Source organism: Callithrix jacchus, chromosome 18 (genome assembly GCF_049354715.1).
Source record: "Callithrix jacchus isolate 240 chromosome 18, calJac240_pri, whole genome shotgun sequence".
Taxonomy (NCBI): domain Eukaryota; kingdom Metazoa; phylum Chordata; class Mammalia; order Primates; family Cebidae; genus Callithrix; species Callithrix jacchus.
Window position 1 is genome coordinate 15,357,797 of NC_133519.1, and position 224,977 is coordinate 15,582,773.

The window sequence follows — 224,977 nt, forward strand, 5'->3', positions numbered from 1 at the left end:
CAATCTCTCAGCAAGTCAACTCTAGCAGTCAGCTGTTCAGGCAGCAAGAATTTGGAGCACCTACAGAAGGCGAGCAATGTGAACAGGGTAAAACTAGGCTTCTTTGAAGAGCAGTGGTTCACAGGCCTGGGTACCGAATCCTAAAGCCTCCCTAGCTCGTATCACTGAACTTCTGCCTGAAAGGAAGTTCTTCCTTAGGTCTAACGGCAGTTCCTCCTGCTGCAGAAAGCAGGTTCTACTGGACTATAGGCTTCTTAAGGTGCCTCTGTTTTCCCAGTGCCTCTCTGTTTCTGGTACACAATAGACTTTATAAATGTTGCTGAATTAGTGCTCTTTGTTCCATCCCCAGCCTGCCCTAACCCCTGCCCCACCCACACATGAATTAAATGAGCTAATACCCTTAAGCCCTTAAACAGTGTTACACACCAGCTTGCTAAAGAATATGGAAATCAGTTACAGCCCATTCTGGAACCTGTAGTCCCCGGCCTCCTGCCTGAGCGGTCACATCACATTATTCTATCCCCCATACTTCCTGGGTATTTCCAGGGTGGTCAAGAAGCTCAGTGTATTGCCCAAGGGACTGAGGTTAGATCTCAGGAAGCACTTCCTAGAGAACAGCCAAGGGGAGTCTGGTCATCTTGGGAGAGCTGGCCAGTGGAGCAGGCCCTGGGGTTTGTAGGGTAGGGTCCAAGATTTTGGGGGTGGGTAGTAGTAGGAGAGGCGAGGTCTGGAGCAAATGTGGAGCCAGGGTGCCCCCTAGTGGTTCCCTGCCCTCCCCACCCCAGAAGCTCTTCCTTCTGGGCCTGGGTTCTTTTCCCTCCTCCACACTCTTCTCTAAAGAAGGCAGTAACTTTTTGGGTGCCCAAAACAGGAGAGGCATTTTTCTTGCACTGCTTTATTTAATCTCTCCCCAAGCCCTTCCATCACCTTTTTTGAGGATAAAAAACCCAAAGTCCCCAGAGATTAACTTGCCCAAGATCACTCAGCCCGGATTTGAGCCCAAGGCTCTTACTCCAAAACCCATCGGCTCCATCTCCCAGGGCTTCGGCCAAGGCAGCTGTGAGCAAAAGGGGAAGTGTCAGCTTCCGGGCAAGGCAAGGGCAAAGGGGGACACAGGACAAGGGGGAAGTACCAGTGCCTGGGCCGCACCCATCCATCCAGGCAGGGGTGCGGGGTATCCCCCGTGCTTAGAAACCACCCAGCATCACAGCTGCAACAGCACTTTATTGGAATCTGAGCCTACAGTTCATATCAGGAGGTGAGGCCACCGGAGAAGCAGGGGTGAAAAAGGGGGACTTCACCCCTGGAGACAGTTGCCTCCAAACCTAACAAAACCCCAGGGAAAGTCCTCGTGCTGGGCCTCCAGCCAGCAACTCTAGTCAAATCCCAGGGGCGCCAGTCAGCATGTGGAAACAAAGGGGCCCACTCTGCGGACATACATGCAAGAGGATAAAAGCTCTTTGGCTTCAGAATCACAGTATTTTGCCTTCCCCCCACCCCACCCCAAAACAGCCTCCTCGCCCATCTCCCCCTTCACATTGGCAAAACACAAGCCCACATCCCAGGGCCTGGAGTATTTGCATACATTTGCATAGATAGCAGGTCCAGCTAAGGCCTTTTTCTAGCGAAAGTGGCATCAGTGCAGGGCTGGTGATTTTGCTCTACTCTGTGAAGGATATCCAAGGACACCAAACAAGCCAGGACAAAGTGCAGCCTCCAGGAGTTAGATAACGCTGGGATCTTGGGCTGGACCCAGGCCAAGGCCATTCCCCAAGGGGTAAGGCGTCAGCCCCGATGGTGGTGGCTGTGCTCCTCCCTGGGCCCCACAACTCTTGAGCTCTGCGAGTGCTTGTCCTTCTTCCCTGACCTGTGGGGAGACAAGCAGGGGAGAAAGAGGCCTTTAGGGGATAATACCATGTGGTGAAAAGGGTTCCCCAGGGAGAGAGGACCCTGCTCCTCCCAGTGAAGCTGACTCGGGCAGGCACCATCAAGCATAGTGGGGAGAAACCCTGGTCGCCCAGGATGAAGGCTCCAGTGAGGGAGGAAGGTGGGGATCTCCCTCAGCTCCTGGGCCATGCAGGTAGGGGCAGGGCAGGGCAACTCAGAAGAAAGAATTCCCCTGCCCAAAAAGGGGACTGCTCTCGGGTAAGCATAGGCCATTTCCTGCCCTCAAGGGAAGAAAGGAAGCAGACCTGGATACCTTCTCTAAGGGAAGACAGCTGGGGACCAAAAGTAAGGATACATCCTCAAAGTAACGACCCTTGCTCCTCACATCCTCCCAACTGCCTCTGTCCCACCTGATTCAACTCCCCACAGTTGCCCACCTTTTCTTCAGTGCTTTGTCTCCAAAGAAGTGGCTGAAGATGAAGTCCTCAAAGTCATCTACTTCGTCATCATCACCTGTCTGTTGCACAGCCACCTCCTCCAAGCTGTCCTCCAGGGCATCCACAAAATCCCGGAAGCGGAGGCGGTCATGACGGAAGATGCCATCCTCGCCAAAGAAAGCAGGTGAAAGGGGCAGCTCTGTGGTCAGCCGCCCAGCCCAGGGCAGCCGTGCCAGGTACGTTCTCAGCAGAGACGCCAGCTCCTGTTGCCGCACTGGGGCTAGCTCTGCGCCGAAGAAAGTCAGGCCCTCCTGCCGGGCACACTCGTCCACACCTGAACAGCCCTGGGGCGCCCGGTACTTGGGTCTCAACAGCTCTCCCCAGGATGGCAGAGGGTCATGGCTGTCCTTAGCCCCTTCCCTCCACCGACGTTGCTTCTGCTTTTCTCCAGAGGAGCGGAAGCTACCACTTTTCCTTGGGGGTTCCTTAGGGCCCTGTCGCTTGCCCTCCTTCTTGCTTCCCCACTCCTCCGCCCCTGGCCTGCCCTCCTTCCACCTTCCTGCCAGCTCCCTGTCCTCCTGAACTCCCCAATTCTTCTTCCGTTCCCGGCCAGATTCTTCCTTCTCAGGCTTCCAGTGCTCAGCCTTCCGGCCCCTCTGCCCATCCCACTTTTCCTTTCCACTCCACTCCCTGGAATTCTGGAAGTGGGACTTCTGATGCCAGGCCTCTGAGGCATTGGCAGAGACCCCAGGGTCCTGGCTCCAGTTCCCCAAGCCCTGCAGTTTCTGGGCCAATCTGTGGCCCAGCTCAGCCAAGTCAGCGTGAGCTGGGCCCCCGCGGCCGGCATCCTGTAAGCTCCTCTCCAGATCTTGCTGGACAGAGCCCAGCAGCTGCCGCTGCCTCTCCAGCTCTTGCCTTAATGCCTGTGCCTCAGCCTCCAGCTGTTCCTTCTGCTTCAGGAAGCTGAGTTCTGCCTCCTGCTCCCTGGGGCCTTGCTCCTTGATGGCCTTGTCACCCTGCGGGCCTCTACCCCAACTGAGGCACACCCCATCTGTGCCCCGGACACAGTCAGCCTCCAGGCCCTGGAGCCGGGCCCGCAGCTGCTGCAGCTCTGACTCCAGAGCCTGCTGGAAGGTTTTGCCCTGCTGCAGAGCCCCCCGGAGCCGGGTATTCTCCTCCTCTAGCCCTTTGGGCTGGTGCATCAGGCGCTGAAGCTCTTCCTTCTGGGCCTGGAATATAGTTTGGGATGAAGGAAGTCACAAAAAGTTCTTGTCAGGCTAGGCCCAATGCCTTCTATTCCAATTCCATTTCACTATAGTGGACAGGTGGCCTGAGCCCCTTTTATGGCCTGGAACACCCAGAGGATTTGGTTTTCATCCTCCACCCCATCTCCATCATGAATGAGACACAAGGATCCCCAAATTCCACCCTGGGTCTCAGCATCTATGTCTGTATGTAAGCACACACCTCCCAGATTCACCTGAGGATACCCAGTATGTTCCACCCTGGGTCTCAGCATCTCTGTCCGTATATAAGCACACACCTCCCAGATTCACCTGAGGATACCCAGTATGTTCCACCCTGGGTCTCAGCATCTCTGTCCGTATATAAGCACACACCTCCCAGATTCACCTGAGGATACCCAGTATGTTCCACCCTGGGCCTCAGCATCTCTGTCCGTATATAAGCACACACCTCCCAGATTCACCTGAGGATACCCAGTATGTTCCACCCTGGGCCTCAGCATCTCTGTCCGTATGTAAGCACACTCCTCCCAGATTCACCTGAGGATAGCCAGTATGTCCCACCCTGGGCCTCAGCATCTCTGTCCGTATGTAAGCACACTCCTCCCAGATTCACCTGAGGATACCCAGTATGTCCCACCCTGGGCCTCAGCAACTCTGTCCGTATGTAAGCACACACCTCCCAGATTCACCTGAGGATAGCCAGTATGTTCCACCCTGGGCCTCAGCAACTCTGTCCGTATGTAAGCACGCACCTCCCAGATTCACCTGAGGATGGCCAGTATGTTCCACCCTGGGTCTCAGCATCTCTGTCTGTATGTAAGCACACACTTCCTAGATTCACCTGAGGATAACCAGTATGTTCCACCCTGGGTCTCAGCATCTGTGTCCGTATATAAGCACACACTTCCTAGATTCACCTGAGGATAGCCAGTATGTTCCACCCTGGGTCTCAGCATCTCTGTCTGTATATAAGCACACACTTCCTAGATTCACCTGAGGAGAGCCAGTATGTTCCACCCTGGGTCTCAGCATCTGTGTCCATATATAAGCACACACTGCCTAGATTCACCTGAGGATAGCCAGTAAGTGGCTGTCATGGTCTTACTTCCAACACTGTTCATTGATCACGGCACTTGGCATGAGTCTTCGCATGGTCTTTAAATCCTTTTCCACACAGTGCTCCAGGCAGACCATACCAATCAATCACAGGTGATACCATGTATGTTTCACATGCCATGTGGAATAGGAATGGCAGCCCTGGCCCAAACCTTAGCACAAGGAAGGTGAACGGAGGACTGGGAAGATTCCCTGACTACAGTGGGAGAGGGGAGGGTCAGGATGTGTAGGCAAATAGGAAATACTCCTTTTTGGGGAGGATGCTGAGACAGATACCTGGCTTAGGTGGGTTACCTTAGCCCAGCCCTTCCTGCCTGTGCCCACCTGCAGCTGGGCCTGCAGCAGCCGGATGTCCTGGTTCTCCTTGGCCAGCTTGTCCAGCAGAAGACCCATGTTTTGCAGGCTGGGGACACTGTCAGGAGGCACTGAGGCCTGCAGCTCTTCCCTTAGCCCATCCTGAGGGCAGAAGAACCTGTTACCCATGCTACCCCACAGCCCAGGTTCTCCCCAGCCAGGCCTCACATGCCTCTAGAGGCATTCACACATACCTGCCTGTCCCCCACAGCATCCAGCAGCTCAGGATCCGACCCAGTGTCCGGAAGGACCTGCTCCCCTTCCTCCACGGGCCCTATGGAAAGGAAGTCCTGAGACTGGTCCCGAGGCACACGGAGCCCACTCCCCCCACACCCTCCCACTCACAGTCACTGCTCCTGCTGGGGATCCACCCTGTGGCCAAGAGGTTGGTGCGGTAAAGGACCAAGGGGCCCCCTGAACAGCTGACAAGGTCAATAACTGCGAATCAACTGTGAGCCCCCAGCACTGCTACTCCTGACCCAGAGAACCAGAGAACACACCCAACCCCCCAGCACAGGCCACGCCCCTCTCTACCTGAGGACAGAGACAGAGGAGTCTGGTGAGGCCCTCGGGGAGGGGTGAGGTGAGATAGAGAGAAAACATGGCAGGAGGGCAGGCAGGCAGGTGTGGAAGCCCAAAGCCCCACCTGCAGAGGTACCACTCACCTGAAAAGAGGAGGACCCCCAGGCCCAGCAGAACCAGGGCCCCGAGGAGGCACATGTTGAGGGAGATGCCCAGCTCCCCGCCTGCACCCTCACCCCCAGCCTGGTTCTCCACAGCCAGGGACTCCACGGGCTGACCTGGGCCAGCCTCCCGGCCCCGCCGTCTCCGCAGACCCTCCACGTCCATGTCTGTGTCATCCTCACTGCTGGAGCAGCGGCCCTCCTCCCTGATCCAAGCTAGGAGAGCGGATAGGGACAGGGCAGTAAGGTGACTGGAGAGATGGGAAGACACAGGGAGAGAGGGGAAGCAGAGGAAGGCACAGGGAGGTCCTCAGTCCTAACCCCAGAGAGGGTCACATGCAGATTCTGCCCACTTCGGCCTGGGCATCGATGACTGCCCCTGCCCCGTCTAGAGGCAGGAGACAGTGCTGTCGATCTTCAAGCTATTAAAGGCTCTTTCATCCTGAAAGCACCCTCCTTCCTCAGTGTGCACCGTACATCAAACTCCTGCAGCTACCACCGCCCTCCTGGGTCCCCTCCAAACTCTCTGGCTACTCCTTCCCGTTCTCCCTCCCTGGCGCTTCCCTGACCCTAAAGGGGTTGGTCTCCCTGGCACCACTTCACGTTCTCTGCTCTTCTCACTGTACACACAGTCACAGCCATCTCATACACTGACACCCCCTCAGCAATGAGTCCTTATTGTGTAACTCCTAACTTGGCCTCCCAGAGCTCCAGGCCTGTATATGTGACTCCCTACCGGCCACTCCCGCTGAGACCAATCACTCAACACACTGCCCTGCAAACTGCCTCTTTGCTGGTGTTTCCCCAATTCAGGGACAGGTACGAGACTGCCATCCAGCTAACCTAAGCCCTCCCGCTCCACCTCACATCCAGACAGTTTCACAGTTCTATCCTTAAACATCCCGACAGTCCACCCCTCTTCACAACCCACACTGCACCTGCCTTAGTTCAGGTCTGCATCTTCTTTCTCTTTTTATTTTTTTAAATATATATATATATATATATATATATATATATATATATATATATGTATATATATATATATATATATATATATATATATATATATATATGTATATATATATTTTTTTGAGACGGAGTTTTGCTCGTTACCCAGACTGGAGTGCAATGGCACAATCTCGGCTCACCGCAACCTCCGCCTCCTGGGTTCAGGCAATTCTCCTGCCTCAGCCTCCCGAGTAGCTGGGATTACAGGCGCACACCACCATGCCCAGCTAATTTTTGTATTTTTAGTAGAAACGGGGTTTTACCATGTTGACCAGGATGGTCTCGATCTCCTGACCTCGTGATCCACCCGCCTCGGCCTCCCAAAGTGCTGGGATCAGGCGTGAGCCACCGCGCCCAGCCAAATATTTTTAAATTTTTATTTATTTTAACTTTTTGAGACAGGGTCTGTCTGGCTCTGTCACCCAGGCTGGAGTGCAGTGGTGTGATCACAACTCACTGTAATTTCTGCCTTCCAGGCTCAAGCAATCCTCCCACCTCATCCTCCCAAGTAGCTGGGACTATAGGCACGCGTCATTATGCCTGGCTAATTTGCTTTTTTTTTTTTTTTGTACTTTTTGAAGACATGGTTTTTCACCATGTTTCCCAGGCTGGTCTCAAACTCCTGAGCTCAAGCGATCCCACCTCAGCCTCCCAAAGTGCTAGGATTATAGGTGTGAGCCACCACACCCAGCCTATTCATTTATTTATTTATTTTTGAGACAGAGTCTCCCTCTGTCACCCAAGCTGGAGTACAATGGTACAATCTTGGCTCATTGCAACCTCCACCACCTGGGGTCAAGCAATTCTCCTGTCTCAGCTTCCCAAGTAGCTGGGATTACAGGCGCATACCACCACACCAGCTAATTTTTGTATTTTTAGTAGAGACGGGGCTTCAACATGTTACCCAGGCTGGTCTCAAACTCCTGACCTCAGGTGATTCACCCACCTCAGCCTCCCAAAGTGCTGGGATTACAAGCGTGCGCCACCACGCCCAGCCACCTATTTTAATTTTCTTTAGAGACAGGGTCTCACTCTGTTGCCCAGGCTGGAGTACAGTGGGATCACCGTCATTCACTGCAGCCTTGAATTCCTGGGCTCAAGCAATCCTCCTATCTCAGCCTCCCAAAGTGCTGGGATTACGGGCACAAGCCACCATGCCCGGCCTGGCCTGGCTCTGCATCATCTTTGCCTGACCACTGCAGTTGCCTCCTAAATGGCCCCAGGCCCTCCATCCTGTCACCCTTCAACAGGGACCAACTCCTGCACTCCTCCACCACAAGCCTGGAACAGAGCTCCTTGGCACAAACCAGGTGGTCCCCACTCCTTTGCTGATGCTGCAGCCTTGGCCTAGAATATTCTCTTTCCCCTGCCCTATCTACCGAAAGCTGGCTCTGTGCTCAGGACTCCACTCTGATGTCACCTCTCACTGTCCCAGACTCTCCCTTGCCCTCAACCTGTCCCCTGACTGAATGGCCTCTCCCTCCTTTGGGAGTACCTTAATTATACTTCTGTACCTCTCTTAGGTCTGACACCCATCTTGGCTCAGTCTGATCTGCCACTTACATAGGCGGTAACCCCCCACCATCCCTCCCCCACAGGCCCAGAGCCAGCACAAGAAAGGGACTCTAGAAATGAGGGTTGAATTCTAGAAGCAAGAAAAGAGGAAGCCCCCATGGCAGACAGGAAAGAGTCAACCAGATGTGGGCCCTGCCCCTTACCAGCAATGTGACCTTGGTCAAGTCATTCAACCTTTCTGGGCCTCAATGTCCCAGGGGTAGTGGTGAGAAAGGAGGGCACCAAGCTGCTCAGCCCCAGGGCCTGGACCACAGCATGTGTTCGGTCGTGATGGCTGATCCCTCTCCCATACCCTCTAGAAGGAGAGTGATAGAAGAGGCAAGGAGGACTCTCACCCGCTTTGGGGGTTGAAGGCAGGCTCTGTGGCAGACTCTGGCCATCCTGGTCCTGTGTGTCTGGTCCCAGACCTGTTACCACGGAGGTCTCCTGCAAGTCTCCCTGGTCTGCTGTGTCTCCTGGGCCAGGAGGCTCCACACCACAAACATCACCTTCCAGGGTGTCCTGACACAGATGCAGCAGTGAGCAGCTGCTTGCTCTCCCTCCTCCCCTGCTCCCACAGGGAAGCTCCTCACCTTGACCTCAGTCTCCTCTATCAGAACAGTGCCAGACTGAGGGCTTTCAGTCTGGAAGAGCATCCCTGTGGTAGGAGAAAAGGCCCAGAAAAACCCACTGCCCCAGCTGAATTTCCCATGCAGCCCTCTGTCTCCCACAGGCCCTACCAGGTTGGAAGGGGCAGGAAAAAGCCAGAATGGAATGAGAAAAGGGGTTTGTCAACTGAGATTAACAAAGGAACTAAAACTAACCAGCCTCCCTTTCTCTGAGGAAATTGGGAAACCCCAAGATATGGAAAATAGCTTTGTCTGGTAAGCTACGTCCTAAGCAGGGCCTGATACCTTCGCCATCCACGGTTCCAGCTAATTCTTCCCCATCTGCTTTGGAGGGGCTGCGAGGGGCCTGCAGGGCTCGCTCGGGTTCTGGGTCCCTCCTGGAGGCTGGGCCGAGCGTCTCCACAGGCAGGCTCTGGGAGGAGGAGTGCAAGGAGAAGCGCTGTACCCGAGAATGGGCTCCCAGCCCACAACCCAGAAATACACACACTCAGTCATGAACCAGCCCAAAAAGGGGCTCGGGACAGGACCAAGTGCTTGGCCATTCCCCAGCCTAACTCACGGAGAGGAAGAAATTTTAGGGAGCAGGTTTCCGTTATACAGAGAAGCACCACCAGACCAAGGCACTGGATGCAGTACAAACCTGGGGCCCTGCCTGCAGGAGGCCAGCTAGAGCCCAGGTCTCCCTCCCCTCAAGATCAGCAGCACTTCCTTCCCCATAGATGAACAACCCAGATATTACCATATTACAGGTGGGAGGAAGGCGAGAGAACAAAGTCCCCTGGGTGCCTCCCGGGTGTCCCTGCGGCTGCCCTCTCAACTGGCCAACTATTTCCATCTCCCAAGCCTTTCTGGCCTTTCACGCTGGTCCCTGACACTCCCCCCACACCCGTCTCCCAGAAGCTGCTCACAGAAGCCCAACCCACCCCAGCCACAGACAGCCTGTCTCCAGGGTGCTCTCAGCCTGGACATCCAGCCCTGGCCACACAGCCTGAGCCTCTTCCCTCTGCATACTCCCCTTCCGCAAGCCCCTGGCTTGCCACCCACCCCGTGGCTCCTATTATCCCTTTGAGAATAATGCTTCACTTTAGTATGTGTCTTTGCCATTTTCAAAGCATTTTTATTCTTATGGTCTCCCCTACAAGGCAAAAATCATGACCCCCATTTTACTGGAGAGGACAGGGGTGAAATGGCATGCCCAAGGTCCCCCAGCTGTCAGCAAAGACACCTCAGCAGGAGGCCAGGGCTCTGAGAACCTGGTGCCTGTCTGCACATACCTGCCTTCCCTCTGCCAGCGAGCCCTGGTCCATGTGTCCTGCTACAGTGTCATCCCCAAAGTCAACTCCTTACTCCCAGCTGCGTTCCTCAAGGGCACCTCAAACTCCACATGTTGAAACCGAGCTCCTCCCTCCTTCCCTCCAGGTGGCTCTAATACACAAAGCCATCACTCAGTCCTGGAACGCTCAGAGATGCCTTCAACAAATGTTTGCAATCCCTTCTCTAGCCACTCAGTTCCCCATCCTGCCAGCGCCCTCCTCCCTTCTCAGTGGGCTCCTGCTCCACCAACTGCTACCTGGACCACTGCAGGGGCTGTCAAAACACTCTCTTCCTGTTCCCACCCAGCCCACACAGTGGCTTCACCTTCTGTCCAAGACAATGACTGTCCTGATCCCTCTAACTCAAAGCCCCACACAGATTTCCCATCGGGATGAGGCCTGAATGCCTCAGCCAGGCCCTCCAGGTCTCTTCTAGGGGTTCCCAGTCTCTGCCCCCAACCTCACTCCAACACTGCCTCTGACCCACACCTCCACATTCACCCATGGGCTCCCCACAGTCTCCCCCAGCATGGCTTTCCCCACTATCGCCTCGGAACCTTTGTTCACACTGGTCTCTCCATTTGAAGTCCCTCCCTACTTCTCTCAGCTTATCCAACTGGTACCCTTCCTTCATGGCATGGTCCAAGTGCCAATAACTGTCCCCTAGGGCCAGATCTCCTTCTTCCCACTACTGGAGATCCTCTAACAGCCGGCAGGAAGTGATGTAGGTGACCATCAGGACTAAGGAAAGGAACCCACCCAGAAAGAAGCCCAGCACTGCAGAAACACCCCCCAACCCCACCCCCAGGGTTCCTAGGCCCGCTCTTCCTACCTCGGAGCCAGCAAGCACCCAGCTATTATCAGAGTCTGGGCAGGAGGCCATAGTTGCTGAAGTCTCTGAGGCTGCTGTGGCTGCCACCTGCAGAAGAAAGCTCTCTTAAAGATGGGAGCTCCCTTCACAAGAGGCTGGATGCAGAAAGCAGCCTTGGCTGGGTTCCAAGGTTCAAGCGCTGGGCAGCAGCCTCCAGAACCAAGCCCAGTTCCAAGCCTTCTCTCCCTGACGCCTCAACTCTTCTAAGCAGTATTTGCCTTGCAAATTAGAATCTGCCAAGAGCCGCAGAGAAGCCAGCCTCTTCCAGGGACCAGCAGGGTCTTTGGAAAACTGAAGTGACCTTGAAAGGTCAAAGTAGCATAGGCTGGAAAGGCTCTGGGGAATTCCAGTCCAACTCCCTGACATTATAGTCAGAGATGATGACGCCCAGAAAGGCTGACAGACATGCCTTGCCAATAAGAAGACTTGTTAGTAAGAGCAAGGAAAACAACATAGCCCTCCCTTCACAACACCAGGCACCTCCACAATCTACCTTCTCCCCCGGGACCCGGAAGGGACGATTCGATGGCCTCCTTCAGCCCTCAGTCTCCCACCACTTGCCCAGCCTAAGTCCTTGGTATGGTCTGGTTCAGAGGTTCTCAATCTTGGCTGCACATTGCAGTCACCTGCGATTCTGATTCTATTGAGTTAGGGGGCAGGCCCAGGCATGGGTCTTTTTAAAAACCTCTCAAATGATTCTCATGCACAGCCAGGGTTGAGAACCACTGGCATAGCTTAGATCTACCTGGATTCACCTTGTATAAGTCTCCTTGTCACTCTCACTCTCCATCCTAAATTCTGTTTACCTTCTTAGTAATCTCCAGAGTTTGGTCTTAGCGAACTTGAAGGTGACTGGGAAAATGGATTTATAGCAACTCATGTACACATCACTTTACAGCTTGCAAAGAATAGACAAAAATCAGAGCTGTGGTCCTGCCCCGTTAATCCGCTCTGATTTGACAGGGACGGGGGAGGGAATCACTTCAGTTTCCAAAGCCTGATTGACACAAAGCAGGGTAAGAAGAGAGGGATCCACCCCCACATCCAAGGCCAAGACAGTTCCCTCAGGCAGCGCCTACTGGGACCAGGCATAAAGTAGGAAGGGTGGATGAGCTGACCTCTCAAGAGTACTGGATTGTGATCTTTCAGAAAAGGAGAAATGACTGCTTTCTGAGCACTTGATAAGGAAACTCAGGAAAAGCGAAGTGAGGCTGGGAAAGTATGGCAGTTCTACCTTTAAAACCAATCACATTATCCCCTTCTGTTTGAGCTGTTTTCAAGTCCTGCGTGTGGCTCCGGCCAGTCAAGATCCAAGTCTTGGACAGGTCTTTCTCAATTACCATCCCCCCAGACTCATCACCCATCCCACAGGCAGTTAGGAGAATGGCTGCAATGACTTCCCCATACGAAGTCCAACAGGACACCCTGGCATGCATCATAGGTATCCACAGAGCCACGGCTGTTCAGCCTTCCGTTTGTGGGCTCGTCCCCCGCCATTGTCATCATCTCCCCATCCCCAGTTGCTTCGTGTGACTGTTAACAGGTGGTGGCAGGAAGGAAGTGGCAGCAGCTTGGGCTGAAGTCCCTGTTTATCCCTAGCTGTGTGTACAGCCTGCTCAGGTCCCCTAGAACCAGGCACCATGGCAACCACAGTGATGTCAGACCCACTGTCTCCATGGAAACCAGCAAAGGTATTTGGGTCAACAAAACAAATACTTATGAGACCCGAATAAGAGACACTCTGGAACCCCTATACTCAGGGTCCCAACCCCTGACACCTCTCTCCTGGTTAGGTTAACTGAAGATTCAAAAAATATATATCCCTCTTCTCCCAAGCCAGCATCTCACTGCCTTATTAGGAAGTTCCTTCTGCTGTCTAATCTCCACCCTTCCCTGCTGTGTTTCCAGATCTTTTTCTATTCATCGACCTTCTGGAAGAAAATCCACCTCCACTCCCTCCCCCCACCCCCTTCTTTTCATTCAGGCAGGATTCAACAAACACCTCCTGTAAGGATTATGACAAGGACTTCTGCTATTTCTAAAAAACAGCTAAAGGGGGAGCTCTCCCCCTCAGTACAAAGCTAGGAAGTCTCGCCTCTAGTTAATTTCAACCCCTTTAACAGTTGCTTCCCCAAACCTCTAAAGCAAAGGATCTAGGGCCACTTGCCTGGGGTACGCAGAGCAAGTTCCTGTTTTGTTAGCGTCAGCACCTGGCCCTCCTCCCCCAGCCCAGAAATGAAAAGCAGCTCATTCTTTCTAGAGTTCCGCCTTCCCTTTTCCTTATATCACTCCCCTTCACAGGGAATCCGTGGACCCCATCCCCAGCAAAGGAATTACCTGACCCCGCTCTTGCTTCGGTCTTCAGCTTAACTTGTTGCTGCCTCCCCTTCGTTTGCAGCCCAAGAGGATCATGTGACCAGAAACTGGCCAATGAAAAGTCAACTTCCCCAAGGGGGCGTAAACTTTCGGCCAATAAGGGCAGAAATTGAGAGCCCGAGGAGGGGAAGGGAGGTCTAGCTACACAGCCCCTACATTTGGGCTTACCTCCTGGTGGGCGACCGGGGTCCCAGCTGAATCTCGAGTTACCTGCCCTTCTTTCCCAATGTTTAAAGTTTCTAGAAGGAATCCCCCAAACTGAAAGGGAGAGAGTGCCGTCTCCTAAGATGACGCGGACAAGCGGCCAGGTTGGCCCCAGGATAGACGGAGACAGCTGTGAGATGGGGGAAGGGAAAGGGACGGGTCGCAAATCCAGGGTGTGGAAATAGCCCTCCTGTCATTCTCCTAACCTGCTCCAGCACAGATTGCTTAAAAGATGCCATTGCTACTTAAAAAAATGGTTGAGGGGTGGGAACTATGTCAAAAACATCCCAAAATGAAATTTGCTAAAACAGGAGCAGCCCCTCCCCTCACCCTTAGAGCTACACTTGCTCCCTAACCCAAACAACTGGGAGGTGGGTGGGGTGCTAAACCAAGGAGAGCTCAAGCACTTGTCTTCCAGAGGCCTTGGTGCCAAATCCGTCTGGCTCCAGGCCTGGCCCAGGAATATGCTCAGAAAGAAAACTTTGTCACAGTAGAGACATAGGGGGATGGGTAGGGAAACACAGGCCTCCCTTGGCTCAGCAGCTTATACCAGGGTCAGCTTAGGGCCCAGATCTGCCATTCCCACTCCCAGGGACCCTGGGGAGTATATATCTCCTCAATCCCTAAGCACCCTACCCAGCAGTGATAGTGGTTCACTGCAGCCTTTTCACACAGCAACAGCAAGGAGTCCTTGTCTGGGATTTTCAAGTCATTTTATTAATCCAACAGTACAAAAGACACCCCCCCGCCCACCAACCACCGCATTCTGCCATCACTGTCTTCCAAAAAAGTAGTGGAGTGAGAGGGCCAGGGAGCAGATCCAGCAAAGACACTCCCCCAGGAGCCATTTTACAAAATGCAAGGCGGGGGAAGACAACACAAAAATAGCAACAGATAAATGAGGCCAACAGAACCACAAACACAAGAGCTGAGCAGGGTGGGGGGGTTTCATCTCTGCCATTTTAGTGTGGGGGACACTGGGAGCAACGCCCAGAGGCCCGCTGTCTCTCTCCTCAGGGCCTCAACGGCTGTCGGCTCCACCAGCAGGGTCTTCTCTCCTCATGCCAGGAACTGAGAGAAGTGGGGGTAGGGGACCACTAGGTCTATACCTCAAGCTGGGAGATCACTAACTTCTCTGAGGAGGACCACACCACATGCCTGCCTTCCCCATCCTGCGGAGGAACATGTAGAACCGAAAAGGAGAGCGAGCAGCGGTGAGGTCCTGATCAGGCCCCAGGCCCATGTCTGGCAGGCAGTGCTTAAAAAATAAAAAAATACAAATAAAGCCCAGTGCAGGCCTTTGGCTGAGAGGAATGAGAATTGCTAATCACCAGGCCCAAGAGGATATGAAAGAATAGCATGGAAAGAGAAGCAACAAACCCCAGGTTCTTCTACCTTTGAGTACCATGGCAATGAGGATCCCACCACATCCCCTACCCACAGGCTGTCAGAGGGCCTCACTTGGATCCTTTCATCAGCAAGAAAATGAGGTATAAGGGCTCTGCGCCTTTTCAAGCTTTCCTTCAATCAAGCCAGGAAGGTAGGGGAATAAGGGCGCTGGAAGTTGCAGAGCACACGGAGTATCATGTGCAACAGATGGGCTGGGGGGAGGAGGGTACCACCAAAGTCCAGACTTCCAGGACAGCCCAAACTTCAAATATTCTGGTCTGTCAGATAACATATCCCAATTTTTGGCAAAAATATGGTCATCAGGAGAAAAGCATGAGAGGCTGAGAAAGGACCAGTGACTTTGGTATGAGGAAGATATGTCCTGACGGCATCTCTCACCTAGTTTTGAAGCCCCAAATCACCAAAAAAACTGCCATAACCAGGAACTCTCCTGCTTCTTCAGGCTATTTGGTTCTCTGAGGGGGGAGGAGCTGGGTAAGTCTTGGAGGAAGCAAAGGAGTGGGTAGAAAAAGGGGAAAATCCCCATTTATTCCCTAAAGCTGTCTCCCAGAGCCCATGAAAGGGCTATTGCAGGGATGGCAAGACCCCAATTCCTCTGGCCAGAAACCTTTAACACTTGACTCCAAAAACTAAGGCTGGAGCTGTGCGGCTCGGTAGGGGTATTAGGCACAGGTGTTAGGGGCATCCATCATCAGCAGAGGGAACACCCCTGCCCTCTGGATCTTCCTCCAGCCCCTTTATTCTTGCAGCCACACTCCGGGCCTCCAGAAACAGCCACAAAATGGCTCTGCTCAGCAGGGCTTTGGTTTCCTGGATCTCTGTAGATCTCAACATGTAAGTTTCCCAGAAAAGCGAGCAATCCAGGCTCTTCTGCCTGCCCACCTCAACTCCTTTTCTGCTTCCAGGCGCCACTGTTTCTGCCCCATGGGGATGGAAAGCCAGTGGAAACAAGGACCAAGAGCCAGACATCAAAAAAATCACCCTGGAAGAGCAGGGAGAGACAATGTGCACTTCCCTGGGCCATTTCACCAGCGTCACCCATCGTTAGCAGCCACAAGCTGCCCCATGCCCTCACGGATGTAGACAGACTGGATCTCCTTGGTCTTGAGGCAGAGATCACAGGCCCAGACGGCAGAGGCTTCAGTGGTCAACAGCCCATAGGCGCTCTCAGTCATGCCTGTGCACTCACGGTGGAACCACTTCTGGCAGGAGGCCTCACACAGAATGGCATCCTGGTCGTCGTTCACCTCACTCCGACAGGCACCACATGGGTACACCAAGCCTGGGGGAGGCTGGGGCCCAGAGCCCCCACCTGCCTTGCCAGGAGGTGCCAAGTTGGCATCTGGAGTGCCCCCACCCCGCCCACTGCTGTTTGGGGGGAAACTGGGCTGGTTCCCATTAACAGCAGCAGCCGGGGAGCCTGAGTGGGGCTCCTGGGGAAAAGCAGTAGGAGCAGATGGATTCAAGGGCTTCCCCCCATCCTCACCACCAGGGCCAGGAAAGCCAGGGTCCGGACCAGGAAAGGGACTTGTGTTGGGGGGCAGGCTGGGGAGCCCCTGACCAGGTCTCTGGAGAGGAGAAGGGCCAAAAGGAGCCCCTGGCTGAGCAAATCGTTGGGACAGAGAAGGTGGGCCCAGCTCTGGTCTGGGAGGCTGTCCCATGGTGGGTGAGATCATGGGACCAAATCCCCCCACTGGGCCCGGCATCATCTGTCCGCTAGGAGGACTAAAGTTTTGACCCAGAGGCTGGTTGAAGGGTTGGCTGGGAAAGTTCATGTTGCCTGGGGGTGGGTAGCCAGGGCCCTGGGGGGGCATGTTGAAGGCAGGGCCCATAGGATTGGGAGGGAAGGGGGGTGGCTGTCGACGAAGTGGCTGGGGACCCCCTCCACCTCCAGTGCCGTAGCCTGGGGGTACCTGGCCAGCCATGCCCCCCTGCACACGGAAGCCTCCAAAGGGCACAGGACTGCCAAGGAATGGAGGGGCTGCACCCCCCACCTTAGGGGCTCCGAAGTCATCTTCAAAAGGGTTAGATGCAACCAGGTGATCCACCATGGGAGTCGGGGGTGGTGCAAACTCCGTCAGATGTGAGTATGCAGGGCCCTAGTGGGAAACAGTTGAGGGAAAGAGGATCATGGAGGGAAGCACAGAATTAAACCAAAAGAGCACTGCCAACACAGTACACATTTTGGAGGCTGATAGTGGGCAGCTCAGGTCTAAAATCGATATGGACCACAGGACAGGCCCAGTGGCTCACACCTGTAACCCTAACACTTTGGGAAGCTGAGGCAGGAGGATCCCTTGACCCCAGGAGTTTGAGCTCAGCATAGGAAACATATTAAGACTCTGTGACTACAAAAAGAGAGAGAGAGAGAGAGAGAGGTGGAGAGTGGAACCTGCGTAGCGCAGTAACTGCGTTAAAAATAGGCAGAACTAGGATGAAATCCCAGCTCTGACCCTGAACAACCTCAAGACTGTGGAGCACATAGCTAACATTTTTAACCCCCAGATTTCTCGTCTGTAAAACACGGGTAATGCCTATCTCCCCAAACTGTTGAAGCATGTTAGCACAATCCCTGGCACTAAAAAAGGCTCAGTAAGTGGTAGGTATTACATTCTCATCATGAGGAAACCAGGATAGGAAACATGGAAAAGACCTGGAACCCTGCCTGGTAAGAACTTTGGTCGAATCATCCATCTCTTAGGAGAGGATACTTTCCCCTGTATTTGTTATAAGGTTCAGGAAAAGAACCAGAAACGGACCAAGAAAGAGTTTTCTCTCCTCCCTGCAGCTGATGGAAGATACAGATACTGGAAGGGCAGAGTAGAGAGTGTGCCGCCAACGGGCTGCTGGGAAATACTCCCACCACCAAACACCATTCACCTGAGTATTTGACTTTCTTCGCTTCTTTTCTGGGCTCTTCATTTGCAGACCTGGAAGAGCAGCAAAAGGAAGACGCAGACAAGTTTCCCTGAGGTTTCCCCAACCTCTTTTCTCTCAGCCATGCTCTGAGGAACTCCTTTGACGTCAATACATACTTGCTTATTTATTTAGCAAATGCTAACAAGGGATGCAATATGAAAAATAGATTGTGAAGATGATCATACTCTCAGCTATGTCTTCCTTTAAATGAGAGATGTCCCATCTTTCGATATCCTCAAGCTCCAAGTGCCTACTGAATTGCATGTGGCTCCAAACCCTACAGTCCTCAATGTGTGACACCTGCCCCCGACCCCTGGAGAGCTACACCCACCCATCCTTTTCACCTGAGCCGCCCTTCAGCCTGTGAAACACCCTCCGCCAACCATCTCTCCCCTCTGAGGTTCCCAACTCCGGGGTCTCTGTATCCCGCGCCCCTCGCAGCGCTCTCACCGGCCTTGCCCTGCTTCCTCCCGGTGCTGGGCGGCGCAGGGGGCGGTGCGGGGCCGCCACCTCCCTCCAGCTTGTCCGGTGGGGGCGGCGCCGAGGCGGCCATGGAGTGGGGGACCCGGGTCAGCGGCGGCGGCTGGGGATGGAGGCGCCCTCGGGCTGCACCATCGCCCAGAAGGGGAGTCAGAGGCAGCACAGGCCCCCGAGCTGCAGCAACCCCAACGTGCGGCGACCGGAAAGCGCCGAGCCGTAACGCAAACTGCGCGCTCTCTTCGGACTCGCTGCCCGCCAGCGGCGGCAGCAACCGGAACCGGAACTCGGTGCGGCTACCACCACTGAGCGCGGTGGTGAGGGGGAGGAAAGGACCGGCTGAGACTCTATGCCTGAAAGCATGCGAGGGGCGAGGCGTACCACGGCACCACTCAGTAGAGAGGGTCGTTTCCGCTAGCCGGCGGCCCACACCCGCTGACAAAGGGGCGGCGGCGCGCGGCGGCGTTGCTACTGGACCGTACCATCCCGGGCGGTGGAGCCGCCGCGGAGGGGCGCGCGCAAGTCGGGGGCGCGCCCGGAAGGCCCGGCAGCCTGGGGACCGGCGTGGGGGCGCCAGAGCCACCCCCTCCGCGGACAGGACATCCCCACGGAGACGGGGGCGCGACACGCCCCACCCTGCCGCGCCCAAACTCTGCAGACCCTCAGCTTCCCTCGGCGGCCGCGACCTCCCGTCTCCCTCCCCGTCTGCCGCTGAGGGCCCGCGGCGAACACAATAGGCTTCTCAGAAGGGTTGAGGCCGAGGTAGAAGAAATACAGACTTTAATGAAGAGTTTTCCCTTTGGTATAAGTGAGACCCGTGGAAACATCCAAACAACAACAAAAGGAGGCCAGGATGAAAACGATCAGCTCTCCCTTATCCGCAGGCCGAAGGAGGGGGGCCGGCTTGCTCTGGTGTGGCTTGTAGGAGGTACCCAGGACCTGCAGCTTTTGCATTTCCCCTTCGTGAAACTGACAGGCATTCGGGCAAACTCCTGCCTCTCAGCCTCGCGGTAAGAGGCCCAAGTTTTTCTAGTCCTATCTGGAAATCAGTTTCATCTGCCTCAGGTCTCTGGTCTAAAAGATAACGCTGCCGATCCCAGTTACCCCACAGGCCTGGGCGAGGAAAACGCCAAGAGCTGTAAAAGGGCTTGGAAAAGTCAAAAAGGTGATGTATAAATGTAATAATTGATTATCATTTTGTGCTCAAGAATAAGCCATGGAAAACAATTAAGAAAGTAAGTCTACAGCCCTAAAATATATGCATACAAAATTTTTAAAGAATGCAGTTCCAACTCTACAGATGGTATTTGGGGATTGTCTACTGCTTTAGAGTTTCAATGCCCCTTTTCTCACCTCCACAAAATCCACCTGGGAGAGTTACGTGTACAAGGGGCCCAAATTCGTCACCCCACCCCCCCATTCCAAAGGGGAGGCAGGGCACAGGCTCGAGGAGGAAGGGCTACACTTTGGCTGTAGAGTACAACAGGCATGCAACATGGGAGGGCGGGCCTTATGAAATGTATATACAGACCCCTTGGGGTGAGGGGCCCCGGCCAGGAGGCACTGAGCAAGGGAGGGGTCCATCTCCCCCCTGGCCGGGAGGGGGGCTCTGGGGCAATCTCTAAGGGTTGCATATCCCCAGGGAGAGGGGACAGCTGCCACTCCTGCCTCTGTTCTCCCAGCCCAAAGCGGAGAGGATGCTGAGCAAGGAGAAGACAGGTCCCAGAAGCCAAGAAGGTGTTGGCATCCCTGTCATTGAACTCAGGGGCCCAAGAACTCTTTGCATAAAATATCTTCAGACCTAAGAGATGGTCAAAGGCACAAAATTTAAACATGGGGGTGGGGGGGTGTTGAGAGGAGTCTGGGGTACCCTGAAGCCCAGAGGTGTGATTCGTTCCCCCTTACCCAGAAGGGTGACTATTCCACTGGGCCTGTCACCACAGGACATTTTCTATGACAAGCACTCACCTTCTTGGGGAAGGGGCATCAGGTTGGCACAGGAAAGGCCCAGGTAAGGGGCCACTCTGTACATTAATACTTTGGTGATTAATGTTTGGGGAGAAGTAGGATTCTCCCCCTGGCTTCTGACTCAAACCCTCTCACTCAGCTGGATACAAAACCCAGTGTCCACACTACTCCCACCTCTGACACAAGGCCAAGACCACAGAACACTCCCAAATGAGGTCCCGAGAGTTAGGGAATAGGGTGGAGGGGACTGGAGGGCATCTTCTGGAAGACAGCACTGGGGCAGATCACAGTTTCCGCTCCACAGGTTGCTGTAGACACAGTTCGCTGCCCGCAGAGATGATGGGCAAGTGATTGTCCATGTGGTAGCTGATGAGGTGACTGACACTCTCAAAGCGGTGATCCTTTGTCCGAACCTGGGAGGGTGGGAAGGAAGGTAGGCAATTCAGGTGAAGAGTCAAGACCTCATCCTCCAAGGTGGAAGAGTGTGAGAGGCTTAAAGGAGAAAAAAATGGTGGGAGAGGGAGGGGCCTGTCAGTCCTGATCATTGAGGCTTCTCTAAAAAGAGTTGTAGGAATAGACAGGTCAGTGAAGTGGGAAAAGGCAAAGGAGGCATCAGCCCTGAAACAGGGAAGCTGAGACCTATATACCCCTTTCTTGACCTGGAGGAAGTTGGCATGTCTCAGAAGAGTATACACAGTGCAAAAAAAGATGTGGAGGCCAGGAGTGGTGGCTCACACATGTAATCCCAGCACTCTGGGAGGCCAAAGCAGGTGGACCACTTAAGCCCAGAAGTTCAAGAACATCCTGAGCAACATGGCAAAACCCCATCTCTACAAAAAAAAAAAAAAAAAATTAGCAAGGTATAGTGGTACATGCCTGTAGTCCCAGCTACCTGGGAGGCTGAGGTGGGAGGCTGAGGTGGGAGGATTGTTTGAGCCCCGGAGGCAAAGGCAGCAGTGAGCTGTGATTGTGCCAACACACCCCAGCCTGGGTGACAAAGTGAGACCCTATCTCAAAAAAAAAAAAGAAAAAGGAAAGGAGGGTGAGATTACTGTAGAAAACAAAAGTTTTTTGTTTCCAGACAGGGTCTCTGTCAGCCGGGCTAGAGTGCAGTGGCACAATAATGGCTCACTGTAACCTAGAACCCCTGGGCTCAAGCGATCCTCAAGGCCTCGGCCTCCTGGGCAGCCAGAACTACAGGCATGTTTCACCATTCCTGACTAATTTTTTATTTTTTTACTTTTGTAGAGACCAGGTCTCGCTATGTTGCCCAGGCTTGTCTTCCCACCTCAGCCTCTCAAAATGTTGGGCTTACAGGCTGGAGCCACCACACGTGGCTAAACAACGGAAGTCTGGAGGAACAGTAATGCAGTACAGGTAAGGGGAAGCACAAGGGTCTGAGTCCTGAGTCTGGGGAGCTGGGGAAGCCCGTGGGTCTTCTTACAAAAGGAAACTTGCAGTGTCTAGCCTCTAACCATCTGAGTTTGGGCATCACAACCTCTTCAGAGTGGTCTCCTCATTTGTCAAAAGAGGGGCACAGATGATATAGATGACTGCCTTCTAGCTCTGATAAGCTTACGGCTTGGAGATTTGAGGAGGAGCCAGGGCTGTATTTATTTTGTTTTGTTTTGTTTTTTTAGGCAGAATCTCACTCTGTTGTCTAGGCTGGAGTGCAGCAGTGTGATCTCAGCTCACTACAACCTCCACCTCCCGGTTCAAGCCATTCTCCTGCTTCAGCCTCCTGAGTAGCTGAGATTACAGCTGTGTGCCACCACACACAGGTTTTTGTTTTGTTTTGTTTTGTTTTTTTTGAGACAGAGCCTCAATGTGTCACCTCAGTTCACTGCAACCTACACCTCCCTGGTTCAAGCGATTCTCCTGCCTCAGCCTCCCAAGTAGCTGGGACTACAGGTACAGGCTACCACACCCGGCTAGTTTTTGTATTTTTAGTAGAGACAGGGTTTCAGCATATTGGTCAGGCTGGTCTCAAAACTCCTGACCTCAGGTAATTCACCCACCTCAGCCTCCCAAAGTGCTGGGATTACAGGCGTGAGCCACTGTGCCTGACCAATCTTTATATTTTTACTAGAGACTGGGTTTCACCATGTTGGCCAGGCTGGACTCAAATTCCTAACCTCAAGTGATCTGCCCACCTTGGCCTCCCAAAGTGCTGGGATTATAGGCGTGAGCCACCATGCCTGGCCCTGTGCCAGGACTATAAAGGACACAGTTCAGGCTAAGGGATAAGCCCCTGGAGGAAGATGCCAGACACCTTGAAGAGCAGAGAGGCCCACAGAGAGCTGCCCAGCAGGAAATGTCTAGAAAGCAATGGGGGAAGGAACAAGAATGCACTGTAGGGTACTGTACCTTCCTTTCTGCCACCCCTCACCCTCACCTCTGCCATACTCACCACACCCTCAGGGTCCACCAGTAGCAGATGCTTGGGCTGCCCACTCTGCAAGCCAGTGAGCACATACTGGCCAGGTGTGGTCGTGCTCTCCCGCACCAGGAAGTCCCCGTTGAGCTGCAGCAGTGCCTCAGCCTCCCGCCGGCTCAGCTTCCCATGGAACCAGGGCTCCCCTCGGAGCTGCTCAGCCATGGTGACCGACTGGGGAGGTGGAGGCACCCGAAGAGCATCTTCAAAGGGCTCTGGAGGTGTAGAGAGAGGGTGAGGGGAGGTAGCAGGCACAATACACACCCAAGACCCAGACTTCAGGGAAGGAAAGAGCAGATATAGGCAGGGGAAGGGCCAGAACCAAGTAGGAAGATAGGGATGCAGAGAGGAGAGAGGAGCACTCACTCATGTCAAATAGGTCCCGGGGCGCACTGCCATTGATGGCAGGATTGGGGGGCCCAGCACCACCCCCTGCTTGCCGGGCCTTGTCTAGGTTCTGGACGTTGACGTAGGAGGGATCATCAAAGAGCTCTCTGCCTGCTGAGGAAAGGGAGGCTGTACAGTGATCCCGGTCCTGCCTCCAGGACTCCCCAGCTCTGCCCATCTCGGCTCCCTTCATACCTGGACAGGGTGGTGGAAGTGGCATCTGTTTGCGGACTTCTGGATCTCCTCCAACAGGCTGTCCTATAGGCTGCAAGGATGAAAATAAGGTGGAACCAGAGGCCCTAACCAGCCACTCCCACCCTAGGCCTCCATCCAAACAACTTACCAGTGTAGCTCCCAAGTGGCTGGGGGTCTGGGCAGTGGGCGGAGTGGCTCCTTCCCGAAGCCTCATGTCTACTACCCCCCCAAGAGGGGGTTCCTTCCCCGGGAAGTCATTATAGTACTGATGGTCAGGTGGCTCTTCCTCCTCCTCATCCCAAGCTGAGCCATCAAAGCCAGCCATCCTGAGAGACAGGACAGTGAAGGTGTGGCCGTAAATGTGTGGTGGGCAGGAGGAGGGAACGGAACAGCAGCCATGTATTCGGTATTTACTATGGGTTAGGCCTGAGGCTGAGTGTGTTATATACCTAATCATTTCATTCTCCTGGCAACCCCATAAGATAGGTATTGTTTTCTTTCCTAGTTTTACAGATGAGGCAAATGAGGATCAGTGGTGAAAAGATTTGCCCAAGGTCTCACAACTAAAAGGTGACAGACTCAGATTTAAATTCAGGTTTGACTTTAAAGCTTATGCCCTTGGGCAGGTGCAATGGCTCATACCTGTAATCCCAACACTTTGGGAGGCCAAGGAGGGAGGTTGTTTGAGCCTAGGAGTTCAAGACCAGACAGGGCAACGTAGTGAGACTGCCTCTACCAAAAAAATAATAATACTTAGCCAGGTGTGGTGGCATGCACCTGTAGTCCCAGCTACTCAGGAGGCTGAGGTGGGAGAATCACTCAGCCCAGGATATGGAGGCTGCAGTGAGTTGTGTGATTACACCACTGAACTCCAGCTTGGGCAACACAGCAAGATTCTGTCTCAAAATAAAAAAGTAATGCTCTTGCCCTTGATCACTGTGCTATCTGCCAGCAAGGAAGGGAAGCATTATGTAGTGAGGTGGGGAGAAGGCACTACAGAATAGTTTAACCTCTCCTAATCAGTCCCTCCTGGCGCCACTGCTTATCCCTCACGGCCAGAGGTGGGAAACACTAATCTCAGGGAAAAGAGATATCCTCACAAACCCAAATTCTTGATGGCTTCTGGAAGCATTAAAATACAGAGTGTCAGAGAAATGGGCAAGCAAGAGGGATGGGAGTAGAAAAATCTCATCTAGCCAGAGAGAGAGATGTAACTTGGATGCCTCAGACTGCAGCTCCACCATGAGCAACAGGAGGAAAAGCTGGCCCTGCAGCAAGCAGGGCCTCAAGAGTCTTTCCTTGTGGGCCACAGGAAATGGAAGAATCACAGGAAGGGGGAAGCAGAGGCACGCAGGTTATTCCCTCCCTAAGCCTCTCAGCTCAAGTGTAGGAAGAGCAGCCCTCCTTTCCCAATCCTGTTCTGGGGCTTAAGAGCTGCTGCACATCCTCCCCACCTGCTCACCTGTCATGGGGGGTGACCAGTTTGGGTGGGTTCCTGAGGTATTGTTTGAAGCGCAACTCGAAGGCCTGACCAATGGTGCTGATGACATCCTGGGCAAGCCCTTCAGGACACTCCAGAATGTGGCAGGCTGAGGGCACAGCAGAGGCGGTCATTGAGCTGAGCCCACTGGGAGGAGGCATAGACAGGGCCCTCATCTTCCTCAGCAGGAACCCCTACTTAGCTCTACTTAGCAAAAGCGGGTGCAGACCCCAGGTCCCGCTCATCTCCTCAAACAGCCGGACCCACCCAGTGCTCCCCACCATGCCTCACCTCTCTGATTCACAGGGTCTTTGGCAACATAGGCGACATACTCGGCTGTGTCCTGGGGAGGAAGGTCAGAAAATGTTACAGCTCCACTTTACTCCTAACCCCTAAAACCCCGTCCTTTTCAGATATCCCCACAATCCTAGCACCCCCACTTCTCTAATAAATGTCTTCCCAATCCCTAGCCCCTTGCTCTTCTCCCGCCACCTTTGCTCTGTTCCCCAACTCACCGGATCCCCGCCGGATGCAAATGAGATAGATTGCATGTGGTGGTTGGCGATGATCTGAGAATCAGGGCAGGGGATGAAGAAGGAAGGGAATGCCATGCGTCAGGCGCCTCAGGGCCCAGAACCCTCACACCCAGTTTCATTCTCTGGGTTCCTTATCCCATATCCTCACTTCCTCCGTCCCTACTGGTCTCTTGCTCTCAAGCCCTCTTCCTAGTTTTTGGCCTCCTAACTAGATCTCCCCTTAGCACCCCCACCAGTGTTTCTAGTCCCCCTGCCCAACTCCACCAACCTGCTTGCAGTCTGCGGCCATGAGGTTGAGGCTGCTGGTGGAGATGGTGAGAGTGATTGGCATCCCAGCAAATTTCAGGTTACTCCTTCCCAGGATAGAGCTGAGCGGGCGGCTACAGGGCTAAGGTAGGGCCCAGGGTCTCAGAAGGTGAGGGTTCCCAGCTCCGGCAAACCACACTCTTGCCTTCTGGCCTTCCCCCACATGCCCCACACTTGCCTTCCCCCTGCCCCTCACATCTCCCAGCTGCATCCCTATCCCCAAGGACCCCAGATACCTTTCTCCTCCTTGTCGCCCCCTTAGCACCCGGCACAGCCTCACACACCAGACTGATGGCCTCCCTGGGGAAAGAGGGGTACTCAGACCCAGTGCCTGCCTGCTTCCCACTCAGCTGGGGCTGCCACAGGGCTGGGGGAGGGGAAAGCCAGGCCAGACTCCCAGGGCACTCCAGGCTCTTTGTCGTGGTGGATTGAATTAAGGGCCTTTAATATTTGATGACACTGAGAGGCCGCTTCCTGGCTGATTGGGTTAGGGCCTCAATGGGTACAGACCCACCCACTTCCAGCTACCAAATGTCCCATTCCCTTCCCAAAGGCAGCAGCAACCTTCCATCTACCCCCATTTTCTACTCCAGCTCTACCTGCCAGCTGCTTCTGCCACCTTCCCCACAACTCCCAAGGATGGATAGGTAAGGAGGATCCAGGCCAGAGGGGCCTCCTTTCAGTAAGATACAGAATTACCACCAGCTTTCTCTCAATCCCCTCCACTACCCAAAGATCAGCCCCCACCAGCAGCACTCAAGTGACCACTCCCCTCCTCCCTTTCCTGTGGCCTCACTAACCCCGGGACTCCCCCAATCCACTCCCTCCCCACTAACCTGGTGACCTGAGTCCGGGTGTTGAAGTCCAGGGCACGCATTGACTGCAGGACCTCCACACAGCCCATGTACTAAGCGGAAGGAGGGGAGGACAGCAGGTCAGCAGCTCCCCCACCCCAGCCCCTTCACAAAGGGCCCTAGGACTTTGCCCACATGGTCCTTAAGGGAAGTAGAGATGGAGAGGTTCTGCCCACTTCCCGTGGCTACATCCCACAATCAAGGTGAAAGACAACAGGGAATGAGGAGAGAAAGAAAGGCAGGCTAGAAAGAAGGACCTCGCACTGGGGAGAGAGTTTGGAGGGGACCGACAGGCATTGGCTGGGATGGAGTGACAACTCCAGAAAGCAGGAGGAGAATGGAGGGGAGGATCAATAAGTCACTCATTCCAACACTTACTAAGAGCTTCTGCCATGCTGGGCATTGTGCTAAGCATGGCAGGGTAGAGGTGGGGGTGGGGGAGTCAAAAGAAGGAAGGGGGCTCAGGCAGAGCTGGAAGGGAAGGGACTACAGAATCAGGGAAGGGATGGGAAAGGTTTAGGAAATAGGACACTGAAACGGGGTTGTAGAACAGCAGGAGAAAAGAGATTCCAGCCAAGCTGGAGTGAGCAGAACTGGGGGGGGGGGGGGGGCGGGGGCTGGGAGGGAGTGGAAGAGAGAATGTTCACTCACCCGAACCAAGTAGCAAACCCCGGGTCCCATGACTTTGTCGTTGGGATGCAGCCAGCCCCGTGTGGGCTTATTGACAAAGCTCCCGTGGCGGGTCCACTCCTCGCCCCCCAGCTGGCCCCCTTCCACCCGAGTCCTGCGCCCGCCGCCTCCACTCAGCTTGTTCATGTCCTGGAGGAGGGGTAGGGGGCCTGAGTCTGGCATGGCTGCCCCTACGATCCCCTCCCCATCATCGGCTGCCCTTCCTGGCTCCCCCTTAGGCCCGGGGCGCCCCCCAGCCGGATTGGCGAGCCTCAGGTTGCTCATCCGCGGGAAGAAGGAGCACAGGGTAGTGGGACTATCGTCCCCAGGCAGAGGAGGCAGGATGGGTCCCAGGGATGAGGCTGATGGGGAAGGCAGCTCCTCCGGGGGGGTGGACCCTGAAGCCCCCTCCTCCAGCGATGACAGAGACTCATTCCGGAGTGGATTGTACTTGGGCTTAGGGGGCAGGAGATCCATAGCTGAGGTGAGAAAGGGGCTGCTGCCCGGCCTGGCCCCCCTGCCAGTTTGGGCAAGGGGGCCAGGCAGAGGGTATCCCCAGGCCCTTAGCCTGGTCGGACCTCTGTGGCCCAGGAGTCACAGAAGTCCTGGGGAGGGAGAGGGACAAGTGGGTTCCGCTCCCCAGCTCAGACCCAGACAGTTTCAGGCCCCATCCCCGCCCAACGTGGAGCCTCTTCTCTGGCTGAGAAGAGAACAGGCTGGACCCAGAGCTGCCTGGCTCCTCCCTGGGGGCGGGGAGCTAAGGAGAGAGACCAATCCGGAGGACAGTGCTGACTCACAGGCTCAGAGGGGCTGAGCCCCACCCTGCCCCAACCTCGAACTCTCCCCAGCCCTATACAAACAACTAGTAATCTGGGGAGGAGTAAAGTGGGGGGTGGGAGGAGAGGATGGAGAAATAAGACGGAAAGGAGGGAGATAAGAGGAGGTGCGGGTCACTGGAAACCGGACACAGGCAGACCAAAGGGGCCAGGAAGCCAGGCGAGAGTAGAGAGGAATGAGGGAGGAAACGGAGGCAACTGGGGGTGGAAAAGGGAGGAGATCTCAGAGCTCAGCATTTCCCTTCCTGTCCTGGTTGAACACTAGAATTCCCCCATTCTCGAGCCCAGGCCACCCCGCACCACTACCACATACAGTGAGCCTGGGCCATTAGCATCCTCTGCTACAACAGCTGTGGACTGGAGCTAGCGAAGTGGGGATGGGAAGGAAGTGGTCCCAATGGATGCAGAGCAGGGTCAAGAGGAAGAGCAAAGCTGGTGAAAATCAGGGAATAAAGTCCAACCTGGATGGTACATCAGGAAGCTACCAGGCAAGAAGTGAACAAGAGGACATGCTGGTCACAGCTTGTTCTCTATGCGCGGCATCTACCACACCAAAGAGCTATGGCTCACAGCCAAGCACTATCCAGTCTCCCCTTTCCACAGGCTTAACACAGTACATTGTCAAGGGTGAGAATGAGGCCTCAGGTCCCCACACCCACTCCAAACCACCCCACTTCATATCCCTGCTCTTACAGGGCCCTAAGCCCCACCAAAGAGTACAGTGTCCCTCACACCTGGGAAGGAGCCTGGCTGAAAGAAGAAACAGTTCTCCAAGAGACATAGAAGCTACACGCCAGGAAAGGACAGAGAGATCAGAAGACGCATCCATGTCAATAAGGACAGGAGAAAAAATAAGTACAGGACAAAGGGATGTCAGGAGAAGACGGGCTGAAGCTGGCACAGGGAACAGTCCCAATCCCATTCCCGCCACCCACGGCTTCCTGCCACTGCTCTTCTGGAGAATGCCATAGGAAAGCTGGAAAGTGACCAAAAAAACAAGTTAAAGATACATATTCCCACCAGGTGCAGTGGCTCACGCCTGTAATCCCAGCACTTTGGGAGGCTGAGGCAGGTGGATCACCTGAAGTCAGGAGTTCGAGACCAGCCTGGTTAACATGGTGAAACCCTGTCTCTACTAAAAATACAAAAAATTACCTGGAAATGGTGGCAGGTACCTGTAATCCCAGCTCTGGAGGCTGAGGCAGGAGAATTGCTTGAACCCAGGAGGTGGAAGTTGCAGTGAGCCGAGATCAAGCCACTGCACTCCAGCCTGGGTGACAAGAGTGAAACTCCACCTCCAAAACAAACAAAAAAAAAGATACATATCATCTCAAGCTCACCTTGGAATTACCCTTAGATTTACTTGTGGATTTATATATATAATATGATTATCCTGATTAACAACATTAACACTTAAAGTGTGTTAGATACTGTGCTTAACTTTTTTTTTTTTTTTTTTTTTTTTTTTTTGAGACAGGGTTTTGCTTTTCGATCTGTCCCCCAGGCTGGAGTGCAGTGGCATGATCTTGGCTTACTGCAACCTCCAACTCCCGGGCTCAATCAATTCTCCTGCCTCAGCCTCCTGAGTAGCTGGGACTACAGGCCCATGCCACCACGCCAGGCTAATTTTTTGTATTTTTAGTAGGGATGGGGTTTCACCGCATTAGCCAGAATGGTCTCGAGCTCCTGACCTCGTGATCTGCCCTTGTCAGCCTCCCAAAGTGCTGGGTTTACAGGCATGTACCACCGTGCCCGGTCACTTAACTCTTACATCTCCACTTAGTGCTCATTCCAGGAGAGCTTTGTCACTCTGTCAGCTAATCCTGAGAAGGAATTTTATCACTTCATTTCCAGCCATCTCTCAGGCATAGAGAGAATGAGGAAAGGATTCCACCATAGCCTCACACCCCCAAAACACACAAACACACACTAGGATGTCCTCATCTGTGGAGATGATATTCTGTGGGAGCTTGCAGTATCCAGAGCCAGAAAATGACCGATGGGTGTGGGCGTTTAGAAGAAAAGAAAGAAGTATAACTCTTTAAATTTGCATAGGGAGAAAGAAGATTGCCTACTGGAAGTCCAGGTGATTGGGTGTAGGGGAAAAGCTGTGTGTGGCTTCTCAGCCCAACTGGGAGGAGGGGAGAGGAGCGGGAAGTAGCAGGAAATGGCGAAAGCCTCAGGAATGTTTCCAGCAGAGAAGGCTGGGCACACGGGACCAGGAGGAATGCCCAGAAAAGATCTCTGATTAGGGGGAGGGGAAGAGACAGAGAAGTAGCGACTGAACTGTCCCTTAAAAAAAAAATCAAACAAAAAGAGTATATTATCTACTGCCACTCCAAACCACCGTTTTTCTGGTAGTAGAAAACTTTCACTCCTGTCACACCCACATGCCACACACCAACAAATCCATGGTCCTATCCACTGATGTATAGGTAAAGCCTAGAGCTATTTCTGGGGTGGAGTTGGTCCTAGGAAGGGAAAGCCAGGAAGTGAGGCTGGGAGTCTTGAGAGCAAGTCTCTCTCCCTCTCATGCCAAACCCCAAGTTCAGCCCCTTCAAATAGCTCTACCCTTAGAGGAAGTTAAGAAAGGGGAAAACAGGCGCGGTGGCTCACGCCTGTAATCCCAGCACTTAAGGAGGCCAAGGCGGGTGGATCAGGAGTTCGAGACTAGCTTGGCCAACATGGTGAAAGCCCGTCTCTACTAAAAATACAAAAATTAGCCGAGCATGGTGTCGGGTGCCTGTAATCCTAGCTACTCGGGAAGCTGAGGGAGGAGAATCACTTGAACCCGGGAGGTAGAGGTTGCGACGAGATCGCACCATTGCACTCCAGCCTGGGCAACAAGAGCGAAACTCCGTCTCAAAAAAAAAAAAAAAAAAAGAGAGGAAAACGGCTGCCTTTAATCTTATGCCTCACAGCCAGAGATGGGAATTTTGACTTCCCACTTGGGGGAGCAGAAGAGTGCTCGGAAAACTGATCCCAAGGCCCCCAAAAAAGAGAAAGGACAGGGAAATATAAACAGGTGGAGTTTCAGGGATTGAAATCAAGGCTTTTCAGTTGAGGATCTAGGTCCCACAAAGATAAAACTACCAAGGGGGCGTGGTCCCCTAGGACTAGAGCATTAGACTTCTAAGCAGGGAGGCTTTCTGGACAGTCAGATGTAGATTACAGAAGGGGCGTGGTCTCAGAGGGGCGGGGCCCTGGATAGGCGTGGCTTCAACAAATTCGAATCTCGTTCTTTGAGGAGCAGGGTTTTGCCCTTTAGGGAGATAGTCTTTTTGACAGGAGTTAGCGGAGGATCCTTGCTAGGAGGCGGAGTTTCGGAGAATGGAAGGAATAACGAAGGATTTCTCGTACAAGGGCTTGGAACGTGTCTGGGGGTGGGGCTTCCAGGAAAACTGGGTGACAGGGTGGGGTCGGAGACAGACAGTAAAAATCAAGTGGGGGTTCGGGGGAGCACCCCGAAGTTGGGAGGTGGGACTTCCGGGGAGAGGGGTCTCAGGGGGCGGGACTTATAAATGAAGACCGGAAGTGGGGTCCCGTGAGAGGGGTTCCGGGGTAGAAGAGTGGGTAACCTAAGGAGAAAAAAATCAAGACTCACCAGGGCCTCATGGAGTCTCCGCACCGCACCGCGGGCCGATTTGGTTCCGGATCACACCACTGCCAGCTTAGGTTACCGCTCCAACTTTCTCCCCGGGCCCTGCCTCCCCGGAGAAACTTTATTACACTCACTTCCGGCCTCACTAACCCCTGACCCTCTACCTCAGGTTCCCTCCTTCACGCTTCCCACTTTCCCGAGTCAGCCAATGGTAACGCGAGATCACGCACGGAGGCAGTGGTGGCCAATAAGAGGGCTACTTTTGACCCACGCTCGTTCTTGAGAAACGTAGGAACTGCCCTCCAATAAGGACTCGAGGATAAGCAAATCTAAGCCAATCGGAAGCTTGAAGGTGGAGCTGTCCCGCCTTGAGCCAAACAGACCAATAGGAAGTGCGGGCGGCGTGTTTGAAAGCGAGGCCAAAGTGGGTGGGAGCGCGTGCTGCTGGGAGTTGCTTGGAGGTTGGCGGCGCGGGACTGAAGGCTAGCAGACGGAGCGATCATGTCGCACAAACAAATTTACTATTCGGACAAATACGACGACGAGGAGTTTGAGTATCGGTTAGTGCTGGCGCGGGGGCAATAGCGACGTCGTAAACTTTAACCATTGAGATTACAAGGAATTAGTAACTGGAACCGTGGCGATAGAATTGGCGCATGCGTACGAAATGTGAACAGGCTAGGGTGTGAGATTGGTGGAAGGCGTGAAGCGCATGCGCGGAGATGGGAGGCACTCGTAAAACAAAGTGGTTGCGAATTTGGAGTCGGTCCTCAGTTGAAAGGAGGGAGGAGTGGGCGTGGTTAAAGTACTGACCACCCTCACCCCGGAGGGTTTCTGGATCTTTCTCTGAACTTTATTGGGCAAATTAACTTGCCTTGTGGAGACTGCTTGTTTCACAGTAATCCTGTGGAATCTAGTGGGAGAACGTAGCAAAAGCGGAGCCGGAAGTTTCCTCGCGTCCCTAATGCGAGAGTAGCGCTGAGAGAGCTGAATATTGCTTATTAACTCGTGAAAAAGACAAGGGGCGTGGTTGGCCTGTGTTAGGTAGGGGACTGCTTGGGACTGCAATGGAATGAAACTGGCCAGGAGCATTGAGAAAATACCTAATATGGCTCTAATAGAGTCCCTTTAATTATCTATTGAAACACGGAGTACTTAATAGGTTTCAGGTGTTCTGCTAACGTGCTAGGATAACACGTGGTCTCTGCTGTTGACAAACTTAAAAATTTGTGGATGGTACCGACAGACGCCAGAAAGGTGATACACGCTATGCTAGGAGCCATTACAGGGTGTGATGGGAGCACACAAGACTTGCTAAGGAGACGTAAGGCTGGTGACCCGAAGGCTGCGGCTTCCCAGCTGTGCGCCCGGCGGTTGGGGTTTGGCTAGAAATTGAGTCCCCTACTTTTGCTAACTCCAGGACGTCCCTCCTCCCCGACCCTTCGAGAAGCCCCGCCTCCACCGCCTTGGAGACACCTCTCTCTGTCTGCCTTCCTTGGGCTGGGGGTGAGGCGGGGGTGTGTCCTAAAGGCCAATTCAGTGTGATGTCTCGTTTCACCACCATTGAAAATGAAACCAGTAGTAAACTAAATACCGAGTGTTTTCATCTATATGTGGGAGATAATGAGAACACGTGGACAGACAGGGACGGGAACAGACAGTGGGGCCCACTTGAGGGAAAAGGATGAGAGAAGGGAGAGGTTCAGGAAAAAAAAAAGAAACTGTTGGGTACTATGCTCAGTACCTGGATGATGAAATAATCTGTACACCAAACCCTGGAGTCAGGAGTTTGTTTTTTTTTTTTTTTTTTTTGAGACGGAGTTTCGCTCTTGTTACCCAGGCTGGAGTGCAATGGTGCGATCTCGGCTCACCGCAACCTCCGCCTCCTGGGTTCAAGCAATTCTCCTGCCTCAGCCTCCCGAGTAGCTGGGACTACAGGCGCGCGCCACCATGCCCAGCTAATTTTTGTATTTTTAGTAGAGACGGGGTTTCACCTTGTTGACCAGGATGGTCTCGATCTTTTGACCTCGTGATCCACCCGTCTCGGCCTCCCAAAGTGCCGGGATTATAGGCGTGAGCCACCACGCCCGGCCCTGAGTCAGGAGTTATAACAAACCTGCACAGGGACCCTTGAACACGAAAGTTAAAATACTGAGAGAAGAAAAAAAAAAAGGAAGAGGGAAAGTTGGGGGAAGCTTCCTAGAGGAGAGAGCCTGAGATGATATTCTAAGAAAAAGGTAGGAAGGAGAAAGCCCCTCTTGACTGAAATTGTTTACAAGACACTGGTTAATGAGAATGCGTCCAGGGATCAAAAAAGAAAAAAAAAAGACAGTGGTTAGCCATCTGCCAAGGGTGGTTATGATAGAAGGAATCCTGGCACTGAATGTAGCATTCGAATTTGATGAATTTTAAATGCATAATAATTCTAGATTGGGAATAAAGGAAGACGCAGGATTCCACAGATGTTGGCATTATGCTCATCTGTATTAATTGTAATAATACAGGCAACTTCCTGGTTTGTATCTTGTCTCCTCAATTGGAGAACATAAAATGAAAACTTGCTTTTTTTCAGTCTCTTCGCCCAGCCTAGTTCAGGGCTTTGGGTCTTCTAGAAACTTGATGTGCACTGACAAATATGTAACTATCTTTATGCCAAGAGGACCCCAGACCCTCCTTTGATATAATTAACTTTCCTCAGCTGTTTTCCTCTACATCTGAACTAAACTAACTTAAAACTGTGTGTGCTCATAAGAGATTTGCAGAGCTGGGAAAGAACCACCATTTCATCCCCTGGAAGATGAAACTCTTAACTTGGCAATGGCATTTTGGTTTAAGGGATTTTTTGGTCTATGTATTGAAGCCAAATTTCATGCCAGGAATGTATTGAATGTGAGCTATTTTCAGATATTTGGATTTGAATTTTCTGTTTTAGGGGAATTGGTGGAACCTCTGCTGCTAGTACAGAGGGAGAACTTAGTACATTTTCATTGAGCATGACACAGTCTATCTGGATTACCATCAGGGTAATGGTTGATTCACATCAGGGTAATAATTTATTTGCCATGAAGGGAGGCTTATCCTTGGTTAGAAAAGCATGGAATTTACCAAAAAGTCTCATGGTACATCCCTGCAGACTTAGGAAGAGAAGATTCAGGATAGAAGCTTTTTTTTTTTTTTTTTTTTTTTTGAGACAGAGTCTCACTCTGTCGCTCAGGCTAGAGTGCAGTGGAGCGATCTTGGCTCACTGCAACTTCTACCTCCCAGGTTCAAGCAATTCTCCTGCCTTAGCCTTCCGAGAAGCTGGTATTACAGGTACCCACCACCACGCCCGGCTAACATGTTGACCAGGTCTCAAACTCCTGACCTCGTGATCCATCTGCCTCGGCCTCCCAAAGTGCTGGGATTACAGGCATGAGCCACCGCGCCCAGCCAAGATTCAGGATAAATTTATTTTTTTTTCTTTCTTTTTCTTACTGCTCATCATTCTCAAATTTCCTTTTTAAGATACAGTGTCTAGAAAGAATAGATATAGCTGTTACAAAAAAAAAAAAAAGAGAGAGACAAGGTCTTGCTTTGTTGCCCAGACTGAAGTGCAGTGGCTATTAACAGGCACAACTATTGTACATTGCAGCCCTTTCTTTTTGATTCCGTTTTTGTTTTTGTTTTTTTAATTGAAATGGAATCTCACTCTATTGCCCAGATCTCAGTTCACTGCAGCCTCCACCTCCCGGATTCAAGGGATTCTCTCCTGCCTCTGCCTCCAGAGTAGCTGGGATTACAGGTACAGGCAACCATGCCCAGATGATTTTTGTATTTTTAGTAGAGATGGGGTTTCACCTTGTTGATCAGGCTGGTCTTGAACTCCTGACCTCAAGTGATCCACCCACCTCAGCTCTCAAAGTGCTGGGATTACAGGCATGAGCCACCACATCTGGCCTATTTCTTCAATATTTTAATCCTAGATTTCAAACTTCATACTGTATCTTTTTCAAATTCCTGGGTTCAAATGACCCTCCTTCTCCAGCCTCCCTCATAGCTGGGACTGTAGGTTTGTGCCACCATGCCTGGCTTCGATTTTAAAGGACATTTCATGTCCTCCTTTGTGATGCACTACTCCATAAAAGGCCTTTGCTGTCCACAAAATAACTTCTCTTCTTTCCTCCTAATTATTAACACTGTGTGCTCCGTGGGGCTCCCATTATGTTGTAGGTAATCAACTAGAAGACTACAAATAAGGTCCATGAGGGCAGAGAAAATGTGCCTGGAACTTAAAGAGCTCATTCACTGGAATTGTTCACTAATTTGTATTTTTAATACACTCTCAGAATTTATATAGCATAGCCTGTATTTCTAGGTGCTGCTACCCCACAGTAAAATTATATAAACTCTCTGACATCAGAAACCAGTTTTTCTTTCCTTTCTTGGCCGTGTAAACAGGCACTTGTCTAAGAGACCGTATCTGATACTAATATAAATTCCCTACTTCCCTGTTTCTGTTACAGGCATGTCATGCTGCCCAAGGACATAGCCAAGCTGGTCCCTAAAACCCATTTGATGTCTGAATCTGAATGGAGGAATCTTGGTGTTCAACAGAGTCAGGGTTGGGTCCATTATATGATCCATGAACCAGGTCAGTGCACTGGCTAAAAGCAACCATATAAAACTTCTGCTGGGCGCAGTGACTCATGGGATCACCTGAGGTCGGGAGTTCGAGACCAGCCTAACCAACATGTAGAAACCCTGTGTCTCCTAAAAATACAAAATTAGCCTGGTGTGGTGGCACATGCCTGTAATCACAGATTCTTGGGAGGCTGAGGCAGGAGAATCCCTTGAACCCGGGAGGTGGAGGTTGCTGTGATCTGAGATCACGCCACTGCACTCCAGCCTGGGCAACAAGAATGAAACTCCATCTCAAAAAAAAAACTGCTACACTGAGGGAATGAGGGAATAAGATTTTTTATAGCCCAAATGGGGGCTAGGAAATGGTTTACTGGTTCCTTCCCCCTCCAATCATAGGGGATTTTATTTATTTATTTATTTGAGACGGAGTTTCACTGTTGTTACCCAGACTGGAGTGCAATGGCAGGATCTCGAATCACCACAACCTCCGCCTCCTGGGTTCAAGCAATTCTCCTGCCTCAGCCTCCCGAGTAGCTGGGACTACAGGCATGCGCCACCATGCCCAGCTAATTTTTGTATTTTTAGTAGAGACGGGGTTTCACCTCGTTGACCAGGATGGTCTCGGTCTCTTGACCTCGTGATCCACCTGCCTCAGCCTCCCAAAGTGCTGGGATTATAGGCATGAGCCACTGCGCCTGGCCATAGGGGATTTTAAAAAACAAAAGTGACCAAAAATAAGACTTAAATATCTGGGAAGTTCAAAGACAGCCAGTCACCAGAAAACCTTCTGTAACCTTTCAGGCAGAGGGTACTCTTTTTGAGGCCACATATACCCGGGTCATAGCCCCTGCCTCATTCTCCATGAGAAAACATTCTTGGATATATTCCAAATAAGCAAAGGAAAGTATATTTATTGATAAGACACCAGACACTCAGCTGCCAGGCAAAACTAATAAAGGACACCCTGGGGCTGTATAAACATAGCAAAAGAACTGATATTAACAATTCTGTACTTGGCAGACAGTCCAGACTTCTGGATCTGCTTCTAAGGCCATATGCTTAAGTCTTTATTTAGTTATAAAGATCTGAGTGGATGATAGCTGGGTAGGTGGTAATGGAATACATTATAGGTTGTGCATCAAATGGTATGAGCTTGGCTTTTAGATTTCCCTCACTCTTTCAGAACCTCACATCTTACTGTTCCGGCGCCCACTACCCAAGAAGCCGAAGAAATGAAGCTGGCAAGCCACTTTTCAGCCTCAAGCTTTACACAGCTGTCCTTACTTCCTAACATCTTTCTGATGACATTATTGTGTTGCCTTCTTGTTTCTCACTTTGATATTTAAAAGATTCAATACACTGTTTGAATGTGCTGGTAACTGCTTTGCTTCCTGAGTAGAGCCACCACCACCATAGCCCAGCCTGATGAGTGCTCTGTGGACCCACAGCCTCAGCTGAGTGTGACCCCAGAAGCCACAGTGTGCTGTGTATCCAGAACACACTTGGCAGATGGAGGCATCTGAGATTAAGACCATGGCTGTTACAGGGATCGTGTAAACTTGTTTTTGTTTTTTCCTGCCGGGTGTTGTATGTGTGGTGACTTGTGGATTTATGTTTCAGTGTACTGGAAACTTTCCATTTTATTCAAGAAATCTGTTCATGTTATAAACCTTGATTAAAGAGGAAGTTTTTATAATCTAATGCTGTAATTCTAAGGGCTTTTTTCCCCTCGCTCAGGGTGAGCAGCATCAATTATATGCCCTTCAGTTTGATAATGAAGCCCAGCTCTTTGCTGATAATGAGGTATTTTCACATTCAGGTAACTGGTTTTTAAATCTACTTTAAGCAGACTTGCTGTCAAACATCTACTGAAATATATCTCACTCTAACTACTAGCCTTATAGGGACACCTCATCTCATCCAAACAAATGAACTGCTCCCTACAGTCAGGGTGCTGCCTTTAACATAGTCCCAATATCTGAATGGCACACACGGGTAAAAGGAGGCTGTCAGTCAGGGACTGCCTGTGTGTCCCAATTCCTAATAGGAATAATAGGCACACCTATGACCTATTCACTGTGCTCCCTGGTTGAGGAGGTTTTCAGCTGTTCTGAACTTTGGTTGGGCATTGGAATCACCTGGGAAGTTTTACAGGCACTGATGCCTGCCTGAGTGATTCTTAAGGATGGTTAATTGGTCTGGAGTATAGACTAGGGGTAAAGATTTCTGGCATCTTATACAGGTAGGTAAAGAACAAAGCTTTGAGAAAACAGGTGCAAAATGTAGCTGTTTAAGAAAACATTCCAAGCTAGGTGTGGTGGCTCACGCCTATAATCTCAGCACTTTGGGAGGCTGAGGTGGATCACCTGAGTTCAGGAGTTCAAGACCAGCCTAGCCAATATGGTGAAATTCCATCTCTACTAAAAATATAAAATTAGTAGTGGTGGTACATGCCTGTAATCCCAGCTACTTGGGAGGCTCAGGCAGGAGTATCGCTTGAACCCAGGAGGCAGAGGTTGCGGTGAGCCAAGATCGTGCCATTGCACTCCAGCCTGGGTAACAAGAGCGAAACTCCGTCTCAAAAAAAAAAAAAAGAAAAAAAAATACAAAGGAGCCGGGAGTGGTGGCTCACTCCTGTAATCCCAGCACTTTGGGAGGCTGAGGTGGGCGGATCACCAGGTCAGGAGATCGAGACCATCTGGGCCAACAAGGTGAAACCCTGTCTACTAAAATACAAAATTTTAGTGTTCAAGCGATTCTCCTGCCTCAGCCTCCCAAGTAGCTGGGAGGGACTACAGATGCCTGCCACCTCGCCCAGCTAAACTTTGTATTTTTAGTAGAGATGGGGTTTCACAGTATGGGCCAGGCTGGTCTCCTGACCTTGTGATCCACCCACCTTGGGCTCCCAAAATGCTGGAATTATAGGCATGAGCGACCATGTCTGACCGTCAAAGAGCTGACTTTTTTTTTTTTTTTTTTTTTTTGAGAAGGAGTTTCACTCTTGTTGCCCAGGCTGGAGTGCAATGGCGCGATCTCGGCTCACCGTAACCTCCGCCTCCTGGGTTCAGGCAATTCTCCTGCCTCGGCCTCCTGAGTAGCTGGGATTACAGGCACATGCCACCATGCCGAGCTAATTTTTTGTATTTTTAGTAGAGACGGGGTTTCACCATGTTGACCAGGATGGTCTCGATCTCTTGACCTCGTGATCCACCTGCCTCGGCCTCCCAAAGTGCTGGGATTATAGGCGTAATCCACCACGCCCAGTCAGGGCTGACATTTTTTAATAACTGAAAGAAATGAGGGCCAAATACAGGGGTTCACACCTGTAATCCCAATACTTTGGGAAGCCAAGGCACAGAATCACTTCAGCCCATGAATTCAAGACCAGTCTGTGAAACATGACCAAACCCTGTCTCTACTAAAAATACAAAAATTAGCCAGGTATGGTGGCATGCCCGTGGTCCCAGCTACTCTGGAGTCTGAGGCGGGAGGATTAGGCCGGGTTTGGTGGCTCACACCTGTAATCCCAGCACCGTAGTAAACGGTGTTTGTGCCACTGCACTCCAGCCTGGGCAAGAGAGACTGTTTCAAAAAGAAAGGCGGGGGGGGGGGGGGCTTATTACTTGAAAGAATGGTCTAGACGCCTGACTCTACCATTCACTGTGTTTTGTGGTTGTGTGGCATCCCTTCGCCTTTCTGAGCCTGTTCCTCATCTGTAAAATGGGCATGGGTTTTTTTGTTTTTTGAGACAAAGGTTTGATCTTGTTGACCAGGCTGGAGTGCAATGGTGCAATCTCGGCTCACTGCAACCTCCGCCTCCTGGGTTCAAGCAATTCTCCTGCCTCAGCCTCCCAAGTAGCTGGATTGCAGGTACCTGCCGTCACACCCAGCTAACTTTTTGTATTTTTAGTAGAAACAGGGTTTCATCATGTTGGCCAGGCTGGTCTCGAACTCTTGACTCAGGTGATCAACCCAGCTGGACCTCCCAGAGTGCTGGGATTACAGGCACGAGCCACTGCGGCCCGCCCTGGTTTTTTGTTCTTTTAACAGACAGGATCTCTCTATGTTGCCCAGGTCCTTGATCTTGAACTCCTGAGCTCAAGCAATCCTCCCTCCTCCACCTGCCAAAGTGCTGTGCCCAACCAAGGGTTTTTAAGAGTAAAATGTGAGGACTGGGCGGGGCACCTCACGCCTGTAATCCCAGCACTTTGGGAGGCCTAGGCGGGCAGATCACCTGAGGTCGGAAGTTCAAGACCAACCTGACCAACGTGGAGAAACCCCGTCTCCAAAAAATGCAAAATTAGCCAGGCATGATGGAACATGAGGAAGGGGAATTGCTTGAACCCTGGAGGCGGAGGTTGTAGTGAGCCGAGATCTCACCATTTCACTCCAGCCTGGGCAACAAGAACGAAACTCCGTCTCAAAAAAAAAAAAAAAAGTAAAATGTGGCCAGGTGTGGTTTAGCAGTCTTCTAAAGAATGAATTTAGGCCCTTACTATTCAAAATGTAACCCACAGAGCAGTGGCATCACCATCTCGTGGGAACAGCTAAATGTAGATATCAAGCCCCACCCAAACCTGCTGAATCAATCTGCATATTAAAAGATCCCCAGGGCCGGGCATGGTGGCTCAGGCCTGTAATCCCAGCACTTTGGGAGGTCGAGACGGGGGGGGGGGGGCGCACCTGAGGTCAGGAGTTCGAGACCAGCCTAGTAAACAAGGAGAAACCCCGTCACTACTAAAAATACAAAAAAATTAGCCAGCGTTGTGGCGGTCAGCTATAATCCCAGCTACTCGGGAGCCTAAGGCAAGACAATTGCTTAAACCCGGGATTCCGAGGGTGCGCCATTGAGAGCAGGACTGTCTCAAAAAAAAAAAAAAAAAAACCCCCAGATTATTGGTGGAAAAAAGTTTAAGATGCACTTTTAGACCAAAGGCAACTGAAATGGGGGTAAGCTCGGATGATATGAGAATCCAGAGTAAACATGGAAGGCACTCCCTACGCGTTGTCTCACTTGCACCAACAAGACCAATAACTGGAAAAGGTGACATTGAACTAATCATCTAGAGCAAGGTGGAGGAAGAGAGGGTTTTTGGACTCTTGTCAAAGAGGTTTAATTAGTTTTGTCTATGATACTAGAGATAAATGAAGGTTCCACACATCTAAGCTCACCTACTCCAGGGTCTTCCTACCCGACAGACAAAGGTGATAATCTTTTTCGGTGTCCCTCCAACTTCCTTCTGCTACAAAATAAGATCCTTGCTCACTCCAATAAAAGCCCTTAGACTTAAACCCTGGCTAACTGACCCATTAAACAAAACAAAAACAGCATATGCATAATCATTTGAATCCAGCACCAGAAACACCCCAAGAGCCTTACAGCACCTCCAACCAATGCTCCTTTCGCGCCCTAAACTCCCGAGGTCCCGCCCCCGACCTTGGGCTAAGCTCCGGCCCCCGCATTTCCGGGCAAGGAGTGACCACGTGTTGTCTCCTGTAACAATCCGGCCGTGCTCCCACTCACTGGCTGAAGCCTGAGAACGACATTAGAATACACCAATGGGACCCTGAAAGAGTCTAAGCGACAGCCTTTTGACCACTCAATGTCAGCTAGGTGGGAGTAAGGCGGGACTTAAGTACGGAAGCCGCCCCGGGACATAAGGAAAGGAACAGAGGAAAGACCCGGTGAAGGGGCAGAATAGGCAGGTGAGAGCCTGGAAGAGCTCAGTAATCTGAAGCTTGGTGGGAAGAAGGGATTCTGGGCTAGAAAGGGTGCAGATGACTGAAGTAAAAAGAGACAAGATTTTGGTCCGGGGTGGAGAGAGGGAATGCATTAAAAAGGGCCAAGGCCCAGGATAAGGTAGACATTTAAAAGGGTACAGATGCCCAAGCAGAGCAGACACTTGAGGAGACCAGCTCGGCAAACGGAAGACATTTAAAGTGGTAGGTTCCCAGAAGGGAAGGAGTTTTTAAGACTAGAGCTAAGCTTAGAAGACATTTAAAAAGGCATGGGTTGGGATGTGGGAACAGGTTTTTTAAAGAGGCAGGAATAAAGGAGTCGCTTGTCAAGGATCTGGTGAGAAGAGACTGAGGGTCTTCCTCTAAAGAGGAACGTGCACGCCCGCTCTCCCCCATTATCCCTTCTGGCTCTTCCAGGTTCCCTCGACCGAGGACCCCCTGTTCCCAGGCTATGGCCCCCAGTGTCCTGTAGACCTGGCGGGCCCCCCGTGCTTGCGACCCCTAATTGGGGGTCTGGGTGGCTACTGGAGGGCCTTGCAGAGAGGCAGAGAAGGCAGGACCATGGCATCTCGGGCCTCTGAACTTTCCCCGGGGCGCAGCGTGACGGCTGGCATCATCATTGTTGGAGATGAGATCCTTAAGGTGTGTCTGGGACAGAACTCGGGGGAGGGCACGGCATTCTCTTCTCCTTAAGGGCCTGCTGCACATCCCTCCGTGAAGGGAGGTGAAACAGGGTGGGGGGGGCCTTGCTCCATTAGGATCCTGGAGTGAATCCAATAGGAAGAAAATTAGCCCTCATTCTTTCAATTACTTTACTGAAGAACTTGTAGCAAAGTCCCTACAATTTTTCAATCTGAGAGAGCTGAATGAAAAAAGGGGAAAAAAAAAAAGGTTATTGCAATTTACCAAGCAGTGTGGTAGAGGGCGGAGGGGCTACACAACAATGACAGGAAGCCCCTCGAGTAGAGGAGGTACCGGTGAATGTACTGCATACTTAAGAGTTTTACCCAGACTTTTCGGAACTGTCTCAAGGTACTCAGCATAGTGGATAAGTGAGCCAGAAGGGAGGAATCCCTTCTGAATTATCAGGAAAGACTTAATAGAGGACATAGCAGAAGACAGAGTTTGTTTTTGAGACAGGATTTTGCACTGTCACCTAGGCTGGAGTGCTGTGACACAGTCACAGCTCACTGCAGTCTCCATCTTCTGGGCTCAAGCAATCCTCCTGCCTCAGCCTCTGGAGTAGCTGTGACTACAGGTGTGAGCCACCACACCCGGCTAAAAAATTTTTTTTTTTTTGGCAGAAAAAGGGTCTCACTATGTTGTTGCCCAGGCTAGTCTCAAACTCCTGGGCTCAAGCAATCCTACCTCGTCCTCCCAAAGTGCTGGGATTCAGGCATGAACCACCGAGCTGGACCAAATGTCAAGTTTTAATAGTAATTTTTAAAAATATTCTTTGTAAATTGGTCTTTTTGTTTTTTTGGTTTTTTTTTTTTTTTTTGCGATGGAGTCTCACTCTGTTGCCCAGGCTGGAGTACAGTGGTGGGATCTCAGCTGATGCCTCTGGCATTCAAGTAGTTCTCATGCTGGGATTACAGGTGTGAGCCACTGCACTCAGCCTTAATAGACCTCTTTTTTGTTTTTAAGACAGAGTCTTGCTCTGTTGCCCAGGCTGGAGTGCAGTGGCATGATCAATCTTGGCTTACTGCAACCTCCGCCTCCGAGGTTCAAGCAGTTCTTCTTCCTCAACCTCCTGAGTAGCTGGGACTACAGGCATGTGCCACCACACCTGGCTAGTAGAGATGAGGTTTTGCCATGTTGGCCAGGCTGGTCTCGAACTTCTGACCTCAAGAGATCCACCCACCTCAGCCTCCCAAAATGTTGGGATTACAGGTGTGAGCCACTGCACCTGGCTCTGACCCTACATTTTAAGTGGCTACTAGGGCCTGGCAATGTGCTTTACACCACATATATGTGATTTTACTAATCCTCACAACAACCCACAATGTTGGCACTTTTTTTTTTAATGTTTATTTTATTGTTTGTTTTATTTATTCTTTTTTATTTATTTATTTTTTTGAAACGGAGTTTCGCTATTGTTACCCAGACTGGAGTGCAATGGCATGCTCTCAGCTCACCGCAACCTCTGCCTTCTGGGTTCAAGCAATTCTCCTGCCTCAGCCTCCTGAGTAGCTGGGATTACAGCCGCGCACCACCATGCCCAGCTAATTTTTGTATTTTTAGTAGAGACTGGGTTTCACCATGTTGACCAGGATGGTCTCGATCTCTTGACCTCATGATCCACCCACCTTGGCCTCCCAAAGTGCTGGGATTACAGGCATGAGCCACCATGCCCGGCCTTATTGTTTGTTTTATAAATGAGGTTCTCACTAGGTTAACCAGGCCGGCCTCAAGCAATTTTCCCACCTCAGCCCCCCAAAATGGTGGGATTACAGGCATGAACCACTTTGCCCAGCCCCTTTTTTTTTTTTGAGACAAAGTCTCACTCTTGTCGCCCAGGCTAGAGCTAATTTTTTGTTTTTTTTGTAGACACAGGTTATGCCAGTTGCCCAGGCTGGTTTTGAACTCCTAGGCTCAAGCATCCTCCCACCTCACCCTCCCAAAATGCTAGAATTACAGGCATGAGCCACCATACCTGGTCGGCAAAAAATCCCAATTAATGATGAAACTGGGGGTCAGAGAGGTTGAGAAACCTGCCCAGGGTTACCTAGGAAGTTGCAGAGACAGGATTCCAGCCTGATGCCTGATTCTCCCTTACTTCAAAATACAGGCCCTTTTTTTCTTTGGTGACAGGGTCTCTGTTACCCAGGCTGGAGTGCAGTGGCATGATCTCAGCTCACTGCAATCTCTGCCTCCTGGGCTCAAGCAATCCACCCATTTCAGCCTCCCAAGTAGCTGGAACTACAGGCGTGTGCCACCACGCCCAGCTAATTTTTGTACTTTTTTGTAGAGATGGGGTTTCACCATATTGTGTAGGTTGGTCTCGAACTTCTAAGCTCAAGTGAGGCATCCCCTTCAGCCTCCCAAAGGGCTAGAATTACAGGCATGAGCCACCACACTGGCCATCAGAACACAGATCCTTAACGACTAAATCCTTTGTAGAGAATCAGAAGGAGATGGGGATGGAAAAGAAGATAGATTAAACACCACAGACAGCCCCAAATACTCTGCAAAGGAATTTGAACTTTCTTCTGTTTACGGTTGGAAACAGCAAATAGCTTTTGAGCCCGAGAGTGATGTAATCACAGTGATGCGTTGAAAAGGTCACACAGGAGGCAGAGCAGAGCACTGTGGCTGGAGGCTGGGAGCCCGGCCAGGAAGCTGTCGCCATTGTCTAGGTGAAAGGTACTGAGGACCTGCTTGGTGGCAGTGGGGACAGAAAGAAGAAAGCAGGCTGGGCACGGAGACTCACACCTGTAATCCCAGCACTTTGGGAGGCTGAGGCAGGAGGATCACTTGAGACTAGAAATTCAACACCAGCCTGGGCAACATAGTGAGTCCCCATTTCCACAAAAAAATAAAAAATTAGCTGAATGTGGTGACAGACACCTGTAGCCCCAGCTACTTGGAAGGCCGAGATGGCCCTTGAGCCCAGGAGGTTGAGGCTGCAGTGAGCTGTGATTGAGCCATTATACTCCAGCCTAGGTAACAGAGACCCAGCCTTAAAAACAAAGCAATGGATTTTCCACTCTCTTGTCCACTCCAAAAAGCAGAGCACTGCGTCATCAGGCAGATGCAGCTGTCATCTCCAACCTCCTCCCCTTCATCCCTACAGTACTGATGGCCTCATCCTCCCGTTCAACCCCCAGGGACACACTCAGGACACCAACACCTACTTTCTGTGCCGGACACTGCGCTCCCTAGGGGTCCAGGTTTGCCGAGTCTCAGTTGTACCTGATGAGGTAGCCACCATTGCAGCTGAGGTCACCTCTTTCTCCAGCCGCTTCACCCACGTCCTCACTGCAGGGGGCATCGGCCCCACTCATGATGATGTGACCTTTGAGGCAGTGGCACAGGCCTTTGGGGATGAGCTGAAGCCACACCCTGAGCTGGAAGCAGCCACCAAAGCCCTGGGAGGAGAAGGCTGGGAGAAGCTGTCACTGGTGCCCTCCTCTGCCCGCCTGCATTACGGCACAGATCCTCACACTGGTCACCCCTTCAGATTCCCACTGGTCTCCGTCCGAAATGTCTACCTCTTCCCAGGCATTCCAGAGCTGCTGCGGCGGGTGCTGGAGGGGCTGAAGGGACTGTTCCAAAACCCAGCTGTTGAGTTCCACTCGAAGGAGCTGTATGTGGCTGCTGATGAAGCCTCCATCGCCCCCATTCTTGCTGAGGCCCAGGCCCACTTTGGACGTAGGCTTGGCCTGGGTTCCTACCCTGACTGGGGCAGCAACTACTATCAGGTGAAACTGACTCTAGACTCAGAGGAAGAAGGACTCCTGGAGGAATGCCTGGCTTACCTGACTGCTCGTTTGCCCCAGGGATCATTGGTCCCCTACATGCCCAACGCCGTGGAGCAGGCCAGTGAGGCTGTATACAAACTCACTGAATCAGGTAGGGACCTCACGGACGAGGGGCAGTATGCACAACCATTGGTGCCACCCCAGCTCTCAGTAATGCAGGGGCTGCTGGGTGCTTCCTGCAAATCCCAGAGAGGGCAGAAGACAGCTACTGTTGATTCATTAATTCTTCCAGTAAATGTTGACTGAGTACCTACTTTCATCATGTGCTAGGTGTTGGGGATATGGCTCAGTAGGTTAATGTTTGCCCTGCTCTTATGGACCAGTGTTTTAGCAAGAAAGGTGGATACGAAACAGGTGATTCAGGTGATTCATGGGGCAATGAAGGGAGTGATCTCCCACAGCAGGAACATGAGCCTTTATCTGGGGTCAGAGGAGGCCAAATGACATAAACAGAGGGATAAGGAGGATTTGGTCAGACCAGTAGGTGGGCCAGAGCAAATAGTATGAATGAGGGCCTGAAAGGAAGCAGCCTGGGATATAGGGAAATGGAAGGAAGCCCATACCCCACTCCCCCCTCCTATGGAGGAAAGACACTGAGGCTACCGTGAGGTGTAGCTGGATGGCAGATGGCAGGTTAGGGGCAGACTGCAGGGCCTAGTGGGCAGCATGGAGTTTGGACTTTATTCTAGGAATCCTGGGAAGATACCTAAGGGTTTTAAGCAAGGGCAGCATGCCTCCACTCCCCTTTGATGGCCATATGTGTCCATCTGATGCCCTCTTCCCTGCCTGCTTGGCAGGGTCTTCTCTGGGGAAAAAGGTGGCAGGTGCCCTGCAGACCATTGAGACCGCCCTGGCTCAGTACAGCCTCACCCAGCTCTGTGTGGGCTTCAACGGGGGCAAAGACTGTACCGCCCTTCTGCACCTCTTCCATGCAGCTGTGCAGAGGTGAGCCTGCTCCCTGGGAGACAAGACCCCTGATCTGTCTCTTTCTCCAGTTCCACATCCCAGAAAGAAAGGATAAAGGGGGTAGATGGGCGGGGTTCAGGAGGGAGATAGCCATGGTGACCTCTCAGTTACATTCTCCCACCATATTGAGCATATGATATGTGCCTGGCCTTGTGTATGGACGTGCAGGCCACCATCCCTGACCACAGGGAGGTCACAGTCCCGCTGGGGAGATGAGAGATTTACATAACCTGAAACAAGGATGCATGCTTAGATTTAAGAGGTGAGAGTTCAAGCGCCAGGCACGATGGCTCATGCCTATAATCTGCCAGGCACGGTGGTGCGTGCCTGTAGTCCCAGCTACTTGGGAGACTAAGGTGGGAGGATCACTTGAGCCCAGGAGTTCTGGGCTGTAGTGCACTATGCAGATTGGGTGTCCACACTAAGTTCGGCATCAGTATGGTGACCTCCTGGGAGCTGGGGACCACCAGGTTGCCTAAGGAGGGGTGAACCAGCCCAAGTCAGAAACGGAGCATGTCAAAACTCCCGTGCTGATCAATAGTGCAGTCGCACCTGTGAATAGCCACTGCAGTCCAGCCTGGGCAACATAGCGAGACCCCATCTCTTAAAAAAAAAAAGAGGTGAGAGGTCAGAGTGGGCTTCCCAGAGGAAGTGGATCTAATGGATGGAAAGGACAAGGAAAAGGGAGAAGTGGGGTGAGTCTTTTCTTTGGGCCAAAGAGAACAGTGAACTGTTTCGGGAGAGCCATTTCCCTGTCCATGCTGGCAAGCCTGTGGATTCTTCCCCCTCCGCAGGAAATTACCTGATATTCCAGACCCCCTCCAGATCCTGTATATCCGCAGCATCTCCACTTTCCCTGAGCTGGAACAATTTCTACAGGACACCATCAAGAGGTACTAGGGGCCTGGAGGTTTGGGCTCCAAGAGAGGCTTAACAGAGCCCACTGCCAACCCCTACTTCTGTTTCTTCCTAAGGTATAATCTGCAGGTGTTGGAGGCTGAGGGCTGCATGAAGCAGGCCCTGGGTGAACTGCAGGCACGGTATCCCCAGCTAGAGGCTGTCCTGATGGGCACCCGCCGGACTGACCCCTACTCCTGTAGCCTCTGCCCTTTCAGCCCCACTGACCCAGGCTGGCCTTCGTTCATGCGCATCAACCCGCTGCTGGTAATGGGGAAGAGGGTGTATCACCTTCAGTTTCTCGCCCCATCAGTCACTGCACTCTGGCTTCCCTGCAGTAGTGGGGAGGCTAGAGCCTGGAACTTGGATGAAGGGGCCCCATCATCCAAGGGAGGCGATGCTGTCTGTTCATTCATCCTTTTGACCAATATTTATTGAGCCCAAATTCAGTAGCAGACATTGTGCTTTCTATGTGGACAGAAGAGTGACTTAGACCTGTACTGTCCAATGTAGCCACTAACAGTTTATTTATTCTTAAATTTTAATACCTATGACTAAAAACCACTGAATTATATCCTTTAAAAGGATGAATTTGATGGCATGTGGATACCTCAATTTTTTAAATTAAGTACAATGAAAAATTCAGTTCTGTGTGGGCCTGGTGGCTCACGCCTATAATGCCAGCACCATGGGAGGCCAAGGTTGGCTAATCACTTGACAAGGAGGTCAAGACCAGCCTGGCCAACATGGCAAAACCCCATCTCTGCTAAAAATACAAAATACTAGCCAGGCATGGTGGCACCTGCTTGTAGTCCCAGCTACCTGGGAGGCTGAGGCAGCAGAATGGCTTGAACCCAGGAGACAGAGGTTTCAGTGAGCTGAGATTGCACCATTGCACCTTTTGCGACAGAGCAACACTCTGTCTCAAAATAATAATAATACAGGCCAGGCAGGCGTGGTGGCTAACTCCTGTAATCCCTGCACTTTGGGAGGCTGAGGCGGGCAGATCGCCTGAGGTCAGGACATCAAGACCAGCCTGACCAACATGGTGAAACCCCACATCTACTAAAAATACTAAAATTAACCAGGTGTGGTGGCAGGCACCTGTAATCCCAGCTACTTGGGAGGCTGAGGCAGAAGAATCACTTGAACCTCGGGGGCAGAGGTTACAGTGAGCCTAGATGGCACCATTCTACTGCAGCCTGGGCAACAGAGAGACTCTGTCTCAAAAAAAAAAAAATAGTTATTAAGTTGTACTAGCCATATTTCAAGTGACCACCATATTAGACTATTAGCAGAAATATAGAACATTTCCCTCATCACAGAAAGTTCTGGCCAGGCACAGTGGCTCACACCTGTAATCCCAGCACTTTGGGAGGCTGAGGTGGGCTAAACAGTTGAGCCCAGGAGTTCAAGACCAGCCTAGGCAACATGGCAAAATCCTGTCTCTTAAAAAAAAAAAAAAAAAGCCAGGAGTGGTGGCACACGCCTATAGTCCTAGCTACTCAGGCTGAGGCAGGAAGATCACTGGAGCCAGGGAAGTCAAGGCTGCAGTGAGCCACGATTATGCCAGTGCACTCCAGCCTGGGCAACAGAAAAGACCCTCTCTCAAAAAAAATGAAATAAAGTAGACAGACATGCTCTCTCCCTGTCCTGGGGCTCCACCTTTGTAGTAGAGGGTGATTCGGGAATGGAAAGCAGAGAGCGGAGAAGATGAAGTCCTCTTTTTCTCTGCATATACAGAGCAAGCTATACCAGGGAATATGATAGCAAGCCCTCCCTCAGAAGCCAAGGGAGCAGACCGGGCATGGTGGCTCAAGTCTGTAATCCTTTTTTTTAGAGACAGAGTTTTGCTCTTGTTACCGAGGCTGGAGTGCAATGGTGCGATCTCAGATCACCACAACCTCCACCTTCTGGGTTCAAGCAGTTTTCCTGCCTCACCCTCCCAAGTAGCTGGGATTACAGGCACGCGCCACCATGCCCAGCTAACTTTTTGTATTTTTAGTAGAGACGGGGTTTCGCCATGTTGACCAGGATGGTCTCGATCTCTTGACCTCGTGATCCGCCCACCTCAGCCTCCCAAAGTGTTGGGATTACAGGTGTGAGCCACCGTGCCCAGCCACACCTGTAATCCTAACACGGCCAAGGTGGGTGGATCACCTGAGGTCAGGAGTTCAAAACCAGTCTGGCCATCATGGTGAAACCCCATCTTTTAAAAAAAAAAAAAAAAAAGCCAAGGGAGCAGAAGACCTTGGATGGGCCCCTTCCCAGGACAACAGGGGTAGAAGTGGGAGAGGGGAGCATTTGTGACTATTCTATTATTCTGACCTCCCAGGACTGGACCTACAGAGACATCTGGGACTTCCTTCGTCAGCTGTTCGTCCCATACTGTATCCTGTATGACCGAGGGTAAGGGTGTTAGGGGAAGAGAATGGGTATGGGGGTTTGTTAGGGTGCTGGGATAGGGAGGGCCTCTAGGGTCGCCCACCCTAGCACATGCTTGCCCTCCACCCTCCCTGCTCCAGATACACATCGCTGGGGAGTCGGGAGAACACCGTGCGGAACCCAGCCCTGAAGTGCCAGAGCCCAGGAGGACGCCTCACCTACCGTCCAGCCTACCTACTGGAGAACGAAGAAGAGGAGCGGAACTCCCGCACTTGACCTCCCACCCTAGGAGGGAGGGAAGGAGGCTCTCCTAGGGTATAACCTGACAATAAACCGTGCCTCTCACTGTGTCTGTTGCTCTAGCTTGTGTATTCCTGTTGCAGAGGATGGGAGAAGCAGAAGTGGGTCAAATGCTGCCAGCTCTGACTGGCTATGCTCACTCTAAGGGGCCCAGGGGCAGGGCAGAACAGGTTGGAAAGAGCTCTCACTGATGGTTCTCAATGTCAGCCTCAGCAGGAGCCCACCAGAGGGCAGAAGCAGGAGTTGTGCCAACCACTGGAAAGGGGACAACCAGGCAGGGCACCACTGGGGCTGGAAGAGGAGGAGCTGCCTTGGCCTAGCTGTAGAAAATGAAAGTTGGAGTGGCCAAGCCCTCCCTTCCACTAACCCCACCCTCCCATCCCTGTCTAGAGAGGCTGACTCAGCCTGTTCCCAGGCCTAGAACCTTCCCTTTGCTAGACTCTGGATCCTTTGTCTCTGTAGTCATGAGGCTGAGTGGGGGGTGGGGACAGTGTTGATAAAAGGCACCAAAGGGAGCTCCCACACCCTTCCTCAGAACTGCTGCCCACATGCAGCCCCGGACACAGCCCCTTGCCCAAACGCTACCCTTCTCCTTCGGAGGTGCCCCTCAAGACACTGGGCTGCGGGTGCCTGTTATTAAGATGGGCACAGGGTGGGAGGGCTTCCAGCGGATCCTGAAGGAAGTCGCCTACATCCTCCTCTGCTGCTGGTGTGTCAAGGAACTGCTGGATTAATGGTGGCAGGGAACTGCCTCCTCTCCCCACCAGCACCATGGCTGGCATCGCTCAGGTGGGCTGGGTAAACAGGAGGCATAGCTGCAGCTTCTGTGGCAGAGCTTGCCTCAGCTTCCCATTCTCTTCTTTAGCCCTCAGCCCAACTGCCATCAAGACTTCTGGGGCCGGCTGTGCTTGACCAAGGATGGGCCATAAACAATGAGTAAAGAGTGACGTGTGGATCCTGCTTTGAGCTGTGTCATCTGGCAGATGTGCCTCGTCTCTGAGCCTCCCTTCCCAACCCCTGCCTTTGGTGGACCTCTGGTGGGCAGGAACTTGGACTGCTCTGGCTAGACCCCCATTGAGATTGCCACGGGACCTGGCACTCCTCCAAGCTTGGCACAGTGAGCCCACCAGCTCAGAGGGTTGATGTTACCATACCCTCATAGTACCAAGAATGGACTGCCCCCCTGAGATATCTGTTTGAGAATCACTGAATTATAAATATAATCCATAGGCCTTGAGACCCAGATTCTAAATACCTAAAGGGGAATCAGAACAAGTCAGCACTAGAAGGGTCTGGGAGCCTGGGTACAGACCAGGGAGGGAAGGAGCTTGTCTTGAACAGAACCAAGATTGAAAGCCAGGTTTTCTGACTCCGGTTCCTGGGTGGGGAGGGTGGAAGACGGTCCAGGTTCCTTTCAATCTGTGGGTAGGGAGGGGACGCAGCTTGAGTAGGGTCTTCATCTGTGAGGCCAAGGGAATATGGAAACCCAAAGGACCCAGCCCTTTCCCAAATAGAAGACCTGGTCCAGGCAGCTTCCTGCCTCTGAGGATCTTGAGGAAAGCACTGAGCTGAGAATAGTCCCCAGCTCATCAAGGAAGCAGAACCCCATGAGCTACAAGAGCTCCCAGCTCACATACAAAGAGAAAGGTACTTGTGTGGCCACACAGGTCCCTTAGGCTTATAACCGCACATCCCTATTAGGACGTAAACAGCTAGATTGAGCAGAACTGGCTCTTCCCCTTGGTGGCTATAGCTGGTGTTTTCCCTGAGTGGTAGATATATGTCATCCGTGTGTCTCGTCTTGCTCACAGTGTGCTCAGGCTTTCCAATGTGCCCACCCACAGCCCCCAAAACCACAGGGCCAGCCATGGGACTTGTTCAACATTCCGAGGGATCCCCATACAGCATTCCCTGGCCCCTCTTGGGGGCCCAGTTATCATCCCCCACCCCTCTGTCACCTGGGGCACTGGCCTGGAGATGGTAGATAGGGCCCTTTTCCTCCCTTCCTGGGACCAGCTCTTACTCAGCCTTCTTCGTAGTTAACTATTTTTTTTTCCTAGGTTCTTTTTGTAAAGGTGATATATGCCTAGAGTAAAGAACTCTAGGCTGGGCGTGGTGGCTCATGCCTGTAATCCCAACACTTTGGGAGTCAGAGGCGGGAGGATCACGGGAGGTCAGGTGTTCTAGACCAGCCTGGCCAACATGGTGAAACCGTGTCTCTACTAAAAATACAAAAATTAGCTAGATGTGGTGGTGAGTGCCTGTAATCCCAGCTACTTGGGAGGCTGAGGCGGGACAATCACTTGAACCTGGGAGGCAGAGGTTCCAGTGAGCCAAGATCACACCATCACACTCCAGCCTGGGCAACGAGAGTGAAACTCCATCTCAAAAGAAAGAACTCTAATGGTTGAAAGTAAGTCTCAACATCTATCCCCAGATCCCTTAGTGCTCCCCCTGGAGGCAACCATGGTTACCAGTTTCTTGGAGAACGTTCCAGTCTATGCATAGACTGCATCTTTCATTCAACAAAGATTGAGTGTATACTATAAGCCAGTTTGGGTCTCTGGATACAGCAGTGACTAAAACAGTGAACAAAGCTTACCTTTTTTTTTTTTTTTTTGAGACGGAATTTCGCTCTGGTTACCCAGGCTGGAGTGCAATGGCGTGATCTCAGCTCACCGCAACCTCTGCCTCCTGGGTTCAGGCAATTCTCCTGCCTCAGCCTCCTGAGTAGCTGGGATTACAGGCACGCGCCACCATGCCCAGCTAATTTTTTGTATTTTTAGTAGAGATGGGGTTTCACCATGTTGACCAGGATGGTCTCGATCTCTTGACCTTGTGATCCACCCGCCTCGGCCTCCCAAAGTGCTGGGATTACAGGTGTGAGCCACCGCGCCCGGCAAAGTTTACATTTTAGGGGATAGACAGTATGTATATGTTATTAGGTGATAGGCACCACAGAAAAAAGAAAAAGTCAAAATTGAGCTGGAGGGGGGAGTGGGGGCAGGTCATAGAGGGCCTAAGAATTTGAGCTTTTCTGCTGAGTGAAATGAGGAGCTACTGCAGGATGTTGAGCATGAAATGAGATTTTTTATTTAAAAGGCTCCAGTTGGCTGCTTTGTTGAGAACAGACTTCAGGGGAGCAAAGGTAGGGTACGAGGGACCTATCAGGAGGTAATGGAACAATGTAGGCCAGACATGCTGATGGTCTCGGGCCAGGTCTATAGCAGCAGCAGTAGTGAGGGTGGCTGGATTCCAGATATCTTACTCTTCCTCGTGAGTTAACACACTCTCGACACAGTTCTGCACCTTGCTTCTTTTCCTTTGATAAACCCCGGACAGCATTTGGGATCCCACATCAGTACACTGAGAGCCTGTCCATTCTTTCTTACTGCAGCCTAGTCTACAGTACTCCAGCTGGAGCTTATTTCTTAGCCCTGGTAGCTCAATACGTCTCTGTCTCTCTCTCTGTCTCTCTCTCCCCTCTTTCTCTCTCTCTCTCTCTTTCTCGATGGACTCTCACTCTGTCAGCCAGGCTGGAGTGCAGTGGTGCAATCTCAGCTCACTGCAACCTCTGTCTCCCAGGTTTAAGCAATTTTCCTGCCTTAGCCTCCCAGGTAGCTGGGATTACAGGAGTACACCACCACACCCTGCTAATTTTTGTATTTTTAGTAGAGATGAGTTTTCACCATGTTGGCCAGGCTAGTCTCAAACTCCTGACGTCAAGTGATCCGCCCACCTCAGCCTCCCAAAGTGCTGGGATTACAGGTGTGAGCCACTGCCCAAGGCCTCAGTGCATCTCTTTTTTTTTTTCTTTTTTTTGAGACGGTGTTTCTCTGTTGTTACCCAGACTGAAGTACAATGGCACGATCTCGGCTCACCGCAACCTCCGCCTTCTGGGTTCAAGCAATTCTCCTGCCTCAGCCTCCCGAGTAGCTGGGACTACAGGCACGCACCACCACACCCAGCTAATTTTTGTATTTTTAGTAGAGATGGGGTTTCACCTCATTGACCAGGATGGTCTCGATCTCTTGACCTCGTGATTCACCTGCCTTGGCCTCCCAAAGTGCTGGGATTATAGGCGTCAGTGCATCTCTTTAGACATCCACAAAATGCAGGTCAGTGCTCTTGCGTGGTCTGTTCAGAGGCTCTTACCTGATCCCAGTGATGGAGGGAGTCAGAATTTACCTTTGCATCTGAATCTGGGGCTCCTACTTACTTCCCCCTGCACCCTGCTTGGCCAGCTCCAGCCCTTCCTTCCCTGACTCAGGCCCTGGCCTACTGCCTTCTTTTCCTTTCTTAGGCCTCACTCCCACCAAACTGGGCAGTGCCTGGAGGTGGATCCTGGAGTCTGAGGTCTGGGCCCAAGAGACTTTGCCAGGGGAGGGGAAGTCTGGCAGAGACCACTGGGGAAGTGGTGGGTAGAGGAAGGCGGAGTCCAGGGCTGTGGCCTGTGGTGAGATGGGTGGTGGAAAGCAGGAGGGGGAGTGAGGGGTAGAGACTGCCAGTGGCCCAAGGAGAGTGTCAGAGTGGGAAAGAGGGCTTTGACAGCTGAAAGACTGAGGAGAAGGATGAAGACAGTAACAAAAACCTCAGATACCATTCAGGGAGCACTTTTCACAATACAGAGTGCTTTGAGCCTCACGAAAGTCCACTTCAGCAGTTACCCCTTGTTAACATGAAGGAAATTGGCCCAAAGAGGTGAAATGATTTACCCAAGGACATACACAGTACACTGTAGTAGTCATTTAGCGAACCCAGATTTTCAGATCTCAAATTCGCAGCTTCTCCTAATGAGCCTGCCTTCCTCTTCTGAGCTGGTGTTTGCATGGAGAAGGTGGCCCAAGTGGCTTGGAGGCAGAGCCGTGCAAGCAAAAGCATGGAGGGTACCACGGCCCCACTCTGCACCTGCTCCATGCCACTTCCCACCTCAGCACTATGCTCCCTGCTCTCAGTCCATTTGGAGGTTTCAGCTGTAGCCCTTTCACCTAATCCACAGAGGCTGGGAGGTCTTTCCTGCAGCATGGATCCCCCACTCTATGGCTGTTCCCCCACAAGTATCTCTCCCCAACTAGGGCAACTCAGGTTTTGAGTGTCCAAACTACTCCCTCAGGAACTCGAGTGGAGTGAGGTGGGAGGTAGGTGAAGGAGACAGGGTGCCAAGATATTAGGCTGGCGCAAAAGTAATTGGGGTTTTTGTCATTAAAACCTCACCTACCTCTCGATGCCCCAGTGCCCTCTGATGGCCACAGGAGGTGGGGGAATGGATGGATTAGGAATGGAGACAGGAGGGACCAGCTGAATGTGACCCCTAAATACGAAGGCAAGAGAAGCCTGATATCCAGGATTCCCGGATGATTACAGGACCCTTGTTGGCATTCAAGAAACAGTTGGAGGAGAGGGGTCACAGCCAAGGGGCCAGGGGGTCTGAGGAGCAGCGGGCAATAGCAATGGATATCATAGCAATCTCGGCTCACTGCAACCTCCACCTCTAGGGTTCAAGTGATTCTCCTGCCTCAGACTCCTAAGTAGGTGGGACTATAGGCACGTGCCACGACGCCTGGCTAATTTCTTGTATTTTTTTTTTAGTAGAGACGGGGTTTCAACATGTTAGCCAGGATGGTCTCGATCTCCTGACCTCATGATTCACCGGCCTCGGCCTCCCAAAGTGTTGGGATTACAGGCCTTTGCCACCACGCCTGGCCTTTTTTTTGAGGCAGAGTTTCGCTCTTGTTGCCCAGGCTGGAGTGAAATGGCGCATTCTTAGCTCACCGAAATCTCCACCTGCCAAGTTCAAAAAACTATCCTGCCTGAGCTTCCGGAGTAGCTGGGAGTGTGCCACCATGCCCGGCTAATTTTTGTATTTTTAGTAGAGACGGGATTTCACCGTGTTAGTCGGGCTGGTCTCAAACTCCTGACCTCAGGTGATCCACCCACCTCTGCCTCCCAAAGTACTGGGATTACAGGTGTGAGCCACCGCACCCGGCCTGGGCAATAGGCTCCTATTTACATCACTTGCATGTGAGTTATTTCCCCCCACCCACTTTCTCAGTTACTCTCAGATTCTAGAGTGTTCGCCCGCCTTGGATCGTACATGTTCCACCAGCCATTCTGTGGTCCCAGTTCCTTTCCATCATTCGCCCTCAGCCCTTCACCTATCCCAGCTTCAAAGCAGCGACCCTACCGCCTAGCTGGCTGGGTTCGAGGAGCCAGGGAACCTGCGCCTCCTGGTGGCTGGTCGGAAGGAGACTGAGGGCAGAGGGGTTGTCTCGCCTTCTCTGGGACGTGGAGTTTTGGAAAATGTTCCCCTGCGCTTCCTGAAGCTAAATTTACCTCCCCCGGCCTTGGGGGGCGCAGAGATCCCGGCGGCGATTAGCGCTGCGCGGCAGCCGGCTCCAACCCAGAGGCCCGGAATAGGCGCGGAGTTATAAATAGTGCCACCCGCAGGTGTTGGGGGGAGCCGACGGGAGGGGGGTACCCCTGGCGGCCACGGCCCCTTCAGGTGGGTTGGGCGGTCGCGGTGGGAGCACTGGGGGGCGGGAGGCGTGGGGGTCTGCGGTCTGAGCGCCCCCAGTGGTTTCCTGGGCGGCGGGTTTTTCGAGGGAAGCGGAGGCAGCGGAGGATGGGGGGAGCAGCGGGGAAGAGGTGGGCGCCTGGCGCAGGCTGACGCTCCGCTTTCAGCTCAGTCCCCCATATTCCTAAACAGGCCCCCAGACCCACTCACACAGGACCCCGCCTAGACAGAGCCTCGGCTCTCTAGCCGCCTGAAGGCCTCTTTCCCCCAAGCTCCGCAAGCATCTAATTTCTCTGCATCTACCCTTCGGCGCACGTGGCCCAGCCTGTCTGGTCACCTGGCCGCCACTCCGAGTCGCTGTCCCCAGTCCCAGGTATTCAGTCCTCCCACTCAGGACTTTCGTCCCTCTCTTAGGGTAAACACTTCCCTCTCTGGGTGTTTGTTCCAATCCTGCTACTCTCCCCTAATATTAAGGTCCAGCGGGTCACCTAAAAAGTTAAGTCTTAACCTGAGGATCTGGGACGATCCCTCATCCCCAGGCAGCCCCTGCAGGCCCCTCACTTGCCCTCCAGCTCCCAGTTCCAGTCTGGGCCTGGTGGCGGGGCGGGGGCGGGGGCGCCCGGCCCCTGGGGCCCAGCAGGGGTTTCATGGGAGGGGGCGGGGCCCCCAGTCAGTGTTTCTCGGCCGCCGCCGTTTCAGTCCTTTGGCGCGGTTAGGAGTAGGGGTAGGAGGGAATTTCAAGTAGGGGTTCACTCCTCCGATTTCTGAGTAAGGAGGTAAGCTATTTGCAACAGAAGAAAAACAGAGACATGGGGTGGGGGGGCGTCACTGAGGAACTAACTGCAGCTTCCAGGACTATTGGGAATGAGGTGGGGAGTGGCAATCCAGCCGCAGAACGCGACTCTCAGATATAGGGGAAGTTGGGCCAGGCGAACCGGAGGCACTGGACGCCTTAGGAGTTTCTGTGCCCAATGGCTGGTGCCAGGGAGCCCGCCCTTCTATTGCCTCTGGAAGCCCTGGCTCTGCCCTCCCTGGGCCACGTTCCCGCCCCCCGCTCCCTTTCCTTGGCTATCCACCTTCTTCCCCAAAGCAGCCCCCTTTCGATTTCACTTGTGGCATTATCGCCTGGCCCCTACCACAGCCCTTCGCCGGGCCTGCACTACCCCGACGGCTGGAGTAGGAAGGGAAAACCCCAGCCTGGACCCTACCAGCTCCGAGCCCCTCCGGACCAGAATCTGTCCGGCGGGGCTGAGAAGAAAACCCGGAGCAGTGATCAGCCTCGGGACCCAAGGGGGTCAGGGACGACAGGAAAACCCGGAGCGGACTACTAGAGCCAGAACGCCCCATGGCTGCCGCTACCTCCTCCTTCCTATAGCCCCCCTAATTCTCCAGTGAGATAATGTCTGGGGTGGGGGGCTGTTTGGTTTGGCCTGAGCCCTCAGGGTCGCCTCACACTTTCCGCCCCTGGCTGGGGCGCAGGGCAGCGGCCCCGAGGCTGAGTCACGGCCCGGCGGGGAGAGGGAGAGAGGGAGAAAGAGGGAGGGAGGGACCTGGACTCCGCCCCTTCTGCGCGGGGATCCCGGGTCAGCCCGGGTGAGGGCCAGGGCCCCCTGGCGCCGCCCATTGTGGTCCAACAGGTTGAGCTGGTGTCCCGCGGAGCCACCTGCTGAAAAGGGAGGGAGGCCCCCTACGGAGGGGAGTGGGAGGGGAAAGCGAGTCCGACCCGGTTCGGCCTGGCCTGTTGCGCGGGAGCCAAACCTGGCCCTAGGTAGCCAGATTTGATTCCGTTTGACACTAGTGGGAGGGGCCCTTTGGGGTACGCATCTCCCCAGGCTCAGTGGGAAACATCCCTCACCCGCTCGCTACCTCTTTTAGTTGGGGGGGGCTCCTAAGTATCCCGGTCCTCCCCAAAACCTACACATACCATACATCCCAAAACATCCAGGCACCCCTCGCCACCTGGGTCTCTGAGGAAATCCAAGTCAAGACATCCCTCCTCCGTGGAGACTCAGTTTCTCCACTTAGGGAACCCGCGGGATGGAGGCGGGCAGTAAAAGCGTGAACGCGCCCCCCTTCCCCTTCGCAGACTGGGCCCCTCCCCTCGGACAATGCCAAGGCCGCAGCGGGCACTGGCGACAGCACAGAAGCTGCTTGCCCGGGGCGCCCTTCCCTCCCCGCGGGGCACCGTCACGCGTGGGGAGGGACGCAGGGCGCCCGCAGGCTCACCTCCCCGGCTCCCTCCGAGAGGGGGTGGGGCGTAGGGGCCGGAACTGAAGGCCTGGTGACTCCCCCTCCCCCTCCCCTCTGAGGCCCTGACCTGATTATAGCCCCTCACGGGACCCCCTCCCTCAAGACCCTAAGTCACCAATTCACCCTCACCCAGCCTATCCCTAACCTCTCATACCCTTCCCTTCTGAGGTCCTGACCCTACAGAAGCCCCTCTTTGAGGAGAGGGAGTCCCTGTAGGGGGTGCTCGGTTGCCTGGCCGCTGCGGACACTGCCCCCTCCCCCCTCCTCTCCAGGTTCCAGGCCAGCCCCTCGGCCCCGCCCCCTCCTGGACGAACGCACTGCGAGATGAGCGGGTATTCAGGCCAATGGGCGGACAGGGCGGTGGCGTGCAGGGGGCGGGCAGAGCAGCGGCAGAGGGCTGGATGGGGGTCGGGGGCGGAGTTTCAGTTAAGGTGGACTGAAAAAGATAGGGGTAGGAGCAAGTGGGGGGAGAGAGGGACCGCGGCAGGTGAAGGGAGACAGAAAGAAGGAAAGGAGGGAAAGGAGGAGGGTGGAAAAGACTAGGAGAGCTAAGTAAGAGTTTGGAGGAAGGGGGTAAAAAAGGAGGGAGGGACCCATCTGCGCCCTGCAGAGACTGGCTGGACGAAGGGGTTGAAGTTTATGTCCTTATTGGGCGGAGGGAGGGGGGCCTGGGGGGGCGGGTGAAAAACCAGGAAGTGACAGAGGGTGTTGCTAAGTGTTGGGGGGGGAGTTTGGGGGTTGGCAGGGGCGGGGGGGAGGGAGGGGAGGGATGGGGGGAAAGCAAGCAGGAGGACAGGTGAGACAGCAGGACAGGTGAGGCGGGCCCTGAGGGGGGGGCGGGTGGGAGCCAGGTGAATGTACGGCTCTTGGCGGCCGAGGAGGGGCGGGCGGCAGGAGGAGGCAGAGGGCGGCGGAGGAGGAGCCCCCCAGCAGCGAGCGGCGAGCAACTGACCGCGGCCTTCTGACCAGGACCGGAGCAGGGCCCCAAGCCCCCGGGCCTGGTGGGGGACGCGCTTCTTCCCACACCCTGAGACTCAGCAGCTCCAGCCAGCGGACCCGACGGCTGAGAGGTGAGTGTACCCCACTTTTGTCTCCTAGCTCGGGGTTCACTAGACTCGAGACTACTGCAGTGTCCTTCGCGCGTCCTGTAAGTGGGACCCCCACACGCTTGCAGATCAGATTCCCACCACTCCCCTTCCCTGTGCTTTCCCAACACCCGGGTCTCTGGAATTGGTTTTAACTGGGAGGAAAGACAGAGAACTGCGGATGCCCCCCAAACCTGGGCGGAGGGTCCCCAGAAACTTTCTCTGCACTTCTCCTGGGATCAGACATACAGGCAGCTCCGGGATGGAGAGGGGTTGAGGCGGCGCTGAGCGTTCCCCCAGTCTCCTTCGTGACTTTCGGGGGAGACCCCAGACCGGACCGAGTTGAGGGAATGGAAACGCTGACGGACTCTAACTAGGACAACGCGCAACACCCCCCCCACCCCGCGCCCCCTGGCGCGGTGGGTTGGCCCCAGGCCAGTTGCATGGGGGTTGGGGGGCGCAGGAGGAGCCGCGGCTTGGGGGAAAGTTACCGGCTGGACTATTCGGTTTCTGGCGCTTCCAGAGCCGCGCTCTCTCCAGCCGTAGTGAGGCTCAGCAACAACCTCCGAACGACATAGAACGACCCCTCTCTCCCCTGCCTCTCAATTCCACTCCCTTCCTTCAGGCTCCAGTCCCTCTGCTACCTTTTCCAAGCCAGCTCCTGTCCCCAGAACCCGAGAGCGAGGGTGGGTGACTAGGAAGAATTCTCCTACCTACCACCCGTCCCCCCCACCGGCGCCAGCGCACCTGCCCCAGCCCAAAGTGGGGGTCGCTACTGTGTTGTAGAACCTACAGAGTGCGCCTGGCAGAAGGCTGCCATTCAAAGGGGTGGGGGGCGCTGCTTTCAATTTCTAGCTTTCTCTCCCTCCTCTCACCCCATCCCAAGTAAGAGAGCGACGTGTCCCGGCCAGAGCGAGGTGGGGGCGGGAGTGGGGGGGCGGCGTGGGCAGCGGGTTGTGCCCGGACACGTGCCTGCCCAGGCGCCCCGGCCCTGCTGGTGTTTAGAGAGAGGGCGGGTCCCCTGCCCCCCGCCCCGCACAACCCCTAGGTATCAAAGGGCGGCTGAGACGTGGTGAGACCTCGGGGCGCCCTGGGGGCCGGGGGGGGGGGGGGCGGGGAGCCTGGGTCCGGAGCAGGGGAGGGGCAGAGGCGCCGGTGCTAGCTGACCCACAGGAAACGAGCGCTGCTGACCTAGTTTGGGACACCGGAAGTGGGTGCTGGGGAGAGGGGGAGACCGGCAGGCTGTCCTGGCTTCCGGGCCAGGTGGAGGGTGTTCTTGAATTGACCCCCCGCCCGAATGCCTTGGAGACCCCTAGCTGCAGCTGAGAATGGGAATGAGTCAGCGCAGCTATTCCCCCTTCCCCCAACTTATTCCTGGAGGAGGGAGACCGCTTATCAGGGGCGAAGGAACCAGATTGGGCTGTGAGGGGTTAAACCAGGATGGGAACTATCTGTTCCCTAAGGGAGTATGTGAGTGGGCTTTGAGGCCTGGAGGATTATGGGGTTGTCTTCTGCTGCCCCACACACACCAACTGGTTTGGTCACCCCTGTACCCGCCTGGCACTGCTGGGAGAGCTGGCATGGAGTGGGCATCAGGTTGGGGAGGAGAGAGTGGGCATAAGGAGTGTTGTGTTGCGGTAGAGAGGGACATATTTATGACTATGTCTGGGTGGTAGTGTTCCTCCTTAGTGGTAACTGGGGAGAAGGGCAGGGGGCTCCCCCTGGAGCAGCTGATGAAACAAGGAGAAATCTCTGTCAGGGCCTCTGACCCGGGCCCCCGGGACCCCAGCTCCCCCAGCGTGCCTCTGTTACATGGTTGCTGTGGGCACAACACAATGTGCTGGCAGCCCCAGACACTGTCCCCTCCCTTGGGTACCACACACCCCCAGCCTTGGCACAGGGGTCAAAAAGGGGTTAATACCACCAGAATGGGACTCTGGGGAAGAAAGAAAGGAGTGCCCACTAGGCTCAGGTGTCAAGGAGACAGGCCTGCTCTAATGGGACTCTCATCACTACTCAACCTGATGTAGACCCCAGCATCTGGAAGACAGGTGCTGTCCCCTTCTCCTTCCCCATGGTGCCCCCTGGCACCCAGGGCCCCCAGCTCCTCCTTGGCCTAGTGCCTGCCCAGGGAGGGCGCGGCGGGCGGGCAGCGGGGGCTGGGCTAACAATGCACCATCAGGCCCTTTGTGTGCCTGCACTTGGCACCCTGGGGAAGGGTGGGGGAGGGGGCCCGGCAGGCATGGGGGGCGGAGCGCTCTGGGGTGGGGACAGTGAAGGCTGGGGGAGAGAAGCAGAGAATGAAAGCAGGTGGGGAGGAAAGGGAAGTAGGTCAGATAGGGTGCCAGCCCCCCATTCCCAGCCAAGGCTGAGAGAACCAACCCCTGATCCTATGGCATCATACTGAGGGACAGCCTAGGACTGGGCATTTGGGGTCAGAAGTCACTGCTCAGGGGACTGCTCAGGTGGAGGAGGTTTGGCCTGGTACTGCCCCCTTCTTAATGGCTGAGAGACCCAGTTCTCCTGGCCCAAGAACAAGGCCCCAAGATGAGTAGTGAATGGGCTCCAGGCAGGGCACTGCCCTCTGACAGAAGCCTCTGGGCCTGCTTTGGGGCTTCCTGCCTCTGGCCGGCTTGGCTCCCTGACCTTCCTGAGAGTTAAGACTGCCCTGACACCAGGCCTTCGGGCCTATGCCTGTTTTGGCCTAGGGCTGGAGAGAAGACTGGGGGAGGAAGGTGGGGACAGGCAGATGGATAGGACCCTGGCATGGGGTGTGCCCGCCCTGGCCTCTTCCCCCTCCTTGTGCTGAGTAAACTCGTGAGTAAACTTGACGTTTTGCCCGGACAGTTTGAAGTTGCCTCGCTGCCCCCTCCCCCCAACTCTTGCCAACACACAAGTGGCCAGGCGCCAAGGCGGGCCTGGGGGACTGGGAGGAAGGGGATAGAACTGCTGTCATCCACCATCAAGTGTTTGGTGGGTTGGGATAAGAAAGACCCCCACACCCAGCCAGGGCCAGGTCTTGGCAAGAGTCCTGGCTGGGGCCTGCCAGCATCTGTCCCAGAGCCTTGGGGAGCTCAGGAAAAGTGGCCTCAATGCAGATCTTCTGCCCACTTCTGACCTCCACCCCTACCAGGGAAAGGCACCCAGCTACCATCTGGCCCCCTCAGTTGCTATCTTTAATGTTCACTGGCTGCCTGGCACAGGGAAAAAGCTACTTAACAAATTCCCCAGGGAGACCAGAGAGGGCTGCCCTCTTCATCCTGTCCCACAGCCTGGGATGGACATCTTAGCCCTGTCTTCCCTGTGGCCTCCAGCTGCCATGGCTTCTTCTCTGGAGGATAGCATTCTCATTTGCCCACACTTGCCTTGACCACACCTGGGCCTAACCCCACATATACCTCTACTGTATTTACCGTCAGGCCCAGCCCTGATATCCCCAAACCCCTTCCTTTGCCTGCTATCCTCCCCAGAACAGGTCAGCCTTCAGAGCTTCCCAGTCAGCAGATACCTGTGCCAGATTCAGGGGTTGAAGGTGCCCAGGCAAAAGAAGGCTGATGGCAGGCAAATGAAGCAGTGATTCCCCTATAAATATATCAATATGCTATCTTTTGACATCACTGATTTCTCTTATTCCTCCCAGGCCAGCAGAATGACATGGGGAAATGCCTTCCCAGTCCCTGACAGGCCTCGGAGTGGGGCTCCCCCAGGCCCTTACTTTCGACCTCATGTCTCTGGCTTCAGTTTCCTTCCTGTTTCCACCGTCCCCCCAACTCCTCCCCACCCATATGCCCCTTTCAACAGACATCCTCTCCTCCTTCCTTCCTCCTTTCCTCCCCCTTTGCCTGGGAGCAGGGGTCCTCTTTCCTCCACCATGGACATCCTAGCCTTTTACCTCTTCTTAAACCTAGCCCCCTTGGAGATTCATGACCAAGTCATTTGTCCTTGCCACCCATCAGCAAGGCTCTGGGGAAGAGAACCCAGGGCTTCTCAAGGGGACTACAACTCCCAAGGTACATACAAAGCAATTGTGGTGCACACTGGGAGTTGTAGTCCTTGAACTCTCAATTTGGCTGAGTCTGAAAGTGTTTCTGGATGAGGGTAAAAGCCAGAACTGGGATGGGTTGGAATGTGGGTACCCTCTGCATCCCCCCACTTTATTCTTGCTGTCCCATTGCCATGGGATGCCATGTACCCATGATTGACATCCATCTCCCTTGCTGAGACATGCTACCTGTCCTCACCTTAGGGCCCCACCCAAAAGATGCCCACGCCCTGCCCTGCTGCCCCTGGCAGGGGTGAAACAGAGGGGCCCCATGAACTCCCTCCCTGCCCCCTGCCCTCTAGGCTGGTTCCCTCCCTTTATGGGGATCAAAGGGCAGAGAGCAGCCCCACCCCACTCCCTCGCAGGCTGCAGGCACTAGGGCTCTCAGGAATTGCAGGGACTTTGGTGCCCAAGCATTTGCTTGGGCAGGGGAAATGCCGGGAGGTTGGCGCCTGGTGGTAGGGAGAGACACTGGCCCCCACCCTGGGGTGTGGAGCCTTCCTTAGCTGCTCACGGGCTGTCCATTGCCTCCTAGGTTCTCTCTGTGTAGGCCCTGACCAATGTGCTACCTCTTGAGGATATGGCTTGAGAACAGGGTCTTAGGCCTTATCTGTAGGGCCTAGGGACCTGGGCCCGCCTGGCTGGCACCAAGGCACGGGGTGACCCTCCCCCACCTCAGGCCCACAGTTGGCATGGGGCACTGGGAGCAGGGGGGTAGGAGGGAGAGGAGGGCAGGACTGCCAGCATCCTGGTGGGTAGGTGCCAACCGGGCCGGGAGCTGGTGAGGGGCAGCAGGCCAGCGGCATTGAGCCAGCAGCTGTTGGGGGAAAGGGGAGGGGATACTTTAGGGGGCATTTCTGTGGTACCCCCAAGCCTAGCAGGACTTGAGGTAGCCTGGTGTCTGGGGGACACTAGGGTACCCCTCAGTCCAGGAATAAGGGACCCCAGGAGTTGTTTAAGTGAAACTTGGTGGCCCACCCATGTCTGGGCTCAGAGCCCTCCTGAGTTGCCCCTCAGGCCCAGGCGGGTCCCACCCAACCGGCCAGGGTGGCAGCAGCTTGCGCAAGGGGTGGGGCTAGGCGCTTCCCAGCAGATGCCCCCTCCCGGCTCCTTCCTCTTTCGGTGCCCACAGCTCCCCCAATCTGTCTATCCCCCTCAGGCCAGCTCTGTTCCCCCGATCCCCTGGCTATTGGGGGCTGGCACAAGTGCTGCCCCCTGGCCTGGTTGGCAGGGGTTGGTGCCCGGGCGAGGAACTGTGGTATGTGAGTGGGTTTGGGGTGAGGCTATGGGGAGGGCGGGGTGCTGCCTTGCCCAGCCCCTGAGGGCCCCAGCCCAGTACAGGGTAGGGAGAATTCGGCCAGCTCCCCAGGGGGGCTGCAGGGCCTGCTGGGGTCTGGAGGGCCTCCTTGTGGTCCCCATCCCACATACTCTGAGGGGCTGGGACCCAGGCACCTGTCACCCCTGGCACTGACTGTCCAGGGTTCCCCTCCTCCCTCTTCTGGCCACTGCCACCTCCGTCTCCTCCCCTCCCTTCTTCCTTCTCCTGGCCTCACCTCCAGTGGCCTCTCCCATTGCTCCTCCTCATCTCTGTCCTCCTGGACTGTCCCAGCTCCTACCTTTCCTACCCTCACCTTTTTCCTCTTTTAGGACTGAGTAAAGACAGGAGCGGGTGGGTTCTGGGGCTTCAGACACCACAGGCAGAGACTCTGGGCCCTCTCCCATGCTGCCAGTCCTCCGGTAACCCCTCCCTCCAAGCTGGGGGGAGGGGGGACAGCACCCAGAGGGTTAAGGCTGTAGGGGGGAGGGGCTGGGCCAGGTCGTGGGCGGCCCCTTTGAAGGAGGGAGCTGGAGCGGGGAACAGCCACCCTACCTCCCCCCCAGCCTGGCCCTCCCCCACCTGTCCCAACCTGCTGCCCCCAGGGGTCAGGAGGAGTTGCTGCCAGGCCCCTCAGCCTTCAGGTGAGTAGGCCCTGCTCTGGCTTGGGAGATCAGGCCCCAGGGGGCCTTGAAGGCCTAGAATTAGCCAAGGGTCAGAGGACTACAAAACAGGCCAGGAAGAGGGTGCCCAGACTTCACAGGAGAGTTTAGGGAACTGAGGGTTTAAGGGAATGTGGGGAGGCTTCAGTGTCTAAGGGGACCCAAGCAGGTCGGGAGAGGCATAAGAGGAGCCTATAGGAGCTGAGTGATTGCCGGGCCGGGCCAGGAGGCTGGACAGGCTGGCAGAGAGCCGGGCTCCGGAGATCGGGCTGGGGTGTCCTCTGGGGCTGGGGGGCTCAGGTTTCTGCCGGCGGCTTGGCGGGTGTGGGGTTACCAGCCAGCTCGGTTACCCAGCCGGGGACACTAGGCTGGGGGGGAGGGGGTGGGCACAGGGCAGACCCTGGCACCTTGTGCGGTCTCCTCAGGCCCTAAGGGGAGCTGGCACTGCCCAGGCAGACCCTGCTGAGGACGCTGATGGCCAGAGTCTGTCCAAGTGGACAACTGCCTGGTCCAGGGTGGGCACCCTCCGGGGAAAGTCCAGCAGCTCCAGGGCTGGAAACTCTGACAGGCAGAGAGGCACAGGTTGTCCCCCACCCCCACCCCACATCCGCTCTCGCTGCAAATCCCCTCCACCACTCATTCTCCCCAACTGGCTCCCAAATTGTGGTCTCCGGCTTCATCCAGAAGTGGGGGGTGGGTGCCCTAAACTCGACCATCTCTTGGCAAGACCGGGCCTTGGAGGGCAGGCCTGGGCCCTGATTTAATTCCTCTGCCGCTCTTCACCCCTCACTTGCTTGGGGAGAAGGGAAGGGATGCTCAGAGCAGGGGGCCAATGGAGAAAGTGGAGAGGTTTGAGCAAGAGAGAACCAGGGGGAAGAGAAAGGAGAGGCGGGGACAGTTCCTGGGAGGAGGCCTAGGGACACTGATGTGGTGGAGAGGGTGCGGAGCTCCAGGAGGCCTGAAGGGAGGAAAGCAAAGGGTGAACTTGTGGAGGGAAGACAAGGGGCAGAGAAGGCAATGAGCAGACAGAAAGAGGAGGCCCAGAGAGGGGCAAGAGTGAGGGCTTGGCAGGGAGTATCCAAAGGTGGAGGGCGAAGGCTGTGAGAGTTGTCCCCATTCCTTCCTCCGCCATCTTTTATCTCCCTCATATTTCCCTTGATGGGGACTAAGGGGCTGTGGGCGATGGCTGGTGTCATGGAAAGAAAATGTAGGGAAGCATTAAGGGTCTCCCTCATTTCAGGAGCCACAGAACCAGGATTGGGGGATTTGGAGCTGGGGAGAGACTTAACCCCCATAGCACCGGGAAGCAGCCAACTCCCCTCGCCTCCTTCCCCCTTCGTGGCTTGCGGTCTCTCTTCCCCGCCTCGGCCCCCAGGAAGTGTGAGTGCTGGGGGTGGTGAGGTTAGGAGGGGGGAAGCGTCATATGGGGGATGGGGAAGGAAGGCACAGCTTGGAGGGGCTGGGGTAGGGAGAAGGGCTCCATAAATGCCAGGGCATCCCTGGGCAGAGAACCTCTTCTTTGGAGTCCTTCTAGTCCTTAAGTGAGAAGAGGCTCAGCCCCTTTACTTTCCTTCCCCAACTGGGCAATCCAGATGGCTGCGGCCCCTGGGCCCCGGAGGCCCTGGGAAGGGCTGGGAGAAGCTGGAGAACAAGGATTCCTGGGTCCCTTAGGACTTTGGACTGGCTGTCCAATTTCCCCACCCCCCTGGTCCAGACACAGGCCAAAGCCCTGGCTTCGTGCAAACTTAGCTCCAAAAAAACAGGAAGAGAACCTGAGGCTGGAGTTAGGGTGGGGGTTGGAGGGAGAAAGGAGATAGAAGTAAGGGGGAGGGGTGGCCAGCCAAGCCACCAGGAGCACTGGGAAGACCCTCAGGTCTCTCCATCATCCCCAGCAGGAAGATGGTACAACCTGGTCCTCATCCTCCCTCACCCCAAGCTGCTGCTCCTGGAGAAGCCTGGCCAGGCCCCTCTCAGGCTCCCTGGCAGAGCCTAGAGGTAGGGGCCTTGGAACCTGGGGAGGGGGGGGCCCTGTGCTTGTGTCTCAGGCCCATATCTATTTTCTCCGACGCTAATCCTGGTTCTGCCTGCTGCCCCCCACACTAAGCCTCACTCCCCTAATCCCCAGGGTGGGGGGAAGGGGGGCCAGCTTTACTCAGCTGCCCTGTTCAGGGCCTCCTATCCTTGCCCTTCGGCTGGCTCAAGCCAGCAGTGTTGACCCTGGTGCCCCCTAGCCCTGCACTGGACACTGCCTGAGGTCAGCACCTGGAGAGAGTTCTTGGCTCCCTTTTTCTTTCTTAGACCAGGCCAGTGACCTCTACCTTTTGGTTTCTTGGTGTTGGACATACCCTGCCAGGTGCCCTTGAGCATTGAAGGGTAGGTGATAGGCACTCCCACCTTTGCCCCCTCCCACCTTTCTCACCCTGAAGTCTTCCCCCAACCAAAGATGGGGCAGGCTTGACTCAGGGCCCAGTTTCAAGAGAGCTGCCCACTGGCTTGGCCGGTCTAGCAGGCCTGACAGTGAGGGGAGCCTGGGGGGATGGCGGGAAAGAGGGGAGTGATGGGGCGGGGCCCCCAGTTCTTCCCCCTACCAGGCAAACAGACCAAACACACCTTGCCCGGTTCCCTGGCACAGCTGCACCCCCAACCACCACACACGCCCATGCCCACAAGGTCTTAGCAAGAGGGGGCATGCCAGACTGGGTGGGGACAGGCCGCCTTCATGGGGTGTCAGGGGACTGGGCCCTCTGGGATGCAGAGGTGGGAAAAGTGCCCAAGGTGTGGTGGGCACCCTGGCACCAGTGCCCTACCCTGGCAGAAAGGAGGAGGACTTTGCCCCACCCATCCCTCCCAGATGATGGGTTTAGGAGGGCCCTCTTGGCCTGGTTGGCACCACCATAGTTCCAGGTGGCATCTATATTGGCATGGGTGCTAGAGCCCTGGGTAGGGGTTGGGGGAGTTTCCCAGAAGCTAGAGAACCTTATGAACACCCTCTCCTTCCCACGCATGTCCTCTACCTCTCCCCCTCTCTGGTTGCTACCTTTTGGCCATGGGCATTGGATTTGGGCCTAAGGAGTTAAACACCCACCCTTGCCCAATCCCTGTGTGAGTTGCATGGTGAACGAGCCTGAGCCTGTGACCTGACAGTGAGGTCAGCCAATCAGCGCCCCCACCACACCAAGTTGCCACGGAGACCAGCCCTGGGGTAGGAGCAAGGAGGCGGGCCTAGCAGCCGGAATGGGTGGGGTGGGCAGGCAAGGAGGGAGAGGGATGGGGTGAGCCACGTGCCTGCCAATGCCCAGCTCCCAGCCAATGGACAGTGAGGACAGCCCCACCCATCCCCCCCGTAGGAGGGACGGGATCCACTTGGCCCAGGAGGGGGCCTACTGCTGCTCAAGTGGCTGCAGTCACCATTGCTGCTGCTGCTCCTCCTGCTGCTGCTGTCCACCTGGTTGGTTTTTGTTTGTTCCCAAGTCTCGGGGCCATTTGCCACTTGTACCATTTGTAAAGTACACGCAGGAGGATTAAAGGAAGCAGGGAGAGCTCCCAGGCGGCTTGGCTCCTGGGGAGAGAAGTGGTTTGCAGAATTACGGTGGGAACAGGTGGGCCATCTAAGGGTACCTAGATGTGGCTTACAAGCAGAGACAGACACGTGGGTGCTGCTCACCCAAGGTTTCTGTGCAGGAGCCTGAATGAAGTAGCAGGCAGGGAGGCAGACACAGACAATGCAGTTCTTGTGTCCTAAAGAGCAAATTTGTTGCCCTTGACTCCCCTATTCACTTCACCCTCAAATAAAAACCTTTCCCATCAATGGCCAGGGCTGAGCAGCTGCTGGAGTGGCAGAGAGGACACTGACAAAATGTCAGTGGGACTTGCCCTAAGGATCATCTGGGCTAGCTTTTAATATCACACATGTGGAACAGGTCTCTTCAGGAAAGGAAGTGACTTGTCCAAGTCATGTAGCTAGTAGTACCCCGGTTCCCTCATGGTGATTTGAGGGAGGGGGCAGACCTGTCCCAGGTAGTTTTCTTTTTTTTTTTTTTTTTTTTTTTTGCCCAGGTAGTTTTCTTAACAGAGGCCATTCGCGTAGTGGAATCTAAGCCCAGGCTAGGCCAAGGCCAGAACATCTGTTGAATCCCCACTTCGTATGCGGCATTGTGCCATATTTGCTCTCATTTAACCCTCACCACAACAGGAGTCAGGTGGAATTATCCTATATTACAGATGAGGAAGGCGGCGCCGAGAGGAAATCACTTGTTTAAGGTCATGGAGCTCACTGGTGGCAGAGAGAGGACTAAACTCAAGCCTGGCTGATTCCAGAGCACAGCTCTTTCCAGACCTCAGCACTGTCTCCACTTGCTCCAGACCCACAAATGTCAGGGCTGAAGGGCTGAGCCACTGGGTCTGCTACTCCCACCCTCTCCTTGCATAGCCAGGGAAATGGAAGCAGAGAGAAACGACTTTCCCAAGGTCGTTCGCAAGATAGTAGCAGAGCTGGGACTTAAAGCAGGTCTCACCTCTTTGTAGGCCAGACCGGTGCCCCAACCCCTGCCCGTACCTCTGCCAGCCTTAGGAGGGCTGACTGCTCTACACCTGCCTCCTTGGAGGGAAAAGGGTAGGGACCAGGACAGAGGCCCTCTGGAGACAGGGGGCTCTCCTAGAATGGGGAGGGAGGGGTGGCAGCAGCTGAGGGGAGGTGGGGGGTGGGACTGGAACTTGGCTTATTGGCAGTGGGAGAGGGGGCGGGGGCGATGCTTATCTGTGAGGGGCAGGAAGCACCCGCGCCAGCCAGTGACACCCCAGCAAAGGGTGGCTGCTCCTTGGCCCCAGAGGGGAGGGGAGGATGTGGGGGGAGGGATGCTGGGAGCTGTGTTTCCCGTTTGGCCTCCAGAAGCGGGGGATCTAGAAGGGGAGATGAACTTTTGATAGCCAGGGGAAGGCCACAAGGAGGAAGAGGATGATGCTTGGGAGCTGCCTTCTCTCGTTTGCATATGTTTTACAGTGTCCCAACTGCTTTGGAGAGAGATAACTTGAGTTAAAGCACCTGGCTGTGCCTGGCCTCCAGCAGATCTTGGTCCAGTGTGAGTCTGAACTGGCCTCTCCCAGGCTATGAGGAGGTTCCATTGCAAAGACCATTACCTCACTTTTCAAACGACTGAGGCCAGCTGCTGGTACCACCCCCAGTCCCTCAGCCAGTTCTTCATGAAGCCTGAGCCTGAGCCAGGACCCAGGCATCCTGTCTCCCAGTCCACCGCTCCTTCCAAAGAGATGGGGAATGGGGCAGGTGACACAGATGGATCACTAGAAAGGGCCAGAAAGGCAGGGCTCCCGCTGCCACAGAGGCAGAATAGAATAGGATAGTGGTTAGGAACAGGGACTGGGCCCTGTAACTTGGAAAGTCTCCTCACCTGTCTGAACCTCAGTTTCCTTGTCTGTGAAACAGATGATGATCATATGCGGAGGGTTTTGGAAGATGAAATGCGTGTAAAGGACTCAGAAGAGTGACTGGCACGCAGTCATCTCTCAATAAGTATTGGCTAAAGTTGGTCCTCTTTTCCCAGACCCCTACGGGCTGAGCACCCTTAACCTCCCTTCTACTTGACTCTGCAGGAGAAGATGGGAAGCCCCGAGGATGACCTGATTGGGATTCCATTCCCGGACCACAGCAGTGAGCTCCTGAGCTGCCTTAATGAGCAGCGCCAGCTGGGCCACCTATGTGACCTCACCATTCGGACCCAGGGCCTTGAATACCGCACCCATAGGGCTGTGCTTGCTGCCTGTAGCCACTACTTCAAGAAGCTGTTCACTGAGGGCGGTGGCGGAGGCGTCATGGGAGCCGGGGGCGGCGGGACAGCTGCTGGGGGAGCAGGGGCCGGCGTGTGTGAGCTGGACTTTGTAGGGCCAGAGGCACTAGGCGCCCTCCTTGAATTCGCCTATACAGCCACTCTGACCACCAGCAGCGCCAACATGCCAGCTGTACTCCAGGCTGCCCGGCTGCTGGAGATCCCGTGTGTCATCGCTGCTTGCATGGAGATTCTGCAGGTTAGTGGGCTAGAAGCTCCCAGCCCGGACGAGGATGACTGTGAGAGAGCCCGCCAGTATCTGGAGGCCTTTGCCACAGCCACGGCCTCTGGAGTTCCCAATGGTGAAGACAGTCCTTCACAGGTGCCCCTCCCACCACCTCCACCACCGCCACCTCGGCCTGTTGCCCGCCGCAGCCGCAAGCCCCGGAAAGCTTTCCTGCAAACCAAGGGGGCCAGAGCAAACCACCTAGTCCCTGAGGTGCCCACAGTGCCCACCCATCCCTTGCCCTATGAGGAGGAGGAGGCGGCGGGCAGAGTGGGCAGCAGTGGGGGCAGTGGGCTGGGGGACAGTTACAGCCCTCCCACAGGAACCGCCTCCCCTCCTGAGGGCTCCCAGAGCTACGAGGCCTATGAGGGTGAGGAAGAAGAGGAGGAGCTGGTATATCCCCCGGCCTATGGGCTGGCGCAGGGGGGCGGGCCCCCGCTGTCCCCAGAGGAGCTGGGCTCAGATGAGGATGCCATCGATGCTGACCTGATGGCCTACCTAAGCTCCCTGCACCAGGACAACCTGGCACCAGGCCTGGACAGCCAAGACAAGCTGGTGCGCAAACGCCGCTCCCAGATGCCTCAGGAGTGCCCTGTCTGCCACAAGATCATCCACGGGGCTGGTAAACTGCCTCGCCACATGAGGACCCACACAGGCGAGAAGCCCTTTGCCTGCGAGGTCTGCGGCGTTCGATTCACCCGGTGAGCAGCAAGTGGGGAAGGGCCCAGTAGGGGCCATGGGTCAGGGACAGGGTGGGAGACCTGAGGTGGAGGTAGGTGGTCCTGGAGAGACCGGGGCATGAGTGGGCTACTGGAGTGAGGAGAGCAGGAGAAAGCAAGCCAAGGGCGATGGGTGGGGAGGTGTCTAGAGCATGGAGGATTTGGTGCCCAGGAGGGCACTGCGGGAAGCAGAGGAGTGGATAATGGCAAGGGTCTGTTAAGCCAGAGGCCAGCCACTATTGTCCTGGGGCAATAGTGAAGTAACACATAGTGAGGGACAGGGATGGGAGACAAGCCTGGGGTGATATGACCAGGAGGAGCCAGGGATCCCACTTTGAACACCTCCTTGCCCCTTACCCCTGCCTGTGCCAGGAATGACAAGCTGAAGATCCACATGCGGAAGCACACAGGAGAGCGCCCCTACTCCTGCCCGCACTGCCCAGCCCGCTTCCTGCACAGCTATGACCTCAAGAACCACATGCACCTGCACACGGGGGACCGGCCCTATGAGTGCCACCTGTGCCACAAGGCTTTCGCCAAGGAGGACCACCTGCAGCGCCACCTCAAGGGCCAGAACTGCCTGGAGGTTCGCACCCGACGGCGCCGAAAGGACGATGCACCACCCCACTACCCGCCACCCTCTACCGCTGCTGCATCCCCCGCAGGCCTCGACCTCTCCAATGGCCACCTGGACACCTTCCGCCTCTCTCTAGCTCGATTCTGGGAGCAGTCAGCCCCCACTGGGCCCCCGGTCTCTACCCCGGGCCCGCCTGATGACGATGAGGAGGAGGGGGCACCCACCACACCCCAGGCTGAAGGTGCTATGGAGTCCTCTTAAAGAGGGACAAGTTGCCAGGCTGAAGCAGCACAAGGCCGGGACACCCATGCCAAGCAGTGGGAGCACGCAGGACAGACAGAGCAGGGGTCTGGGGCACGGAGCCTTGCTGGCCTCAGCATCAGCCCTTCCTCCCAGAACCCTCATTCCAATTCCAAGCTGAGAAGGTATTGGGGCAGAGGCTCCCCAAATTGGGGTGATCTCCCAAGGAGTGATACATATATTGTGTATATATTTACAGCTCTATTGTGAAAGTGGGGTCCCTGTCCCCAGCTGCTCCTGGGGAGTAGAAGCAATAATGTATGTCTGATTTGTGGGTCCCACTTCGGCTATGCGGGTTTCTAGGGGGTGGGGGCTTGGGACCAAAGCGTTGCCCCGCCCCTATGCCCCTCGGGGGTTTTGGCTGTGTAAGGGGGTGAAGGACTGCCCCTCCCTTCCGAGACCCCTCCTTCCTAGTTTCTGTTCCTTTTTCCTGGCAGTGAATTATGCAAAGGGGGCGGCAAAAGGAAGGGTAGGTGGGGGAAAGCCAGGTGGAAGCTTGAAAGACCGGGGGACTGGGCCTGTAAGGAAGGAGCCATCCCAGTCCCCCTCCACCCTGCTCCCGGCGCTGAGTCATGGGGTCCTGGAGAAGAAGGGGGCGGGGTGGCCTGATTGGCTCGCCCGCCCCTGGGGGCAGTGGAGGGGGCCCCGCCCAGCTAGGGGAGCCGCTCGGTTCCACTCCCCTCCCTGTCCCTCCCTCCCCGCGGCCCTGGGCAGGGAATGTCTTGTTCCCGCCGCTCCCTCCTCGGGGCCAGAGGGCAGGGCGGGCCGGGCGGCGTCCTACCCTCGTCTCCTCCCCACCTCCTCCCCGCCCAGGTGCGAGCCGGAGCCGCCGCCACCGCTGCCGCCCCTGACTCACGCCGCCCCCGGGCTGGCGCAGCGAGGGGTGTGGGACAGGGTGAGGGGTTGGAGGAGCCTTGCGGAGAGCGGGCGAGCCGGCGCCATCTGGCGGCCATGCCCTGGGCGGGCGAGCGCCCCCCGCGGCCACTGGAGCGACCGTCTTCAGGCTCTTCACCCACCCCAGCTGGTGAGCGGCGCCCCCTTGCCCAGGCAGTGGGCACGGAGCTTTTCGCTGGGCCGCAGGGAAAGGGGCTGCGAACCTGTGGGAAAGTGATCCCCTTCCCAGATCCTTGCCAGCCGGGCTTCCTGTCGGGCGGGGGAGAATAATCTCCTCACTCTTCTCTTAGGATTGAATCCACCCCCATTCTGTACATAGCCTCTTCTGTTGGTCTTGTTGAAATCTAGTTTCAGATTTTTTAACTACCCAATTCTGCTGGGGGTGGGGGACACCCCCCTTCCTCGTTGGGTGCTGGACCCCTTTTGCAGCCTGGGCTCTGCCTTGCACTATTTCCCCTTCCTGGCCTGGCGGCCCCTCCCCCTCCTTAAAAGGGGCAGGTTCAGGGGCCCGGTGCTCTTCCTCTCTTCCATGCACCCCTTTGCCCATTTGCACAGCTGCCCAGGTACCCCTAACAGTGGGGAGGGGTCACAGGGAGGGGATAGCGGGACCAGTCCCTGTATCTATTTAAAAAGTGATGATGTAATATATTGGGGTGGTGGGGAGGTCGGGTTGTCCTGGGCCTCATCTTAGCATTTCAGGTGATGGGGGGAGCCCAGGGCTGGGGAGAGCTGGGGCCCAGCCCCAGAGAGTGGGGACAATGTGGCCTCCCTTCTCCCTACTTTCGGCTTTCCCAGTCAGTGCCTTAGGGGGAGAGGCACTCCCCCCCTCCTATTTCCTTCTCCCCACCCCAACCCCCCCACCTCGGGTGTAAGCGACAGGAAGAAATAATAATAATTTAAGATTCACATTTGTGTCCACTTTTGGTTTATTTGGGGAGTGGGTGGGAAAGATCTGGAAGAGAGGGAGGTGAGAGAGGGACTGAGCGTTCTGAAGCTGCAGTGGGGGCTGCACTGGGGGCAGAGGATGTCTCAGGTGGTCTGTGGGGCTCAGGGCTGGTGAGAATGCTGACAGGCTGATGGGCTTCAGGTAAGGACTGCTGCCCATGCTTCCCCTGCTGAAGCCCCTTCTCATCCAGGTCACTAGTGAGGAGAGGAAGGGGGTGGCCGGATCACCCACCTTCTGTCTTCACAGGTGCATCCCTGCCCCCTGCCCTCCCCCATCTGTTCAGATCCAGCTCCTGTTCTTTCCAAGCACCTCCTGCTCTCCCAGGCCCATGAGGCGTACCAGCCCATGGCTGTAGATATTTTCCTGATGCTGAGCGAGGGCAGTGACTTGCCTGAGGCCATGTGGCTAGGAAGGGCAGAGCCACTAGAGACCTCAGCGGTCACACCTGCTCAAGGCTCAAACCACCCCCTCTGCTGACCCAGCTTAGCCCTTCACTGGGCCCTTTAGAACCTCTGAAAAGAAAGCTTTGCTTCCCCTTCAACCTCCACCACCCCATTCACACTGGAATGTGCCCACTGGACAGTTTTCTTTGCAGTCCTCCCAAGTGGAGGCAGCTTAACCTTCTCAAACCCAGCTGGCCTGTACTGTTTTTTGCAAAGCCCCTGGCTGCCACGACAGCTGTACCACAGCGCTGTGGCTGTCTCCTCAGGCCTGCCAGACACCTGCCACGTTTAAGACGCTGGCTCTGGACCCCTGCTGTTTGTATGGTCCAGCAACCTCCTCGTTAGAGGACCCATCCAGGTTTCCGGCTTTGCAGTCCCTAACCTGCTTGGTCCTATGCACAATCATCTCTGTTCCCACTCAGACGTCCTTCTCAGCCTTGGCCCCTCACTGGATTTATTCCAGAGTTCTTCCCTGGCCGTGACCCCATCTCTGAGCCCCTCCTGTTCAGCCAGCTCTCCCTCCTGGCCACTGCCCCTGCTCTAACACTTCATCAAGACAGAGACCCTGGGCTCCCTCCAGGTGGCCTCAGCCCCTCCTCTTCCTCAGTCGTCTCAGACACCTCAATGCTCACTCCATCTTGTTCTCCTGACCTGCCCAGAAAAAGCCCTCCACCCGTGCCGTGAATCCTATTCATGGCTACCACATTTGCCAGAGAAAATCACATAACCAAGTGCACTGGAGCAATCATTACAGGTTCACGCTTCCAGCATCATCCGGGCCTTTGACACTACCTGGAAATCCCTTAACCTCCCCAGTCAGCTTCTTTGCACATTTCCCACAGCAGGTCTTTCAAAAACCTCTACCACCCACTCCTTGAAACCTTTATTCCACTCCCAGCCGCCCCCTCTGCTCGCTCAGCAGGTGCTCTTGCCTCCTACTCCCCAGAGAGAAGCGAGGCCATCAGGCTGGAGCAGGCTCAGCTGCTCAGGGGAACCTCGACTCTCCGCCCCTGCCTCTGCCAGCCTCTCCTTTCTAAGGCAGGCCACCTGGTCCACCTGGCCCTAGAGCCAAACCTCCCTCCCCAGCGCTCTTTTACACTGCCTAAATGCTCAAATCTCCCTGTCCTGGTATCTAGACAACCCTTTTAGTGCTGAATCCCCTTCAGGCTACTCTCTTGCTCTGTGAAGCTAACTCTCTTTCTCTTCACCATCAAGCTTACATTTTTTCAAACTACAGCACTTAATAGATTCAAAGCATTATCAGACTCCTGGCAACAGTGATGCAGGAACCACGTACCATATTTCTGAGTCCATTTGAGTCTCACTCTGTTGCCCAGGTTGAAGTGCAGTGGCGTGATCTTGGCTCATTACAGCCTCCACCTCCCAGGTTCAAGCGATTCTCCTGCTTCAGCCTCCCAGGTGGCTGAGATTACGGTGCCCACCACTATACACAACTAATTTTTTTATTTTTATTTTTTTTAGAGGCAGGGCTTGGCCATCTTGGCCAGGAAGATGTTGAACTCCTGACCTCGTGATCCACCCGCCTCGGCCTCCCAAAGTGCTGGGATTACAGGGGTGAGCCACTGCGCCTGGCATTTTTAATAGAGACGAGGTATCATCATGTTGGCCAGGCTGGTCTTGAACTCCTGACCTCAAGTGATCCACCTGCCTCAGCCTCCCAAAGGGCTAGGATTACAGGTGTGAGCCACTGTGCCCGACTCTTCTGAGTCCTTTTTACCAGTCACCACTCAACCCATCATGGCAGACCAGTTTTAGTCTTCCTGATGCCATGACAAATACTCCCATAAGCCACTCCGGTGATTTCCTAACTGCCTGTTGCCTGTCTTCACATGATCCTACTTGATTTTTTTTTTTTAATCTTTTTATATTTTGAGACTGGGTCTTGTCCTGTTGCCCAGGCTAGAGTACACTGGCACAATCTTAGCTCACTGCAGTCTCAGCCTCCATGGCTCAAGTGATCCCTCCCACCTTAGCCTCCTGAGTAGCTGGAACTAAAGACGCACGCTACTATGCCCAGCTAATTTTGTATTATTACTTTTTAATTATTATTTTTTGAGACGGAGCCTCGCTCTGTCTCCCAGGCTAGAGTGCAGTGACACAATCTTAACTCTCCACAACCCCTGCCTCCCAGGTTCAAGCAATTCCTCTGCCTCAGCCTCCTGAGTAGCTGGGACCACAGGCGCATGCCGCCATGCCTGGCTAATTTTTATATTTTAGTAGAGACAGGGATTCACTATGCTGGCCAGGCTGGTCTCGAACTCCTGACCTTAAGTGAGCCTCCTGGCTCGGCTTCCCAAAGTGCTGGGATTACAGGTGTTACAGGTGTAAGCCACTGTGCCCGGCCCCTACTTGATTTCATCTTTGGCTCTCCTGCTTTCTTGAGCCTCTCCCCTCCCTGTACCCTCCCTCTCTCCTGCCATGCTCTCTGCCAGGATGATCTAGCTCGTCCTCTCTCTTACAGTCTCTAACTCAACACGCCCCCTGCAAAATACACCTCCAGCCCGGAGCCCTGCTGTTGTCTAACTGTCCCCCTGGGCATCTCCAGTTGGACGCCCTACAGACACCTCAGAGATCTCAAACTGGGTCAGTTGTCTTTCCCCAGAACCTGTTTATCTTTCTGCCCTAACACCTGTGCAATCCCAAGCCTAGAAATCCCAGTCACCCTCAGCACCTCAGTCCTGAGGCCATCACGAACTTCTCCTCAACTAAGACAAACTCTTCTCAGACCTTCTTGCTTCTGCCCAACCTCGCTCTGCCTTCTTCACTTATGGTCTTGAAAGACAAATATGAGTGGCCCAGCGAGGTGGCTCACGTATGTAATCCTAGCACTTTGGGAGGCCGAGGTGGGTGGATCACCTGAGGTCAGGAGTTCAAGACCAGCCTGGCCAACATGGTGAAACCCCATCTTTATTAAAAAAAAAAAAAAAAAAAAGACAAATATGAGCAGATCACTTTCCAACCTAAGCTCTTCAAATGACAAGTAAAATCTCTTCCCATCTTGACTTCCAACCTCATCTCCCAGCATTCTCCAAGGTCTCTATCCAGACACACCCATCCCTTGGGCTCTACCCTTCTGAATGCCTCACATTCTCCAAACCCACACAGGCCTCCCCTTGAAATGTTTGCCTCTACTTCTCAGCCTAACAAACCACCAAGTTGCCCCCAAAATCCAGCCCCTGGCCAGGCACCGTAGCTCACGCCTATAATCCCATAATCCCAGCACTTTGGAAGGCCAAGGCGAGAGGATGGTTTGAGCTCAGGAGTTTGAGACCAGCCTGGGCAACATAGTGAGCCTCCCATATCTACAAAATAAGAATAATAATAAGCCAAGCGTGGTGGTGTGCCTGACGTCCCAGCTACTCAGGAAACTGAGGTGGGAGGATTGCTTGAGCTCAGGAGGTCGAGGTTTCAGTGAACTGGGATTGCACCACTGCATTCCAGCCTGGGTGACAGAGTGAGACCCTGTCAAAAAAACAAAACAAAAATCCAGCTCATTTATCACCTCTTCTATGAGGCCTTCATAATACTCCCCTTTTCCCAAGTTGGTTGTTCTGTCCTCTGTGCTGCCCAGAGTATTCTTCACTCCTTTATCAGGGTGCTGTCCACCCTGTTATCTATCTGATGTCACTCTCCCCAAGGGCATGGTGAGCTCCTCCAGGGCCACGGTGCTGACACAGAGCAGGCACTTGGCAAACCGCAGTTACTTCCCCTCCCCTCATGTCCGTCTCCAGCCCTGGCAAGGTCCAGGCACCCAGGAACGCTTTGTAAATGGAACAGAACATCCTTGGGCCTCACAAACCCCAGGTGCCAACTCCTGCTCCCTGCTCACCTGGACTCAGAAGTGGACTCCATTGAGAGGCTCCTGCCGAGCACGTCCTGGAGCTGTCGCTGCAGTAGCCACGCCTGCTCAGGGTCCTTCCTTTCAGCTGCAGCCAGCCATAGCTGAGGGCCCTCCTCATCACTAGAGTCCCTGGAGAAATCTTTCATCTCAGTGGCCCACAGATGTCCTGGCAGAGGGTGGCCCAGTACCCCCATAGACTCCCGTCACCCCTTGTCACTGAAAGACTCACAGCTCCAAGTCCAGGTCCCCTTGGTAGGAGAGGGGAGAGGCACACAGGGAGCAGGTATTGTCCAGGAGGCGGAAGCAGGTGAGGCAGTAGAGACCTGACAGAGGCCAGAGGAATGGAGGTGAACCCAAGCTCACCCACCCACCCTCTGTGCTTCCTGGTTGCCAGCTTCTGCCTCCTCATCCCACCCCTGGAGGAACCATCCTTCTCAAGCGGTGCACACTAGGGAACTGCTGCCATGTTGTGTTTGTATAAATCCCGTCTATAAATACCCGAGAGAGGCCAGGCGAGGTGGCTCACACTGGTAATCCCAGCACTTTGGGAGACTGAGGCAGGCAGATCATGAGGTTAGGAGATTGAGACCATCCTGGCCAATATGGTGAAACCCTGTCTCTACTAAATTACAAGAATTAGCTGGGCTTAGTGGTGGGTGCCTATAGTCCCAGCTACTGGGGAGGCTAGGCTGAGGCAGGGGAATCGCTTGAACCTGGGAGGCAAAGGTTGGCAGTGAGCCGAGATCGCGCCACTGTACTCCAGCCTGGGTGGCAGAGCGAGACTCTGTCTCAAAAAATAAATAAATACCCGGAAGAATAAAAGCAAGCATGGAGAAAATGAGCTACCTGAGGGTTCTGTGTAAATGAGGACTCGCATAGTTACGAAGGGAGGGACACAAAAGGTGAGGCATAAGAGGATTCCATCAAGGAAGGACCACAGTTGATTGTCATATGCCAGTGGGGTAACTCTGAGCGGGGAGAGGCACATGCCCCAGGGGCTCTCACCTTGGCAGCCCGGGGTACTGCAGGACACAACGTTCTCCATGTCTCCCTCACCCTGGGGCTTCCCACAGCCCAGGCAGTAGGCCCGAGGTGGCCAAAAGTGGCTGACGAATGGACGTAGCCAGGGACACCTGAGAAAAGGGGTCACAGACACTAAGCAGGCCAGCCCTCCAGGTTAAGCCTCCTCACTCCAGCACCAACCTCCAAATGGCAGGAGGACTTCTTGACTCCCTGCAGTCCATCCTCCATCCCTCCAAGTTCAGCAGCAACCTCTGCACGGCCCTGCCTTCCTTCCTCCCTTCACTCCTCGCCCCTAAGAATTCCCATGTCTCACGGCGAGAAGGGCATGGGACGGGCATTCTCTTCCACCAAATCTCTTGACGCTTAGAGAGGACAGAGATCCCTTCTAACTCCTGGCTCTTTTTCTGTCCCCTCTTGCCCCACCCCTATAGGAAAGACAGTGGCCTCACCGGCTGGCCAGCACAAGGAGGGCACTTCTGTGGCCCTGGTCAGCTGCCCGCCGCCTCACTGACCGTTGCAGGGCAGCCAGTAGATTGGTTCGGCGGCTCAGTAGTATGTTGTACAGGTAGGAGATCCTCTCCTAGTGTGGGAGATCAGAGATAGGGTCCCACTGACGCTGTTTTGTCTGCCTGGAATGCCCTCCACACCCATCTCCGCTCCCTACCTTTTCCTTCTAACCAACTCCTATGAATCCCTTTAGGTTTGGCTCAAATGCCCCTTCCTCTGGGAAGCCTTCTGGGCTTGCCCAGGTGGAGTTACCACTCTCTCCTCTGGGTTTCCATAGCACTTTTATTCATTCCTAAGTAAATGTGCTTTTTAAATTATAAATTATAAAGTCGGCCAGGTGCGGTGGCCTCACGCCTATAATCCCAGCACTTTGTGAGGCCAAGGTGGGTGGATCACCTGAGGCCAGGAGTTCAAGACCATCCTGGCCAACATGGTGAAAACCCATCTCTACTAAAAATACCAAAAATTAGCCAGACATGGTGGCAGGTACCTGTAATCCCAGATACTCGAGAGGCTGAGGCAGAAGAATCGCTTGAACCCAGGAGGTGGATGGAGGTTGCAGTGAGCTGAGATTGCACCACTGCACTCCAGCGGGCGACAAGAGCAAAAACTCCATCTCAGAATAAGTAAATAAATACATTAGACTGTCTTGTTAAAAGTTTGTCCGGCCTGCCTTGAGACTGTGAGCTCCAGACCGCGTCCACTTCATCTTGGCATTTTTGGAGACCAGCATAGAGATGGGGGAATACAGCAGATGCTCAGTAAATGAGTAAACCGATGGTGAGTTGTTTTTTTTTTTTTTTTTTGTGAGACGGAGTTTTGCTCTTGTTACCCAGGCTGGAGTGCAATGGCGCGATCTCGGCTCACCGCAACCTCCGCCTCCTGGGTTCAGGCAATTCTCCTGTCTCAGCCTCCTGAGTAGCTGGGATTACAGGTGCGCACTACCACGCCCAGCTAATTTTTTGTATTTTTAGTAGAGACGGGGTTTCACCATGTTGACCAGGATGGTCTCGATCTCTTGACCTCATGATCCACCCGCCTCGGCCTCCCAAAGTGCTGGGATTACAGGCTTGAGCCACTGAGCCCGGCCCCGATGGTGAGTTTTTAATTACACTTCAACATGCCAACACCGCCCCCCACTTCCTCACCATGTTATTTTGTTTTGTTTTTTTGCGACAGGGTCTCATGCCATCGTCCAGGCTGGAGTGCAGTGGTGCAATCATAGCTCACTCCAGCCTGGAACTCCTGGGCTCAAGCGATCCTCCCTTGTAGCTGGGACTACAGGCACACACCACCATGCCTGGCTTTTTCTTTTCTTTTTTTCTTTTTCTCTTCTTTTCTTTCTTCTTCATCTTTTTTTTTTTTTTTAAAAAGGGGTTTCACCATGTTGGTTAGGCTGGTCTTGAACTCCCAACCTCAGTTGATCCGCCCGCCTTGGCCTCCAAAGTTCTTGGATTACAGGCGTGAGCCACCACACCCGGCCTCATCTTTTTTTAATAGAGACAGAGGCTCACTTTGATGCCCAAACGGTCTTGAACTCCTTGCCTCAAGCAGTCCTCCTGCCTCAGCCTTCCAAAATTCTGGGATTACAGGTATGAGCCATGGTGCCTACTCCACTCTCCAACTCCCCGCCCCCATCCCCTCCCTGACTGCCATCCCAGTGATTTTTTTTTTTTTTTTTTTGAGACAGAGTTTTGCTCTTGTTACCCAGGCTGGAGTGCAATGGCGCGATCTCGGCTCACCGCAACCTCCACCTCGTGGGTTCAGGCAATTCTCCTGCCTCAGCCTCCTGAGTAGCTGGGACTACAGGCACGCGCCATCATGCCCATCTAATTTTTTGTATTTTTAGTAGAGACGGGGTTTCACCATGTTGACCAGGATGGTCTTGATCTCTTGACCTCGTGATCCGCCCGCCTCGGCCTCCCAAAGTGCTGGGATTACAGGCGTGACCCACCGCGCCTGGCCCATCCCAGTGATTTTAACTAGACTTTGGAGCTAGACGCTGTCTAGGAAACCCTGCCCCAAAGGCACCATTTCTCCCTGCCCCAGCTCAGGTCCAGAGGCTTGAAGTCCAGGTCATTTCCTTTGGAGTTCAACCAGAGGAAAGAGGGCTGGGGCTGCTGAAGCAATTCAGCTCCCAAAGCCAAGGCCGACAGCCACTAGCTAAGCCCCCTGGGGAGGGGGCAGGGACTAGCTCCCAGCCCTGAACCCCTCACCTGCTCCCGGGATGGGTAGTAGGAGGCACAGATGACTCGCCGCAGCCGGCTGACATAGCTGCCACACAGGGTGACGAAGAAGCATAGGCCATACATGACGCCTGGGAGCACAGCAGCTTCAGTAAGCCTTGCCAGTGGGCACAAGGTGCCAGCCCACTCCAGGCGCCCCCACACCCCCAGCAGTCTGTGCCCTCATTTCCTGCACGGCGTCCACACCCCCAGGGCCCTCAGGGTGTGGTGGATACCAATGACTATGTAACCAGTGCTGTCAGGCTCCGAGGGACGAAGGCGACAACGCCGAGACAAAATACTGATGTTGCCTTGCTGCAGAACATTAAACGCGGACACCAGGTCACGGTAAATATTCCCAGCATAGCCAGTCCCTTCCACAGTTACAGACACCAACACAGGACCTGGCACAAAGACGCTGTGTGAGTGACACTTGCGGCAGTTGCTATGCAGAAAAGCCCACACCTTCTGGAATGAGGAAAGTGGAGCAGCGCAGGTCATAGGATGAGTCAGACCCTCAGCTGGGGGCTCCGATGCCTCAGGCACCCTCATGGTGCCCTGGGGCCTGACCTCAGTCCTGGCTCCTGGGACTGGTCCCATGGTCCAGCTGGGTGGCACTGGTGTCTGGTCTTCCTATCCAAGCCACCAGATCTAAGACGACCTTAAGTATCAGAGTCCACGCCCCTGACCTCCATGACCACCCAGAGCATTTATTATTATTGTTTTTTAAAATTACTTATATTTTGAGACAGTGTTTCACTTTGTTACCCAGGCTGGAGTGCAGGGCTGTGATCTTGGCTCACTGCAGGCTCAACCTCCCAGACTCAAGTGATTCTCCTGCCTCAGCCTCCCAAGTAGCTGGGACTACAGGCATGTGCCACCATGACCGGCTAATTTTTTTTTAATTTTTGGAGACAGACAGGGTTTCACCCTGTTGCCCATGCTGGTCTGAAATTCCTGAGCTCAAGTAGTCCGCCAGCCTTAGCCTCCCAGAGTGCTAGGATTACAGATGTGAGCCACTGAGTCAGGGCCCCCAGAAACATTTCTTGGCTGAGCACTGACTGTGTAGCAGACACTGAACTAAGTGCTTTATTGTTTGTTTTGGAATTTTGTTTTTTGTTTTTTGGGGAGTTTCTTACTTATTCTTTTCTTGTGGCTTTGTTTTGAGACAGGGTTTCACTCTATCACCCAGGCTGGAGTGATAGTCTCGGCTCACTGCAGCCTCCAACTCCTGGGTTCAAGCCATTCTCCAGCCTCAGCCTCCTGAGTAGGTGGAATTATAGGTGCCCACCACCATGCCTGGCTCATTTTTTTGGTATTTTTAGTAGAGACAAAGTTTCACTATGGTGGCCATGCTGGTCTCGAACTCCTGACCTCAGGCGATCTGCCCGCCTCAGCCTCCCAAAGTGCTGGGATTACAGGCGTGAGCCACTGCACCTGGCTCACATTCTCAATCAATGGTTTACTAGGCATTCAACACACATAATTTTTTTTTTTTTTGAGACAGAGTTTTACTCTTGTTGCCCAGGCTAGAGTACAGTAACATGATCTCTGCTCACTGCAACCTCTGCCTCCCAGGTTCAAGCAATTCTCCTGCTTCAGCCTCCTGAGTAACTGGGATTATAGGCGCCCACCACCACCCCTAGCTAATTTTTTGTATTTTTAGTAGAGAAGGAGTTTCACCATGTTGGCCAGGCTGGTCTCCAACTCCTGACTCGTCCTCCCAAAGTACTGGGATTATAGGCATGAGCCACCACACCTGGCCCCAACACACATAATTTAATTTACTCATTACAGCGACCTAGAGAGGTTGCTGTCATTATATTCCATTGTTCAAGTGAAAAAACTGGGCCGGTGCAGTGGCACATGCCTGTAATTCCAGCACTTTGGGAGGGTGAGGTGAGCAGATCACCTGAAGTCAGGAGTTAGAGACCAACCTGACCAATATGGTGAAACCCCGTCTCGACTAAAAATACAGCTGGACGTGGTGGCATGCATCTGTAGTCCCAGCTACTTGGGAGGCTGAGGCAGGAGAGTTGCCTGAACCCAGGAGGCAGAAGTTGCAGTGAGCCAAGATTACACCCTTGCACTCCAGCCTGGGAAACAGATGGAAACTCCATCTCAAAAAAAAGAGGCCGGGCGTGGTGGCTCACACCTGTATTTACAGCACTTTGGGAGGCCCAGGTAGGCGGATCATGAGGTCAAGAGATTGAAACCAGCCTGGCCAACATGGTGAAACCCCATCTCTACTAAAAATACAAAAATAAGCTGGGCGTGGTGGCACATGCCCAGCTACTCTGGAGGCTGAGGCAGAATAATCACTTGAAACTGGGAGGCGGAGGTTACAGTGAGCCAAGATCGAGCCATTGCACTCCAGCCTGGTGACAGAGTAAGACTGTCTCCGATTCAAAAAAAAAAAAAAAAAAGATGAAACTGAAGCTGAAGAGGTTAAGCTGAAGACCTTGCTGAAGGTCACCAACTAATAAAGGACAGAGCTGGGAATTTGAACCCCGGTCAGTCTGACTCTAGGACTTGTGTGTTTTGCTTTGTTTTGTTTTGTGTTTTGAGACAGAGTCTCGCTCTGCTGCCCGGCTGGAGTGCAGTGGCGCGATCTTATCTCACTGCAACCTCTGCATCCCAGGTTCAAGTGATTCTCCTGCTTCAGCCTCTTGAGTAGCTGGGACTACAGGCACCCGCCAGTACATCCAGCTAGTTTTTGTATTTTCAGTAGAGACGGGGTTTCACTATGTCGGCCACGCTGGTCTCAAACTCCTGACTTCGTGATTTGCCCGCCTCAGCCTCCCAAAGTGCTGGGATTACAGATGTGAGACACCACGTCCGGCCTAAGCTTGCATTTTTAACTACTCTGTATGTTATAACCTTGACTTAGACACGGGTGTTACTAGTCAGAGGATAGAGCTGAAAGAATGGCACACTTGGGGACTACTGAGTAACAGTGACATGGGGACATTCAGGGAGTCCCCGGGACTGAGGATGGGAAGAGGAGAAGGTTTGGGAGCAGATGGGAAGATGCAGGGGCAGGCCAAGGGGCTGCAGTGGGTGAGTGGGAGGAGGCTGTCATGCAGGCACTCACTGCGGGCCACCAGCTCCCCCTGCAGCTGGTACCGGGCCAGGTCAAGCACCCAGAAGACAGCATAGTCTAGGAAGACTAGGAACAGCACGAGGAGGAGGTGTCGGATAAGGTTGACAATCTCCAGAATGCAAAAAATCTTCTCCCATTGGGACAGGAAGATGGAGCCTGAGGGGGAGTGGGATGGTCAGGAGGATGCTCCCCAGTTCTCCCATCCACTAGATCCCAGTTCTTAGACAGGCCTCCTGCCCCTGATCAGTCCTGGGCCTGTCTGCTCATCGGGAATATGGAAAGGAAAAGAAGTTGTGAGGAAACACTCTTCAGGGCAGGGGGCTCTGTGGCTAGAGGGGAGGGGCCTGCCCCGAATCTCCACCTGGGCTGTGGCCCATTCCAGTCTCAGGAACCCCCTCTTCTAGGGCATCCCTCATTCCCTTACCTGCTTCCCTACCTCACAGGCAGTCCTCCCCCACCATATTAGCACATTCACACTTCCTGCTCACCCCCGGAAGTGACTTCCCCCTCACTGTGTCCACCCCCTGCTGTCCTGACATCCAGGGTGCTCCCAGAAGCACCATCTTCCCCTCCTGTCTCTGGCTACTTTCTCCAAGGGTGTCTATGTTTCCCTTTCAGATTGCAGGCGCCCCAAGGACTGGCCAGTGTCTCCCATCAGCCGGAAAGTTCCTTAAGCTCTGGGTTATGTTTCCTCCCTCTGGCCCTGCAGGGCAGCAGGATGGGCGGAAGCCCTGGGCTCCCTGAGCCGGGTTCTCCCTGTCCTCAGGACCCTCACCTGGTGGGATGTAGCGCCTGGCCTCGTGAGCACTGAGTGGTAGCACCGTGGGCAGCCCAGCTGAGGAGCGCACAGCCTCCATGCGCAGGAATCGGCTGGTGATGTAGATATTGTCGTAATGGTCCCAGTTCAGGTAACAGTACCGGTAAAATAGGGCTCTGGGAAACGGAGGTGGCACACGTGTGAGGCCCTTTAGGTCCCTGGGCCAGACCGCACAGGGCGTCCCCTCTCCAACCCCGAAACGTCAGCTTCCCTGGATGCCCAGGGGATGACCGCTCCCTGCAGCCCTGGCCCTGCACCCCCATGCTGACGGCAGCCCCTCACTGGAGGTAGAGAAGCACAAGCAGCAGAGGCGTGGTGAAGCCCATCAGAGCCAAGGCCTCTCGGATGCGGTGCAGCTTCATGCTGACAGCCTCCTGGAGGTCCATGGCTACCTGCGACAGGCTCCGAGAGGCATTGAGATCCACAGAGAAGTGGTGAGTGGCTGTCATGTTGAACTCAAACTCCTGACGCACGCGGTTGAGCAACTGAATCACAGCTGGGGCCAGCGGATTCAGGGAGACGTGGGCAAGGAGAGTTAGGAGAGGGTGGAGCTGCACCCAGGGAGGGGCCTGGCACAGCCCACGGGGCGCACAGCTCACAGACCAGCTGGGACCCCCCAGTGCTTAGGTCAAGGTGGACTGAGGAGGGGGACAAAGCCTCCACATATCTGTGCCATTGCCACCACATGCTCAGCACCCAGCATGACACCAGGCATGCAACCAGTGCCCCTGAGGAAAGGTCTCGGTGACCTGAATGTGGACAGGAGCCCCTGCTTCTGTTCCCAGCTCCTACTCTGGGGGCAGGCGTAGTGAGGCACTGGCCCTTCGCTGGACCTCAGTTTCCTGATCTGTACAGCATGGATGTGGGCCTGGGTCATCTTTCGAGCCTCTTTATGGGCTGGGATCACTGGGGGCTGGCCGTGGCCACACCAGGACGAGAGAGGGAGACCACTAGGGAGCACCAAGTGTGGGAGGAAGGGGTCACTCACGGGTGCCAATGGTCTGGCGCAAGAAGGGTTGAAGGTACTTGGGGATGACGCAGAACACCTGGGCCACTGATGGGCAGAGTCCACTGAGTGTCCGGAGGAAGGGCACAGCTGGACCTGCCCCCCCACCTCTGAAGACCTCTTCTCACAGGGCCTTTTGAATTTCTGTTTTCCTATTGGCTTCGACATTTGCCCAAAACCTGGTAGCACTTCCCTGTGGCCCCTCTCTCCCAACACCTGTCCCTTCCTACTGCCCACCCCACCCCCAATACTGGTCCCATCATCCTTATTGGTTCGTCTCTGTTGCCCCCTAATGGTCCTCCTGAGCCTGTCCTCCCAACTGACCCCCACATTCCCTCCCCGCCCCACCTCACATCAGCCCCTCCCGGATAGTGGGCCCTGGCTTTCTCACAGCTGGCAAGTCCACAGAGCGCCAGTTTGAAGGGCATGAGCACGTAACACAGGTGGTAGGCTCGTGGAATGACTTGCATACAGCTGTCCTTGGCATCATCAAAGACCTGCGCACACTTCAGGTAAGGGTTGCCCAGCTCCGCGTTGCACACGTCCCCGATATGCAGGAGCCACTGCCACACATTCCGGAGAGCCCTGGCTGGGGACAGATGCAGGGTGGGCACCCCGAGCTGGAATCCTATAGTCTCGTCTCACAACCCAGGGCTGGAGAGGCCTGTGCTTGCTGTGCTGTATCCAGTGAGCACTAGCCAGCACCCAGGAGGGGCCTGAAAAGGCCTGGACAGGGATACGGGTGAGGAAACTGAATTTTTTTTTTTTTTGAGACGGAGTTCTGCTCTTGTTGCCCAGGCCAGAGTTCAATGGCATGATCTTGGCTCACTGCAACTTCCGCCTACTGGGTTCAGATAATTCTCTTGCGTCAGCCTCCCAAGTAGCTGGGACTACAGGCATGAGCCACCATGCCCAGCCAATTTTTGTATTTTTAGTAGAGATGGGGTTTCACCATGTTGGCCAGGCTGGTCTCGAACTCCCGACCTCAGGTGATCCACCTACCTCAACCTCCCAAAGTGCTGGGATTATAGGCATGAACCATGGTGACCAGCCTCTTTTTTTTCTCTTTAGAGATAGAGTCTCACTCTGTCACCCAGGCTGGATTGGAGTACAGTGGCATGATCACAGCTCACTGCAGCCTCAAACTCCTGGGTTCAAGAGATCTTTCCACCACAGCCTCCCCAGTAGCTGGGACTACAGACATGTGCCATTACACCTGGCTCATTATTTATTTATTTATTTATTTGAGACGGAGTTTCACTTTTGTTACCCAGGCTAGAGTGCAATGGCGTGATCTCAGCTCACCGCAACCCCCGCCTCCTGGGTTCAGGCAATTCTCCTGCCTCAGCCTCCTGAGTAGCTGGGATTACAGGCACGCGCCACCATGCCCAGCTAATTTTTTGTATTTTTAGTAGAGCCTGGGTTTCACCATGTTGACCAAGATGGTCTCTATCTCTTGACCTCGTGATCCACCCACCTCGGCCTCCCAAAGTGCTGGGATTACAGGTGTGAGCCACCACGCCCTACCTGACACCTGGCTAGTTTTATTTATTATTTATTTTTAAATTTTTTTTTATAGAGATGGGGTCTTGCCATGTTGCCGAGGCTGGTCTCAAATTCCTGGGCTCAACCGATACTCCCACCTTGGTCTTCCAAAGTTCTACAGGTGTGAGCCACTGCACCCAGGTGCATTTTGAGTCCCCAGGACTAGACATGCTGATGTGCTTACCTACATGTTTCACACCATCCATGATTGACCGAAAGAACTTTCGGACCCGGTCAGCCACTTCTTTGGCCTTCTGGGCAATAGCTTTAATCTTGTTCAGGGCACCTGAGGGGCGAGGGACAGAGGCGCTGTGGCATCTCCTCCTCTAGGGGCTGGTTCTCACCATTGCCCCTTAGGCAGAGAGTGGAGAGGAGGCCGCTGTTGCAGAGGTGGGGCGCCTGGGTTCTGGGGCCTGGGAGATAGTTAATCTGGCAGTGGAGGAGGCCAGAGAGCAAGGAGAGAGGGTGTAGCTGTGCCCAGAGGCCCTTTCAGGCCCAGATGCTCTGCAATTAGCACCAGCAGAGGAGGCCAAAGGACTACAGGACACGCAGGATGAGGCGGGTGGGGGCCAGCGGGAGACGGCGGTGGGTGGGGGAACTTACTGACAAGGGGCTGCTTGGCCCGCTGCAGCACTTCGGCGGTCTGGTTCAGTGCCAGCTCTGCCCCACAGGCTACAGCCTTGCTGGCCCGGGTGAAGTTGCGGAGAGTGTTGGCACAAGGCCCTTGAAGCACCAACCCAAAGGCAGCCACCAACAGTAGTGTCCGGCCCTGCCCTGTAGGCGACAGCTCCATCAGAACCAAGACCCCGGCCCCAAACATGGCAGCGAGTCCCATACATAAGCCTCTGGAATATTTCCCGTAACTCTCCCCCAGCATCTCTCCTGCCCCAGCACCAGCCCCAGGACCTGCCCCCTCCAGCCCTGGGTGCCAGGCTCACTGGAGAAGGCTTGGGGCAGCAGCAGGAGGACAGTGGCTCGGATCTGGCGGGAGAATCCCATGCCCAGGCTAAGGAAGGCAGCCAAAGTGAGGGTGCCCACCAGGCAGCCCCAGGGGCTATGCCCTTCCACCAATAGCTCCAGAAGCCCATAGGCCGTGGCCAAAGACAAGCCCAGGGTAAAGCCTCCAACGCTGCGAACCACAGCTCTCGCCATGCTCGGCTCCTCTCCCGCCGAGGGGCGCACAGGATCCTTCGTGACTTCGGGCATGGTTGCTGAGACCAAATGTCTGCCTGTCTCCAGGAGAAGCCCGCTGACTTCTGTGCTCCTGGAATTTCTCACCATATTCTAAGGTTCCGAGGGCTTTCACTACATGTGTCTTGGAATCCCTGATTCAGTTCCGAGGACTGGAGCGGGGGTAGGTAGGTGTCTAATCTCCTTCCCCACTTCTCGGAGCAGAGCGGCAGGATTCAAAGACCCAGAGCTCAGGCCTAGGCTTCCTCTGAGGCAGAAGAGACAGGCGGCCCCCTCTTCTCTCATCAGAACCTTGCGTCCAAGGAGGTCCTTAAGGAGACTTCTGGGATGAGTGGCACTTCCCTAAAACTGACTCATGGACATTAAACATCATGAGAATGGGGCAAGAGGGCAAAGAAGAAAACAGCCTCATACCAGTGAGTCACTCAGCAGAGACCCGGCATCCCTTGGCCTCCACTCTCATCCCAGCTCTCCTGGAACTCCCACACACTGTTCCCCAGCTCAATGTCCAGCCCCTACCTCTCAGGTCTAGTGCCCCCTGCCCCCCAGCCCAGCCCTTTCCTCTTCTATCCCTTACACCTGACCTATCCTCAGACTCCCTCATCCTCCTGCAGGATCCCCCAAGTTTCTACTGCCACCTGCCAGCTTCCCCCAGCCTCTATCCCCCTGTAATCCCTGAGTCCTCATGAGCCCATCCCGGGTGGGAGAGTGGGCTGTTGAGCTACCCTGTCCCCCCCTCAGCGGTACAGAGGCTCCTGAGCTGGGGGCTGCCAGTCTCCTGCAGCCAGTTCCTGTGGCGCCAGCCGGGCGAGTTTCCTGTCACTGCTTTCCTGCTAGGGGCAGGCACTGGGGGGCTCCTGGCCATAGGTGAGTGTGGAAGCAGAAAGTCGGGGTGGGCAGAGGCTGGATCAGGACTAGGACCCATCTTTTGGCCTTTGGCTTGACCTTGTGCCCTTAGGTCTCTTTCAGCTCCTGGTGAACCCCATGAACATCTATGAAGAGCAGAAGATGATGTTTTTGTACAGCTTGGTGGGTTAGTGCTGGGCAAAGGCCAGGGACACTCAAGCGGCCTGTGAAACACAGCTCCGTCCTGCAAGCCCAGGAAGGAGTCGGGGCTTGTTTCTTCTGTACCCATGCAGCCCCTGTGGCTTCGGCCTCCTCCTGGGCTTTAGCAGGAGGTCCAGAGGGAAGAGGCCCCCCGTTTAAGAAGGAAGACACAGTCCCTGCCCTGAGGGAGTCTCTTCATTCCGAGGGACTCCCCGTCACCCACATGATGTAGTCCAACCCCATTACCCTTAACAACCCTCATCTCTACTGACCTGTCTGACCTCCTTTTCTGATCCTCCTAAGAAACTCAATTCATTCATTCATTCATTCATCCATCCATCCATCCAGCACTTACTGAGAATCTGCTGAGGATTTAGCAGTGAACAAGAATAGCAAGCACCTAACACTTTCGTTTTGAGATGGAGTCTTACTCTGTCGCCAGGCTAGAGTGCAGTGGCTTGATCTCAGCTCACTGCAACCTCCACCTCCCAAGTTCAAGTCATTCTTCTGCCTGGCCTCCCAAGTAGTTGGGATTACAGGTGCCCACCGCCACACCCAGCTAATTTTTGTATTTTTGGTAGAAACGAGGTTTTAGTATGTTGACCAGGCAGGTCTCAAACTCCTGACCTCAGGTGATCCACCCACCTCGGCCTCCTAAGGTGCTGGGATTACAGGCATGAGCCACCTCGCCCATGCTTTTTTTTTTTTTTTTTGAGACAGAGTCTCACTCTGTCGCTCAGGCAGTGGTATGATCTCGGCTCATTGCAATCTCTGCCTCCTGGGCTCAAGTGATTCTCCTGCCTCAGCCTTGCGAGTACCTGAGATTACAGACACCTGCCACCATAACCAGCTAATTTTTTTACTTTTAGTAGAGATGGGGTTTTACTTTGTTGGCCAGGCTGATCTTGAACTCCTGACCTCAGGTGATCTGCCCACCTCAGCCTCCCAAAGTGCTGGGATTATAGGTGTGGGCCACCGGGCCCAGCCCAGTTAGGATTTTAACAGCTCAGTAGCCTCAAGAAGGATTCAGGTTTCTTCTGCCTTTTCTCTGCCATCTTCAGCCTGTTGACCACGCCCCTTCAGGTCACAAGATAGCTGTAGCACCTCCGGCATCACATCTTCATAGAACAATGTCAAAGCTCAGAAAAAAAGAGGAAGAAACAGGCCAGGCACAATGGCTCATGCCTGTAATCCCAGCACTTTGGGAGGTCAAGGCGGGCAGATCACTTGAGGTCAGAAGATCAAGACCAGCCTGGCCAACATGGAGAAATCCCCTCTCCACTAAACATACAAAACTTGGTCGGGCATGGTGGTGCACACCTGTAGTCCCAGCTTCTTGGGAGGCTGAGGCAGGAGGATCGCTTGAACCCAGCAGAGGGTGCAGTGAGTGGAGATTGCACCACTGCACTCCAGGGCCTGGGTGACAAGAGCAAGCCTCCGTCTCAAAAAAAAGAATAGAAGTTCAATCCCAGGCCCGACTTCATTGTCTTGGACTGTGTGATTTCAGGCCAGGGGAAAAGGAAAATGTCCTGGGTGACAGAGTGAGACTCTGTCTCAAAAAAAAAAAAAGCAAAGAAAAGAGGAAGAAACATCCTTTCCCCATGTCCCTTTTAAGGAACAAGGGAAACCTGCCTGTAATCCCCACAGACTTCCTCACATCTCTGGTCAGAACTGCTGGCAACACATGCCCTTTCCTGAACCCATCCCAGGCAAGGGAAATGGAATCAGCACTTCATCACCTGTGTATTGAATTCATCCTGCTGGATACCAGCAGAAGACTGCTTTTCTCTGACCCACTGCATTCAAACATGGTTTTTTTCTTTTTTCCATTGATAACCTTTCACACAGACCCTTAGATTTCTGGTTATATTTCTTTAGAAGACCTAGCCCTACTTCAGTAATTAAGACTTACTATTAGGGCTTAAGAGGTCCAGTCCACTCTACATCACACTTTTAACCTCACATCCGTCTGCAAGCATCTTCCCTCCTCATCTTGCCCTCCTCCTCCCCTCCGCCCCCAGCTCAGGCCTGCTCCTGGGCATGGGGTCCTGAGGTGGAGAAAGGGCGTGGCCTGCTCCCTGGCATGGGGCCCTGCAGTGGAGAAGGGGCGTGTCTTGCTCCCTGGCATGGGGTCCTGAGGTGGAGAAGGGGCCCTGGCATGGGGTCCTGCAGTGGAGTAGGGGCGTGGCCTGCTCCCTGGCATGGGGTCCTGCAGTGGAGTAGGGGCGTGGCCTGCTCTTTCCCCTTTTTCCTCCACTTCCTTCCCTTTCTGGTTCTTCTGATGTCAGAAGGGAGATTAGAAGAATTAGAGGAAAAGGGCCGAAAGTCTTAAGTCCCGAATGCTGTTATAATTCCACTGAGGGTGCTTGCATGCAGCAGGTGCTCACACCCTGACTGTCCCAGTGGGCCTGATTACTGTCCCCTTGGAGGCGGTGTGTGGACCTCGGCAATGACCAGTTTCCTGCAGAGGGCAGTTCTTTCTGGCTGACCTCAAGTGAAGACCCTCTCAGGGGCCACCCACAGCCTCTCGCTTTTTGGATCCCTCCCCCCAGCAGGCTGGGAGTGCACACGTCTATGCCCTGCCAGGCAGAGAAAGCAGGGCACCTCATGGCTGCCTTTCTCCTCCTGATGAGAAGCAGACACCAGTCTCCATGGTTGTGTGCCCTCATTGTCCAGGGGAGCTCTTACAGCAGACTTACAGAGGCTGGGCTCTGCCAGCAGCTTTCCCTCCACTCTGTGCTCCGGTGGCAGCCCTAAAGCGGCCTCAGGAGGTTCTGCAGCTCAGCAGGAGTCCAGTCTAGGAGAGATGAAGCAGGTTCCCCTTCCTGCAGCACCAGTTCCTGCAGTGTCTTCACTGCTGCAGCCTCTCACTTGCCATGTGACACGCATCCGCTCCACAGACTCTCCCTCTCCGCCTGCCCATTCCAACCACTTTCCTCCACTTCCAGAAAATCCACATTGCTGATCTTTTTTTTTTTTTTCCAAGACAAAGTCTTGCTCTGCTGCCTAGGCTGGAGTGCAATGGCACAATCTCGGCTCACTGCAAACTTCCCCTCCCAGGTTCAAGCAATTCTCCTGTCTCAACCTCCTGAGTAGTGGGACTACAGGCGCCTGCCACCATGCCTGGCTAATTTTTGTATTTTTAGTTGAGACAGGGTTTCGCCATGCTGGCCAGGCTGGTCTTGAACTCCTGACCTCAAGCGATCTGCCTTGGCCTCCCAAAGTGCTGGGATTACAGACGTGAGCCACATACCTGGCCCATATTGCTGTTTTTTTTTTTTTATATAGACGGGGTGGGATAGAGGAGTGAGAGTCGAGTTTGGCTCTTTTGGTGAGCCCAAAGAAGATGCCTGCAGCTCCATGGCCTCTCATTAGAACGTAGGGCAACTATTTGTCACTTATTGGCTTCAGCTCGAGTCTTTGGCCAGAAGGCGAAGACCACAGAACCAGTCCCTTTCAATGTCCTGTTCTACCATGATTGGTTTAGACAGATCCAGATTTACCCCTCAGGGGCTGGGGCAGGGCCAGGCTATTGCCCTTGAAAATAACCCAAGTTGTGTTAGCAAGGAAGAAGGCAGAAAAAAACTGCGGGGTGGCACCCGAGAGGGTTTGCCACAAACCTGTATGACGAGGTGGAGCCAGCCATGTGAAGAACAGGGGGAGGAGTGCTCCTGGCAGGGGGAACACCTAGGGCAAAGACCAGAGAGAAGGAATGAACTTGGCTCATCCAAGGAGCAGCAACGAGGTCTGTGTGGGTAGACATGGTAGGCGAAGGGCTGCGTGGCTTGAGATCAGAAGGCAGGCAGGAGCCAGCCCGAGAGGTGGGTAGACCATGTTAGGGAGTTTGGATTTTCTGCCAAATGTGGTAGAAAGCCAAATGGTTTGAAGCAGGGAAGGGACAAAATCCGATTTATGCATTTGTAAAATCACTCTGGCTGCCTTGTGAACACCGAAGTGTAAGGTAGCAAGAGAGGACATAGGGAGACTCGTTTAGCTTATCGCCCCAGTAAGAGATGATGGGGACTCTACCAGGACAGTGCAGATGGAGGAAGTGTAAGGATTTGGGGTTTGCTTGGGCAATCATTGGTTGAGCAGTCCATCAACACAGGACTCTGCTAGCTCTCCGGACCACTTACACTGTTCCTTTGGCTGGGAATGCCATCTGCACCTCCTAAGGACACTTACTCACCTTCCAGGCCCAGCTGACACATCCTCTCTTTGTCCAGCCTTCTCAGCCCAGCCCCACCCCTCCCTGCAGAAATTCCCACTCCCTCCTTGGCTCCCACAGTGCTCTATAAGCACCTCCCTTATGCACTTAGCACATCGTGCTAAGTCATTTGTTTACTCATCTGTCTCTCTCTGGATTATGAGCTTCCAGGAGCTCACTGTCTCCTTGTAGAGACCACAGGGAGACACATGTGAAACTGCTAAAACATACCGGCGGTACATGACTAAGGGCTAAAATTAGAGGCAGGGACGGTGAGTGCTGTAGGTGTCTCAGCACTGGGAATACTGAGGTGGGCTCTGATCTCTCTTCTGACCACTCTGAGCTTGTTTCCAGAGTTTTTCCCTTATTCTCTCTGCTCCCTCAGTGCCTAGGGTCAGTGTGACTATAGCCAGGAAAACCCTGGCTCCCTTTCCTAACACACACACACACACACAAGCCAGTCACTTGTAGCTTTTTTTGGGGAGGGGACGGAGTTTCGCTCTTGTTACCCAGGCTGGAGTGCAATGGCGTGATCTCAGCTCACCGCAACCTCCACTTCCTGGGTTCAGGCAATTCTCCTGCCTCAGCCTCCTGAGTAGCTAGGACTACAGGCACGCGTCACCATGCCCAGCTAATTTTTTGTATTTTTAGTAGAGACAGGGTTTCACCATGTTGACCAGGATGGTCTCGATCTCTTGACCTCGTGATCCACCCACCTCGGCCTCCCAAAGTGCTGAGATTACGGGCTTGAGCCACGGCGCCCAGCCCCATTTGTAGCTTTTTACGTTCTAGCCATCCCTCCACGCCCTTCCAGAGACCAGCATACAGTTGAACTCTGTAAGTGGCCACTGAATGAATGAGTGAGTGGCTCACCAAGTCTATCAGAGTCAGTGGAAATGGGGACAAGGGCAGGAGGGTGGGGGTTCCAGAACGCGGTGTTGCAGGTGGGTGCTTTGGTAAACATGAGGAGGTGAGGCAGTTTCCTCACTTCAACTCACCACCTCCTGGGCTCTCCTGACAGGCTTGGGGGCCATGGGCTGGGGGACCTCCCCTCACATCCGCTGTGCCAGCCTCCTGCTAGTACCCAAGATGCTTGGCAAGGAAGGCAGGCTCTTTGTCTCGGGATACGCCTTGGTTGCCATCTATATGGGTGAGTATGTGGAGGTGGGTGAGTGACCCTGCAGTAGTGACCCTGGGTGGGCCATCCAACGGGTGCCAGGCCGGGTGAAGGAGAAAAGGCTGGGGTGTCATCCCAGCTGCTACATCTGGGTGTGTGCCTGAGGGAGCTCCTCCCCATATCTGGGCCTCCTTAGTTTATAAGAGTTAAAAAATTGGCCAGGCACAGTGGCTCATGCCCATAATCCCAACACTTTGGGAGGCCGACGTGGGTGGGTCACCTGAGATCAGGAGTTCAAGACCAGCCTGGCCAACATGGTGAAATACTGTCTCTACTAAAAATGCAAAAATTAGCCAGGCGTGGTAGTGCACACCTATAATCCCAGCTATCGGGATGCTGAGGTAGGAGAATCGCTTGATCCCAGAAGGCAGAGGCTGCAGTTAGCCAAGATTACACCATTGCACTCAGCCTGGGTGACACAGCGAGATTCCATCACCCCCAAAAAAAGTTGAGTGAAAAAATCAAGAGTGAACAGGATGGCCTCTCCTAGCTTCTCAGCCCCACCACTGTATAGTTCTTAGATGAGCACCACATGCAGAGGGGAGCTGAGTGGGTTTGAGGAAGTGCTGGTTCTACAGGGAGTAGGGAGGTGACCCACCAGGGCCTCTTTCTACAGGGCCAGTGGCCAATCTCCGGCACAATCTCAACGACGTGATCGCATCGCTGGGCTGCACCGTGGAGCTGCAGATCAACAACACCCGAGCAGCTTGGCGCGTCTCCACCGCCCCCCTGCGGGCCGTGTTCAAGGACCTACTGGTCAGGAATCTGCACAGGCAGGGCCTGGGGGGTTCCCCGGGGCAGACTTAACTTGAGCTAGGAGTTGTCCCTGGATTTACAGTTTCCAATGTGGATACTACTGGCGTTTTTTGCAGAACTATTCCCAAGTATTGCAGAATGTGCCCCAGTCCTGGGACAGTAAATGCCAGGAGAGCCCCCGAGTCACTGGGACAGGCTCTGTACACATTTCCAAATACCTGAGTGGTCAGCACTCTAGACAGCTGAACTAGGATATCTATGAATTTTGGGGGCCTTGGCCTTGAGTAGCTCAGAAGCTTTGAAGACAAGAGTGTTCAATAATTGGGTATTGGAGGGCTGGAGACTGGGGGTTTGGGAGAACTGGGGAGCTGGAAAGTTGGGGAAATGGGGGCTGAGGGGTTTGGAAGTTGGAGATATTCAGGTGACATGAGGATCTTGGAGACTAGTGTTGAGGGTGAGGTCTAAGGACCTGCGGAACCACTGACCAGGAAGGCCCTGGGATGGGAAGACTGAGGAGGAGCTGGGAGTCTGGGAGGTACCCAGGGCCAGGACATGCGGCATCAGACCAGGCAGCTGGGGAGAGCGGGGCTCCCAAGGGCAATGGACAGCTGGGAATTTGAGGTGAGAAGCTCTGTCTCAGGGCCTAGATTCCCTGAAGGCCTGGATTGAAAGCCCAAAGCTGGGCTACTGGGGGAGGACAGGCCCTCAGGCAGCAGAAGCTCTAAAGCCCCAGCCCTCACCCTTTCCTCCCTCCACCTCCAATCCCAGAGCAGCAAAGAATTGCTGAGAGCAGAGGCTCAGAACATCTCCACCACCTTCAAGGACTTGGATGCCCAGGTGAATAGTGAGACAGGCTACACACCTGAGGAGGCCGTGGACTCAGGACAGACAGCCCAGGGCAGGGAGGCCCGCCAAGCCCCAGCCTCCAGACTCCACCTGTCAACACAGAAGATGTATGAGCTGAAGACCAAGCTGCGCTGCTCCTGTGAGGGGTATCCCTGGGGAGGGGAGTGTGGGTGGGATGTGGGGCCAGCATTGTGGACCAGGCTGTGGGGACCTCAGCACCCTGCTCCTCCCTGCAGATGTGGTGATCCAGGCCATACTCAGCTGCCGTCGTTGGTTTGACCGCAAGCATGAGCAGTGCATGAAGCACATCAGGGTCCCACTCCTCACCCACCTGCTCTGCCTGCCTATGAAGTTCAAGTTCTTCTGTGGCATTGCCAAGGGTCTGCACAGTGGCAAGGGGGTGGGGAGCATCGGGTAGGGAGCTGAGTCCTGGGGACCCACTGGTAGGTGACAGGCAGGAAAGCAACAGGTGGGGAGGGTTTTGGCTCTGAGGCCACAGCATCCTCAGAGCCCGGTCCATCCGCTGACGGGCTCTGTGACCCAGCGTTAAGTTACAGCAAAGCTCTGAGCGGCGTGTCTTTGTCTGAAAGGTGGGCATTGTAACAGCAGTACTTGCTTCAGGGCTCTTTTTGTTTGTTTGAGATGGGTGTTTTATTCTTGTCACCCAGGCTGGAGTGCAATGGCACAATCTCTGCTCACTGCAACACTCTGCCTCCAGGGTTCAAGCCATTCTCCCACCTCAGCCTCCAGAGTAACTGGGATTACGGGCGCTTGACACCACACCTGGCTAATTTTGTATTTTTAGTAGAGACGGGGTTTCACCACGTTGACCAAGCTGGTCTTGAACTCCTAACCTCAGCTGATCTGCCCACCTCTGCCTCTCAGAGTGCTGGGATTACAGGTGTGAGCCACTGTGCCCGGCCACTTCAAGGGCTTTTGAGGATTTTCAGGGCGGACGTATGTGAAGACGGTGGCAGAGTTTGCTCACAGAGGAGCTGCTCTGAAATGCCGGCTCTCCTTAGTGATGTTTGTTATGGCTGAGGACAGGTAAAAAAAATAGGAGAACTCAGGCCTGGTTCCTGGAGGACAGGATCCAAAGAGAGCAGAGAGGGGAAGACGTGGTGTTGGTGTGGTAGCAAGCCATGGGCAGAGACAAGAAAGGAGGACGAGGAGGACCACAGGAGGACAGGCAGGCCAGCCAGGTCTGCCCCTGGGAGGCCCCTGACCCCGACCCCTGTCTGCCAGTGATGGAGGTTTGGTGCCGCAATCGCATCCCCGTGGAAGGCAACTTTGGGCAGACCTATGACTCCCTCAACCAGTCTATTCATGGCCTGGATGGGGAATTTTCAGCCAATATTGACCTTAAGGTAGGAGGCAAGGTCCAGGGTTGGTGGGGGTTTGATAGGGAGTGGCAGGACAGCATTAGGGAATAGGGCTAGAGGAAGGACAAGTGATAGGGCACAGGAAAGAGGTGACCGGGTGAGGGACGGGGACAAGAAGGGGAATGTCACTGGCATTGGGGAAGGTCTCTATTTCCCATCTCTACCCCAGAACACCTGAGATGGGCAGAGGAGGGGAAAGGTGGTGAGGAGGGGACGGTGCCAAACCTGTGGTTTGCGTGGACTTGGCCTGGGGAGGGGCCATCAGCCAGATATGAGATGACGTCAGCTGATGTAGGTGCGGGGGAGCAAGACTGTGTCCAGAGGGTGCTGAGCAGAAGGAAGTGACAACTCCTGGAGGTCCTGGGAGGGCCCCAGGGACACAAGCTGGGGTGCTGGGGGACAGATGTCGCAAAGAGGCAGGACCTGGGTGTGGCGAGGTGGCTGCAGGCTGTGTCCGCTCATGTGCCCTCCACCAGGAAGAGAAGCAGGCTGGAGTGCTGGGCCTCAACACGAGCTGGGAGCACGTGAGCACCGAGGTTCGGGACTACGTGCAGCGCCAGGAGGCCCGGCTGGAGTGGGCCCTGGGGCTGCTGCATGTGCTGCTCTCCTGCACCTTCCTGCTGGTCCTGCACGCGTGAGCCATGGGCCCCACCCCAGCAGCCCCTCCTCTGCCCCGGACCGGAGCCCTGCCCTGAGCGAGGCTGTAAGGCTGGAACCATAGCCCCCAGCCCCACCTCTGAATCCTAATGTTATTTATCTTTAACTTTGACTTTTGATTGAGTTTGTTTACACAAAGTTAAAGGAAATGTGGATGTTTTGAACATTACCCACCTTCCCACTGCCTTAAAAGGGCAACCATTTTCATTCATCCACCTCCTTCCAGCCTTTATCCCAACACTGATTTCTTTTTTTACATTTAGCTTTGACTTTTGATTTTTTTCTTGCCCTTCATATTCCCCTTGGCTGTGACTTTGTGCCATTTTTATCTTTCATTTTCCTTTCATTTCTTCCTGCCTGCTGCGTTGGCAGTGACTTTCCCTCCATTTAGAACAAAGTCCTCAACCCCACCCTGCCTGGTGTCCAGCTGGGCTGTCCCGGGCCTCGCTCTGTTCTGGCTCCCCTTCTTGGCTTCTGGACCCTCTCTTTCCCATCTCCACTCCCAAACACCTGAGATGGGCAGGGCCTGGGTGAGGGCTGCCACAGGGCTGTCGCTGTCTGACCCTATGTGGGGGACCTACAGTGACTGCAAGTGAGTGGTTATGTGTATACCTAGGGCTCTGTGGGAAGACAAAGATGACGCTCTATACCTGCTCTCAATAAGCTCATGGTTGCTGGGCACAGTTGCTGCTCACGCCTGTAATCCCAACATTTTGAGAGGCCAAGGTGGGAGGATGGCTTGAGTTGAGGCGTTTGAGATCAGCCTGGGCAATACAGTGAGACCTCGTCTCTACAGAAAAAATGAACAAAATGAGCACATGCCTGTAGTCCCAGCTTGGGAGACTGAGGCAGGAGCATCACTGGGAGGTCGAGGCTGTAGTGAGCTGTGATCATGCCACTGCATTCTGCATTCCAGCCTGGGTGTCAAAGTGAGAGCTTGTCAAAAAAAAAAAAAAAAAGAAAAGAAAGAAAGAAAAGAAAGCAAAAAAAAAAAAAAGCTACTGGTCTAGTTGGGGTGATGAGACACCCACAGACAGAGATGGTTCAAGGGCCATTCTATGAATTGGCTGTTGGGATGTGTGTGAGAGCTGAGAAGGTGCCCCCGGAAGGGCCGTAACTTGGCTCCAAATGGCTGCAGATGGGGAGCAAAGGTAAAGGAAAGAAGGGCGTTCCTTGGGTAAGGCTTCTGGTATCCATGGGGTACAGAGGGCAGAGGCTGGCCTGGTGGACTGAAGTGGGCATTACCAGGACAGTCTGGAAAGCCCTGCAGGAAGACCTGGAACTGGCAGTGGTGGCACGATGGCCTCAGGCAGGCTGGAGGCAGGGAGGCCAGGCTGGGTCGGAGGTTAGGGAGCCTGGCCAGGGTAGAGCATGGTAGGAAGATGGCTGGAGATGGAGGGGGAAGGGGAAAGGTGGGGGAAGGGGAAAGGTGGGGAAAGGGGAAAGTGAGGGAAGGGGAAAGGTGGGGGAAGGGGAAAGGTGGGGGAAGGGGAAAGATAGGGGAAGGGGAAAGATAGGGGAAGGGGAAAGGTGAGGGAAGGGGAAAGGTGGGGGAAGCGGAAAGGTGGGGGAAGGGGAAAGGTGGGGGAAGGGGAAAGGTGGGGGAAGGGGAAAGATAGGGGAAGGGGAAAGGTGAGGGAAGGGGAAAGGTGGGGGAAGCGGAAAGGTGGGGCAAGGCTCAGAGCCAGCTTGTGGGGGGAAGGAAGGAGGCACAGAGTCAAAAGCTACTTCAGGCTTTCAAGCAGGGTGAGGTCATGCACTAAAAGGACAGCTGGCAGGAGGGGGCAGTCCCTGGCTCAGGAAGCCCAGGCACCGCCTGTGGGCCTCTCCACAAGAGGGCGCTGACAGTGTGTTTTTGCACTTAACACGGTTGTTTTATCTTAAAGGGCAAAGATGTGGATTTTTCCAGGGCCCCAAAAGCAATAGCATTGAAACTAATGTTTCACGCTTTGCAGAGTTTATTTAATGTACTTTTACAGTTTTAAACACATTTGCAATAATTAACATTTTTTCCTTAGCAAACAAGCATTATGTGGGGCTTTGGGAAGTACACGGGGGATAGCTATATATGCAGGCATGCACCCATGCACACAGGCACCCCCACACAGCAGCACTGCGCTCAGGGGTAGCCAGGGAGGGCCAGGGTGTGTTGGGAGGAGGCAGATGGTGGTTTGGGATGAGTTTTGCTTGAGGTAACCCCCAGAAGATGTGCTGCAGGCAAAGCCAAGAGGCAGGAACTTGACAGCTGAATGTGAGACACAGTGGAGTAGGTGACTCCCGCAACCTCAAGGAGTTTCCCGTCCTGTGTGTCTGTTCGATATTCATCCTCCAAGATGCATGCCTGTCCCTGTCTCAGATGCATACATGCAACTCTCTCCCAGATGGCCATGCCCTCCTCTGAGCCCCCGCCTCATCCTCGACTCACTTCCGCTGTCTCACCTATCGTGTAGCGGGATCTCTTCCTCTACACAACTGGAAGGCAGGGACAGAGACTTTTCCTTGTTGTCAGCATTGCCTAGCAGTGCCTAGGACATACATGGTGCTCAGTGAATGCTGGCTGGTTGGTTGAATGAGTCTGCCTCAAGGAAGCCCATGGTTGAGGATGGATGAGGAGAGCCTGGAGGAGCTGGGACATCCCTGCCCGTACACCCACAGGTCCTTCTCCTACATGGACAGTTATAACCATGACATTCGTTTTGACAACGTCTACATCAGCACCTACTTCTGCCAGATTGATGACCGCAGGAGGAAGCTGGTGAGTGGGCATGGCACTGCCCGCGGATGCCTTGCTGCTGTGTGCCCTGCGTGGGCTTCACGGCCCAGGAAGGCAGAGGGGAAAGGGCAGAGGGCCTTTGGGCTTCCTAACTGTGTGGACATCTGTTTTCCAGGGCAAACGGACTCTGCTGCCACTCCACAAAGCTGAGGAGAAAACCGTCATCTTCCCCTGCAAGCCCACCATCCAGGCCTCAGAAATGAGCAACGTGGTGAGGACAGCATGGGGAGCGGGCTCCTGGGTGCAAAGACAGGCCTAAAGATGAGGGTGGAGGGTAAAAGGCCCCAGAGCATGCTCCATGCCCGGGTAGGTGGTGCTGCCCAGCTCTGCCCAGCCTGCTCCTTGGCCAGGTGAGGGAGCTCCTGGAGGCACTGCCCATTCTGCTGCTGTTGGTGCTGCTGTGCGGCTTGGACTGGGCTCTCTACTCCATCTTTGACACCATCCGCCACCACTCCTTCCTGCAGTACTCATTCCGCAGTGAGCCCGTCCCCCAGCCACATTCCAGGCCCAAGAGACGCTTCTGGAGAACTCCCACTGCACAGGCGCCCCGCCCTAGTTCTTCCAACTGTGCCTCATCCCTCTGCCTTTTTTTTTGTCTGGCTCTGTCACCCAGGCTGGAGGAGTGCCATGGCACGATCTCGGCTCATTGAAACCTCCATCTCCTGGGTTCAAGCAATTATCCTGCCTCAGCCTCTAGAGTAGCTGAGATTACAGGTGTGAGTAACCACGCCCAGCTAATTTTTGTATTTTTAGTAGAGACAGTTTCACCATGTTGGCCAGACTGGTCTCGAACCCCTGACCTCAAGTGATCCACCCATCTCGGCCTCTCAAAGTGCTGAGATTACAGGCATGCACCACCATGCCTGGCAGTCCTTCTGCCTCTTTTCTCCTTTCTGTGACTCAGCCCCTCCTTGTCCTCCTCAAGGTCAAACTCAGCCCTGCAACGTGACAGCTCTCACAGTAGGGGAGGTGGGCTCGGTTACCCCTTTATACTTACAACGGGGGCAGGGAGGGGTTAGGATTCAGAAAGGTGACGGTGAGGCCCAGGCAGCTGAGAAGCATTTTCTGTGCCTTGACCACTCCCGGATATCCACCCCACATCCTGCCCCACCCCCTTAACACTTTCCTGACTTCCCCACCTGCCCTGACTTCCCCCCTGACCTCCTGGCCGCAGGCAGTCATAAATTGGAGGTGAAGGTTGAGGGAGACTCCATGCTAGCCCGGCTTCTTCGAAAAACCATTGGGGCCCTGAATACCTCCTCAGAGACAGTGATGGAATCAAACAACATGCGTGAGTGATGCTGAGAGTTTGGATCAGAGAATTGATGGCGGTGGGGCAAAGGTCAAAAGACTCCAAGGTAAAGAGTTGGGGGCCTGGGCCTTGGGTGTGGAGAGATCGGGGTTGATGCACTTGCGCTGGGGAACATATCTGGGCAGGCTTGAAGAAGGGGTCAGAGGAGTCTGGAGGCCAGGGTCTTGGGGCTAAAAGGCCCCGGTCCTCCAGAGCAGCAGTGTCCAACAGAATGTGTAGCCAAGATGGAAATTTGCAAGATCTGTGCCACACTGGCCCCGGTGGCTACAGTACTGGCAGCTCTGCAGTGAGGGGCAGGCCGGAGGAGAGCAGGGGGATCAGAAGCCCTGCCTGCACCTCCCACTGGGATGGGAAGTCCAACCCAGGGCTACCATGCCCCTGGTCTGGCCCTGACCAGACCCCTGGCCTGCCCTCCCCTAGCCTGCCTGCCCCAGCCTGTGGGCCTGGATGCCAGGGCCTACTGGAGAGCTGCACTACCGATTGTCCTGCTGGTGTGGCTCAGCCTGTTACAGGCTTTTGGGTACCGGCTCCGGAGGGTCATCGCAGCCTTCTACTTCCCCAAGGTTTGCCCTTCCCCAGACCTCTCCACCCCTACACACCTGCGCACACACATCCTCATACACACACCACACCCTGCACCCAGCTCCGGACCAACTCCCTCTTTGGGGGATGCCTTCTTCTTCACTCTGTCACTATCACTGACCCCTCCCTGCCCCCAGCGAGAGAAGAAGCGGATCCTGTTCCTTTATAATGAGCTATTGAAGAAGAGAGCAGCCTTCACCAAACTCAGGAGGGCCGCCATCCTGAGGCGGGCGCGACAGCAGAAGGCTCCAGTAAGTCCAGACGTGCTGCTGGCTGGGTCTAAATACAGAGGGGCAGGGACAGCTCCCTTCAGTCCGCCCAGCACCCACCAGTGGTTGCAGGTCTACTCGAGCCTGGTGACTTCCTATTTTCTATTTTTTGAGAAAGAGTCTCACTGTGTCCCCCAGGCTGGAATGTAGTGGTATGATCTCGGCTCACTGCAACCTCTGCCTCTCCAGTTCAAGTGATTCTCCTGTCTCAGCCTCCCAAGTAGCTGGGATTACAGGTGAGTGCCACCACACCTAGCTAATTTTTTTGTATTTTTAGTTCAGACAGGGTTTCGCCATGTTGGCCAGGCTGCTCTCGAACTCCTGACCTCAGGCGATTTGCCTGTCTCAGCCTCCCAAAGTGCTAGGATTACAGGCATGAGCCATAGCACCCAGCCAAGCCTGGTGAGTTCTGGTGATGCAACACATGCTGAAGGCCCCAGCCATCCACCTCCTGAAGTCAGGGCTGTACCCATTTCTGAACCCCAGGATTCAGCCTAGCCTAAGACACTCAGTAGGCCATTAGGAAGCAGGCAGCAAAGGAGAATGAGCTTCAATACAGTCTGCTCATAGAAAAGCAAGAGGGCTACACAGAAACAGGAGGCCCAAGGCAAAACCAGAGGTTCTCCCGGAGGGCTGCAGACCAGAAGCTCAGTGCAGTTCGGAGGGGAGGTGGGCTGGGAGTCAGGAAGCCTCATGGTAAGGCACATGGAATCTGAAGAAACACACTCCAGTTCACACTCCCTCATTAAGTTGTGTCCCCTTGCCAAGGTCTTCACTGAGCCTCAGTTTCTCCCTCTGAAGAATGGTGAGATTGAAGAGATCTGTAAGGCCTGCTCACTGGACATCAGCCTAGAGTGGGGGTCAGGGGTGGGACTCCAGTGCCAGAGGGCCTGAGTGTGAAGCCCGGCTCCTTCCCTCATTACTATGACAAGTGTGTGACCTTGAGCACATGACTTAACTGCTGTGCCAGGGCTTCTGCCTTCCATAAAATGGGGTTAACTACTCCATCTGGTTGTCGTAAGGATTAAATGAGTTGGCTGGTCTTGGTGGCTCATGCCTGTAATCCCAGCACTTTGGGAGTCCAAGGCGGGTGGATCGCCTGAGCTCAGGAGTTCAAGACCACCCAGGGCAACATGGTGAAACCCCATCTCTACTAAAAATACCAAAAAATTAACTGAGTGTGGTGGCACACGGCTCGAGTCCCAACTACTTGGGAGGCTGAGGCAGGAGAATCGCTTGAGCCCCAGAGGCGAAGGTTGCAGTGAGCCGAGATCATGCCACTGCATTCCAGCTTGGGCTACAGAGCAAGAGTCTCAAAAAAAAAAGATGAAATGAGTTGTATTCACATGGTCACGTTGCTGGCATACAGCAGTTACATATGCATGCATGTTGTTACTGTGTGCCCCGGGCAGTGATCACATCTCCAAGCACCAGTTTTCTCACCTGAAAAAGACATGGTGATAAAAACAGTATGGGCCTTATACGATAATTGAAAAAAATTTTTTTTTGACACTAAGTGTCGCTCTGTCACCTAGGCTGGAATGCAGTCGTGCAATCTTGGCTCACTACAACCTCCGCCTCCCCCATTCAAGCGATTCTCATGCTTCAGCCTCCTGAGTAACTGGGATTACAGGCGTGCACCACCACGCCCGGCTAATTTAGAATTGAAATACATTGCCGGGCGCGGTGGCTCAAGCCTGTAATCCCAGCACTTTGGGAGGCCGAGGCGGGTGGATCACGAGGTCAAGAGATTGAGACCATCCTGGTCAAAATGGTGAAACCCCGTCTCTACTAAAAATACAAAAAATTATCTGGGCACGGTGGTGCGTGCCTGTAATCCCAGCTACTCAGGAGGCTGAGGCAGGAGAATTGCCTGAACCCAGGAGGCGGAGGTTGTGATGAGCCGAGATCGCGCCATTGCGCTCCAGCCTGGGTAACAAGAGCGAAACTCCGTCTCTAAAAAAAAAAAAAAAAAAAAAAAAAAAAAAGAAATACATTATGCACAGTATCTTAGTACAGGACTTGACATTATAAACAATGAGTGGCAGCCATTCTTATTCAATCAGTCCTAACAAAGTTCATAAAAGTGACACTGTGTTTGCTTAGCTTTTTCCCTAGTGCTTGGATACCTCCGGCCCTCATGACACACAATAGGGACCAAATGAATGTGTCATGAAAAAATGAAAAACAATGGCCGGACACAGTGGCTCACACCTGTAATCCCAGCAGTTTGATAGGCTGAGGTGGGTCAACTACCTGAGGTTGGGAGTTCGAGACCAGCCTGACCAACACGGAGAAACCCAGTCTCTACTAAAAATACAAAATTAGCCAGGTGTGGTGGCACATGCCTGTAATACCAGCTACTCAGGAGGCTGAGGCAGGAGAATCCCTTGAACCCGGGAGGCAGAGGTTGCAGTGAGCCGACATTGTGCAATTTCACTCCAGCCTGGGCAACAAGATAGAAACTCTGTCTCAAAAAAAAAAAAGAAGGCAAAACGAAAAACAAAAAGGAACATGCTGGGATTCCTTGACAGGGTCCTGAAGCAAACTGAACGCGAATACACAGATGGAAATCTGCAGGACAGTCGTTCCCAGCAGAATGTGCAAAGACTCAGAGTCCAAAGGGAATGGAAGTGCCAGGGCTAGTCTCAGGAGAAACTGGCACAGAAGAGACAGCATTCAGGGAGGGCTACAGTGGGAAAGAGGCTAGAAAGGGACGAGATGATGGGAGGCTCTGAAGGCCAAACCCAGGAGTTCTGCCTGTCTGACAGGCAGTGGCGTCTCTGGAGTTTCTTGGGTAAAGAGTAGCAGCTTCCCAGGTAAGGGGGCCTGTGAAGAATCCCTGACAATTGTGTGGATGTCATGAGAGATGGCAGGAAGGATAGTGAACTAGACTTGGGGTTTGGAATCAGGGCCCCTGGGGTCCAGCCAAGTCGGATGGTTTACTATCAAAATGCCTTTGAGAGTCACTTCGCCTTCCCCATCTGTAAAGTGGGGATAGCAACAGTGACAGCCGATCTGGCCTGCTCAGTCTCAGCCTCGCCGTGAGAACCAAATAAGATGATTTACGGGAAAGTGCAAATGAGAGTTGTGGCTAATATCCACCCGCAGAGAGCCTGGAGGGTGCATCCTCCCATTCTCCATCAGAGTGGGGGAGGGAGACTCTCAGGACCCATTTCCATAGCACCCTGCCTGGCCTTCCAAGGGTTTCCTTTGCCCAACCCAGCCTCCTCCAACATGCGGGCATTGTCAGGCGTGGCGACTTCAGACAGGAAACGCTGTCCAAGTTCCCCTTCTTTCCCGCCTTGATCCCCTGCTGGCGCTAACGCCCACCTCCCAATAGCGCCATCCGCTGGTGGATATCCTGCACCGCCAATGCCCGCTCCTGCACCGCTGGCTGCGCCGGCGCTGCGTGGTATGCCAGGCGCCCGAGACGCCGGAGTCCTACGTGTGCCCGACGCTGGACTGCGAGGCTGTGTACTGCTGGTCGTGCTGGGACGACATGCGGCAGCGGTGCCCGGTCTGCACGCCCCGCGAGGAGCTCTCCTCCTCCGCCTTTAGTGACAGCGACGACGACACTGCCTACGCGGGGTGAAGAGGAGTCCTGCTCGCTCTCCCGCCCCGTCCTCCCCTGTTAATAAAATGCCCTGGACGCTTCACGCGGGTCTGGGACTGGGGTGAGCCGCGCGCTGTCTCGCCTACAGTCAGGGGAGCCCGCCCTCCCACCCGACCTCTCCAGAGCCGGGCGGTGCACAGGAGGCAGCGAGGCCGCGAAGCTACTAGGGAGGGGTCGGGACCTGGGGCCTGGTGAAGGCGCGCCGCCCAAGCCGGTCGGATCCGGCCCAGGCTTCCACCCCGCACACTTGCGGGAAAGCTGCGGGACCGAGCGGCGCTGGCAGAGCTGGCGTCGTGGGCGGGTTCCCGACTCCCGAGGCACCCGGCGCGCAGCGGGGCGGGCCTTGCCGAGGGCGGGGCCTGGCTCGGGGCCGGGTGGGAGGGGGCGGGCCGGGGCGGGGCCTGGTGGCTGCGCGGCGCTGCTGGGTGCTCTGAGGCGACCCGACCGCCGGCCGCTCCTCCGTGCGCTGTCCCGCACCTGCTGCCCTCGCCCGGCCCGGGGCGCCGCAGCCATGCGGCTGGCGCTGCTCTGGGCCCTGGGGCTCCTGGGCGCGGGCAGCCCTTGGCCTTCCTGGCCTCTCCCAAATATAGGTGAGTCCTCGGCCTGGAGTGGGTCAGGAGGCGGACTGGGAGGAGGTGCAGGGAAGTCGGAAGGCATTAGGGTAATGGGGCGGGACAGAGACCCTGGGAGAGCTCAGCCAGAGCGCGGCCCGCCCTGGTCCGCTGTCCTGGGCCTAGGGCCTGGTGACTTGGCGATGGAATGGAGAGGGAAGGAGGGGGGATGCCGGCGCCCTCCCCCCCGCCCCCTCCTGCCAGGTCATCTTCTGCGCGGTCCCTGCGGACACTTGCAGGTTCAGGTACCAGGTACCGAAGGGCCTTGCCAGCGCCACTTCAAGATTCTGCCGAGAGGGTCACTGCTCCCCAGGACTGGCATCTTCGCTCCTCTGGGGCCTAGCTAACCGTTCCACCCAGTGCCAGGGCACTGAGTGGGCATGGCTTGTAGGGTTTAGTGAAGAGGATTCTCTGGCCCCTATTCCAGGCCTGGGGCGGCCAGGCACGCCTCACCCTGGTGCTGTTGTCACCAATGCCTGGCCGAGCGGGAGGGGCCTGGGAGGAGCGGGGAGAAAGGAGAATTGGCCGGGAAAGAGGCTGGACACCAACTCCTCCTTGGAACTTTCACTTCCCGCTGCTGTCTTGGGCCGGGGACTGAGAGGGCAGGGGCGGGTGGAGCGTCCGGAGGAGAGAGGGCCATTGTGTGTGGGGAGGGGGTGAAGCGCAGGCTGTGGGCAGCGGGTGTGCCTGACTGGGCATGAGGGTGTTTAGGGAGGTGGGGGTGTTTGCACTGCTCACCCAGAAATGGGCGTTCCTGGCATCTCCGCTGTGAGCAAAGGGGAGGGTGAGTGGGCACCCAGCCACAGGGCTTAGCTGTCTCGAGGGGGCATCCCGGGGGTGAGGGAGGAAGAGTGATTGGCAGGAAGTGGGAGCAGGGGAGGGTTCCTGTGAGAACCTGGCATTGGCCAGAGGGGGACAAGGAGGGCCACAGGCTGAGCAAGCCGAAGGTCTTTCTTGGGGACTTGTGGATGGTGTGGTGGGTGGAGAGACACCCCCTCTTCCAGTAGTCTCCTTTAAGTCCCAGCATGCAATGCAGAAGTCCCTCAGGCACCTAAGGGCCTTGATGGGCACCTGCCACCCCCAGCCCTGGTGTCTATTTCCTCAGTACTATCTTGGGGTATACTGGGACCTGCAGGTGGCACCAAGGAGCAGCAGGCAAGGTCAGAGAAGTCCCCAAGTGGGCCCTTGGAGCCCCAGGTCCTTCAGGATGACCTCCCAAATAGCCTCGAAGAGGTGCTTCAGGTGAGATCACACTCCTGTCTAATTAATAAATGAATCCACATACACGCCCCAATATAGTCAGGTGTCTCAAGGCCAAAGCTTGGTTGAGGAGCTGGTGGGTAGAGCTTGCTGTAGTGGGTCTATCCCAGGCCCAGCTGCCTCTCCCATCACACCCCAGCACCTGGCTTCACTTATCTCCCTCTCCCTCTGCACACACATCTGTCTGCCTCAGCTCCACCCAACCCATCCATCTCCACTGGGGAAATTCTGAAGCCAAACTTGCTTTCTTCATCTCATGTTGTTGGTTTTATTGGGAGATTTTCCTGATTTGGAAAGAATCAGGACATTACCAAACCACCCCCGCCCCTCCCAACCCCATTCTAAAGCTGAGTCAGAGGAAGGGCTGGGGCTTGTGCTGGGTCCTCCACGATGCTTCCTCTCTGGGCAGGAAGCCGAGAAGGGGCAGCTCAGATACCTTCCTTGACCTCCCCACACAACCCCCCAGAACAATGCTCCAGGCCAGGCAGGGCTTCCTGGCCCCTCCCCTGGGATCCCCCCACCAGTGATCTAATTGCTGGTGCTCTCCTGAGGCCTGAGGTTTTCTGGTTACAGGGGTTGGGAGTTGTTGGCAGGTCTAGGGAGGTGACCTGCCCTCTGGTGCCCACAGAGCAGTCTGCCTGAACCCCTGAGGATCAAGCTGGAGCTGGATGGTGACAGTCATATCCTGGAGCTGCTACAGAATAGGTAATAGTGATGGTGGCCGTAATAGTGACCACAGGGCCAACAACTTGTATGGCATTTATTATGTGCCAGATACTAAGGGTTTGCATTCATTTAATCCCCATAAAAATCCTAAAAAGGAGCTGGGCGCGGTGGCTCAAGCCTGTAATCCCAGCACTTCGGGAGGCCAAGGCGGGTGGATCACAAGGTCAAGAGATCGAGACCATCCTGGTCAACATGGTGAAACCCCGTCTCTACTAAAAATACAAAAAATTAGCTGGCCTTGGCGGCACGTGCCTGTAATCCCAGCTACTGGGGAGGCTGAGGCAGGAGAATTGCCTGACCCCAGGAGGCGGAGGTTGCAGTGAGCTGAGATCGCACCATTGCACTCCAGCCTGGGTAACAAGAGCGAAACTCTGTCTCAAAAAAAAAAAAAAATCCTGAAAAGGAGATACTATTATGTATTATCGTTCTCATTTTATATATGAGGAAGTCAAGGCACAGAGAGGTTAAATAACTTACCCAAGGTCACACAGCTAGTATATGGTGAAAACCAGATTGGAATTCAATAAGCAGAGTCAGTGGCCCAACTAGTATACTTTGCTGCCCTGGGGTAGGGGATTAGAAAGGTTGGCTGGGGGGTGGCCTGGTCCCCAGCCCCCTACCACCTCCAGGCCTTCGCTTGTCAATGCACAGCCTGGGAAGTGGCTCAAGCACTGCCCTCTTTTTCTTTACTCCACAGGGAGTTGGTCCCAGGCCGCCCAGCCCTGGTGTGGTACCAGCCCAATGGCACTCGAGTGGTCAGTGAGGGACACACTCTGGTGAGTCAGGTCCTCTTGTGCCATTTTTGGCTTAGGGGGAAGAGGGAGGGAGTGACTGGAGGGTGAGAGGACATTGCATATTTTTGCCTTCAAGCTAGACTCCTCAGTTCCAGTCCTGGTCTACTCCCTGAGACAGTGCTCATGTTGTTTCTGTGCTGTAGGAGAACTGCTGCTACCAGGGAAGAGTGCAGGGATACACAGGCTCCTGGGTGTCCGTCTGTACCTGCTCTGGGCTCAGGTATACTGGGCGGATCTGATGACAGTAGAGAAAGTAAGGGGACCCAGGCATGGAGCTGAAATGTTCTCTGACTTCCTTTCTCTTTCCTTAGAGGCTTGGTGGTCCTGTCCCCAGAGAGAAGCTATATCCTGGAGCAGGGGCCTGGGGACCTTCCAGGTCCTCCCATTATTTCCCGAATCCAAGATCTCCACCTCCCAGGCCACACCTGTACCCTGAGCTGGAGGGAATCTGTGCACACTCAGACTCCACCAGAGCTCCCCCTGGGACAGCGTCATGGTCACCGGGTGAGGATGAATGGCAGAGGGGCTGACCTTCGGTTGTCTTGAGGGCTGACCCCCAGACACTCTCAGCTCTGTGTTCACAGTATAACAGCTGCTGCTAATGGGGCAATTTCCATATGCCAGGAACTTTGTGAGCATTAGCTCGGGTACTCCTCCCATACCTCGGAGGTAGGTGCTATCAATTGCTCTATTTTTTTTTTTTTTTTGAGAAGGAGTTTTGCTCTTGTCTCCCAGGCTAGAGTACAATGGTGTGAACTCGGCTCATTGCAACCTCTTTCTCCCAGGTTCAAGCAATTCTCCTGCCTCAGCCTCCCGAGTAGCTGGGATTACAGGCGCCCACCACCATGCCTGGCTAATTTTTGTATTTTTAGTAGAGATGGGGTTTCGCCATGTTGACCAGGCTGGTCTCAAACTCCTGACTTGAGGTGATCCACCCGCCTCAGCCTCCCAAAGTGTTGGGATTATAGGCATGAACCACTGAACCTGTCCTAATAGCTCTATTTTAAAGGAGGAAACCTTACAAAAAGTATCCAGGCATAGTGGCGTGCACCTGTAGTCCCAGCCACTTGGGAGGCTGAGGTGGAAGAATCGCTTGAGCCCAGAAGGCAGAGGTTGCAGTGAGCCAAGACTGAGCCACTACACACCACCCTGGGTGACAGAGTGAGACCTAGTCTCAAAAAATAAAATAAAATAAAATGGGGAAATGATCTGAGACAGGTTAGGTCGTTTGCCCGAGGCCGTACAACTAACAAATGCCCTCTCCATTTACTAGTTGTATTTGGCTCAAACTCTTCATCTCTCTTATGATCCCAGTTGCAGAGATCTCTCACTTGGTTATAGATAATACATAGCTACCAATGATAATGCAATATAAGCCCTATTTCCTAATTTGTAAAATGGGAATAATAAAACTACTTGCTGTATAGAGTTGCTGGGAAGATTAAATGAGTGGATATAGATGTAAAGTGCTTGGAACTGGTCGGGCGCAGTGGCTCACGCCTGTAATCCCAGCACTTTGGGAGGCCGAGGCAAGTGAATCACCAGGTCAGGAGTTTGAGACCAGCCTGGTCAACATGGTGAAACCCCATCTCTACTAAAAATACAAAAATTAGCTGGGTGTGGTGGCGGGCACCTGTAATCCCAGCTACTCAGGAGGCTGAGGCAGAGAATTGCTTGAACCCGGGAAGCAGAGGTTGCAGTGAGCTGAGGTCACGCCACTGCACTCCAGCCTGGGCAACAAGAATGGAACTCCATCTCAAAAAAAAAAAAAAAAGTGCTTATACTGTGCCAGGCATGTGGTAAGTGACAGAGTTGGCTATTGGGATTTTCAAAAATTATTATATATTTTAAACTTGAAAAAAAACCCACTGAGTTTGGAGCCAGAAAATCTACTGGCTGGTCTATCTACTTCCTGGTCCTCCTTGGCAAGTCCCTGAGCCCTCCGGTCCTCGGCTCATCTGTAAAATAGGCCCTTCACCCTCCTGTTTGACCCACAGAGTAGGAGTGGCTGTGTGTTGCTTAGCCCCACACAGCTTCTGAGTGTGAGCGGCATATTTGCCTGATACTCCTTCTTCTTGTCCATAGTGGAGGCGGGATGTGGTGACAGAGACCAAGACTGTGGAGCTGGTGATTGTGGCTGATCACTCAGAGGTGAGCCTGTTGGTCCCTGCACATCCTCCTCCACCCTGCACCGCGCCGCCGCCTTTCACGTCACCTCTCTCGGTCTATAGGTCCAGATATACAGGGACCTCCAGCGCCTGCTGAACCGCACACTGGAAGTGGCCCTCTTGCTGGACACAGTGAGTGCTGGACAGGGAGGCAGCCCCTGGCCCCCTGACAATGGCAACCCCTCTTCTGAGCACCAGCTCTCTTTCAGTTCTTCCGGCCCCTGAATGTACGAGTGGCACTAGTGGCCCTGGAGGCCTGGACCCAGCATGACCTGGTGGAGATCAGCTCAAACCCAGCTGTCACCCTTGAAAACTTCCTCAACTGGCGCAGAGCAGATTTGCTGCCTCGACTGCCCCACGACAGTGCCCAGCTGGTGACGTAAGGGCCCTCAGCCAGAGGGCCAGTCCTGTCCTGGCCAAATTCACACCCCTTCAGCGCCCTACCTCAGCCCCTGAAGCTCTGACCACAGTAGCTTCTGGCCCTGAACTCTGGCCTCCCTGTCCCACAGTGGTACTTCATTCTCTGGGCCTATGGTGGGCATGGCCATTCAGAACTCCATCTGTTCTCCCGACTTCTCAGGAGGTGTGAACATGGTGAGTGATTTCCAGGTCTCCTCCTCATTCCCAATTCAATTCCTCCCAAGTGTGGTAGCATTATTGACCGAAACCCCCCTACAAAGTTGCTCAACCACAAAGCTGCGGGTATAGAGGGTGGAGGTGCGTGATGTGGCCTGCGCTGTAGGGAGCCCTCGCTTATGGCCAGCTTGTCACAGTGTACACAGTCATCTCCTGTGCAGTCTTCCCATTTCTTGGAGGAGGGTAGGACGCAGCTGAGGCCCAAAGAACAGAGGTGATCTCCAAGGGCCATGCAGGGAGGGAGGGGGCCAGAGCTGAGCTAGAACCCAGGTTTCCTGCCACCTGGGCCTGGGTTCTCCTACTTCAGAAGCAATTCAGGAGGGAGGCAGTGCTGCTGAGTGCCCATGAGGTCAAATGAGGAGGGAACGGGAGCAGACAGGGTGGGCTGGGCACTGTGGTGGAGGCAGGCTGGGACTGGACCTGGGGTATCCCTCCCCAATGACAGGACCACTCCACCAGCACCCTGGGAGTTGCCTCCTCCATAGCCCATGAGTTGGGCCACAGCCTGGGCCTGAACCATGACTCTCCTGGGAATAGCTGTCCCTGTCCAGGTCCAGCCCCAGCCAAGACCTGCATCATGGAGGCCTCCACAGAGTAAGTAGCTGCAGGATGTGGTGGGGGTCAAGGGGCAGGGAGAGGCTCCCAGCCCCAACCTTCCTTGCTACCCTCCCCAGCTTCCTGCCAGGCCTGAACTTCAGCAACTGCAGCCGACAGGCCCTGGAGAAAGCCCTTCTGGATGGAATGGGCAGCTGCCTCTTCGAACGGCTGCCCAGCCTGCCCTCTATGGCTGCTTTCTGTGGAAATATGTTTGTGGAGTCGGGCGAACAGTGTGACTGTGGCTTCCCGGATGTGAGCCCCTCATCCACAGCCTTGCCCCGCTCACTTCTGTGCTCTCACCCTGGCTTGTGAGCCCTCTCCCAGCCTCCTGAGCTCCTCTTGGGTTCTGAAGGACTTCCCAGCCCCCTCCTACTTGCCCTGTCTGGGGACAGCAAATAGGTTGCTGGGCTCTAGCTCCCGCTTGCTGTGTAGCTCTGGGCTTCCTTCTGGTCTTGGCCTGTGGGAGGGGAGGGACTGGAGGGAAGCTCACAGGAGCTGCCTGCCCTGATGCTCAGCCCCTGTGTGCCCTCCCACAGGACTGCACTGATCCCTGCTGTGATTCCTCAACCTGCAAGCTGAGGCCAGGGGCACAGTGTGCATCCGATGGACCCTGTTGTCAAAATTGCCAGGTGGGTAGAGACTAGACTGGCCACCCAGAGCTCACCTGCCGGGGCCAAGGTGGAAAGGGTCGTTCTGACCCCCTGGCTGGATTTACCCGTTGCCCACACTAATGCTCACCCACCCTCCACAGCTGCACCCATCTGGCTGGCAGTGTCGTCCTACCAGAGGGGAATGTGACTTGCCTGAATTCTGCCTAGGAAACAGCTCCCAGTGTCCCCCTGATGTCAGCCTAGGGGATGGCGAGCCCTGCGCTGGTGGGCAAGCTGTGTGCATGCATGGGCGCTGTGCCTCCTATGCCCAGCAGTGCCAGTCACTTTGGGGACCTGGGGCCCAGCCTGCTGCACCGCTTTGCCTCCAGACAGCCAACACTCGGGGAAATGCTTTTGGGAGCTGTGGGCGCAACCCCAGCGGCAGCTACGAGTCCTGCAGCCCTAGGTGAGTGAGGAGGCCTGGCTCCTCCTTTGGGTTTCTGTCAGCCTTGGCCCTGCTGCTACTAACTGTGTGTACCCTTCCCCCTCCCCCCAGAGATGCCATTTGTGGGCAGCTCCAGTGCCAGACAGATAGGACCCAGCCTCTGCTGGGCTCCGTCCACGCTCTGATCTGGGAGATGATAGATGTGAATGGGACTGGGCTGAACTGCAGCTGGGTGCACCTGGACCTGGGCAACGATGTGGCCCAACCCCTCCTGACTCTGCCAGGCACAGCTTGTGGCCCTGGCCTGGTGAGCATCCTGGGTGGGCAAGACCAGGTGTGAGAAGGGATGTTCACCACAGTGAACAGTGCCCAGACTTCACCATTCACCAATATAAAAGGCAGGGACTCCAAGGGAAGTCAGTTTCTTACTTCAGATGGAGCAAAATCCTATCAACCCACTCAGCCTTGGTTTCCCCATCTGCAAATGCAGAGTGTGGCCTCAACTTTGTTGGCCTCCCAGTTCCATTAAAGCTCTGTGGGAATCTGATCTATGCTGTTTTCTCCCCCACCCGGGTCAGGTATGCATAGACCATCGATGCCAGCCTGTGGATCTCCTGGGGGCACAGGAATGTCGAAGCAAATGCCATGGACATGGGGTAAGCTGGGATGGGGGAGTGGAAGAGGAGCAGGGAGCCTCTGGAAGGGAAAAGGAAACAGACATATCTGGGTTCTTTTTTTTTTTTTGAGATGGAGTTTTGCTCTTGTTACCCAGGCTGGAGTGCAATGGCGTGATCTCGGCTCACTGCAACCTCCGCCTCCTGGGTTCAGGCAATTCTCCTGCCTCAGCCTCCTGAGCAGCTGGGATTACAGGCACGCGCCACCATGCCCAGCTAATTTTTTGTGTTTTTAGTAGAGACGGGGTTTCACCATGTTGACCAGGATGGTCTCGATCTCTTGACCTCGTGATCCACCCGCCTCGGCCTCCCAAAGTGCTGGGATTACAGGCTTGAGCCAAAATGCCCAGCCCATATCTGGGTTCTAATCCTTGCTCCACGACTTCCTCGTTGTGTGACCTGGGGCAGGTTACTGACTTCACTGAGCTCAGTTTCCCCACCTATCAAATGGCTATAATAGTAATATCCGCTTATTGGAGTATATAAGAGGAGTATGAGAGCATCTAGCACAGGCTGGGCATGGTGGCTCACGCCTATGATCCCAGTGTTTTTTTTGTTTTGTTTTGTTTTGAGACAGTCTCGCTCTGTTACCCAGGCTGGAGTGCAGTGGCGCAATCTCGGCTCAAACGTTTCTCGTGTCTCAGCCTCCTGAGTAGCTGGGACTACAGGCATGCACCACCGCACCCGGCTAACTTTTGTATTTTCAGTAGAGACAGGTTTCACTATGTTGGCCAGGCTGGTCTTGAACTCCTGTGAGGTAAGTGATCTGCCTGCCTTAGCCTCCCAAAGTGCTGGGATTACAGGCATGAGCCACTGCGCCCGGCCAAATCGCAGGATTTGGGAGGCCAAGTCAGGAGGATCACTTGAGGCAAGGAGTTCAAAGCCAGTCTAGTCAACATAGTCAGGTCTCATCTCTATCAAGGAAAAATGTAAAAATTAGTCAGTCATAGTAGTGCACACCTGTGGTCCTAGCTACTTGGAAGGCTGAGGCAGGAGGATTGCTTGAGCCCAGGAGTTTGGGGCTGCAGTGAGCCAATAATTGCACCACTGCAATCCAGCCTGGACAACAGGGTGAGACTCTGTCTTACTCGCTGTCTAAAATTTAAAAATTAGGCCGGGCGTGGTGGCTCATGCCTGTAATCCCAGCACTTTGGGAGGCCGAGGCGGGTGGATCACAAGGTCAAGAGATTGAGACCCACCTGGTCAACAAGGCGAAACCCTGTCTCTACTAAAAATACAAAAATTGGCTGGGCATGGTGGTACACGCCTGTAATCCCAGCTACTTGGGAGGCTGAGGCAGGAGAATTGCTTGAACCCAGGAGGCAGAGGTTGCCGTGAGCTGAGATCGCGCCATTGCACTCCAGCCTGGGTAACGAGCGAAACTCCATCTCAAAAAAAAAAAAAAATTAAATTGAATTAAAGAAAGGAAGCATATAGCACAGTGTCCAGCACACAGGAGGTGCTCAGTAAGTGTTAGTTTGGTCTGATTTGCTCTGGTGTGGATAAAGAGCCTCTCTCTGGTCTCTACGCATCATACCCAGCACAACCTCCAGCTGTAGAAATCCAAGATCTTGAGAAGCTGGAGATAAGGAGACAGTTCCAGAGTGCAGTGCTCCTCATTGCTCTCCTTGTACCTCCTAGGTCTGTGACAGCAACAGGCACTGCCACTGTGAGGAGGGCTGGGCACCCCCTGACTGTACCACTCAGCTCAAAGGTAGCATGGGGGTAGGGGGCAGGGGCAGCTGGGAGGGCAAAGCGGCTCACGCTTTACCTTTCCCCCTCGGCCCTCTCTTTCTGACCCCCCCATCTGCTGAGTCTGTGCCCCTGGACCTCTTCACTCTCCCTGATCGCTTAACTTCACTCCCTGTCCCTGCTCCTTCATGGGTCTAGAGTTCTTAGCCCTGCCCTCCTTTGTTTTTTTGTTTGCTTGTTTGTTTGTTTTTTTGAGATGGAGGCTTGCTCCGTCACTCAGGCTCACTGCAACATCTGCCTCCAGTTCACTTGATTCTCCTGCCTCAGCCTCCTGTGTAGCCGGGATTACAGGCACCCACCACCGCGCCTGACTAATTTTTGTATTTTTAGTACAGAAGGGGTTTCACCATCTTGGCCAGGCTGGTCTCAAAATTCTAACCTCATGATCCACCTGCCTCAGCCTCCCAGAGTGCTGGGATTATAGGCACGTGAGCCACCATGCCCGGCCAGCCCTGCCTCCTTTAAACCTGCCTTCCGCCCACAGCAACCAGCTCCCTGACCACAGGGCTACTCCTCAGCCTCTTGGTGTTACTGGTCCTGGTGATGCTTGGTGCCAGCTACTGGTACCGTGTTCGCCTGCACCAGCGACTCTGCCAGCTCAAGGGACCCACCTGCCAATACAGGTATGAGCATCACCTCCCTGCTACCACTTCCTTCAACTTGGGACAGTGCTGAAGCCTGCCTCACTTCTGTAGCCCCTGCCACCTGGTTCTGAGCCCCAAGCACCTTGGACCCTAAATTTGCTGACTGCCACAGCCCCACACCTTCCTTCCCTACGCGTGCCCATAGCTCTTCACCTCACAGCGGTGCCCCTGTGGGGTGGCTGGAGTGCTACAGCCATTTATCCCCAGGGCCCCTATGCTGGATAAGCCGGGCCTTCCCTCAAGCTAATCAACTCTCCCATTGCCACAATTCTACCCAAACCACACACAAGTGCCTGCAAAGGGATAATGCCACTCAAGGATGGCATAAGGTAGAGAACAGGGTCTGAGCCTGGGCTCTCTCCCTCCTTGCCTTTCCTCATGCTTAGGGCAGCCCAATCTGGCCCTCCTGAAAGGCCAGGACCTCCGCAGAGGGCCCTGCTGGCTCGAGGCACTAAGGTGAGTCCTGTATACCAGAGGAAGGGGAACTCCAGCTTGGCCGGGCATCTAGCTTGGGCCCTGAGGGGGAGGCATTAGAGGCTCCAGACTCAGAGAAAGGCTAGCACTGCCCAAGTCAGTCGAAGGAGTCAGGGCCAGCCCTGCCCTTCCCTTCCCTCCTCTCCCCTGAGCTACAGGCAGAGAAGCCGAGTCCAGAAGAGTGGGGAGGGCAGCCAGCTGGAGCAGGGGCTGGTGGGCTCCATCCACTGGCTGAGAGGTGGCTTTGAGAGGTGGGTCTATCCATGCCCCCAGCAGAAACCCCAGAAGGGTACAAGGGCGGTGTTGCTCAGAATGGCCTTCCGTGGGCCCAGATCACCATACTAGAAGGGCTGGTGAGCACCCCCACCCTGAGCCCTCTGCTCGGATGATGGGAGTGTGTGCATGCCCCTCTCCACTTGCTCCCCACCTGCATGCACCTGCATAACTGCATGCACACCGCCCACTCCCTGGGCCCTGCCAGCCCTCCCTGGGCACTGACCCTTCTCTGCTCACTCTGTCTCTCTGCTTCCTCTTTCCCCTCTGTGCCTGTCTGCCCCTCCTACCCTCTCAGCAGGCTAATGCTCTCGGCTTCCCGGCCCCCCCTTCCAGGCCGCTGCCGCCTGACCCTGTGCCCAAGAGACTCCAGGTAAATCTGGGCCAGGCCCCGCCCTGAGCTAAAGCAGGTGGGAGGCTTGATACCCAACTGCAGTTCTCATCCCTGCTCCCTGCCAGCGGTGCTCTTCATTAGGTGATAGCCTTCAGACACTCTTGAGCCCCAGAAGCAGCAAAGGGTGAGCCTCCTGCCTTGGCTTCTACCACCATCTGGTGGTCAATGGCGGGACTGCAATCGGCCAGGGCCTCCGCGGTTGACCTACACCTTCCTCCCCTGAGACATCAGCTGGCATGCCTCCAAGCCCTCTGCGCATGCCCTCATTCTCTCCTGCCCCCTGGCTGACTTTGCATGTTGACTTGAACCCCTCTGGGGAATCTCTTTGCATGCCTACTGCCCCTGGCTATGCTCTCACAGCCACTGCCCCTCTCTCTGTTCAGGCTGAGCTGGCTGACCGACCCAATCCCCCTACCCGCCCTCTGCCCGCTGACCCGGTGGTGAGGAGCCCGAAGGTAACGGTGCGGGGAGAGAAGGGTACAGCCTCTCCCCCCACCTAGGGCAGTGGTGCTGGTAGCCATGACGGTGGTGGCCGTGGCGAGATGTCCCCTCAGTGTATGATGGCACATATCCCAGTGCCACCTTTAATGGTGACAGGTTTGTTTGCAGGCAAAGGTGACCTCTGGTGCTGCCCCCAAGCTGGTGTTCCCCAGCACCAGTGCGTTGGGGGTGGGTAACATGAAATCCCCCCACACACACACCCAAGCCAGCCTCCTGACTTCTCTCCCTCAGTCTCAGGGGCCTGCCAAGCCCCCACCCCCGAGGAAGCCACTGCCTGCTGACCCCCAGGGCCGGTGCCCATCGGGTGACCTGTCTGGCCCAGAAGCTGGAATCCCGCCCCTAGTGGTACCCTCCAGGTAGGCAAGGAGGAGCCCTGGAGATGGGTGAGTGGGGCGAGTGATCTAGGGGAAGGGACCTCTGACCCTTTTTTCTCGGCTTCCCGCATTCCAGACCAGCGCCACCACCTCCAACAATGTCCTCGCTCTACCTCTGACCTCTGGAGGTTCCGCTGCCTCCAAACTGGACTTAGGACTTCAAGAGGCGGGTGTGCCCTCTGGAGTCCCCTACCATAACTGAAGGAGCCAGAGACTGGATGCGGTGTCTTAAGGCTCCGGGCACCACCACGCGCTGTGAAGCAGCACTCTGGCGACCTGCCCGCGTATTTGCAGCCGGGGCTTTGGGAGGGGCTGGGGGTTGGACAGGGCTGAGGGAGTTGCGCACAGCCTGTCTCTGCTCAGCTGCAATAAACGAGACATCTTGGGAGAGTTCCTCGGAGTTTGTCTGCTCCTGGAAGCAGGGTCGCTCCTGCTGCGGTTCCAGGTCTGGCCGCCAGGAGACGCTGCCGCCTCAGACGAGGGAGGGCTGTTGTGGGCGGGATACCAGAATAGGTCGGCGTGTGTCCCCGGGATGCTCGCGGCTTACCTCTGCCCAGACTGGGGTGGCTCTCGGCGCAATCTGTCAAGCTGTTGGACCTGCCGTCCCCGCTCTGACCATTGGCTGGGAAAAGTGGATCTGGCAGATGTTCTCAGAGCCTCGGAGCCAGGGCGGAGCGGGGCTGCGGCTCCCACGATCCCAAGGCCGCGCACCTGCCTCCTCCCTCTCCGCCGCCGCCACCTGAGGGATCGGGAACAAAGGTGCTTTGTGCAGGCCGCAACCACCTCATACTTCGGCTTCAGGACTGGGGCTGCTTGGGCCCCCAGCCCAGAACGAAGGTGTGGGGCGGCAAAGGACAAACGCCAATCCCAAAGTGAGCATCCTAGCGCGTCACCTAAGACTCTTTAGAGAAGGGGGTCCCAAAAGCTGTGTTGTCCCTTACGCTCGCACTGTCCCTAGATCTGCAAAGAAAACGGGGCAGTGTTTGAAGGTGGTTGGACAGGCTTCACGGATCCTCGTTCACGCCTCACTTTCCCCTATCTGGGCAAAGGTTATGAGTCCTTACGTAAAATCTTCCACACTTCTAATAAGGTAATCTACCCTAAAGCAGACACGAAAGGGCATGACCTCCTTATAAATACTGCGGATGGAACACGCCATTCTTTGCAGTGCGGTGCAGCCTCAGCGGAAGCTTAGGCGAACCCGGCGGGCACTGCGGTGCACAGAGGGTTAACTGGAGTTGGCGCTGGGTGGAGAGGAGGGAACGCGCTCCCATTGGCGGAAAGTTATCCAGGGGCGGGTCTGTGAATCTGCGCACCCCACCCCCCTTTCCACAACCCCCCACTTCACTTTGTACCTTTCTCGCCTCGACTGTGAGGCGGGCCGGGACCTGCCGAGCCAGACAAGACCGGACCTCTGGGGCGATGCGGCTGCTGCCCCTGCTGCGGACTGTCCTCTGGGCCGCGTTCCTCGGCTCCCCTCTGCGCGGGGGCTCCAGCCTTCGCCATGTCGTCTACTGGAACTCCAGTAACCCCAGGTAGCCGGGCCGAACCGGGCGTGCGCCTAGCCAAGACTGCGCGCTCCTGGGCTTTGCGCGCGCTCGCCATTCGCTCTTTGCGCGGCGCCGCCTGAGCCTGGCCGCGCGCCGGGGCTCCTTTGTTTGAGCCGGCGGGGGAGGGGGGAGGGGCGAGGCGCTCCCTGGGTCTCCCCACAGCCCGTTTGTGTTGGGGGACAGGCAGAAGACCCCCAGCCCCGTGGGTTGCCTAAGGGGTCTTGGAGCTTGGAGCTGGGGGGCCTTTGCCCGCACTCTGGGCTCCGCCCCCCTCGCTGCTCTCCTGGCGATCCCCAGCCTCCCGCAGGCTGGAGCTGGGGCGGACGAACTTGAGAGCGAGGGAGGGGGCTTTACTCTTGAGATAGAGCTTGGGTTACTCCCTTGCCCGCTGGGTCTCACCTCTGGCTCTCGCTCTGTCTCCTGATCTCATTTGCTATCTCTGCTTTCATCTCGTCTTTACTGGTCCTCTGTTTCTTTCCAGTGTCAGCCCTGCCCTTCTAGCCGAATCGCCTCTGGGCAAGTCTCCTGACCTTGCTAACCTCATTTATCTCACCTGTATAATGGGCTAATAATACCTAGTACCCTGGGAAGTCCGGCGGGGTAAGTGAGGTCATGTATGTAAAGGAGGTGCAGGGTGTGCAGATATAAATTATTATTTCTTTCTCTCTCCTGAGCTGCCTGCCTTTGAACCTCACTCTATTTTACTGTTTCCATCCCCCTCCCCAAATCTCCCTGCCTCTCCTCTGTTTCCCATCTGTTTTCCTTTCTGATTTTCTACTTGAGACAATCTGTGATTCTATTCATTTGTTCACTCACTAACATTTAAACACAAACTGTGTGCCCGGCCCTGTGCTAGGTTTCAGGGGATGCCACTATATAGATGAGAAGATCGAGACCCTGCCCCTTGGGATTCCACACTCTCCGGAGAGCCTGCATAAAGACAGGTCATTACAATACCAATACCAAGTGATAAGAGCTATTGTTGTCCTTGAACTCGGAATTCCTCTGTCTCTGTTACAGACCGGTGCCTCTGAATCACTGTTAAAATGCAGGTTTCTTACCCCCGTTCTTAAGGTTTCTGACTCATTCATTCAATCCACAAATATTTGTGAAGACTGTCTTGTGGAGGACACTTTTCCAGGCACTGGGGATGCAGTAGAACGAACTTACCAAGGCCCTGTCCTTGCTCAGCTTGCGTTCTATGTCTGGGCTGACTGAGCCCAGGAATCTTCATTTCTTATCAGAAATGCTACAGGTGGTCCTTGGACCACCCATTGGAGGCTCCTAAGTCACGCTTCACTGTGTTTATGGTATGGGGGGTGGTTCATGCAGCTTTCTGTACAGTGGGGAGGGCCCGTTCCAGCTCTGCCCTCCTGTGCTGGCTTCCCCACGCAACTCCCAAGAGGTGGGGCAGTCTCAAGAAGACTGAAGACTGGGTGATGTGTGGACTCCCTGCCATGCCTGGCACTTCCTTCTCCTGGCCAAAAAAGGGAGGCACCTAGACCTAGCACCGACTCCTCCTTTTTTTTTTTTTTTTTTTTTGAGATGGAATTTCAGTGTTGTTACCCAGACTGGAGTGCAATGGCATGATCTCGGCTCACCGCAACCTCCGCCTCCTGGGTTCAAGCAATTCTCCTGCCTCAGTCTCCTGAGTAGTTGAGACTACAGGCGCGTACCACCATGCCCAGCTAATTTTTGTATTTTTAGTAGAGACGGGGTTTCACCACGTTGACCAGGATGGTCTTGATCTCTTGACCTTGTGATCCACCCGCCTCGGCCTCCCAAAGTGCTGGGATTACAGGCATGAGCCACCGCGCCCGGCCCATTTTTTTTTTTTTTAGTTTTTAGAATGTATTCATTAGAGACTGGGTCTTGCTCTGTCACCCAGGCTGGAGTGTGGTTTCGTAATTAATAGCTCACTACAGCCTCAAATTCATGGCCTCAAAGGATCCTCCCGCCTCAGCCTCCCATATAGCTGGGACTACAGGAGTGCACCACCACTCATGGCTTTTATTTATTTATGGTAGAGACAATCTCACCATGGTGCCCAGGCTGGTCTTGAACTCCTGGCCTCAAGCAACCCCCCTGCCTCGGCCTCCCCTTAGTGCTAGGATTCAGATGTGAACCACTGCACGTGGCCTCCCTCAGTCTTTTTTTTTTTTTTACCGTGATAGTCTTTTCCCTATTGGGTTGAAGTCTAAAGGAGACTGTTCCTCACTTTATGTCTGTGTTTGCGGAGACCTTTCCCAGCCCGTCGCACCTCTGTCTGCAGCCACACTGCCGCTCATGTCCACATCTGTACCTCCTTGCCTCCCTGCCCAGCTTCACAGCATCCATCCATCTGAGGTTGGTCAAGCCTGGTGCTGTACCACACCGAGCGTTGGGCACCGGGGCCAGACAGGTGTGTGGCAGCTCTAGCCTCACACACAGGGTGTGGTGACCCCCCCTTCTCACATCTGAGCTGTGTGGTTATGGGCACCGCAGGCCTTAGCCTCCCGGAACCCGTGAATCAATCATCTCATCCATTTCTTGCACTCTCTTTGTCTCTCAAGAGCTGTCAGTCTGGGGACCTCCGACCTTCCTGAGCTTCCCTGTTGCTCATGGGCCTCTGAGAAGGGGTGTCTCTGGCCTCCATGGCCCAGCCATGTGGTGCCCTCCCCTCTTCAGCCCACTCCTGCCTTGTACCTGCAGGCTGCTTCGAGGAGACGCCGTGGTGGAGCTGGGCCTCAACGATTACCTAGACATTGTCTGCCCCCACTACGAAGGCCCAGGGCCCCCTGAGGGTCCTGAGACATTTGCTTTATACATGGTGGACCGGCCAGGCTATGAGGCCTGCCAGGCAGAAGGGCCCCGGGCCTATAAGCGCTGGGTATGCTCCCTGCCCTTCGGCCACGTCCAATTCTCAGAGAAGATTCAACGCTTCACACCCTTCTCCCTGGGCTTTGAGTTCTTGCCTGGAGAGACTTACTACTACATCTGTGAGTGGCCAAGGGCATGCTGGACACCTCCTGGGAAGGGTGGGAGGGGAAGGAGAGGCCCCGGAGGAGGAGGGGGCTGGTCTCCAATGGACATGGGGGCATGGGCTGAACTCAGGACTGAGGAGGGACATGTCTAGAGAGGAGAAAGTAGGAATGAGGAAAGGGGCCAGGGAGGTGAGAGGCCTGGATGGGGCCTGATACATGGGTGTGGCCCCAAAGTAAGGAAATGCTTTCCAGGGACCTGGAGGGAAGAAAAGCTGGGAGGGCCTGACACAGTCTAAGGCATACGAAGGGGTGACTCCCTGCGCTGACTTCTTCCCAATTTCCCACTACCCAGCGGTGCCCACTCCAGAGAGTTCTGGCCGGTGCTTGAGGCTCCAGGTGTCAGTCTGCTGCAAGGAGAGGAGTAAGTGGGTCAGGCCTGGACCCTGCTGGCCAATGTGGGGCGCCGGGAAGGAGGGGAGGAGTGAGAAGAATCTGGGAGCATCAGACCCCAGGGGTACTGGTGAAGCTTCAAGCTGTGACCTCTTCTCCCTATTTAGCTTTGTGGGAGCTTCCACTGCACCACCATCCCCCCACTTCTTTTTTTTTTTTTTAAGAGACAGAGTCACTGGGCATAGTGGCTCATGCCTGTAATCCCAGCACTTTGGGAGGCCGAGGCAGGTAGATCACCTGAGGTGGGGAGTTCGAGACCAGCCTAGGCAACATGGTGAAACCCTGTCTCTTCTGAAAATATAAAAAATTAGCTGGGAGTGGTGGTACATGCCTGTAATTCCAGCTACCTGGGAGGCTGCGGCAGGAGAATTGCTTGAACCTAGGGGGGTTCCAGTGAGCCAAGATCATGCCGGTGCACTCCAGCCTAAGCAACAAGAGTGAAACTCCTCAAAAAAAAAAAGAAAAGAGACAAGATCTTGCTGTATTGCCCAGGCTGGAGTGCAGTGGCAGGATCATAGCTCACTGCAGCCTCAAACTCCTGGGGTCAAGTCATCCTCCTGCCTCAGCTTCTCCAGTAGCTGGGATTACAGGCCTATGCCACCACAACTGGCTAAATTATTTTTTATTTTTTGTAAAGATGGGATATCACTGTGTTGTCCAGGCTGGTCTCGAACTCTTGATCTCAAGAGATCCTCCTGCCTCCCAAAGCATTGGGATTACAGGCACAAGCCACCGTGTCTTATGTGGCCTCACTGTACAATATTTTTTTTTCTTTTGAGACAGTCTTGCTCTTGCTCTGTCGCCCAGGCTGGAGGGCAGTGGTGTGATCTCAGCTCACTGCAACCTCACCTCCTGGGTTCAACCAGTTCTCCCGCCTCAGTCTCCCAAGTAGCTGGGACTGCAGGCATGCACCACCCAGCTAATTTTTTTTCTTTTTAGTACATGTGGGGTTTCACCATGTTGGCTAGGCTGGTCTTGAACTCCTGGCCTCAAGTGATCCACTCACCTCAGCCTCCCAAAGTGCTGGGATTACAGGTGTCAGCCACTGCACCCAACCTACTGTACACTTTTTTAAGGTGGACCAAGAGAACAGAATGTCCGGGGCAAGGCTCTTCAAGGCCTTAGCTGGGTTGGTTGTCTCTAGTGGCAATTTGGGGAAGGCTTGGAAGTTGGGGCTTAGAAAGGATGAGGTCATAGATCATGGGAAGGAAGTGGCTGGTTTGGGAGACCCCGGAGGACGGGAAAGGGGGGAAATGCTAATGGGAAGGGCAGGAAGGGGACCACTGAAGTGGGAAGACTGATCAGTGCTACCGCCTCCCCCTCACAGAGTCTGAGTCAGCCCATCCTGTCGGGAGCCCTGGAGAGAGCGGCACATCAGGGTGGCAAGGTGGGGACACTCCGAGCCCCCTTTGTCTCTTGCTATTGCTGCTGCTCCTGATTCTTCGTCTCCTGCGAATTCTGTGAGCCAAGCAGAACTTCCCTCTCACCCCAAAGAGCCAGAGCCCTCCCAGGACCCCTGGAGGAGAATCCCTGTTGCCTGCACTGGGGGTACCAATCCACACCAACAAGATGGAGCATTGATGGGGGAGACTGGAGAGTCTGAGGTGACCCTTGCAGGTGCCTGTCCCCTCATCACAGACTAAAGAAGAACTGCAGGCAGCCCTGGACACCCTGAAGCAGAGGCAAGACAAACACAGGTGTTTTGCAGGCTGTTCTGAGGGTCTCAACCTATCCCCCAGGAGGACTGGGATTTGGTACGATCAGATCAAGCCAGCTGAGGGCCAAGGCTGAAGACCTGGGGACAGGTGGATTGCTGGACCAGGGTAAAGAAGCAGCCCTGCCATCTGTGCCCTGTGGACCTCTTCCCTGGGGCAGCACCTTGCCCCGCCCCAGGGGGTCACTCGCTTGTCTTCTATGAAGACGGACTCTTCATGAGGTTGAATTTCATGCCAGTTTGTATTTTTATAAGTATCCAGACCAAACCTTCAATAAACCACCCATCTTTCTGTTGCCCTCCTCAACCTACTGCCCTCAGACCCCTTCCCTGGTAGCAGGAACCCCTGTGGCCTGTGCTCTCAGCTTAGCTTGGCCTGACCTCCATGCCAGCTATGCTCAGGCCATCCATGCCAGGCCTCAGTGGGCACCCCTCTGGGCAATGTGAGGTGGTGCCAGTGGCAGCTGTGGAGCTTGGCACCCTCTCTCACCTCCCCAGCCGGCTTCCTGTGCTGAGGAGGGGCAGATGCTCCTGACAGTCCATCCGCTTGGGGCCCTGCCCAAGTCCTGGTAGCACCAAGCAGGGTGCCCAGCAAAAGCAGGGCCTAGTATTAATAGAAAGACAACATCTGGGTTTCAGAATGCCTGGGTCCTTGAGAGCTGGTCATCCCTCTCCCTCCCCAAGGGCCCTCTGGGCGGTGCCTGGCCTAGAACCGGGAAGGTGGGGTCAGATCAAAGCCTCCTTCCCCAGCGGCCTCTTTGTTCTTAGCTTTTATAAGGAGGAGGAGGTGGGGCTGAGGAGGGAGGGCCCCCTCTGCTCTCAGCCCACACTGTCTTTCCTACCTCTGGCAGGCGAGGCTGTGATCCCCACAAGGCCAAGTGGGGCCCTCTTTCTGAATGGTGCCTCCTGGGTGGTGCCCGGGTAAGGGGCGCCCCTTCCCCTGCAGCTGTGCTTTACCCGCCCCGGTGCCCCGCAGCCTCCACTGGCACGGTGCCGGCCGGCCTGGCACCAAGCCAGCGATCGATAGGTGGCTGTTGTGCTGATTAGCTCGGGCCGGCTGCGGCAGCGAGAGGCAGCGTGTGAACACGGTTGGGGGGGTGCAGGGGAGACGGCAAGGGGGGCGGAGGGAGGGCTCTAGGTGTCCAGAGACCGACACAGAGGTGCTAGAGTTTTTGAGCTCCTCCCCCACCCTCTTGCACACCTAGGTCAGATCCCGGTCTCTCGGAGGGGGCGGGTGCCCTGTCCCCTGCCACCACGCACAGATTTCAGCTGTCATCGTTCATGTTAATTCCATTGCTCTGGCTGAGGCCTTGGGCAGCACCGCGGGTAGAGCAGACCCCAGTCAGTCCCTTCCCCCATTCGAGGACACCTTTCAGAAAATGCCTCTTGTAGATAGGTGCGTGTATCAGGACCTTCACCCCAAACCTTAGTATTTAGCGGGGGCGAGGCTCTGGGGCGCAAAGGAGAGGGTGGCGTCGGCTGGAGAAGCTATGGGCTAGGTCTTCAGGTCCTGGGTTCAAGTTCCATCTTTACCGTCAACCAGGAGGGTGTCTATAGGTTGCCGCGGAAACCCACTTAGGGCTACCTCTGCCCCTCCCAAGTGAGGCCATAGGCAGAGTAGACTGGGAGCGACTGGTTAGCAGCCCTGGCCCTGAACTGAGAACTGTGGGGGTCTCACCCAGCTCCCAACGGCCCCAGGCCACCCCCCGCTTCGCGGAACAAGGCGGGCGCGCTCGCTCCCGCGGCTGGGGCTGGCGCGCGGATCCGCTGCTGATAAGAACGCATGTGCGAAAGAGACGCGGGGCCCTGTCGGCTTTCCCGCACTCAGACGCACGCCCTCACGGTCGGGCTCTTCCACTTAACACGGACGCACGCCCCTGCCGGCCGCCCAGCCCTTTGCAGGTGCAAGGGCGGAGGCCTCTGCGACCAAGGGAGCTGGGCTGGGGAGGTGGGGCGCGGGGCGGGGGTTTGTAAACTTAGGACCGCCCAGCCACAGGCGCTCAGGCCAAGCCGGCCTTCCCTACACTCACTTTCCTCATAGCCTGCGCGGGCGGCTGATTCCGTCCTGGGGCGCGTCCCCATGGAAAGCCAGGGCCAAGTCCACGCATAGGGCCGAGACCGGCTGCAGGTGCTGGGAGGTCTTCCGGGCACCGGGCCTTACCCACGAGAAGTCCTCGAGGCGCGTTCCTGGGTGCGGTTCCAGGAGGCTGGGCACGCCTGCAAGTTTTGGGGCGTCACCGATGTCCCCTAAACTCAGTAGCGTTAGGTGGCTCAGGGTGGGGCCCTCAATTTGCTGGGCCTGCCCTAGTCTCTCCCGAATAGATGGGAAAACTTCACTCTTCTTTACCTCGCCCAATCTCCCTGTTTGAAAGCCTGAGAGTCTCAGCCTGAGAGTCTCCTGCTCCACACTTTCTGGGGTTGCAGATCTTCCTTTTCTCCTCCAGATTCAACCCTGAAATTTTGTTCTTTTTCTGTCACCTCCCCTTTTTTTCTTCCCTTTTGTTAGTTCTTTCTTTCCTTTCTTTCTTTTTCATTCATTCAGCACATTGTGAGCTTCCAGCGTGCCCTTCTTTCAGTAGGCCAGTCGCTAGTTGGGGTCGTCGGGGGATCCCCAGCGGTGACGCAATTGAAAAGGGTGCAATCTGGCTTCTAAATAGCCAATAGAATCCCGGGGCTTGGGGCATGAGGTCATCAGCGGTGAGGCCCATTGGTTCAGGTCTGGAAGTGAGGAGGGGGTCCCCATAGCAACCGACGGTGCGTCCGAGTGCAACCTGGAGAGTAATGTTTGCCTGAGCTGCTGTGGCAGCTTGGGTGGGTGCTTGGGATGGGGTATGGAAGCTGGGGTGGAGCTCAGCTTCTCAGGTCCTGCACCCCTAGCCCAGACAAGCTCTTATTTCTCTTGAGATGCTTTTTCTCACTCAAAGTAATGGTCAGGACCACTTAACGCAGAAAGATTAGGAGTGGGTTGGTTATCGGTGACAGCATTGGGGTCCTGGGTGCAGAGCTGCTGCCACCAGGAATGTTAGTGCTGAGATCCTGTGTTCATCTGCATATCGTCTGCATCTCATTTGCATTCTCTTCATTTAAGGTCAAAGTGGGCAGACATCTCCACATCCCCAGCCCTGTCGCTTGTCTGTTTCTGGAATCTATCCCTGAGTGGCTCTGTAATCTGTCCCTCAGTTCTCCACCTTCATACCCCACCTCTCCCACTCTCCAGTGTCTGCTGGGGACTGGACGGCGGCAAAGCCAGCTACAGGAGAAAGGATAAGGAGTTTGTTCTCCCTCTGGATGTTTGGTGACAGATGGGGAGTGCTGGTCTGTACTGCCTGGAGACTAAATTGGCAAAGCCAGTGGTGGGGGAGGTGCCCCGGCTGGGTGGAGGGTCTCCAGGGCCAAATCACCCACATGCCTGGCAGGGTGCTGGAACTAGGGATGCCTGGTTCCAGCAAGGGGCAGGCCCGCCCACCTGTCTGGTGCCAAGGCAGCTTCCTTCCTCCAATTAAACACTAATGAGGTGTCATTAACCCTTACCTCGCCTGCCAGCCCTCAGGTGGAACTCAAATTCATGGTCTCACACTGAGGGAAGGGGAGGAAAGGAGGGCTTCTGGGGAGCTGAGTGGTGCTGAGGGGACCAAGAGAAAGGAAGCCAGGGTCAGAGGCCTGAGCAGCGTTCACGGTTACCCTCTGCGATCTTCTAGAGTCTAGAAATGGTGTCCCACTGGGAGAATGCTTGTATTCCTTTGTTCCTTGATTCAACAATTATTAAGCACCTCACCTACTCCTACTAAGTAAATACTAGGCTGTGTACTAGATGCTGGGGATACACACTTGCATAAGACAAGATCCTTTCCCTTAAGGGATCTTCAGATTGCCCGAGGAGAGAGACTGGCCAATGAATAATTATAATGCAAAGTGAAAATGCTAATACAGAGCTATATACGAAGTGTTATGGGAACACAGGGAAAATGGGTCGTCAGAGAAGGCTTTGATTTTGAAGGACAAAGTTTATAGCAGAGAGGGGATGTATAGAAGTCATGTTGTCTGTAGGCTTGACAGTGTGAGGCTGTGTCTGGATGTGTTTTCAGGACTGCTGGTGTCCGCCCTCCCAGAGCTGCATGTTTGGCATTGTATGTATGTGTGTGAGTGTGTATATGTGTGTGTTGTGTCTGGAATCCCTTCCCCTGAAACACATTGTGGTTTTATTACAGATCAATGTTTGCTGTGAAGCTCTTGAGCAGATTGGCCTGAACCTGCCCAGCCCAGGGGAGGGGAAGTGGAAAACTGATGCTGGCTTCTTGGGAAAGGGTGGGCAGGCACCATCTTCACACCTGGGGCCCAGACCCCTGGCTGCCCAAGTGGCATCAGGCTGAACAAGGAAGGCAAAGTGTTGGGCCCCAGGCTTTGGTAGAGTGTGTCCAGGCCATAGTCCCCTCTGTCCCTAACTCCTCAGAGGAGACACAGAGACATGGGAGTTACTGCTACCCCTCCCCACCAAGATCTCAGGCCCCCTCCCCCAACCTGTTCCTCTTCTGTCTGTAGAGGAGCAGGCCGGCTCAGACCTGTTTCCTGGCTCTCCCACAGGGATCGGATCCTTTCCAGGGGACACAGAGGGCTGGGGAATGCTGGAGCTTACTGGACGGCTGCCAGATACTCCACCCTGGCCCTCGGAGGCTCCCTCCATCCTGGATTCTCCCCACCCACTCTAGGGTGCCACTCTTCGGGTTTTTGCCCAGACACAAACATCTTTGCCAAGGAAGCCTTCAATCACTAGGCAGAGGGTGGGGGCCAGAGCTCTGGCAGGGAAGACTTGTTGGGGGGGCTGGTTGTGATGCTACTCAGAGACCTCTGCTCCAATCTCTCTTCCTCCTTGCAGTCACTTTCCACCTTCCTTTCTTTTCTTTTTCTTTCTTTTTTAAGAGGCAGGGTTTCACTCTGTTGCTCAGGCTGAAGGGCAATGGTGTGATCATAGTTCACTGCAGCCTCGGACTTCTGGACTCAAGTCCCCCTCCCACCTCAGCCTCCCAAAGTGCTAGGATTGATTACAAGTGTGAGCTACTGCGTGGGCATTGAAGCTACTTTCTAGAAAACGAAACTTTGGCAAGAGTCTGGATCTAGGAAGACTTTTAGGGCTTAAGGAGCGTCTCCGGAGTCTGAGGAGAAGGTCAAGGACCCCTTTTTCCACACTGTCAAGGATAGTGACTTTTTTCGACTGTAACCTCCTTTTCTCATTTCATCTAATCTTTTTTTTTTTTTTTGAGACGGAGTTTTGCTCTTGTTACCCGGGCTGGAGTGCAATGGCGCCATCTCGGCTCACCGCAACCTCCGCATCCCGGGTTCAGGCAATTCTCCCGCCTCAGCCTCCTGAGTAGCTGGGATTATAGGCACGTGCCACCATGCCCAGCTAATTTTTTGTATTTTTAGTAGAGACGGGATTTCACCATGTTGACCAGGATGGTCTCAATCTCTTGACCTCGTGATCCACTGGCCTCGGCCTCCCAAAGTGCTGGGATTACAGGCGTGAGCCACCACACCTGGCCATTTCATCTAATCTTTTCCTACCCCTTCCACACTTTCCAAGCCCTGGGTCACATCTCTCACTGTGATAGCTATTAGGAAAGTTTGGAAATGAGGGCTGGTCTAGGTGGGCACACCTCAGGAGATAACCTCTTCATTTTGTTGTTGTCATTTGTTTGAGACTGAGTCTTGCTCTGTCAGCAGGCTGGAGTGCAGTGGCACAATCTTGGCTCACTGCAACCTCTGCCTCCTGGGTTCAAGCGATTCTTCCACCTCAGCCTCCCAAGTAGCTGGGACCACAGGCATGTGCCACCATGCCCGGCTGATTTTTGTATTTTTAGTAGAGATGGGGTTTCACCATGTTGGCCAGGATGGTCTCGATCTCTTGACTTCGTGATCCACCTGCCTCAGCCTCCCAAAGTGCTGGGATTATGGCGTGAGCCACCGCGCCTGGCAATAACCTCTTCATTATAAGAAACCCTCCATGAGTCTAGTGCCTCTTGGATCCTAAACACGTGCTCAGTGCCTCCCAGACATTATGTATCTTAATCCTCATAAGAACCAGCTCCCTGAGGTGGGGCATTATTATCCCCATTTTACAGACGAGGAAGCGGTCTCAGAGAAGTTAAGTGACTAGCATAGCTAGTGAGTGGTAGAACTGGAATTCGAATCCAAGCCCAGGCAGTTCACTGCTGGGCCAATACTGCCTTCCTCTCATCTTTCCTGGAAGTACATTCGGAGGACTCACACACACCCCAGAGCTGCCTCTGGGCTCCAGGCTTCTTGGCTTGCTGGACTCATCAGAAGGATCAGGACAGGACCGACGCCACCCACCAAGCCCTGCATGCTAATTTCCTGTGAACTGGACCACACAGCAGTGCACCATGTTCCTGCTGTCAGTCATGGATGTGGTTCCATGTGAACTCGAGGATGTCACAGCACCCGCAGAGCCATGCTGGCACACACACTTGGAAGCCAGAAGACATGTGCATCATCCTCCTGTGGCACCCAGGTTTCCCTGTCAGGACTGCACCAACAGCCTGCCTGGGCTGGGGGCACACACGGGCCCCGTGCGAGGTGCAGAACCTGTGAATATTTTATGCTTGGAGCTGGCAGCTGCCTCTCTCGCTCACACGTGTGCCCGATCTTGCCTCTCACAGGCTCCTTGTTTATTTGTTTAATGAATTATTTATCCATGAACCCTGCTTCCCTCCTGACCTCCCCTTCCCCAGGCCCTAGCCTCCGTGATTTATTGAACACAGCTCAGCTCTGCGGTGCCACCCACTGTCCCAGGAGCTGCCTTGGGCCACACAGCCTGAGAACTCCCTCTGCCCCACATCTGCTCCTCTCCCTGCTTCCTTGGCCTCTGAGGGATGGAGGAGAGTGAGGCACCATGTCAGAGTCCTCCCAGGATCTAAGCTCAGTGCCCCTGGAGAGATTGTGGCAGCCAGCAGTGTACTAGCAAGCCCAAGGGTCAGAGCCTGCGGGTGAGGAGGAGGAGGCCTGAAGCCCTGAAAACAGGACCAGCCCCATGGAGGGAGCTCCAGCCTCCACAGAGGCCCTCATCCTACAGAGAGCTAGTTCAGGGCCCAGGCCTTAGACACCAGTTTTTCACACATTGTGATCCATTGGGGATGCAGTCAAGAAGTCAATTTTATGGGCCTCAACCAGCTTTTTATTTTATTGTTTTTACTTTTAAGACTAGAACAGAGGAAAATATTAGAGTGCATCCTCTGTAGTAAGGGTATCGTTTCATGAAACTTATTCAGTTGTGTGTGTGTGTGTGTGTGTGTGTGTGTATGTGTGTGTGTTACCGAATCGCAATGTAAAATATATTCCTACTGTGGTGGATCACAGGAACAACTTGAGTTACAGGTATACACAAATGTCTAGACCCCGTCAATAGAGGCCTGGGTCCTTCTGTGACTCACATGCCACAGAGAGAGGCCTAAGCCTTTAGATTAGGCCCCAGGTATGTGGACAGTGGCTCAGATCTTATACACAGGGACTCAGTCCCTAGAGAAGCCCAGACCTATGAATTGAGGCCTATAGACAGGCATAGACATTATAACTAGAAGCACATGTCCTGTAGACAGAATTGCCATATATAGCTGTACAGTTTGTGCATGGCACAAAGGGGATGGGGACATCGGCCCAAGCTCCCTCACTAAGACAGGGAGCCACACAGAGCCACCTCTCACTGAAGGAAGCAGCACCTTTGTTTTGCACAAAGCCACCACTTGCCAAGAGAGGCACCCTAGGGACTGAGCCTGCAAAGAAGGGTACTTTTTCTAATTCACACAAAGGCCCAAATCAGCTAGCAGCCCTATGGACAGAGCCCCAGGTAGACAAAGCACTAGATCCCACGGATACAGGCCTAGGCCATGCAGAGAGCATCTCAACTTCAAAATCGGAGGCTTCGACCCCATAGAGAGAGCTGCTTAAATCCTGTGGAGAGGGCTCCAGATTCTAAGAGAAGGGCTCAGTTATTATTGGAAGGTGGGTGTGGGGGTGCTAGATTCTAAGTACCCAGGCCTTATAGAAAAAGTCCCAAATCCGCCGGGCGCAGTGGCTCACGCCTATAATCCCAGCACTTTGGGAGGCTGAGGCGGGTGGATCACGAGGTCAAGAGATCGAGACCATCCTGGTCAACAAGGTGAAACCCTGTCTCTACTAAAAATACAAAAATTAGCTGGGCATGGTGGTGCGTGCCTGTAGTCCCAGCTACTCAGGAGGCTGAGGCAGGAGAATTGCTCGAACCCAGGAGGCGGAGGTTATGGTGAGCCGAGATTGTGCCATTGCACTCCAGCCTGGGTAACAAGAGTGAAACTCCGTCTCAAAAAAGAAAAAAGGCCCAAATACTTAAGTAACACCGTGATTCTATAAACAGGGATATATGTTTTCTAAAATGGAATTTAAAGTCCTAGACCAAACCAGCAAGCTCCCATTCCCTATGAATATGGGCAGCATCTCTGCCAACTGTGGGCCCTGCAGAGAGAAGCTGACTTGTGGAGCAGAGAATATGGTTTGAGTGGAGGGGCTGGGGTTTGTGGCACCTGGAGTAAGCAGGTTAGCATCATTTGGGTGAAACAAATCTCTGGAGATGAGGAGCCTGCAGGGAGGGAGAGCTGTTTGTAAAGTCCCCCACTCCCATCCCAAGGGGCCTAATTTATTTTCTGGCTCCTGAGAAGGAAGAAGAGATCTCCTGGGGTGGAGAGGAGCCCAGAGAGGACAGAACCTACTCTCACCTGGCAGCAGTCAGACACAGCCTATTCTGGATGGCACCACCCCTGCCCCCAGCCTAGCACCTGAAGATGACTTGTGGTCAAGACCCTGTCCTGCCACAGATAAGCAGATGAGGGGTGTCTGCATGTTCCCTCTCCTGCAGGACAGAAGCAAAGTAGCGGCATGACTGTCTTCCTGGACACAGGCTATTGGCTTGCGTTCTGAGAATCCAGTTAGGCCTGGTTCCAGGTCTGGGATCTCCAAAAGAGATGAGATAAGGGGTGGATAGCCTTAGGTCTGGTTTCTGAATGCTTTTCCTGAACTTCTACTTCCTAGGAAGAGAGAGGAGGAGAGCATGAAACTGTGTGTATTGGGATGCATGCGGGTTTACGTGTGTCATGTGTGGATGTGTAGAGATGTGGGCGTCTGTGTCTCTGTGCCTGGGTTTCTCCTGATCTCTAGCAGTCTGATAGTGTCCTATCCTGTATGTGTCTGGAAGGCATAGCTGTGTGTCCGTATGTCTGTGTCAGGTGCTTCTGTCTCTATGTTCTCTGCCTTTGGGTGACTGCACCTCTTTCCTGAATGTGTGTGTGTGATGTGTGTGCTTGGGTGTCACTGTGAGGACAATGACTATGGTGAGAGCTGGAACACAGGTGCTCTGCCCTCTGCCTCAGGATCCACATCTCTGAGAGTAGGAGTGAGAATGCCTGGGGACACCCCTGCCTGCCCCCGGAGAGGCTCTGCCTAAGTGCCTCCTTTGTAGGTGTCCAGGGAAGCCTGCTTTGCCCCAGCTGACTCTCTTCTTGGCCCCCTCCTGTGCCTTGGGTCCTGGACCGCTGAAGGCCCTTACATCACCAAGTATTGACATTCTGGGGGCTGATCTCTTTCACTCCTCCTCCAAGAAAAGCAAGCCTCATGCTCAGCTGGGGGCATCAGGTCACCAGCTGTCAGGGCCTTGGTACCAGCTGAGGACTCTCCACCACCCTTCTGTGCCCACCTGAGTCCTCATGTACACGAGAAAAGGGGGCATGGACACAGCAGAGGCCACAGTGTTCAGAAGGGAAGGGGGTCCAGTCCTACTTACTAAGAGGCACTGGACCCCCCAGCTTCTTGTCAGGTCTGCTCCTTCACCACCACCACCAACCCCCCCTCCCCCCCGCTTAGAGATGAAAGGGCTTCCCTGAGATCGAGATCCTTATCTTGGGTTCCCAAATCTTTCTGGGAAATCCAGCCTAGGGAGCAAAAGGCCGAGGACCAGTTGTAGCAAACTGAACCCAAAAGGGAGAGACTAGGCACGCGCCGGTCTTTCCCAAGGGGGCAACACGGTCCCCACCTCCCACGCATCGCGCGCTCCCGGCCGGAGCGGGATGGGGCCTGTCGGGGGCGCGCCAGGGGCGGGGCTTTCGGGGGCGCGCCCAGGAGGGCGGAGGGAAGGGCTGGGGGCGTGGCCTAAGGCTGGGGGCCGGCGGCGGCGGCAGCAGGGAGCTGGGAAGCGGAGAAGCCGGGAGCGCGGGGCTCAGTCGGGGGGCGGCGGCGGCGGCGGCTCCGGGGATGGCGGCGGCTCCGCTGCTGCTGCTGCTGCTGCTCGTGCCCGTGCCGCTGCTGCCGCTGCTGGCCCAAGGGCCCGGAGGGGCTCTGGGAAACCGGCATGCGGTGTACTGGAACAGCTCCAACCAGCAGTGAGTCGGGGGCCTGGGAGTCCGCGCGTCCCGTGTCAGTGGGAGGGGGAGCCGGTGGGGCCGGGAAGTCCTAGGGGAACCCAGGGTGGGAGTCCTAGGAGACCAGAGCTGGGGGCTGGGAGGGGACGGAGAGGGGGACGCACTCTGTGGGCGTCTAGGAAACTCGGGGGTGTCAGAAGAAGCTGTTGGGCTATAGTCAGGAGCGCTCGGGCCGTGCGGAGGAGGCTGCTGGAGTGGCCCCCCACCCCATCTTGGCTTTTCTCCGCACCCGCCACTGTAATAGCATGCCCGGGTCCCATAGTTCCTCCAGTTGGGCTGGGGTTTGGGGGCAGCGGTGTGCTGGCGATAGGCCGCCGCATTTTGGGGCCCAGGATGACCTGTTTTTGGCCATGAAGGCTTCCAGAGGTTCTGTCTAGGACTCCCTCTTTTAAAAGTGGGGTCCAGAGCTGAGGTAGGGAGTCCGACCGAGCACCTCCCTAGAAGGAAGGCAGTTGGGTTGTCTTGGTTGTATGGATAAGCCCAGCTGGGGTGAGCTAGGGCTGGGTCGCCGAGTTGGGGCCCCCTGGGAATGCTGCTTGGTTAGGATGGGAACGTGGGGTACCGGCGAGAGGGAAGGAGGCAGGGAGATGTCGGTGTGTCACACACGCACACACACGCCCGGGCTGGGGACGGCGAATGGCTCCAAGTGTGAGCGGGCGTGCGCGGCTGTCAGTGTGCGTGTGTGTCTGAGTGTGTGATTTGTGTGTCTGCGTCGGCGATCGTCTGGGGGTGGGAGCGGGCGGCGGGTCGGGGAAGGGGCTGCGGTCGCTGTCCGCGCGGCCGGCTGCGTCTGGGCTGGGGTGGCTGTTGGCGCCGCCGCGGTCTGGGCGGGTGTCAGGGCGGCCGTGTGGTTTCCCGGGGTGTGTGGCGCGGCGGCCGGGTGCTGGCTGCGGGGCTGGGTCCTCATTCTGCTCAGTCCTTGCTGCCCTTGTCTTCTCCCCGCCGAGCCGCCGTGTGTATCACCCCGGCCACCTTAGTGTGTATCTGTGTGTTGGTAGGGGGGTGATCCCTGGGGACGCTGGGGTCACTGTCACACCTGCCCGGGCGGTGGCGGCAGCACTGCCTCTGGCTCCCCACCCCGGGGGCTGACCTGGGAGCAAATGGCCAGACCCCAGAGGAGGGGACCGGGAGGGCCGGGCGGCCGCGACCCCCAACCTCCCGGGGGAGGGGCTGCCGCTCGCCGCTCCGCTCTTTGTTGTTTGGGGCTCCGCGCCTCCCCCTCTCTCCCTCCTCGCGCCCGGAGTGTCAGACTGGGGGTGGGGATGAGCCAACGACGCCCCCCTCTCGCTTCCCATGGAAACCTCGGGGGTGGGGACGTGGCCCCTCCCCCCCGGAGCGGGACTTCGAGAACTCCGGGGGGCGCTGGGGGCTGACACTCCAGCTCTATCTAGCTCAGCCCTCTCCCCCAGACTCACACGTCTGCCCCCCACCCCGATAGAGTCTAGCGGGGAGCGGAGAGCTCGCAGGTGAGGGGCCCCGGGTTCCCCGCCACCCTTGGGGCACCTCGGCGTTCTTAGGGGAAGCCAGAGCCGGGGGTCGGGGGGATGCGGGAATAGGTTTGGTGGGGGGAGGTGTTGATCAGGTTCCCTTCCCCCGCATACACCTGGACGCAGGTGAAAGCTCAGGGAGCGGGTGGGAGAGCCCGGGTTCCGGGAGCCTCCTTTCTGTCCTCTCTACTCCGTGCGGGCCTGGACCGGCAGAGGTAGGAGGGGGCGCACACCGGGCCAGGAGACTGCCGCCGCCCCCGCCTCGCTTCCCGGGCCTTTGTTGCCGCTGCGCCCGGGCTCCCCGGCTCCCTCACTGCGGCAGCCGCGGCCCCATAAATCGTGAGAGCGACGTGCTCCGGAGCCGAGAGTGGAGAGGGCCGGGGAGCTGGGGGCGGGGCCGACCAAGCCACAGGCTCCCGCGCCCCCTCCCCCTAGTCACGTGAGCTGGGCTCCTGGCTCCCACCTCCCGTCACGTGTGGAGGGTCTCGGCCCCTTGGGGTCACGTGGGGAGGGTCTTGCGACCCCGCCTCCTGGGGGGTCACGTGGGAGGGTGCTGGTGGGACACGTGCGTCGGCCTCCTTTGACAGACCTGGGGGCAGTGCCCTGCACACCGGCCGCGACCTAGACCTCTGCTCCCCACTCAGTCCTTCCGTTTAGTCCCCTGGAATAGGCGAGACCTGTTCCCAACCTGGCCCAGAAACTGGAGGTTTCCCAACCTGGCCCAGAAACTGGGGGGGCTGTACTGGAGGGATGCATGAGAGTGTGAGGTCGAGGAGTCCCCTAAGCTCGGAATTGAACTTGGTGGAGGGGAAGAGGGACGGCCGATGGCCAAATGTATGCCCCCCGGCCTGTGTTTCATTTCTTTGCAGAACTGAGCAAGGATGTTGGTATTCGCCCCTGTCTCAAGAAGCCTAGGGAACGTCGTTCTATAGCTGTCTCTCGACCTATCTCTGAAATGTTTCTGTTGCTGATCTCTCTTTCATTCATACATTCATTCAACAAATATTTGTTGAGGCTCTACTATGTCCCTGATGGTCTTTCTGTGTTTTCTCCCAGTCTCTGAGTCTCAGCCCTGCACCCTTCCCTGTCCCTGCTTCTCTCCTTCGCGTCTCTGTCTCGCCTCCACCGTCTGTGGGCCTCTCTGGCCTGTCTGTCCCTCCTGTTCTCCAAGACTCTCTGGGTTCTCGTTCTCTTCCCTGCCTCTCTCGGTTTCTGGCTTCTCTCGCGCGCCGTGTCTCCCTTCCTTTCCCCTTTCAGTGAATCCGGCCTCTGCCAACCTCCTCTCTCAGTGTGTGTCTTCCCCCTCACTTGTCTCTGTGTCTCGCTTTCGGCGGGTCTCGCGCTCTTCTCCGCCGCTGCAGATCAATAAACCTTCGCCGCCGCCGCCGCCGCCGCTGTCGCAGGGAGGAGGGGCGGAGGTGTCGGGCGCGCTGATTCTTCCCCACCCGACGCGGCCCAGGGAAGCCCTGCGCCCAGACCCGTACTAGCCAGACTGGGACGGGTGAGGCGCCGCGGCCCAGGGCGCTTGAGGGGCGCAGGGGTGTCAGCGTGCAACCGCCGCCCCGCGAGCGTTCCCGCCACCACCGCCACCACCCTCAAAGCCCGGGCGCGCGGACCCCACGCCGCGCACACGTGGTCCGGCCTCGCCTGCTGGAGCGGGCGGCGCGCAGCCTCGGGGGCGCGCGCTAGAGGGAAGAGGAACCTGGGTTTATGTTCTTCCTCTACCCCTTTAAGTCTGCAGCCTGGCGTCTAAGGCCAGGGCTGGGGGTGAGGGGTGGCGAGGATTTAATAAGTTCAGGGCCCCCTGGGATCCTTTCCCTACTCCCTGGTCTTCTTAGACACCCTGTGTACCTGCCCTAATTGCTACAGGCAGGGGGAGAAGTTTGCTTCTTCCCCGCTCCGCCCCCTCGTCCCCTCCGCTGACACTCCGGGATAAAGGGGGCCTGGCGCAGGCAGGCGGGTCACTGAAAGAGAGCGAGATAGAGAGAGACAGACGGGACGGGTGGGGGGCAGAGAGGTGTCCGGATGAGCCTCAGAGGCGGTGAGAGTCGGGAGAGACCGAAATAACGGGGTGAGGGGGCACCCCTTCCAAATGGGGTGTGTCGACATTCGCCTTTCTGCAGTAGAGGCGAGAGGCTACAGGAGATGAAGTGGAGCAAGAAGCTAGAACATTACGAAGGGGCAGGGCACAACCCGGTCCCCAGGTCCCAGCCAACCCCCACCCTTCCGCAGGAGGTGCGGCCCTGGAGGCGGGGTTAGCTGCGGAGCTTCTCTGGGGCCTAGCGGCACCTCGGTCCCCGCGCTGCTAGGGAGAGGGGGAGAGGGAGGATGACAGATTCAATTAAAGCACCCAAGCCAAGCAGACACGTTGGATCTCCAGAGTTGTGGCTGGGAATTCCTGGCTCCCACCCCGTTTGTCCCCGTGCCCTCTGTATACCAAATGGGCCCAGCCACCCCACTGGCAGGTCTCTCACATGCCCAGCCTTGGGGGGCATTTCAGGGGCTGTTCCTCCCAGCTAGCGCCGGAGTATGTAGCAGATGGCTTCCCTTCACCTGTGGTCGCCCAACAACCTTTTTTAAAAGGCTAATCCTGCCCTGTGGAGGAAATGGAATTACCTGTAGGAATACCTTGGGTGTTGGCTTCCTCTCTGCTGGAATGGGGTGTGTTGTCAGGGGAACTGGGCGAAACAGCAGGGAGGAGCTGCTTCAGAGTGGGACTGGAAACATGGGTGAGGCTCAAAGACAGAGGTCCCAGTGTGGCTGTGCAGCTGCTCCAGACCTGGCACCCTCACCATGGCGGCCGGCCCCCTCCCCAAAGCCCGAGGGGAGGAACAGACTATGGGGTTGGAGATGGACAGGCAAGTCTAGGGTGGCAGCTTGGAGCCAGGCCTGGTCTAACCCGTTTTCCTGCTCCCAGTGCCCCAGGCCGAGACTCCTGCCCACCTGAGTGCCAGGGCAAGGGAGGGGCCTGAATGACCCATTACTCCCATGGGAACCAAGTGGGGCTGATGGCATTCCTGATGACCCCAGGAGGCTGTGCCAATTCTTACTGGGGTACCCAAACATCAGTTCTCTGTGCCTCACTGCCAGGCTTGGAATGAGTTGCTGGTGGAGGGGACAGCACAGGCAAAGCCAAGGAAGTGGGACGTGGGGGGACGGACCTTCAAGGCTCCACCCCGTGCAGAAGCCTTCATGCTCATTTTTTAAAATGGATCTAATTACTGTTTGGGGAACTGGGTGGTGCCTGGTGACATGGGGAGCCAGTCCCTCCCCTCAGGGAGCTCCCAGGGACTAGAGACCCCATACTTTGACATTCTGCCAAGAACCCCATGCCTTTCTGTGTCCACCACACTCTCCTTGCACTGCCAAGAGATGTGCTTTCTTACTCCAAAGAAATTAGGGGAAACCTGCCTCCTCTCCGACTTTCTTTCTCCATTCAGAGATTTCTCCGTCCTCAGGCAGCTCAGTACCACCATCGAAGGTGTTAAGACCAACACTTTGATGGTGACTAGCAAGGCAGGTGGGGATTACAAGGGACCCAGCATCTGCTTCTCTGTCCCAAAGAGGGATCAGGGAAATAAGAGGTGCAGCCATCTTGTCTAGGCCCTGTGCCCACTGCTCTGCCCAGCATCATTAAGGGGGGCCGTGGTGCCAGGTTGAGGAAGGAGGTGCCCAATGAGACAGAAGTTTGGGCTGGTTGGCATGATGCCACGTGGAGTCTTCGTGCTGAGTCCCTTAGATCCCTCATCTGTTGTTTAAAGTTCCTGGGAGCCTACTTGTCCTTGGCCTCAGGGTGGGGTCTCCATCAGGGGACTCAAGGTACAGAAGCCAGTGATACTGTAGTGTGGGGAGGGCAGGGAGAGAGCCCCAGATTGGTGGGGTCAGCCAGTACTGGCATAAGGGCCAACACATAACAGCCCAGCTTTTCTATGTGTCTGCCGCCCGTGAGTGGGCGGTGGACATATTTGTGTGTGTGCCATAGAACTTATGCATGTATATGCATGAAGCCTCCATACATGCGTCTGTGAGGGCAGGTCCTGTCGGACTGGCCCCGGGGGTGGACTGGCAGCCGCAGGGAAGCATGCTGGGAGAAGCGATGGAGGATGTGTGTGTCCCTCGGAAGGGATCCCTCCCACGTTCACCCTTGGCTTCCATCCCTCCCATCCCTCCTCCCGGCTGCTGAATTATGGGGGATGGACGGAGGAAATCCGGGCCTGGGTCTGGGAGTCGCTGGGGCCTGCGCCGTTTCTGTGGTAACCAAAGCGTACGTTCCCTGCTTCCCTCCGCCCCTCTCCCTCGCCTCCTTTTCTTTGGAGGCAGACCGGGCTTTCCTGCTCCTTTGCTACCCTCTGGTGGCCACCAGGCGAAGGACAGACCAAGAAGGAGGGCACGGAAGGAGAGTTCGGGGAGCGGCGGCACTAGGGCCCCGGGGACAGAGACAGGGCTGAGCCGCGAGGAAGCTCGGAGGAAAAGTCGGGAGGCTCCGCGGACCCTGGGGAGGGGCTGCGGAGCGGTCAGGCGGAAAGCGGCTTGCCTTTGGGGTTTCTTCTCTCTGAGCCGCTTCCTCTTCTCCACAGCCTGCGGCGAGAGGGCTACACCGTGCAGGTGAACGTGAACGACTATCTGGATATTTACTGCCCGCACTACAACAGCTCGGGGGTGGGCCCCGGGGCGGGGCCGGGGCCCGGAGGCGGGGCGGAGCAGTACGTGCTGTACATGGTGAGCCGCAGCGGCTACCGCACCTGCAACGCCAGCCAGGGCTTCAAGCGCTGGGAGTGCAACCGGCCGCACGCCCCGCACAGCCCCATCAAGTTCTCGGAGAAGTTCCAGCGCTACAGCGCCTTCTCGCTGGGCTACGAGTTCCACGCCGGCCACGAGTACTACTACATCTGTAAGTGACGGCAGCCGGGCGGGCGGGCCTGAGCGCGAGTCTGAGTGACAGCCGGGGGGTGGAGCCCCGAGGCTCCGGGGCGGGGCCGGCGCGGCGGGCGCCAGGTTTAGGGCCTGAGAGACGCGGGAGGGGCCTCAGGGGTTCAGCTCAGATGAGGTCGTGGGGCCAAGAAAGGAGTTTCGTGGCAGTCCCAAGTATGGACTACGGAGAATCGCCGTTTCTGTGAGGGACAGTCTGGGGTTCGAATATCAGGGATCCCAGTTTCTTGAGGGGTGAGACTAAAGGGGCTTCTAGGGCCGACGGCGGAGCTACAGTGACCCGTGTCCAAAGGGTAGGGAAGCTCCTGGAGACCGCCCGAGGGAGGCAGTTTGAAGGGGGTGAGAAATAGAGCGGCTGAGAGAGGGCACAGGGCACAAATTGGGCGAAAGTGACTCAGGCCCGGTCTCCTCCCCAGCCACGCCCACCCACAACCTGCACTGGAAGTGTCTGAGGATGAAGGTGTTCGTCTGCTGCGCCTCCAGTGAGTAGCATAGGCTCCGAGCCGCGCCCCCACCTTCAGCTCCCTGCTTTGGGGCTCCCCTGGCTTCCTGGGGGTGGGGGTGGAGGGCACAGGTGAGGGGGGCTTGCTCCCCAGCCGTAGCAAGGGGAGGGAATCCTGGCCCTGACTCTCCCCTCCTCTCTCCCCACTCGCACCCCACCCCGCAGCATCGCACTCCGGGGAGAAGCCGGTCCCCACTCTCCCCCAGTTCACCATGGGCCCCAATGTGAAGATCAACGTGCTGGGTGAGTCTGCGCAGCGCCCTCTGGTGGCCACTGCTAGAACCGCAGCCCCCCACCCCGGTGCCTGCTCACCTCGCATGCCTTCCCGGGGGCACTGACCCTTCCTACACCGTGGGTGAGCACGTCCCTGGCTCCACTGCTGCTGCCGCTGCCGCGTGCCCCTGACCCGGCGCGCAACCCAGCCCTCACCAGTCTCTCTGTTCCTCTGTCCACAGAAGACTTTGAGGGAGAGAACCCTCAGGTGCCCAAGCTTGAGAAGAGCATCAGCGGGACCAGCCCCAAACGGGAACACCTGCCCCTGGCCGTGGGCATCGCCTTCTTCCTCCTGACGTTCTTGGCCTCCTAGCTCTGCCCCCTCCCCTGGTGGGGAAAGATGGGGCGGGGCTTGGAAGGAGCAGGGAGCCTTTGGCCTCTCCAAGGAAAGCCCAGTAGTGGGGCCTGGACCCCCCCTCCCATGGCTGGAAGTGGGGCCTGCACCATACATCTGTGCCCGCCCCCTCTAACCCTTCCCCCCAGGTAGGGCACTGTAGTGGACCAGGTGCAGGGAGAGGCATGGGTCCCAGGTGGCCTTGTGGCTCTGGTAATGTTTGGTACCAAACTTGGGGGCCAAAACAGGCAGTCCTCAGGACTCCGTGGCCCCTGGTACCTTTCCCTCACTCCTGGTGCCCTCTTCCTTTGTCCCTTAGAGAGACATATGCCCCCAGAGAGAGCAAATCGAAGAGTGGGAGGCACCCCCATCGCTCTCCTCCAGGGGCAGAACATGGGGAGGGGACTAGATGGGCAAGGGGCAGCACTGCCTGCTGCCTGCTTCCCCTGTTTACAGCAATAAGCACGTCCTCCTCCCCCACTCCCACTTCCAGGATTGTGGTTTGGATTGAAACCAAGTTTACAAGTAGACACCCCTGGGGGGGTGGGCAGTGGACAAGGATGGCAAGGGGTGGGCATTGGGGTGCCAGGCAGGCATGTACAGACTCTATATCTCTATATATAATGTACAGACAGACAGAGTCCCTTCCCTCCTTAACCCCCTGACCTTTCTTGACTTCCCCTTCCAGCTTCAGACCCCTTTCCCACCAGGCTAGGCCCCCCACACCCGGGGGACCCCCTGGCCCCTCTTTTGTCTTCTGTGAAGACAGGACCTATGCAACGCACAGACACTTTTGGAGACCGTGAAACAACAACGCCCCCTCCCTTCCAGCCCTGAGCCGGGAACCATCTCCCAGGACCTTGCCCTGCTCACCCTATGTGGTCCCACCCATCTTCCTGGGCCTTTTTCAAGTGCTTTGGCTGTGACTTTCATACTCTGCTCTTAGTCTAAAAAAATAAACTGGAGATAAAAATAACTGAGTGTGTGTGATTTCAAGGGCCATCACCCTTCTGTTAGACTGGTTAAACCCCGCAGGTCACAGGGCCTGGGTGGGAGAGGGAATACTGGGGCCAAAGAGTCACAACAAGGTGTTCAGACCGTTTTCTGCGGCTCATCTTCTTTACAATGGCAGCGCTGCGTGGAAAGAGCAACAGGGGCCTCCAGGCCAGGCCTGGCTGACTTTGGGCAAATCATGCAACCTCTCTGAGCCTCAGGTATCCCACCAGAAAGACTGGTTACTGTATCTCTCACACAGGGAATGAAAGACTCCATCAATTACAGTTTCCACCTTTTCTTCCCCTTCCATTCTGTAATGGAGGTTCTTGACTGGAGTCTATGGATTTCACGGGATTTGAAAACCTAGGCAGAAAACATATTCATCTTTATTTTCACTCACCTATGACCGAAATTTAACATTCTCTTGTGTGCTTGGGCAGTGAGCCATAATAGTATTAATAGTACCTGTGACTTTGTAACCGGAAATCACAGATGTTTTCAGGCTGCATTATAGTTGTTGAGGATATCTCAAAATATCATTTACACTCATCAGTTCTTTGAAATGATCATAGTTGTTAGACCCTCCTCATTTTTAATGTGTTAATAAGAAAGCATATATTATTATATCAAGAAATGTAAATGTTTTGATAATATAATTAGCTTCCTTTATAACCCTTTGTAATTTTTTTTTTTTGAGATGGAGTTTTGCTCGTTACCCAGGCTGGAGTGAAATGGCGCGATCTCGGCTCACCCAACCTCCACCTCCTGGGTTCAGGCGATTCTCCTGCCTCAGCCTCCTGAGTAGCTGGGATTACAGTCACGCGCCACCATGCCCAGCTAATTTTTTTGTATTTTTAGTAGAGATGGGGTTTCACCATGTTGACCAGGATGGTCTCGATCTCTTGACCTCGTGATCCACCCACCTCGGCCTCCCAAAGTGCTGGGATTACAGGCTTGAGCCACCGCACCTGGCAACCCTTTGTAATTTTATTCATGTCAAACATTATGCCCAAGGGGTTGGGAGTTTGCTGGGGCTGCTCATAACTATACCACCCTGCATGGCTCAGGAAGGCAGGGGAGACAGGAGGCAAAAAATAGGAGAATGGCCACTTCCTAGGATGAGGTCCAGCGCAGCATAAGGGACTGTGGATAGGGGCTGAAATGTACCTGGAACTTCACTTGCTCAGCCAAGTGCCGGGTCCAGGGAGGGGACACCTTCTTATTGCCAAGCTGTGCGCCCATGGGACTCCATCCCACCCAGGATCTCTAATTGGCACCGTGTGGGCAGGCCAGATCCTGCGTGCCCCTGCGGCTCTTGCCAGCTGCTCTGTAAGAGTGAGCCTTTAGCGGTAGGGACTGTGTTTTCTCCCCCTCTCTACCCATAAAACATGGAAAATGGAATCTCAGCTGGACTCTGGAGAGTGGGTGGGTTTCCCAGTGGCGGAACAGGGAGGCATGTGGGGTGGGAGAGCAGGTGGGGAAAGAACTAGGGGCAGCCAACAGACCAGTCTGAGACTCCCTAAGGACTGATAAGACCGGAAAGCCTAGCTGTCCATCCAATCCTCCACACACTTGATCCACATTTACTGAGGACCTGCCAAGTGCCAGGCTCTATCCTGGATACTGGAGACAAAAAAAAGACGTAGTCTCTACCCCCCAATAAGCTCAAAATTTAGTGTGTGTTGATGTATAAGCAGAAATCGGTAACACACACACACATCACTGACAACATAACCAGCTCCTTCATGGGTAGATGCCTAGAGGCTGTGGGAACGCCAAGAAAAAACACACACTTGCCTAGGGACAGAGGGAAGAGGCTTCAGGGAGGAGGAGGTGCACAGAGCTGGGGCCCTGCTGGGGAGAATCTCGAAGGCTTTGAAGCCTGCAGACTGAGGACGGGCCTCATGAGGGACCCCATAGCAGTGGGTCTGGGCTGCAGGCTCCCTTCAATCCCCGGGCCAGGCAGGATAGGGCTGGCCAGCTGGAATGGGGAGGTTGTGGCGGATTCAAAAATTCAGGAATGGTAAGATGATGAAAGGGCCAGATGCTTTGGGCAGGAACTAGAATAAGCCAACTTCCATTCACTGAGCACCTCCTATGTGCCGAGGGCTGCGCCTTTGTAAGCCTCACTATTCCAATAGCACAGATGAGGATCTAAGACTAGGGTCACACAACCTGGCTGATGATGGGGCTGGCATTCAAAGTGGGTCTACAGGAGGCTGAGGTGGGAGGACCACTTGACATCACGATTTAATGCCAGCCTGGGTAACATAGCAAGACCCCATCTTTTATTTATTTTTTATTTTATTTTATTTTTTCAGACAAAGTTTCGCTCTTGTTGCCCAGGCTGGAGTGCAATGTCTCGATCTCAGCTCACCACAACCTCCACCTCCCAGGTTCAAGCGATTCTCCTGCCTCAGCCTCCCAAGTAGCTGGGATTACAGGCATGTGCCACCATGCCCAGCTAATTTTTTGTATTTTTAGTGGAGACAGGGTTTCTCCATGTTGGTCAGGCTGGTCTCAAACTCCCAACCTTCGGTGATCCACCTACCCTGGCATCCCAAAGTATTGAGATCACAGGCATGAGCCACCTCGCCCAGCTCTTTTATTTATTTATTCATTTATTTTGAGATGGAGTCTCACTCTGTTGCCCAGGCTGGAGTACAGCGGCACCATCTCAGCTCACTGCAACCTCCGCCTCCCAGGTTCAGGTGATTCTCCTGCCTCAGCCTCCTGAGTAGCTGGGAGTACAGGCGCACACCACCGCACCTGGCTAATTTTTGTATTTTTAGTAGAGACAGGGTTTCGCCATGTTGGCCAGGATGGTCTCAATCTCTTGACCTCGTGATCCACCTGCCTCAGCCTCCCACGGTGCTGGGATTTCAGGCATGAGCCACTGTGCCCAATCGACCCCATCTTTAAAAAAACAAAAACAAAATAAACGGCTAGGTGCAGTGGCTCAGCCCTCGAATCCCAGCACTTCGGGAGGTTGAGGTGGGAGGATCACTTGAGCCCAGAACTTCAAGACCAGCCTGGGCCACACAGGAAGACTCCATCTCTACCAAAAATTAAAAAATTATTCAGGTGTGGTGACACAAACCTGTAGTCCCAGCTACTGGAAAGACTGAGGTGAGAGGATTACTTGAGCCCAGGAGTTCAAGACCATCTAGGGCAACATAGTGAGACCTTGTTTCTTTAAAAAAAAAAAAAAAAAGCTAGGCATGAAGGCGTGATGGCATGCACCTGTAGTTACAGCCACTCAGGTGGCTGAGGCGGAAGAACTGCTCGAGTCCAGGAGATCAAGGCTGCAATGTGCTATGATCACACTGCACTCCAGCCTGGGTGACAGAGCAAGATCCCCTGCCCTCAGCATTTTTTTTTTTTTTTTTTTTTTTTTGAGGCAAAGTTTCACTCTTGTTGCCCAGGCTGGAGTGCAATGGCACAATCTTGGCTCACTACGTCCTCCACCTCCCAGATTCAAGTGATTCTCCTGCCTCAGCCTCCAGAGTAGCTGGGATTACAGGCATGCGCGACCACACCTGGCTAATTTTGTATTTTTAGTAGAGACAGGGTTTCTCCATGTTGGTCAGGCTGCTCTCAAACTCCTGACCTCAGGTGATCCGCCGGTCTCAGCCTCCCAAAGTGCTGGGATTATAGGCGTGAGCCACCTCTCTCGGGCAACCCTGTGTTTAAAATAAATAAGTAAATTGGCCAGGCATGGTGGCTCACACCTGTAATCCCAGCACTTTGGGAGGCCAAGGTGGGCAGATCACTTGAGGTCAGGAGTTCAAGATTAGCCTGGCCAACATGGTGAAAGCCAGTCTCTATTAAATACAAAAATTAGCCGGGCGTGTTGTGGCATGTGGCTGTAGTCCCAGCTACTCAGGAGGCTGAGACAGGAGAATTGCTTGAACCCAGGAGGCGGAGGTTGCAGTGCGTTGAGATCAAGCCATTGTACTCCAGCCTGGGCGACAGAAGAAGACTCTATCTCTCAAAAATAAATAAATAATAAATGAAATGATTTTTAAAAGCTGCAGAGCCCTGATGAGGATTTTTCCCTCAGGTGAGGCTTTCTGTCCAGGAGCATGTGATGGGGACTGGGGAGAGAGGTCTGCTCTGAGGTGGCCAGACACCAGTGACCCTGAGCCAGTCTGGTACAGGGCCCTGCTTTGTGACAGCAAGGTCTGCAGAGCCCAGGGCATCCTGGCCAAGGCAGTCGTGAGATGTCACCAGGCACAGTGGTAGGGCCTGAGGGCAGAGACTGGAGGGAGAGAAGAAAGGAGACCAGAGTGCAGACCCAATGCCTGCTGATGGATAGGAGAGGAGAGAACAGAATAGCTTCAGCTATGGGACTGAGCCTGACACGGGGGAGAGGCACAGATGGCAGTGGGGCCACAGCTGGTGAAGGGGAAGCCAGGAAGAGCTCCCTCCTTTCTACTGCCCCACCCCAGCACCTGGGTGCCCTTAGAATTGGCTGGTGGCCGCCAGATGGTGCCCCAGGACCTGGACACTCTGCTCATCCTGCTGTCCCACCCGAAGCACAGCCCCGGCAAAGGAAGTTCAAGTCAGTGAGCTGTGCGGGCTCCAAGCTGTCAGACCCCCACCACGTGGCCAGCAGCCTCACCCTGGGCACGGTCTTCTTCCCCTTGTTTTGTCTCTTGCTGGCTGCCTCCAGCAGGGGCACAAAGAGGGCTCCCATCTGACACGCTGGCATTCCCAGAGGCTCTCACAGGTGAATGCCCCCAACCCAGGTATTACACACATCCCTCCTCTTCCCATCCTCCCCAGGGTGAAAACCCACCGCAACATCAAACAGCTGAACAAAGATTTTGGCTTGGAGGGGGAAGTTCAGATCTGCCCCGCTCCTCCCTTCTGGGTGAGAGGTCACTCCAGCAGCGCTGTGGGTAGGAGGGAAGGAGCTATTTACACTCCCGGCTGGGGTCTGAGCTTGGCTGCCACGTGGATTTGCCACTCGGGGCCTGCAAGTCTGCCGACATCCACTAGATGGCGCAGCACTGGGGCTGTGACCTGCCAGAACGGTGAGGGGAGCTTGGAAAGGGTTTGTGGTGCGGAGAAGGGCTGAGAGTGGGTGCTGGCCCTCGACGGAAGGCAAGCAGCTGCCCTGTAGGATCCTCTGCTCTCAGGCCTGGGGCAGGGTTGGCTAGGACCCGACCCACTCTCTGTCCGTTTCTCTTATCTCCACTCTCTTCTTTCTCCACGGTTGTAGATGCCATGGGGTTGGGAGTGGACCTGGGCTCAGTCCACAGCCGTCCAGCCCAGACCTACTCAGCACCCAAATCTCACCATTTTCCCTCACTCTCCATGTTCTGTCCAGCTGGCAAACCAGGGGTACGGACTGGGCTGGAGGCACGTGGTGGGGACAGAGGCGTGGACTGGAGGTGGTGGTGATGGGGCTGGGGGTCACGAATTGGAATGAAAGACACAAGCTGGGACCAGGAGACAAGGATGGGAATGAGGGGGGTGGGATGATACGAGGGTGGGGACAAGGGGCATGAGCTGGATTAGGGGCAGGGACTGGCAAGAGGGCCCCAAGTGGGAGGTGATGGGAAACAGGCTTGGTGTCTGCAGCCCGTGGGCAACAGCCCGGGGAAGTGCGACGCTGACGGGATCGCCCAGATGTGCTGGGGCCAGCTCACTAGAGACACACTGGGCCCGGAGCAGCAGGGCAGCTTCAGGCCGAGCCTGGGGATCTGGCCTGTGATCTGACGCCCCCGGATATCTGGCCTCCTCCAGTCTCTGGCATGGCCTGGGGGAGGGGCAGATATGACCCCTCCCCAGACTGTGCTCCCCAACGGCACCAAACTCTTAGCCTTCACCACAGCATCTGGCCCCAGGTAATTATAGGGCTGTCACCAAACCTGGCTATAAAAGGATAGATGGGCCGGCATAGGAACCTGGGAGAGCTAGGCTCAACTGGCCGGGGGTCTGCCAGCCTGCCCCTAAGAGGCTGGCATTGGCCAGGGGACGCTAGGGCTTCACATTCCATGGTACACACTTCAGTGCACACCCATTCATACATCTCACACCCTTGCAACCCCACACAGTCAATCAAACTCAGTGCTGAGGGAGAGGGGGCTGGACGCAAAGCAGGGAGGAAAGCAGGGACTTTGTTCACACAGCTGAAGTGGGCGAGGCCCCCTACAGGGCTGAGGGATCAGGTCAAGCACCCACAGGAGGGCTGGGGCACCATTCGGCAGGAACAAACACACACACTCATCCACCACTCACACGCATCCATGTGTGCGCATTCCACCCATTGTGAGGCCCTCACACTCAAGCCATTCCTGGGCATTAGGCATACACCAACGCCTCGATGTCTATACCACACTCATGCAAACGCCAGCCCACACGCAGGTCAAGGGCTCCCAGGTACCCTGAGCCTTGCTTGCATCAGGGGTCACATGGGGTGACACGCTTGAGGGCTGGCATTCAACAGATGCTACAATTCTCTAACACAGACCCAGTGACAATCCCAGCCAAGCCAACTCAGAAAACCTTAGAGTCAAGAAAATTGGAAGAGGGAGGAGGTGGGAGGGAGGAGATCAGAGCCACATTCACACCCTCTGGAAACTGACAGTTCACGTCAACAGCCACAGGAGACACTAAAACAACCTCTAGGACCCCAAGGATCTACACGGACATGGGAGCGGCAGGGCCTTCTCACTCACATCCCATGTGCACACACAGACACACGCCCACACCCAACAGCACACGCAGTGCCCACCACATTCTTCCCAGGGACCCCGGGAGCCCTCTACCGACCCCTGACTTGTGCTGGTGAAGAAGACAATGGCAGAGAGTGGAGGGGGCTGGGAAGAGTAAGAGCTAAGCTTGAGACAGGAGAAATCTTTAGAAGTTCAACTGAGGCCTTATTTTGTATCTTTCACACCTCTCCACAGCGTGTTCATGTTTCCCACACCACAGACATGCCTGAACACACACATGTACATGTGCACACGCACACACACAGAGACACACATACACACAGAGGCCAGACCTTGAGCCTCCAGGGAAGGCTTTGAGGAGAAATCGACAGAGGCTGCCCAACTCCACACGGGGGCCATGCCCACATCTTTACTATCCTGGCACCTGCACTGCTCACTCTGGGCACAGACCCCTGGCCAGGCCTCTCTGTACCACTAAGCACCCTGGGCATGGTGGATGACCCTGGCACCTCTCTGTGCCCTGAGGTTTGCCACTTGGGTACCCTTCAGGGCCTGGCAGGACCTGGTCTGATGGTGGCAAAGTGAATTTTCTCAGTGGCCTCCTAAAACGGCCCCCAAAACGGCCTTAAAAGCCTTCCTCCCTCCTTGCAGGCTGAGCACACAGCAGGCATCATGCTCACCCTTGGGTATCCAACCCAGATTCTGGCGGCCATTTGGTCGGGCCTCTGGCCAGGGTTGTCAGGGAAGACTGGAAGAGATGAGAGGCTTGAGGGATGATTGGCAGTTTGCCAGCTCGGGTGTGGGTGTCGCCTGGGAGGGACTATGAGGGGAGACAGGCCAGCAGAGGGGGCAGCATGATCAAAAGGACGGAGGCTGCTGTGTTTATGTTTCACAGCATAAGCAGTCACAAAAACATTCTCACTCACAACAGAGCACGCCCTTTTCACACAGGGCGTCTTTGTGCACACGCGCACCCTCCGGGAGCAAGACTCTGCGGTCTGTTGGCTACAGGCTGTCTTTGCACATTCCATGGCACCATCCCCACAGTGTCCATGCGATGTCCATGGGATGTCCCCTAGAGATCCTCTCACACCTGCACCCTGCTGAGGGGCTGTCTGTCCGTGGGTACCCACAGTGAGCACCCGGAGTTGAGGGAGCCTCCTCTCCTGGGACAAGTGGCTGGGAAGTCGGGAACATCTGAGCGGTCCCTGAGCCTTATAGGGCTAGAGTGAGCAGAGAAGCCAGGGAGACTGTGGCTGCCTGGGAATCTTAGAAGCGGGGATTTTCTTTTAGCCAAAAGCACTTAAGCAGAGGCCCGAGTTAAAAATAGGCTGGATTTACTGCCAGAAGGTGGCAGGAGAGGAAGTTCTTTTCTGACCCTACTTACTCTCTCCCAGACACCTGCAGAGGCTCTATGGGACCCTGCTGGGCTGGGGAACCCCACCCGACTGCCGAGGGGGTGGCCAACCCGCCCCCCGGCCCCCCTGTGATCCTAACTTCATTTTATCTCTTTTATTGGTTCACGATGCTCCCCTTACATTTTTGCTCATGGTTCTTTTAGGATTACACAATGGTTCTTTAACTTATAGTCTATCCCCGTCAAGTAATATCACACCACTCGGCGCAAACACCTTGCTCCCATTTCCCACCTTTGTGCTATTGTCTCCACGTATTTATTTCTACGTATTCTACAAGTCCACAATAAACAATTAGATTTGTTGTAAACCCTCAACTATCTTTTAAAGAGAATTTTAAAATCAGAAAAATATTTTCTGATTTCTGTCTACCCACATATTTACCATTTCCAGAGCGATTCATTCCTTTGTGTAGACGGAGATTTCCATCTGGTATCATTTTTCTTCCGCTTGAAGGACTTTCTAAAACCGTTCTTATAGTGCAGGTCTGCTGGTGATGAATTCTTTCAGCTTTAGAATGTCTAAATGCATATTTATGCCATCTTCCTATTTGAAAGATATCTCCACTGAATTCTAGGTTGACAGTTTTTATCTTTTCATCCTTTAAAGACACTGCTACACTGTCTTCAGGCTTGCATTGTCTCAGACGAGAACTCTACTTCTATTTTTTTCCTTTTTACATAACATGTTTTTTCCTCTGGCAGCTCTTAAGATTTTTGTCTTTATCACTGGTGCTCAGCAGCGATTAAGGCAGATTATGCGTTACCCTTGGTCTAGTTGTCTTCATATTTCTTCTGCTTAGGGTTTATTGTGCTTCTTCGATGTGTGGATTTATGGTTTTCATCAAATTTGAAAATTATAGTTTCTTGAGATATTTTTTTCTGCCATCTCTCCTGTAGATCTCGTTAGACCCACATTTCTGGTCTCCAAACAGGTCCAGGCTACTTGTTATTCCACAGCTCACTGATCTCACTGATTTTCTGGGTTTTGGTTTTGGAGGGGTTTTTTTTTTTTTTTTTTTGAGACAGAGTCTCTGTTACCCAGGCTGGAGTGCTGAGGCTAAATCTCAGCTCACCACAACCTCCGCCTCCCAGGTTCAAGCGATTCTCCTGCCTCAGCCTCCCGAGTAGCTTGGATGATAGGCATGAGCCATCATATCCAGCTGATTTTTGTATTTTTAGTACAGATGGAGTTTTGCTATGCTGGCCAGGCTGGTCTCAAACTTCTGACCTCAGGATCCACCCACTTTGGCCTCCCAAAGTGCTGGGATTACAGGCATGGGCCACTGCCTCCAGGCCTCCAGGCCTCCAGCCCTGGCCTGGAGGGTTTTTTTTTTTAAGTCTTTTTTTCCTCTCTGTGTTTTGTTTTGGACAGTTTCTACTGTTAAGTCTTCAACAACCTTTTTTTCTACAGGGTCTAATCTGCTTTTAACTCCACCCAGTATACTTTTCATCTTAGAAGTTATACATTTCATCTTCAGAAGTTCACTCGAGGCCTTATTTTATATCCGTCACACTTCTCCACACCATGTTCATGTTTTCTGTATCTGCTTGAATATATGGACTGTATTTAATAACAGCTTTGTAGCTAATGTCCTTGCCTACTAATTCTGTGACATTTCTGGATCTGCTTTGTGTCATTATTTGCCTGTGTCTTTGCATGCCTGGTAATTACCAATCGGATGCCAGACATTGTATATTTTATGTTGTTTGGCGCTGGATTTTTTTTGTAATCCTTTGAATATTTTTGAGCCTTGTCCAGGGACTTAGTTGTTACTTGGAAACAGATTGATCCTTTTTTTTTTTTTTTTGAGACGGAGTTTCGCTGTTGTTACCCAGACTGGAGTGCAATGGCACGATCTCGGCTCACCGCAACCTCCATCTCCTGGGTTGAAGCAATTCTCCTGCCTCAGCATCCCGAGTAGCTGGGACTATAGGTGCACACCACCATGCCCAGCTAATTTTTTTTTTTTTTTTTTTTGTATTTTTAGTAGAGACAGGGCTTCACCATGTTGACCAGGATGGTCTCCATCTCTTGACCTCGTGATCCACCCGCCTCGGCCTCCCAAAGTGCTGGGATTATAGGCGTGAGCCACTGCGCCCGGCCCAGATTGATCCTTTTAAAATTTGCTTTTAGGCTGGATGTGGTGGCTCACGCCTGTAATCCCACCACTTTGGGAGGCCAAGGCGGGCAGATCACCTGAGGTCGGGGATTTGAGACCAGTCTGACCAACATGGTGAAACCACGTCTCTACTAAAAATACAAAATTAGCCGGGCGCAGTGGCGTGCGCCTGTAATCCCAGCTATTCAGGAGGCTGAGGCAGGAGAATCACTTGAACTTGGGAGGCAGAGGTTGCCATGAGCCGAAATCGCACCACTGCACTGCAGCCTGGGCAACAAGAGCAAAAAAACTCCATCTCAAAAAAAAAAAAACAGTTTGCTTTTAGGTACCATTCGACAAGAGGAGAACAGCCTTTGGTCTAGGGCTAACTGGCTCTCACCACAGAAGCAGTATCACCTGAGGACTCTACTTGATGTCCTGTGTATCAGTCAGTATCCAGCCAAGAGGGAGAAACCACAGAGCAATTTGGACAGGGAAAGTTTAATGTATTTTTTTTTTGAGACAGGGTCTGGCTTTGTTCCCAGGCTGATGCACAGTGGTGCGGCCGTGACTCACTATTGCTTCAACTTCCTGGACCAAGGGATAGCCTGCCTCAGCTTCCCGAGTAGCTGGGATCACAGGCATGTGCTACCACACCTGGCTAATTTTTACATTTCTTTTGTAGAGACAGAAGGTCTCCCTATGTTTCCCAGGCTGGCCTGGAACTCCTGGACTCAAGCAATCCTCCCACCTCAGCCTCCCAGAGTGCTGGGATCACAGGTGTGACCCACCACACGCAGCCTAATGTAAAAAGGTATTAACAGGGCTGGGCACGGTGGCTCACGCCTGTAATCCCAGCACTTTGGGAGGCCGAGGCGGGTGGCTCACGAGGTCAAGAGATCGAGACCATCCTGGTCAACATGGTGAAACCCCATCTCTACAAAAAATTAGCTGGGCATGGTGGCATGTGCCTGTAATCCCAGCTACTCAGGAGGCTGAGGCAGTAGAATTGCCTGAACCCAGGAGGCAGAGGTTGCGGTGAGCCGAGATCGTGCCATTGCACTCCAGCCTGGGTAACAAGAGCAAAACTCTGTCTCAAGAAGAAGGTATTAGCAAGGGATTGACTAGTAAGAAATAAACAGAACTCTCAACGAATACAGGAATAGCAGACACGAGGAGTGACCTGGGGCTGAGATGGAGCAGCTAAGAACGGCCCTCCCGTTCTGCCTGTTGTCCTGTGTCTGGAGATCTGGGAATCACTGTTTCATACAGCCTGTCAGGTGTTTTACTTGTTTAAAGCAGGTGAGGCTGGGCACAGCGGCTCACGCCTGTAATCCCAGAAGTTTGGGAGGCTGAGATGAGTGAATCACCTGGGGTCAGGAGTTCGAGACCAGCCTGGCCAACATGGCGAAACCCCATCTCTACTAAAAATACAAAAATCAGCTGGGCGCGGTGGCACGCGCCTGTAATCTCAGCTACTCAGGAGGCTGAGACACAAGAATCACTTGAGCCTGGGAGGCAGGAGTTGCAATGAACTCAGATCGCGCCACCACACTCCAGGCTGGACAACAAAGCGAGACTCAGTCTCAAAAAATTAAAAAAAAAAAAAAAAAACAGGTGAGAAGATAGTCCTTGTCCTTGTATCCCAGCTCGCCTCTCTGCATCTGCTGCATGTGCTATGGACCTGTGGAGCACACCAGAATCAGGAATGAAAGCTCCTTCCTCCCATAGTGTCTCTCTAGCACCTTGCATTGACAAAGTTTAACATCATGCTGGGCTGGCAAAAAAAAAAAAAAAAAAAATTCTTAAAGGGCCCAGCTACGTTTTCACAGAGCAAGCAATAAAAAATCAACTTAGAGCTGAGAGGTAATACATTAATAACTGGCACAAAGTCATAACTGTGAGGAAGTCTTTCCATTCTGTTTTGTAGGAACACAAAGTATTCCTGGCCTCTTCGGATTGTTTACTCCTTTTTTTTTTTTTTTGGGAGATGGAGTTTCATTCTTCTTGCCCAGGCTGAAGTGCAGTGACATGATCTCAGCTCACTGCAACCTCCACCTCCCAGGTTCAAGCAATTCTCCTGCCTCAGCCTCCCAAGTAGCTGGGATTACAGGTGCGCATCACCACACCTGGCTGATTTTTTGTATTTTTAGTAGAGATGGGGTATCACCATATTGGCCAGGCTGGTCTTGAACTTCCGACCTCAGGTGATCTGCCCACCTCAGCCTCCCAAAGTTCTGGGATTACAGGCGTGAGCCACCGTACCCGGTCTTCCTGTGTCTTTCCTGTGATTCTTTCCCAATTCCTGTGCCTTCTTCATATGCATGTAGCAGCTGAAGACTTGAGGGAGACTCTGCCGATTGCTGTGCAGCTCTCTCCTCTCCAGTACTCTGCCCTGTAAAATGCAGCCACCTGGGCCTCCTGACTCCCAGCTCCCCTTCCTCAACTCAGGGAGACCACCAGGCTCGGCCTGCATGACTCCTTCTATTCTGAAGCTTAGAATTCTCTTTTTTTTTTTTTGAGACGGAGTTTCGCTCTTGTTACTCAGGCTGGAGTACAATGGCAGGATCTCGGCTCACCGCAACCTCCGCCTCCTGGGTTCAGGCAATTCTCCTGCCTCAGCCTCCTGAGTAGCTGGGATTACAGGCACGCGCCACCATGCCCAGCTAAGTTTTTGTATTTTTGGTAGAGACGAGGTTTCACCATGTTGACCAGGATGGTCTCGATCTCTTGACCTCGTGATCTACCTGCCTCGGCCTCCCAAAGTGCTGGGATTAGAGGCGTGAGCCACCGCAACCAGCCCTAGATTTCTCTTTAAGTGGAAGCTGCGCAATCTTACGGCTCACTTTGTTTCTTTTCCCTCTCAGGGATCACTGTCCTGTTCTGCCTATTGTCCTGTGTCTGAATATCATTGTCTCATATGGTTTGTCTGGTATTTTCTTGTTTAAAACAGGAGGGAGGAAGATGGTCCCTGGTACTTCATCATGGCCAGAATCAGAATCAGACTGTGATTTTGGAAGAGACTCTCCTCCCAATGTGACCTTGTTTGGTTTTCAAAAATATCTGGTTGGCTGGCGCGGTGGCCACAGCTTTAATGCTACCGCTTTGGGAGGCCAACGCAGGCGGATCACTTGAGTCAGGAGTTCAAGATCAGCCTGGCCAACACGGCGAAACCCTGTCTCTACAAAAAAATACAAAAATTAGGCCAGTTGAAGTGGCTCACACCTGTAATCCCAGCATTTTGGGAGGTCAGGAGTTCAAGACCAGCCTGGCCAAGATGGTGAAGCCCCATCTCTTCTAAATTAGCCAAGCATGGTGGTGAGTGCCTGTAATCCCAGCTACTTGGGAGGCTGAGGAAGAGGATAGTTTAAACCCGGGAGGCAGAGGTTGCAGTGAGCCAAGATCGTGCCATAGCACTCCAGCCTGGGTGACAGCGCAAGACTCCGTCTCAAAACAAAAACAAATACAAAAATTAGCTGGGCATGGTAGCGTGTGCCAGTGGTCCCTACTACTTGGGAGGCTGAGGCAGGAGAATTACTTGAGCCCAGGAGGTCGAGGCTGCAATGAGCCGAGATCGTACCACTGCACTCCAGCCTGGGGGCAATAGAGTGAGACCCTGTCTCATTACCAAAAAAAAAAAAACAACCTTGTTGGGGCCAGGTGTGGTGGTTCATGCCTATAATCTCAGCACTTTGGGAGGCCAAGGCGGGTGAATCACCTGAGGTCAGGAGTTTGAGACCAGCCTGGCCAACATGGCAAAACCCTGTCTCTACTAAAAATACTAAAATTAGCCAGGTGTGGTGGTGCATGCCTATAACCCCAGCTACTCAGGAGGCTGAGGCAGAAGAATCGCTTGAACCTGGGAGGCGCAGGTTGCAGTGAGCTGAAATTGCACCATTGCACTCCAGCTTGGGTGATAGAGAGAGACTCTGTCTCAAAACAACAACAACAAGAACAACCCCAAAACTAGCATAAACACTACTGTCTATCGTATTCTGTAATATCACCTTATTTAAGAGTGTAGTGGTGGGGGAGGGGCTTTATATTGTAATTATACACCATCTTTTTTTTTTTTTCCCTTTTTTCTTTTTAAGACAGGGTCTTGCTCTGTTCCCCAGACTGGAGGGCCATGGCACAATCATAGCTCACTGTAACCTTGACCTTCCAGGCTCAAGCAATCCTCCCACCTCAGCCTCCCAAGTTGCTTTGATCACAGGTGCATGCCCCCACATCCAGCTAATTTTTGTGTTTTTTGTAGAGGCCTGTTTTTGTACAGGCTATTCTTGAACTCCTGAACTCAAGCCTTCCTCCGACTTCAGCCTCCCAAAGTGCTGGGATTACAGGCATGAACCACCACACCCAGACTACACCGTCCCTTTTAATTGTATATAATTAATTTTATCATAGTAACACATTACATCATTACATAGTTTAAAAAGTTAAATAGGGTCAGGTGTAGTGGCTCACACCTGTAACCCCAGCTCTTTGGAAGGCTGAGGCAGGAGGGTTGCTTGAGGCCAAGAGTTTCAGACCAGTCTAGGCAACATAGCAAGACCCCGTCTCTACAAAAACAGCTTTTTAATTAGCTGGGTGTGGTGACACATGTCTGTAGTCCCAGCTACTGAGGAGCTGAGTGGGAGGATTGCTCGCGCCTGAGAGGTTGAGGTTGCAGTGCGTTGTGATCGTGTCACTGCACTCCAGCCTGGGTGACAAGGCACAATTCTGTCTCCGAAGAAAAAGTCAAATGGGACTAAACAGCTTTGATGAAAAATGACAGAGGCCGGGCGTGGTGACTCAGGCCCGTAACCCCAGAACTTTGGGAGGCCAAGGCTGCAGGGTCAGTTGAAGTCAGGAGTTTGAGACCAGCCTGGCTAACATGGTGAAATCCTGTCTCTACTAAAAATACAAAACTTAGCCAGGCTTGTTGGCACACACCTGTAGTCCCAGCTACTCAGGAGGCTGAGGCACGAGAATCGCTTGAACCCAGGAGGTGAAGGTTGCGGTGAGCAGAGATGGTGCCACTGCACTCCAACCTGGGCAACAGAATGAGACTCTGTCTCAAAGGAAAGAAAAGAAAGAAAAAAAAAGGAAAGTGACAGACCCTGCCACGCCCTTCTCCAGCTCCCAATCTCACATCACACAGGCAACCACTTTCTAATCTTCTAGTTTCTTCTGATATTTACCTTTTTTTATTTTCGAGAGAGAGTTTCAATCCTGTCTTCCAGGCTGGAGTACAATGGCATAATCTCGGTTCACTGCAACTTCTGCTTTCTGGGTTCAAGCAATTCTCCTGCCTCAGCCTCCCAAGCAGCTGGGACCACAGGCATGCGCCACTATACCCGGCTAATTTTGTATTTTTAGTAGAGACGGGGTTTTACCATGCTGGCCAGGCTCATCTCAAACTCCTGATCTCAGGTGATTCACCCGCCTTAGCCTCCCAAAGTGCTGGGATTACAGGCATGAGTCACTGTACCCAGTCATATTTCTTTTTATTTTGTTTTATTTTTAGAGACAAGGCCTCACTCTGTTGCCCAGGCTGGAGTGCAGTGACACAATCATAACTCACTGTGCGCTTAAACTCCTGGGCTCAAACAATTCTCCCCCAGCTTCCCAAGTAGTTGAGACTGCGGGTGCGCACTACCACACCCAGTTTACCTCTGTATTTCTTACAGTTCTTTCTTTTTCTTTTCTTTTTTTTTTTTTGAGACGGAGTTTTGCTCTTGTTACCCAGGCGAGAGTGCAATGGCGTGATCTCGGCTCACCGCAACCTCCTTCTCCTGGGTTCAGGCAATTCTCCTGCCTCAGCCTCCTGGATAGCTGGGATTACAGGCACACGCCACCATGCCCAGCTAATTTTTTGTATTTTTAGTAGAGACGGGGTTTCACCATGTTGACCAGGATGGTCTCTATCTCTTGACCTCGTGATCCACCCGCCTCGGCCTCCCAAAGTGCTGAGATTACAGGCTTGAGCCACTGCGCCCGGTCTTCTTTTTTTTTTTTGAGACAGAGTCTTGCTCTGCCGTCAGGCCGGAATGCAGTGTCACGATCTCGGCTCACCGCAACCTCTGCCTCCCGGGTTCAAAGGATTCTTGTGTCTCAGCCTCCCATGTAGCTGGGATTACAGGTGCGCACCACCATGCCCAGCTAATTTTTGTATTTTTAGTAGAGATGGGTTTTCACCTTGTTGGCCAGGATGGTCTCGATCACTTGACATCGTGATCCTCCCACCTTGGCCTCCCAAAGTGCTGGGATTACAGACATGAGCCACCGTGCCCGGCCTTATATTTCTGAATAAGATGCCTGCACGGCTGTTTTTCTCTTTTTTCTTTTTCTTTATTCGATGTTAGACCTGCTCTATCGACTTCCTCTCATGAAAGATGAGGATTCAGTCCTCTATGTCCTGCTCCTCAATGCACAGACACACACTTCACCTCTGTCCTCCCGATAGGGTGTCAAAAATCCAAAATTTTTTGTTAAATCAATATTTAGCATTTAGAGGTCATTTAACGGTAACAATTATTCACAACCGACTCATGTAATATGTGATTCATTCTATTTCTTTAAAAATTTTTATTTTCCTTGGAATTAACAACTAACTGGAAAGACAAATAATCCAATAGAGAAATGGCCAAAGAAGCTGGACGCAGTGCCTCACACCTGTAATCCCAGCACTTGGGGAGGCTGAGGCAGGCAGATCACAAGGTCAGAGATTTGAGACCGACCTGGCCAATAGGGTGAAACCCCATCTCTACTAAAAATACAAAAAAATTATCTGGGCATGATGGCACATGCTTGTAATCCCAGCTACTCGGGAGGCTGAGGCAGGAGAAATGCTTGAACCCAGGAGGTGGAGGTTGCAGTGAGCCGAGATCGCGCCATTGCACTTCAGCCTGGGCAGCAGAGCAAGACTCCATCAAAAAAAAAAAGAGAGAGAGAGAGAGAGAGAGAGAAATGGCTAAAGAATATGAAGAGTTCACAGAAAGGAAATGCAAATGGCTTTTAAATGTTTAAAAGAAATGCTCAATCTCACCCATAAGAGAAATGGAAATGAAAACCACACCAAGATCGCAGCACTTCTCATTTATCAGCTTGGCAAACCCCAGAAGTTTACAACACAGCCTGTTGAGGTGGCTTTAGGGAGCAGGCATTTGCAAACGTTGCCAGTGGGAGGGCGAAGCTGTATCACACGCACGGAAGGGGATTTGGAGACACCGAGCAAAATGACAAATGCGTGTATCCTTTAACCTAGTAATCCCCCTTCGGGGAATCTGTCCGGCCGCGATGGCTATGCACATTTGAAACGGAATATGTGTATAGTTATTCACTGTGGCATTCATCGACAGTAGTGAAGTACTGGAAACAACCCAGGCGTCCTATGGAGGACTGGCTAAATAAACAACTGTACATCCACCAGGGGAACTAAGCCACTAGACAAAGGAGTAGGGAAGTTCTCCAAGAAAGACCTCCAGGTGTATTGTAGAGTGAAAATAGCAAAGTGTAGAACAATGTATATAGTATGCCAGAAAAATAAAATCATGTTTTCAGTGGATTTCTTTTTTTTTTTAAAGACAGAGTCTTGCTCTGTCACCAGGGCTGGAGTGCAATGATGTGATCTCCGCACACCTCAACCTCTGCCTCCCAAGTTGAAGCAATTCTCCTGCCTCAGTCCTGAGTAGCTGCAATTACAGGCACACACCACCATGCCCGGCTAATTTTTGTATTTTTTTTAGAGGTGGGGTTTCACCATTTTGGCCAGGCTGGTCTCGAACTCCTGACCTTGTGATCCGCCGCCCATCTCAGCCTCCCAAAGTGCTGGAATTATAGGCGTAAGCGACTGTGCCTGGCCTTATTTGTTGTATTGCTATTCACTTGTACCTTATTTAAAAAAAACTGGGGAGCTAGGGAGAGGAGTGGTGGAGGGGGGAAAACCTGGCCAGGTGCAGCGGCTCACGCCTGTAATCCCAACACTTTGGGAGGCCAAGGCGGGTGGATCACCTGAGGTCAGGAGTTTGAGTCCAGCCTGACCAACATGGTGAAACCCCGTCTCTTAAAAAAATAATTAAATAAATAAATAACAACTGGGGCTGGGCGCAGTGGTTCATGCCTGTAATCCCAGCACTTTGGGAGGCCGAGGCAGGCAGATCATGAGGTCAGGAGATCAAAACCATCCTGGTTAACATGGTGAAACCCCGTCTCTGCTAAAAATATAAAAAAATTAGCTGAGCATGGTGGCACGCGCCTGTAATCTGAGATACTCAGGAGGCTGAGGCGGGAGAATCACTTGAACACGGGAGGCGTACGTCGCAGTGAGCAGAGATTGCATCACTGCACTACTGCTTGGGCGACAGCGCGAGACTCCGTCTCAACAAACAAACAAACAAAAACGCACACTGGACACAGCAATGTGAATGTAGAAAACACTGCTAAACTGCACATGCAAAAATGGCTAAAGTGGTACATTTTATGTTATACGTTGTTCTTGTTTTTAACCACCTTTTTTTTTAGACAAAGTCTTGCTGTGTCTTGATGACAGGAATGCAATGGCACAATCTCGGCTCACTGTACCATCCACCTCCCAGGTTCAAGTGATTCTCCTGCCTCAGCCTCTCAAGTAGCTGGGATTATAGGCATGCTCCACCAAGGCCGGCTAATTTTTGTATTTTTACTAGAGACGGGGTTTCACCATGTTGGCCAGGCTGGTCTCGAACTCCTGACCTCAGGTGATCCACCCGCCTCAGCCTCCCAAAGTGCTGGGATTACAGGCGTGAGCCACCGAGCCCCGCCTTAAATCACTTTTACTTTTGGAGATGAAGTCTCACTCTGTTGCCCAGACTGGAGGGCAGTGGCTCCATCTTGGCTCACTGCAACCTCTGCCTCCCAGGTTCAAGCAATTCTCCTGGCAGCCCCTTTTTTCCTTGGAGACACTCTTCCTTCAGTCCTCCACTCCTGTGCTCTAATCTGGAGTGGGACCTCTTTGGTTCTGGGAAAGCAGGTACCATCATGGAGCTTCCCTTCGCCAGCATTCTGGGAATTCCTTCCCTCTCTTTCCTGCGTAAGACCATTGTTTTCTGGATGCCACGTCTCATTCTTTCCGTGTCTCAACACTTCCTGCGTTTTATAGAGCACAGCTCCAAAGCTGCCTGAGAAATACTGCATGGGAGGCAAAGGTTTTATGTTGTTGAATCACTGAAAGTGCCCTTTATCCTAACCCCATTCTTGATTGTTAGATTAGCTGGGGGTAGAATTCTAAGTTGGAAAACATTTTCCCCTCAGAAATTCAAGGTCACTGATTCAGTTGTCCCAACTTCTAACGCTGCTATTGAGAAATTTAAGTCAAAATGGATTATTGATCCTGTGTATGAATACCAACCTTTATCACTCATTCTAAAATTTCAGTTTTTAGAAAGTTTCTTGGCCCGGACACAGTGGTTCATGGCTAAAATTCCAGCACTTTGGGAGATCAAGGTGAGTGGATCACATGAGGCCAGGAGTTCAAGACCTGGCCTGGCCAACATGGCGAAATCCTATCTCTACTGAAAATGCAAAAAGTAGCCAGGCATGGTGGTGTGTGCCAGTAGTCCTGACTACTTGGGAGGCTGAGGCAGGAGAATTGCTTGAACTCAGGAGATGGAGGTTGCAGTGAGAGATCATGCCACTGCACTCCAGCCCAGGTGACAGAGTGAGACTCTATATCAAGAAAAAAGAAAGGGGAAGGAAGGGAAGGGGAGGGGAGGGGAAGGGTGGGAAGGGGAAGGGGAGGGGAGGGGAGAGGGAGGGGAGGGGAGAGGGAGGGGAGGGGAGGGGAGAGGGGGAAAGAAAGGGAGGGAGGGAAGGGAGGAGGGGAGAGAGGAGGAAGGGAGGAGAAGAAAGTTTTTTGTATTATTTCTTGGGTAACTTCCCACTGCCACCCCCCCCACCCCTCCCCGTCTCCTTTCTCCTATAGTTCAGTCTCCTGGGCTGATTCTCTAATTATTCTATTTTCTTCCTTTCTTCCCCAACTCTGTCTAATTATTCTGCTTTCTCAGAGATTTCCTCAGACTTGCCATCCCTTTGGTTAATTGTTTTTACTGACCTATATTTAATTTCTGAGTAGTTTAGTTTAGTTTTTTTGAGACAGGGTCTCACTCTGTGGCCCAGGCAAGAGTGCAGTGACGCGATCTCGGTTCACTGCAACCTCTGCCTCCCAGGCTCGAGTGGATTCTTCCACCTCAGCCTCCCGAGCCCCCGGGACTACAGCAGACGTGTGCCACCATGCCCAGCTAATTTTTGTATTTGTTAGTAGAGATGACAGTACACTATGTTGGCAAGGCTGGTCTTGAACTCCTTGCCTCAAGTAATCCACCCACTTCAGTCTCCCAAAGTGCTGGGATTACAGGCATGAGCCACTGCGCCTGGCCTTATTTTATTTTTTAATATAACCTGGTTCTGATTTTATCAATAATCTCATACCTGTTTAAAAATACTAATTGCTGGCCGGGCGCGGTGGCTCAAGCCTGTAATCCCAGCACTTTGGGAGGCCGAGGCGGGTGGATCACAAGGTCAAGAGATCGAGACCATCCTGGTCAACATGATGAAACCCCGTCTCTACTAAAAATACAAAGAAAATTAGCTGGACATGGTGGCACGTGCCTGTAATCCCAGCTACTCAGGAGGCTGAGGCAGGAGAATTGCCTGAACCCAGGAGGCGGACGTTGCGGTGCGCCGAGATCGCGCCATTGCACTCCAGCCTGGGTAACAAGGGCAAAACTCCGTCTCAAAAAAAAAAAAAACTAATTGCCATTTTAAAGGTTTTCTTCTACTCCCTGAATGATTCCTATTTCCCTTTGATTTCTTTTTCTCTGTACTTTGGTCTGTTTTCCCCTTGGTGGCTCTCCAGTCACATTTCTGCATGAGGTGGGACACAAAGTGCCGTTGGGTGACTGTGAACACCTGGCTTGCAACGGCACGCCCACCGGAACAAAAGCTCCTCAAGCCGAGGCTCTATGGCAATTCTGTTTACAGACAGAGTGCCAGCACCTAGAGTGTTTTCTAGCGCATAGCAGGTGAAGGGAGGAGGGTGGAAGGCAAGAATAAAAGGCCATCTAGTGGCTTCTCATCTGTTATCAATGTCAATCTTTGGTCTAGGACCATTCTCCGGAATTTTTCCTGAAGAGTCCTCTAATCTCATTCCTGGAAGTGTAACCTGGCTCTCAGGAGACAGGGAGGGGAAGGGAGCAGTGGTCTCACCATCAGCATGCAGACTGCCATTTTTATGTATCTCCTCCTCAGAGTCACTCTGTTTGGTGTTCCTGAGAATACAGCAATGCCCTTCCTGTTTTTAAAGATCCTACTATGTGCTCAGAACATAGTGCTCATATTTTCTGAATATGTTTTCTACGGTATGGAACAAAGTCCCTGCCCTATGAAGCTTATAGTCAGCTGAAGAGAAACATAAAATAGAAAAAAAGATTAGACAGATAGATAGATAGATAGGATATATAGGATATGATATGATACGCATATGTATACATCCTCTCTCTCTCCCTCTCTCTCTCTCTCTCTCTCTCTCTCTCTCTCTCTCTCTCTCTCTCTCTCTCGTAGTGACAAGTTCCATGAAGAAAAATAGGCTGGGCACGGTGGCTCATGCCTGTAATCCCTGCACTTTGGGAGGATGAGGCAGGTGGATCAGCTGAGGTCAGGAGTTCGAGACCAGCCTGGCCAACATGGAGAAACCCTGTCTCTACTAAAAATACTAAAAATTAGCCAGGCGTGGTTGTGGGCATCTGTAATCCCAGCTACTCTGGAGGGTGAGGCAGTAGAATCACTTGAACCCAGAATCCCAGAACACGGAGGTTGCAGTGAGCTGAGATCACACCACTGCACTCCAGCCTGGGTGACAGAGTGAGACTCCATCTCAAGAAAACAAAAACAAAGAAACAAAGAAAAACAAAGCAAAATAAGAGGATAAAGAGAGCACAAGGGCTCATGCCTGTAATCCCAGCACTTTGGGAGACCAAAGCGGACGGATCACTTGAGGTCAAGGGTTCAAGACCAGCCTGGTCAACACAGTGAAACCCTATCTTTACTAAAAATACAAATATTAGCCGGGTGCATGCCTGTAGTCCCAGCTACTCAGGAGGCTGAAGCAAGAGAATCACTTGAACCTGGGAGCTGGAGGTTGCAGTGAGCTTACAAGAAAAAAAGAATAAAGAGTAAGAGGTGTGTGTGTCTGTGTGTCTGCATGTGTGTGTGAGCATGCACCATTGTGCATAATGTAGCCATCAGGAAAGAGTCTCACTCTGTTGCCCAGGCTGGAGTGCAATGGCACAATCTTGGTTCACTGCGACCTCCGCCTCCCGGGTTCAAGCAATTCTCCTTCCTCAGCCTCCTGAGTAGCTGGGATTACAGGCACCCACCACCACACCTGGCTAATTTTTTTTGTATGTTTAGTAGCCACAGGGTTTTACCATGTTGAACAGGATGGTCTTGAACTCCTCTCCTCGTGATTCACCTGCCTTGGCCTCCCAAAGTGCTGGGATTACAGGCGTGAGCCACTGCGCCCAGCACTGGAGGGAATATTTGATTGAGCCAAATTTTATCTTGGAGGACAGTTTTGCTTCCTGAGTTTTGAAGTACAAACTCCCTGAGGCTGGAGCATGGCCAGGGAGGTCAGGAAGCCCGAAGAAGGCCAGTGTGGCTGGAGAATGGTGTGTAAAGAGGGAAATGTTTGAGAAATGGTTGGGGCGGGTGCCAGGAGATTGGGAGACCACAGTGTGTGTCTGAATTTCACTGTAAATGTAACTGGGACCCCCTGGAGGGCTTGGCCAGGGGAGCACAGGGTAAGAATTACTCTTTAAAGGATCTCTTGAGGCCAGGTGTGATGGCTCAACGCTTTGTAATTCCACCTGGAGAACTGCTTGAGGCCAGGAGTTTGAGACCAGTCTGGTAACACAGTGAGATTCTTTCTCTCCAAAAAAAAAGACTTTTTTTGGTTTTGGTTTTTTTTGAGAAGGAATTCTCGCTTGTTGCTCAGGCTGGAATGCAATGGTGCAATCTCGGCTCACCGCAACCTCTGCCTCCCGGGTTCAAGCGATTCTCCTGCCTCAGCCTCCCAAGTAGCTGGAATTACAGGCATGCACCACCACGCCCAGCTAATTTCTTTGTATTTTTAATAGAGACCGGGTTTCCCCAGGCTGGTCTCGAACTCCCAACCTCAGGTGATCTGCCCACCTCAGCCTCCCCAAGTGCTGGGATTACAGGCGTGAGCCACCCTAACCAGCACACAAAAAAAATCAGTTTTTTAATTAGGCTGGTATAATGGTGCCTGCCTGTAGTCCTAGCTACTTGGGAGGCTGAGGTGGGAGGATCATTGGAGCCCAAGAGTTCAAGGTTACAGTGAGCTGGGATTATGTCACCGTAGCATCAACATAGCCAGACCCTATCTCTTTAAAATAAGTAAATAAGGCCGGGTGCAGTGGCTCACGCCTGTAATCCCAGCATTTTGGGAGTCCGAGGTGGGTGGATCACCTGAGGTCAGGAGTTCAAGACTAGCCTGGCCAACATGGTGAAACCCTGTCTCTACTAAAAATACAAAAAATTAGCTGGGCACAGTGGTGGGCACCTGTAATTCCAGCTACTCTGGAGGCTGAGGAAGGAGAATCGCTTGAACCCAGGAGGCAGATGTTGCAGTGAGCCAAGATTACGCCATCGCACTCCAGCCTGGGTGACAAAGTGAAAAAAAAAAGAATAGGACAAACGGTGGGAGTAGAGGGGAGGCTCCTGCCCAGGTCCAGGTGAGAGGGGATGGTGGCTCAGCCAGGGTGGCAGAGGTGGAGGTGGTGAGCTGGGGTTGGATTCGGGACATACACAAAGGTAGATCTGACAGGTTGGCTGAGGATTGGGTGATGGGTCAAAGGACAGAGTCCCGGGTGACATCTGTTTTTGTGTGTGGGGAATTTGCTGGTGCCATTTTCTGAGGAGGGAGTCAGTAGGGGAGGGTGGGTTCAGGGTGGAGATCAAGAATGCACTCTGGCCTCGTGAAATGTGGGATGCCAGTTGGACGCCCTGGTGGAAATGCTGTGTAGACAGTGGGTCCACATGTGGAAGGTTAGAATGAGGTCTGGGTTGGATGTAAATGTGTGAGTCCTCAGCTTATAGCTGGTGTTTACAGAGGGATCCTTGAAATCTCCCAGGGAGTGAATGTACTCAGGCCTGTGGGCAGGGTTCCCATGGGGCAGGGCTGGCAGAGATGTAGCTGCTTCTCTCTGGTCATGTGGGAAAGACCTGGGACCTAAACATCCGAGATTCCCATTCCCAAGCCACACCCCTATTTCCAGCCTTGGACCACACCCTGCCTTGGGAGATGCCTTATCCCTCTGAAATCCTGAGCTGTCCCTGGGTTCTGGGGGAACCAACAGACTGGCTTTTGACTGGACTCTGCTCTTCAGGCACTCAGCTGAGCGCTGCTTCCTCTCCCGGCACACCGGTTTCCACTCCCCACCTGCTGTCTATCTTCCAAAATGCGCTCAGCCTCTCATGGAATGCGGCCTCCTCTCCCATCCTTGGGGGAGCTACTCTGTTACCAGGGAGTGACTCGCAGTGGTCTGTTTTCAGAAACAGACCTGTGTGTTTAGCCTCTTGTGTTTCTCTAAGCCTTTGAAGGACGGAATTTAGTGTCACCACAGAAAGGGCTGAGGATTTAAAGTCAAACAGACCTGAGTTCAAATCTCAGCTCCTCCATTTGTAGCCCTTTAAGCCCACTGGTCCCCACTTAGAAGGGGATAATCCCTATTTCTCAGTTATCATGAGGAGAAGCTGGTTCCCTCAGTCTCCCCACCCCTTATAAATTCAACTCCCCAGGAGATGAAAGTAGAATGAGAGTTGGCACCAAGCCTGGCACACACCTTCATCCCAACACTTGGGGAGGTTGAGACAGGAGAATCTCATGAGCTCAGGAGTTTGAGACCACCCTGGGCAACACAGGGAGACCCCATCTCTACAAAATAATACAAAAATTAGCCCGGTGTGGTGGCATGTGCCTGTAGTCCCCGCTTCTTGTGAGGCTGAGGCAGGAAGATCACTTGAGCCTGGGAGGCTAAGGCTGTAGTGAGCAGTGATCTCGCTACCACACTCCAGCCTGGGAACAGAGTGAGACCTTGCCTCTAAAAAACTTTTCTTAAGTAAAAAATATAAAGGAAGCCCGGGCACAGTGGCTCGTGCCTGTAATCCCAGCACTTTAGGAGGCCAAGGAGGGTGGATCACGAGGTCAGGAGTTAGAGACCAGCCTGACCAACTTGGTGAAACCCCATCTCTACTAAAAATACAAAAAAAAAAAAAAATTAGCTGGGCATGGTGCCACGCACCTGTAATCTCAGCTACTCAGGAGGCTGAGGCAGGAGAATTGCTTGAACCCAAGAAGCAGAGATTACAGTGACCCGAGATTGCGCCACTGCACTCCAGCCTTGGTGACAGAGCTAGACTCTGTCTCAAAAATATATACATTTATATATGTATGTATGTATATATTTATATATATAAATTAGAATGGGAATAAAAAGAGACAAAAAGGCTGAGAGGAAGAGACAGAGAGCCTACCAGGGAGGAAGGCCACGCCCACCCCAGGTTCATCCCCAGCTGCTCCCAGGCCCGCTCATCACAGCCATTTCTTTCCCGGGAACTGGATGGGCTTGACCATCCTGCATTTGTCTAACTTTGAAGCCAAGCAAGGAAGTAACATTAATATGACAAGTGAGGTCCGAACAACAGAAGGAGCTGCATTTCCATTTGGTAACCATAAACCTATCCTGCCCCCGGCCCCAGGAGTGGGGGATCTTCACGCCCAGGTCCTCTGTGTCCGGGTGAAGCACATCCACGGGGATCAGGCATCAGAAAGGGCTGCTTACTTATGCTGAACATCCCCTCCAAAGAGGACTACAGTTGCACGCAGCTGATTTCCAAACTTGAACCAAAAACTCTTATAGAAATATGGATGTCTGCTGGGGGCGGTGGCTCACACCTATAATCCCAGCACTTTGGGAGGCAGAGGCGGGTGGATCACCTGAGGTCAGGAGTTCAATACCAGCCTGGCCAACATGGCAAAACCCCGTCTTTACTAAAAATACACACACACACACACACACACACACACACACACACACACTTAGCTGGGCTTGGTGGTGCAGGCCTGTAATGCCAGTTACTTGGGAGGATGAGGCAGTAGAAACGCTTGAACCTGGAAGGCAAAGGTTGCACTCCAGCCCGGGCAACAAGAGGGAAACTCCATCAAAAAAAAAAAAAAGAAATATGGATGTCTTCAGTCCCGACCAGCCCCAGCCCTCTGTCACACACCACATGCACAGCACGTCACACGTCACATCATGTGCCAAGCCATATCAAGGAGGACTTTGCTCTGGGGCCGGTGTCACAATACTTCAGGCAGCAATGCTGGAGTGATCCACACACGAAAGCAAACAGGCAGCCCTCTAGAACTTTCTGGAAGTTTAGAAACTTTCCTGTTCTTGTCTGAAAACCCATGTCTTTGCCATAATGTGGTTTAGGACAGATCACAATCCCGAGATTCCCCAGATCAATTCTGAGGCTGGTGTTGCTGCTTTGGAACGTCACTGTATCTCCATAAATCGAGCAGATGCCACTGTGTGCCGGGCACTGGCAGAGGCCTTGGGGCAGTCTCACTCACACCCACCAGGTGCCACAGTGTGGGCTTTGGAGTTCAGTCCTGCAGACTTGAGCCTGAAGTACAATGCCACCGTGTGCCAGCTGGGCACCACTGACACTCTAGGGCTCCCAAGGTGACACTCCTTCCAGCCTTAGAGGTTACTGTGAGGGTTAATGCAACAGACTGTATGAAGCTCCCACGTGTCTGGTATATGGTAGATGCTTAACAAGTTGTCATAGTTATTATTACCAATAAGTAAAAGTATGACCAGGAGTGGTGGCTCACGCCTGTAATCCCAGCACTTTGGGAGGCTGAGGCGGGTGGATCACCAGGTCAGGAGTTCTAGACCAGCCTGGCCAACATGGTGAAACTCTGTTTTAAAAGAAAAAAAAAAAAAGTAAAAGTGTGTGGCCAGGCGTGGTGGCTCATGCCTGTAATCCCAGCACTTTGGGAGGCCAAGGCGGGTGGATCACAAGGTCAAGAGATTGAGACCATCCTGGCCAACATGGTGAAACCCTGTCTCTACTAAAAATGCAAAAATTGGTTGGGCATGATGGTGCGTGCCTGTAATCCCAGCTACTCAGTAGGCTGAGGCAGGAGAATCGCTTGAACCTGGGAGGTGGAGGTTGCAGTGAGCTGGGATCATGCCACCGCACTCCAGCCTGGCCATAGAGCAAGACTCCGTCTCTAAATAAATAAATAAGTAAAAATGTGTTGCTTCCTGGGTGTCGGGAAAGTGTCAAAGTCACGAAAGGCTACAGGAGTTCAGAGGGTGGAGCCATCACCAAGCTGCCCTTCCTGGGAGACGTGGAACTTAGCGTAGTGTTGCCAGATAAACTGCGGAACTCCCATTTGAACTTGAATTTCAGGTAAACAATGAATCTTTTTTTAGCATATGTCTCGAATATTGGATTGGACATACCTAATACCAAAAAAAGATTTCTTATTTACCTGCAATTCAGATTTAACTGGGTATCCCATATTTTCATTTACGAAGTCAGCCTAATCTGAAGAAAGGGCGGTGTAGACGGACTTCCGGGAGAGGTCGGAGGGGAGCCTGCCAGGCTGAGAGGGAGAGCTAACATGCCCGTGCTCTTACATCTGCCAGGTGCTGTGCCGGGCAGTTTACAAGTGCCACAAATCCCTGTGAGGTATTTATTATTCTTTTCACTTTATAGACGAGGGCACTGAGACTGAAGGCCACTGCAAGTTAGGATTTAAACCCTGGGTCTGCCTGGTCCCTAAGCACCTGTTTCTTCCCATGTACCACATCCTGAGGGCAACAGGGAAGCAAAGCAGAAGGGCATGAACCTTCACGTTAGAGCCCAGCACCCACCTGCCTCAGTGCTGTTCCCATACAGGCCCACTGTTGAGTACCACGGTTCTACAGGGCCTCTATCTTTTCTTTTTCTTTCTCCTTCCTTTCTCTCTCTCTCTCTCTCTCTTTCTTTTTGATGGAGTCTCATTCTGTTTCCCAGGCTGGAGTGCAGTGACGCAATGTCGGCTCACTGCAACCTCTGCCTTCCAGGTTCAGGCAATTCTCCTGCCTCAGCTTCCCAAGTAGCTGGGATTACAGGTGCACGCCACCACACCCAACTATTTTTTTTTTTTAGACAGAGTTTTACTCTCTTTGCCCAGGCTGGAGTGCAATGGTGGGATTTTGGCTCACTGCAACCTCCACCTCCCTGGTTGAAGTGATTCTCCTGCCTCAGCCTCCCGAGTAGCTGGGATTATAGGCATGCGCCACCATACTCACCTAATTTTGTGTTTTTAGTAGAGATGGGGTTTCTCCATGTTGGTCAGCTTGGTCTCAATCTCCCAAAGTCAGGTGATTGTCCACCTCTGCCTCCCAAAGTACTGGGATTACAGGCCTGAGCCACCGTGCCTAGCCTCTTTCTTTTCTTTCTTTTTTTTCTTTCTTTCTTTCTCTCTCTCTCTCTTTCATTTAGATGGAATCTCGCATTGTCACCAGGCTGGAGTGCAGTTGGATGATCTTAGCTCACTGCAACCTCCGCCTCCCGGGTTCAAGAGAGTCTCCTGCCTCGGCCTCCCAAGTAGCTGGGACTACAGGCACGTGCCAACACACCTGGCTAATTGTTTATATTTTTAGTAGACACAGGGTTTTACCGTGTTAGCCAGACTGATATCGATCTCCTGACTTCATATTCTGCCTGCCTCAGCCTCCCAAAATGTTGGAATTACAGGCGGGAGCCACCGCACCTGACCTACACTTAAGTATTTAAAAATGTTTCATGCTCTGAACTTTACGTCATTTGGAGTATAGATGTAGGCTGATGCGGCGGCTCCAGCCTGTAATCTCAGCACTTTGGGAGGATCGTCTGAGCCCAGAGGTTTGACACCAGCCTGGGAAACATAGTGATACCATCATCTCTACAGAAAATTTAAAAATTAGCCGGGCGTGGTGGTGCGCGCCTGTAGTCCCAGCTGCTTGGGAAGCTGAGGTAGGAGGACTGCTTCAGCACAGGAGGTTAAGGCTGCAGTGAGCGCAGGTCATGCCACTGCTCTCCAGTCTCCGTTACAGAGCGAGACCCTGTCTAAAAACAAACACCAAAATATAGAAATGATTGTGTTAAATTTAGAACTGATGGAATTAAAAATACAATTTGAAGAAAATGTGGTTTTATTTTGTTGTGATACATACTATCTGTCTTGCAAGGAAATCTTTTGTCTGGCAATAGCATTTATGAGGGGTAAGAAAAATCTGTGGCAAATTCATCTTTATTATGAAGTTTCCTGGCACCTGATTGATGAAGGATGGTGCCACACCAGCCACTGGGCACTGTTTTCTGTGGTGGCTTCTGGGGCCGGGTGGAACACAGGACTGAGCATGGAAAGAACACTTCATTCACATGAATCATTCAGAGGCACCCAAAATGCTGCTTTGTGAAGTGGGAATGTTAAAATGAGAAACAGTCTGGGCGTGGCGGCTCACACTGGTCAAGAGTTCGAGACCAGCCTGGCCAAATGGTGAAACCGTGTCTCTACTAAAAATAAAAAATTAGCTGGGCTTGGTGCCACATGACTGTAGTCCCAGCTACTTGGGAGGCTGAAGCAGGAGACTTGCTTGAACCCGGGAGGTGGAGGTTGCAGTGAGCCAAGATCATGCCACTGCACTCCAGCCTGGGCAGCAGAGTAAGACTGTGTCTCAAAAAAAAAAAAAAAAAAAGGAAATGAAATACTTAAGTGTAATGGCTTTTACCAAGATGGGTCCATGTCAATATGGGGTTTTTATTTTCTGCAAAGTAATTCCCTTAAAAAAAGAAGAAGTTTAATTCAACAAACATTAACCAAGATCCCACCCTGGGCACGAAGCTGCAGGGAAGACAACAGCCAAGACAAGTTCTGGTCCTCAAAGGACTTGTGACGGGAAGGGACACATATTCAGCTAAATTTCAGAAGAGAAAGAACAAAGTCAACATTGTAAGAGACAAAATGTCACAGGGGCCCAGAAGAGAGAGTGATTAATTCGCTCTGTGGGGAGATGGTACGGAGCCAGGCTGGGAAGCCTGAGTGGGATTTGACAGCTGGTGAAGGCATCCCAGGCAGAGGGAACAGCTTAGGCAAAGGTAGAGGCCACCATGTGCGGGGGTCTAATCATCACCATCTAATTTATCAGCCTGCATGTCGCTCTAGTCTAATTATGATGTCTTGTCAAATATTAGCACACCTGCTCCCTTTAGAAGTCACAACCACATACCTGTATTATTAGCCCTGAAGGCCTTTAGCTAATGATTTATAAAAGAGTGGCTTTTAAAAAGATGCTAATTTCCCAGACTAAACCACCCTCGCAGGTCCAGAGGCCCCTTCCGCACATTCCAACACTGGGAACACACACCCTGACAAAAACAGACCCCTTTTCTTGCCCCTGCTTCTTGCCGGCTCTTCGGCCTCTCTGCCTCTAAATCCAGTCATTAACTCGTCCTCCAGGCCACACACGCACGCGTATTACCAACAACCCATCCATGGTGCCAGACAGGAAACACATTTGGAGGAGTTTAAACAATTTTAAAATGTGCTTTCAAATTTTACAACTTGCTTGACTTGCCCGAGGGAGGAACCAAGCCCCGTATATAAATGTCACCACAAACTGGCTTGCTGCATATCCCACCCAGCTTGGGGACCTGGGGTGTCTGGGGGGTTGTTTATTTTTATTTTATTTTTCTTTCTTTTTTTTTTTTTTTTTTACATTTCATCTGTGTCTTCTGTGGGCACTGGCTTTTTAAATCATGTTTATTTTATATGCTCTCCCAGTAGCCAGAGGAGAGGAGACACTTTCTCATTCCACAGACCAGCAGCCACACAGCCGGCCTAGGACGAAAGCATTTAGCAAGCTCTAGGATGACCTCTGAAGAAACATCTCAAGGAGAGGGTTTCCTGGCAGTGAATCAGACAGTTCCTAGACCCAGGGCACTGTAGAGCAGAGGAAGGGCCCCTTCCCTGGCAGCAGGGGTAGGATGGACCTCTCTAGACCTGGGAGGAGTTAAACCTCAGGGCCCCAGCCCCTGGCCCAGTGCCTTATCCACAAAAAGTCCTCAGGATACCACAGCAGCTTCCTCACCCACTGTCCCTCTCACTGGTTCACAAACAAGGATCTCCAGTTAACTTTTGTTCATTGAGTCTTTCTGTTTTTTTGTTTTGTTTTGTTTTTTAGACAGAGTCTCACTATGTCGCCCAGGTTGGAGTGCAGTGGTGCAATTTCAGCTCACTGCAACCTCTGCCTTCCTGGTTCAAGTGATTCTCCTGCCTCAGCCTCCCAAGTAGCTGGGATTACAGGCACCCGCCACCATGCCCGGCTGATTTTTGTATTTTTGTAGAGACGGGGTTTCACCACGTTGGCCAGGCTGGTCTTGAACTCCTGCGCTCAGGTGATCTGCCCGCTTCAGCCTCCCAAAGTGCTGGGATTACAGGTGTGAGCCACAGCACCTGGTGTTTTGTTTTTTGTTTTTTGGTTTTTTTTTTTAGGTTTGCCAGGAAAAAAAATGGGAATCGGGCAGAGGGAAGGAAGAGCTTGGGAGTGTCCTGGGCCAGGTGGAAGGGTGTCGGGAGGAGCCAGATGAATGGTTTTCATGAGGACCGTGGGGCCTACGGGGCCTGGCTCTGCACCTTTAGCGACTAAATGCAGCCCAGAGTTGGAGACAGGACCTGCCCCTCACCTGTGCAATGTACCACCCGGTGCGGTAAATTGAACTCCTGAGGCTATGTCCTCAGCTCCTGTGACCTTATCCTTGACTGCCCTCATCCCAGGCAGGTGGTCCCTCGCTTGGCCCAGGCTTTCTGCAGAAGGACTTGGCTGAGCTGCTGTCCCAGGAGGGGCCGTGGCAGCCACCTATGGGGAGTGTGGTGGCTGAGTACACGCTGGGGTTGGAAATCGCCTCTCAGGAGCATGGTGGCCTGCAGGGGCTGAGGAACGTTCAAGGAGGACTAGCAGTCCCACTGCAGCACAGCGTGGCGGCAAGTGTACAGATCCGGGCTCAGTCCAGCCCCAGCGAAGGCTGTCAGGACCCCATGCATAGAGGTGGCTATGAATGTAAGAAAGATGAATCTAAAAGTCAGATGATTAAAAAAAAATCAAGCCTGGTGCGGTGGCTTATGCCATTCCCCGAAATGTTTTTGGAGATTCCCCCTTATCCCGTCTGAGACTACATTCCCCTCCCCCAGACCAATCCCTGTGACCTGGGGCTGTTCTGCTGGGACTGGCCGGACTCAGGATATTTGCCCACTACTGAACCTGGGAAGTGGGGTGATCCCACTCAAACCACAAACAAGCCAAGGAAATCAGGAGCAGATGTGTTTCGAAGGAACGAGAAGGAGTTCTATTTCAAAAGGTTAAATTCAAAGTGCTTGGAAATTGACAAAAAAATATATTGGAAGTTGCAAATGAAAGCCTGGAATAGTGTTTTGAGTTAGAGAAGTGAAAAGAGAACATAGGACTAGGGTTTGAGGCCCCGGAATTGCCATTCGTGAGGGTGGAGAACTGACTTTCAAATGCAATCCCTGCAGGGGGCCAAGTATATATTTCAGGAAGGCAACATATAATCTTTAGCTGGCATCTCATCACCTCAGTCATCCCAGAAGAAAGAGAACAAATCTACGGACCGGGTGTGGTGGCTCACACCAGTAATCCCAGCAGTTTGGGAGGCTGAGGTGGGCGGATCATGAGGTCAGGACTTCGAGACCAGCCTGGCCAACATGGTGAAAACCCACCTCTACCAAAAATACAAAAATTAGCAGGTCGTTGGTGGCATGCACCTGTAGTCAAAGCTACTCAGGAGGCTGAGGACCAGGCTCACTTGAACCAGGAGGTTGAGGCTGTAGTAAGCTATCTCAGCTTTTTTTGAGGCCGTATCTCAAAAAAATCAAATCAAATAAAATGAGGACAATAATACTACCTACCTCTCACGGTGACTGTGAAGATTAACTGGATCCATGTACACGAAGGGCTTCAAATGAGCCTGGAACGGAGAACATGTTCTATAAACATGAGCCGATGCTGTTACTATTCCCAGGGCAACTTCCCAATTAAATACAACCCCTCAGCTTGTTTCTGCAGCCAACCTGGGTTTGCCCAAGGGCCCTTCTCCAGCCCAATCTGGAATGCCCTCAGCCCATTTAAAACCAATCTCCCGGTAAGCCCAGTCTCCACCAAAGGACCTCCCCTAGGACGTCCACCACTCCTAGACATGGGGATCTGTGCCAGGACAGGACTGCTTTTTTCTGAGCCCCACAGGGCCGTGTGCCTCCCCCAAGGAATTTACACATTCCACCTGGCATTCCAGCTATTTGTTTTCTCCTGCCTCCCCTCTCTGGGTGGTTTCTGGCCTCCTCCCTACTCCCCCTTGCCCAAGCTCTGTCTCTTCAGAGCTTTCTGTACCCTCCTCCCACCTTTACTTAGTCAAGTCCTACTCCTGTTTAAGACGAAGCTCAGGGTCCCCCAGACCCAACAGCACCCGGTGCAGGCTGGTGGACTTCATGATACCAGGGCCAAGAGGAAGAAGGAGAGCAGGACAGGGTGGGGGAGACTACAGTGGAGCCAGGGGAGGAAAAAGGACCAGGAAGGAAGGAAGAAGGAGCTCTGGGGGATGGCTCTTCCCCATTACCTTCCCCTCGCCTCTGCAGGGGCAGGGCGGTGTGGCCCACGGGATTCCATTCCTTTGGGCATAGAATGCCCTTGCTCACCATCTTCACCCAAGAACCCTCAAAAGTCACTTCCCCCACTCATCACTCTTCCCTCGAGGAACCTCAGCACGCTTGGCCACCTCATCCTAGGGTATTTACCACATACTACCATTTGTGGTCCTGGGACTCCTCCCCACTTCCCTATATCCTTACTCCCAGTATCAGCACGTTTGCCTCCTGTCTGCCTGTGCAGGGACCATGCGAGGGGAAACGCACAACCACGCGTGCTTCTGCACAACCCACTCCCAGGCTTAGTGCCAGGCCCGCACATCTATTATTTCATGTGATCCCTGTAATAATTGCACAGAGGCCGGGCGCAGTGGCTCATGCCTGTAATCCCAGCACTTTGGGAGACCGAGGCAGGTGGATCACTTGAGGCCAGGAGACCAGCCTGGCTAACATGGTAAAACCCCATCTTTACTAAATATACAAAAATTTTGGCCTGGCGCAGTGGCTCACGCTTATAATCCCAGCACTTTGGGAGGCCGAGGCGGGTGGATCACGAGGTCAAGAGATCGAGACCATCCTGGTCAAAAAGGTGAAACCCTGTCTCTACTAAAAATACAAAAATTAGCTGGTGTGCACCTGTAGTCCCACCTACTTGGGAAGCTGAGGCAGGAGAACTGCTTGAACCCAGAAGGCGGAGGTTGCGGTGAGCCGAGATCGTGACATTGCATTCCAGCCTGGGTAACAACAGTGAAACTCCATCTAAAAAAAAATACAAAATTTAGCCAGGTGTGATGGCACCCCACCTGTAATCCCAGCGACTTGAGAGGCTGAGGCAGGAGAATCACTAGAACCTGGGAGGTGAATGTTGCAGTGAGCTGAGATCACACCACTACATTCCAGCCTGGTGACAGAGTGAGACTCCATTTCAAAAAAATAAAAGTAAAAATAGTAATAATAATTGCACAGAGAAGGTAGTCTTGACCCTATTTTATAATGAGGAAAAGATGAGGCTCAGAGAGGTTCAGTAACTTTCCCAAGTTTCCGCAGCTGTGCCCCAGACCCACCCCCTCTCTGCATTGTCTCCCTGCTCACCCGCTGCCTATCAGACCTGGCCTGTATCACCTAGGCCCAGCGCCTGTTATACAAACAAACAAATGGGATGGCCATTATCTGGACATCTCCCGCCTGCAGGGACAGGCCAGGGTGAGTCAAGCCCTGGGGAAGTGCCTCTCAGAGCCTGTCCCACAACCGCCTCAGGTTCCCTCTGAGACTGTCCCACACCCTGCCCTTTCCTTTCCCTCCTCTACTCATTCCCCGCATTTGCTCCCAGTAGATACAGCACTTGGTGCCAAGGCTTTCCTTTATCCCCAGGACAGCCAGGCAAGTGGGGCGTAGAAGAAATAGCATGATGTGGATCCAAGCCCCATCAAGTGTACCCACCTGAGTTTCTTGTTGTTGTTCTTTTGAGATGGCTGGAGTGCAGTGGTGCAATCTCGGCTCACTGCAACCTCTGCCTCCTGGGTTCAAGCCAGATTCTCCTGCCTCAGCCTCCCAAGTAGCTGGGACCACAGGCATGCACCACCACTCCCAACTAAATTTTGTATTTTTAGTAGAGATGGGGTTTCACTATCTTGGCCAGCCTGGTCTCAAATGCCTGACCTCAGGTGATCTGCCCGCCTGGCTTCCTAAAGTGCTAGGATTACAGGTGTGAGCCACCACACCTGGCCTTCCTTTTTTTTTTGAGAGAGTAAAAGAGAGTCTCGCTCCATTGCCCAGGCTGGAGTGCAGTGGTGCCATCTTGGCTTACTGTAGCCTCTACTTCCTGGGTTCAAGCAATCCTCCCACCTTAGCCTCCCAAGTAGCTGGGGACCACAGGCATGTGCCACAATGCCCAGCTAATTTTTTTTGTATTTTTTGTAGTGATGGGTGGCTCACGCGTATAATCCCAGCATGTTGGAAGGCCGAGGTGGGCGGATTACTTGAACTGAAGAGTTTGAGAACAGCTTGGCCAACATGGTGAAACCCTGTCTCTCCTAGCCGGTCATGATGATGAGTGCCTGTAGTCCCAGCTACTTGAGAGACTGAGGCACAAAAATTACTTGAACCTGGGAGTCGAAGGTTGTAGTGAGCGGAGATCGTGCCACTGCACTCCAGCCTGGGCGACAGAGTGAGACTCAATCTCAAAAAAAAAAAAAAGTTGGGGTTTCACCACATTGCCCAGGCTGGTCTCAAACTCCTGGACTCAAGTTTGCTAACCTCAGCCTCCCAAAGTTCTGGGATTACAGACATGAGCCACTGTGCCTGGCCCTCCACCTGAGTTCTGAATACCATCACCTTTCAGAGCCTTGGGTTTCTCACTGGTCAGTGGGGATGTAATTCCTGCCCTTGCCCACCTCGCAATGTGTAGGAGTCTATAAAGAGGAAATCGTATGTGATAAAATGTACAACTGAAAACACTGGACTGTAATAAAATGTTACACAAATGTAAGGGATTCCAAGTTGGTTGTAACATGGGCATTAAACTGTAACTTCTCAAAGATATTGACCATAAAACTTACAGAGCTGTGGGAAAAAAAAGATCAAGAAGTGTGTGTGCTCCTAAGCCTTCTTTTTTTTTTTTTAATCAGTCTCCATAGAGACTGTCAAAAATTGCCAGTGCCGACTGTATTGCAAGTTGTCACAGTGGGCTATCGGGAAAAGTTTTCTTTCTTTTTTGAGACGGAGTTTCGCTCTTGTTACCCAGGCTGGAGTGCAATGGTGTGATCTCGGCTCACCGCAACCTCTGCCTCCTGAGTCCAGGCAATTCTCCTGCCTCAGCCTCCTGAGTAGCTGGGATAACAGGCACGCGCCACCATGCCCAGCTAAGTTTTTGTATTTTTTTAGTAGAGACGGGGTTTCACCATGTTGACCAGGATGGTCTCGATCTCTTGACCTCGTGATCCACCCGCCTCGGCCTCCCAAAGTGCTTGGATTACAGGCTTGAGCCACCGCACCCGGCCTTGGGAAAAGTTTTCAATTAGCATTAATCACGCCTCGGATAAACCTCATTGGCTACGATATTGCCACTGCGTGAAGCTGAGCCTTAACTTCTATGGGTGATTTTTTTCTCTACATTTTCTTTTTTCTTTTCTTTTATTTTGAGACAGAGGCTCACTCCTATTGCCCAGTCTGGAGTGCAATGGCACGATCTCAGCTCACCACAACTGCCACCTCCTGGGTTCAAGCTATTCTCCTGCCTCTGCCTCCCAAGTAGCTGGGACTACAGGCATGTGCCAGCACGCCCAGCTAATTTTTGTATTTTTAGTAGAGACGGGGTTTCTCCATGTTGGTCAGGCTGGTGGTCTCAAACTCTCCATCTCAGGTGATCCGCCTGTCTCAGCCTCCCAAAGTGCTGGGATTACAGGCGTGAGCCACCGTACCTGGCCTTCTCTACATTTTCTGCACTAAGCACGTTACTTCAACTTCAGCTAGCTGATATTCTATCATTTTCAGCCAGAATCACTCCTCACTTATATAATGCCCCAAACTGAACTCTCCATTCATCCTTCCTAGGCCTGCTCCTCTCCTGTGTTTCCAATTCGTAAGGAGCACTCCTGCCCACAAAGCCACGCCGGACTTCTCCCAGCCTGATGCCCACGGCTCAGCTCTCACACTCGTCTCTGTCCTCTGCCCTCCACCCATTTGCCACTCTTCTGCTCCCCCCATCTCATCCAGGGACAGGATTTGGGGGGAGCAGAGGACAGGGAGCTGAGCCGTGGGTATGAGGCTGGGAGTGCCACTGTACTCCATCCAGCCTGGGCAACAGAGAGAGAAACTGTCTCAAAAAACACAAACAAAAATTAGCTGGACTTGATGGCGTAAGCCTGTGGTCCAATTATTTGGAAGGCTGAGGTGAGAGGATCGCTTGAGGCCGGGAAGTGGGCACGAGGCTCCCCACCTCAAGATTGAGGAGTAGCTGAGGAGGGGTGAGCAGAGGGCAGAGACGGATGAGTGGCTCTTGGCCCTAGGCACTCCTGCTGGAGCTCCTGCAACTCAGGCCTAATCAGCCCTCTACCTCTGGGCTCCCTGCCCCACCTCATTCTAGTCCCCACAGTGATTTTTCTAAAATACAAATCTGATTATGTTTCCTGCTTAACCAACTATGGGCTCCAGAGTGACGTCCAAAATCCTTAGCATGGCCCACACACACTCTCTGTCCCATCTCCTGCCACTCCCACAGGCATATTCTATAATTTTTTTAAGAGACAGGGTCTTACTATGTTGCCCAGGCTGCACTTGAACTCTTGGGCTTAAGTGATCTTCATGCCTCAGCCTCCCAAGTTGGGACTATGGGTGTACACCGTCACACCCAGCTATTCTCCAGAGCATTCACTGCACAAGCTCTCACCTCTCTACCTGTTCTTTGTTCCCTCCTCCCTGAATGGGGATGCCTACTTATTCTCCAAAACCCTTTTCAAATAGATCCTCTTCTGTGAAGCACTCCCCACCCCAGATAAACATTCCTTCCTCTGAGTCCATAGCTTGTTATACTACTTATGCCCCATTACACTTCTTATCGTGTATTCTAATTACACAGTGACCAGAATTATACATTCTTTAGGATAACGATGTGTTTCAGCATCCCCAGTGCCTCCCAGTATAGTGTTTGTCTTAAATGGTTACTAAATTTCTGGTGGAAAAGGCCCCAGGGTAAAGCACCTTCTGGCTGGGCGCGGGGGCTCACGCCTATAATCCCAGCACTTTGGGACGCCAAGGCACATGGATCACCTGAGGTCAGGAGTTCGAGACCAGCCTGACCAACATGGCAAAACCCCTTCTCTACTAAAAATATAAAAATTAGCCAGGTGTGCTGATGCACCCCTGTAATCCCAGTTGCTCAGGAGGCTGAGGCACAAGAATCTCTTGAACCCAGGAGGCAGGGGTTGGATTGAGCCTAGATCATGCCACTGCCCTCCAGCCTGGCAAGAGAGTGAGACCCTGCTTCAAAAAAAATAACAAATACATAAAAATACAGCATCTGCTGCTCTCTGTGCAGAAGTTGAGTCCCATCCTTCCGAGCATCTGCTCTTCTCATCTCCCTCCCACTCCCCATCCTACCCAACTTCCTCTTCCCTGCAGTGGACTTTCCCTTTCACCTTCTCCCACAGAGTCTGGTCCCTCCTGAGTGTGATGTGGAGTGGAAAATTTACAGAATATGTCTGGGGGAGTGGCAGGAGATGAGACAGAGGCGGTGTGGGGGCCATGTTGCCGAGGGCCGTGAGTACCATGCTAAAGGATTCTGAAATTACCCTGCAGCCCTTAAGTAAAGTTATAGTCACCTCCATCCTCAGTAAGATCACTGGACCAGCATCAAAAGATCTAGCTTTGGTTTGACAATATCAAAAGCTTTTTCACACATCCATATGCCCAAATGTAAGCCGGTTCAGAGTAGGTGCTCAATAAGTGCTTGTTGTTAAAGTCAGTCGCAGGGTTATTTCTAAGTTCTTCTTTTTTTTTTTTTTTTTTTTTTTTTTTTTTTTTAAAGAAGGAGCCTCACCATGTTGGTCAGGCTGGTCTTGAACTCCCGACCTCAGGTGATCCACCCGCCTTGGCCTCCAAAGTTCTTGGATTACAGGCGTGAGCCACCGCGCCCAGCCTCTAAGTTCTTTTTTAGAGACTGTCTAGCTCTGTCACCCAGGTGGCAGTGTAGAGGCACAGTCATAGCTCACTGTAACCTCAAACTCCCAGATTCAAGTGATCCTCCTGCCCTGGCCTCCAGAGTAGCATGCCGTATGTACCCTGGCTAACTTCTTCATTTTTTATTTTTTAAAAATTTCCTCGTCCTCCTCCTCCTTCCCAGCTAACTTCTTATTCTTATTATTTTGTATGGAGATAGGTTCTCAAAATGTCACCCAGACTGATCTCTAATTCCTGGCCTCACAAGATCCTCTCAGCTCAGCCTTCCAATAGTCCTAAGTTCTTCTTCTTCTTCTTTTTTTTTTTCTTGAGATGGGGGTCTAGCTCTGTAGCCCAGGCTGGAGTGCAGTGGCACGATCTCAGCTAACCACAACCTCCACCTCCAGGGTTCAAGCAATTCTCCTGCCTTGGCCTCCTGAGTAACTGGGATTACAGACGCCCACCACCACACCCAGCGAATTTTTTTCTGCATTTTTTTTAGTAGAGACAACGTTTCACTGTGTTGGCCAGGCTGGTCTCAAATTCCCGATCTCCTGATCCGCTGCCTCAGCCTCCCAAAGTGCTGGGATTACAAGTGTGAGTCACCGCGCCCGGCCTCCCATAGTCCTAAACTCTAAGAACCAATCAACCCAACTGCTCAGCAACTGAGGGATGTTTGAGTGTGCATGGATATGTTTATTTATTTCTGTCCTGCTTTCACTGCAGTGGCAAACTCTGAAATACTCACCTAATGAAGCATTACACTGCCTTAAAAACATTGCTTACAAAGAGTTTATAACATGGAAAATGTCTTCCGTCGTAAAGGAAAAAAAGCGGCACACAATTGAAATGAGTCATATTTATCACATTGTCTAAAAGCAAGCAAAGAAAATCTTCTCCCAGCAAAGCCTGGCAGGGCAGGGAGACCAAGGCTAACAGTAGCCAGTGGTTCTCCCTCCCTTTATCCTCCTGTTCTCTATTTCCCAACTTTGATTGTTTGTTTTTGTTTTTTTTTTTTTGAGATGGGGTTTCACCAAGTTGGTCAGACTGGTCTGGAACTCTTGACCTCAGGTAATCTACCCACCTCGGCCTTCCAAATTGCTGGGATTACAGGCGTGAGCCACCACGACTGGCCCCAACTTTGATTTTTTTAAAACGGAGTCTCACTCTTGTCCAGGCTGGAGTGCGGTGATGAGATCTCAGCTCACTGCAACCTCCACCTCCAAGGTTCCAGTGACTATCTTGCCTTAGCCTCTGGAGTAGCTAGGGATCACAGGTGCGTGCCACTACAACCAGCTAGTTTTTGTATTTTTCTTAGAGAAGGGGTTTCACCATGTTGGCCAGGCTGGTCTCTAACTCCTAACCTCAAGTGATCCACCCACCTTGGCCTCCCAGATTACAGGCGTGAGCCACTGTGCCCAGCCTATTTTCCAACTTCTGAAAAATGTGTGCACATTACTAATAAAGTGGAGAAGCGTACCGTTTATGTTTCAAAATGACCTTGAGTAAGTAAGGAAGGAGGAGGTTGCTCTCAGCCCAGCTTCTGCTCCTCCCCCTGCTGCCCCACCTCATTGCCCAGAGATGCCCTCTGGGGCTGAGCCAGGTTTTATTTGCCCCAGGGCCCGGCAGTCCTGGCCTTCTCCACCCCAAACCACAGGGCGCTCAACAAAATCCAGTAGCTGCACCTGTTCCCAACTAGAAATGCTGCCTCCAGGCAGCCAGGGTCTCCCCCAAGGCCTCAGAGGGTTAACTCTGTCCTCCCCCAGGAATTCCCAGAAAGGACTCACAGAGGAATTTCCCAGACGTGCAGACAGACAGATAGACACATCAGGCAGCTCCCGACACTAAGCACAGATGTTTGCCTGCGGGTGATGTGCGGGTAGCCAACACAGGCACACAACTTTGCGGTGAGAGGTAGCACAGAGCAACAACCGAGAAAAGCCCCACCTGGGCAGGCTGGGGCTGGCATGAGGAAGGACTGGGAGGGGGCCCCAGAGTGGGACAGCAGATGGAGTCTGCAGGCGCAGAAGTCCCTACTGTTGTCTCTGTCTGAATAGCACAGTGCCTGCATCTCTCCCTAGGCATAGCAGGCATGGCAGGGGCTCCAGGAGGGGTCAGGGCAGCGTGGCTGTGAGGAGCGGGGCTGCAGTCTGGGCTTGGGCTCTTAGCAAGTTTGTTGTCCTGGTGGCTTGTCAATATCCCCTACTGGCTTGGCGGCTCCCCAGGCAGTGATTTTATCTTAAACCCGCCCTGCCTTTCTCGGCACCCACCACAACACCCAGCTCATCACAACACTCCGCGTCAGCGTCAGCGTCTAGGGCTGCTCCAGTAGGACTGATGGTTAACCCCCATATGGATAGGGGAGTGGATAGAGGAGTGATGGGATCAAGGCCCGAAGTGACAATGCTGGGGACAGCGCCAAATCAGGGAAGGAGGGCTCCAGGTCCCGTCGGTGCCCAGAATTTCCCTGCACCCTCTGCACCCGGCTTGCTCCAGACCTAGACTCAGGCGAGAGCTGACGTGGCCCCGCCAGACTGGGCCTAGCGAGCCCGAACCTGCCCGCCCCAAGCAGCTGCAGCGTGGGACCTCCTATGTTCCCGTTCAGTCCCAGTGGTCAGAGAAAGCAGGGAATCCGGCCCAAAACTGTCTCCTCCAGGAGGCAACCGGGGCCACCCTCTGTAAAGAGCTACTAGCATCCCTCCCCTCTCTCGCCCCTCTGCTGGTTTTTCAGAGCAGTTATGTCCAGCATAAGTTAAGTTGCTTCACTGAACAGTGAGTGATCTCACTCACTCCACAGACATTTACTGACCATCTACTATACGTGCTAGATGCCACGCCAGGAGCTGGCAACAGGATAATGAACAAAACAAAAACCCCTGTCCTCGTGGAACTTTGACCCTACGGAAAGTGAGAACTGGGATGCAGTACTCTCGCCGGGGCCACGTGGGAGGTCGACACCCAGGTGGGGTTCCCCTAGGTGAGCAAAAGGCGCGTGAGGTGCTGCCCTGGGACCAGTCGGCTGATGGACTTCGGTCCGGGCAGGAGGGGCTGGCCGCAACCCGGACTAACGCTTGGCTGGGCACGTCGCCTGGCGCAGGTGCGCGAGGGAGAGGGCGGGTGGCGCTGGCCGTGCGCAAAACCGGGCCGTGACCCGGCCACCGGGTTACAGGCCTTGGTGGTCTTTAAGTATTTATCGTAAACGTAGCGAACAGGGCCTCCAGCGGCCTGAGCGCACGTGGGGGTGCAGTGGGGAGCCGGCTGGTCCCTCCCCAGCTCCAGGCTCCTCCCCCGCGGGTGTCAGCGCCAGACTTGCCGCGGCGTCCGGGCCCCGCGTAATTACAGGGGCTGTAGCCAGGCCTGGCCGTAAAAGAGAAGGATGAAACGGCCTGGGAACCCGGGAAGCTGGGCTGGAGCTGGCAGGGGTACCGGCTCCGCGGCTTCCCGGATGCGCAGCCGCAGGGAAGAGCTGGCTACGGATGCGCACACACAACACCAACCCGGCGCGTACACAGCCACACAACCAAACACGGAAACCACCAAACGCACTCAGACACACAGCATTCTGCTCTCCCGCTCCAGGCTCACTCCCGAGCCTAATCAAACACCTGCCCGCCCTCTCCACCCCAGGAGCTGACACCCGCCCGCCAAGCCCTCTCCAGACGGCAGCAGATCCCGGCCGGGAGAAGAGCCCCGAGAGGCAAATTCCAGCGGGTTTGTTTACACTGCGCGGGGGAGGGGGCCGAGCCGGGTACTGGGGCCCGACTGACTGGGAGCCCCAGCTCAGACTGGGCCAGCCCCAGCTGTGCAGCCTGATGACTGCGCACAAACAGCCCTCCGTTCCACCCCACCCCCGCTGCACGCCGGTAGGTGTCTCCCCTCCTCTTCACACGCTGTTCACAAACATTAGCATACGTATGTCAAAGAGTTTCACACGCTTCCACACACGCGGCTGCGATACTACTCACAAATGCTTTCACACTTGCGCGCCATCACACGTATTTCGTGTGTGGTTACAGTTCGTCACCCTTCATGCCCAGATTCTCACCGTCCATATTCAAGAGCCCGTTCGCACGGTGTGCGCGTGTGTTGTCTCACCCGCGCGCGCGCGCACACACACACACACACACACAGGTCATTTAATGCCTTCTGGCGAATCTAAAACAAGAACGGACCCCTCGCGAGCCCAGGGTCCCGCGTGTGGCTCCTGCGCGCAGGCACTGATGGTATGGACAGAAGCGCCCTTAGCCCCGGCCGCACACGTTACACACCCGATCACACACAGGGTCGCACTTTATTCCCGGCATCCAGGCGATGACACAATCTCCAGAACAAAGACAACATTGACAAGCCCAACAAAAACAAACAGCCGCGTGTGTGTGGGGAGGAGCAGTCGAGCGCAGAGTCCGGGAAGGGGGTGGGGGAGGAGGAGAGTGTGGGAACGCGGGCGCCCGAGCCTGGCTGTGCGAGGTTCGGAAAGGTGCGGGACACGTCAACAACCTCGCACCCTGCAAGGTCCGCACGCCACGCAGCAAAGCCGGGTCCCGTACCCCCGCGTTCGCACACACGCACTTGCGAGTTCTTTCTTTCTCCCGCACGCGACTGCGCCCAGGGACACAGGCCCACCACCCGAACAGGCTCACAAAGGTCCACGCAGACCCACAAGTGAGTGAACACACAGCTCTGAGCAGATCTGCCGGGGAAGAGGAGCGCGCCTTGCTCTCTCCAGCACCCTGGGCCTGCTTGCCTCTCCTGCCCGCCCCTCCTCCACCTCCCCAGCCCCCAAGCCCCGGGGCAGCCGCGCGCCGGGCGGGGCGAGGGCGGGGCGGGGTGTCGGGCGGCGCCGGCCCAAAAAGGCGGAGTCGCTAGGCTAAGGGGCCAGATCTTTGAGCCCAGCGCTGATTGAGCCTCGGAGAAAGCCAGCGGGAACCTAGACCCCGAGGAGCCCCGCGTCCCCGCCCGGCCTGCCCAGGCCCCGCGCTATGGAGTTCCTCTGGGCCCCTCTCTTGGGTCTCTGCTGCAGTCTGGCCGCTGCTGATCGCCACACCGTCTTCTGGAACAGTTCAAATCCCAAGTAAGCCTCGAGTCTCTCTGGCAACCTGGGCGCCCAGCTGGCACTGCCCTCCCCACCGAGATAACTGTCCCGGCCAACCCCTGAGCTGAGCCTAGGGGAGATGAGCGAGGTAGGAGGGGCGCTGTAGATTTTCCTCTCCTCACTTCTCCCACATATCTGGGAGCACCCCACCCCGGGCCAGGAACCTGCTGGTATCTACTTGCACAGGCTTACATCTGCCCTGCCCTTCCTTCTCTCTGACACTATTACTCTGAAGTGAGGGACCCATGCTGAGCAGTTTCTACCTCCAGCAGAGACCTGTCCCCTGGCAGCCAGGGTCCTTGTTCTAGGCCCCCCACTGTGAAAGCCTCGACTCCCCTCCTTGTGTGTCCCTTGGGCATCTGCCCACACTGACAGGTATCTGGCGTGACATCAAGAGTGCGCAGAATGCTCAAGGTAACCCAGAAGGACCTCTTAGGAAAGACCTGGGCTGTAGGCATTCATATGCATTCATCCTGTATTTAAAGCAAACCTGAAAAGCCCCCCACTAGGGTTCTTTTGGGGTGGCGTGAGTGAGGCACATGCTGTGTATGGGTAGGTTGAGGGAATCACTTGTTTATAGGGCTCTCAAGTAGTAAAACTGAAGAGCTAGAGAGAGGGTGATCATGGGAAAGCTTCAGAAGGAACGGAAGGGGTTAAAGGGGTTACAGAAGGCTCTGGGCAGGAAGGAGTTAATTTCTCCTGGGCAGGTTTAGGGCTGTGAGGCAAATGGTACTGGGAGGAAGACTCTGTCGGCCCCTTTGTTCTTGCCCTTGAGTTTTCTGAAGTTATAGGAACAATATTTGTGGGAATACTGGAGAGGGTGAGGGGGGTGGGGGAGGAGGACTGGGTAGCTTGGGACCACAAAAGCCACTCACCAGCTTAGCACCCTCAGCCCTATAGAGCCTGCACCCCACTCCCCTTGAGAAATATGTTGTGCCAGCTTCCTCTGACCCTGTGGCATCGCCTGGTGAGGTAGTCTGTTGTCTGTAGCTTGTTGGGGTGGGGGAGAGAACAGCCAGCTGCCAACCCCAGAGGGCAATGCCCTCCTGCCTGTGGGCACCGAGGAGGCCCAGCCAGCCCTCTATCACCCGCCGCCTGCTGCCTGTGCTCTGCCTCCTAGACCCAATGCATCTCGCCCTAGTATGGCAGAGAGCAAAGTCCCTGTTTATGCCCATGCCAGGTGTTGATTGAAGAAGGAGGAGGGGACAGGAAGCCATGAGTAGGGAGGGGGGGACCCTGGCCTTTTCCGTTCCCAAGCTCCCAGGTTTCCTCTCTTTCAGGAAGAAGCCTTTTCCTTACCCACCTCCCCGCCTTCCCTGACGCCGGTGCCCCCCTTTCCCAGATAGGGGACAACATCAGATGAAGGCTAAGTAGAGCAGACTGTACCCCCAGGAGAGGGGGGCTGGTGGGTGACCCTCTGGCCACACCACACACACACACACACACACACACACACACACACACACACTATCATACCCAGGACTAAAGACACGGCAGTCCAGAACAGAGTCCCCAAGCAGCCAAGCTGAGCCCAGCGTGGGGCAAATATGAGGCTACAATGAACTGGGTAGGTGTGAGGCTGGCATGGGTGACTCAGGCCAGTGGGCATCAGCCCTGGGATCTCCAGGCTTCAGGCAGGGGCAGCATGCTGAGAAGGGCACCGGCCTCCCACATGCTGGAGGGCAGGCCCCTCATTCCAACCTGCCAGCTCCCTTTGTCCGGAGGACAGTGTTGGGGACAAGTGGGTGCTGTGCCCTCCTGGGGTCCTGGGGGCTGTCCACATTTGACAAGGTAAATTTGCACAGGTTCTCATGAGTGCTGGGGCGGGTAGCAGAGGTGGATGAGGAATGAGTCAGTGCCCGTCACGGGAATGAGGGAAAGACGCCAGGCCCAGAGCTGAAATACCTGTTCCGAAATGGCTTCTATGTTTATCTCTCCAGAGAGGAATTTTAAAAGCCTCTCTGTGCTCCTCTCTCTCTTTTCCCCGGGGTGGGGGAGGGGCCTAGTAAGCCCAGTTTGGACGTTGGCATGCTGCTGCAAAGCCCGGCCTCTCAGGGGTCATGCTGACTGGGCAGTGGGTGCCCACCTCAGAATCCCCTCCACCTGACGCCTTCCTCGCCCTCCCCTCGGTGGACAGGGCTTTCGCTTTGAAGCAAGTTGGCACTAACTCTGCTGAGTCTCTAGCTGGCAGTGCCTGGGGGAATTAGAGAAACGGGCCAGCTTGGGGGGTGGGGAGAAGCACTTTTCCCCCTACTGGGACCCCACCCAGGCTGGAGCCAGGTGTCTGGAGCTGGTGGGGAGGGGCTGGTGGGCAGTCAGGCTGGAGCCGGCGGGCAGGGGGGAATGAACTAGGAGGGAGCTGGCTCCACCTTGGAGGAGGGGAGGGGAGAAGCCCAGAGCTCCAGCATTTCATCTGGAGGGAGGTGAAAGTGTGGCTTTTGGAGATAAAGGGACAGGGGCGTTTTGGGGTGCGCTGAGAAGGGGAAAGGAGACCAGTGCATAACTTTGAGTAGCTAGAAAGGGAGATTTGAGGGGGCTGAATGAACTGATGAGAGTGATTTAAAGGATTAGGGGCTTGGTATTCATGAAGGGTTAAAGATGGTAAGAAAAAAAAGAAAAAGACTGGGGGCATTATCTTTTGGCTGGGGTATACAAGCTTCACTTTTGAGGAAAAGTGAAGCTGGAAAGTGTAAGATCTGCTCGGGGAGGCGGGGGTCCGGGAAACATGAGAGGAGTAAGGAGAGTGAAGACACAGATGTGTTGGGGGCTGGGGCTAGCATGGCAAAGGGAAGGGATTCCCTGGGTCCTGACTGCAGAAGGGACTGGCAGGGTCTCAGGTTGAGGTCCAAGAGCATTGAAAAGGAGCAACTGGCAGAACAGATGTAGGGGAATATTTACGGGTAAGAAGAGAAAGATAAGTGAGCTACAGAAACAGGTGGAAGTATCAGGGTAAATATCGGGGGTTATGGAAAATGCTTTGGTACCTGAGAGCTATTGAGTAGATGCTATTTGAAGGATCAACAGGAGACAGTGATGGGGGGGACAGGAATGTGTAGAGATGGCAGAAAGAAATGGAAGGCATCAAGATAAGGACATGTTGCGAGTTGAGACTTCGGAAAAGTCTCCTGGGGCCCAGTGTGAAAGGTGAGAGGTCATGTAAACAAACATTCAGAGGCCCAGGGATCTGGCTTGGCTTCTGAATGACACCGGCTTCTTCCCCTGCGTGTCCCCAGGTTCCGGGATGAGGACTACACCATACACGTGCAGCTGAATGACTATGTGGACATCATTTGTCCACACTACGAGGATCACTCTGTGGCAGATGCTGCCATGGAGCGCTACATCCTGTACCTGGTGGAGCGTGAGGAGTACCAGCTGTGCCAGCCCCACTCCAAGGACCAGGTCCGCTGGCAGTGCAACCGGCCCAATGCCAAGCATGGCCCGGAGAAGCTGTCTGAGAAGTTCCAGCGCTTCACACCTTTCACCCTGGGCAAGGAGTTCAAAGAAGGACACAGCTACTACTACATCTGTGAGTGCCTGTGAGGGGACAGTGTCTGTGTTCTTTCTGCCACCACACACACACTTGGGTACATGCTTGGTGCGGAGTCCAACAGCAGAGGACCATTTCAATTCTATTGAAATAGAATTCCAGTCCTGAATTCTATTTTCTTTTTCTTTTTTTTTTTTTTTTGAGACGGAGTTTCGCTCGTTACCCAGGTTGGAGTGCGATCTTGGCTCACCGCAACCTCCGCCTCCTGGGTTCAGGCAATTCTCCTGCCTCAGCCTCCTGAGTAGCTGGGATTACAGGCACGCGCCACCATGTCCAGCTAATTTTTTGCATTTTTAGTAGAGACGGGGTTTCATCATGTTGACCAGGATGGTCTCCATCTCTTGACCTTGTGATCCACCTGCCTCAGCCTCCCAAAGTGCTGGGATTACAGGCTTGAGCCACCGTGCCCGGCCCCTGAATTCTATTTTCATTCATCCATATCACAAATGTGAGTGAGCTTCTACTGTGTGCTGGGCACTCTGCTTGGCATGCGGGCACAGAGATAAATAAAACACTACAGAGCCCCTGTCCTCAAGGAAGCTGGGAAGAAACACACATAGGTTAACAGATCCTTAAAGCAGTGTGCTACAGTCGACATGAACACAGGGGCCTTGGGAAAATGACCTGGGCACCTGCCAGGCTATGGGGCTCAGAAAAGGCTCAGTGGGGAAGATGATCCTAGAGCTTAGGACAAGCAGAGGAGCTGGCCAGGCATGAAGGCACACATACAAAGGAAGCAAGACATCTTCAAGGAACTTCCTATGGCTCAGCCTGCCTGAAGTGGGAGGGACACAGGAACTGAGGAGAGGTGAACAGGACAGACCATGGGGGGCCTAAAAGGTGATAAGGAGTTTGGACTTTAACCTGAGGGCTCTCATCACTGATGGGTCTTATTTTATCTTTTGTGACAGAGTTTCCCTCTTGCTGTCCAGGCTGGAGTACAATGGTGGGATCTCTGCTCACTGCAATTTCCGCCTCCTGGATTCAAGCGATTCTCCTGCCTCAGCCTCCCAAGTAGCCGGGATTACAGGCAACTGCCACCATGCCCAGCTAATTTTGTATTTTTAGTAGAGACAGGATTTCACCATGGTGGTCAGGCTGGTCTCAAACTCCTGACCTCAAGTGATCTACCCACCTTGTCATCCCAAAGTGCTAGGATTACAAGTGTCAGCCACCACACCCAGCCTGATGGATTTTAAAAGTTATGAGATCACCCATCACTTTGGGAGGCCAAGGTCTCCTGATGTTCAAGACCAGCCTGGCCAATGTGGCAAAACCTTGACTCTACTAAAAAAGTAGAAATATTAACCAGGCGTGGTGGTGCACACCTGTAATCCCAGCTATTCGAGAGGCTGAGGCAGGAGGATCACTTGAACGCAGGAGGCGTGAGGTTACAGTGAGCTGAGATCATGCCACTACATTCCAGCCTGGGTGACAGAGCAAGACTCCATCTCAAAAAAAAAAAAAGGGGGTTATGAGATCAGCTTTGTATAAAATGGATCTAGGACTCGTCAGTGGGGCCTAGGTAGGAATAGTTTTTTTCTGTTTGTTTTGAGACAGAGTCTCACTCTGTTACCCAGGCTGGAGTGCAGTGGTGTGATCTCAGTTCATTACAATCTCCCCCTCCCAGGTTCAAGCCATTCTTCTGCCTCCGCCTCCCAAGTAGCTAGAACTACAGGTGCATACCACCATGCCTGGCTAATTTTTGTACTGTTAGTAGAAACGGGATTTCACCATATTGGCTAGGCTGGTCTTGAACTCCTGACTTTGTGCTGTGTGTCTGCCCTGATTTCTACAACTGGAATTTTTTCATACAATGTTCTTCGTATCAAAATAAAGCAATGTACTTGGGTACATGCTTGGTGCGGAGTCCAGCAGCAGAGGACCAGTTCAATTCTATTGAAATAGAATTCCAGTCCTGAATTCTATTTTTTCTTTTTCCGAAACAGAGTTTCACTCTTGTTACCCAGGCTGGAGTGCAATGGCACCATCTCGGCTCACCGCAACCTCTGCCTCCTGGGTTCAGGCAGTTCTCCTGCCTCAGCCTCCTGAGTAGCTGGGAATACAGGCACGCGCCTGTTGGCCTCCCAAAGTGCTGGGATTACAGGCGTGAGCCACCGTACCCAGCCTAGGAGTAGTCTTAAGTGGCCCAGGCAAGAGGAACATATAGTGAAGCCCTCACACTTCAGACTCCAAGGAGTGAAGGATGAAATGTGGTGTGGGGACAGTGTCTATATTTTTATGTCACCACTGCCAAACCTGAGGGTTGTTTCCAAAGATGGGAGGTTGGGCTGACTATGGACAGGAAGTTAGCAAAAACTAAGGAGGGTAAGAATCAAGGTTAGAGGGAAGAGAAGAATGAAAATGAGTAGGAATCTGAGAAAGCAGTGAGGGGCATTTGGACTTATATTTTCTTCCAGCAAAGGTTTCTTCCTTAACCCCCTGTGGGCTTATCTTGCAGCCAAACCAATCCACCAGCAGGAAGACCGCTGCTTGAGGTTGAAGGTGACTGTCAATGGCAAAATCAGTGAGTGTCAGGGCCCTGTGGGCCTCCTTCCTCCACCTCTATGCTGGGTGCAGTCTAGTGATCTGGGATGGTCTAGAAGTCTTGCAGCCCAGCCACTCAAACTCACAGCCCTCTGCCTCTTTGATACAATACCCGATCTATTACCACTCTTGTCTTTCAGCTCACAGTCCTGAAGCCCATGACAATCCACAGGAGAAGAAACTTGCAGCAGGTGGGTAGCTGGAGCAAATTGGGCCTGGGGCACAGGAAGGGGTCTGCTTGAGGAGGTTGGGTACAGGAAGTGGCTCCTTTACCAGGCAGAGGCTGAGGGAACCCTGTTGGGCTGAGGGCCAGGGTAATAGTGGGGCCATTCACATTGGGGGCCTTTGCCCTCTTGCCTTACAGATGACCCAGAGGTGCGGGTTCTACATAGTATCGGTCACAGTGCTGCCCCACGCCTCTTCCCACTTGCCTGGACTGTGCTGCTCCTGCCACTTCTGCTTCTACAAACCCCATGATGAAGGTGTATGCCACACGTGGCCTTAAGGATTGGAACTGGACTGAAGAGAGGGACAGGCACTCCAAACCTGTCCTGGGGCCACTTTCAAAGCCCCCAGCCCTGGGAACCACTCCCACCACATGCACAAGCTGTCACCCGGAAGCCTCAAAACGGGTCAGTATTAAGGGTTTCAACTGGAAGGAGCCCGGCCCGGCAGTGCCATCCCCACCTTCAACTCAGAGGGATGGAGAAAAGTGGAGACAGTCCTTTCCCACCATTCCTGCCTTTAAGCCAAAGAAACAAGCTGTGCAGACATGGGCCCTTAAAGCACAGTGGGAGCTGAGCTGGAAGGGGCCACATGGATGGGCAAAGCTTGGCAAAGATGCCCCCTCCAGGAGAGAGTGAGGATGCCCAGATGAACTGACTGAAGGAAGAGCAAGAAACAGTTTCCTGCTTGGGAGCCAGGTACAGAAGAGGTAGCATGCTTGGGCTGACCCAGCATCTCCCAGCCAAGACCTCATCTGTGGAGCAGCCACAGAGAGGTTTGTAGCCAGGTACTGCATTCTCTCTCATCCTGGGGCAGCACTCCCCAGAGCTGTGCCAGCAGGGAGGCTGTGCCAACCTGTTCTTAGAGTGTAGCTGTAAGGGCAGTGCCCATGTGTACAGTCTGCCTAGAGTGTAGCCTAAAGGGCAGGGCCCACATGTACAGTATCTGTATATAAGTTGCTGTGTGTCTGTCCTGATTTCTACAACTGGAGTTTTTTTATACAATGTTCTTTGTCTCAAAATAAAGCAATGTGTTTTTTCTGGACTTGCTTTTCTGCCACTCCATATTAAAGCTTATGACCATTGAGTCCCTGTTAAGTACTAGGCTCTGTGCTACCACAGTAGCAACTGGGTTTGAATTTCTTTCTCTCCCAAGAGCATGCCCCTCACCAGGCTAAAAGGGTGGGGTGTTTCCTTCTCTGAGTGTTGTTCAAGACCAGAGTGCTCCCGACCAGAGTGCTCCCGACAGCAGTCTCGGGTTCTGAGCGGCACTCCACTATGAAGTTCTTCCTGTCCAACCTCTACCCCACTCCCACCCCCTCACCGCAGGGCTTTGGCATAACACCGTTCAGGTACTCATGCTGTTTGGGTGAGTCAGGGAAGCTGGGAACGCCAGCTGAGGCATGCGGCCCCACCTCACAGCCACACCAGAAGAGACGTGTGGGAGGCTGGGAGGGAAAGTTGCCAGCAGCAAGTGGGTTGGACCGGGGCGGGGGGGGGGGGTCAGTGATAGAGGCGTCATTCATATAAAGTTGACCTGACCTTGTAGCCCGAGAGGAAGGGCAAAAGAGGAAGGCTTGGTGATTCTCGGCAATGTCTGTTATTTTGAGGAAAGGCTTCGGCAGGAAACTTCAGGAAAAAACCTCCCAAACCCTGGGCAACTGGGGTTCTGATGTGGAGCTCTGGATGGAAAGCGTGCTGAAGTCTGGTTGAATCTACCAAGCTTTTGTTTGGAGGTCCACCGCCGAAGGCGTACAGGTCTGTGGGAACACGAGCGTTGAGACTGGGGTCTAGATGATCCAAAGGGTAGGCACAGTGTGAGGAGCGGCAGGTATCGGGGACACATCTGCAAAGCCCTAGGAAGGGGACCGACCGGGACCTGGAAGAGGGATGGACCAGGGCACTGGGCAGGCGCTCGAAGGGGCCGGGCGCGAGTTCCGGTTCGGTGGCGGAGGGGGCGGGGCTTAGCGCAGTTTCCGGAGGGACGGCCCGAGCGCGCGGGGGCGGAGCCGAGTGCGCGGGGCGGGGCTCCAGCGCCGCAGGTCTAGGCCGCCGTAGGTCCCGGCCACCGCAGGCTGGCGGCTGTCGCTGAGCGCGGGATCCGACTCTGGTCGTGATGGAGGCGGGCGGCTTGCTCGACTCGTTCATTTACGGAGCATGCGTGGTCTTCACCCTCGGCATGTTCTCCGCCGGCCTGTGAGAGCGCGGCGGGACTGGGCTGGGGAGGACTAGGAAATCAGGAAAGAAGAGAGAGAGGGCAGAGACGTGGCCACAGCACCTGGCTCATCTGGAACCCGGGATCAAAGTGGGATCGGGTCGAGGGGACCAGGGTACAAGAGCGAGGCTGGTCACTAGGCCTGAGGGAGAAGGCAGGATAGCTGGGGGCGGGGCGGGGTCTGCGGTGGTCCGGGAAGGATGACAGGCATTGGGCATCCCCACCAAACACTCTGCTTCTCCCTTCCCACCCTTCACCCCTCCCTTCGGGGCCCCATTACAGCTCAGACCTCAGGCACATGCGAATGACCCGGAGTGTGGACAACGTCCAGTTCCTGCCCTTTCTCACCACGGAAGTCAAGTGAGGGAGTGACGGCTGCGGTGGTGGGAAAGGCTATCAGAGGGAGGTGGGGGCGGGGTAGGAGCATGAGTGAAAGAGCCCCTTTGGGTCCTCCTCTCACAGTGACCCCTTTGAGCCATGTCCCTCTCCACCCTGCAGCAACCTGGGCTGGCTGAGTTATGGGGCCTTGAAGGGAGACGGAATCCTCATCGTCGTCAACGCAGTGGGTGCTGCACTTCAGACCCTGTATATCTTGGCGTATCTGCATTACTGCCCTCGGAAGGTAGAGGCCCTACCTTGGACCCACCTCTCTGCTGCACGCTTTGCCTTGCTGGCAGAGCAAACACTACTTCCTAGAAGACTAACAGGTGGCACTGCCACTGTTTCCAGGAAGGCCCCTCCAGCCTTGCAGGTCTCCTTCCTCTGTGAAGCCAGCCTTCTGAGATTCACACATTGCCCCCATTTAGGCAAGGCTGGTAGTGGTATCTCGCCTAAGATGCTTATGCTGCCAGCGAGCTAGGGGGAAAGGGCTTTTGTCTCTGATATTTTTTTCACAGCCAGGGCCTGAGGGTGAGAATGAGATGATTAGCTCTGCTTCCCTGCTCAATCACACAAGCATTTATTAAGCTCCTACTGTGTGTGCCAAACACACAGAAAGAAACACATCTTTCCCTGCCCTAGAAGTCTCTGGTGTTGTGAAGACTTTCCTATCAAGTTGCTGGTGGGAAAGATGCTGTGACAGTGCAGTGCTGGAGGCCTAAACACTTTGGTTTCCCCATTGGAGCATGGGAAAATGTAGGATGAATTAATTCTAGCAGGGAAGTCCGAGTGCACTCTGGAAGTAAGGCTACTCTCTCCCCTGCAGCGTGTTGTGCTCCTTCAGACTGCAACCCTGCTAGGGGTCCTTCTCCTGGGTTATGGCTACTTTTGGCTCCTGGTACCCGACCCTGAGGGCCGGCTCCAGCAGCTGGGCCTCTTCTGCAGTGTCTTCACCATCAGCATGTACCTCTCACCACTGGCTGACTTGGTGAGTGGGGGAGTCCAAGGAGGTAGAAGAGGTAAGAGTCAGGATCTCATAGCCAAATACTATGCCTTACAGTCCAGAGGAAGGGGAGATCCAAACCCTGGAAGGAGACAAGGCAGTAGAGGTGGGCGAGTGGGAGGCAGGAAAGGCAGTGACAGATCAGAGAGGGTGTCTGACCCTTTTCCAGAGAAAATTCTTAGGCAAGTGAAAGCTTTACTATGTGCTCGGCCCAGGAGAGTCTTTCATTCTTTCCCACAGGCTAAGGTCATTCAGACTAAATCAACCCAGTGTCTCTCCTACCCTCTCACCATTGCTACCCTTCTCACGTCTGCCTCCTGGTGCCTTTATGGGTTTCAGCTCAGAGATCCCTACATCATGGTAAGCAGAACAGGGATGGGGTGACAGGTATGCAAGGTGGAAAACTGGCTCCTCTCCTCATAGCAGTTCTTGTGATTTCAGGTGTCCAACTTTCCAGGAATCGTCACCAGCTTTATCCGCTTCTGGCTTTTCTGGAAGTACCCTCAGGAGCAAGACAGGAACTATCGGCTCCTGCAAACCTAAGGCTGCTCACCTGACCACTGGGCACCTTAGTGCCAACCTGAACCAAAGAGAGCTCCTTGTTTCAGCTGGGCCTGCTGTCCAGCTTCCCAGGTGCAATGGGTTGTGGGAACAAGAGATGACTTTGAGAATAAAGGGACCAAAGAAGGAGCTTTACTTAGATGATTGGTTGGGGCCTAGGAGATGAAATCACTTTTATTTTTTAGAGAGATTATTTTTTTTAATTTTGGAGGTTGGGGTGATATGTTTAGAATATGCCTTAAAATAAAGTGTTCCCAACCCCTGCCCATGATGGTTCATTTCTACTCATGACTCTAAACCTGCCTGGTTTGGTGACAGGTGGATCCAGTTATTCTCAGGTTGGTAGGGTAGGCTCAGAAAAGGTATCTCAAAGAATCAAAAGGTTGGAAAGACCCAGGAAGGCCTTACAAAGAACAAAAGTTGGATGTTATAAAGAATGGAAGCCTTCAAAAAAGTAGTTCTGGCTGGATAAGGTGGCTTATATCTGTAATCACAGCATTTTAGGAGGCCCGGGTGGGAGGATCACTTGAGCCCAGGAGTTCAGGAAGAGCCTGAGCAACACAGCCAGACCCTGTCTCTACAAAAAATTAAACATTAGCCTGGTGGCACATGCCTGTAGTCCCAGTTAGTCTGGAGGTTGAGGTAGGAGGTTTGTTTGAGCCCGGGAAGGTGAGGCTGCAGTTGATTGCACCACTGCACTCCAGCCTGGGCAACAGAGTGAGATCCTGTCTCAAAAAAAAAAAAAAAAAAAAAAAGAAGTACTTCCTATAGGGTTAAAAGGACCAGGACAGTGAAATGTAATTTCCATCCTGAGAAATCTTGAGAAGGGGTCTTTACCTCCTTGGGAGCAAAAATGGGAACACCAGCAAGATGCAAAGATAAAGGCTGAGATGGCCTCAGGAAGGTGGTTCTTTCACATTCACTTATTGACCGTTAGTACACAGAATCCCCAATACCCATTTTCCATACTCAAACTAAACGAAGTTAGAAAATAAACTGGCTCTTTAATGGGGAATGGGAGGAAGGGCTGTCCGGGCAAGAATGGGGTTAGACTGTCAGAAGCGCAGCCCCCGGCGGGCTAAGTCGGCTCGGGCCTCCTGTATCTGGCTCTGCAGCTCGCGTGCGGCATCTTCACAGTCATGAAACGTGGCCACACGATAGCCCACAGTGCCCAGGGCATAGCAGCCGGCGGACACCAGCAAGTAGGCGGGCAGTGGCCACAGGACTTCCTGGCAGGACAAGGGCAGCTCCAGGCCCAAGGCTCCCGTGGTCAGGGCCGCCCAGGTGGAGCCCAGGATGGCCAGTCCCCAAAGCCACTGCGCTAATTTCGTCATGATCACTGCGAGAAAAGAAAGCAAAGCTCCCCTGAGAAGCAGAAAGGAAAAGCGGACCAAATTCAGCCGACGCCCGCCCACCAGAGGGAGCATTTAAATCAGCCCTAGCCAGAGGGGAATCACTGATCCTAGCGGTTCGAACCTGAGTGCCCACAAAAGGTGTAAGGGTTCCTTCCACCTTGCTAACCCCTCTACATTTCAGACCCATTCCCCAGCTCTCGCCCTCTCCATTCAGTCTTCAATCCACACTTACTTACCTTTTGGCCCAGCGTCTCCCCTTCCCCGGCGGCCCGGCAGTCTGCGTCCGGAAATCCTCCCTGGCTCACGTTCTGTTTCCGCGCAGCCTTCTGGGAGTTGTAGTTCATAAGGCAGCACCTGGCGTACTCGTGGCCACCGCCTCAGTCTAGGCGGGGTCCAGCAGGCTGTGCTCCGCAAACAGCGAGCTGGGAGAGCCCTCCGGGTTGCTTCCCCACCTTGGGCTACGCTCTAAGCTGGCGTGGGGCTTGAGGACATCCTTAAATGTTGCAACACCATGGGAATATAATACAGTTCCCCTTAAACTCAATTCTCCAGCACTGAAATCTTCGTTCACCTGTTCATTCATTCGAACATTCTTTCTTTTTTTTCTTTCCGTTCTTGACAGGGTCTCTCTATAGTGCCTAGGCTAGACAGAACTTTTTATTTTTTTGAGATGGAGTCTCGCTCTGTTGTCCGTACTGGAGTATCGCAGTGGCGCGATCTCAGCTCACTGCAACCTCGATAGCTGGGATAACAGGCACGCGCCACCACACCTGGCTAATTTTTGTATTTTTAGTGGAGACGAGGATTTCACTATGTTGGCCAGGATGGTCTCGAACTCCTGACCTCAAGTGATCTGCCCACCTCAGCCTCCCAAAGTGTTGGGATTACAGGCGTGAGTCACTGCACCCAGCCAGAACAGTTCTTGATTACCATGATAGACTGTAGAGATATAGAAATGTCAAGAGATTCAACCCCTCCTTGTGTGGAGGGGGAAAGCAGGAGTCAGGGAAGTAGTTGCATTGACAACTAACCATGAAGGCTTGAGATTCTTGTTAGAACAGAAGTAGTCACATTTTTACAAGGACAACAACCAATATAACTTGGAGCCAGAGGAAGAAGGGCTCCAGGAGACTGTGAGAAAAGGAATGAAGGAGGGAAGGAAGGAGAGAGAGAGAGAGAGAGAGAAAGGAAAAGAAAGGACCAGAAGAATTGCCCTAAATGGTGAAGGTATTAGGGTATATGGCTGAAGAAATTTCTAAGCAGCAAAGCATTCAAGAGGTGATTTGGGTTCTGTTAAAGGCATTCAATTTTATAAGGGAAGCAGAGCCTAAAAGTTTGGAAAATTTGCAGCCTGATGATGCAATAGAAAAGAAAAACCCATTTTCTGGGGAAAAATTCAAGCCAGCTGCAGAAACGTGCATAAGTAGTAAGGAGCCTAATGTTAATCCCCAAGACCATGGGGAAAATGTCTCCAAGCCAGGTCAGAGACTCATGGCAGCCCCTCCCATCAGAGGCCCAGAGGCCCAGGAGAAAAAAGTGGTTTCATGGGCCTGGCCCAGGGTCCCCATGCTGTGTGCAACCTAGAGACTTGGTGCCCTGTGTCCCAGACGCTCCAGCTGTGGCTGAAAGGGGCCAACATACAGCTCAGGCTGTGGCTTCAGAGGGTGGAAGTCCCAGATTTTGCCAGTTTCCATGTGGTATTGAGCCTGTGGGTGCACAGAAGTCAACCCTGAGGTTTAGGAACCTCCACCTGCATTTCAGAAGACGTATGGAAATGCCTGGATGCCCAGGCAAAAGTTTGCTGCAGGGGCAGGGCCCTCATGGAAAGCCTCTGCTAGGGCAGTGCAGAAAGGAAATGTGGGGTCAGAACCCCCAAACATAGTCCCTACTGGGGCACTGCCTACTGGAGCTGTGAGAAGAGAGCCACCGTCCTCCAGACCCCAGAATGGTAGATCCACTGACAGTTTGCACTGTGCACCTGGAAAAGCCACAGACACTGGATGCCAGCCAGTGAAAGCAGCCAGGAGAGAGGCTATATCCTGCAAAGCCACAGGGGCAGAGCTGCCCAAGACTATGGGAACCCAACTCTTGCATCAGCATGACCTGGATGTGAGACCTGGAGTCAAAGGACAGCATTTTGGAGCTTCAAAATTTGACTGCCCCACTGGATTTCGGACTTACATGGGCCCTATAACCCCTTTGTTTTGACCAATTTCTCCCATTTGGAATGGCTGCATTTACCCAACACCTGTACCCCCATTATATCTAGGAAGTAACTAGCTTGTTTTTTTATTTTACAGGCTCATAGGTGGAAGGGACTTGCCTTGCCTCAGAGACACTTTGGACTGTGGATTTTTGGGTTAATGCAAAATTAGTTAAGACTTTTAGGGACTGTTGAGAAGGCATGATTGGTGTTGAAATAAAAGAATATGAGATTTGGAGGGGCCAGGGGCAGAATGATATGGTTTGGCTGTGTCCCCACCCAAATCTCAATTTGAGTATCTCCCAGAATTCCCACAGGTGGTGGGAGGGACCCAGAGGGAGGTAATTGAATCATGGGCACCAGTCTTTCCTGTGCTTTTCTCGAGCTAGTGAATAAATCTCCCAAGATCTGATGGGTTTATCAGGGGTTTCTGCTTTTGCTTCTCATTTTTCTCTCACCACCGCCACATAAGAAGTGCCTTTTGCCTCCCACCATGATTCTGAACCTCCCCTACCCAGGTGGAACTGTAAGTCAACGAAACTTCTTTTTGTTCCCAGTTTTGGGTATGTCCTTATAGCAATGTGAACATGAACTAATACAACAGGATATGGGAAAGGCTTGACTTTAATATTTATATTTTAAAATGTATTTACTTACTTAGTTGGATATGAAGTCTCACTATGTAGCCCAGGCTGTACTTAAACTCCTGGGTTCAAGTGATCCTCCTGCCTCAGCCTCCCAAGTAGCTGATACTATAGGCTAGCTAAAATTTAAATGAAGCAGTGCTTTGATAGGTTCGAAGTAGGCATAACTTTAAGTGAAGGGATCAAGAAGAAGTCCGAGCTGAGGGTCCACTTGGAAATTACAAAGTTAAAATAAATGTAGAATGTAGTGTCCAAAACCCCACTATCTAGGCTGGGAACAGTGGCTCATGCCTGTAATCCCAACACTTTGGGAGGCCAAAGTGGAAGGGATGGCTTCAACCCAGGAATTGGAGACCATTCTGGACAACATAGCGAGACCCTGTCTCTATTTAAAACAAAACAAGGGCCGGGCGCAGTGACTCATGCCTGTAATCCCAGCACTTTGGAAGGCCGAGACAGGTGGATCACCTGAGGTCAGGGGTTCAAGACCAGCCTGGCCAACATGGTGAAACCCCATCTCTACAAAAAATAAAAACAAACCTCACTGTCTGAAGCTTTCCACTCGGGTTGGAAATGGAGGCTACTTTTCTGTTGAAGAATCCACGTGGCTCAGAGCTTCTGGCAAGAGAATGATGTTCCATTCTCACTGACTGATTGCAAATAGCAAAGTTTGTGACTATGATTTTAGAAAATGAGGTTTCTCAGCCTTATGTCCTTGATGTTAATTAACAAAAGCAGTTTTTTACAGATTCACAGTCTTACTACAAACACAAATGGCTCAGCTGCGAAGAAAATTTTCACAGCCATAATAATGTAAACACTAAGTATTGATTTAACTAAAAAGTGGAGCTGGGCACAGTGGAGCTGTGATCTCAGAACTTTGGGAGGCCAAGGCGGGACGATTGCTTGAAGAAATGTAGAGGTAAGAATCAGAAGTAGCTGAGAAACTTGGGCCTGGTTGTATATGCAGGTTGGATACTTAAGGGTTACAAAAGAGAAGCAGGGGATCTTTATTTTTCATTAAAAGCCTTGTTTTTTTTTCTTCTTCTTCTTTTTCTTTTTTTGAGACAAGGGCTAGCTCTGTTGCCCAGGCTGGAGTACAGTGGTACAATCACAGATTACTGAAGCCTCGACCTCCTGGACTCAAGCCATCCTCCTGCCTCAGACTCCAGAGTAGCCGGGACTACAGAAGTGGACCACACCCAGCTAGTGTGTGTGTGTGTGTGTGTGTGTGTGTGTGTGTGTGTGTAGATGCTATACGGAGGGTCCACAGAGTCTCCCTATGTTGCTCAGGCTGGCCTTGAAACCCTGGACTCAAGCGATCCACCTCAGCCCCCACAAAGTGCTGCTATCACAGTCCTGAGCCACTGCACCCACTGAAGTTACAGCTTCCAGAATTTGTCTAGCAGGTTTTCCAGTTTTCACCCTGAAAATGCCCCCACTGACCCAAAAAAGCTTTTTTGAACTAGTTGGTTTTTAAAAACTATACAAATTCCTTTGTTAAAGTAAAAATTAAAACAAATAAAAACTGTTTTTTTTGAGCTGGAGTTTCACTCTTGTCACCCAGGCTGGAGTGCAATGGCATGGTCTCAGCTCACTGCAACCTCCGCCTCCTGGGTTCAAGCGACTTTCCTGCCTCAGCCTCCTGAGTACCTGGGAATTACAGGCACCTGCCACCATGCCCAGCTAATTTTTCTATTTTTAGTAGAGACGGGGTTTTACCATGTTGACCAAGCTGGTCTCAAACTCCTGACCTCGGGATTCATCCGCCTCAGCCTCCCAAAGTGCTAGGATTACAGGAGTGAGCCACCGCCCTGGCCAAAAACATTTTTAAAACTTGCTGTACAAACTTCAAAGCCCTACCCCCATCCCCATTTCTAACCCAAATCTTTCGGGTTGCTCAATCAAGGCCTCGACGGTCACAGTGACTTTCAAATATTGGCACAGTACAGGGGCTGGACACCATCGCCGCAGATCCAGATGCAGAAAGTCTATTTTATGTACACACAGTAGACTTGGCACTGAAAGACTACCACTCCCCAGGACCGTTTTGGGTGTAAGATAATGGGGAGGGGCCTGGACCAGCACATATAAGGATAAATAATAAAGTTTTTTGTTTGTTTGTTTTCGGTTTTTTTTTTTTGAGACGGAGCCTTGCTTTGTCACCCAGGCTGGAGTGTAGGGGTGCAATCTCGGCTCACTGCAACCTCCGCCTCCCAGGCTCAAGTGATTCTCCTGCCTCAGCCTCCTGAGTACCTGGGATTACAGGTACCAGCAACCACACCCAGCTAATTTTTGTATTTTTAGTATAGGCGGGTTTTCACTACATTGGCCAGGCTAGTCTCGAATGCCTGACCTCAGGTGATCCACCCACTTCAGCCTCTCAGAGTGCTGGGATTACAGGCATGAACCACTGTGCCTGGCCTATAAATTATAAAGCTTTGATAATCAGCAGCAGCGGAAGAGTAAACATTCATTGAGGAGCTATTACGTGTCCTACCCTGTGAAACCGTCTTGATTAATTTTCAGAACACACTACAATAGGTATTTTGGTTTTTGGTTTTTTTTTTTTTTTTGAGATGGAGTCTCGTTCTCCTGCCCAGGCTGGAGTGCAGTGGCGCTATCTCAGCCCACTGCAACCTCCACCTCCCAGGGTCAAGCGATTCTCCTGCCTCAGCTTCCCAAGTAGCTGAGATTACAGGTGCCCATCACCATGCCCAGCTAATTTTTGTATTTTTAGTAGAGACAGGGTTTCACCATGCTGGCCAAGTCGGTCTCAAACTCCTGACCTCAGGCGATCCGCCCACCTCAGCCTCCCAAAGTGCTGGGATTACAGGCGCGAGCCACAGTGCCCGGCCACAGGAGGTACTTTCCCATTCCCATGAATGAATGAGGAAATCAAGATACAGAGAGGGCAAAAGGTAAGTAACTAGTTCAAGGTGGTGCCGATAATATATAGCAGAGCTGTCCCCCTGGACCCAAAACTATATTCTTAGCACTTTCATTCTACTGTGTTGCTGCCACAGGGATGGGCAGGTAGGGTTCGTCACAGCAGCTGATGTTCACCATGTGTCAGCTATGTCACTGATTCCTATGTGTCAGGCACTGTAATCAGTGCTTTATGTGCATTATCTCAGTCAATCTTCACAGCAACCATACAAAATAAGTACTGCTGGCCCGGCATGGTGGCTCCCGCCTTTAATCCCAGCACTTTGGGAGGCCAAGGCCGGTGAATCACTTGAGGTCAGGAGTTAGAGACCAGCCTGGCCAACATGGCCAAACCCCTCCTCTACTGCAAATACAAAATTAGCCAGGCATGGTGGCAGATGCCTGTAATTTCAGCTACTCGGGAGGATGAAGCAGGAGAATTGCTTGAACCAAGGAGGTGGAGGTTGCAGTGAGCCGAGATCATACCATTGCACTCCAGCCTGGGCAACAGAGTGGGACAAAAAAAAAAAAAAAAGGGAAGGGGAAGAAGGGAAAGATGGGGAAGAAGGGGAGGGGAGGGGAGAGGAGGGGATGGGAGGGGGAAGGAGGGAGAAGGAGGGGGAAGGAGGGGGAGGGAGGGGGAGGGAGGGGAAAGAGGGGGAGGGAGGTGAAGGAGGGGAGGGAGGGGAAGGAGGGGGAGGAAGGGGAAGGAGGGGGGAGAGGAAAGAGGGGGAAGGAGGGGGAGAGGAAGAAGGGGGAGGGAGGGGAAGAAGGGGGATGAGAAGGAGGAGGAGGGAAAAGGGAAGAGAGGAGAGGGGAGGGGAGGGGAGGGAAAGAAATAGGTACTACTATGTCCAATTCACAAATGAGGACACGGAGGTGCAACCCAGACGATCTCCTTCAAGAGCCTGCATACTTTACCACTGCAGTCTAGCACCTCCTTCCCTAGACTGATGAACGGAATAAAAAGAGAAAACAGATCAGCCATGTTTACCAATGTGGCATATGATAGAGGCACCATCTCAAGTGAGTGAGGAAAGATGGATTGTTTGAAAAGCACTTGCAACTAGTTTACCATTTGAAAAAAAATTAAGGTAGATTTGAACCTCACATCTTATGCCAATACAAAGACCCAGAGTGTTAAAACAATTTTAATGTAAAAAGTGAAACTCAAATATGCTGCAAGCCAATGTGGTGCATGTTTCTCTAATGCTCAGCGCAAGCACCACGTCCCCCAGGCAGCGCAAGCACCACGTCCCCCAGGCAGCGCAAGCACCACGTCCCCCAGGCAGCCTTCCCGGGCCGAGATTCTGTCCTGCAGGGTAGATGGCAATAACCGAGCTGCAGGGATTTTTTGTTTGTTTGTTTGTTTTGTTTTGTTTTTTGTTTTGTTTTGTTTTGTTTTGAGACGGAGTTTCGCTCGTTACCCAGGCTGGAGTGCAATGGCGCGATCTCGGCTCACTGCAACCTCCGCCTCCTGGGTTCAGGCAATTCTCCTGCTTCAGCCTCCTGAGTAGCTGGGATTATAGGCACGTGCCACCATGCCCAGCTAATTTTTTGTATTTTTAGTAGAGGCGGGGTTTCACCATGTTGACCAGGATGGTCTTGATCCTTGACCTCGTGATCCACCCGCCTCGGCCTCCCAAAGTGCTGGGATTACAGGCTTGAGCCACCGCACCCGGCCCAGCTGCAGGGATTTTGTTTCTCTGCTTGTCCTGCCCCCAGGACCATTGTATCCCCAAGATCAAGCACAGTGTGGGAAATGTAGCCAGGCTTCTGTAAATGTAAGATGAGGGAGCAAGAGAGAGAAGGACAGATTGGTATTAGATGATCTCCAGAAAAACTGTCCTAGCTTTTCTGGTCCCAGGAAATACAACTACTCCAGAGACTCAGTCTTCCAGACACAAGGTATTTGGCTTTGGATAGCGCTGAACAAAAGACAGCAGATTCTTAGGGTCCAACTCCTTTCTCGTCAACCTTTTTGCAGGTCATCAGCCTTCCACTACCACCTCGGGATGAAGTGCGTGTGATTACAGTAGGCTATGAGAGTCAGCGCAGCTTGGGAGTTAAAAATTGGGGCTTTGGGGGAACATGTCATCAGGACCTCCTGAGGCTGTGTCATGGTAAAAAAAACAAAATAAATAATTTTTTTTAATTGGGGCTTTTGCTGAACATGGTGGCTCATACCTGTAATCCCAGCATTTTGGGAGGCCAAGGCAGGAGGATCACGTGAGGCCAGGAGTTTGAGAGCAGACTGGGCAACATAGTGAGACCTGATCTCTGTAAACAAATAAATTAAAATCTTAGCTGGGCGTGGTAGAGCATGCCTGTAGTTCTAGCTACTCCGGAGCCTGAGGCAGGAGGAAAATGGAGAGCCCAGTCAAGCAATTTGGGAGAAAAACTCCAAATCTAAGAGCCTCTGTACTGAAGATAAAAGGATATGAAAAGTTAAACAGACCACAGAGGAAGAATCTGTGGATTCTTCCACTTCTGGGCCTCTATGAAGGACTATCTGGAGGAAAGGCTTCATAGAGGCCCAGAAGTCTGAGGAGAGACTGGAAAGATGGGTAAGAGTGGTTTAGGTGAGGGAGGGGCATGTAAGGCTGAGGGAACAGCTTGAAGGAGAGGCCTGAAGGTTCGTGGTGAGCAATCTTTCCCTGCTGTGTCAGAGATAAAGACTGTTTCATGGGGGCAGTGGCAGGGATGAGGTTGGAAAAGCTGGCCAGGGTAAAGTGATTAAAGACTCCTTAAAAGTATCTGTGGGCTGGGGGACGTGGCTCATGCCTGTAACTCCGGCACTTTGGGAAGCTGAGGTGGGCAGATCACTTCAGTTCAGGAGTTCAAGACCAGCCTGGCCAACGTGGCAAAACCCCAGCTCTACTAAAACTACAAACATTAGCCAGGCACAGTGGCACATGCCTGTAATCCCAACTACTCAGGAGACTGAGGCAGGAGAATCCCTTGAATCTGGGAGGTGGAGGCTGTAGTAATCTGAGATCACACCACTGCCCTCCAGCCTGGGTGACATAACAAAACTCCGTCTCTAAATAAATAAATAAACAAATGTATTTGTGTTGGGCACCTCACCTATAAAGATACACATAGACTGAAAATAAAGGGATGGAAAAAGATATTCTATGTTAATGGAAACTAAAACAGAGCAGGAGTAGCTATACTTATATTTTTCTTTTTTTAAATTTTAATTCATTTAAAAAAAATTTTTTTAGACAGGGTTTCACCATGTTGGTCAGGCTGGTCTTGAACTCCCGACCTCAAGTGATTCACCCACCTTGGCCTCCAAAGTGCTTGGATTACAGGCATGAGCCACCATGCCCAGCCTAAAAAACTTTAAAACATATAGAGATGGGGTGTCACCATATTGGCCAGGCTGGTCTCGAACTCCTGACCTCAGGTGATCCACCCATCTCGGCCTCCCAAAGTGCTGGGATTACAGGCGTGAGCCACCACATCCGGCCATAAAGCAAATATTATTAGAGCTAAAGAAGAGAAGAGGTGCAAATGAGCCCCATACCAACCAAAGCCTGCATGCCGTTGTATCCCATACCCAGCACCTAAGTCCCTCTGCTGTTACTGCCACCAAGCCCAAGGGAAAGGCTAAAGGAGATAAAGCCAAGGTGAAGGACAAACCACAGAGAAGATCCACGACGTTTTCTGCTAAACCTTCTCCTCCAAAGCCAGAGCCCAAGCCTAAAAAGTCCCCTGCAAAGAAGGGAGAGAAGGCACCAAAGGGAGAACGGGAAAAGCTGCTGCTGGCAGGGAGGGGAAAACCCTGCAGAAAATGGAGAGGCCAAAACAGAGCAGGCACCGAAGGCGGAAGGTGCTGGAGAGGCCAAGTGAAGTGTGTGCATTTTTCATAACTGTGGACTTCTGGTGAATGTACATTTTGAAATACTATTTTTTTTCAAGTTTTATTAAAATGCAGAATTTTGTTTTACTTTTTTTTTTTTTTTTTTGAGACGAAGTTTCACTCTTGTTACCCAGGCTGGAGTGTAATGGCCCGATCTCGGCTCACCGCAACTTCTGCCTCCTGGGTTCAGGCAATTCTCCTGCCTCAGCCTCCTGAGTAGCTGGGATTACAGGCACACGCCACCATGTCCAGCTAATTTTTTGTATTTTTAGTAGAGACGGGGTTTCACCATGTTGACCAGGATGGTCTCGATCTCTTGACCTCACGATCCACCCGCCTCGGCCTCCCAAAGTGCTGGGATTACAGGCGTGAGCCACCGCGCCTGGCCCTGTTTTACTTTTTTTTTAAAGCTATGTTGTTAGCACACAGAACATTTCATTGTTATTTTTGGGAAAAGAATGTCTCTGAAGCTGGATTGATGTGGGGAAAACACCTTTCCCTTCTAGTTTTGAGAGACTTCCTCTTGGCTTCCACAAGGAGGGATTCCCTGACTTTGACACACATGGCCACCTTGGCACAAAAGCCTTGTGGTATGGAAAAAACAAATTTGTTTTTATGTTCTCTTCTCCCTTTCCACCTTTCAGTGTAGACTTAACTCCCTTAAGCCCAGACACCTGTTGGGACCTGACCCTCAGTCATTCGCTGCCAGTGTGTCAGGACTCTGGACTTTCCAGTGATGCCACTGAGATGGCACCTGTCAAAAGAGCAGTGGTACTGGGCGCAGTGCCTCAGGCTGTAATCCCAGCACTCTGGGAGGCCAAGGCAGGCAGATCGCCTGAGGTCAAGAGTTCGAGACCAGCTTGGCAAATACGGTGAAACTTCGTCTCTACTAAAAATATAAGAAATGAGCTGGGCATGGTGGCGGGTGCCTGTAATCCCAGCTACTTGGGAGGCTGAGGCAAGAGAATTGCTTGAACCCAGGAGGCAGAGGTTGCAGTGAGCCGAGATTGCGCCACTGCACTCCAGCCTGGGCATGACAGAGTGAGACTCCATCTTAAAAAAAAAAAACAACTGGCTAAATGTGAAATGTCAACCCTCGCTCTAAACTTTCCCTGTTCAGGGCATCAGATGAAGACGTCATTGGGTTTTGTAGTGGCTTTCTGATTTTTGGTAGTCCATTGAAGAAGGGAGCTTGAAAGTTGTTGTATACTGTTAATGACTGTCTGCCCGTGTCCTGCCTGAAATACCATGATTGTTTATGCAAAGTATCTTTAATAAAGCTGGATACAATTTGACTTGGAAAAAAAAAAAGAATCAACAGCTGGAGACTTCAACACCCCACTTTTTGGGTTGGACAGAACTCCCAGAGAGAAAATCAGCAAAGAAACATCAGACTTAATCTGCACTACAGAACAAATAGACCTAATAGATATTTACAGAACATTTCATCCAGTGGCTACAGAACACACATTTGTCTCCTCAGCACATGAATCATTCTCAAGGATAGACCATATGTTACTCCACAAAACAAGACTTAAAAGATTCAATTGAAAAAAATGGAAATAATATCAGACATCTTCTCTGACCACAGTGGAATAAAACTAGAAATGAATAACAAAAGGAATTTTGAAAACTTTTCAAATACATGGAAATGAAACAATATGCTCCTGAATGACCAGTAAGTCAATGAAGAAATTAAGAATGAAACTGAAAAATTTCTTATAACAAATGATAATGGAAACACAACGTACTAACACCTGTGGGATACATGAAAGCAGTACCGAGTGGGAAGTTTATAGCTATAAGTGCCTACATCAAAAAAGAGGAAAAGCAGCCTGGGAACCATGGCAAAACTTCACCTCTACAAAAATGCAAAAATCAGCCAGACGGTGGTGCGCACGTGTAGTCCCAGCTACTCAGGAGGCTGAGATGGGAGGATCACTTGAGCCTGGAAGGTTGAGACTGCTGTTGACCATGACTCTGGACACTGCACTCCAGCCTGGATGACAGAGCAAGACCCTGTCTCAACAAAAAAAAAAAAAAAAAAGAGGAAGGAGGAGGAGGAGGAGGAAGAGGAAAAACAGTCAAATAACCTATTGATGCATTTTAAAGAACTTGAAGAGAAAGACCAAACTGAACCCAAATTTAGGAGAAGAAAATAAATACTAAGGATCATATTAGAAGTAAATGAATCTGAAATGAGGAAAACACCACCCTGGCCAACATGGTGAAACCCCATCTCTACTAAAAATACAAAAAATAGCCAGGCATGGTGGCATGCACCTGTAACCCCAGCTACTCAGGAGGCTGAGGCAAGAGAATCACTTGAACCCATGAAGCATGGTTTGCAGTGATCCAAGATCGCACCACTGCACTCCATCCTGGGCAACAGAGCAAGGCTCCATTTAAAATAATAATAATAAAAATAAAAATATAGGCTGGGCTGGGTGGCTTATGCCTGTAATCCCAGCACCTTGGGAGGTCAAGGTGGGAAGATCCCCTGAGGTCAGGAGTTCGAGACCAGGCTGACCAACATGGAGAAACCCTATCTCTACTAAAAATACAAAATTAGCTGGGCATGGTGGCACATGCCTGTAATCCCAGCTACTCGGGAGGCTAAGGCAGGAGAATTGCTTGAACCCAGGAGGCAGAGGTTGCGGTGAGCTGAGATCATGCCATTGCACTCCAACCTGGGCAACAACAGCAAACCTCTGTCTCAAAAAATAAATAAACAAATAAATATAAAAATAAAAATACAAAATAAAAACGATCAGGTGGGGTGTGGTGGCTCACGCTTGTAATCCCAGCACTTTGGGAGACGCAGTTGGGAAGATCTCCTGAGGTCTCAGCTACTTCAGAGGCTGAGAAAGAAAATCACCTGAACCCAGAAGGCAGAGGTTGCAGTGAGCGGAGATCACGCAACTGCACTCCGGCCTGGGCGACAGAGTGAGACTCCATCTCAGTAAATAAATAAGACAAAAAAGGTCAGCAAACAAAAAGTTGGTATTTTAAGAAGATAAAAAAATTGACATTTAGTCAGACTAAGAAAAGAAAAAGAAAAGATCCAAATAAATAAAATCAGAGACTAAAAAGGAGACATTGCATCTAATACTGCAGACATTCAAAGGCTCATTAGTAGTTACTACGAGCCACTAATGCCAATAAATGCAAACTCCAGAAGAAATGGGTAAATTCCTAGATACACATAACCTACCAGGATGGAACCATGAAGAAATCCAAACAAACAGAGCAATAGCGAGTGAAGAGAGCAAAGCTGTCATAGTCTCCCAGTGGGCTGGGTATGGTGGCTCATGCCGGAAATCCCGGCACTTTAGGAGACCAATGTGCTGGGATTTTAGGAGGATCGCTAGAGCCAGGAGTTGGGGACCAACCTAGGTAACATAGAGAGACCCTGTCTCTGTTTTTAAGAAAAGCTGGGCGTAGTGGCTTGCACCTGTATTCCCAACACTCTGGCAGGCTGAGGTGGGCAGATCACTTGAGGTCAGGAGCTCCAGAGCAGCCTGGCCAACATGTCGAAACCCTGCCTCTACTAAAAATACAAAAATTAGCCAGACATGGTGGCACACACCTGTAATCCCAGCTACTCGGGAGGCTGAGGCAAGAGAATCACTTGAACCCGGGAGGTGGAGGTTGCAGTGAGCAGAGATCGTGCCACTGCATTCCAGCCTGGGCGACACAGCAAGAGTCCATCTCAAAAAAAAAGAAAAAAAAGAGGAAGGAAGGAGGGAAGGAAGGAAGGAAGAAAGAGGGAAGGAAGGAAGAAAAGGAAGGAAGGAAGGAAAAAGAGAGAGAAAGGAAGGCAGGCCAGGGCAGTGTCTCACACCTGTAATCCCAGCACTTTTGGAGACCGAGGCAGGTGGATCACTTGAGGTCAGAAGTTAGAGACCAGCCTAGCCAACAGCCTGAAACCTTGTCTCTACTAAAAATACAGAAATTAGCCAGGCGTGGTGGCGGGCACCTGTAATCCCAGCTACTCAGGAGGCCAAGGCAGGAGAATCGCTTGAACCTGGGAGGCAGAGGTTGCAGTGAGCTGAGATTGCACCACTGCACTCCAGCCTGGGAGACAGAGAGAGACTCTGTTTCAAAACTAAATAAATAAATAAATAATTTTTTAAATACAAAAACTAAAAATCTAAAAAATTAGCCAGGTGTGGAGGCCCTCACCTGCAATCCCAGCTACTCAGGAGGTTGAGGCAGAAGAATTGCTCAAACCCAGAGATGGAGGTTGCAGCGAGCTGAAATCACGCGACTGCACTCCAGCCTGGGCAACAGAGTAAGACTCTGTCTCAAAAAACAAAAAATATTTAAAGAGGAACTAATACCAAAATATAGAGGAGGAGGGAATACTTCCAAATTCATTGTATGAGGCCATAGTATTACTGATACCAAAACCAGACAAAGACATATGAAGAAAAGAAAACCATAGACCAGTGTCTCTCATAGATATTGATGCAAACATTCTTAGCAAAATACCAGCAAGCCAAAATCAATACTACATTGAAAAGATCATTCATCACAACCAGGTGGGATTTATCCCGGGGATGCAAGGATGGTTCAACATATGCAAATCAATCAATATGATGTATCACAGCAACAGAATGAAGGACAAAGACCATATGATCATTTCAACTGATGCTAAGAAAATGCTTGACAAAGTTCAACATCCCTTTATGATAAAAACCCTCAAAAAATGAACAGAAAAGGAACATATGTCAACATATTAAATGCCATATATGACAGACTCATAGCTAGTAAAATACTGCAGAGAAACTGAAAGCCTTTCTTCTTTTATCTAGAACATACCAAGAATGCCCACCTTCACCACTGTTAGTCAAACTGAGACTCTGTCTCTACCAAAAATGCAAAAATTAGCCAGGTGTGGTGGTTCGGGCCTGTGGTCCCAGCTACTCAGGAGGCTGAGGCAGGAGTACAGTACTGAAAGTTTTAGCTAGAGCAATCAGACAAGAGAAAGAAATAAAGAGCAGCCAAACTAGAACGGAAGAGTCAAATTATCCTTGTTTGCAGGTGATATGATTTTTTTTTTTCTGAAACAGAGTCTTGCTGTGTCAGCCAAGCTGAAGTGCAGTGGTGCAATCTCAGCTAACTGCAACCTCTGCCTCCCAGGTTCAAGTGATTTTCCTGCTTCCGCCTCCCAAGCAGCTGGGACTACAGGCGCTCGCCACCACACCTGGTTAATTTTTTTTTTATTTTTAGTAGACATGGGGTTTCACCATGTTGGCCAGGCTGGTCGTGAACTCCGGACCTCGTGATCCACCGGCCTCAGCCTCCCAAAGTGCTGAGATTACAGGCATGATCCACCGCACCCGGCCTGATATGATGTTATATTTGGAAAAACCTAGACTTCACGAAAAAACGATTAAAACTGATAAGTTCGCTAAAGTTGCAGGAAACAAAGTCAACATACAAAACCCAGTAGCATTTCTCTATGCCAACAGTTAACAGTCTGAAAGAGAAATCAAGAAAGTAATCCCATTTACAGTAGCCATGAATAAAATTAAATACCTCGGAATTAATCTAGCCAAAGGGGAAAGATCGCTACAATGAAAACTATAAAACGCTGATGAGGCCGGGAGCTGGTGCTCATGCCTGTAATGCCAGCCCTCTGGGAGGCCAAGGTGGGAGAATTGCTTGAGTTCAGGAGTTCAAGACCAGCCTGGGCAACATATTGAAACCCCCCCATCTCTACAAAAATAAATCAATAAGAAAGAAAGGCGGGGCATGGTGGCTCATGCCTGTAATCCCAGCACTGTGGGAGGCCAAGGAGGTTGGATCACCGGAGGCCAGGAGTTTGAGACCAGCCTGGCCAACATGTTGAGACCCTGTCTCTACTAAAAATGCAAAAAATTAGCCGAGCATGGTGGTGATGTGCACCTGTATTCCCAGCTACTCGGGAGGTTGAGGCAGGAGAATCACTTGAACCCAGGAGGCGGAGGTTGCAGTGAGCCGAGATCGAGCCACTGCACTACAACCTGGGCTGTGTATGAGGCTCTGTCTCAAAAAAAAAAATTGATTAAAGACTTAAATCTTGGGAGGCCGAGGCGGGTGGATCACAAGGTTGGCAGATCGAGACCATCCTGGTCAACATGGTGAAACCTCGTCTCTACTAAAAATTACAAAAAATTAGCTGGGCACGGTGGTGCGTGCCTGTAATCCCAGCTACTCAGGAGGCTGAGGCAGGAGAATTGCCTGAACCCAGGAGGTGGAGGTTGCGGTGAGCCGAGATGGCGCCATTGCACTCCAGCCTGGGTAACGAGCAAAACTTCGTCTAAAAAAAAAGAAGACTTAAATCTAAGACCTCAAACCATGAAACTGCTGCAAGAAGACATTAAGGAAACTCCAGGACCTTGGCCTGGGCAAAAATTTATTGAGTCATATACCACAAGAACAGGCAACTGAAGCCCAAATGGAAAAATGGGATCACATCAAGTTAAAAAGCACAACAAAGGAAATAACAACAAAGTGAAGAGACAACCCAAAGAACGGGAGAAAATATTCGCAAACCACCCCTCTGATAAGGGAGTACTAACCAGAATAGATAAGGAGCTTAAACCACTCTTCAGGAAAAAAATCTAATCATCTGATTTTAAAATGGGCACAAGATTTGAATAGACATTTTTCAAAAGAAAACATACAAATGACAAACAGATATATGGAAAGGTGCTCAACAGCAGTGATCATCAAGAAACGCAAATCAGGCCGGGCGCGGTGGCTCCCAGCACTTTGGGAGGCCGAGGCGGGTGGATCACGAGGTCAAGAGATCAAGACCATCCTGGTCAACATGGTGAAACCCCATCTCTACTAAAAAATACAAAAAATTAGCTGGCCATGGTGGCGTGTGCCTGTAATCCCAGCTACTCAGGAGGCTGAGGCAGGAGAATTGCCTGAACCCAGGAGGCGGAGGTTGCGGTAAGCCGAGATGGCGCCATTGCACTCCAGCCTGGGTAACAAGAGCGAAACTCCGTCTCAAAAAATAAATAAATAAATAATAAATAGTAAACAAAAGACAATAAATAATTTTAAAAAAATTTTAAAGAGAAATGCAAATCAAAACTACAATGGGATGTCATCTTGCCCCAGTTAAAATGGCTTATATCCAAAGGACAAGTAGTAACAAATGCTGGCAAGGATGTGGAGAAAAGGGAATCCTCCTACACTGTTGGTGGGAATGTAGATTAGTACAAGCACTATGGAAAACAGTTTACAGATGCCTCAAAGAAACTAAAAATAGTGCTACCCTGTGATCCAGAAATCCCACTGCTGGGTATATACCCCAAAGAGAAAGGAAATCAGTAGATCAAAGAAATATCTGCACTCCCATGTTCGTTACACCACTGTTCACAATAGTCAAGTGTTGGAAGCGACCTAAGCGTCCATCAGCAGATGAATGGATAAAAACATGCGGCACATATACACAATGGAGTACTATTCAGCTATAAAAATGAATTAAATTCTGTCATTTGCAACAACATGGATGGAACTGGAGGGCATTACGTTAAGTGAAATAAGCCAGGCACAGAAAGACAAACATCACATGTTCTCATTTATTTGTGCATTCTAAAAATCAAAATAGTCCAGGCGCGGCGGCTCACGCCTACAATCCCAGCACTTTGGGAGGCCGAGACGAGTGGATCACCTGAGGTCAGGAGTTCAAGACCAGCCTGGCCAACATGCTGAAACCCCATCTCTACTAAAAATACAAAAAAATTGGATGGGCACAGTGGCTCACGCCTGTAATTCTAACACTTTGGGAAGCCAAGGCAGACGGATCACCTGAGATCAGGAGTTCAAAACCAGCCTGACCAACATGAAGAAACCTCATCTCTACTAAAAATACAAAATTAGCCGGGTGTGGTGGCATGTGCCTGTAATCCCAGCTACTCAGGAGGCTGAGGCAGGAGAATTGCTAGAATCCGGAAGGTGGAGATTGCAGTGAGCCAAGATCGCGCCATTGCACTTCAGCCTGGGCAACAAGAGCTAAACTCTGTCTCAAAAAAGCAAAACAAACAAACAAACAAAATTAGCTGAGCGTGGTGGCAGGCGCCTGTAATCCCAGCTACTTTGGGAGGCTGAGGCAGGAGAGTTGCTTGAACCCAGGAGGTGGAGGTTGCAGTGAACCTATATCACACCATTGCAATCCTGGCTGGGCCACAAGAGCAAAATTCTGTCTCAAAAAAAAAAAAAAAATCAAAACAGACCAAGAGTGGTGGCTCAGGTCAGGAGTTCAAGACCAGCCTGGCCAACATGGTGAAACCCTGTCTTTATTTAAAAAAAAAAAAAGATGATTGTTGTCATCACAAAGGGAAGAAATAACATTTGTCAAATGCCTAGTATGTCAAGTGCAATTCTAGGCTCTTCTGTACTGTTATTTAATTGAAATCCACATCACCACACATTGAGGTAGGTATTATTATCCCCACGCTTTGTTTTGTTTTGCTTTTTGTCCACGTGACAACTCCACACCTTGCAGAATCCCCATGTTGCAGTTAAGGAATTTAACGTGCCGAGAGATCACTCACCTTGCCCAAGGACCCTCACTGGTAAGTGTCAGGGCCAAAACTAGAAATGAAGTCTGTCTGATTTCAAGAATTGGGCTCTTTCCCCCACGGGCTGGAGGCTGAAAACAGAAAGAAGTCTCCCTGAGGCGTCACCCCTAGTACCCTCACACACAGACATACACATACCTCGGTTTCAGTAATTCCCTTGAAAAATCCTGAGGCCCCATGTTACTCTTTTTGTTTGTTCGTTTTGAGATGGAGTCTCCCTCTGTCGCCCAGGCTGGAGTGAATGGCGCGATCTTGGCTCACTGCAACCTCCACCTCCCAGGTTCAAGCGATTCTCCTGCCTCGGTCTCCCGAATACCTGGGATGACAGGTATGCACCACCACTCCCAGCTAATTTTTGTATTTTTAGTAGAGATGGGGTTTCATCATGTTGGTCAGGCTGGTCTCAAACTCCTGACCTCAGGTGATTCACCTTCCTAGGCCTCCCAAAGAGCTGGGACTGTAGGCGTGAACCACCGTGCCTGGCCCCCATTGTAACTCTCAACCCTGAAAAGGGCAATGTGGAAGGGTTTATTTCTGTAGGATCTGGGTCACTATGGACAGGAATCCTGCCCTCCAGTTCCTCCTGACAATGAGACCTGCTCTTAAAATGGATAGGGTAACCTTTGCTGGCTTTTCTCTCCCAGCTTATGTGATATAAGAGGAGTTCTCAACTGGGTTCGGTGGCTCTCACCTGTAAACCCAGCACTTTGGGAGGCCAAGGTGGACGGAGCACCTGAGGTC

The 224,977-nt window shown here is 53.4% G+C and overlaps 17 protein-coding genes, 1 long non-coding RNA gene, 1 other non-coding gene and 2 pseudogenes across 123 annotated transcripts; 14 read left to right on the forward strand and 7 right to left on the reverse strand.

Moving 5' to 3' along the window:
• Positions 1-879: 879 nt before the first annotated feature.
• Positions 880-13,467, reverse strand: PBXIP1 (PBX homeobox interacting protein 1). Of its 12 annotated transcripts, none has more exons than XR_004736286.3 (11): positions 13,437-13,467; positions 11,061-11,147; positions 9,201-9,327; positions 8,880-8,944; positions 8,643-8,808; positions 5,707-5,940; positions 5,236-5,315; positions 5,012-5,143; positions 2,325-3,553; positions 1,586-1,867; positions 880-1,057 (listed from the first exon to the last, which is right to left on the reverse strand). XR_004736286.3 is itself a non-coding variant. In XM_008984495.3 (11 exons), exons 3-11 carry the CDS (start codon positions 10,220-10,222, stop codon positions 1,786-1,788), a joined length of 2,148 nt encoding a protein of 715 aa, XP_008982743.1. In that variant the 5' UTR covers positions 10,223-10,340; positions 11,061-11,147; positions 13,437-13,467; the 3' UTR covers positions 1,207-1,785. The 12 variants fall into 12 exon arrangements, 10 of the variants coding, with proteins under 10 accessions (XP_008982743.1, XP_078211933.1, XP_078211932.1 ...); XM_008984495.3 differs by lacking the exon at positions 880-1,057 and adding an exon at positions 10,190-10,340 and having other exon boundaries at positions 1,207-1,867; XM_078355807.1 differs by lacking the exons at positions 880-1,057; positions 13,437-13,467 and adding exons at positions 10,190-10,340; positions 12,507-12,690 and having other exon boundaries at positions 1,207-1,867.
• Positions 13,468-14,375: 908 nt separating this feature from the next.
• On the reverse strand, positions 14,376-18,767 carry PYGO2 (pygopus family PHD finger 2). Of its 2 annotated transcripts, none has more exons than XM_035278968.3 (3): positions 18,459-18,767; positions 17,970-18,019; positions 14,376-17,188 (listed from the first exon to the last, which is right to left on the reverse strand). In XM_035278968.3, exons 1-3 carry the CDS (start codon positions 18,559-18,561, stop codon positions 16,124-16,126), a joined length of 1,218 nt encoding a protein of 405 aa, XP_035134859.1. In that variant the 5' UTR covers positions 18,562-18,767; the 3' UTR covers positions 14,376-16,123. The 2 variants fall into 2 exon arrangements, with proteins under 2 accessions (XP_035134859.1, XP_078211939.1); XM_078355813.1 differs by having other exon boundaries at positions 17,970-18,146.
• On the forward strand, positions 18,532-24,396 carry LOC128930128 (uncharacterized). Its single transcript, XM_078355814.1, has 2 exons — positions 18,532-19,650; positions 22,094-24,396. Exon 1 carries the CDS (start codon positions 18,560-18,562, stop codon positions 19,220-19,222), a length of 663 nt encoding a protein of 220 aa, XP_078211940.1. The 5' UTR covers positions 18,532-18,559; the 3' UTR covers positions 19,223-19,650; positions 22,094-24,396.
• On the reverse strand, positions 19,249-31,883 carry SHC1 (SHC adaptor protein 1). 14 transcript variants are annotated; one of them, XM_054247862.2, is made up of 14 exons: positions 31,755-31,883; positions 29,326-29,445; positions 27,297-27,464; positions 26,628-26,698; positions 26,028-26,091; positions 25,754-25,873; positions 25,465-25,518; positions 25,241-25,292; positions 24,932-25,058; positions 23,618-23,795; positions 23,470-23,539; positions 23,254-23,385; positions 22,864-23,102; positions 19,249-20,866 (listed from the first exon to the last, which is right to left on the reverse strand). In XM_054247862.2, exons 3-14 carry the CDS (start codon positions 27,459-27,461, stop codon positions 20,738-20,740), a joined length of 1,401 nt encoding a protein of 466 aa, XP_054103837.1. In that variant the 5' UTR covers positions 27,462-27,464; positions 29,326-29,445; positions 31,755-31,883; the 3' UTR covers positions 19,249-20,737. The 14 variants fall into 14 exon arrangements, with proteins under 14 accessions (XP_054103837.1, XP_078211935.1, XP_054103836.1 ...); XM_078355809.1 differs by having other exon boundaries at positions 23,254-23,388; XM_054247861.2 differs by having other exon boundaries at positions 29,306-29,445.
• A 304-nt stretch (positions 31,884-32,187) lies between these two features.
• Positions 32,188-38,072, forward strand: CKS1B (CDC28 protein kinase regulatory subunit 1B). Its single transcript, XM_002760060.4, has 3 exons — positions 32,188-32,311; positions 36,254-36,381; positions 37,555-38,072. Exons 1-3 carry the CDS (start codon positions 32,253-32,255, stop codon positions 37,605-37,607), a joined length of 240 nt encoding a protein of 79 aa, XP_002760106.1. The 5' UTR covers positions 32,188-32,252; the 3' UTR covers positions 37,608-38,072.
• A 3,970-nt stretch (positions 38,073-42,042) lies between these two features.
• On the forward strand, positions 42,043-51,192 carry FLAD1 (flavin adenine dinucleotide synthetase 1). Of its 4 annotated transcripts, none has more exons than XM_078355843.1 (8): positions 42,043-42,314; positions 42,528-42,752; positions 45,907-46,685; positions 47,392-47,539; positions 48,355-48,453; positions 48,535-48,724; positions 50,793-50,866; positions 50,983-51,192. In XM_078355843.1, exons 2-8 carry the CDS (start codon positions 42,739-42,741, stop codon positions 51,116-51,118), a joined length of 1,440 nt encoding a protein of 479 aa, XP_078211969.1. In that variant the 5' UTR covers positions 42,043-42,314; positions 42,528-42,738; the 3' UTR covers positions 51,119-51,192. The 4 variants fall into 4 exon arrangements, with proteins under 4 accessions (XP_078211969.1, XP_035134863.1, XP_035134864.1 ...); XM_035278972.3 differs by having other exon boundaries at positions 45,941-46,685; XM_035278973.3 differs by having other exon boundaries at positions 42,043-42,077.
• Positions 51,193-51,668: 476 nt separating this feature from the next.
• LENEP (lens epithelial protein) lies at positions 51,669-52,379 on the forward strand. Its single transcript, XM_035278974.3, has 2 exons — positions 51,669-51,931; positions 52,008-52,379. Exon 1 carries the CDS (start codon positions 51,691-51,693, stop codon positions 51,874-51,876), a length of 186 nt encoding a protein of 61 aa, XP_035134865.1. The 5' UTR covers positions 51,669-51,690; the 3' UTR covers positions 51,877-51,931; positions 52,008-52,379.
• A 7,955-nt stretch (positions 52,380-60,334) lies between these two features.
• ZBTB7B (zinc finger and BTB domain containing 7B) lies at positions 60,335-76,472 on the forward strand. 32 transcript variants are annotated; one of them, XM_078355829.1, is made up of 7 exons: positions 60,665-60,702; positions 60,876-60,976; positions 68,251-68,390; positions 68,903-69,005; positions 69,309-69,383; positions 72,618-73,777; positions 74,168-76,472. In XM_078355829.1, exons 6-7 carry the CDS (start codon positions 72,624-72,626, stop codon positions 74,631-74,633), a joined length of 1,620 nt encoding a protein of 539 aa, XP_078211955.1. In that variant the 5' UTR covers positions 60,665-60,702; positions 60,876-60,976; positions 68,251-68,390; positions 68,903-69,005; positions 69,309-69,383; positions 72,618-72,623; the 3' UTR covers positions 74,634-76,472. The 32 variants fall into 32 exon arrangements, with proteins under 32 accessions (XP_078211947.1, XP_078211951.1, XP_078211968.1 ...); XM_078355830.1 differs by having other exon boundaries at positions 68,906-69,005; XM_078355831.1 differs by lacking the exons at positions 60,665-60,702; positions 60,876-60,976; positions 69,309-69,383 and adding exons at positions 66,679-66,992; positions 71,535-71,622; positions 72,010-72,088.
• Positions 76,473-76,474: 2 nt separating this feature from the next.
• DCST2 (DC-STAMP domain containing 2) lies at positions 76,475-92,301 on the reverse strand. 2 transcript variants are annotated; one of them, XM_035278989.3, is made up of 16 exons: positions 92,181-92,301; positions 91,982-92,024; positions 91,647-91,817; positions 91,228-91,329; positions 89,890-90,087; positions 89,481-89,546; positions 88,775-88,988; positions 88,451-88,608; positions 87,667-87,831; positions 84,809-84,976; positions 84,564-84,664; positions 82,290-82,420; positions 81,823-81,950; positions 81,047-81,140; positions 80,806-80,946; positions 76,475-76,706 (listed from the first exon to the last, which is right to left on the reverse strand). In XM_035278989.3, exons 1-16 carry the CDS (start codon positions 92,247-92,249, stop codon positions 76,493-76,495), a joined length of 2,163 nt encoding a protein of 720 aa, XP_035134880.3. In that variant the 5' UTR covers positions 92,250-92,301; the 3' UTR covers positions 76,475-76,492. The 2 variants fall into 2 exon arrangements, with proteins under 2 accessions (XP_035134880.3, XP_035134879.3); XM_035278988.3 differs by having other exon boundaries at positions 91,982-92,301.
• Positions 92,302-92,375: 74 nt separating this feature from the next.
• DCST1 (DC-STAMP domain containing 1) lies at positions 92,376-110,901 on the forward strand. Of its 7 annotated transcripts, none has more exons than XR_008477787.2 (16): positions 92,376-92,650; positions 92,976-93,101; positions 93,193-93,267; positions 98,510-98,638; positions 99,282-99,421; positions 100,190-100,406; positions 100,504-100,647; positions 101,513-101,634; positions 102,126-102,283; positions 104,962-105,061; positions 105,195-105,290; positions 105,430-105,556; positions 106,254-106,370; positions 106,812-107,224; positions 107,381-107,478; positions 110,586-110,701. XR_008477787.2 is itself a non-coding variant. In XM_035278992.3 (16 exons), exons 1-16 carry the CDS (start codon positions 92,590-92,592, stop codon positions 110,835-110,837), a joined length of 2,121 nt encoding a protein of 706 aa, XP_035134883.1. In that variant the 5' UTR covers positions 92,376-92,589; the 3' UTR covers positions 110,838-110,901. The 7 variants fall into 7 exon arrangements, 5 of the variants coding, with proteins under 5 accessions (XP_035134883.1, XP_035134885.1, XP_035134881.1 ...); XR_008477786.2 differs by lacking the exon at positions 110,586-110,701 and adding an exon at positions 108,011-108,127; XM_035278992.3 differs by lacking the exon at positions 107,381-107,478 and having other exon boundaries at positions 106,812-106,954; positions 107,111-107,224; positions 110,586-110,901.
• Positions 110,902-111,278: 377 nt separating this feature from the next.
• On the forward strand, positions 111,279-124,164 carry ADAM15 (ADAM metallopeptidase domain 15). 30 transcript variants are annotated; one of them, XR_013529390.1, is made up of 25 exons: positions 111,279-111,448; positions 112,605-112,711; positions 113,358-113,434; positions 114,153-114,231; positions 114,393-114,469; positions 114,561-114,753; positions 116,335-116,400; positions 116,481-116,549; positions 116,627-116,796; positions 116,927-117,011; positions 117,499-117,647; positions 117,728-117,902; positions 118,187-118,279; positions 118,402-118,706; positions 118,797-118,992; positions 119,264-119,341; positions 121,001-121,073; positions 121,596-121,734; positions 122,142-122,211; positions 122,503-122,582; positions 122,801-122,875; positions 122,962-123,020; positions 123,280-123,351; positions 123,629-123,753; positions 123,848-124,164. XR_013529390.1 is itself a non-coding variant. In XM_035278975.3 (23 exons), the coding sequence occupies exons 1-23, from the start codon at positions 111,370-111,372 to the stop codon at positions 123,888-123,890; spliced, it is 2,595 nt and encodes an 864-aa protein (XP_035134866.3). In that variant the 5' UTR covers positions 111,279-111,369; the 3' UTR covers positions 123,891-124,164. The 30 variants fall into 30 exon arrangements, 9 of the variants coding, with proteins under 9 accessions (XP_035134866.3, XP_035134867.3, XP_035134868.3 ...); XR_013529399.1 differs by having other exon boundaries at positions 122,506-122,582; XR_013529392.1 differs by lacking the exon at positions 122,962-123,020 and having other exon boundaries at positions 123,280-123,493.
• A 948-nt stretch (positions 124,165-125,112) lies between these two features.
• EFNA4 (ephrin A4) lies at positions 125,113-130,755 on the forward strand. 4 transcript variants are annotated; one of them, XM_078355846.1, is made up of 7 exons: positions 125,113-125,306; positions 125,803-125,921; positions 126,178-126,265; positions 127,496-127,667; positions 128,013-128,299; positions 128,637-128,705; positions 130,062-130,755. In XM_078355846.1, exons 4-7 carry the CDS (start codon positions 127,543-127,545, stop codon positions 130,196-130,198), a joined length of 618 nt encoding a protein of 205 aa, XP_078211972.1. In that variant the 5' UTR covers positions 125,113-125,306; positions 125,803-125,921; positions 126,178-126,265; positions 127,496-127,542; the 3' UTR covers positions 130,199-130,755. The 4 variants fall into 4 exon arrangements, with proteins under 4 accessions (XP_078211972.1, XP_078211973.1, XP_078211974.1 ...); XM_078355847.1 differs by lacking the exons at positions 125,803-125,921; positions 127,496-127,667; XM_078355848.1 differs by lacking the exons at positions 125,803-125,921; positions 126,178-126,265; positions 127,496-127,667 and adding an exon at positions 129,253-129,282 and having other exon boundaries at positions 128,637-128,709; positions 130,257-130,755.
• Positions 130,756-140,705: 9,950 nt separating this feature from the next.
• EFNA3 (ephrin A3) lies at positions 140,706-149,403 on the forward strand. Of its 4 annotated transcripts, none has more exons than XM_002760070.5 (5): positions 140,706-140,866; positions 146,970-147,283; positions 147,738-147,803; positions 147,989-148,066; positions 148,279-149,403. In XM_002760070.5, exons 1-5 carry the CDS (start codon positions 140,739-140,741, stop codon positions 148,407-148,409), a joined length of 717 nt encoding a protein of 238 aa, XP_002760116.1. In that variant the 5' UTR covers positions 140,706-140,738; the 3' UTR covers positions 148,410-149,403. The 4 variants fall into 4 exon arrangements, with proteins under 4 accessions (XP_002760116.1, XP_002760117.1, XP_078211970.1 ...); XM_078355844.1 differs by lacking the exon at positions 140,706-140,866 and adding an exon at positions 141,175-142,371; XM_002760071.5 differs by lacking the exon at positions 147,989-148,066.
• A 1,927-nt stretch (positions 149,404-151,330) lies between these two features.
• Positions 151,331-162,029, forward strand: LOC144580117 (histone demethylase UTY-like; annotated as a pseudogene).
• Positions 162,030-181,232: 19,203 nt separating this feature from the next.
• Positions 181,233-193,176, reverse strand: LOC118149117 (uncharacterized). Its single transcript, XR_013529403.1, has 4 exons — positions 193,049-193,176; positions 184,081-184,187; positions 182,697-182,755; positions 181,233-181,822 (listed from the first exon to the last, which is right to left on the reverse strand). It is a non-coding gene; the product is annotated as an uncharacterized LOC118149117 (long non-coding RNA).
• Positions 186,378-186,505, reverse strand: LOC118149404 (U4 spliceosomal RNA; annotated as a pseudogene).
• On the forward strand, positions 190,408-193,897 carry LOC144580234 (uncharacterized). Its single transcript, XM_078355850.1, has 2 exons — positions 190,408-192,180; positions 192,711-193,897. The coding sequence occupies exons 1-2, from the start codon at positions 192,003-192,005 to the stop codon at positions 193,751-193,753; spliced, it is 1,221 nt and encodes a 406-aa protein (XP_078211976.1). The 5' UTR covers positions 190,408-192,002; the 3' UTR covers positions 193,754-193,897.
• Positions 193,898-193,980: 83 nt separating this feature from the next.
• On the forward strand, positions 193,981-201,541 carry EFNA1 (ephrin A1). Its single transcript, XM_002760072.6, has 5 exons — positions 193,981-194,154; positions 197,409-197,704; positions 200,187-200,252; positions 200,413-200,463; positions 200,637-201,541. Exons 1-5 carry the CDS (start codon positions 194,063-194,065, stop codon positions 200,747-200,749), a joined length of 618 nt encoding a protein of 205 aa, XP_002760118.1. The 5' UTR covers positions 193,981-194,062; the 3' UTR covers positions 200,750-201,541.
• Positions 200,634-204,919, forward strand: SLC50A1 (solute carrier family 50 member 1). 3 transcript variants are annotated; one of them, XM_008984524.6, is made up of 6 exons: positions 200,634-202,254; positions 202,994-203,071; positions 203,210-203,333; positions 203,916-204,077; positions 204,333-204,452; positions 204,534-204,919. In XM_008984524.6, the coding sequence occupies exons 2-6, from the start codon at positions 203,010-203,012 to the stop codon at positions 204,633-204,635; spliced, it is 570 nt and encodes a 189-aa protein (XP_008982772.1). In that variant the 5' UTR covers positions 200,634-202,254; positions 202,994-203,009; the 3' UTR covers positions 204,636-204,919. The 3 variants fall into 3 exon arrangements, with proteins under 3 accessions (XP_008982772.1, XP_002760121.1, XP_008982773.1); XM_002760075.7 differs by lacking the exon at positions 200,634-202,254 and adding an exon at positions 202,508-202,692; XM_008984525.6 differs by lacking the exons at positions 200,634-202,254; positions 203,916-204,077 and adding an exon at positions 202,508-202,692.
• Positions 202,078-206,287, reverse strand: DPM3 (dolichyl-phosphate mannosyltransferase subunit 3, regulatory). Of its 2 annotated transcripts, none has more exons than XM_003735135.5 (2): positions 206,245-206,287; positions 202,078-205,992 (listed from the first exon to the last, which is right to left on the reverse strand). In XM_003735135.5, exon 2 carries the CDS (start codon positions 205,985-205,987, stop codon positions 205,709-205,711), a length of 279 nt encoding a protein of 92 aa, XP_003735183.1. In that variant the 5' UTR covers positions 205,988-205,992; positions 206,245-206,287; the 3' UTR covers positions 202,078-205,708. The 2 variants fall into 2 exon arrangements, with proteins under 2 accessions (XP_003735183.1, XP_017821815.1); XM_017966326.4 differs by having other exon boundaries at positions 202,078-206,018.
• A 3,945-nt stretch (positions 206,288-210,232) lies between these two features.
• LOC118149337 (U7 small nuclear RNA) lies at positions 210,233-210,295 on the forward strand. The gene has a single exon (XR_004736721.1). It is a non-coding gene; the product is annotated as a U7 small nuclear RNA (small nuclear RNA).
• The last annotated feature ends 14,682 nt before the right edge of the window (positions 210,296-224,977 follow it).

What these genes read in the sequence shown, in the direction of transcription:
- FLAD1 (XM_035278972.3), top strand. Translation starts at nt 42,672, where the DNA reads ATGGCATCTCGGGCCTCTGAACTTTCCCCGGGGCGCAGCGTGACGGCT. An exon ending in TTGGAGATGAGATCCTTAAG is followed by an intron (nt 42,753 to 45,940) that starts GTGTGTCTGGGA and finishes TTCAACCCCCAG; the next exon opens with GGACACACTCAGGACACCAA. An exon ending in CTACAGGACACCATCAAGAG is followed by an intron (nt 48,454 to 48,534) that starts GTACTAGGGGCC and finishes TTTCTTCCTAAG; the next exon opens with GTATAATCTGCAGGTGTTGG.
- ZBTB7B (XM_054247853.2), top strand. Translation starts at nt 60,676, where the DNA reads ATGGGGGGAAAGCAAGCAGGAGGACAGGTGAGACAGCAGGACAG. An exon ending in CAGGTGAGACAGCAGGACAG is followed by an intron (nt 60,720 to 60,875) that starts GTGAGGCGGGCC and finishes CCTTCTGACCAG; the next exon opens with GACCGGAGCAGGGCCCCAAG. An exon ending in CGCCTCGGCCCCCAGGAAGT is followed by an intron (nt 68,391 to 72,617) that starts GTGAGTGCTGGG and finishes TTGACTCTGCAG; the next exon opens with GAGAAGATGGGAAGCCCCGA.
- LENEP (XM_035278974.3), top strand. Translation starts at nt 51,691, where the DNA reads ATGCAGCCCCGGACACAGCCCCTTGCCCAAACGCTACCCTTCTCCTTC.
- PBXIP1 (XM_078355803.1), bottom strand. Translation starts at nt 12,605, where the DNA reads ATGATGACAATGGCGGGGGACGAGCCCACAAACGGAAGGCTGAACAGC. An exon ending in TGGAACCGTGGATGGCGAAG is followed by an intron (nt 8,945 to 9,200) that starts GTATCAGGCCCT and finishes CTCCTACCACAG; the next exon opens with GGATGCTCTTCCAGACTGAA. An exon ending in GGGGGTCCTCCTCTTTTCAG is followed by an intron (nt 5,316 to 5,706) that starts GTGAGTGGTACC and finishes TCCTTTCCATAG; the next exon opens with GGCCCGTGGAGGAAGGGGAG.
- PYGO2 (XM_035278968.3), bottom strand. Translation starts at nt 18,561, where the DNA reads ATGGCCGCCTCGGCGCCGCCCCCACCGGACAAGCTGGAGGGAGGTGGC. An exon ending in GAGGAAGCAGGGCAAGGCCG is followed by an intron (nt 18,020 to 18,458) that starts GTGAGAGCGCTG and finishes CTGCTCTTCCAG; the next exon opens with GTCTGCAAATGAAGAGCCCA. An exon ending in GAAGAAAGTCAAATACTCAG is followed by an intron (nt 17,189 to 17,969) that starts GTGAATGGTGTT and finishes GTTTCCCACTAG; the next exon opens with GGCCCTGCATACTCACATCT.
- LOC128930128 (XM_078355814.1), top strand. Translation starts at nt 18,560, where the DNA reads ATGGAGTGGGGGACCCGGGTCAGCGGCGGCGGCTGGGGATGGAGGCGC.
- DPM3 (XM_003735135.5), bottom strand. Translation starts at nt 205,987, where the DNA reads ATGACGAAATTAGCGCAGTGGCTTTGGGGACTGGCCATCCTGGGCTCC.
- EFNA1 (XM_002760072.6), top strand. Translation starts at nt 194,063, where the DNA reads ATGGAGTTCCTCTGGGCCCCTCTCTTGGGTCTCTGCTGCAGTCTGGCC. An exon ending in TGGAACAGTTCAAATCCCAA is followed by an intron (nt 194,155 to 197,408) that starts GTAAGCCTCGAG and finishes GCGTGTCCCCAG; the next exon opens with GTTCCGGGATGAGGACTACA. An exon ending in ACACAGCTACTACTACATCT is followed by an intron (nt 197,705 to 200,186) that starts GTGAGTGCCTGT and finishes CTTATCTTGCAG; the next exon opens with CCAAACCAATCCACCAGCAG.
- ADAM15 (XM_035278975.3), top strand. Translation starts at nt 111,370, where the DNA reads ATGCGGCTGGCGCTGCTCTGGGCCCTGGGGCTCCTGGGCGCGGGCAGC. An exon ending in CTGGAGCTGCTACAGAATAG is followed by an intron (nt 113,435 to 114,152) that starts GTAATAGTGATG and finishes TTTACTCCACAG; the next exon opens with GGAGTTGGTCCCAGGCCGCC. An exon ending in GTGACTGTGGCTTCCCGGAT is followed by an intron (nt 117,903 to 118,186) that starts GTGAGCCCCTCA and finishes GCCCTCCCACAG; the next exon opens with GACTGCACTGATCCCTGCTG.
- SLC50A1 (XM_002760075.7), top strand. Translation starts at nt 202,613, where the DNA reads ATGGAGGCGGGCGGCTTGCTCGACTCGTTCATTTACGGAGCATGCGTG. An exon ending in TTTCTCACCACGGAAGTCAA is followed by an intron (nt 203,072 to 203,209) that starts GTGAGGGAGTGA and finishes TCCACCCTGCAG; the next exon opens with CAACCTGGGCTGGCTGAGTT. An exon ending in TCTCACCACTGGCTGACTTG is followed by an intron (nt 204,078 to 204,332) that starts GTGAGTGGGGGA and finishes TCTTTCCCACAG; the next exon opens with GCTAAGGTCATTCAGACTAA.
- DCST1 (XM_035278990.3), top strand. Translation starts at nt 92,590, where the DNA reads ATGGACATTAAACATCATGAGAATGGGGCAAGAGGGCAAAGAAGAAAA. An exon ending in CAGCCAATATTGACCTTAAG is followed by an intron (nt 101,635 to 102,125) that starts GTAGGAGGCAAG and finishes GCCCTCCACCAG; the next exon opens with GAAGAGAAGCAGGCTGGAGT. An exon ending in ATGACCGCAGGAGGAAGCTG is followed by an intron (nt 105,062 to 105,194) that starts GTGAGTGGGCAT and finishes TCTGTTTTCCAG; the next exon opens with GGCAAACGGACTCTGCTGCC.
- LOC144580234 (XM_078355850.1), top strand. Translation starts at nt 192,003, where the DNA reads ATGCAGTACTCTCGCCGGGGCCACGTGGGAGGTCGACACCCAGGTGGG. An exon ending in GGGCACGTCGCCTGGCGCAG is followed by an intron (nt 192,181 to 192,710) that starts GTGCGCGAGGGA and finishes TCTCCACCCCAG; the next exon opens with GAGCTGACACCCGCCCGCCA.
- EFNA3 (XM_078355844.1), top strand. Translation starts at nt 142,199, where the DNA reads ATGGAAACCTCGGGGGTGGGGACGTGGCCCCTCCCCCCCGGAGCGGGA. An exon ending in CCACGAGTACTACTACATCT is followed by an intron (nt 147,284 to 147,737) that starts GTAAGTGACGGC and finishes TCTCCTCCCCAG; the next exon opens with CCACGCCCACCCACAACCTG. An exon ending in GTTCGTCTGCTGCGCCTCCA is followed by an intron (nt 147,804 to 147,988) that starts GTGAGTAGCATA and finishes CCCACCCCGCAG; the next exon opens with CATCGCACTCCGGGGAGAAG.
- SHC1 (XM_008984497.5), bottom strand. Translation starts at nt 27,791, where the DNA reads ATGGATCTCCTGCCCCCTAAGCCCAAGTACAATCCACTCCGGAATGAG. An exon ending in ACCCGGACTCAGGTCACCAG is followed by an intron (nt 26,092 to 26,627) that starts GTTAGTGGGGAG and finishes CTCTTTCCCCAG; the next exon opens with GGAGGCCATCAGTCTGGTGT. An exon ending in CTGGTCACCCCCCATGACAG is followed by an intron (nt 23,796 to 24,931) that starts GTGAGCAGGTGG and finishes CCTGTCTCTCAG; the next exon opens with GATGGCTGGCTTTGATGGCT.
- EFNA4 (XM_078355848.1), top strand. Translation starts at nt 125,194, where the DNA reads ATGCGGCTGCTGCCCCTGCTGCGGACTGTCCTCTGGGCCGCGTTCCTC. An exon ending in TGGAACTCCAGTAACCCCAG is followed by an intron (nt 125,307 to 128,012) that starts GTAGCCGGGCCG and finishes TTGTACCTGCAG; the next exon opens with GCTGCTTCGAGGAGACGCCG. An exon ending in CCTCAAACTCCTGGGGTCAA is followed by an intron (nt 129,283 to 130,256) that starts GTCATCCTCCTG and finishes GGACCCCTGGAG; the next exon opens with GAGAATCCCTGTTGCCTGCA.
- DCST2 (XM_035278988.3), bottom strand. Translation starts at nt 92,249, where the DNA reads ATGCCCGAAGTCACGAAGGATCCTGTGCGCCCCTCGGCGGGAGAGGAG. An exon ending in CAGGCGCTACATCCCACCAG is followed by an intron (nt 87,832 to 88,450) that starts GTGAGGGTCCTG and finishes ACTCCCCCTCAG; the next exon opens with GCTCCATCTTCCTGTCCCAA. An exon ending in CACTGGTTACATAGTCATTG is followed by an intron (nt 84,665 to 84,808) that starts GTATCCACCACA and finishes CTGTGCTCCCAG; the next exon opens with GCGTCATGTATGGCCTATGC.
- CKS1B (XM_002760060.4), top strand. Translation starts at nt 32,253, where the DNA reads ATGTCGCACAAACAAATTTACTATTCGGACAAATACGACGACGAGGAG. An exon ending in GACGAGGAGTTTGAGTATCG is followed by an intron (nt 32,312 to 36,253) that starts GTTAGTGCTGGC and finishes TTTCTGTTACAG; the next exon opens with GCATGTCATGCTGCCCAAGG. An exon ending in TTATATGATCCATGAACCAG is followed by an intron (nt 36,382 to 37,554) that starts GTCAGTGCACTG and finishes TCACTCTTTCAG; the next exon opens with AACCTCACATCTTACTGTTC.